Here is a 209,518-nt window from a genome sequence, read left to right as displayed (position 1 = left end):
TTTAAACAATAGATCTTTAAAATCTTATTTCAAGAAATCTTAACAAGATAATTTTCACTTGTTCCGTTGGCAGATTTTTTTTTTTTTTTTTGCTTGATTCAAGATTTTTTTTGCTTGATGAGATATTTTGGCTAGAAATGAGAAAAATACACTTGGTAAGATTTAGATTTTTACAGTGAAAAGACCTAAACCACCAAAAGCACCAACTCATCTAAAATGTTTAATACATTTTCATCCACTGCTCTTTAATATATTGAAATGATTCAGGTGAAACGCTGTTTCTCAGCTTTTCCGCAGCATCAGATATGACCCATTTGGACGTTCAGAGGCTCCGATGTGAACATGGAAACACAGTCGTCTTCTGAAAAACTGATTAATCAATAAAATGCATGTAGTTTGAGAAATGTCAGTGGTTGTAGAGTCTTATTGTTGCATTTAGTTGATGATATATTTTGCTGAAAAGGTCATTTTTGCTTCAGTTTTCTGTTTTGATATAACGACCTTTGATTTTACTCAGAGCTTTTATGGTCAGAAAATTATATGGAGAAAAAAACCCTGATGTTCACTGAAAAATACAAGGGAAAATCGTATAATAAATAAGATAAATCAACTGAAAGTTGCCACAAAGCTACTTCTAATGTTAATATGTTTTTATATGTAAGATGTGAAAATGAAAAATTGGCAACAATGACAAAACCCCCCCCAAAACATTCACTTCTTCTGTACTCCCCTGGAGATCAGAGATTGAAAAGTTTATTTTTCCTGCGATTCTGTTCTAGGTCAAGGCATGCTTTAACAAAACAGATGCGTAAGCACCGGTTTGAGTTTTGGAAAAACTACATGTTGGGTATTTTTAGAAAAATTACAAGCCTTTAGTGCGGTTTACTGTTGCTTGTCAGTGTTTATAATGTAAAGTCATCTCAGTTTTTGTCTCCGTTAACCTATAACTTCAGACTGATTTCAACTCTTACGATAAAAAAAAAAAAAAGCCTCAGAAGAAACAGAAGCAAAACATATTCAAATATTTATAATTTCATGTCAAAATAGAGCACATTGTACAGCATTAGTGATCCTTTTTGAAAGAAACTGTCCTTCTGCAGTAGTAACGTCTTTTCTGTAAGCGCTTAGATTATTAATATGATATAATAAATATATACATATCATAATCTTTTTGCCACTATAACAGTAACTAACTCCATCATGCAACATTTCAGCCATTAATACACTTGAATATAAAGTCATGGACACACGCTCGCATGGTCCCTCCACGTAACAGGTCAACATTAACTATACAAAAGAATTTACATCTCTGAATGACAAATGATTCAGTTCCATGACTCATTAAGACACCGCACGCGCACACTCACACTCACACTCACACACAGTACAAGCATACATATATTCATACAGGCCAGGTTGTGTGCTTAAAATCATTATAACTCCGTCTTAGCGCTCTTATTAAGTCCATCTGAAGCCGTTGCCCTCGAGTCATCCTTCAGCCATTTGTTGAAAACAGCAATGGGGTCGATGTTCCAGTGTTTATGGAAAGAGATGGGCACCTGGTGAGCTAAAAAGTCTCCAGCATAGTCCTCTGGGCGTGCCTGAAAGGTAAGATTAAGTACAGTAATTTATATTTGAGAGCAGTCACCAGAGAGCGCATACAAGTGCAGCAGAGACCGAGAGTGATAGCATGGATGTGCGGAGTGAATACTTAAAACCTGAGCAGCTGATAGATGCAGTATATGTTTACAGGAATAATTTTAAACGCTACACCGGTGGCTAAATTAAGTGTAAGAATTTGACTGATGCTCTGACACGGTGACAGACGCACACCCACTGTCTGGGTTAAGTGATGTTTTGATTAATCTGCGCCATTCTGCACACACATAGGTGACTTCACTTTTATCTGCTAATTAAACCTGCTCTCAGGACGACTCGGTTTGGCGTGAACTGTGGCGGACTGACAACCTGCTTGCTTTCCTGCGGTTTTTGTCACGGTGGGACAAATTACGCCTTTACCATAACAATAAAATCAAATCCAGATATAGCTCTTCCCGCCTCCAACCTGATGCTGCATTCATGTCATGTCACAACTAATTGCCATGTAAATACTCACTTAAAACTTCAACAATAACAATAAGAACAAAACGTACATCAAGCAGGGGTGCATTCAAGTCAGCTTTTCAAAGTAACTGAGCCCAAATTAAATGGATATAATAGTAGAAATGAAGAAAACAAGGAATTATATATATATATATATATATATATATATATATATATATATATATATTTTTTTTTTTTTTTTTTTTTTTTTTTTTTTTTTTACCATCACACAGCGCTGCAAACATTTTGATTTGTTGGAAGGTTTAGATGTCAAAATGCATCATGATGCCACATTAGTTCACATTATATGCTCATGAGGCCCAGCAATGCATTTCACAAAGAGTTTCACAAAGAAAAAAAAAAATCAGAAATGTATCTGATAGAACTGTTGCATTATGCCGTTTCCAATCACAAGAATTATTTAACCCTCAGGGGTTTGAGCCTATTTTGGCTGTTTTTGAGTACTTTTGATTTTGCCTTTATATACTATGTAAAGAAGTGTTTACTATACCAATGTTTAGTTTCTTGTTTTTTTCAGCACAACTTCATCTATCTCATCTGCCTATTATTTTTTCACTTTAACCTATTATATCAACACAAAAGGACATAAAACACACAAAAACTATAAAATCCGATTCGAAAAAATGTATATAATTTATTGCATAAATAACACAAAGATGCTTAATGAACCTTTTCAAAGACTTTAAAAGTGAATATTGGTTCCAAATATTAGATATACAAAATCAAAATTATAATAAATTAAAACTATACTCAAATATTCGACATCAAAGCATATCTTTACATAGGCGTTTTTTTTTTGTTTTTTTTTTACGATTTTCTAACCCCCCCGATCCTCCTGGTTTCTGCATCTGGTTCAGGTGGGGATCATTCTCACCCTTATCTGGAATGCTAATGCAGGATGGACTAGATTAGATTAGAATCCGCAGATTTGACTATTTTTTTCCGTTTTGAAAAAGGACAAAAAATGACGAAGATATGGTCAGAAATATAATGACCCCCCCACCTCATTTTCATACTTTTACTCACGTTTGTTTGCTCCGGATTCAAACCATCATATCTCCAGTTGTATTTGCTCTATCAACGTTAAATAAAAAGTGGGGGAGTGTTTCAAGTCCGCACTTTCGAATGCAATTGTCCCCAGTGGTCTACATGACCGACTTCCCCCTAAGGGTTAATGTACTAAAAATAAATTGTTTCTTTCCTGGGTCTCAGCATTTGCACCCTTATATACGAACATCTGTAGTTATAGTTATTAAGAGATATAAAATATATAACATTTTAATGAACTGCACTTGTGTAAAATCAATACAGATTCTTATAAGTACCTCACACTTATATTAAATGATGCTTTGGTAATTTTTAAAGCTACAACTCTGTCCTCAGCTGCACATAATTATAGTGTATGATATTAATAACTACAAGCTCCTGTGCCTTCTAAATACAGTATCAGATATCAGCTAGTTCTCCTGTCAAATATCATCAACACTTTAAAATCTGGCTTTTTTTGCAGAGTTCATTTGTTTATAATGGATACAATTACTCCAAAAACCTCCTAATGGTTGATGATGCACTAAAAAGTAGTGTGAGTACAACCTGGTGGAATAGAGGACTGTGTATAACAGGAAGTCCAAGGGCGTTGAGGCACATTCCCAGCACCATGTCATCTGGTGCGTCGTTGCTGTAGCACTTGCATCCGCTGTTCAGAAGCTGGAGTACCGCCTCCCTGCTGAACACCATGCTGCACAAACACAAACCCAGAAATTTTCACAAATATGTCACAAAATAAACACTTTACCCAGCTTATTTAACTGCTGTAACTGATTACTTTAGATACAAGTACAAGCAATGGCAATCAAATAATATATGTGTTTTTCTCAGCATGTTTTTTTTTTTTTATTTGTGCTTATTTTTTTGGGAGTGACACTGCAACCCAAGCTGGGAAGAAGATGCGCTTTTCAGTGAATCGACTCCACACAGTGATGTGACATGTCTTTGAACAGTGAGGCAATTACACATGAAAACACATATCTTAGCCTGCCAGAAAAATCGCTCATTGCCACTCAAAACAATTTTTAAGGGATATCACTTTTGAGAAAACTGGCAGTCGCTTTGTTGAAAGTGTCACAGCAACTGAAGTGTCCCTAAATAGAGTTTCTCACAGAGCTCAAGAATTATCTATAGCACAGCTTCTCCCCGGCTCTGACAGCTGACACATAAGTGCTTCTTGTCCAGTTAAAAAGTACTTGAATGTAATAAAAAGGGCTCTGACATTCACAGTCTGACGTACTTGATTATCCCTCTATCCATCCATCCATCTACACACATACATATATACATATACATACATACATACACACACGTATATGGGTGCTTCTATGAAACTGGGTTCATTTTGGTTCCTTTGTCAGCTTTTTAGACCCAATAATGAAAGAGAAATTTAGACATATTTCCCCTCAGAATGTACCTGATGATGATCTCACATAAATGCAAAAAATGTATACTCTTACTCTGAGCCATCCCAAAATTAATACATTTTTAATAAAATATTGGGACCAAAATTGGGGCAGGAAAAACTACCTAGGTGTCAGTGCATTTGATCTGGAAAACATGGCTGTAAATGGTCTTATATACCGCTATAACTAAAGACACTGTGTTAAATTTGACAGTCCTAGTAGTTTTTCTAATCCAGACGTGGGCTTTTCATGAATCTCAGTCTCATTCCAGGTTTCGCGTATAACTCGTGTCCACCTGCATTACACGCGGAGCCCATTTAAACACAAATAAATCATGAGTCATTTTGCAACAGGGGCCATTTTTGTGAAACACTCTGCCTTGCATAATTAGTTAAATTCCCAAAATGTACCTGTGAGAGAATAAAAAGATATTCAAAAAAAGTAGCTCGTAATTTTCGTGTCCTCTTTACCTTGTTACATGCAGATTTTATTTTTTTTTAACTTTATTTATAGACCATTTTGAACATTTCAGACAGACAGAGTGGTGCACAGCATGAGGCCCAAAAATACAGAACAGACATCAAACAAAACACAAAGAAATAGCTAAGGAAAACAATTCAACCCAAAAAAAAGGGGGAAGGTGTTTATAAAAACCCATATCTATCTATCTATCTATCTATCTATCTATCTATCTATCTATCTATCTATCTATCTATCTATCTATCTATCTATCTATACACACACATAAAAACATATAAATTAGAAATGAGGTCCAGTGAATGTATATAGTTCAAAAAAGGATCCCAAGAAACATGAAATGGTTTCACCGAGCCTTTTAGTGTAAACCTGAGTTTGTGTTACATGCAGATTTTTGTATAAAAAATACAAAAAAATTTTTTTTTAAAAATGTGTTTTATCTGAAAACTAGTTTCTCTTTTATCTCAGTAAATATTTATTTTTAAAATAGTCCCTAAGTGTTTCCAAAACTTTTTCATAACATTAGTCTACATCTTGTTTGAATTTTTTGCCCCCATGTCCTGTTTATAAGGACCAGTTTCATAAGCACCCAGATGCAAACTGTGTGATGCTGTAATTGGCTGGAGGTAGAAGCTCACTGCCTGTAGGCTGATGCCTAGAAATGTCTCAAAAACAGGTAAAACAAGAAATAAATAGACAAGACAGGCAAAAGGAAGTGCCTCTGTAGGTAAATACTCCATCACATATCGACAGAGGGGCTGTAATCTGGCACAGACAGACAGATCTCCATACATCACTGCCACTGTTATTACCTCCACCAGGAGGTAATGTGATCGCTTTGCTTTGTGTGCGTGTTTGTTTGTTTGTTTGTTAGCAAGATAACTCAAAAAGTTATGGATGGATTTTCCTGAAATTTTCAGGAAATGTTGATACTGGCACAAGGAAGAAATGATTAAATTTTGGTGGTGATCGGGGGTTGGGGGGCCCCACTGATCGGCCGTGGCGGAGGTCTGCGCTGTCTTTTCTAGAAAAGCACTCGCCAAGGCCGATCAGTGGGCCCCACCCCACCCCCCATCCCTGATCACCACCAAAATTTAATCATTTCTTCCTTGTGCCAGTATCAACATTTCCTGAAGATTTCATGAAAATCCGTCCATAACTTTTTGAGTTATCTTGCTAACAAACAAACAAGCAAACATGGGGGGGGGGGCAGGGCAGATCTGTCTTGGCGGTCTGCGCTCTCCGAGTGCTTTTCTTGTGGTAATATGGAGTTTCTATGTTCTCTCTCTGTTTGTATGGGTTCTCTCCAAGTACACTAGTCTCCTCCCTCCATCAAGACAAGTTTCTTAATAGGTTAATCCAGTGGTTTCCAGTCTTTTTTTGGCTCGTGACCCCATTGTAGACCCAAAGTCCTCCCAAAATTGTTTCATAAAATTAGTCTAAATCTGGTTTGAATTTTTAACCCCATGTCCTGTTTTTAGGTTTAGCTTTGACTCCCTGCGTCGTGCAATAACCACAAGTGTTTCAGTGATATATTTAATACTTTTAACTTCTGCGATGCAGCTTGTAAACTTAAAATACCTCATGGGCACCAACACAGTTTAAATCTGAGCTAAAATGTTTTATCTGTAAATTAGACATTACAAACGTTCACATTTTATAGTCCCTCTGCTGCATCTCCGTTTTTCATCATTATTCCTGGAGCATCTACTAAGCTGTGAAACTCACCCTCCACCTCCTGTGATGTAGCTGTAGCCGCCTTGGCTCAGGCCGTAGCCATACCTCTCCCCTAGACACACGGGTTCAGAGGGGTTGTAACAGCTCAGCAGTATTTGCAGTCGGGGGAGGCTGCAGAAAGCACAGATCAAACTCATCACACACTCATCACCCTCATCATGCACACATGTCTGCGCATACACAGCAGTGCACGCACATATACACACACCACAAAAGTGTCCTTTCACAGGCTAAAATAACAGCCCTCCCTTTGGCACTATTACACATCCAGAGTCTTCCACATGAAGGGGCAACCTGACAGATATAAAGTGAAGTCAGCTGGACTTGAATTTATGTACTGAGCGTTTTAGATGTTCGACAGCACGGTAATATCTCTGGAACTCATTTTCCCCAAAATGACTTCATTCCAGGCATTTCTATCTCACACTGTGCAAACTGTTTTCATGGCAGCGAGACAGAATCTGCCTGGAAAAAAACTGCTAGAAAAATTAGTAATAAATGTCAGTCAAACCGGGAAAAAAAAAAAAGCAAGAGTGTGACACGTAATGACACATGGTGCTCCAGCTGAAAAAGCAGAGAAACACCGGGTTGAGAAACCAATTCCACGTCATGAAAATATACCTGATAAGTGTGTCATCGTCGACAACAAGGAGCCACTTGGTCTTCGGAACAGCACTGCTTAGAAACCTTTTTAGGATTGCAAATGTTTTCCCGCAGTGGCCTGTAAATAGAGACATGTGATCAACCGTGTGGCCTGTACAACTTAATCACATATTGACCATGCGTTGTGTTCTGGTTTACAAAGATAAATCACCCTGTTACTGGAAGAAAAACGCACTTGGCATAAGCAGGTATTCACGTTTGGGCGGACACTTGCATACATACAAATCAGCATCAACAGTAAAACGGCTATTGACAAAAACAAACTTGTTTATTTAGGTTTAAATTAGAATTAAAAGCAGCAATATATCACTTTGAATAAGACGTTACTGTAAAGCTTCAAGTATAAGTCTATAAGGAAATTTAGCATGTTTTTTTTTAATTTATTTATTTTTTTTATAGAAGCATAAGAGACACAACATCTTCCATTCACATTAATCTGTTACATATTCCTCACAGTGAACATATGTAAAAACACATTCTTCATCAAACAAGGTAAAGTATGGCTAATACATTTCTGGTTGTCTCTGTCCCACTTTCTTAAGGATTAAAATATTTTTTTTTTTCTTGAAACGTCCAGAGATAGAACAGCATGAACATTTCTAGCTTAGTAAAACATTCAATAAAAAAGAAAGAATACGAGTAATAGTAATATATAATAAAAATAAAAAGTAAAAAAGGACATATTAAATCGGATAGTCTCCTTTTATATTACCAAGGTAACATTTGGCATGTATTGTTTCACATAATTTTCCCATTTGTGAGTGAGATTTTCAGTGTTAGTCTTATTATTGCACCCTGTAGCGCCGCATTATGTAATAATAGTGCAATGTGTAATAATGTAATAATTTTTCACCTCATTATGTAATAATGCATTGTGTCATAAAGTTCTCGAACACATTTTGTGATAAACTTTGCTGTATTTTGTCAGTAATGCTTAATTAATGCAGCTTTTGTTTCTAGCTTGCAAACACATTCTCCATTATAATGAAAACAGTTATATTTGATTTAGGTTTGACAAATGAAACATCCTACTAGTTTATTTTTTTTAATGAATTCTAATTAAGCTGGAATGCTTACTGTTGTTCTGCTGGTATGATGGTTTTTCCAATCAAGGCATCAATTAAAAAAAAAAAAAAAACTAACTTCGTTTTATTGGGGTTTTTCCAAATACAAGTACATTTTAAACAAGGTGCAATGAGATGCATATGTATATACTATATGCTCCTGAAAGGGGAAATGGAAGATGAGTGAATAAATAAATATGCACATAACATATGCACCAAACCAAACAAAACTAGATAAAACACAGTAACAACAGGAGAAAGAAAAACAAAAAAACAAAACAAAACACACACACAAACACGGAGAATGTCATATGCTCTTTGTTTTTTTTTGTTTTTTTTACCTATTTATGATGGGTTATTTTTAATATAATAGTCAATGAATGGTTGCCATGTTGAATAAAATATGCCTACTTTGTTCTTTAGGTAGTATTGTATTTTTTTCAAGGCATCAATTTTGATGGTGTATTACATAATGCACCAAATTATTACATTTCCTTAAAAAAAAAAAAAAGTGGTAAAACTGCATTTTGTAATAACTGTTGTGATATGTAATAAGTTACACGGAGTCACTGAGCTCAATAAGAAATAGTGACAGTGCACTTTACTAACTTATTTAGTTATTTATTCCATTTCTTTGCTCTATTTATTATTATTGTGACTTCAATTTTTTTTAAATTTTTTAATTTTATGTTCTTATCCTGGTTTTTATCCCAGATTGTTTTTATTTTATCTTTTCCGGTTTTTATTGTGTTTTTATTGCATCTCGTTTTTATTTATTTGATCTTATTAATTTTATTCTTTTACTTATCCATGCTGCTATACCGATGAATGGTGGAACACTGAGCACTTTTTGTCCTGTCTTTTGGTCCTGTCTGTAAGCTTGGTCTAGCGTGATGTAGCCTGTCTTGCATGTTCAATGTACAGGGGTTGGACAAAATAATGGAAACACCTTCACCTCAAGATGATAATGCCCCAATCCATACAGCTAGAATTGTTAAAGAATGGCATGAGGAACATTCTAATGAAGTTGAGCATCCCGTATGGCCGGCACAGTCCCCAGACCTCAACATTATTGAGCATTTATGGTCAGTTTTAGAGATTCAAGTAAGACGTCGATTTCCACCACCATCGTCTCTAAAAGAGTTGGAGGGTATTCTAACTGAAGAATGGCTTAAAATTCCATTGGAAACAATTCACAAGTTGTATGAATCAATACCTCGGAGAATTGAGGCTGTAATTGCAGCAAAAGGCGGACCTACACCATATTAAATTATATTTTGTTGATTTTTTAAGGTGTTTCCATTATTTTGTCCAACCCCTGTATGTGGTGTAATGCCAAGGCATCACCTAGACTGCAAAACAAATCTACCTACAGGTATAAATAAAGTAACCTTGACCTTGACCTTGATTACAAAATGCGTTAAAGTTTGTTACAAAATTCGTTCAAGTATTTTATTACAAAATGCGGCGTGTCACAATAAAATGTGGTGTTATTACATAATGCGGCGCTACACACCCTAACTCATGAAGTAGCGTTTCATGAATGTAGATCTTGATGTTTTATTTAAATATGGAAACTATAGCAAGAAAAAGTTGTTAATATTCCATTCTCTAGGCAGGAATGACAATAAGTTGGGAGAACTGTGGCCAACCCAAAATAGGGAAGACTCCGCTTTATTCAGACTGTCTCACATTTGCAACTTTCATTTATTTTTCAGCATTAACTTGACTGTCTTCTACATGAAAAGTGTGAAAGGCAGACGTTCTGCATTCTGCTCAAGGACGGCTCAAAAATCGCACGTGGCTGTAGGCGTACGCATCAGCCACCGCACTGATCAAACAGGTGACCTTATATTTAGAAAACTGTCACTTACAATGACTTTGCCACTTTGAGATTTGTATTGTACTACATTAAAGAAAACACTCCTTGGCTTTTCAATGTGAGGACATGTCCTCTAAAGGGGATTGCAAACAGAAGGAAAGACGGTGCCTACCTTCTGCCATCTCAAAGAAATAATAAGGTATGTTTGGCATGATGGGCCAGGAAGATCAAACTTTTACTCTGGAGTATTTGACATAGCTGCCAGATGGAACAAAATGTTCTGCCAACTCCCCAAAAAACCGCAACAGTGGTGGGGTAGTACACAACAAATACAAGGAACCCAAAGAAATATACCCATCAGAATCCAAATATCTGCACACCATCAGGACTGAGAGCTGAGACATGGAAATCCCTGGTGGCAAGCATCAGAAAGAATACTGAGGCCTTACTGTTTTATTTATAAGGCACCCACGGTGTTTTTCCAAGTATCTGAATATAGAATAAGAAAGGACACCTTGAACTGCTGACAGGAATAAAATCCAAAAAATGCACTCTAGGTCTCCAGACAAGCCTGGTAATTGTATTTCTAGTTGGAAAAGGTTACTGAGCAGCATTCAGGGGCCTTTGGAGGACACGGCCGTCTCCATGTCCATGTTCATGTCCAGTCACCAAACATGTGAGGAGCAGACATTTACACAAAAGCTGTAGCTGTACGTTCCACCCTCAGATCTGGGGTTCCAGACACAGTGGCAGTACCTACAACAAACTTGACCATGAACAGGTCTGAGTATTTGCTCGACAAATTTCCATTCCATTTCAAGGTGTTGCATCACTCTTTCACACACTTGCGCTAAAAACTTTAAACCTTAAGACTGTTGAGTTTCATTCTTTTCCATTTTCTAAACACATAACCTGTAAGACCATTTATATACGAGATAAAAGACAGCAGCGTTACTAAAGCCGTGCAGTTTCAGTCAGGTAAAAGCTTTTCTCTGGAGGCAGTCCCATGAATCAGACACACTGGGCCTCATTCAGTAATATGTGTGTGTACAGTTTGGTTAGTCTGCACGCAAAATAAATGCAGCTGCAAAATTAACATCAGATCCATGACGTGTGCACCTGCCAGGTTCAAAAAACTACATTTCATAAATCAGCCAAAAAACATGATGAAATTAAGCTACTTTTGTTGTTTTGACCTTTTTAGTCCTGTTCCAACGGTTTTTATATTATACTTGTTTTACAGCTCCTTTTTGTTCTGTTTTATTTCTTTCATTTGTTGACTTGTCATAGATGTTGTGTTACTTTACATCAGGGGGGTCAAACTCATTTTGGTTCAGGGGCCATATTCAGCCCAATTTGATCTCAAGTGGGCCAGACCAGTAAAATAATGACTTAATAACCTATAAATAATGACAATTCCAAGTTTTTCTTTTTGTCTTAGTACAAAAAACACCAATTAAATGAGGAAAATACTTACATTTTACAAAAAAGATGTGAATAACATGAAAAAAACAGAAATTTCATTTTTAAAAAATTGTGCAATTTTAACAATATTCTGCCTCGACTTATTATTTATATATGTACATTACACACAATGTTACATAAACATTTGGTAACAGGCATAATATTGTTAAAATTTTGGAGTCAGAACTAAAATTTGAACAATTTCTACAATATTACATCTGTTATTATTAACACAACTACAGATCACAGTGGATCCATAAATGCACAAAACATTCAGTAACAGGCAGAATATTGTTAAAATTGCACATTTGGGGTTGTTCATCTTTGGTTTTTTTATGTATTTATTTACATTTTATTGTGAAAGAATAGTTTTGTAAATGTTAATATTTTCAGTGTAATGTTATTTTTTTCACTTCAATTTTTTCCACACAATTTTTCACAAAGAAAATTTGTCATTGTCATTATTTATGGGTTATTGTGTTGTTACCTTTACTTGAGATCACATTGGTCTGTATGTGGAACCTGAACCAAAATGATTTTGACAACCTTGACTGTTCAGGTTAATTTTTGCTCTTTCATCCCACGGGCCGGAATGGAGCCTTTGGTGGGCCAGATTTGGCCCCCGGGCCGCATGTTTGACACCTGTGCTTTACATGCTCCTTTTTGAATCTGTTTCCTGTCTTTATTGAAATGTCCTCTATAGGGTCAAAACACAATATTCGAAATCTCTCTGACGGGACATTTTAGAGACAATTTGACAGATTAGTGTTGCTAAATGACCCACATTTTAACTTTTAAATTCATTTTTGCTTTAGTTGGACCATAAGGGATTATCCAAAACAAGGAGCTGCTTTATATTGAAATAAATGTTGGAATGGCAATCAATTAAAGTTCACTCTCTGACGGGACATTACTGTGTTTTGACCCTTTAAGAGTTTGTATATTGTATTGTATGTTCTAAAGTTCCAAAAAAAAGGGTGTACCTGCTCGGTCTGTTATTACTACTATGCATGTGTTAGTGCATCAGAATCAGAAAGTGGTGAAGTTGAGAGAAAAAGAAAAACTGACCCTAAAGTAAAAATAATATATATAAATAAAGAAAGTGCAAGATGGAAAAAAAAGCACAAGTCACATTTTTCTGCAGAAATAATGATGCAATAAAGAAAAATGCTGGTTTGACATTAAAATCAATGCAAAATTAAGTAAATAACAGTGATAAAGAAATAAAAAGAAGGAAACAGGCAAAGGCAAAATGAAAATACTCGATATGATTAGTAGGTAAACATCTGTAAGATCATTCCACTCCCTTTTGCCTTTTTCTCTGTACATATTTATCAAGCAAAGCAGAAAATGCCAGAAATATCATTAAAGCTAACTAAAAGTTCACTATTCACAGCTGCCACACAATCCACCCCTCAAAACACTAAAGAATCTCAAAAAGCGCCAAGTGTAAGCTTTTCATAAAAATAAAATAGAATAATTATAATAATTTGTGAGCATTACAAGACATTAATGATTCTGGCAAATCTGCCCATTTGAATATTGAATCCAGTCTTTTAAAGGACTGAATGTAGTAGTGAGTGCAGTTCTAAGGAAAAGTACTAATGCATTACAGTTTGTCCATGAAACATTTATGTGCGCTTGACACTTTATCTGGTGGTGTCATTAAGCTTTTGATAAAGAGAGAGAGAGAGACATGCCAGCTACAGCAACAGCTAAGACATCTAGCTGCTCATCTTCTGGAGGTGATTAGCTCTGAGAATGGGAACAAAGGATTTCAGCTCCAAAATGAAGCCAGCATGGATATATATTTAACCCTATAAAGCCTGAACCATTCAATCATTGACAGAAAATTCCAGTTCTTTGAAACTGGAGCCTCTATTGGTCCTTCTGAACAACCCTTTTTTTTTTTTTTTTTTTTTTAAATATCAATTTCCATGTATGAGTTTCAATTTTGTATCATATTTGATACATCGGGTCTCAATGCTCAAATATTATTTCTGAACAAATAAAAACGTAATATAACACAAACATGTCTAACAAATCGGTAATTCCTTTTCAAAATTACCAAAATTCTGCCTCCTTCCTCATTAATGACAATCCTGTAGTGTCACTGGAAAGGCCTCTGGTGAGCGAATTCCTCCCCCCTGGTGGATTATCCGTGTATTGCATGTAGAGCTGCACAATATATCGTTTGAGTATCGTCATTGCGATGTACTGTACGTGTGTGCAATGGGCTGTATGCACAAGCCCACTACATCCTGAACTTAAGGCAGCTCCTTTATTTCCTGTTTTTCATTATTGGACACACTGATTAATCCAGGTGTGTCTGCTGCTTTTTGTTGGGACTACTGTGGTCAGACACACCTGGATTAATCAGTGTGTCCAATGATGAAAAACAGGAAATAAAGGAAGTAGTGGGGCTGTGTATAGAGCCCATAGTCACATCACAGATGCTGTGATGTAGAAGGCAAATGAACTTAACATGTCCTCATCTAATTTCAAGGGTACCTGACACACACTGCATGCAGCGATCCACAAATCACAAACTTTCTTAATCAGTTTGGAGTGAGTCGCTGGTAACAACACTGAAAAATGAGCAACAAACAAGAGAAAATCACCGTAAAAGAAGACTTGGTGCCAAAAAAAAAAGCAAAGTCAATTATCTGGAATTATTTCGGCTACAAGATGGATGAAACTGAAACATATGATATGTGTTGACAGTGTCTTGCACCTGTTGCCACAATGAGAGGTAACATAACTAATTTGTTTGACTGTTATGCTGGCACCACACAGCTATTATATCCTCCTGAGTTTTTTTTCATATCACAAGGTTAAAAAAATTCGCAATGTCAGTTATTTCCAGTATTGTGCAGCCCTAATTGCATGTATCTAATTGTATACATCAGATTTTTCAAGAAAAAAAATATCACACTGACCATGTAGAGGGCTTCAAATCTCATGTATCAAATATGATACGTTTGGCGTTATAGGGTTAAGTTGCAGTAACGCTGACAGCCACTAGGGTTGGCTCCAATAAGCTCATAGAATTACACTGAACCATTGAGTCAATATTTTTTCCAAGAGTCACTCTAGTCTCATTCATGTTTTTTTAACCTCTACGATGGGGTGCCGATAACTCGTGGGGGGGGGGGACATGACAAATTCATGGGGCCCAGTATTTCTGGGGGCCCATAGAGCAGTGGAGGGGAACTAGTGGAATTAGAAGTTGAAAATTTCGTGTAAGATGTACTGTGTAAGAGAGATGTAGAAGCTGGAAGCCAAACGTTGAAAGCATGTTAAGTTTTCACAGTAACATAAGTGATGTTTATGGACAGCACTCAGACCCAAGTATAGCATTTACAGTTTATGTAGACCACAGGGAAATGTTTTAAAATGCATAATTCCATTTAAAAAAACATAAAATATCCCTCTTTTAATACAGTCTATGGAGAAGACCTATGAAAAACTCTAAATATGCACATAAAACTATCACCATATCACAAAAAAAACAAAAAGTAAATGTTTACACAGACACAGGGTTCCTATGAATAAGTCATTAACACAGGCTTCATATAATCAAGCAAATCAGTATTCATGCTGCACTCCGCTTTGTAACTAATGCGAGTTCACACACTCATGAAATAACAAATCTGTTGGAATCACAGTTGTCTCTGAATCGAGGAGGAAAATGCATATGCTGCTTTTAACTACCAAAGAATTGCTAAGTAAACTACGTACTCACACCTACAGTCTCTGATCTGATTGAACTAGTAACTACAGCATTAGATCTACTCCCCAGATCCTCCTGAATGTTAGGTGAACTTTCATGAACCATGAACATGGAACAACTTACAACACATCATCCCACCTTTTTTTTTTTTTTTACTTTTAATAACCTGAAATGTATTTCACAAGATGCTATGAAAGATTCTAGTTGCTGCTTTCCATAATCTCATAGATGGTATGAGTTATGAGTTATTTATTTTTACTTATTTCCCTCTCTTCTACCATCTTTTCTAAATTGCTTTTATATTTTGGTATGTTTTACACAATGCCAATTTAACAAAGACTCTGTGAAAGAAAAGATATCTCATTGGGATGAATGAGAGATAAAATAAAGTACAAATAAAATTGTTTTTGTTTGTGTCCTGCTGACATGAGTTGAGTCTGTTCGCTAAATAAACATCTTGCGCTGTCCATTTTTAAAAAAATATTCTAATAAATCTACAACTCCATCTACTTATTACATTAAACCATAAAGATTCAATGCTAATTTAATGGTAATTCCCAAATGAATTTTTCTCTATATTTAACTTTTCTTAAGTGATTTATCACCATTTATAGTGATATTATCCTCTGTGTTGTGAGGTTTTTTGGTGTAAATCATGTATTTTTCTATATTTAATTCATTTGTATCATGCAGATGTTTATAAAAGCTCAGAGCAAATTCAAAGGTTATTATATAAAAACAGAGAAAACTGAAGAAAAAGTAACTTTTTCAGTAAAATCTAAACCCAGTGTCACCATCCACTGTCATTGATCAAACTCCATGGGTTTTACTGGTGAATCAATGTTGTAGAAGATGACTGTGTTTCCATGGTAACTACGGAGCCCCTGAATGTCCAAATGGGTCGTATGTGATGACCATGAAAAGATGAAAAACTTTATTTTACCTCAATTATTTACATGTATCAATAGAATTAGTGGATCAACAGGTATTAAACATCACAGACCAGCAGATGCCAGTGGATGTTTGGGTGTTTATGGGTTAATCTACATTTTCTTTTCTTCACAGGTAGGATGGCCATCTGCTTCAAATATGAACAAACAAGAATGCTCATACATGTTTGTCTGACAGAGTAAACAATACATCAGTCTTTGTCTTCATCATTTAACTTCTCTATCACAATAATCATGTGCATTTTAGCTTTGATGGAACCCATATAAGATTTGTGTGCATGCACTGTGACGTGACATCAGTTGCTTTAAAGACATATTTCTTGACTCACCTTCCCACTGCAGCTCAAGATTTTTTTTACCTGAATTCATCTCACTATGCACTTCTCCATCTGCTGACATTTTATTTCCTTCACTCTAAAGCAGGGATGTCAAACTCATTTCTTCTAGGGGCCGCATTCAGCCCAGTTGGATCTCTAGTGGGCCAGACCAGTAAAGTAATAGCATCATAACCTATAAATAATGATAACTTTTTCTCTTTGTTTTATGAAAATATTTAAATTTACAAAATAATCTTAAACAAAAAAATGGGAATAACCTGAATAAAACTGATATTTGTAAGAAAAATAAGCACAGTTTTAACAATATGATGCTTCAACTTATCATTTATACATGTGCATTACCCACAATACTACACAAACATTTGGTAACAAGCATAATATTGTTAAAAATTTGGAGTTTGGAACCTAAATAACAACAATTTCTCATTCAATTTCTCATTTGTCCAGCTTATCTCATCTTGTTAGTTCTTTAAAGTTCAACTGGACTAGTTTTGCTTCAAAAGTGCAAAACTCGTCCAATTGAAGCTAGAACCTAGAAAAATGGAGTTGTCACTGTTTATAGGTTATTATGCTATTATTCTGCTTTAGATTGTATTGGTCTGTATGTGGAACCTGAACTAAAATGAGTGTGACACCCTTGATTGTTAATATCTTCAGTGTAACTTTTGCACTTCCCAAATTCATCCCGCAGGTCAGATTGGACCTTTTGGTGGGCCAGTTTTGGGCCCCGGGCCGCATGTGACGCATAGAGACCCTCATCATGAGACTAGGGATGCACCGATACCACTTTTTTCCAGACCGAGTACAAGTACAAGTACTTACATTTGAGTACTTGCTGATACCGAGTACCAATACGAGTGATATGAAAACACATTCCATCCTCCATAAGAAAGGGAGACAGACAAAAGACACTGAATCAAAGGGCAGTTTTCTGGATTTTTAAACTCCAAGCCACTATACCCCCTGGCCTACATGAAGAGTTGGACCTTTCTGTTTTCCTGTCATGCATTGCTTGTTTCTTGTTTTTAAAGACTTTACACTGTTTTAATCCTAAATTAACAGGGATATGTAAATTTTGCACTGTTATTTATCCATGTATATTTGTAAATATTTCTGTTAGTGAGGTTTTCTTGTTTGTGTATGGCCTTTTGACCTGCAGTGACACCATCTGCTGGCCGTTTTACATGTGGATACCCTCTGCAGGTCATTATCTTCATGCCCAGTTGGCGAGTCCCTATTGGTCAGATCCTACGATATAGGAACCTACAGCTTTCCAGGCTCCTGTTTGACTTCCTGATGAAGGCTTGAAGCCGAAACACGTAGAAGTGTTTCTTAGGTCTGGATATGACCGTGCCATGTGAATAAAGGCATTTTAATGTTTAAAGAGAGTGCCTTGGATTTTTCTTCCATTTTGGTATCTCCTGATATGAGTACTTAATAATACTCTTCCAGTTCTTAGTTACTTTTGAAAATGTGCTTTACTGTCGTTGGCATTCGTCTGATTGTAACAAAGTGCTGCTACTGACATTTAATGTGTTGGAATGAGCGTTTCTTAATCAATCCACAAGGGGGTGCTGCTCTTAATTAACCATACCAGACAAGTACCATGAAGAAAAGTTTTTTGAGAAGAAGAAAGTCAGTAATAATAAACATGGAGATGACAGAGGTAACACTACTGTGGATACTAATGTTGATATTGATATTGATGAGGGTAGCTGTCATAAATATGTCAGTAGTTTTTCTCTAACTCACAGTCGCTCTTTGAACAGATCCTCTACCTCCACAGTTCCCGGTGGTATTCTTCATCTGGATACACATAAGTGAGCACCTGGAAAACAGATGGAATGTACGCAGAGGATGGACAGAATGCTCCGTCCATATCTGTCTGTGTCTTTAATGTTACCTGCAGTCAGCGTTACTTTTGTCGCGGTCATTTATTTTGAAAAATCTCCACACTGCTGACAATACTCCTCTGCTGCGTACCTGCTGCACTTAACTGCGAATGTCACACTGCTGTAAGTGGTATCGGTACAGTTGTATCAGAGTACTTTTACAAGTACAAGTACAACTACACACACTCAGTATCGGACCGATACCTGATACTGCTATTGGCATCGGTGCATCCCTATTTGAGACCCTTGCTCTAGAGCCGAATTTAACCATGGCTTGCTACTAAACCTTATTTATCAAACTTCGTTGTAGGTATCTGCTGAAAAAAAACCCCTCAGATTTGGAAAATATACACGTGGATTTTTGATATCCACACTAGTCTGAATGGTAAATTTATTATAGCATTAAGACTTTGATCTCCACCTGTATGTCAGTCAATGGCAGTGACAGAAACAGTAGAAGGTGAGAAAATGAAGAAGAATGGCAGCGACTACAGATTCCTGACATATTGATGCTTGTTGACTGCTGATGAACTCCAAGGCTGCTTAGAGCAATCATTACCATAAACCTTGAGGGCTTGAAGAATGAAGCGAGAGAATGTAAGTATATTTCTACAGATACACTTCAGTCTATATTTGCTGTTTAACATTTAGGGCATATTTGAGTCAGGGCAAATGAATTATATAAAAAGACACATAAACTACCTACTACTTTATTTCATGTTAAAAATGGCAGTTACAACATAAAACTCTCCCTATTAGAACGATGCCGTCCGTAGTCACTAAAATGACTGCAGAAAATCCCCACTGTCCTAGTGATTAGCTGTGGAAGGCTGCCAAAGTTCTAACACTCGATTGTTGTCTCCCAAAAGTAAAAATCTGGCATGCAGTGGAATGCAAAATGAGAGGAAAGGAGCCATTTTCTCCAAGATGATCTACCAGAGAGACTGCAACGCTGGCTTCAAAAAAAAAAGAATGTCACCGTAATTTAAGTACGGTGGCTTTTTTCTGGAGGAAGATGTCAAACTAGGTCACACCACTATGCAGTACTGTGGGTTAGGTAGGATCTTGAGTTATGCAAATGAGAAGGTTTGAGATCTCAGACAATATCCAATTGAATTTTTTGTCATAACCAGCTGCCAGCCTGTCAGCTCAGACGTATGCAAAATGGGAACGGGAGCACAAATGATTGCTTGCCCTGACCTCAGTATCTGCTGTATGACAAGAATATCATGATGATCATTATTGAAAAATTTGGGATTTGAATGCATCTCTGCTCAGACTGAACAGACGACTATTTAGCAAATCATTAGGTGCCCTTAGGTCAAACACTACCCACTTAAAGGAGTGATATTTTGCTTTTTTTTTAAAGACGGAATTATGCCTTTTAAAACATTTCCCTGTGGTCTACATAAACTGTAAATGCTATACTTGGGTCTGAATTCTTCATTAATTCAACTCCACAGGTCCATCTTCAACAATATTTCTGAGTAATGACAGGAAAAAGACTGTTTTGAGTGCTGGCCCATAAAATAAAAATGAGCCACTTCACTCTACACCCCCCGTTCAGCCACTTGTGTTCGTTAATACAATCAACAATTGAACATTTTACGTAATCGGCTCAAAGTTTGGACATATTTTCAGTGTGGACTACAACTGCTACTGCTGATAAACAGTTACGGCGTACTCGGAAAAATGTTTGTCGGAAGTCTTGACCTTATATGTGCAAATGTCGTGACATAACTAGTTAGAGACGCAACAAATTAAGAGGGAATTGAATGAATATAAAAATAGCTTTGTAGCACCTGGAGGGTTCAAATTCAAACTTTAGGGTTAGGGTCCCCAAATACACAAATAAATGTACCAAAGACTAAAAAAAGTGGGTCTGATTGATTGATGATTGATTGAAAAATCTTTAATGTCCCCAAAGGGCAATTTGATTTGCAACAGAAGTGTACATATCTCACATATCACCAAAAAATATAAATCTCACATAGCACGATAAATGCAATAGAGTAAATAAGTAAATAAATAAGTCCTCATAGTTAATGGTGCATTGTTCCCAACAGGCTCATCTACAGGCTATTTAAAAACTTAACAGCAGATGGGACGAATGATTTGAGATATTTGTTTGATTTGGCTCTGCAGGGGAAAGAGGACCTTCTCTTAGATGGAAGAAGCTGAAACTCTGCATGAAGAAGATGGAGAGCATTTGCCAAAATGGCCTTTGCCCTCTGTGTGGCTCTGGCTTGATACAAATGATCAAGGTCATTCAAGCCAGTGCCAATTGGTTTTGGCAGATTTTGACAACATTTAGCAATTAGCAAAATATGACCCCTTTAAACAACTCTGCAGTTTAGTTTGTGGCTATTTTTGATGCTGTGGATAGTCATAGTGTACATTAGAAACTGCATCCACAACAACAAACACCATCCATCATTTCTAAGCCTTGTGATAAGCCAAAATGCTACAATCAATCAAAGACTATAAAGAAAAGTCAGACAATTTAGTCATTTTTCAAGAAAAAATGTCAAATATCGGCTGCAGCCTTTCAAATGTGAGGTATCAATGCCAGTTCTTTGTCATATTTAATGACGCATCACTTTTAGAGGTGATGAAAGCATCCAAACATAGAGGTCAAAAGGTCACATCTCTTCTTTTTGCAGATGATGTTGTCCTTCAGCATCGTCCTAGACTCACTAGAAGGAGCTGAGTGTGATTCAGCTTGAATGCAGATAAGCAGCACCTCCAAATCTGAGGTCATAATGTAGCTACTTCTTAAAAAGACGGTGTGTTCTCTTCAGGTGAAGAGGGTGAACTTCACCGGAGGACTTTAAGTATCTCAGGGACTTGTGATGAGTGGGATTGTGAGATGAAGAATAAGTTGGGTGCAGCATCTGTACTTGTCCTTAGTGGAAAATTAGGAGGTGAAGTTCTCAGTTTAACAGTCAGTCTATGTCCCTACATCCCTGTGTCCATGGCGACAGTAATGAAACTCTGGGTAATGACTGAAAGAGTGACATCACAAACAGAAGCGGATGAAATTAGAAATTAAAAATGTAGGAAGTTGCTAGAGATGGGGTGGCCTCAGCTTCACCTTCTGCCACCGTGACCTTGAAAACAAACTAAAGTATGAGGGACTCCGTGAACATTTCTGACTAGATCACATTTAATTGCTGGCTTGATGTAGAGATTGATAAAAAATGAATAAAAAAGAAAAAACCACGGCAGCCCTGATTCCTGTGACATTGTACAGTCATCCCCTTTTAACTTAACTCTCTAAAAGTTATAACATCTCAAGAGGTTCTTCAATTATCCACAGCTGTGAGATGCTAACAGTGAGGTCATGGACATACTGAGTGAAGTGCAGTTAAGAGCATATGTAATTGTACTTATTGGTCAGGTTATTATAAATATATACAGAAAATATGATGCCAATTTGAAAATAGGCTTTGGCATCTTCATGTTTAAAAAATCATTTATCAAAGCTCACAGCCTCTCCACCTCTCCTCTCCATTATATATTTTTCTTTTCATGAGTTTATTTTCTTCATAAAGAAGGACAAAAAAGGTATACAACTAAATATGTCTCAGCGGCTTAAAGACACAATCTAAAACTGGAGAAAATTAAACTCACATCAAAAGGATGAACTGACAAGCTGATTCACAAATGGCAACCCTTTATTTCTTATTTTACAAATTTAGAGGTACTGCCTGATTGAATGTGTGCCTGTTGTTGTACTTTATAATACACAAGTAACCAACACTTTGTACTGGTCAGGATGAGCTGAGCTGGGGTCGAATTCAGGGTGGGGGGGGGGGCAATTTGTTTATTACCAAGGAACCGTGGAAGTTATGTTGTATTCTGGGTTTGTCTGTTTGTCTTTTAGCAAAATAACTCAAAAAGTTATGGATGGATTTGGATGGAATTTTCAGGAAATGTTGATACTGGCACAAGGAACAAATGATTAAATTTTGGCGGTGATTTGGGGGGAGACTGATCTGGCTTGGTGGAGGTCTGCGCTCTCCAAGTGCTTTTCTAGTTATACATTTAATTACATTTTTTTGCTACACTCTAATTAGAGTGCTCTTTCATTTGTTGTTTTTGAATGCATGCATGTATGTATATATTATTTATTTACCTTTATTTAACCAGGAAAACCTCACTGAGATTAAAAATCTCTTTTCCAAGAGTGCCCTAGCCAAGATGGGCAGCAGTACATTAAATGGTTACAGATACAAACTTTCATACATAAAAATGAAAACAAGTTTTTAATACATCAAAAAAGCACAAAATCAAGTCAAACCTTCAAAAGTCAATATTAACATATAAAGTGTATGTGGGTGCAAATGTGTGCATATGTGCATATATGTTTATACGTTATACTGTGATTGGAAGTGTCCTAGTTTTCTTCAATAAAAAATATTTTGGAAGGAAGGAAGGAAGGAAGGAATAAGACAGACAGACAGACAGACAGACAGACAGACAGACAGACAGACAGACAGACAGACAGACAGACAGACAGACAGACAGACAGACAGACAGACAGACAGACAGACAGACAGACAGACAGACAGACAGACAGACAGACAGATAGATAGATAGATAGATAGATAGATAGATAGATAGATAGATAGATAGATAGATAGATAGATAGATAGATAGATAGATAGATAGATTAGCTTCTTTGCTGCAGATGCTTTAATCAGGAACCAAATCAGCCTAAACCTGATTTACTGGTTTTAGTTTGCTTCATTGCACCAGACTGGGAGCATATAAGAAGATTTTGATGTCAGTGTCGATGTGTCCAAATTTGGAGAGGGTTGTCAGCTGTTGCCAATAGATGTATTGTCAGTGTGGAAAAGGAGCTGGAAGTGGATTTGTTACAGAGTAAGAAGCTCCTGAGACTTATGAGGAGGTGGAGATGAGGCAGCTCTCAAAGTACAGGGTTGCATATCAAAAAAGTGGACAGATAGGAGCGCAACTTTACAAGAAAAGGTTGGTGTTACTCTTGATGCTTTGCTCTAAGCAGACTGGTCCACATGGAGTAGCAAGTACCCTGTGGCAGTTTGCAACCACTGACAAGGCAGCGTTAAAAATGAGCTGCAAAAGAGGTCCTTGTTAAAGGACTAAGTAGCCTGAAGACAGAACTGAGGGGAGGACGGAGACTAAAACAGACTCTTGTGACCCTCATCCTTACTATAGTGCGTTACAGCCAAAGCATCATCCCATTATGGTGCAACAGGTCTTTAGTGTTGATTTGTGCCAACAGCCATCAGACTGTAAAATAATTCACATAGCGATGGCCCCTGCCTCAGGCAGTGGGGAGTCTGCTGAAGCAGAGGACCGGAGCTGACCAGGATGGCTTTAACTACACCATTTCATTTCAATTTTTTTCTGTTATGCATTTCCACACATTTCATTCCATATTTATTTGCAAAATAAAAAGAATGTTTGTTGCATTTAAGCTCCATTCAGCTTTGTCCTGTGACATACTGTTTTCTGATGTCTGCTAGTTTCTGCATAAAGGAAATGGCTTCACTATCTTTTCCAAAAGTTGTGACATGACACAGACATTGACTTTGCTGACAATTTCTTTTTTAAATGACAGGCACTATTCTTAAAATGTTCCCAAGGCCTTATAAAGCAGAAATGAAACCTAAGTTCTAAGAGATAGTTTGGATAAATGAGCGACTCTGTGGATATGTACTAAAAATACCTAAAAATATAAAATATGTGGGCACGCTAATTTATATTTCAGCCAGGAGTGATGAGAGAGCCACAGTATCCATTTTTCCATCAGTTTATATATCTACTTTGAGCGTAGGTGGAAGCAGCAAACTCCCCAGGCCCTTAAGCCAGCAGTGGGATGCATTTTTCTTTCTAAGAAGTCTAGGTCTGCCCAAGGCCCCCCTCCCTCCAGTGAGCCATGCAAGGTTCACCCCCAGAGGGAGCCACCCTTAGGCATTAGTACCAGGTCAACTCAGGACATATGAATGCAAAAGAGCAGTGTCATTAACTTCTGAGCTTCATATTCTGCTCAATCTGATCTTCTGTTTGGACAGGCTGTACTTTTACCATACATGCATCTATATGTGCGTGTTCCTACAGCTATAACAGATTTTTAGGTCAGCACCCACATAAGAAAAACAAATATTAATGATATCTTGAATTAGAAGTTCAATTTAACGTGAAATCCTACAGTATAATGCACGTTCTGTGTCCGATCGATAGATGTTGCAGCACAGGAGGGCGTTTGTATGGATTTTTCTCAGCCTTCACTGGCCCGATCGCCACCAAACTCACCAAATGAATAGAAACATTACCTGACTATCTACTCGGCACAATTTTATGTCTGTATTCAAATGTAAGCTGGGCGATTTTAGCCTCTCTCTACTTTGAATTCGTCATCCTTGCCACCATACTCCATTTTCAGAAGTGGATATGCTGCCGTTCATGAAATTTCTACTGCTAGCAGACGATGCTACAATGTGAAGGCTGCAGTTCACTACTGCTGTATGAATTTCATCATGCTTGACAGGCCAGACAAATATATACTCTTCCCTTCATGCCTCACATGTTGGCTCAAATTATTACCTGCACAATGCATGATTAAATGGTAGTTTACAAATGGATAGTGGTGGCAGACAACTTCTACTTATCATGCTATCGTACACCACGGGTACAATGCCGCTAGCATAAAAAAGAATACCACCCCTTATATCCACTACCACGCTGCTCTGAAGGCAAACATCAAAATGACAAACTGTATGACATACTATAGATGCATAAACCCGGGAGAGCAAGGCCCAATCCCTTTTCACCCCTTAGCCCTCCCCCTTAGCCCTCCCCCTTAACCCTCCCCCTTGGTCCTTGCACTTGACACTACCCCTTGAAACGAAGCTGCAAGTGTTAGGGGCTGAAACATTCTCCTATGAAATGGGTCAACCCTTCACAACCTGTTCTGACGTCATGACATCATCAGCAGTCCTCGATGCCGCTACTAACAGATGCAAAATCTTTGTTTCTGAAAGTATTCATCATGCCGTCAGCAGCTGTAACCGTCTCTGTTCCATGGGCTTTGGTCATCTTTTTGCATCTATCAACTATAACCCACAGAAATGCGATCCATAACACATGAAAACGGCATTAAACGATCGATCAAATGATTAAGTTGTTTACGAAGAAAATACGTACATTTGTGTGTTTCTTTCATCGCACTGCTGCACTTTTTTTATGCTGTGTTTACCTCCATCTTGCCAATGATTCGAAAAGAATTATGGGAAATTTCTCCTACCACTCCATTTGTAGTGTGGTCCTGAAAAATCTCCGTTTCAAGGGTTATACAGCCCTCCACCTTTGCCCTTCACCTCTGTCTAATTGAGAACCAGGACAACACTACCCCTTCACCTGTATGCGCAAAACGGAGGGGGAGGGGTAAGGGGGAGGGGCCAAGGGGTGAATTGGGATTCAGCCCAAAACTGTGTTGAAACAATCACCCAGTGAAAATATCCACTCATTCTATTTGGAAAAAATGTTTAATAGGAATACAAACTAGACAACCAACCTAGACAATGTAGAAATATACATAATAGGAATGTACATTTATCCTCACACTGTAATCCGGAGAAATGTATAATGTGTGTATTTGCAAGAATGGAAGATATATACATGAAAGGCTGCCCCCCCCCCCCCTTTTCTTTCTTTCCTCTTATTGTATGACGAAATCTCATTCATACATTTATGTACGGTGAAAGCTACTCTCAAGGCAATGTTTTTATTTATTGCTCATTACCTGTTTTTTACTGATAATGGCAATAAAGTTAAAAAAAAAAAAAAAAAAAAGTCCAACCAAATCATGGGGGAAAATTAAAAAATTAATTATATTAATTAATAAATAATGTGAAATATAAGTAAGTTCATAAGGCTGATTTGTGCCACGGTTAAAAATAAACCACAGGTGAAATGCGATACAATCCAATCTATCAAATCACCAGCTCTTCAGCAAGCATTTGGAGTAAACATCTGAGTTATTAAAAACTAACATTCCCTCAGTGTGTTGTAATCAGCAGGGGTTGTTGGCCAAGCGTCTGTTGAGTGAACGCACAGTGTGAGACTCAGACAAAAGCTCCTCAAACACAAAACAGAACTCAATAATTACCGCAAAACTCATATTAAGGAGTTTTTTTTTTTTTTTTTTTTTTTTATAAAGAGCTTGCAATATTTCACACTGACATGCTGAGTAAGTTCCAGATTTACACAATTAATTTCCGATAATATAGTGTGTAAAGGCAGAGACAGGAGCTGTTGACAGAGCTAATCGTCCTTTTACTTCTACTCTGTTGTCATTTCAGATCTGAGTCCCAGTCTATCGCCTTCATGAGGTGTTAGGTAGTAGTAGAAATGGCCACTTCAGTTTGCCATTTCATTCATCATTTGCCCCCTGACCCAGCAGCACAACGCCTTTAACAGTACACTGTCTGTGTCGGGCAACACAAGCACAAGTGATTAATGCAGCAAAAGGGGCACTTACCTCTCTCAGTGTTTGGTACTCCTAAATTAATGGTTGGGATTGAAGGATCAGCGTGGTCACTGTAGTACTCTAAAAATAAGGCATCTTTCTCCCAAGTCTTCTTTATCACTGGAACTAAAGCAAAGGCAAAGGCAAAAAAAAAAAAAAATCAATACAGTGCTCCCTTGTTTTAGAACAAGCCGAGCTCTGATTGCATGGAATAGAGGCTTGTTCTCTCAGCAAATGCTTCTTTCATGTGCATTTAAATATTTGGGTTTTCTGACGTTTCTGTCTGTTTCTGAACATCACAGCAGTTAAAAAACAATGACTCATACAAGAAGAAAAGAAGGAAAACAGATGATGATAAAAGTGATTGATTTGGCTTTTAGATTTCACTGCGACTGTGTGAATACTGATATTTTAGTTTCCTCTGAAGTTGCCTTTTCTCATCTTTAAAGCTTGTGATTTATGCTGTATAGGGAAATATATTGCTGGCTCCCTCTAAAAAAGGGGCTTTATATGTCTTCCAGCGAAACTATAAGTGCACATGCATATATTATTTATCTGTGAATCTGTACTGAAGATCAAACTTTGTCTTCATGTCTGATTGACAAGTGAGTGATTAAATCTGTGCATTAGAAAATTGAGTGTTTTTAAATAGAGAATACCGAGACATCAGCAGCGGCTGGAGGCTGTATTCAACTGTCATAAATCAATAAAATGCATAGGAGAAGCATATTTAACGGTGATTTTTATTTTTTTTTTACCAAAACTGAAAGCAAGAGTTGAGTTGGCTGCTTTTCAGTGCCTGTAAATGCATCTGTCAAAGTATTTGTCAGCTGGTTATGATGAATCAAGCAGTGCAAGAACATAACTTACACCCACAGGAAACTTTAACTGTATTCTTTGTGTATTAAAGAAGAAAAATCATCACTTTAACCAAATATAATGTGTAGTTATAATTGTAGACAAGAAACGTAATAAACAGAGCGTATAAATACCTGTTTTGAAATCAATACACAAGAAACACAAGGGTTTATGCACACAAACACCCAACTGCAGCAAAATAAAATAATAAAAAAAATAACAATGACAAAGAGATGTGAGGCTTTTTAATGTCTGCTGCTTATTGATCTAATCAAAGCTCTAATAGGCAAAACCAATTCTCATTTTGAACCTGATAATGGAAGCTCAGCGGATGATTCTGTAATTCGAGTAATTAGAGCAATTGGTTATAAAGAACACGTTTTAATGTGACTAATCGGCTAAAGGTTAGGTTAGTCAGGTTAAAACAGAAAAACTGTAGCATGATTCTGTGTTTCTAACATCAAGGATGGCAAGCAATTACATGCTTGAAGGTGCTTTTTTATTCTTGACATTGCTTTCAATGAAATCCTCTCTTATAAATCAGCAAAGGACTTTTATCGCGATAATGAGGTATAGCTCTTCCAGTCACACATGTCAAAAGGTAAAACAAACCCATTATGAGGAAACAAAAGGAAAAGGAGGGAAGAAAAATGTCATTTGAAAGGATACTGAGCCTCTCTTGTAAATCCTGAGTGGGAGTGTGACTCACCTCTTTCACTGTGAAACTTCCTACACGTTTTCACAGCAACAAATATATCTTCTTTATTTACAGGCTCCCCCTTTGAAGAAAATAGGAGACATAAATCACAGAAATGCTTTCATGAACATACTGCATAAATCAACACTAATTAAAAAAAATCTCTGTTATATGAAGTCAAATGGCAAAAATTAAGGGTTTCAGGCTATATTAAGTGTCAAAGTGATCAGTGGCAGTAATTTTTAAAAGAAAATTAGGGCCCAGTTTTTCAGTAAATGGTTTGAGGTCATTTGGCCCCCCTGCTTGTCTTCAGTTTTCCCTCTTTAGTTCAGGGAGAATCAATCCGGCTGAGAACTCTGTGGTATTATATATATATATATATATATATATATATATATATATATATATATATATATATATATATATATATATATATATATATATATATATGGCTATAATTTCAAGATGTTGGGTTGAATTCAGTGTGCATTTATAGCGTGTAAAAAAACAAAGAGAAAAGTGAGGTAGGTGACAAGAGTAAACCTCCTTGTGTGCAGCTCGGTTATCACAAGTATTCAGAGCTGGCAGTCTGCTATCATGCAAGAAGATTTACTGAATCAACAACAAACAACGCAATAAAAATGTACGCTACATTAAGAACGTCATCAATCTCTGCAACAGCCATCTCCTTTTCCACACAGAGCATGAAAAAGCCTTTGCGTTCACAGTGAAACCTAAAAACTGTATGTTGAAACACATTATGGTTATTTATTTTATTATTTACTCCACAAAATAAGCAGAAATCAGTTGTTTTTATGCAAGTACAAACTTCAAACGAGAATAACGTGCAAACAATCAGGTACAGGACTGAAAATGTAAGGAATTTTAGTTTTTTCATCTGATTTTATGCCATTTTATCTCTGCTTTAACACTGATTCATGTCCTGTGTTGTATAGTAATGAAGTAAAAATACCTCACTACTGTACTCAAGTATGTTTTGGGAGAATTTGTACTTTACTGAGTATGTTTTTCTGTTGACTTTCACTTTTTCTTTTTTTCTTTTTTACATATTCATGGTGATAAAATACAACAAACAGTACAGCAAGGCCAGTGGAAGGTTACAGTATTCAACAAAAAATATCCATAAATAATACAATAAAAGGAAAATAAGGGCATCACATTACCATTTCAGCGCTGATGTCTTCATTTATTAATCCAGTCCATTTGTCCCAGTTTCTATCAAACTCATCTTTTTTTAATCTTAAGGTATAAGTCATTTTTTCCATCACCCATATTTCCTGTACTAGATCTAACCATTGTTTGTATCTCGGTGGGTCTGTAGTAAGCCAGTTTCCTGTTATGCCCTTCCTGCCAGCCGTGAGAAGAATTTTCACCAAGTTTATTTTCACTTTTAATTCACTACATTTCCTAACTCAACTGCACACTTCTACTGTGATAAATTTTTAATGCACAGCATCATTACTCATTACAAAAAATAAATTAAAAGGAAATTTGGTGTTTTCACTGCCTGACTGCAACAAAGTCAGGAAGCTGATTTGTCATTGGGCCTAATGGCGTAATGAACGAGTGCAAATGACGGTCCACACTCAACCTGTCGGCAATCTGTGGATGTGAGGGAGAGTTGAATGAAGCGAAGCCATAAAACAGGTTGGTTTAATGTCAGTAGTTTAGACTTTGGAGTCCTTGTTTATGAAGTGGGATGTAGGCTCCATGTCTTGAGGAACTAAGCTTCATAGTTTTCTGACATTTATAATAATAACAGCAGCAGTCTTGCACTTTGTTTATGAAGTGTCTGATGTAGGCATAATTTTCAATATTTTGACTGCGTGTCTTTTGTAGATTACTTCATTCATTTTCTTAACCCGCTTTATCCTCACTAGGGTCACGGGGGTCGCTTGGAGCCTATCCCAGCTACATAGGGGCGAAGGCGGGGTACACCCTGGACAAGTCGCTAGTTCATCGCAGGGCTGAACATATAGAGACAAACAATCACTCTCACATTCACACCTATGGGTAATTTAGATGAACCAATTAACCTATTAGTGCATGTCTTTGGATGGTGGGAGGAAGCTGGAGTACCCGGAGAGAACCCACGCAGACACGGGGAGAACATGCAAACTCCACACAGAAAGGTCCCACCCCCCGTCGACTGGTGTTGGAATCGAACCCAGGACCTTCTTGCTGTGAGGCACGAGTGCTAACCACTGCACCACTGTGTCGCCCTTTGTAGATTACTTGATATACTTAAGTATAGTAAATACAACATACTTTAACTCATTTCATTTGGTGACTTGAACTTCTACTAAAGGGTCTGATCAAGCGAAAGTGAACATCAACGTGAAAAAGTAAATTTGCGCACATCATTTATCAAGTGGGCTAATTTTTTTTAGCTAAAGATCTCTATTTTATGTAACTGTTATCCTCTTTAAAACATCACTTGTAGAAAAAAAAGTTACAACCGATTTTATTGATTGTACTTTTTACACCATATCCATGTCTCAGACATAAAAAATATAGTTCGAATTTGACGCAAAAAATTATATCTAAAAAATTTGAATCAGTCACATTTAATAAGACTATTTTGTGAACTGTTACCAAGAAATTACTCTTTAATTGTAACTTACCTATATCAGTATGGACCACCACAAGTTGTATAAAACACTGTGTTAGTATTAAATACATTAAATAAAGCATTGTGATTATATCTGGGTTGTTGTTTTTTTAAAAAAAGTCAACATTGTGGGTGATGCATACAAAGGTAAAGAGTCAACCACGTGTTACTATGGCAACCTGTCCATGTGTTACCACATTCTCATGTCAATAAAACAGAGACTTTTTAATATTTTGCTCCAAAATGTATTTTCAGTATAGTTGAACATAATATCTAAAAGGTTTTGTCCTACTTGATATCAATTTCTGTCGAGAACCACATGTTTGGAATGTTTGCGTAAAGCTTAAAAAATTGATGTCCGATTCAAGTCCACGTGTTACTGAGCAGTCATTTGACATTTTTCACCTTAAAATTTTATCTCCCCAAATGTTGTTATACATAACGTCAAAGTGCTTATAACGACCTACTCAAATACGTATAATACATGTATAACACTGGTCAACAACACATTAATGGTTTAAGTTTTTTGAGCTGATTTAGGATAATTTTGGTGTGCTGAATCCAAAAATCACATTAATTTTGCTCAATCAGGTCAACTTTCTGAACTATGCTACATATTGGCTTTTTAACATTTTTGCTTACATTTATGGGCATTTTCACATCATATGATACAAAATTCTTTCATATTTCTTGTAATAAACGAGTTCTGAAGATTTTACTTTTGCCAATTTATGATTAATGTTTTTTTTAATATTACAGGTGAATGAAATGGCTTCGACTAGAAGATCTTGCAAAAATAAGCATGACGTATTCTGCTACATCTGCGGTGAATACACCATTGTACCTAACAGGAATCCTGTTAGAAAATGATTTTTTTTCTCTTAAAACCTATTTGGGGTGAGAGCTATATAAAAAATCAATTGATAAAGTTACAAAAATGTAATCAATTTTGTGAGAAGATCAAATTTTTCAAAATCAAATTAGCAAAAAAACCTGACCTGATTGAAAAAAACAGATGTCATTTTTGGATTTAGCGGTGCAAAATGGTCCTAATTCCGTTGAAAAAACCTAGACAACTTGCAAAAAACATTTTTTTGTAACCCAGTGTAAGAGTTACTCTGCTTACACGACAGAGACTGTTGAACACCAAATGCGTCCACGTGTTACCGCTTGATCAGACCCTTAAATAATTTTTTGTTACCTGCATTTCTACTCAAGTGTGATTTTCCAGTACTTTATACAACACTGTTCATGTCTGATACTGAAGTGAACAGTCCTCTGTCCTGAAACGTCCAGTGTGTAAAGTACAATGTGACAGTAAGTTTGATGCCTCAAACAAAAAGGACATGTAATTCTGCAGCGGTCACTTTGCTGATTATCCTCCTTGAAAGGGACTCTCGGGGCTCTTGACTCTTTGTTGACGCTGCAGCCAAGTGCTGCTGTGGCCCCATTAGGCAATTTGTCTTGCAACTGTTCCGAACACTGGTGGAGTAGAATATGTCCCTTCTCGTTTCGTCTGAACCAAGGCTTGTCCCCGAATACTTATTAAACTGCTGACCTTCCTGTTTCTCCACTGGCTGCACAAGTCATTGTTGTGTTTTCTGGTCAAATTAATGAAGTTTTATGAGCTTAGTGATTTCTGTGGAGACAATGGTAAAAAAATGCATGAGCTACTCACTGTTCAGGCTGTACCAAACATGTATCAGATTCAAGACTACAAACACACACACGGTATGTGATTTGAATTACAAATGACAAGTTCAGATTGGGTTTTTTTTTTTTTTTCAATTCAAGGGAAGGAGAGAAAATATCAGAATTGGGACACTTTAAGCTGCAGTAGTGACATCCCAAATTCAGCTCACCTCACCTCACACACTCAACACCCACCAGTGAAAGTCTGTTACACATCAATGCATTCCTATCAATTTTTCCAATACTGTCTAAAACTCCAGGCTGCATGTGGGGTCAACAACTGCCGGCCAAGTGAAAACTGTTCATCTCACAAGCCTCTACCATGCACAAGGTACTATGCAGCTGGGTATTCCACCAATCCATGATACAACCCAAAAAAAAAAAAAAAAAATCTGTGTGAAAAATCTGTGTAAAATGAAAAGCAGAATGCAACGATATGAAAATCTCATAAACCTGTATTTTCTTCAGAGTATAAAACAGAAAACAAATCAGAAGATGCACAATTTGAAGAAAAAAATTAGGTTATTTTGAATTTGATGGAAGCAACATGACATGGGACTTTGTGAGCAGTAGAAAAAGATGGGGTAAGGGGGTGGGAGTATATGAGTTGTACTTCACTCCTTTTCAAATGTTTTTTCCCCTTGTGTTTTTGACATTCGAAATAAAAAAAATTTAATAGAATATATTAGCAATTTTCTTGCAAAGAAAATTACATAATTTTACCCTATTGAAAATGCAGTTTTTCATAGATAGGTGAACCTCTGCCCATCTTTACTTCTGAGACACTCTGCCTCAATAAGTTACTCTTTTTATAACCCAGCATATCACTAACCTTTGTCAATGAACCAAATTAGTTATAAAATTTTCCTCCAGCTGTTTAATTTTAGTCTGACTTTTACAGCTTTTTGTTAACCCCATTCCAACTTTCTGGAGACGTGTTCCTGCCATCAAATTAAAAATTACCATATTTTTTTACTCATGAAAATGTACCTTTCTATGTTCTATGTAAATGAAATGAATTTTTGACATTTGCAAATCCATCCATCCATCCATCCAACTCATGTATTCCATTTTTATTTACATTTTGCACGTCTTCTTTTTGGGAATGGGGGTTGTATTAAGAATGTTTTCATTTCTGCACCTGCAACCATGAGCAAAAAATTAAACTCTTGCTCGTGAAGACACTGCTGCTTTTATGACTTTCTACCCCATCAATGGTATTTCCCCCCTTCAGCCACACCCACTCACTGGTTTCCACACAGATAAGACATGTCTAATTCTGGCCTAAGGACAGCACAAATTATTTCCTGCAGGAAAGAGTTCAGATATCCTTTAATAATAACCAACTCGAATATCTTTCCCTGCAAAATGTCACAAGAAAGAAATTACATGAGAGACATTTTTTATAAGTTAATGCGCTAAACTTAGTAATAAAGTTTTCATTACTTAAGAAAAATTAGAGACTCCATGAATGTTAATTGTAATGCAGCCCTGATTTTCTCCACTGTGCTAGAATTTTACTTATCAAATCTCCAAAGATTACGGTGGGTTTTAACTTAAGACACACAAACACGTGTGACACTATTTACAAACTATAGATGTCCCTGAAAAGTACACTTTGTTCTAAATCTATCACACAATGTTCGATTTTATTTGTGTTTTCAAAGATAAACAATTATTTATATGCTGCGAGACTCTCATCTGTCTGCAAAGTGACACAGAGGGGATAAAGGAAAGCCAGTTAGTCCTCAGCTGCGGACAAGATGGATTAGCATGTAAATATATGTCATATATAAATACAGATGGGTGATAAATGCGAGAAAAATATCTAAATAAATGTCGTTCCAGCAATGCTCCTCAGCTGAGACAGTCAACAGTGAATTCTACAGATGGATGGGACCGTTCTTGCAGCAGATATTCCCTGATTTAGTGTTTTGATGATATTGGAGGAGAGCGGGGTCACGTGATTTTTGAAGCAATTTCCAAGCTATCATCATGGAAGAGAGAACACCCATCAAGTTTTATCCATAAGTCAAGGCTTGAGACTGGCACGGTGCTTTGTACTCCAAGACTCTTGATCTCACTTCCAGCCGGCTAACTCCTCTGTTGTTTCCACTTCTGTGTCCTCCATTAGCGTTTTGACCGTGGTTTTTGGCAGTCGTCCTTGGATTGATTTACCATGCGTGGGAGCCTAGATAATAACCTGGCTGGTTACTCGGAAAGACTAAAAGAGTGTCCACTGAGACTTAGTCTTCTCATTTCAAATCTTAGTCTCACATCTGGATAGCAGCTGTAAATGTCTTCATTTGTCATATGTGCAGTTAATTAATGTCAAGGACAGTTTGAAGCATCCTTCAGCAGCCATCAAGACATTTGGCTTCAGCTTGGTAATAATCCATCACCAGTGGAGATGGATGGTCTTGTAGATAGAAGATGTACAAGTTGTTTAAAGAAGAGTTATGGTGCACAGTAATTTTGAGTGGGTTATATAAATATAATGTAATTGATAAATTTTTAGTTACATAGGTCTCGATTCCTTTTCTTTTTAACATTTGACAAAGAAAACAATATTGTACCACAAAAAAATGTTATGAGTCACTTGATGTTGTACTTTGTCATCCAAATAGAACACTATAAGATGAAAGCTCTGATGTAAAGACAGATGCAATAAAATGGTTAGGAGGTACCACTGAACTACAAAAAGACAGACTTTTAGCTACTGGTACATAAAATAGTTACAAACAGCATTATAATGAAAATATCTCTCACAGTATATATCATAGTATGGTGTAAATTATTATTTCCTAAGCCCCTCCCTCAAATGGCTACTGTCCAATCCTACATTAGTAACTGTAGCTAGGCATGGGAGACCTGTCAAGCTTTCAGAAGAAGTAGTCTGACCAGACTGTACTGTAAAAACTCCACTCAACATTAGCTAATGTTAAACAGTTGATGTTGTTTGCATGTTTGATGTTATAATTGTCATCCCTAGACCTTACTTTCATGTTCTTGTTTTGGGTCAAAACACAGTAATGTCCCATCTGAGAGCAAATTTTAATTGATTGCCATTCCAACATTTATTTCAATATAAAGTAGCTCCTTGTTTTGGATAATCCTTTATGGTCCAACTAAAGCAAAAATGAATTTAAAAGTAAAAATGTGGGTCATTTAGCGAAACAACCCAGATAGCAAAATCATTATGGCTTAAATCTGGCCCAAAACTGGCATGCCATTTGGCAAAGTTCTGGGCAGATGTATGGGCCCTAAATGGCCCAAAATAGGCAAGCCAAAATCAAACCAGAAGGAAGCCAAAATTCATCCAAAACTAATTGCGGACTTCCAAAATATAGCCATAATCGTCTCAGAAAAGCCCCAAATCCCCATAATCCAGCCAAAAAGTAGCCAAAACATGCCATACCATCCCTATACTTGATCTCACTCTTTGCCCTGTCTTTTGGTTAACCAGACATATGCCATAACTCAGCCATATACTGCTGGTGCCTCCATATTTATTATGGATAACCTTAATCATACCACAGTTAAGCCTAAAGGTTTTCATAATGCCAAAAGAAAGCCAAAAATGCCAAATGTATGCCATAATACTGCCAAAATATTTGCTATCTGGGAAATATGTCAAATTGTCTCTAAAATGTCCCATCAGAGAGATTTTGAATACCGTGTTTTGACCCTTTTGTAAAACTAGAATCTTTATAAATAAAAAGTGTCAAAAAAATAACATTAGCTAATGTTAGCTAGCTTATCACACAGCTACTGGCAAACGTGTCTGAAAGGGCTCTGATTAGTGTAATTTAAAGTTAGAAAACTTGAATGACTAATAAAAAAATGGTCATCTATCTTAGTTTGCTAACAACTGCATGCTAAACAAGCTATTGTTAGTTAGCATGCTACCTTAGAGTTTTTATTGATCAAATTAACAGTATACTGTAAAGATGGTATCTCTAGTCCCTTCTATCTGCCACTTCATAGCTGTTATCACAGGAGTTTCCGACTGTTTCCTTCATGTTTATCTGATAAAACTGAAAATGCCATAAATGACCTGCTAATAGGTGTTTTAGTTTAGTTTAGTTTATTTCAGACACAAACATGATACAAAACATAGGGAAAAAAAATAAAACAAGACAAAAAAACCAGAATAATAGAAAAAGGAACAACCATGTAGCAATGGTACACTACAATGTTATAAAATTAATATTTGTGTAACTGTGTCAGTGATGGAGACTGATAAAACTGAATATGTTCAGATGAATGTTAGAACAAACTGTCAAATGTAAGAGGAGATGATGAGAGACACAGCTGAAACACAAAATTATCCCATTTAACAGGAGGGGAGCTTTTCTTTACGGCCCTGTGACTATCCTGTTGAATGGTGTATGAAAGCAATAACGTCCAAGGTTGTACTGCAGCATGAAATATTGGTGCTGCTTTGAAGTCGCTGTGGGCACAAAGGCTGAAGGCTGAATATTGTAGGTCATCATAAAACTGCCCATATCTCATCCTGAAACACCCTCCTTCAGTTTTGTTGTTTAATTTAGTTGTCTTTTTTATTTCCTGGCAACAGAGGACATTCAAACAGATCCTGATTCCAGATCAGATACTCACACACAGTGGTGACTCAGTGCTCAGGGTGGTGGCACAGCTCTGGGCCCGGGGAGAGTCCTCGGGCTCAGTGCACAGTTCAGGAACAGCGGTGAGATGTGGACCCTTTCCACTGTCCCAGATATAAAGGGCAACCTGAAAAAAACAGAGACGGATTTGGTCTAACAGACAAACTCATTCGACACCACTACCTGCTCTTTACTCTTGGCAAAGAAGATGCAAGGGATGTTTTTGTATTTTGTTTTTTAGAGCAAGTGTGACAATTTGGCTACAAAAAACTCCACTGGGTATATTTAATATTTAAGATGACTACACAAAGAGAGATAAAAATGGATAACAGTGAGAAATCTGGTGAGTATTATTGTACTTCTTCCTGAAGAAGAGAAAAACAAAATTGAGGATTTAGTTGAAGTATTCTACAGGGGAAAGTAGACAGAGAAGTGGCATTAAAGGAATACGGAATAAAGACGGAACAATCAATGCCGTCTGAATTTTGGTGACTCTCACAAAGAATATCAAACCTTGATGTTTTGCTGACATAAAGCTTAGAGCAACAGACAACGAAACGCATTGATCGAACTGAAGATTCATGCTTTTTCATGCACATAGTATTAATTTTGAATGCACGCATGAAGCTGTAGGTGTATTCAAATATGCAATGTAAATTAGACTACAGTAATACACTTTAGAGGGAGACGGTGGAGAATATACAGTATTCTGTAAATCTCAAGGACTGAACTCGTGCCATCTTTAACTGAACCCCCTTTTCAAGACTGAAGCTGATAAGTCTGAGGCTGTGTTTACTCAACAAAATCCCCAGGTGCCTTCCCGACTGAATTTCAGTGATAAAAATAAGAACCTCAAAGCGGCACCATGACAATTCTCCAAAGTAATGAGATTTTACTCCAAGGTTAGATGGATTTCCTGCTTCGCTCTTTATGTGCAAATAAATTATAGTAGGTTGGCCCTGGCTTGAATGAGAGAAAGAACAATAGAGAACAAAACAGAAAATACTGTAGCAGAGTCATCTGATAATACCCAAGACAAAGTGAGTCTAGAGATAACTAAACTTTGTGACTTTGCATTAACTTACCTCGTGTTTAAGGTCTATAGTAAAGTCAGATTTAAGTGGTTCATCTCTGACTTTATTTGCAAGCCTAAAAAACAAACAAACAAACAAACAAACACAGATTATCAGGCAAAATTTAAAACAAATATTAAATCAAACATCTAATGCAGAATACTGCAAGGTGAAATTATCTAAATATACAGTATGTATTTTTTTATTCTGCTACTCACCGAACAACAAGGGGGATGCTTAACACCCAAGACGCAGCAAAGTCAGGATATTTAAAGATGGAGGGATTTTCTGCAAAGGCGTAGTGATGGATGATGGTTGACTCCTCGTCATGGAGGGGTTTACCGAGAAACCACTCCTAATAAGAGACAGGATATCAGCACCACTGACACTTTCCTTTTTTTTTGGTAGCTTTAATAATATACTTAGATTTTTTTTTTTTTTTTTCATTAACATATTACTGTGAACTCTCATAAAAAGAAAGTTTTGAGTGTCTGGCCCAGTGTGGGAGTATTCACACTGCAGTCTGCCAGAATGTATTTGATTTTTTTTTTTTTTCTGGTGAATATGTTTGTTACTGTTTGGGAAATAATGAGCTTTCTTGATAGAACTTATTTCAAAGATGATACTGCAGTCACAAAAATTGTCATCAAAATTTTCGACATATCTGGGGAACAAATTACCTTATTTTTAGAGAAAATTGTTTATTAAAGCTCCCATTAGAATGCGTAATTAATATATTGTCTTTGAAATATTAATTAATTTAATCCTATTAGTTCCATGCTGTTCAGATGCTTTGTTATATTTTATTTAACCATTTATTTTATTCTAACATTGAGATCAAAAAGAGCATTCTGACCAACACAGGCAGCAACACAGTTCACAAAGTTCCAGAAAAAAACTGCTCTATATGAGGTACGAGCCAAGTAGAAAATGTCAAGCATAAGGAAGGTGTTGAAATATGTATGTTTCTGTCTCTATGGCACTTAAAATCCCTCTAGAAGGGTCCAATGTGACCAGCTCAAGTGTTTCCAATAGGAGGGATCAGCACATTTCAATGCATTTTTGGTCCCTTTTTCAGTACAGACATTTTATTTGTTACATTATCTGAGAACAAATCAACATATTTAACAAATATCCGAATACTCTACATCGCAGTGACTGTGTCCTTGTGCCTCTAGTGTCTATTTCATTTAATATATTACATTTTATCTTGCCAAAATCTAATTTTATTTGACAGGATTTTCACAATGAGATCCTGACCATACTGAGCCGTAACACCAGACAGAGATGTCTTTCTTAAGGGCGTGTTGTAATGAATCAAATTATAAAATATTGAATCCACAGTCTCCTCTTGCCTAGGAAAATGTTGGTGATATTCACACAATAATGAATTCAATCCTCCACTTGGAATCGAAATACCACATAGGGGCTAAATTGCAGAAGACTGTAATAAAATGGGTTTTCATTAATCATTTTATAGTATTTTTTTTTTGGCCCATTTTGACTTCTACAGGTCAAACATGGACAAGTCTACTCACAGCACAAAAAGAAGACGTTTAGAAATGAATGATATTAATAGGAAAAATATAAGTAATTACAGACAAAGCTTTATTAACCCTTTCATGCACAGTGGTCACTCCAGTGGACAGCTCTTCTACAGCTGTTCTCTTGTATGTTCATGGGTTTTGTTGTTCTTTTCATTGCTTTTTTTTTTTTTGACACATATCTTATTAAAGTTTTAAGACACTACATATCTTTTCTGACATGAATTGGTAACATTATGTAGCAAAAATGAGCAAAAATCCCCCAGAATCACAGCCCTCTCCATAGTTTTCTCACAATTTATCAGTAAATACATGTTTCTGTGCGTCAAAAATTAAATGTGTGGTGTATAGCTGAGTGGACATTTTTGCAACTTCATGAAAAAGAGGTTCATAAGATTTTTTTTTTTTCATTATTATTTTTTGTATGTATTTGTATATATTTTTTTACATTTTTAAAATAATTGTTATTTATTTATTTATTTATTTATTTATTTATTTTTCAGAAGAAAATTTTCAATCGCATTGTTTTTTTCATGCCTAAAGAGGAATAAAAACACTCAGGAAAAAAATTTGATAAAGGTTCTCATAACTCGTGCATGAAAGGGTTAAGAAAAATCCACTCACAGCAGTAATATATAATTCCCAGACTGAGGTATTTATCCAGTATTAATATTCTACCTACCCTTCCGACCTATATACAAAAAAATAATTTCATGAGTGGAGAGACAGGCTTAAATTAGGTCCACGGTAGATCACAGAGTGGCGTGTCTGACAGGTTACACTGTGAGCTGGCAAACACATTGTAGCTCAGCAGCTGCAGCGGAGCTGAAGCCAACCTGATATGGTATCTCCTAATTGAACCGATGATCAACCAGGCTGGGATGTAAAACTGAACGCTTTGGTGTTTGTGATGAATTTGGCAAAGTGACAGGGGCATTAGTGGGGGGGGGGGGGCGTAGATGGAAGAAAATGTAGGAATACTTGTATACTTACTTTATTTTTGTCAAATTTTGCAAGGACCTCAACAAACTTATTCAACTTCACACTCGTTTCCTCCTCAAGAAAAACAATCCAGGATGAGTTTTTCCCAAAAGAGTAAGATAAGCTGAAAACACACATGAAAGAAAAAAAATCAAAATAAAACATCCAAAGCTGAAATGAATATTAAAACTAATAAATGAATTTTGCCTTGCACAGAGAAATGACAAAAAAATCTTTCTGCTCATTTCAGTTCAGGAGGAACTAACTAACTGAAGCTCCTGACCCAATCGGATCAAGGCAGCCACAGACTTTCTCCCTAGAGGGTAGAAAGACAAAAAAAAAAAACATCACAAGCACACAGAGTTCTTTCAGGGAGGGCGGCTCTGTAATGATTTTCCCTGCATTTGATGATCTGGGTCCTAAATCTTTATGATGGAACCAGAAAACAGATTCAGATGTCCTTTCACATCCCCCCAAAACAATTACTGAACGCAGATTAGATATTTGAGAGAGCCCAAGCATGTAGACCACTGTAGCTAATGTCATTATCATGCTGTTAGGAAGTCTCGATAACTGGAGTAATAGGCTTACTGTCACAGTTATGGACATAATAGGAAGGCATTTATTATAATGTGAGGCAATCAATTGAAGTTATTGTGTTACTAATAGTTTCTGAAGCAATCTGGAGTTATGCAGTGTGGCAACCTGAACGTCCTCGAAACCAAAATATAACCTCTGTCTCAATCTCAACTGTGTGCAGCCTGTGTGTTTCATTCAAAAGCCTTACAAAAAAAAAAGTAGAAAAAGAATAAATACAAATATAAAGTAGGGATGTAATGGTATGAAAATTTCATATCACGGTTATTATGACTAAAATTATCATGGTTATCATTATTATCACAGTATTGTTGAAACTGTGCTCAAAATGTTCAAGAAGTACTTATACACACTGAAATAATTTAACCAAGCTGTTTTAAAAAAATAATAATAATAATAGAATAAAATAATTGGCACAATGTACTTTCTGTTGGCAGAAACATTCAAATATTAACCCTTAGTGGTCTGAGCCTATTTTGTCAGTTTTTCAGTACTTTTGATTTTGCCTTTATATACTACATAAGCAAATGTTTACTATACCCACGTTTGGTATCTTTTTTTCAGCACAACTTCATCTATAACATCTGTCTATTGTTTTTTCACTTTAACCTACTATATCAACATAAAAGGACAAAAAACACACAAAGAAATATAAAATCCGATTTGAAAAATGTTTATAATTTATTGCATAAATAACACAAAAATGCTTAACAAACCTTTTCAAAGACTTTAAAAGTGAATATTGGTTCCAAATATTAGGTATGTAAAATTAAAATTGTAATAAATTAAAACTATACTCAAATATTTGACATAAAAGCAGATCTTTACATAGGCGTTTTTTTCCCCTAAAAGTGTGGCAATCAAACACGGTTATCATGATAATTAGAATTTAAACGGTAATACTAACCGTCTGCAATTTTACCGCGGTGTATCATTATACTGTTAATCGTTACATCCCTAATATAAAGCAACAGGCTGGAAAGACATGTATGGAAGGTTATGCCGTATGTAACAGAAAATAAAATAGTTTCTGTTCCTTCATACATACAAAACGTCATTATGAACAGCCAAATATACAAAGACACAGACCAGCGTAGATAAGCACATAAACAAACAGTGCTGTCTTAGATAAGAACAACAGGGGATGGGGTCATATCATACATAAACAAAAAAAAAACAAACAAACATACATACACACATACACATACACAGAAATGAGAGTAGGAGGAATCCCCCCCAAAGACAGCATCCAGTTTTGTTATGTTTTTTTTTTCATTCCACCACAGTAGCAGCATTATCATCAAGCGCACAGTAATTCAGGTAACCTGCTATGTAGGGGTGTAAGAAAATGTTAGTTCTGCAATATATTGCAATATTTCATGTCACAATACTGTATCGATATTAAAAAGTACTGTACTGATATTTTTAGGAATTAGTCAAATGCAGATATGGCAGAAGTTAATTTTTGTTTTTTGTTTTTCTTTTTTGTTTATATTTTATTTATTATTATTTAACACCGTTTTATCAAATAATAGTGATTTGAAGCATCCCAAAAGCACTTTTTACTGTCTGAGAGTGGCAGATTTCAGTTCCTTTGAAAACTAGGAGACTTAGGAAAATGTTTGTGATATAGCATTAGATCCTGTTCTGATCAAATAAAAATGTGATTAGTATTTGTACATATTTCTGGTGTAATTCAATTCTTCCAGGAAATAATCTTTTAAAAAATTGCTTTTTTAACAGTATCATGATATATCGTGATATATTGTATCGTGATCCCAGTATTGTGATTTGTACTGTATCACCAGATTCTTGCAATACACACCCCTACTGCTATGTGTTGATCCATACTGACTTTCTCACTTATGGTCCACCCGGCCCTTCAACACAATGGTAGTTAGTCTAGTACCGATGTAAGTTAGGAATGGGGACCAGATTCTATAGAAAACTTCAGTCATACATCTAGACCTGTATGTTAAGTATTCCATGGGTAAGATGTCAAAAATAACCTTATGCCATCCAGCTATTGTGGGGGGTTTACAATCTGTCCACTTCACTAATATGTTCTTCCTTGCACAAAAAAGTGAGAAAAGAGAAAAGTCTTTTGGAATGTGTGCTTTTAAGTTGTGTGTCCAAACAGTAGACACATTGGGTCTTTTTTAGATTTAATGTGAAAACTTAAATGTAGCCTTACAATTTTTTTTTGCTTAAATGTCTCACATACTTGTCCAAAATGTGCGGATACTTACTAAGGCAGCAGAGGAAGAATACTCCAATCACCCTCATTATCCGACAAACCGTGCAGAAGCAAAATCACTGGTGGTTTCTGAAATCAACAACACAGAGATCAGTTCTCTTAACTGTACAAAAGCAGCAGAGAGCTAAATACAATTAATTTGGCTTTTGTGCAGTAGAACACCCTCAGGTGGCCTGGTGTTTGGAGACACTGCCCTGCAGCTGAAAGGTCAAGACTTTGATTCGTCCTAATGAGCCAGTTCTGCACCATCCCTGTCCTAATAGCATATTTAAAAGGGTATATCAATGGTTTTGTGTGTTTTGGACATTCCATTACAAAGTGCATATAATGAGCAATACACTTAAGCATTTTGCACTTAAGCTGCTGTGCTTGATTAAATTTGTTTACTTTTACAGCAGCGGTTACTTTTTATTCATACTTGTATTCAGGGAAAAGCTATAAGCTCAAGAGCAATGCAACACACCAGAGGTATACCGTGATGGATGGATTCACAACTCAGGCAACTTTCAAGAGTCTGTTTATTCTAATACCACTTAGGCTGTCTGGGGTTATAGACAAATACATCAAAAAATAACTAAAACTGTCCCGCAAGCAAATATAAGCAAGTATAAATTATATGTTTAGGTACTACTGGTTCAGTTTGAGTCAGTCAGCCACAAATGCCATGCTGTCGGTGTAAATACTCGCTTTCGGATCAAATGTGTAACAATCCTCAACTGAAAGCAGTCCCAGGTGAATGCTCTATAACCTACTGTTTGTGTAACATTTTCCTGAGCCTCGCTCTGGGTCTGTGTGTGCCACAGACAGGGTGGGAAGGTTGAATGACTGGCAATTTTACTTTCTTTTGGATGGAATAACACTAGGCTTATCTCAAAGGAGCTAAAACTTATTGCATGGGTATTTCATTTGACCCTTTATTGTTGTCTGAGCTACTTCGGTTGCTGTACCTCCCTCTGCACAAAAAGAAATAAGTTGTTCAGAGAGACAGAAATATCACAGGAAACAAGTGTATAGGATATTTCAGGGTGTGGATATGGGAGCGCTTGCAGTCACTTCTTAAATAAGAAAAATGTGTTTGGGCAAAATAATCTGTGGCGAAGCGAAAGAGGAAGGTGTGTGATGATTGTCTGGAGAAAGCTGATGTTTCACACTGTGAGGAAAACAAAGCATCAGAGCGGAAGAGCCTGTGGTTCATTACTGCATGGTCCACTCATCATGCAGCGAGTCAGGGGAACAATGTCCTCTGATCCATTCAGTCTTAGGGCAGCCTGTTTGACTTAATCGACGTTTTTGACACTGTTTACACTTATTAAACCCTTTTAGGTCGTAACGTTTGTTAGCGCACATCTAGCACGAGGTTTATCTCGAAGCCAATTGCATAATAATGACACTTACTATCTTTTATTAAACTGTTTTCTACTTGATATTCACATCACTGCTGCACATAATGGAAAACCTTAAGAAGGCTTAAACAGAAGAGAAAAAGTCTATAACGCAGTCAAAAAATAGCTGCTGCTTCAAAGAGCTATTGACATGATATACAGTAGGAGATTCTTTCAGTGAGATTATGTGCGAGCTACAGGCTTCTAATCAAAAGATAAGAGCTGGTTCTCATGTGGACATGCTTACGATGAGTGAGACGCTGATTGCTTGGTGACTTAGGAGGAGATGGGGGTCATCGAGACCTGGTTGTAAAGGAAAGGAGGGATGGGATGCTATGCTTTTAATCATAGCAAGGGCTGGGGGTTGGGGGGGGGGGGCTAGATGGTTGGGGTTACTGAGCAGGAAGTAGCCAGCTGTCAAAACCACTAAGTGATGAGCTATAACCAAGAATGACATTTTTGATGGTCAATTAAGCCAATCTGATGGAAGCCAAATCTCTAATAGAGGAACGGACTCTCTATTACAATATGTCCATCACAGTGGCTCCATAAACGTGAAGATAAGTGAGGAGTAAGGAATGGGAAAGCATTTTAAAAAACGCGGAGCACAGTGCTGCTACTGGTTTAATCTCATTCTGATGTGCTTGTAAGGCTCTGTGGATTGGAAGTATTGGCGAAACGACAAAAATACTGTGTAATGTGAATTCCTCCTCGAAGGCAGAATGTCAAATCGCAGGAACACGGGCCATGAGCCGACACCCGGAATACACAAGTTTCTCTCTATGTAAATCTGTGGGTATCATAAAACCAGCCAGACAAGGGTGAAACAGAAAATATCTGCTGTGGAAAAAGCGTAGAGATCAAAATGCTGATACGTGCAGTGGTGGGGCGGTCAGGTCAGACATTTTCAGCATATCATTAATGAATGGATGTTTTACACTTCAACTGGTACTACATTGGATTTAATCATTTAAAGGGGTCATATTTTGCTAACCCCACTTTTATTAGTCTTTGGTTCATTTATTTGTGTATTTGGACCCTAATAGTTCAAAAAGGTTGAATTTGAATCCTCCAGGTGCTGCAAAGCTATCTTGATATTTATTCCGGCAAAAATCGAGTGGATTTCTACAACCTGTTTTAATTCCTTAATCTGTTGCATCTATAACTAGTTATGTCACGACATTTGCACATATAAGGTCAAGACTTCCGAAGACCATTTCTCTGAGTACGCCATAATTGGTTGTAGTCCATACTGGAAATATGTCCAAACTTCGAGCCGATTACCTAAAATGTTCAGTTGTTGGTTGAATGGGACAGAGCAGCACAGCCATCAACCTGGAGGGGGTGGGGTGTGAAGTGGCTCATTTGCATTTAAAGGGCCAGCGCTCAAAACCACCTTTCTGGTGTCATTACTCAGAAATAGGGTTGAAGATGGACCTGTGGAGTTGAATTAATGAAGAATTCAGACCCAAGCATAGCATTTACAGTTTATGTAGACCACAGAGGAATGTTTTAAAATGCATAATTCTATTTATAAAAAGCAAAATACCACTCCTTTAAAGGGGTCATATTTTGCTAAACCCACTTTTATTAGTCTTTGGTTCATTTATTTGTGTATTTGGACCCTAATAGTTCATAAAGTTTGAATTTGAACCCTCCAGGTGCTGCAAAGCTATCTTTATATTCATTTTGGCAAAAATCGAGTGGATTTCTACAACCTGTTTTAATTCCTTCTTCATTTGTTGTGTCTATAACTAGCTACATCCCAACATTTGCACATAAAAGGTCAAGACTTCCAACAAACATTTCTCCGAGTACAACATAATTGTTTATCAGCAGCAGTGGTTGTAGTCCATACTGAAAATATGTCCAAATTTTGAGCTGATTACCAGCAATGTTCAGTTGTTGTTTGCATTAACGAACACAAGTGGTTGAACGGGACAGAGCATCACAGTCAACAAGCTGGGAGGGGGTGGTGCGTGAAGTGGGTCATTTGCATTTAAAGGGCCGGCACTCAAAATGACCTTTCTGGTGTCATTACTCAGAAATAGGGTTAATTGAAGATGGACCTGCGGAGTTTAATTAACCCATAAAGACCCAAACAGCCCCCAGCGGCCAAAATCATCTACTGATCTAAAATGTTTAAAACCTGTTGATCCACTAAATCTATCAGTCCATGAAAATAATTGTTGTAAAATACAGTTTGTCATCTTTTCATAGTCATCAGATATGACTCATTTGGACATTCAGAGGCTCTGTAGTGAACGTGGAAACGCTGTCATCTTCTGTAACACTGATTCATCAATAAAACCCATGAACTTGGATAAATGATAGAAGCTGTATAAGCTTGTTTTTATGTTCAGTCATTGATATCCTTGCTGAAAAAGTCACTTTTTCTTCATTTTTTTCTGTTGTAAAATAATAACCTTTGAATTTACTCAGAGTTTTCATGAACATCTACATGATCAGTAAATTCAAATAGGGAAAAATACCTAATTTACAATGAAAAATACAAAATACAGAGGGATAATATAATATAATTCATTTGGGAACTGCCACAAAAGTAGCACTGGGCCTTTATGGGTTAATGAAGAATTCAGACACGAACATAGCATTTACAGTTTATGTAGACCACAGAGAAATGTTTTAAAATGTATAATTCCATTTTTTAAAAAAAAGCACTCCTTTAAAACAGTTTCTATCGATCACCATTTAAATGTCTTGTGTATCCTAATGTGAACCGGTTCTTATCTTTTGATCGTTTGCCATATTTTCATTTTTAATCTAAGTTTTCAGACACAAACACGAGTTCGTGATACAGATTTTGAATAGATTTCTGCTTGTTTTGTTAACAAATATCAAACATCTCTATCTTAGTGAAATGTGATTCATCATTTTTTATTTTTTAATAGTTTAATCTGATGTACACCTACTCCGCTGACAGTGTTAAGTTCATCCTTGTGAGACGATTTCATAAGGACTTAAATGAAAAATCCTTGACACATGAAATGAATTGTTCAACTGCTTACATCAGTATATATTGTGGAGTTCTAAATAAATAATAAAAAGGTAGGTGTAGGTCGTAATATATGCTTAGGCACTGACTCTAAATGCATTTTCCCTATGGGTATATGAAAAGAAATAATCATGACTGCAAGTCTTTGGGTCTTACAGTACATCTCTTTGAAAAGCTGTCAAATCTTTACCGCTGCCTCTACGAGAAAACCCTGATTAAAATTCTCAAAGGACTCCAAGTTTGTGTAATTGCATTCAACTGACACTAAAATCCAGGAGATGAATGCAAACGCAACATGATGTGCTACTCATAAGTCTGTCTTATCTTGTAAATGGTCATGTCTGTTAACGCAACTAAATCTATTTAAACTGTATCTCCTGGTACAAAGTGATGCCACTATTTAATAGACGACACAAACTGAACAATAGATGACCTGCAGTCCAAGTATAAGTCTCAAAATTCCACATTAATTACAGTTTAGGATGTTAAAGACTTGACATATTCAATTACCTCCACCTTTTATGGACAATATTCTAATATGTTACATTAAATATGTATCTGATTGTAATAATATAAGAGTTGTTGCATTTTTCCTTCTATTTATTTTAGATTTTATGGTGTGATATTGAGTCTGGGATTTCAAAGATGTCAATGTCAACAAAAGCAGAAGCCTAAGGTGTATAATTATCTACCTTGCACATTGTCTAATTATATTGTATGCAACACTTAACATTTGGTGATTACCTTAAAATCACAGCGGCAACATCAAACTGAGTAATAATGAGTCACTCAGAAGAAAAAAAGAAAAAAAGGCTTTATCTCCCACAAATTCTGCTCATATATAACTAAACTGCAAATCCAATTATGTGTTGAAACAAAATTTAATCATTATCTTACAAATGTAATCAATGTCTTAATTGTGATGTAAGGAGATGCAATTTGGCACTGAAAAATCTGCTATTTCTTCTGACCTTCTACAATCAGGAGGAGAAGGAGGCTGCAGTGGATGGTGATGCAAAATCCAAACAGTGGAGTTTACATCCATATTCTCATAGGTGTTTTAACCCATAAAGACCCAGTACTATTTTTGTAGCAGTTCCCAAATGAGTTTTCCTCTCTATTTAACCTTTCTTAACCATCATCCTACCAAGCGGGGTCATTTATGACCCCAGACGTTGTTTCATGTGTGTCATTGTGTGTTAAACTGAAACATTTATTCATGGTTTCAGGAGTTTGTTCCGTGGTGTCATCCGGTGTTTGTATTGTAAAAAGTTTTGATCATCACATCAACTGAACTTGTTATGATGGACTGAGTGTCCAGGGTCATGGATGACCCCAACATTTTTTTCCCAAATTGGCAGTATGTGTCTGATGACATGTTTTCTAACATACTTACCTGTAATAATCTATCTGTAACATGATATTCTTTTCCTTTACAGTGAAATATGGCTTTGAGAGGTAGACCTGCTCGATATACTGCTGCACAAGCATTTGTCAGATTAGTTGTTTGTTGATTGTTCCATTGACCATTTCACAATAAACATCACTACAAAATGTATTTTTATACTTTGGTTACATTGCTGCATACTAACTATTTGACTAAGTGACATATCATGACAATTTTTTTCAATTCATACTTAATTGCATCCAAAATAAGACTGGGGTCATAAAAGACCCCACTTGGTAAGTATTGTATGTGAACTGTCATGGTAGGATGAAGGTTAAATGATTTATCACTATTTAGTACAAAATTATCCTCTATATTTTGCTTTTTTTTTTTTTTTTTACTGTAAATGATGTATTTTCCTATATTCAACTTAGATGCTCATGAAAACTCAGAGTAAATTTAAAAGTTCTTATATCGAAACAGAAAACAGAAGAAAAAGCGACTTTTTCATCAAAAATTTCATTAACTGATCATAAAAACAAGCTTCTCCATCAAGATTATTCATGTTAACGAAAACTAACGAAATGACGAAAACTAGAATTGAAAAAACGTTTTCGTTAACTGAAATAAATAAAAACTATAATTAAAAGAAAAAACAATAACTAACTGAAACTGTATTGTGTGCTTATAAAACTAACTAAAACATAAAAATTATGAATAAAATTTAGTTTCATCTTTGTCAATGTTGATATAGGATAGAACATGTGAAAATTTTGTCTAAAGTCAGCAGTACAAGAGAGGTATAGAAGTCAGGAGACCAATGGTGAAAGTATGGAAAGTTTCAGTTTTGTTTTCACATAAGTGACGTTGTGTATGGATCATACCCCTATCTACATAACCTCCCCCCCCCAACCTGCTATAGGGCCTCACTAATTTCTTTGAATGGGATGGCAAGGAAAATAAAATATATGAAAAAACTGAAACTAATACCAGAACTAAATTAAACTAAAACTAAGCATTCAGAAAAAAAACGACAACTAATAAAAACTAGCAAACCTGCTCTAAAAACGAATTAAAACTAACTGAATTAGAGACAAAAAAGTCAAAACTAAATAAAACTAAAATATAACGAAAAATCCAAAACTATTGTAACCTTGTTCTCCATCCACTGTCATTGATCCAACTCCATGGGTTTTACTGTTAAAATCCATGTTGTAGAAGATGACAGTGACTCCATGTTCACTACGGAGCATCTAAATGTCCAAATGAAAAGATGACAAACTGCATTTTACACCAATTATTTAAATGTACTGATAGAATTAATGAATCAACAGGTATTATGCAGTTTAGATCAGTATATGGTTTTGGTTGCCACAGACGCTTGGGCCTTCATGGGTTAAGGATGTGCTTTTAGTCATTTTACTGTCAAGTCTGACCTTTCATGATGTGAGAGGATTAAAAGAATAACCAGAAAATGAAGAAAGTGTGGTCTAGCATTGCAGCATCCACTCTTTTGTGGAACAAGTTGTGGGGTTCAAAATAAGAACTAATTAAATTTATATGTTATTATATCATTTAAATGGGAACATCAACATGACATAAAAACATCTTTTAACTAAAAAAAGACCCAAACATCCACCTTTAACCCAAACTATATATTGATCTAAACTGTTTATTACCTGTTGATCCACTAATCTTACCAATACATAAATAAATTGGTGTAAAATGCAACTTATCATCTTTTCATGGTCATTAGATACGACCTATTTGGAGGTTAAGAGGCTCCATAGTTACCTTGGAAACAGCATCATCTTTCATTCACCAGTAAAAGCCGTGGAGTTGGATCAATGACAGTGAAAGGAGACACTTGGTTTATGTTCAGTAAATGATAGATTTGACTGAAAAAGTCCCATTTTCTTCATTTTTCTCTGTTTCTAATATAATAACCCTGAACTTTAACCTGAGTTTTTATGAACATGTACATGATCAGTGAATTAAATATAGGAAAATACCAGATTTTCACTTAAAAAACACAAAATACAGAGGATAATATTATAATAAATGATGACAAATCACTTCAGACAGGTTAAATATGGAGAAAGACTTATTTTGGAACTGCCATAAAAGTAGCATCAGGTCTAAAATGGGTCGCTGGTGACCTGGTGTATGTTTTAACCCATAAAAACCCAGTGCTACTTTTGTACCACCATCAAACATTCACACATATTCATACACCAGTGTGAGTGACACTGGAGGCAAGGTGGGTGAAGTATTATCCTCTGTATTTTATGTTTTTCAGTGTAAATCATGTATTTTCCTATATTTATTCCAATGATCATGTAGATCACAGGTGTCAAACATGAGGCCCGGGGGCCAAATCTGGCCCGCCAAAGGATCCAATGCGGCCCCTAGGATGAATTTGTGAAATACAAAAATTACACTGAAGATATTAACAATCGAGGATGTCAAAATGATTTTAATTCAAATTCCACATACAGACCAATTAGATCTCAAGTGGGTCAGACCAGTAAAATACTATCATATTAAACCTATAAATAATGAAAACAGCAAATTGTATCTTTGTTTTAGTGTAAAAAAGTAAAATTACATGATAATGTTTAGATTAAAAACTGTTATTTTACAAAAAATGTGAAAAACCTGGCATGTCATAAGATAAGTATATGCAATTGAAAAATGTTTTGTGCATTTGTAATTGTAATGTAAACTGTAGTACACATGTGTAAAGGATAAACTAATAATCTGAGGCATAATGTTAAAATTGAACTTGTTTTTTTTTTTTAAGACATTTCCAGTTGTTCATGTTATTCAGATTTTTGTAGATGTAAACATTATCAGAATTTAATTTTACTTTTTTCACTGGTATTATTTTACTGGTCCGGCCCACTTGAGATCATATTGGGCTGAATGTGGCCCCTGAAAGAAAATGAGTTTGACACCCCTGATGTAGATGCTCATAAAAGCTCAGATTAAAGTTGAGGGTTATTATATCAGAAATAGAGAAAACTGAAGAAAAAGTGACTTTTTCAGTAAAATTTATCATTAATTGAACATAAACCCAGTGTGTTCATCCACTGTCATTGATCCAAATCTATGGGTTTTACTAGTGAATCAGCGCTGTTAAAGATGACTGTGTTTCCATGTTTACTCTGGAGCCTCTGAACGTTTAAATGGGTCATATCTGATGACCACGAAAAGATGACAAACTGCATTTTACACCAATTATTTAAATGTATTGATAGGATTAGTGGATCAACAGGTAATAAACAATTTAGATCAGTAGATGCTTTTGGTTGCTGATGGATGTTTGGGTCTTTATGGGTTAAATATGCATAAATCATTGTTTAATCACACCTCTGCAAATTGTTTCTGTATTAAACTAAACCCTGGCATCCTTCTCTAATCCTGCCAGCACCTAGAACGAACCATAAAATGTGTTATAATGCAGTTGTCACAACAACTGGTTCTGTTGGTGTAAAAAAAAAAAAAAAAAAAAAAAAAAGCAATACATCTGTGAGCAGAAGGAGTATATTAAATTAAAGTATAATGTGCCATTGTGTGAATAAATGAACATATTTGCACTTGCAATTTAATTATATACAAATGTAGTTTCTGAGAGCAGCACCGGAGTCAACAACAAATCAAAGCATTGAATATCTTATTACGTTACTGAATATAGTGAACAGGAGACAATTCCTCCGCTGTAAAATATAACAGCAGAGGCGACTTCTAATTGAGTTTCATAATGGGAAATTTTTGTCACTATTTGTACGGATGTTGGAGTCAGTCGACCCAATAAACCTGTCATTGCATGCTACATTAACAGAGAAGGCTGTGTTGCTCACACTGCTCATATATTTATTTCTTGAGAACATGTCCAGCCCGCTCTGTCCAAGTAAGGAGTGAAACTTGCATATATGATGAGCAAACACAGACTCCTGTTAAAAGGCTAATGCAGCTGCTACCTCCACCGCATTTCTTCAGCTGTTTATTCTGACTCTAACTATTGTGACTATAAATATCCTGGTATGATTACCATACTGTAGAATCTGTCCTTGTCCGTGACATCTTCTTCAAGTGTCAGTTTGCGTTCGGAGATATTTATTTATACCCAGTTTCTAAAGCAGCCACGACTAGAAATCCAACCTGAAACAAGTGGTGCCAGGCACAACAAACCCCACCCCTTGCATACTGTATCTTATTTTGGCATCGATCCAGCTGATGTCATCATGTCTATGCATGTGTGGATGTCAGCATATCAACTGACTCTATATAGGTGCCAAGTGTGAAGTACATCAAAACAAAATTGATGTTTTTATAGACATTTGAAATTTCGCCCATTATAAGTAAATGGGAAAAAAAGATTTAAAAAATTAATAAAAAATGTTTAATTTTGACCTACTTTTCCCAAAATGTAATCACATCTATTCTGCGTCACAGGCAATCTATAAACTCAATTTGGTATGAATTCAACAAATAGTTTTTCTGTTACATACATGTGAAATTTCACCTATAATAAGTGAATGGGAAAAAAAAAAAAAAAGACTTAAAAATTCATAAAATTTGAAACTTTGACCTACTGTTCCCAAAATGTAATGACATCTATTCTGAATCACTGGAAATCTACAAACCAAATTTGGTAAGAATTCAACCAGTAGTTCTGCTGCTAGAGTGTTAAACAAACAAACCAACAAACCAAACTAAAAACAGTACCCCTTGCCTCCCCTTCGGGGGGCGGGGTAATAAATATAGTTTTCAATGGAACCACTAATGAACCACTGATGTAACATGGTGCCATTGGTTCCCAGGAGAAGAACAGATGTTGGACCCGAGAACCAGAGACACAGAGGACGTTGGGAAAAAAAAAACTGTTGTGCATACAATATCCATAATTCACATGGAGATAAGGTCATAAATCAGGGACGTTAACCTTTATAGAGAGCAGTGGTCTTGTCCCTTCCACTGAGCCCCATGGGACGTAATTTCAGAAAAAATATGCTCAGCGGTCAACAGCAAGAGACAAATATTTTTTTAACCCCATTTTAATTGTGCCACCATTTACACATATGATATTTGTCTATTTAAATTAACATTTTACAAGTAAAGGAAGTCACAGTTTGTGGTGAAGATAGGAAAGTATTTTCAGGTGTGGTGTGACACAGCTGCACCTTCCATCGAGTGTGAATCGACTGTTACCTCAGCATATTTCACCAGGAAATTTTTTTTTTCACCTGGTGGAAAAAGTATTGCAAGAGATAAAAAAAAAAATCCTACACATCGGGTCAAGTTGAAGCTACAGAAACATCTTCAACAGCCCTGACCCACTCATGAAGTCACATTACATCTTTCTATTGATGTATTTTTATAGTCTGATATTTAATTAGTTTTACAACAAACTATGACTTTCTTATCTTATATAAAAATCATATGTGTAAGTGATGGTATAATTCACACAGGATCAAAAAATTACAAATCAAACCTGGAGCTGATGACGCAAAAAAGCAAGATCCTTCCATTGCACAGTTACTGCAGTGATTATTATTATTTTTTTTTTTTTACCTTTATTTAACCAGGTAAGTTATTTAAGAACTGATTTTCATTTTCAATAATGACCTGATACCAATATGTTAATTTATCTAAAGTATCTTGTTTATCTAAACCAGGGGTTCTTAAAGTGGGGTACGTGTATCCCCAGGGGTACTTGGAAGAATTCCAGGGAGTACATTAAATAAGCCATCATCTACCGAATGCATAATAAATAATGAGAATTAATGTTGAAATATAAAATGCAATAAATACATTCATCATCTTGTTTAAGCTTTGGTAACATTTTAAGAACATTTCTATTAATATTATTCAAAATGAGTTTATTTGAGTAGCTAAGTAATTCTTTTTTGTTGATGAAAGGTTCATTTATTAATTAATGACGATTTTTTTTTTATTTTTCTTATCAGTGAAAGAGGGCACTTTTCAGTCTATATTTGGCACACAAAATTTACTTTAAAAAATGTGTCATTTTTTTATATATTACAGTTAATTATATGTTGTTTGTCTGCAAAGTTTTGAAAATACGGACACCTTTGGCACAGGAACAAACTTTGCCTAATTTTTAATCAAAAATGCTTAAGTGAACTCTGGGGGTACTTGGCTAAAAAAAGTATATTTCAGGGGGTACTCCACTGTAAAAAGTTTGAGAACCACTGATCTAAACTAATAAGACCTAATATGTTTCTTCTGTAAAAAGTCCTTTAACCCTTTTCATTTCTAAAACAGTTTGCTTGAGAGCATAAAAATTGGACGATGTTAGGATTCATCTGTCTCATCAAGGCTTTGGCAAGAGTGGATCAGGGAGCATGAGGGATCATTTTCACACATGGCTTGGCCTCCACGGAGTCCAGACCTAAACCCCACTGAGAATCTTTGGGGTGTGATGGAGAAGCTTTCACACAGCGGTCCAACTCTCCCATCATCAATACAAGATCTTGGCCGACAATGAATGCGACTCTGGTCAGAAATAAACATTGTGACATTTATTGTGATACTGCATTAGCATTGTGTGGTATTAACAACTCCACGGTGAATGTGTCCTGTAATCAGAGCTAAAGGTAGTCCAATAATGTGTGCAGAATTTTATTTATTCATTTTATTTGCAAGGAAGCGCATACATTTTTTTCCTGAAATGAGTTTCCATGGGGCAGGAATCAAACAGTTCCCTCATCTAATTCACTGTAATACTGCCATTAGTAATGCTCCATCCACTATTCTACTACATATAATACACACTGCATTTGATGTGGCTCAGATTATTTCATGCAGAGCAGAACGGGACATTTTGACCTGCACATGTACTCTCTGTCTGCCCATGAATTTCTGCTCATGTGATCACTGTAGTTTTACAAAATGCAAGCAATTTTACATTTCACTCACCCGTTCTTTGGACGTACAAGAAGAAAATATAACAGTATTCATTAGAGTGAACATACGCCTATTCCTAGCCACTGGATGATCATCAGTTCTCATAAAAATTTCACCAGAAAGTGGCCGTTGACGACAGAAACAGAGGGTTAATTCATCAAGTAGAGTGATACATAGCTCAACATCAAAGCTGCATGAATGTCTTAATTTCCTAAACACATGAAATTATAAGTAAGCAAATGATTTGATGTCGCAAAAGAAGTGAAGATGATGAATATTTCAAATATACTGCGCATATTCTGGACTTTAATGTACTTTGGGGGTTTAATCTGGGGTCTGCCATGAATAATGTTTCACAGCATCAATATTTAAAGTAATAACTTATGATTGATAATGGAACAAATGGTAATTCTGGCAAAGTGTTGTTTTTTTTTTTTTCCTTCCGTTGTGAAATCAGGTCATGTTTATTTTCTGTCACATGGTTTTCATATTAAATCGAGCTTGAATTTTCAAAATGAGCACCGACACCATGCGGTAACGTAATGTAGAGGTTGCAGCAACACATTCGCAAATGGCTCTCACGTCTATTTTATTGAGCCGTTTTAAGTCTCTATTATCTATGAGGGGTTTATTGTGTCAAAATTAGATCCTCCATTTGTGTCAGTATGACAGAACAGTGCCTTCAATCTTACCTCTGAAAGACTGTGCGCCTGTTTGAGTAATTCTGCTCTCCGTCTTTCTGCCTGTCTCACGTGGAAAGAGTTGCTTTGACTCTGGATGACGAATACTATCTCCCGCAGGTCTGGGTGAACACAAAGGACGAAGATGTGAGACTGCTCGCATACAGTGAAAAAAGGGATCATGGCAACTGATGACCTTCTGAGAGAAAGACAAGATAAGAGAGACAGTGTGAAAAACTGAAGTGACTTTTGCTAATCTCCATTACTGGCCTGGCGATAGTAACTGGCACATCAAGAGCTTAATTGGCTTGGGGAGCAAGTATGTAAATGTCACAGTCCAGAATGGGTTGCTTAATAAAAGATTAGGAGTCAGAAGAGTCTTTCTCTGAGGTGCCATAACACCCAAAAGGTTGCCGCAGCCCAGCTGTCCACTTCTGGCTGAACGATGCAAATGTATTATTAATATAACTTTGCGCTGTTACTGCATGTTAAGGCCAAGGTGAATATAGAGCTAGCTCCGTATGATGTTTAAAACTGCCACAGGCTACTTCACCACAGGCCACATGTTTAGATGTTATCTATGTCATTGACCTGCCCGACTGCAGTTCCTCCTCATGAGAAATCCATTTACAGGGCAGTAATAGTGACACAGCTCAGTGAAGAATGACATTAGCTGCACAAACAAATCCACAAAAACCCTGTGGCGCTCATGACCAGTTTAAAGAACACTAAACCACAAGCCCTGGGTGGAGGTAATAAAAAAATTATTTGTCTTTGACTCTGTACAATTACATTTGACAACCTCTAAATCCTGTAAGCTGTCCCGAACATCAAAATAAGGTCTGTGGCACCTGGCTGGAATGACTGTGACAACAAAGAGACTTTTGAAGGATTTAGAGCAAATTTAAACCCTGAAGACACGTCAAAGTTTTCCAGCACAGAAACATTTCCAGCAATGACACATGCAGACCTCTTTGAGTAAACTTTACATGTAATTTCAGCTCGAACAAACATAATAGGCTTTGCGCCAACTCATTTTCACTTGATGTACATTTTAATTAGCTATTTAAGTATTAGCACAAGACTCGGTCATAAAGGGTAAAGTATATCATAAATTACGACTACCAGAAGGTATTTTGCAATGAAGCTTTGAAAAAGCTGCTGAGTAAGCGTATTTTAGTCTTTCAAAACATAAATAAGTTACAGTCTCTGCTGACAAGTCTATAATCTTCCCTTTGGAATAGTTGTGTGAATGCAGTTCAAGGAAAGAGGAGGAGAAAAGGGGAGTGGTGACAATGGCAGCATTAGATGGATTGTCTCCTCTACAATTACACTACTTGAACCATTTCCCACCCTGGGTTCAGATATTAGCACAGGGGTCAGGGGTAGACACTATGCCAGAGTACAGTATCTGTGTCAGATCTTTTTAATTAAGTGTTGGTTGGTGTGTATCTCCCTTGCCCCGCTTCTAACAAAGATCCCATTGATCCTCCAGTCCTGGCAAGGGAGGGATTTACTTGCTAAATCTCAGCATGTCCATCTCCCAACAGATCTAACCTCTGCCGAGAGCTAAGCTTACAGAGTGAATACCACTACACCACCTCTAAATGTCCTTCTGCTGAGTTTGCTAAATGAATCACTGTGTGTATGTACGTGCGGATGCATTTCGTTTCGCATAAAGCTGTGCATTTTAAAGCCCCAGGTGAGGTACCAGCCTCTTGATACTGCACAGTACAGCAATAATACCAGCTGCATGAGTCTAACTGCAAGATCAGATAAGCAGTTTGCCAATCCCTCATTGTGTAGATAATGCGCACCCTATGTCAAAGCAAAGGAGAATCAGGGGTAAAAAAAGAAACTAATTAAGACTGAATTCACTGGCCTTGGCTCACACTAATGGGTTTCGATTAATCATCAAACATCGGGGAGAAAAGGGGAAAAGGAAAAATCCTGCTTTACTGCCCTTGTTCCTTCACCTTCGTCCCTGTCTTTCCTGTCAAAAAAAAAACCAAAACACCTCTGTGTATTCCCTTGCCAATCATCGGATCCCTGATTGCAAATGTCCAATCAATACATCTATGTGTATTTACCTGTGTTTAACGCCTTTGGTGTCCAATAAGTCACCTAACACTTTTCAGTGATCAGGTAAGAAAAGCTACCTTAATTGATAAAATGTTCAAAACACATCAGTACAAACTTTTTTTTTTTTTTTTTTTTTTTTTTTAAATCAGTATCAGATGTTGCAGTGCTGCTGAGGAATTTGTTGTTCTGGGTGGTTTGCAAGATGTCTGAGTGTTGCAAAGTTGTTAAGGGATTTGCAGGGGTGTCACAGTAAAAAAAAAAAAAAAAAAAAATCACGTACTTTGGTGTGTAACTTTAAAGGCAGAGTATGCAACACTTTCATTGGAAACCACTACAGAGTCCTACATTTATAATCACATATGGTACTCCTACCCTATGGTGTTCTACCCTCTGCCTGTTTTTTCTCTCCTTCTTTTTTCCATGTTTTGTTATGTTCAGGAGGTTTCAGGGAATTCACCTTCAGGCAATGGGCTTGTGCCTTTAACAAATAACAGCATGACACAGCGTCCATGGGTGGAACACGATAAAAATGATCTAACTCCAGGAGCTTTCTCCTATTTCTTCTCTTCTCGTTTATTGTGGAGTTGTGTCTGAGAGACAAACCTCCCAGCAGAAATCAGGAACCTTGTGCTTCAGCTGTGTATCACCTCTAGATCTTTGCTGTCGAGTTTTGTGTGTGCGCATGTTTATTTATGCTTTTAGAACATATCCCATTTACTGTCAATATTTTACTACAGTTAGAATATTGGAGTTTCACAAATCCAAGATAAAGTTGTATCTGGGACACTCAAATCAAGATACAAGGCTTACAGTCACTGAAAAAAATCTTGGACCACCCTTTTTTTCTTCAATTTCTTGTTTATTTTAATGCCTTGTACAACTAAAGGTACATTTATTTGGACAAATATAATGATAACATCAAAAATAGCTCATGAGAGTTTAATTGAAGAGCTGATATTGATTTTTTTTCCATGGTTTTCTTGATAATAACCAAAATCACTTAAGTTTTTACATCAATAGCTATTGCATTGTACTGCCAAAAACAGTGCTTTTAGGCATTCCATGTTTTCTTTTCTTCTGTTTTAGTCACATGATACACACAGGAGTTGGTATTTGATTGCATAACCATTGGTTTTGATGACTTTTGATGGTCTAATAATTTTTTTCCGCGACTGTACACGCACAAACACAAAGATGGGACACAAAAAAAAAATAGGACCAATGGCCCTGCATCTCACCGGCGTGTTCTATCAAGAATCAATAACAACTTGAATTTGCGAGGTTGTCAGGTTCTGCCGCTATGTTAGAGTCCTGTGGTTTTGATGCAGGAGGTCAATTTCCTAATAGAAGTGGGCGCTACCAGCACAGGTCTACATATTTGCTATAATTGTGTGTATATTTACAAGTGTATGTGTGTATATGAGAAAAATGTCAATAAACATATTGTTTAAAAAAAGAAGTGGGTGGTACTTTCACTGGAGGATAACACAAAAAATTAAATGAAAGTCCATGTATGGCCTCCTATCAGTGCTCAGTAGTAACTATATTGATATCTGTAACTATTTCCATGTTATAAGCCAGTGGTGTCAAACTCATTTTAGTTCAGGGGCCACATTAAGCCAAATTGGATCTGAAGTGGACCGAACCAGTGAAATAATAACATAATAACATATAAATAACGTCAACTCCAAACTTTCCTCTATGTTTTAGAGTGGGAAAAAAGTAAAATTATGCAATGAGAATGTTTACACCTACCAACTATCCTTTAAAACAATGTGAATAACATGAACAAACTGACATTTCTTAAGAAAACTAAGTGCAATTTTAACATTATGTCTCAGTTTATCATTTACACATTAAATTACAACGTACAGTGGATCAACGAATACACAAAACATTTAATAAACAGAATATTGGTAAAATTACACTTCAGACATTTCAAAATGTTCATATTTGTTCAGGTTTTTTGTGTTTTTGTGAAATGTTAGTTTGTTTTAGTGTAAATACAGTAAAATGACATGAAAATGTTTACATTTATATAGAAAAAAAATTGGAGTTGTGAGTATTTATAGGTTATTATGATAGTATTTGACTGATCCGACCCGGTCTGTTTGTGGACCCTGAACTAAAATGATTAATATCTTTAGTGTAATTTTTGCATTTCACAAATTCATCCCAGGGGCTAGACTGGAACCTTTGGCAGGCCGGATTTGGCCCCTGGGACGCATGTTTGATACCTGTGTTATAAGCCATCAAAATATGGCCCATTATAAGTAAGGGCAAATTTTGAATATTTAAAAATTTCATAAAGAATACTATAACCAAAATTTCTCAAAACTGTGAATATACTTTGTAAATATTATCCCAAGGAAGCTGCATATAAAATTTTAAATGAATTTGAATGATGTCTGAAGAAATTGCTAACAAATTCAACAGTATTCTCACTTCTTCGTTCACTGAGTGGAGAGGAGAAGCCAAGTATGAGCAGTTCTATTTACAAACACAAGCATGAAATGTTACTTCCTTTGCCTTTAAAAATTAGTCATTTTTATCTCAGAGTCACAGCCAGCAGAAAACTGGGGGAAATAGCCCGAATTAAAAATTCCTCTCCTCTCCTCACTCTCCTAAGTATAGAGTGAATATGAAGATGGACGACACAACACCGGAATGTGCTGCAGTGAAAAAGTGAAGTCAGTATATTAGATTTAAAGGAGCTGTCTGTCACGTTGCCTCTGTGACAAGTCACAAAAATTGCGAAGTAGCGACATATCGGATAGTTTCTTGAATGACTGGTCGATGCAGCTGTCAGTCATCTGTTTCTATAGCCCCTCCTTTCTGAAATGACCTGTTGGCCTAACTCATCTGTTGTGGGATGCAAGTCTCAAAACAAAGCGAAGAGGAAGTGCAGAGGGCTTTTTTCCTGAAAACTTTGTATGGATTTTTAATGAATTAACGCTGCATTTCTCTAAGACACAGGTGTCAAATATGCGGCCCGGGGGCCAAAACCGGCCCACCAAAGGTTCCAATCCGGCCCGCGTGATGAATTTGCAAAGTGCAAGTTAGGGCATCAAACTCAAAAATAATATCATAATAACCTATGAATAATGACAACGACAATTTTTTCTCTTTGATTTAGTGCACAAAACATTAAATTATGAAAATGTTTACATTAACAAACTATCCTTTAACAATAAAATGTGAATAACCTGAACAAATATGACCAATCTGAAATGTCTAAAGAAAATTAAGTGCAATTTTAACAATATTCTGCCTGTTCCTAAATGTTTTGTGCCTTTGTAGATCTGATCTGTAATGCATATGTATAAATGATAAATCAAGACAGAATATTGATAAAATTGTACTTATATTTCTTTACAAATTTCTTTTTTTTTTCCAGGTTATTCACATCCGTTTTGTTTGGATAGTTTGTAAACATAAATAGTGGCATAATTTAATGTCATTTTTTGCACTAAAACCATTTGGAGTTGTCATTATTTATTGGCTATCATGCTATTATTTTACTGGTCCCGCCCACTTCAGATTAAATTGGGCTGAATGTGGCCCCGGAAGAAAATGAGTTTGACACCTTTGCTCTAAGAAGTTGATTCTGTCTGATAGTTGGTCTATTGCAGGGGTGTCCAATCCTGGTCCTCAAGAGCTACAATCCTTCATGTTTTAGATATTTCCCTCTTCCGGCACACCTGATAGTGGTTATCAGGCTTCTGCAGAGCTTGATGATAGGCTTATCAATTGAATCAGGTGTGTTGGAAGAGGGATACATCTAAAACATGCAGGATAGTAGCTCTCCAGGACCAGGATTGGACACCCCTGGTCTATTGGTTTCCATTACATTTAAAATACAACAGTTCAGGAGCAGATTAAGAGAATGATGCAAAATTTAATGGACGGATACAAGGGTAAACTGCAATGATATTGGTGGCCAAAGGTCAAAGGTCTTCATGACTGTTTATTATTACAAGCATGATATGTCAAGAACGCCATAGGGTAATTTCTTCAAATTACACACAAGCGTTCACTTAGATGCAAGGATTAACTATAGGGTCAAAACATGGTATTCAAAATCTCTCTGACGGGACATTTTAGAGACAATCTGACAGATTAATCTTGTTAAATGACCCACATTTTTTCTTTTAAATTCATTTTTGCTTTAGTTGGACCATAAGGGATTATCCAAAACAAGGAGCTACTTTATATTGAAATAAATGTTGGAATGGCAATCAATTAAAGTTCGCTCTCTGATGGGACATTAACTGTGTTTTAACCATGTAATGATTTTAGTGGCCAAAAGTTGAAGATCGACATCACTGATTTTGGTCGTGTCATGAGTTCCATTATTAATCCAGGATTGAGAAATGCAATGTTTCAGAAACACTTTGTAGAAATTTCAGTGGAATTTCCATAGATTTCAGTGGTCAAAGGTCCGAATTCACAGCCTTTGAAACCTCATAAAATTTGGGCATAACTGCATGAACAGATTATGATGCACAGACAATTTATGAATTTGACTGTAGATATGGTTCTTTCTCCCCCCCCCCCAGTGTCTATTGAAGCTTTACAAATTGTACTTTGCTACAATTTATAGGTTACATTATTCTGCTTCAATAACCAAGGATCACAGAGCAAGGTTACTGTGTGAATTCTGAGGTGCACAATAAGACAGAGAGATAGAATGGACTGTCTGCATTAGGAATGAGGAGAAGAGAATCTGAACATGCAGCAGAGATTGTGTAGGACATAATCAAACGGAAGACTCACAATGTCACTCATACTGGTAGGGATGATAACAAACCTCCCATTGATGTAACTGACTATCCAGAGAAGAGCGTCGGCATCCTCTGTGTTGTTGCCTAGCAATGCTTTTATTTGAGTACAATTTTCCAGTACTCTTCTGACCTACAATGGTTTGAGTGACAGTTTGTGTAACTATTCAGGGCAGTGGGTTCTGTTTTCAAAGCCAAACTTATCAAACCCGCGTGTCTCTTTAGAAATAAAATCCACTTTAACCTCTTTGCATTATCTGAAACCATTTTTACTATCTCTGTCTGAGCAACGCACTATAAATTTGGTTTGCTGGCTTGTTTTTACTCTGTATGACTATCAGGTGTTTTCCTGTTTATGATCTTTATGGTGGTCATTACAGTGATTTGGGGTGTGATTGCATTAATAGGAGTATACACAGAGGTGAAAGTATGCAATCAATTCATCTCTTTAACCATAGGGCAAAGATGTGGTGTAAAAGCCTGGTCCCACAGAGTGCCTTTTTGCAGCGGATAAGTGAAATTACCCAAGGATGCCTCTTGGATGAAAATATATGTGTCAAATGAAAGAGATTAAAGGTCCCTGAGGAGATGTAGCCAGAAGCTGGTCACTTCGGGACAGATGATTTTCTTTTTTCAGCCAATGGAACTACAAAAGATGAGTCTGGTGCTCGTTTATCGTTCAGTATTCCACAGAGGCCACTTCAGAGAAAAAAAAAGACGCTATCAGCCTTGAAATATATTGGATGAAATGAGACACAGGAGAATTCTGCCTCTTCCCCCTTCTGATCAGATACTTTTCTCTGCACATAGATCCTGTCTATAAAGGCCGTCACCATCTGGTGTAGAATAAACTTTGTGCAAAGGTTTTTAGAGTTCTTTGTACTAACTACACTTTCACCTCCGATTACAAAAAAAGAGGATCAGACTCATTAGCAAGTGAAGCATTAAAAAGTAAACAGTATTGCTCGGTGTTCAGGCAGGAGTGTAAAGAGCTGCCCTTAAAAGTAGACTGTGTGTTTTCGTATTGGCCGGACCCTGCAGTGTTTTCACCTCATTGACACAAATCCATATGACACTTCCTTAGAGCAGGATGGTGGATGTTGCCAAGTGGCCGCAGAGCTAAGAGCATCCTCACCTCCAGACACTCCTGCGGCTCTGCCATCTCAATCAGCATCACAGAGCAGGTGTGTGTCACTATTAGATCCATCACAAGTTTGATCTCAGATGTCAACACACTCGAGTCCAGAACGTAACACAACACACAACACAAAGGATAACTTTAGGTCAGGAGTATTTGACTAAAATTACATGAGGATCGACCTAGTAAATGCTAAAACAGCTACTGTAAAATCCCACATTAGCAACCTCAACTATGTGCAATATGTGAATGTAGCCATAGATATAAACATTTATGTATCTAGTCAATTAATGTGTGTCGATGATTAATGTTTACCCTTTATCATCTAGAAACACTATCATTTTTATCACTAATTAAAGTCATAATTTAACAGGATGCTAGCTGAAAATGCCCAAAGGACACACAGATAGTAGACAGTCATTAATTAATTTATATGTTTATACAAGTGTTTATAGCACTGCAATAGAACCTGGAAGCGTGACAGCTGATATATTTAAAGTTTAGAGAGGGCGTCATGATTTTGTCTTGCCAAAAGCCATTTATATTTGTAATCACTTTACGTAGACTATATACAGCTTTATATACAGATTTTGGCATAGTACCTAAAAGGACAGTCAGATATCATATTCTAAAAATAATGTCAAATCTTTGAGATATAGAGTAGACAGAGTGGACTGCAATATGCATTAGAGAGTTACATTTATAACCTAGCAATAATTTATGTAATATAAATACTAGCTAGTTTAGCACACAATATAGCAAATAATTATGTTGTTTATTATGTGGTGTACAGTATTTATTCATGCTCATATGATACACAACCACCTAACTCAAAGTTAATATAAATAACATTTAAGTTGAACCATTTTTGCAAACAACTGTGCTAAAAGCGCTAACATTAATTTGCATCTTTTGCTGAAGCAAACGAAGTGGTTTTTGTCAGTCAAATCAATCCTACATTAACCCTTTCATGCACAAATTATGAGAACCTTAATCAAAATTTTTTCCTGAGTGTTTTTATTCCTCTTTAGGCATGAAAAAAACAATGTGATTGAAAATTTTCTTCTGGAAAAAAAAATAAAATAAAATAAAATAATTTAAAATTTTTTAAAAATACATTAAAAAAATAATAATAATGAAAAAAAAAAAATTTCTTATGAACCTATTTTTCATGAAGTTGCAAAAATGTCCACTCAGCTGGACACCACATATTTAATTTTTGACACACAGAAACATGTATTTACTGATAAACTGTGTGAAAAGTATGGGGAGGGCTTGTGATTCTGGGGGTTTATGCTCAGAAGAGATCTACATAATGTTACCAATTCATGTCAGAAAAGATATGTAGTGTCTTAAAACTTCAATAAAGATATGTGTAAAAAAAAATACAAAAACAAAAAACGAAAAGCACAACAAAACCCATGAATATACAAGAGAACAGCTCTAGAACAGCTGTCCACTGTAGTGACCAGTATGCATGAAAGGGTTAAGACTGTAGCTCTAACATTTTCTGTGTGTTTCTTTATTCTATTTCAAGGCTATAAATACAGAAATGATTTCCTTTGTGATATATACTGTGTGCCAAAGCTTGACAGGTGACTATAAAAAGTAACAGTGAAGGTCTAGATTTATTGTTGGACTACAGAAATTAGTTTAGTGAAACTTTTATTGAACATAGTATTAAATATTCCCACTTTTACAATTAATGTATAGTATGTTTGACATAATAACTAATCCTTAACAACATGTATCCTCATATCATCTTCTGCATTTTTTGGTGAAGATAAAAATATGAACAACACAATCCAGTGCATTTCTTCACGTATGCTTCGTGTTGTACCTTTAAAAAGTTACGTCTGAATGCATTTTCACACTTCTCTACCTCATTTTCTCTACCAATCCCTGCAGCACGTATAGTCAGGGGACACAGATGGCTGTATTGAGCTGCTTGTTAAACTCCATTTAATGACAAAATAAAGAATAGCCCTATGTCCCCCCCCCCCCATTATGTCAACAGGGTTTGCGGTCTGAATGGAAGCTTCTCATGGATCAGAATTGGACTTAAGTGAGCCACTTGGTGAATGCTTTAAGAGGAAAACATAGTAAAAAACAATCTCTCAAGAAGAAATGAGAAGCAACAATATAGAAAACCGAGAGAAGATTAATAGTGTAATTTCATGACGCATGCCTGCAGAAGTCTCTGTTCAGAAAGTGCCATTAGGATGTTGTGGGAACAATGCAGCTGCCATGATAGATCCATAGCTCTTTGTTGCTAGTACGTTCAGAGATGACAGAAGATGTCAATACCTCATTTACATAACTGGCGGCCCTGACTCACCATCCAGTGGCTGCTGTTAAACCTGCTACACTCCAACGACTCACATCATTGGACTATCCGAGACAAGATGGCCCAGAATCATCTTTCTCCTGAAATTCCCCAGCATCCCTCCCTTCCTCACACCCAATACATCCAGGAGACAGAGTGCGCCAAAGAGAATTGGGTTGCAGATTCCTGGCCAAACTAACCATGACCGTTACACCAGACAGCACCAGGATTTAATATCCAATCCACAGACATCCGGTGATATTCAATCTGGAGCCCCAAATTCAATATAGCCAACTTTTAGGCTGTTAAGAGTTTGATTTAGCCATATAATAATAATTTACCTACCCTATATGCAATCATCTAGTGTGGCACAGGCCTATGCATCATGCAGCAAGTGAAATGATTTTCTATCAGCCCTCTTCTCATATTAATACAGACTTTTAATTGCCTTGCGAAAGATCAATAGGGAGCATGGTGTATTTAACTTTCAGCTTACTGCTGAAAAGGTCAGTGTCATAAATATCTCTGTGTAAAACAGAGAGGAAAATAGTGTAGAGGTAGCAAGGGAGGGAGTGAAATGAGGAAGCAAACCAAGAAAGATAGAGAGCTGCATTAAGAACACAAAAAGAATGTGTGTGTGGTAATATATGTATGTGTGTAAGAGTGAGAGGTGTGTACCAGGGGACAACCATCAGAGGGAAAAAGTCACTCTTCTGTAAAGATTGGCTCATTAAAATTCTTGCCAATACGCAAACACACATACAAAACAATCACACAGCAGATGCAACACATAAAGAGTCAGGGCAGGGGAAAGGGTCTCTAACGTGTGATAATCACAGTCGTTAGAAGTTCTCCAGAGTTCATGAACCATGGGTAAGTGCGCTGAAAACTAATGAGTGTGTTGAACCCAACCCTTAAACCTACTTAGCATCTATAATTCAGGAACCTAAGGCAATTAACACTTAACAGGGTCCAGGTTTTGCTTATGAAACCCATTACTTTTTTTTTTTTTTTTCAGAATGCGTGAGGCATGCATGAAAGTGAGATTCGACTTTTTTTAATTCCCAAAAAGCTGAATATTTTAAGGAGATTTGTGATTTTCAATCCATAAACAGCCGTATTCAATAATACAGTTTGGGACATGGGGAGGATCAATCTGTGTTGGAAGGCAAGTTCAGAGTAATAAAAGAAAGAAAGGAAGTGTTAGGTTTTTCACAGCAGTCCAGTCAAAATGGAGCGAACATTGTGTCATCTTAAAGATACAATGAGAAAAAATAATTTTATGCATTACATTTGACAATGTCTGAGAACTAACAGCAGCTGCATTGTTCCCACAACATCCTAATGGCACTTTCTGAATAGAGACTTCTGGCATGTGTCATGAAAAATGTGATTAATCTTCTCTGTCTTCTATATTGTTGCTTCTCCCTTGAAAGATTTTTTCTTATTACATTTTTCTCCTAAAGCATTCACAAAGTGGCTCACATAAGTCCAATTCAGTAACTAAAGGATCAGTTGGACATTAATCCCATATTGTAACAGCAATCAAGTTAATAAATCTTTGTAATGATAGTTCTGAAATAGCAAAAAGAACAGAAAGAAAGAAAGGACTGCCATTTAAAGTGAATGTTATAACCTGACTTGAATATCAATGAAAACGTAGGTTTCTCTCATGAAACACATATAGCTAACATTAGCTAGCTTAACACACTGTTGTCTAGAAAACAACAAAAATTTTATGAAACCAGTTTTATTGGTGTTTCGTTAAAGTTGTGACAGTTATTTATCCTCAAATAATCCACACTACGTGACTTCAAGTTAACATGAGAAACTTCTAATTATGCTCACCTGTCTTTGCTAATAACTGTGGGCTAAGAAAGCTGATGCTAATTGACGTTAGCTAATTAGCACTACATATCTTTTGTTGAAGCAAAGAAAAGTAGTTTTTGCTGATCAATTTAACTCTACGCTGTCAATGTAGTTCTTCCAGTGCTTTCTGTCGACCTCTCTGTACTATTTAATAACTTTAAATAGCCTATAGCAGGGGTGTCAAACTCATTTTGGTTCAGGGGCCATCTTTAGCCCAATTTGATCTCAAGTGGGCCAGACCAGTAAAATAATGACTTAATAACCTAGAAATAATGACAAATCCAAGTTTTTCTTTTTGTTTTGGTACAAAAAACCCCCAATTAAATTATGAAAATATTTACATTTTACAAAAAAGATGTGAATAACCTGAAAAAACAGAAATTTCATTTGAAAAATTAGTGCAATTTTAACAATATTATGCCTCGACTTATCATTTATACATGTACATTACACACAATGTTACATAAACATTTGGTAACAGGCATAATATTGTTAAAATTTTGGAGTTTGGAACTAACATTTGAACAATTTCAACAATATTACATCTCTTATTATTAACACAACTACAGATCACAGTGGATTCATAAATGCACAATAATTTATTAACAGGCAGAATATTGTTAAAATTGCACATTTGGGGTTGTTCATATTTGTTTTTATTTATGTATTTATTTGCATTTTATTGTGAAAGAATAGTTTTGTAAATGTAAATTTTACTTTTTTTCCACATAATTTTGCACAAAGAAAATTTGTAGTTGTCATTATTTATGGGTTATTGTGTTGTTATTTTTACTTAAGATCACATTGGTCTATATGTGGAACCTGAACCAAAATGATTTGGACAACCTTGACTTTTCAGGTTAATTTTTACACTTTCATCCTGCGGGCCGGAATGGAACCTTTGGCAGGCCAGATTTGGCCCCCGGGCCACATGTTTGACACCTGTGGCCTATAGATATCTCCTATTATCTCCTTTATATCTCTCAGAGTGACATAGAAAACCTTGACCTTATTGTGATATAGCTAATTAACAGTAAAGGCTATATTGCTAGATTAAATCAGTCATTTTAGTGACATTTTCTCCTGAGCACAAAGTAAAATGTTCTCAGTTCTGCAGTTAATATACAGTATTTTTAGCATGATAGCAAATACTTAACAAAATCCATCTTTATTCCATCCTCTATGTGTGTGAAGCCCATTACTTAGATATAATACAGCATTTCAGAATGGATGAGGCACACTTGAAAGTGAAGTTCAGCTTTTTTTTAATTCCCAGGAAGCTGAATATTTTAGGGAGATTCATAGATTTTACACCATAAACAGTAGTATTTGTTAATACACTTTGGGACACAGGGAGGATGAATCTGTGTTGCAAGGCGAGTCCAGAAAAATAAAAGAAAGACAAGGACACAATAAAGTTCTGCAATAGCCTGTCTAGCATTTTAAGTAAACGTGAGAGAAAAAGAATAAGGATAGAAGAAATAGCTTTACACAGCAGTCCAGTCAACATCTTCAGAACATTGCACCATCTTACAGATACAATGGTTATTCCACTGGCCTGAGGAATCCGATTCAGAGTCACTGAATGAATAATACAGCCCCAGAGGACACACAAATCTGACTTTCAGGAGCATAATTACTGTTATGGAGGTGATCTGATTGAAATTCAGGCACATCATTGCCCTGTCCACTGTTTGTGTTACAAAGAGACCCTATCACCTCCAGTACCAAACACCAAATGTATAGAAAAACCTACCGATAACAGCAGCTACGGGTGATGTGTTTTGTTACATTCTTCTTTCCCACACAGATAAAGAACAAAAACCATAGGTCATTTAGTTTTCTACAACACCCACAGTAAAAATGTGGTTTTGTGTGATAATTTGAAGGACAAAGACTGAGAGGATCTTTCTACGTTTACATTTGCACACAAGTTCAAGCTTTTTTTTTTAAACACATGAACTTTGCTTTCATATCTTAGTGCTGGTCAAGGCCATGAAAACTGAAAGAAAAAAAAAAAAAAAGACAGAGCAGAAGAGGCCCAGACTCAAATTTCTTCTCTGCTGAACCCTAGATCATGATGCAATGGAGCCAGAATGGTTACTATAAGAAACTAATTTAATTTAGAGAAAAGAAAAAAAAAAGGCTGTACGATCTCACATGCTTCATCCTTTATTTTCACCAACATATTATATTCCCATTAAACTTCCATTAAAATCCAAACTATATCAACACCAATACAAGAACATATCACCTACATCTTGCTGATCTCCACGTCTCTATAGGTTTGTTTATTCTCACGATAAAAAATGCTCTCATCAGCTGATGTCAATAACTGTTATGAAAAATGTCAAATCAATATTTCCTTGAAAAGAAGCTGTAGTATTTCTACTTCCAAATACTTTAAAAATGACCTAAATTTTTTCTAGAGTTTTTAGATGCTGAAGTGGCAGCATTTCTTCCACACGGGTGAGTTTTCTAATGAGGTTTATTCAGGTATAAAGATATTATGTGATGTGATTATTTTTGGTAAGTTGGCATTTGTTTATACACAGTTCAGACTAAATTATGACAGCTCTGACCTTGTTTGGATGATTCCAAACAGATCCTTAATGCAGCTGTTGACTACACAACCTGAACAGAAAACAGAGGTGATAGTTGTTGAGGCTGTTAAAACAAGTGGTTACAGGCATAACAAACCCCGCCCCTCGCACATACTGTAGCTTATTTTGGCATCGATCCAGCTGATGTCATCATGTCTATGCGTGTGCTGATGTCAGCATATCAATTGCTTCTCTATATGTGCCAAGTTTTAAGTAAATTGAAACAAAATTTATGTTTTTATAGGCATTTGAAATTTCACCCATTGTAAGTAAAGGAGAGATTTTTTTTTTTTTTAAATTCATAAAAAATGAGAATTTTGACTTACTTTTCCCAAAATATAATCACATCTATTCTGGGTCACTGGTAATCTATAAACCCAGTTTGGTATGAATTCAACCAATAGTTTTGCTGCTACAGACATGTGAAATTTCACCCATTATAAGCAAATGGGGAAAAAAAAAGATATAACAAAATTAATAAAAAATTTCAACTTTGACCTACTTTTCCCAAAATGAAATTAGATCTATTCTGGGTCACTGGCAATCTCTAAACCCAATTTGGTATGAATTCAACCAATAGTTTTGCTGCTAAAGTGTTAACAAACAAAGAAACAAACCGAACCAAAAACACCAGCCCTTGCCTCTCCTTCAGTTGGCAGGGTAATAACTATCATGAAAAATGTCAAATCAATATCACTTTGAAAAGAAGCTGTATGTAGTAGCTCTACTTTCAAATACTTTAAAAATTACCTACATTTTTTACTAAAGTTTTAGACGCTGAAATGGCAGCATTTCTTCCACACGGGTGAGTTTTCTTATGAAGCTTATTCAGGTATGAAGTTCTTATGTCATGTTATTATTTTTGGAATGTTGGCATTTGTTGATCCGCAGTTCAGACTAAACTGTGACAGTTGTTTGGATGATTCCAAACAGATCTTTAATGCAGCTACTGACTACACAAACCAAACAGAAAACAGAGGTGATTTGTGGTAATGGGCTCTATGCACAGTCCCACTACTACCTGAACTTCAAGTGGCTCCTTTATTGCCTGTCTTCCATTATTGGACACGCTGATTAATCCAGGTATGTCTAATTAATCAGTAGTCACAACAAGAAGTAGCAGACATACCTGGATAAATCAGTGTGTCCAATAATGAAAGGCAGGAAATAAAGGAGCTGCCTGAAGTTCAGGAAATAGTGGGGCTGTGCATACAGGGTGGGGAAGCAAAATTTACAATATTTTGAGGCAGGGATTGAAAGACAGTGTATGACCAATTAGTTTATTGAAAGTCATGAGAATTTATTTGCCACTAGAAAATTGACATAATAGAAAATGTTTTTATTCTATATGTCCTCCTTCTTTCTCAATAACTGCCTTCACACGCTTCCTGAAACTTGCGCAAGTGTTCCTCAAATATTCGGGTGACAACTTCTCCCATTCTTCTTTAATAGTATCTTCCAGACTTTCTCGTAATAGTTTTGCTCATAGTCATTCTCTTCTTTCCATTATAAACAGTCTTTATGGACACTCCAACTATTTTGAAATCTCCTTTGGTGTGACGAGTGCATTCAGCAAATCACACACTCTTTGACGTTTGCTTTCCTGATTACTCATATGGGCAAAAGTTCCTGAAAAGGTATGGATAATAGTGTTAGGTATGATTATGACATCAATATATGTTTGGTTTCAAAACAATTGACGTAGTGCCTGCTGAGAAAAAACAACTAAATGTTCATTGTAAATTTTGCTTCCCCACCCTGTAGAGCCCATTGTGGCTTTTTTCACCTAAAAACAGAGCTAAGCTAACGAAGCTATAACGCAGCACGTGAAGATTATTATACATAGTGTTAATCTGACCGACTGTTAAAATAAGCAGCTATGAGTTTTAGTTGCAAGAAGTAAACTTGATCAAATCAAACAATGAGCAGTGTCTTATTCAGTGAACGATACAGTCTGTGGAAACCTAGAGTTAAATTATTTGGTTTTGGTAGTCTTAAGTGTGTTTTGGTATGTGACTTCCCCCTGCTGTTGAGAGTTTGAAATATTAATACTACATAGAACCACTTAATAATGTATGTTCAGGTCATGTCAAATATTTCAGGAATCTACAGGTGGAATGTTTCTACTCTTATAATGACAAAACATGTAAGCATATAGAGATGTTAGATGTAAGAATAGATAAAAATATCAAACAAAGTGAACCTAAAGATGAATGAACGTGTTTATTGCAATTATATTTATTACTGTATGAAATTACATCATATTATTTATGATGATCCAACCAATAAAACATCTGAACGCAATGTGCCTCTGTAGTTTAGTGTATTTTAATAAATTCAATTACTTGGACAAAGTGACAATGCAGTTAACATATATTTAATAATTACAGTAAAGAGTCTAAATTCTGTCTAATGTTATACAAACTGACCCCAAACTCAAAACGGTGTCACGTTTTTGTTTTTTTTTTTATTGTTCATATTAACTCATGAAGGGATTTCCATTTAAAAATAATTGCTGTGACTCCTTTGTGACACTTTGCATATAAAACATAATTTTATCTGTTTCATCTTTTTTCCAAGGACTGTGAGCCAGGCAATTAAGCCAACAATCAGGCCGGTCAGCCAGAGTACTAACAAGCACTGGACTGCAGAATGTTATGTGTTGATAAGGATGAAAATAAACCGATGCTGGAAAAAAAAAAAAAAAACACAAGAGATTATGTGTTAATGTTATATTTGCAGTGAAGATAAAAGGGCTGTAATGTTTCTGACTGCATTTGTTGATCGTGTCAATGAGGATGATGTTTAAACTCAAGAACTTTGAGCTTTTGGCAGCGTTGAAAAATGTTTGCATTCATAGATGTTTTCAGTACTGACTCCCTTCTTATGTTTCAGTGCTGATATCTCGAAATTCTTGCTGGTTTAAAACTTTTTTTTATTATTCCTGCAGCATTTCAGCAGCTCCTCCAGCTCCTCTGGGCTTTAGCTATCTGTGTTTTTGAGATGTAGCATGTTGCATTTTTTAGAAATACTACATGGAGCACAATATAGCCACAGGATTTTAACAGCTTCTTTCTTTGCTTCAAACACTATAATAAAATCTTGCTTGCTTTGCTTATCGTATACAATGCTGCCTGAAAATGTGTTAATTCTTCAGATTTTCTGCATAAATATGACCTAAAACAATATCAAACATTTAAGATTGAAATAAATGTGTGTGTGATGATTTTGTCTCATTTGTCTTTTCATGGATTTTTTATATTTCTATAAAAGTCTGATCATATTTTAGGTTAAGATGAAAAAGAGAAAAATCTAAGGGGTTTGCAAACTTCAAACAACCACTGTATATGTACTACTGTACACTGTGCCTAATGATGATTGAGATTTAACCCTTAAAGACCTACAATTACTATTGTAGTGACTTTTAAATGATTTTTTCTCCTCTTTTAACCATTTATTTCCATTAATTATAATATAATCCTTTGCATTTTTCTGTGAAGATCAGGTATTTTCCTATATTTAACCCATAAAGACGCAGTGCTATTTTTGTGGCAGTTCCCAAATATTTTTTTCTCTAGATTTAACCTTTCAGAAGTGATTTATCTCCATTTATGATAACATTATCCTCTGTATTTTGTGTTTTTTCAGACAACATCATGTATTTTCCTATATTTAATTCACTAAATATCGACATGTTCTTAAAAGCTCAGATTAAAGTTGAAGATAATTATACCAGAAACAGAGAAATCTAAAGAAAAAGTGACTTTTTAAGCACAGATATCAATAACTGAACATAAACCAAGTGTCTCCATCCACTGACGTTTATCAAACTCAATGGATTTTACTGGTGAATCAATGTTGTAGAAGATGGTGGTGTTTCCATGGTAACCACAGAGCCTCTGAACGTGTAAATGGGTCATATCTGATGACCATGAAATGATGAAAAACTGTATTTTACACCAATTATTTACATGTTTGGATAGGATTAGTGGATCAACAGGTATTAAACATATTAAATCAGTAGATGATTTTGGTCTTTATGGGTTAATTTACTGATCGATCGATGTTCAAATAAGCTTATAATATCAAAACAGATAAAAATGTGACAGAAGTGTGACTTTTTCACCAAAATATATTATTAACTGAATATAAAAAAATGTTGACAACTGCAATTTGTCACACAACATCCGTTTGACTCGTGAATCACAGTTGCCTAAAATTATGGTGTTTCCACATTCGCTACAAAGCCTCTGAACATCTTAAGAAGATGCACTTAACGCTGCTGAAAAGCTGAGAAACTGCATTTTATCTGAATTCTATTCTCTTTATTGATAGGATGAGCTGTTAAAAAGTGTAGATGTAGATGTCAGTGGCTGCTTGGTTCTTAAGTTAGAGTTAATGGAATATCACTCTGTTTGTTTATCCTTTTCCATTGTTCTTGTGTCAGTGTGACTATTTCAAAAACCTATTAAAAAATTCATCAGCTCTTTTGTGATAAACAAGTGAGGTATACCTGAAACATGTTGTACTGTCAACATAAAACAAAGTCCAACTTTAATTTATTCATCTTTTGAATTCCTAACCATAAACAATAACCTCTGCAGGCGTGCTGAGCTTTTCTGCTGTGACAAAGGGAATAGCTGTGGCGGTACCAGATAGTCTAGCTCCATTTTTCAGATAGCTGTCTGTTTGTATTTCCGCTCTTTTGCTGAGGTGCCAAATGAGAGCATTATGAAGTTGCTTTTGTGTGCTTTTGCGTCTGCCATGACCCAGTTCAATGAACAACAGGCAGAGGTCCAGAAACTGGCTACCAACTCCTCTGCAGCCTCGCAAAAAAAAAAAAAAAAAAAAAAAAAATTCACTCAGATGGTGATTGTATGAGCCCCCTGAAGCTTGAAAGCCATGCATGAGATCTTTTTATTTGCTCTACTTATGAAATTCCAGGATTCTGTCAAATCGATAAAGAGATAGGACCATGCGAAAAGTCTGTGAGAGCCTAAAGATTCCTTTTTTAAGGCTGGCTCCAGACAAAACTTGTATTTTTTCCTCCATTTTTTAACACATACTACACCGTGCAATGGTTTTCATGTCAGAATTTACTCCTTGTGATCATATTAAGGAATAATTCATTTCAATTATTTTAAAATACAGTTGTTCATAAGCTATTACTTCATCCTTTTCAATGCCAACCAAGATGAAAAATTTATTTTCCAAAAATCAAACCCAGTACCAGACCAATAAAAGTGACCCAAGCAGAATACTAATTCTAACGTATTTTCTACATCTATTCCACATGACTTCTTTTTATTGTCTTTTGTGCTTATGTTTCTACACCAATTAGTCAAAAATTAGACTTACCCAGCTGACTACTGTGGATGACATCCATATGATCTTGGCTCTGAGAAGACAGAAAGACTTTTTTTAGTAATTACAGCAACAAAAAAAGATGTTCAACTGCCTCCATCTTCAAATAATGACCTACATACATTCACTTTTTGCTTGAACAAAAGACATAGAAACTGTGTGAATATGTTCTGTTTCAGCCTCATACTGTACTTTCATTTTCCAATCACTAATTAAGACTTAGTGATGCTAAATATGGAAGCCCCTTTGGGTTATTTGGAGAAATAATGGGCGATACCCCACGTCATTAGTCCTTCCTAATTGTGTGGATTTTGTGCCTGGAGCATTTAAAGCTATGAACGTTCAGCTCAATTAAAGCATTCAACACTGTTCCACCTCCAGAGCTGTCAGTGCATGCAGCAGACCATGGAGGGATGAGTAAATCAATCAGAAGCCGAGCAAACTTTGAAGAGCTGTCTTTTACCTCCGACTTTCAGAGGAAATCTTTGGGTCTTGGGAGAAGGCGAGAACGTGCAAGTTCTGGCTGTTTCCAGAGCTCCAGAGCGAGAGCGGCAGAGTATTAATAGATAATGACAAACGGAGTCTGTTTTGATTTATGACTTCCTCTAGACTAACAATCATTTCACTGGCAAGCTGTTGCAGCCTTCAGAGTGCTTAACTAAGTCATAATTCACTTTCAGCTAGTGTGGTGTGTTGGTTATAGAGAATCATAGTAGTTTGGTGACAGTTGTGTAAACCAGCCTATATATATAATCCACTGTCTCAGCATATCTACAGCACAGCCCTACCAATTTTCATAATGGAGACAGCAACCTTTTAATGTCGTCAATTTTCCTTCCATTAACTTCCCTCAGCTAACATGACAACATCTTTTAGTTTTCATATGACCACTTTCTGCACTTCTACATTCCTGCTCTATTTTATTAGAAACTAAATGATATTTTGACAAACCTAACCACACAATGTGAAAATAATTGCTACCAACTATTAAGATAAGTACAGTGAAGATCCGTGCAGATGTGAAGCTCTGTGTCGTCTCTTGTTTTTCCAGGTGATCAGAGTTAGCGGCAAATATATGCACACACAGACAAGATCATATCAGGGTGATTTAATTCAGTGGGTACAAGACATCGGCTTAATTGGACTCAGTAGCATTAGTCATACCCACAAGGTTCCTGTCTTATCTCATCACACACTTCTCCTGTGAAATCATTTCCGTAGCTGAAGAGAGAGAGCCCCTCAAGGTAAAAATGCATCTGACTGGTTATCAGATAATTACTCATATAAAATCTTTCTAACTTGATAAAATATAAGAATGGGTTAATATGTATGGAAAACGAGGGAAATTATTACATTAAACGTTGGGGAGCTGTCGTGTAAATATCACAGGAAAACAGATTTTACGAAACAAAGACATAGTATTAACAAATATAGAGCTTATGCGTCCTTTTAATACTGGCTGACGCTATGATAGAGTGGTGAAAGAATGACAGGTGCAAGGTTTAATTCTATATTTTTCTGCAAAACTCCCTCCCAACAATTTAACACTTTCTAAAACATTGCAAATTAAATTGTGCATAAAACTATATATTTTTACTGTCCATATGTACATGTCTGACAATTTCTTTTTTACACAACCTCAAGCTGACTCTAATGTCTTACAGCAGGTTTTAATGAGACTTTAATGAACATGTCTAAATATAGCTTGACGGCCTACACTGTGTTTAACTATACATAATTGGAAGTTCTGTGAAATAATTCAAGAGCACTTCTGTCGAACAATAACGCTGCCTACTAAACACATCCTGTTCACATCAGTAAGAAAAACTATGTGAACACAGAGGGAAGATGCAGCAAAAAAAAAAAAGTGCGAGAAAAAAAAAAAAAAAGAAAGAAACAAGAGCTGTAAAATCCTTTAACAGAATACATTTTTAAATTCTGCCCTGTGGTTGCACTCCATAAAATCCACACATTTGAGTGACAGCGGGGCTACAAATCTTGCTCTTGTAAATGATCTAGTATTCTGCGGTGCAATGAACTCCAATCAGATCTAGCATCATTTTCACCATTACCGGGACATGAATTATTCTCAGCCCATAGGGATCATCTCTCTTTGGTCTTCTGTGATTCTGCGTGCAGGTAACATTCTCCTTAATCCCATCTGACAGCAGGCTGTCAGCCATTTGCAGCGGGAATTAGACACCCATAGGTGTAAAAAGGGAATTGCTATGACTGTGTGCTGTCCACCTGAAGGGTTTCATTTCAGCAGCCCTTCTCTGCTTTTGATCTGAGGCACCACAGCACTGATGCAGACAGACAGAAAGATTGTGACTGATGTACTTTTAACCTCAGAACAGCAGCGGCAGCAGCGGCATGGTGACGGTCCCCCCACTGAGGTGCAACATGTAAACTCCTTAAGGAACAACACTCAACCTACTAAATGTGATTATTATGTAACCAAGGACACCGGCATAGACATTCTCTGATCCTTGGCTTTGATATGAAACTCTTCACATATATAGAGGCTAAAGCTTGTGTTCCCTCTACAGCTCTCCATCCCCTAGGGCGCAGTCACTCTACTGATGTGTATGACCCATCAGGTCACATTAGCCCTCTGTTCACTGATGGCAAGAATGGATCAAGGTTGCAGGGTTTTATGGATTTTGACATGTGAAAGAAAAATGTGTGATGTTTACTAGAGCTGGCCAACTACAGGGACTCCTACACCACTAGCGTGCACTATTATTATTGTTTTCCCCCTGTGTTTATATTAACTGAATAATAAAACGGCTGTCTGTACAGTACAAATTGTCAGCTTCATTCAGTGGATGCTTTCAAATTATTTGAATGGTTTAAGTCTTTTGTATTCCGCTGTCATTCCACGCTGCCAAAACGGCAGACTGACAGATTAAATTGTATTCAATAGTCATTTTTCACACACAAGTAAAAGCTCTTAATGTGTAATGACTTAATGGCTCCAAATGTCTGCTGCCTGTGAACAGCAGCCGTGCATTCTTCTCAGGTACTTTAAACAGCCCCTTTCTCTGCATTTATTTGACTTCATTTGAAATTTAGGAGGAAAAAAAACTGCTGATTACAGCCTTCAGTAAAAGTGCAAGGATTCAGAAGTGTGACAGCTCAAACCTTTAACTTGCTTTTATTGGTGTCAACCGTCGGCTTCGTGATTTGCATGATAATGGATCCCAACAAGAACCAAAAGAAGGGGCTGATAAACTAGAAGATGAGCATTTTACTTTGGTTGTAGAACACATTCACAGAGGTAATGGACATTTCCTCATGCATCTTCAATTAAAATGCAGTGTATAGAATTTAGTCGATTTTTGAGTGAGTTTACAGACTGGAAGAAACTAAATGCCTCACCATCCCACTCCAATTGTGAAGGACAATCTATGCATTGCACAAAATATATGAAAATGCTGAAAGGCCGTCTTGAATGCCAGTGCATGTTATTTTTCCGTTCTGGGCATGTGTACATGCTGTATACACCTGGATGTTGTATAGGCCTATTGTATGTAGCAGAGGTTGACTAATAGTTGATTTTAATAGTTGATTCTATAACATTTGAAGCATGAAAAACCAGCTGATTAATTGTCTGTATGGGAAAAAAGACCATCAGAAACAATATTTGACTCTACTAAAAATGGGATAGGTGTTGAATACAACATCTAAGTTAAAACAACTTAAATACATATATTCAACAAATGAATCTGAATATCTCAAATTAAAAAAAAAAAAAAAAAAAAAAAAACTAACTGGACATCAAAATAGTTGCAAAAAAATCTAAGCAATTCTGGGTGCATTTTATAGTTTGTCAGCAATTGTCTATATTTTTGAGAAGCCTAATGGTAGTTATTGGCAAAGTTTTGCTGATGCTGATGTTGGTAAAATACACTAAACCTGCTCATATGTAAAAATGTACCAGAACACATTTCAACTATAAAAACCACTGATAAATCAACATTATGTATCCACAGACTGTATCGCTAACTGAATAAAGTATAAAGCTCATTGTTGACACATATCTGTATTATAGAATCATTAAGTTTCCTTCTTCAAACTAAACTGAACTAAAACTCATAGCTGCTTAATTCATCAATCAAAGTTAGCTTAGCTCTGTTTTTAGACTGAAAACAGCCGCATTAAAACCATAAATCACCTCAGGTTTCTGTTCAGTTTGTGTTCTCAACAGCTGTATTAACAATCATTTCAGAATCGTCCAAACAAGGTCAGAACTGCCACAGTTGAGTCTGAACCATGGACTTCTCATAATAACTTTATATCTTCATAAGCCTCATAATCAAACTTTTCAGTGTTGACAAAATGCTGCCATTCCAGCATCAAACTCCATTATTTTCATTTAGAGTCCAGTGGTGAAAACCACCACAGTGTTTCAAGCTTTTATCACTTCGTCACTTTCTTTGACTCATAGGGCCTGATTTACTAAGATCACAAATAACAGGCACAAATTAGCTTGCTCGCACTAAGAAGCACGCATGCTACTGATATGCATGTCACGGCTGATCAACTAAGATTAACTGCACAAATGACAACAGGTGCAAAGTCTTGGAGACCGCCCTATTTAAATGAGGATTTTGCGCTACTGGTTGTCGTCATGGAGACAGTACGCTGGAAAAACTGCTCCCGATACGTCAGCACTAATGGCAACAGTGCACTGGAATGATTCAGACCAAGGAAATGTAATGGTGTGAGGAGTTTTGTCATAGAAGCTATTGCATGACTCCTCCTTGTGACTAGCCACAAATCATGCCCTAGTTCAGGGATCACCAACCCAGGTCCTCGAGATCTACTATCCTACATGTTTTAGATGTACCCTTCTTCCAGCACACCTGATTCAAATGATAAGCCTATCATCAAGCTCTGCAGAAGCCTGATCTAAAACATCTAAAACATGCAGGATAGTAGCTCTGGAGGACTTGGGTTGGTGACCCCTGCCCTAGCTCATTGAGTAGTTCTAAAATGACACGGCTGGATAGGCCATACGTCTCAATTATTATTTTTTCTTTCCGTCATTCCAAAAATGTTAACGTGAGCAGAAATGATTTGTTCACTGCATTGCCTTTGGTCGTGCATATGACGCCTCTTCACCACAACTACTGCAGCCAGTTTTGCGTGAGTTGTGCCGATTAAAACCTGCCTTTCAAACGTGCTAAATATAGACACAAAATCAGTGACCGCAATCAGTTTCAGGTTTGGTAAATCTTGTGTGCTAAAAAAATACTTGCATCTACTCCTCCCAATGATATTGCACGTTCTGGCAGACACACATATTGCATATTCATCAAGGTAAACACACTAAATGGGTTGCACGAGCTATTTTGTCCATTTGAGAGACACAACTCCTGTTCGCAAATAAGCTTCAACATGTTTTTGTGTGCGCAGTCAAGTTTGTGCATGTTTTTACACGTGCAAACCTTTGGTAAATCCAGCCCTTAGTGGTTCTCATCCAAACTCATTACTTTCTGATGCTTTGATCAAATACCCTTTGGTTTTACTTTTTTCCTATTTCAAAGTACAAACACTACATAAAGCCCCTTTAATGAGTCTCTACATTTGTGATGCATTGTTAATGTTGTGGATGGTTCTATTTTAACTCAAACCACAATCTCTTTTGGTGCCAAAATCTAATGAGACACTGACTGACACCTGGGTCAAGAATAAGTTAAAAAAAAAAAAAAAATTATTAAAAAACAAAACCAAAAAAAAAACAGTATAGATTGCATTTTATATTCCATAGCTGTGTTCGCATGTGAATAACTGCTGAATGGCTATTTTCCCATTGGTGTAATTTAACAAGTTATGAATATTATATTCAATTGCTGCAACTAAATCACAGTATAGCTTACACACCAGTCCTTTAAATAATAAATAAGTAACAAGCAACACAGCCTGATAGTTACAGCACATGACATATCAACACAACATTATCTGTGAAGTAACTATCAACATGAGGACCTTTGCTGCTTTGGTTTTCCATCACTGTAATATCACAGGTATGTCCAGAAAATAATTTCAGAGCATATTATACACTAATGTAAACTACTGACATAAGTCTAAGCAATATTATACACAGTTAATATAACGGAGCTTATGTAACTTGCATTAGTAGCTAACTGGAATGGGATGCAGGTGTTGCTGTGTTTGTCTTTATCCATAGCAACAAGCATCATCCAATCCAATGTACAGAGGGTGACGTGGAAACAGACCACTACAACCAATCTACCAGAAGGTCATTTTGTCCAAGACAGAATTTTTTTTTTTTCATCTGTCTCTTACAAACAAGTGTCCTAAAAGTGCCCTTTTAATCATCAAAAATGAACGTTAAAATAGAAACTTGTGACATCATATGTATGTATGTAAATGTATTTCAAAAGACAAAAGGTTAGGCAGCTGGACGCTTGAACATCAGGTAGTTTTATAAATGCTGATTTGTTGTGAATACTGTGGCATAGACTATAAGGAATTGGAAATAATTGTATTTTTTAGGCCTGCCAAACTTTAATCAGGTTTTCTCTTTATTAAAAATGTCCTGCTGTTTCATTATCAATCCAAGTATTTTATTCGGTGGAGTTCAAAGGTTATTATTTTACATTTTCACTATTTAATTTCAGAACTTCTCATACTGACTAATTCTCTCACAGACAGAACAGTTCAATGGGGGCACTTGTTGTCAGGACTAACTTAGAGGATTGTGCACACAGGGATTCAGCTTTATTTTTCTAAGAAAAACAGTTGCCAACAGAAGTGACCAGACTGTACAAAATTGTTGACAGTGGTCCAAATCTGGTTGCCTGGAGCAACGAGGCAACGGTAACTATCAAGCCCTGCTGTGTAAGTTATTTGGGGTCACAGTATGCTCGCTGGCCTCAACATAAGATGTGTGATGGATGCTTTTGACCAGATTTTAACCATGATACCAGCACTAACAAGAGACTGGTCACAAAGGAAAAGCCTCCTCGAGTCCTTTCATGAGAACATCACAGAGCTGTTCTTTATCCAAGGCAGACATGAGTCTTTTCTCAGATGATTACAAAGGCATTCAGATTGTGAATGCTATGTTTAATAATTTACAACCGCAAACACTGCTTTGATTAAAACACCTACATTTATGATATACCAGGTTAAGGCTGGGTAATATCTAACCTCAACTCTGTAAATAAAACATCCAATGTTTAAACTGAGAAAATGTAGTGTTTTAACTGTGTGTCTCCTCTTTAGTCTTGGGGGGACATATCTGAAATTCTTTTTGGTTTGCATTTTTTTTTTTTTTTTTTTTTTTTTTCAAATTTCGATCAATCTTTTCTCACAACAGTTTTCCACTTTGCCTCAGTCCAACTGAAATTAACTTTGGTTCAGAAAAGACAGCAGTGTTTCTCAACTGTGTTCTCACACAGTACAGCAATGATTTCTAGAAGTGTTCCTTAGCCCATGCAGAGATTTCCATTACAGAATCCTGCTTGGTTTTAATGCAGTTCTGCCTGAGGGCCATAAAATAGCGGCATCCAATATCATAATACCCTGTTCTGTATGTGCAGAGATTTTCTCAGACTGAGAATATTTTGATTATATTCTGTGACAGATAAGATATTCAATGTTTCCACAATTTTACATTGAGAAACATTATTCTGAAAATGTTTCACAATTTAGAAAAAGAGTTTTTCCACAGACTGGTGAACCTCTGCCCATCTCTGCTTCTGAAAGACACTTATGCTCTTTTTTCATGCCCCATTCTGTTGTCAGTGCAGTTAGTTGCAAAAAAATGTTAATGCCATTTTGTCTTCCAGCCTTTCGTTGTCCCTGCTCCAACTTTTTGGAGACATGTTTCTGCCATTAAATTAAGACTGACCTTAACTTTTAATGAAATTTGCATTTGCATTTATGAGACTTGCAAATCATTGCATTTGGTTTTAATTTACATTTTACACAAATGTCCAACATGTTCATGTGACTGCTTTTCTCCAGTTATTGCATATCAGTGATGCTTTCATTTTCATTTTGACATGTTTTTAACAAGAAATGCACATTGACACCTACGGAGGAGGATTAGGGCCAATGGAGAGGAAAAAAAAAAAGGTCCAATACATTTTGTTTAAAAAAAAATATTATTAATTCTGACTTTAATCTCAGAATTCTGACTTTTTCTCCCTCAGAATTCGAACTTTAATCTCAGAATTCTGAGGTTTTTTTTCTCAGAATTCTGACTTTTTTCTCAGAATAATAATAAAAATACATATATTGGACCGTTTTTGGACCTGTTTATTACTAAGGTTCAATCAAAGTTTATAGTTTTAGTCAAGAGAGTCATCCGGAAAAAAAAATCCATGTCTTGGAGATAGCGTCCAGCCCTAAACTGGGTGAATCTATTACATGTTTTGTCATTTTACTGTGTTACAGGTGGCCATATTCACAGATCGGTCTTTGATAAAAGGTCACTGCTTGAACTTGAAGCAAATATTGTGAGGTAAGACTTACATGTCTCATCTTGAGTTTATTTTATAAGAACTGCTCAAGGTGAGGCGATGATACATGGTTGTGATTAACACTGCACACAGAAGAGTGTGAACACAATTCACTACAAATTGATGTTATGTAGGGAGCAAAACACCCTCCAAACAGGGAGGCTGTTTTTCTCCGGTGAGACATGAGTAGAATTGAGTGTGTCATTGAAATTGCTGCAGCCCCTTTCCTTATGTCAACAAGTGGATTAAACTGAAGACTGGCCGTGGACATGACGGTCTATACCCTTCAAAAAAGACAGGAACCCTACAAAGCCTTATCACAGTGTGATTGGAACAGAGGTAAACCAGAAGACAGACAGGGGCCTATGCAAAAGTATGTGGTGTTTACACAGGTTCGTACTCTTTGCAGTGTCTACAAATATCACCTAGAAGGTGTAAGCATTCTATCAGACCCTCATAGATCCCAACAAGCCCTGCATGACAGCAAAGGCAGGAAGTTAAAGTAATGCACAGGCTTCACAGGAACCATAGTGTGTAAATAATTTCTCACACCATAGTCCTTCTGAATTATCCCACTGTTCTGAGTCTTCTAGAGCGCACAAGATCAAGGGATGTCTGCTTACATTAGCAAACATGTAGTACACTTGTTGTTGAGAATGTTTATGGAGCCCTGGAGCAGCAGATAATCACAGTACCTGGGCTCATCTTAGCAAACATCTCCAAGTCATACTAAGTTCAAAATGATGCCAGTCATCAGAGGCTCGAGGCTGCCGTCAGAGGGGGGAAAACTTGTTTCATATGCAAGACACATGACTGACTACGCTCAAAGACAACGGCTGAAAAATACCCTATGATGTTTACTGCTGTTTCCTAATCTACATATTATAAGCCTCTTGTAACGAGGTTATGGGAACAGTATCGATCAAAGCACAGACTGTAATCATTTTCAAATCCCGCATCAAAATTGAGACGGATGCTCTTTGTACAGTTTTCTTTTCCTCTTTGCGAAAGAGCAAACACCAAAACACGGGTCACTGAAATGTTATTTATGTGAAATTGCAGACACTGTATGAATTATGAGCGGAATGATACTGTCACACAACACACACACTCCCTGAAGAAGCTGTTGGAGTCAGATGGAGAAGCCTTTCTTCTCCAGTGCCGGATCATCAGGACTGACAATTTGACCTTAAAGAAGCTAAAATAAGCAGTGATTTGTCTGAACACTTGTTTACAGGCATGCATTTGTAGCCAGAGCCTAAAAAAAACACAGGAGTTGAAAACAGAGGGTAAAAAAAAATCAAAGTGGCTATGGCCACAGTACTGTGGGACTACTTTCTCATTTATCTATTACCACAGAGCCAGTTATATCATTATATCATGTGTAGACTGGTAACCTGTAACCTGTCCCCCTGCTGCCACAGTACTGTGGCCATAAGTATCACACATGCCATGTGCCTATCCAGTTACAGGAAAAGGCTGGGGGACCAGTTACCAGAGGCTGGTTTATGCACCTATTCACACTTTCAGTTTCAGCATGCAGGGAGACAACATGAAACATGGCGACTGTTTTGCCTCATATGAGGAATTTGCCTGGGTTTTTGATGACTATAAATCAGCCACTGGGACAACGTTCAGAGTGCAGAATTTGGATCATTTGATTGGCTCTGTGGCAATAAACAAACCAATATTTGATGCCACAGTACTGTGACAGTAGCCATTAACAAAAAAAAATACCACAATTTGAGAATATACACCTTCCCTATGCAACTCTGTTCTTCAAAAATCTACAAGTCAAAAGGCTACATGGAAATATAGATGATCTAATACCATTTCATGTCATTGTGATGAACCATGGAACAGAGTAGTGGAGAATCCTCTGACAGAATGTAAACAGTGATTGGTGATTACAGCTGTTAGTCATGTTGTCAACCCATGTACATGTATGAAAACATATATGAGCCAGAGTCCAGAGAAGTAGGAAGAGTTCCTGCTTCCTCTCAGACCACTTGAATCACAATATGCTGCAAGGTAATTCTGGAATATTTGTTGTTTGTGCAACAGAGAAAACCATGAGAAAACCATGACGTTATACTTCAATTTGTAAATGTCTGTTTTGTGTAATAAACATACAGTTGAAATATCCAATACAGATCCTATAGGTGTATAAGTCGGTATATTATCATCAGGAAATGGAGGTCAGCACAGGCACATTAAAGAGACGGACATGCGCTTGTGTTGTGGTGAAATTTACATTTTCATTGAAGAATACATGTTAACACTCCAAACCAACACTTATAAGTTAACTTTTCAGTCTGTTTGTAACTGTGTTGCTGTTCAGATTCATGCCAGATTACAGCCTCTGCATCTGTTGTCAAAATTATTCACAGTGTCCACAGTTTAAAGTCTGACAGAGACTATATTTGGCTGAGCGTTGGTACTGGTTTGTTATCATTTTAGTGTGTACATGGATATTATCTAAAGCAAAGGTCATGTGGACAGAGTGCTTAGTTTTCCCAAAACAGGAAGGGAAAATACCTGCTCAGAAAAAAAATCTGTATTAGTGTGGACAGAACGTCAGTCTATGTAGTTTTAAATGACACAACAATAAGAGATGTCAAAATAACATGGTAATTTCTAGCAACTAATGTAAAAAAACAAAAACACTGAATTGACCCTAGGCATTTCACCATATTGAAATTGGTTCAGAAAACTGTAGTAATTTTTTACAAAATTGTGATAATTATGTGCATCAGGGCTATACAACTAATTGAACTGAAGTCGTAGCTTTAGTTTTGACTTGTCCCACTATATACAAGATATCTGTAGGTAGGAAGCAGAACTTAAGACTTTTTGAGACATTTTTAAAGGCATCTGTGGTCAAATTTAAGACCTTAGTTTGACATAAATAACAGTACGATGGGCCTCATAGTTATCCATTTTTCCTTGAACTAGTCTTAACTATGTTAGATAGTCCAGTTCCTGCTGCTGCTGCTGAATCTCATACCTGAAACCCTCCACCCATGAAGGATTGTTGGAGGCTCCACTCATTCTCATCTCCATTATGATAAAATAATACTAATTATACATTTGACAAATTCTCTACAAAGATTTCCACAGTAAATATAGTGATATCAGTGTGTTATGTCTATGTTTAAGATCCTTGCAGAATTAATCATTATCATTCATTTTAAGGATAATTAAGTCCTTAATTTAGGACAATCAAGACTTTTTAGGCATATAATTTTAAAAAGTTTCAATTTCCAGTGATCACATACCTTATGTTTGCATGTGTGTATATTATGATTAGACAACTCTGTGTAGATATTTTTATGGTGTATGTATACACTATATACATGGATACTCAAAGTTGATGTGTGTGGGATAAAAAGCCATTATATCATTATGAAGACCCCTTCTGGTTACGGGTGGGTAATTTACCAATGCTCTTATGTTAGTATTTGATGTGTGATGATGTGATATGTTTGGAAAAAAAGTAATAAAAAATGCAAGTCATAAAAAAAAGTTTCAATTTCAAGGTCTACATTTACAAGGATCAAAGTGATCTAATTAATTAGACATTAAAAATAGTATTTTGAATTCCTTCCTTCCCTCCATCCATTCCTTCTTTCATCTTGTGGACTTTCCTTGATAACTAAGCAAGTACAGTTAAACTGAGTTTGCAATATTGCCCACAGTAATCACAATATAACCTTTTTTTTTTGCTTAAATCATGCAGCTCTAGTCTTCATTCATTCATTCTACCAGGAATAGTAACATTCACAAACCGTTTAAAAGTCTCTGGTCCACGTCGATGTCAATACAAAACAAAATGAGGGCCATCATATTTTGTCCTAATCTTTGTGTTACACCAGTAAGTTTAGCTCAGCTCTGCATTTTATCAATTCTACTGCTTCTAAATGGTCTGAGAGTGGTCCAACTGTGGAGTGGACTAGGTCTATATTCAACAACAAAAAAACCCAAAAAAAAACCCCAAAAAACCCAAACAAAAACAAAAGAAAAGGGGGGAGTGGAGATATGCTTTAACTGGCCATGGCTGGTCTCGTCCTTTGGCTGTGACTGTGTCGCTGGGGGTGCTGGAGGTTGTGTGGGGGGGTTGATGGTGTCCTCCCCTCCTCGGGCTCTGCGTGCTGGGCTCCACCTACCACCACCCATAGCCATATTAATTTAAATTGATTCATATAAACTCAAAACAGATAGTAACTGATACAAATACATTATTACAAATATTAAATTATTTAACTCGTTGTAGTGTGACTGCCTCCACCGCCACAATAATACTAGCAAATTAGGCTACTGATATTATTATTATATATTTTTGTATTATTACAACAATTATTATCCCCCCCCTTCTCACTTTCATTCACACACCCCTCTTCCCCTTTTCCCTATTGCCCCTAACCAAGCTATATTGTTTAGTTGCTCTTTACATTTATGATCTTTTCATTGTAATATGATGTTGTCGTTGTTGTTTGTCAATACTCTGTCGTTGTTGTTTTTGGTTTGTTTATTTGTTTGATTTTCCCTTTGTTTATGTGTTGTTGTTGTTTTTCTTGTTAACTATCACTAATAAAAACTAGAAGCACTCGGAGAGCGCAGACCTCCGCCAAGGCTGATCAGTGGCCCCCCCCGTGGGCCCCCCCACCCCCAATCACCACCAAAATTTAATCATTTCTTTCTTATCCCATTTCCAACAAACCCTGAAAATTTCATCCAAATCTGTCCATAACTTTTTGAGTTATGTTGCACACTAACGGACAGACAAACAAACAAACAAACAAACAGACAAACAAACCCTGGCAAAAACATAACCTCCTTGGCAGAGGTAAAAATTAAAAAAAATAAAAAAAAAACTCTACTGCTTCTAGAACACGTGGACTCCTATGGGTCAATGCGCTAGTTCCATACGTCATTGAACATGTTCTGTCCACAGTAGGATTGTGGACATGATGGAAGCAATACCAAATCATGGCCCAGTGAATGTAAAATACCCAAATGGAACATTGTTCTGTGTAGTTTCTGCAGTGAGGAGTACTCACAGCAGCCAAGCCTGAAATATCACCTCTACACAAAGCACTCAGCAGCGGATGAGTGAGAGGAGGTGAGACCTAGAACAGCCCTCTGTGATAATATTACAGAGAGGACTCAGCCACCTCCAGCCACACTCGAACAGGTGTTCAGACGCAAAGAGAGCAAACCTACCTAGGACTGATGAACCGCCTCCATCACTAAACAGATTTTAATGGACTGTTGGCCAGTCTCTGTGGTGAAGGACATGGAGTTAATGGAGGGCTTACAAGCGTTATATGAAGGAGATGTTGACCTTCACTCATCTACCAAAACCCATTTCCATCTAAATACAGGACACAAACTGGAACTAGAGCACGCCATTTACGCCAACATATGCTTCTTACTGTTCAATCCTTGTAAAGAAAAGGCAAAAAAATCGCTTTATGAATCCACATTTACCTCGTAAAAATATAATCATGTATTCCAACATGTAAACTGAAAAAGCCAACAAAGGGATATATAGAATTCTAATACTCTGCTCTTCAATGCCGCAGAAGTGACCCTGGATTGACATGCATGCAAAGTCCTACACATGTAACAAATAACAGAAAAAACACCAATTATGAGCAGTAGACCTTGACCAAATGCAATACACCATATGCACTAAGTTCAGGGTTGAGTAGAAATCTTACTAAATATAATAATTTAGTGAGAAAAACAATCAGTATACTCTGTTGCAAAAATTGTATTTGGCTCCTGTATGAATTACTTGTACATTCTTGTCACAGCAAATATTGATATGACAACTGATTTACATTAATTAATCCCAAAGCGTGTAATTAATCAGATACATATTTTAATTGCTTGACTGCACTAATAATGATAATAACACACAGCGAAGGCACTATCTCTAATTATAGTAGCAAAACAATGCATTTCTAAGTGGTTCCTTCATCGTGGTCTATGGAGCCAGGTGGTCTATTGCCAACTAAAATCATCATTATCTTAAATGAAACTGCTGCTTCTCATACCAAAGCACGATAAACAAGTCTGCAGTAACATTTCTGTAATATGATGTTTAGGGTAAACTAAGTGGATTCTTTCTTTCTTACTGCTATAATGTGATTTTGTTTTCAATTTGGGGAAATAAATGAAGACTTAACTCATAAAAAGACATAATTTCGACAAATACTATATGTTATAATATTAAGTGAGTGTCTGGCAGGCTTCTAAGCATTCTGGACTTTTATACACTGCACAAAACATCAGAGATCTGCCTCTTCGGGGAAAACTGAATCTAATTAGGCATACAGTATATTAGCTGGAGTTCTGTTAATGGTCACTGCTTCTCTACAATGACAGCAGGAACACACACACAACTGAGTGAATCATTTTTCAGTGCACGGAAATGCAAAGAAATAAGCAAGACCCCAATAATATCGAGGGCAAATTGATCAAATCTTCATAAGAAAGGAATGAAGTACTTTCATAATTGCATCACTGAGCAAAGACGACACAGAGAACACGGGCATCGAGAGGGAAACTCAGTCAGACAATGGAACAGAGTTAATGTGATAAAATAAAGCACCTTGTCTTATTTAGCCGTGTGAAAAGTAAACAGAATAGGAAAAAAACTCAGATTTTTGTCAGGGTTATAAACGGTTGAGAGTCAATTGCAGGATTAGAGAGAGGAACAACGTCTGAAACATAACGTGCTGCACACTTTTAATACCCCTCAAACAAATATAGTGTAAGATTCTGTTGAAAGTTATTGCCCTATAATTTAGATTAGATTGTCTTTGTGTAAAAGTTATTACCTACATATTTATATTTGAAAGTGCTCAGATATTATACATGCACAAGTCCATGTGACCTTGAAAAAGTAGGTCACGGTCATATATTTTCAACAGGCTTCTGCTCCATGCCAAGATGCATCCACAGTATAAATTTGGTGCAGAGATCACGACTCATTCTTCAGATAATGCGATTATGTCATTGAATGGACAGACAGACAGACAGACGACAAAATAATTACAATACCCCTTCAGCCATTTTTGGCGGAGGGGTAAAAATTGTCTCATTTAACCCATAAAGACCCAGTGCGACTTTTAGATTAGATAAAATTAGATTCCTTTTATTGTCATTGCAAACAAATACACGAAATTTTAAAGCACAAGGTCAAAAACAGGAGGGAAGAACAATAAATAATAAAGAATAAATTATTCCGTTCATACTCCACACCCACGTTACACACATGCATGCGAAACAAAAAGGTAATGCCTGAAAATATGCGGTGATCATAAAATAAGCCATTTTATGTTAGTTCTCAAATAAAATTTTCTCTATATCTAACCTTTCTTAAGTGATTTATCACCACTTATTTATAATACCATCCTCTGTATTTATCATTTTAATCCATAAAAATCAGGTACTTTCCTGTATTTAATTCACTGATCATGAAGATGTTCATAAAAGCTATGATTAAAGTTGAGGGTTATTATATCAAAAGCAGAGAAAACTGCAGAAAAAATTACTTTTTCATTCAAATACATCGTTAACTGAACATAAACCAAGCATTTCCATCCACTGTCATTGATCCAACTCCATGGGTTTTACTGGTGAGTCAATGCTGCAGAAGATGACAGTGTTTCCACGGTAACTACAGAGCCTCTGAACGTCCAAATGGGTCATACCTGATGACCATGAAAAGATGACAAACTGTATTTTACACCAATTATTTACATGTATTGATAGTATTAATGGATCTACAAGTATTAAACAGTTTAGATCAGTAGATGCTTTTGGTAGGTTATGGGATGTTTGGGTCTTTATGGGTTAAATTTTTTTAATTTTTCAATTTTTTAATTTTATGTTCTTATCCTGGTTTTTATCCCAGATTGTTTTTATCTTTTCTGGTTTTTATTGCATCTTGTTTTTATTTATTTGATCTTATTTATTTTATTCTTTTACTTATCCATGCTGCTATACCGATGAATGGTGCAATACTGAGCACTTTTTGTCCAGTCTTTTTGTCCTGTCTGTAAGCGTGATCAAGTGCCTGTCTTGCATGTTCAATGTATGTGCTGTTGTAATGTCAACGCAATCACCTAGACTGCAAAACAAATCTACCTACGGGTATAAATAAAGTAACCTTGACCTTGACCTTAAATTACTTCTGAATTATCCATCATATACAGTAGCAACACGGGATTATTCTATAAAAGGGATGAACCGATTGCAAAATTCCTGGCCGATACCTGTACCAATGCTAATATTTTAAATGATATTGTGGATGATAGCCAATGTAAATGCTACTTTCTCTTTGTCTATTTTGTTTTCTTGTTAGATATCCCCCTTTAAAAAGAAATCTTCATCACAAATATAAAAAGTTTTGCTGCTTTAAAGTATTTCACCCATAATCACTTTATGCAGATGAACACAGATTCAGTTATGCTCATTTAAAACAAACAATCAAACACATAAAAACTCTTGATAAAGCTTGATAAATCCGCCTTTAATTTCTACCATTGGTGAAAAGACGTCTCATACACCGATATCAGTAAATATCATCTGATACTGATATCTGAACTATGCATCAGTCCATCCCTATTCTGAATACACACTGTAGATTTCACACAATTGTATTTTCCCTTCCCTTTTCCCTTTAGAACAGGGGTCACTAACCCTAGTCCTCGAGAGCCATTATCCTGCATGTTTTAGGTGCTTCCCTGTTCCAACACACCTGACAGTTGTTATCAGGCTTCTGCAGAGCTTGATGATAGGCTTATCATTTGAGGTGTTTCATTTCAGGTGTGTTGGAAGAGGGACACATCTAAAACATGCAGGATAGTGGCTCTCAAGGACCAGACCTGCTTTAGAAACTGCTGGAGGTAAATACATTTAAAAAAAATAGATAGATAATAGATAAATTTAAAAAATAGATAAATTAAAAAAAATAAAATAAAAAGAAAGAAAGAAAGAAAGAAAGAAAGAAAGAAAGAAAGAAAGAAAGAAAGAAAGAAAGAAAGAAAGAAAGAAACTGCTGGAGATTTTTTTTCTGTTTATTGTCCTCCTAACAGTGACTCGAAATAACCAGCCATGCATATCATAACATCACAGATTCATTAATGTAACCTTACTCGGCGGCCAACTGAAATAAAGGAGTCATCTGAACATCGCATTACGTTTACAATATCATTTACTCAATGATAACGGGAGGTTGCACATTTCATTGTATTCCACCCAGAGAAAATAATCACGTGTCGGTCACAATAAAATCTGGGCAGCGGAATAAGGTGGTTATGAGGCCAGCTAATAAACAGCAGTGCCATGCACGGTTTGCAGATCAGCGTTGCAGGATTTTGCATCTAAATTTAACATTATCTTATTACATGATCAAGTAGGCTACTTCAGACAGACAGTTGAAGTGGACCAAAGTTAATCTCTTCTTTCTCATATGTGCCTTGATCCTGTTTTCACTTCCAATTCGTCACATACTGCTGCGTGGTCATGGCCCCTTGGCACACATTTTTAACATCCAGGGATTCTCAGGGATTAGGTAGAGGTCCCTGTAAATCCTCATGTGTCAGAAATTGGTATGAGACAGAGGACAAGTGTTGTGAATCACAACCTGGAAGATTACTTCATATGACCAGATACGGGTAGAGATTTATCTGTCAGGTGGAGCTGGTGAAAGGGATAAGGACATACTGAGAAAACATCTGTATGTTTAAGATGTCAGCAGTTACTTTATTGAATTTTTTTCTGATTATTAAATTCCATATGGATTCAAATGATTTAGAAAGATATAAAGATTATTAACGCTGATAGCCCAGGGGATTTCTGTGGCCACTAGAGGGAGTAGTGAGTCACTCTGCCAGTCTCCCATACTGAGAAAAACACCACAGGGCCTTTCAAGCATCACAAAGTGACCAGATAGGATGAGAACCATTAAGAAACAACTTTTAGAGTCAAAGAAAGAGGCAATAGTTGTTTTTCCATTGACCCTCAAATTGCGCAAATATAACTTGCGCATAAAAATTACCTAATGGAAAAACAATCATTTTGGCAAAATGCTCATTTTTGCGCTGGCATGAGGTTTTCGTAGCACAAATAGTATGTCACGCAAAACTGCAATGGAAAGACCTTTTTCTGCAACTAGAGTCATGCGAATTAAAAAAACGGATGTTGACGGACGTTACAACAAGCAAAAAAGAAGAATTTTAAAAGAAACATGGCGCAGTATGTGTGGACACACCAGGAAACCGAATCTTTTTTAATTTGGTACGGGATAAAGGGGTAATATATGATAATATTGAATATATCTGTAAAGCAACACAGTATTTATGTTTGTTGCCATGTTTATGGAATGACTTCTTGTGTCATCTTGAGATAATAAATAAACAAATCGTCGCATTTGTGATTTAATGGAAAAACCGACATTACGCACTTCTGGTTTTTTTGACATTTAGTAAATACCAGTAAAGTTTTCCACGGATGTCCAATGGAAAAGCAACTGTGTCTGTTTTCTGTCTAAAACCAGAGCTAAGCTAACAGAGCTATAATGTAAACTATCAGCTGATCCAGCACATGAAGATTATAAGACACTTTTATTTTAACCAGCTGTCAAAATAAGCAGCTATCCATTGTAGTTTGATGATATCATAATACAGATGTTAGTTTTATTTCAAGCACATAAAATCAGCAGATAACAAAGAATAGTACAACACAGACAAGCAAAATTTTCTTGAGAAGAAGTATAATTTATAGACTCCACTCCCTTATTAGAAACTAATAATTAAACTGATCCTGCCTCCTTTGCTTTGTTAACACACTTTTTTTTTTTCCACATTTACAACACAAAACATCCATGCAAACCATTCACCAAACACTTTTTTAGTCGCCTCACACACAATCAAATTTGCATAATCAATCTTTTTTAATATAAACTTTATTTATATGCACTTTAAATATTTACTACAAATACAATTATTAATAATAAATGTGATAATATTTCCTAATCATGATAGTCGGTGTTAATTAATTAACTACAAATGAGCAACAAACAATATCTTATTTTATATATTCTTCTATAAGTGCGTAATTAACGAGTTTTACACTTTATTGAGTGACTGATACAGTCTGTGGGTACGTAGCGTTGATTTATTGGTGGTCTTATTTGTTCTGGAATGTGACTACCCCCTGCAGTTCGCAGTTTAATATTCTAATATCTAACCGATCTAATCCTGTTGTTTTTAAGCCTAATTTAACCATAACCACGGCATCATCTAGATGTCAAGACTATACTACACCTCAAAAAATGACACCTACATTGTGTTTCATCAGTATATGACGACTTTGGAGTGAGAATGGGGTTGAGTTTTTCTTTTTCTTTTTTTTTTTTTTCCATCACTGTGAACAGCACAAATCAGACACTTTCATATGCATCTACGTGTAACCTCAGTGTCAACGGTCAGTTTACAATTCATGAGGCCTTTACATCACTCTAGATTGAGATTGATCATAACTGCACTGAGTCACTCACTCAGATACTATGAAGTACTTCAAATGAACTAAAACCTTGAACATGTGCAGCAGTACAATGTAATAAAAGCATGAATACAAACATGAAATGATTCAAACATTAAGTATAAAATAAAAGACTGACAGAATAATACATGCTTTTACTTGAATGAAAAGTTTCTTCCCTACTGTTACTTGGAGAGAAGTATTTTCCACACTGCATATGTGTATTTTTGCTGAAGGAAACAATCTGAACGTGTCTTTTGTGCAGTTAAGGCTCAACGAACACAGCCATAGAAACATTATTTATTACCTGAAAATCGTCATTGCTTTTATGGGGTATTACAAATATATGGTATATGTAAATAAAGTATTAAAAATATGGGAGTAAAAATAAAATGTTCCTCTAAACTGCCTCCCCTAGTCGTACTCTGAGGGATTATTTGTTACAGCTGTCTGTGTGTTCCTCCAAACAAAAGTCACAAGAGGAAAATATGATTGTTGAGATCGATTGTTCCGACTACAAAAGCTTAGAGAGCTCATTTAAATTATCCCTATTCACGGGGACAAAGCAATCCCCAGCATAACGCTAGTAGTCCAATCTATCGGTGTAATGTGCAGTAGCGGATTGCTTAATTCCTAGACAGGTTTACTTCTGAAAAAATAAATAACTCAAGAGTATACTAATTTAATCAGCAATTTAACAGACTCCTGCGATGGCTCCGCTCAAATTCCATGACTTTTCATAACTAAACCAGAGCGCATCCATGACCTAAAAATTTGTATTCCTCTCTAATTTGTTAATGCTGCTCTTGAGCTCAGGAGATACAAAAGGGGGGCAACAACCTGGTTTCTACGTTTTACATTAGGGCTGGATGTGGAGAAAATTATATGACAAATATTACTCTGATGAGTTTGGATTCAGCTTTAACTGGAACTGAAGCGCACACATGAATGCACCACATAGCACACAGTAAAAAACAGATTTAACTCTTAGTTGAATTTAAGTCTGTTTCAGATAACATTTGGTCCCATTCAAAATTAGAGTAAAATTTACTCAATGGTCAGTATCAAATTTTCACAGTTAATCTACTCAATTCAGTGTCAAAATTAACAAATAAATGTGAAAAATATTTAACATTGTGGTATTTTCACACTGTTAAGAGTAATCTGATTACACTTTATAGAGCTACTTTTACTCCAAATGTAGTTAAAAGATAATTATAATGTTTTAAAAGCTATTTTTCTGCAGTGTTATTTTCTTGATGAATTTGCACTCTGCACAACTAATGAAACAACAAAGAATGGCAGGGGTCCCCAAGGTGGTGGTCATAAAGAGCAAGGCTGAATCCCAATTCACACCTTGGCCCCTCCCCCTTACCCCTACCCCTCCATTTTGCGTGTACATGTGAAGGGGTGGTATTGTCCCCATTCTCATTTAGACGGAGGTAAAGGGCTAAGGTGGAGGGCTGAAAACCCTCTAAACGGAGATTTTTCAGGACCACACTACAAACAGAGGAGTAGGAGAAATTTCCCATAATTCTGTTCGAATCATTGGCAAAATGGAGGTAACCACAGCTAAAAAGTGCAGCAGTGTGATGAAAGAAACACACAAATGTACGTATTTTCTTCGTAAACAACTTAATCATTTGATCAACCGTTTAATGCCGTTTCAATGTGTTATAGATCGTATTTCTGTGGTTTATAGTTGATAGACACAAAAAAAATAGAGCAACAGAGACAATGAGGAATTCTTTCAGAAACAAAGCTGTCGTATCTGTTACTAGCGGCATCAATGATGTAACAGGTCGCGAAGGGTTGACCCATTTCATAGGGGAATGTTTCAACTAGTGATGTGACGTTCACAAACAAATCGAATCTTTTGAACGGCTCTTTGACATGAATGATGGGAACCGAGTTTTTTGTTTTTTTAAGGAGGGAGTGTCCGATTGCCTGTCAATTTACCAACATACTGTTCTTGTTCTGAGAACTGCACTATAGTTCAGGTATTTAAGTAATTGCAGGGATTAATCACTGTTGTGTTTTGTGCAATTTTTTCCGTATGTTTACACACATTTGTTGTTCTTGTTTTGAGAAGAATAACATGTTATTTCATAAGAAAATGTTGTATTTTCTTCTTCATTTTTAGGCTTCAGACTAGTCCACATCATGTACCGTGATGTTTTTGGTCAAATTCCAGCATTTGCTTAATGTCACCTCTCATGTCATGTATTTAGCCCACACATTTTAACTAACTATTCTTTTTTATGGTATGATAATATTTACTGCCGCACCAATTAAACACCTTTAAAATGTAATGTTAATCATCACATGTAGCCTATTTAGTCATTAAAACGTCAGTGTTTCCAAAGAATGCAAAAAACATAAAAGAGCCAGTCTTTTGAACGGCTCTTTTCAGTGAACGGCTCCTGATTGAACAGCTCCCTTCAAAGAGCCAAAAGTCCCATCACTAGTTTCAACCCCTAACCCTGGCAGCTCCATTTCAAGGGGTAGTGCCAAGTGCAAGGGCCAAGGGGTAGGGGTAAAGGGGAGGGTTAAGGGGTGAATTGGGATTGGGCCCATAAGGTTGCTCTAAGGGTTTCAATCACCCTAGGACATGCTTTTCCTTTGAAAGAGATTAAGTCCTCTCTACTTGAAATACACTTACAGCTTCACAGCCACAATCAGCTAAGGCATTTTTCTGCCTACAGGTTTGACTAATGGTGTCACATTAAAAAAAAAAAAAAAAAAAAAAAACATAAAAAGGCCAATAAATGTTTCAAAACAGACATATTAACCTAAATAAACCTTGAACCTCCGCACATAAACAATAGAACACAATGAGTACAATGTCCAGTACCCACAATGCAATGCAGCAGACTGGCACTAATCATCATCTACACATCAAATCTACACTTTACACTGACTTTTGACTCTACTGTTAGAACTGGTTTGCTCTCCATTGAGCTGTAAATACTAAAGTTGAAACAATTAATCAATAAGGTGCTTGAAGCGAATGCAAAAATTCACGATTCGATTAATCGACTCGAATTGATTGAAGGGAAATATTCCATTGCAGTTTTCCTGAAGTGAGGCTTCTTTGTGCATCACAATACGCGTCCGTGTGAAACACAACAGCAAAGAAATGAAGGAAACAAGGCTTTTGATTCAGGAGAATTGTGTTTGAATGATTTTTTTTGGATCACTTTGAGTCGATTAATCGTTTCAGCTCTAATAAATACTCTAGGTTAAAATAGCTTGACTCTGAAATATTGACACTGCATTTTTTACTGTGTAGTAGTAATAGCGGTGATAATGGAGAAACCCAATTTGAAAAGGAAATCTTCAACTGTAAAAGCTTCTGAAACACATGCATGATGGGAGTCTGAAGCACTAGGACTGTGATCTCTGGGTAACTAAGCAACCACCTAGAGGAGAGCACTGAAAAGCACTAGAAGGCACATATCATGGTTAGGGTTAAAGTTATCCTTTCATTTGCGGTTCACTGATAATTCTGTCATTTACAGAGCAAGAAAAAGACATAAGCAAACTTCTCACATATAAAGGGCAATGTGTGTCTCATGGATGAAATGTAACAGACCAGTACTAGCCGGTGACATTTCCAGTCTAGCATAATTTGCAACAATGCGAGATAAATTATAATCCAAACAGAAAACTTCCTTAGCAGGGAAGAAAAAAGTAGTTGACATCAGTAAAAAGCAAGACAGTAATTTCCCATTTCTGTGATACTAAGCACCTCTGCCAGGAGGCTTACTGTCAACATCTCACACCAATAAGAAGTAGAGCGACTGAACATGTTAATTATTTATTGAGCCACGACTGCAGACTTGGAAAATGCAACTGCGAGAAAATCATCTTGCTCTTGAGAAAAAGGAAGACGGATTGGGATTGGAAAACAAATGAGATTTTGGATCAGGAGACCTATGATCAATTCATTAAAAGCAACAAAACAGCAAAACAAGAAACGAAAAAAAAAAAACAACACACGCGGTCATTTATTTCCTTTGGGCAGGCAATTACAGTTTTAATAGAGGTGAGGAAACCAGGAAAGGAATGATTAACAGTAATTATCAGGAAACTAGCACCAGATTTTTGTGCCGTTCTTACCTGTGAGCCTTTCTCCGAACTCCCGGCAGCGAAGTCAATCTGAACTGCAAAAATTAAAAGAAAACACAACATTAGATAATGAAACAAACAAATTTTCATTGGGGAAAGTAATATCTCTGAACATTCACATTGGCAAACAGGACTAAAAAAAAAAAAAAATCTAACTGAAGCGATTATTCTTGATAAATAAAAATATTTGCAATTAAAATAAAATCCCTCTGATACCTTGGTGCTGCATTTCTGGGAGCGTATTAATCTATCCGAGTTTGTAATTAGAGCCCAGAGAGCTTCTCACCAATTACATTCCCATCGATTGAGAGACAAGAAAATCTTCACAGAAAGATTCCCAGGATTTCAGATCAATACATCAAAACACCAGTGCCACGAAGAATTAATTTATACAGCACTTTATATTAAATCAGGCCGGCTACACACACACACAACATCAGTCAGCTTTAAATCTGACTTTAATTAGGTGATACAACTGTGAAAGAGTTAAAGTTTGCTACTGAATCACTGCTGCAGTCATTAGAGGAAAATTGAGAGAGTGCTGGAGAAAACCTTGGGGTGTGTTTTCTAGGAACAAGCCAGCCGTTGTATTCAGAAAAATGGAGTCCACACACATTTCTATAAAAAATAATAATAATAAAAAAAAAACAAAACCCACACACACCAGTACAGTCATATAAATTTCATAATATAGACAAAAACTTCTTGACTTTGCTTTTAGGACCGAATCCGACGTAATTTAGACATATATTAATTTCATCTAGTGCAAGAAAATTCTCTCCTTAAATTATTCACACAGCTGAGTTCAAAAACACTTCTCTATGTAAAGCCTGGAGTGAAGCCAGCAGCTCAGAACAAACCAACAATGTAATGAAACTAATTATTTTAGCCATGAAAGCATCAAAAACAGCAACAATGGATGCGAGCCAGTTTTCACACAGGCCAAATCTGCCATCAAAGTCACAGGAACATGATTTTGTTTCTTTCAGGGGAGGAAAAAAAAAAAAAAAAAATAGGACACAAAACAACATCATTGCACCTTCTACAGATTTGGGTTTTCAATTTGGAACATTGATACTCTTTCGCATTCTTTTTTTTTTCTTGTTGTTGTTGTTGTTGTTGAGTAAAGACAAACTGTGCTCTGCAGTCCGAAATAAAAGCTGTTGTCTTCATATAAGATGACTCAGAATATGCTTTTAGTCAGAGTAAGTATGAGGCCAGATGGAGAGATTATACAAAAGCGTGTCGGGGTTCCATATAGATTAAACAGAATCGCTTCAGAAAAAAAACACATTTCGGACTTTTTTGCACGTCATCAAATCAGGAGTTTCAACATTTTTTCTGTGTTTTATTGTAAAGTTATGACAAATACGCCTTATCAACCGAACCTCAGAGCGTTACAGTCGAGCGTATTTCTCGAGGGATAAAAAGAAAAGCCTGTGCTTGGTGATAAAAGAGCAACTAAAGATAATTTATTGTGCATTGTGGGAAATATAATTACACACTGAAAGTTGTTTAGTTATTACTCTGTCTTTTTTTTTTTTTTTTTTCTCTATTTAACAGCGATAAGAAGCTAGCTAAAACCAAACTGGAGCTACGAACGTCGTTATCTAATGTCCATGAATCCAAATTGGCACGTGAAGTTCATGGTCTGCGTCGAGGAAATCACTAGCACTGCAGAGCGAGGAGAATGACTACATTGTCATCTGGCATCCCAGTTACAGTCAGTATTAAAAATGCAACATTTGGTGTGAAACGAGGCTTCCTACAGGAGTGCATTCAACTTCAAAATGCATCCTGCTACAGTACATCTGCTCATACCCTCCTTTTCGAGGCTCACCCTAGAGATGGAGAGGCAGAGTCACATAGAGGGAGACGGGGACTAACTAAACTCCCTCCGTAATGTCAGGAGTGCTGATGGGAGCACCTCCATCTCACCGCCTCCTGAACCCGCATAATCAACTCTGTTGTTTCCGACCATGTTTTCAATTGAACTGCACCGGGGGGGATTTTGCAAGCTTTGATTTTAAAAACTCTGAAAATCACTCGACACGATGAATGGTTTTAGTTGAATGCTTTTCAACAATCTACTCAGTTTACATTGTCATTGTAATAAAAGCAGACATTCGACGCAATTAGCCAAGAAACATTGTCCACACAACAATAGGAGGGGAATCTGCTGGGTACGACTGTGGGCATCTCAGCAGAATTTAAAGACAACAAAGAAAATATGTATATAGGTAGCCAGGTGTATAATTAAAAATCTTTTCATTGAGACATTCTGCTGAGAAACACTTTCCTAATGAGGAAAAATAAAGTTAAAATGCTGATGAATTCATACATTTACATCAGATACGCCAACCAGCAGTAATGAACAGGATGCTGCAGAAATGTGACAGCTGTTTGTGTCTAGATTAGCTTCCAAATTCAGTATATTGGACACAGAGGGAGTGAAGAAAAGCAGACACACCACGTACAGGTACTTTTGAAGTGACTAAATCACATTAACAAAGGCAGCTATGCAGGTGTGTTACATTAACATGAATACTAATTAGTCTTTAGCTTTAAACAGAGCTCTACAATCACCGTGTCTGAGCGTTGAAAGCAAAATAAAGCAAGTCAGAAGAGAGATGAGATTAAACTGAAAATGTACTGCTCCGAGGCTGTCATTTAACAAAGGAAAATATGTTAACATCACTGAATTATACATACCATTACACTTTTTTTTTTCCGAAGCCTGAAGTCAGTTTCCTATTGCCTGTAGGGGTGTTAGAAAATATCAGTTCTGCAATATATTGCGATATTTCATTTCACAAATACTGTATCGATATTAAAAAGTACTGTATCGATATTTTTAGGTATTTATTCAAATGCAGATATGGTGGAGGTTCATTTTTGTTTTTCTTTATTGTTTATATCTTATTAATTATTATTTAACACTGCTTTATTAAATAATGGTTATTTGAAGCATCCTAAAAGCACTTTTTACTGTCTGAGAGGCAGATGTTACTTCCTTTGGAAACTAGGAGAATTAGAAAAATTTTGTAATACAGCATTAGATCCTGTTCTGATCAAATAAAAATGTTTGGTATTTGTGCATATTTCTGTTGTAATTCAATTCTTCCAGGAAATAATCTTAAAAACAAACAAACAAACAAAAAAATTGCCTTTTTAACAGTGTCATGATATATCGTATCGTGATCCTAGTATTGTGATTTGTATCGTATTGCCAGATTCTTGCCAATACACACTCCTACTTGTCTGTAAGAGTAAAGTTGTGATAGATTCAGACATTTACTGCTAAATCCACCATCCCACAGTGCTGAATAGTGACACAGTGGATATTAATGCCTGGGCCGTCATCTAGAAACCACTTCAGGGACCAGTGTGCACGCCCGAGCTGAGGGTCATTCAAACTGAAACCGGGCCCCTCAAAACCTGGAGACTGCAGCTCACAACACTTGAGCTTGAATGAGTACCTGCATGGAACAAATTTTAAGCAAGTCAAATAGACCGAAATATTACTTGCAGGCAGGGAAATGTTGGACTTGGACTGTACAGGCGGTGAAAAGGTGAATCCTACTGCGACTCTGGGTTCTGCTATTAAGCGATTAAATATTTTTCCCTATAGTGGGACAATAAGGACACGGTTACTGCTCCCATTATACCTTAAGACAGTGCACAGGACACCAAGTACTGCAAGCTGCACCGAAATAGCCTGATGAGCATTAAAATCATGACAATATTACTTAAATTTAAGCTGGCACACAACTGTAGAAGGCACCACTGCTATTATGTTTACTTTATTTTTCCCTAGTTTAAATTTTGAGGCTTAAGACGTTGCAGCTTTATTTAAATTACCATTTTGTTTTGCTCTCATTCTCTTGATTATCATTTATTTGCATTTCTGTTTTTAAATTGTCATTTACATGATCGAAATAAAGATATCAATCAATCAATCAGTCAATATTTTGACAAGACTGATGTCGGCCAAAATAACGTTATGTGCAAGCTGGGGGTAAAGGGGGGGTTAATGTGACAAATTCATGTGTAGGGGGTCCAGTGGATACGGGTTAGGAGTTGTGAAAATTTCATATAAGATCCGCTGTATATTAGAGGAGGAGAAGCCAGGAGTCGGACGTTGAAAGCATGTTAGGTTTCACTTTTGTTTAACCCCACCATTGGTTAGGTTAGTAATGGACCGCACCCACGTATATAACTACTGTGCCCCCCCCCCCCATTGTTTTGCAGAAGATGTATGAAGCACTTAAAAAACAAACAAGAGCTGCTGTTCTGAAACACTGTGTCTATCTATAGATGACCTGGTAAACAAGTAGTTTTACAGCATTTTTTGTTAAAAAAAACAAAAACATTCACATTTTAAAGGATGTCATCAGATTATCGTTAGCAGGAAATTTTAAAAAATAATTGAGATTTTTTTTTTTTTTTGCCCATATCACCCACCCCTACACATGCGTGACGATAACTCTACTTGGACAAACTGTCGATCAGAGTCATTCTGCACTGCACATGGGTTAATTGCGTTAACATTTCTAATCAGATCAGTCAACTTAGTCAACGTAATCAACTATGAAAATTAGTCAATGGCAATTTTTTTAGGCGACAAGTCATTTTACTATTGACCGCCTATTTATTTTTGGCTGCAGCACCTGGGAAACATTACGACATTGGTGCCTGCAGTACCTCAATGAGAGAGAGAGAGAGAGAGAGAGAGAGAGAGAGACCCCCCGTCTTATAAGCGTCTTTAGTTTCATTCCACTGCTCTTATACCCCCCCCCCCCCCCCCCAATTAGTCGTTTAAATTAGCTGACTAATCTTAAAATTTGTCGAAAAATTAATCGTTAGAAAATTAGTCATTAGTGGTAGCACTAAATCAGATTAATCATGACAATGGATTAATCTGAGTTAATGCGTTAATTTTGACAGCTCTAATTTATAACTACATGCAATATGAAATGCACAAACTAAGTCTTACGGTATAATTCTGTGTTATTTGTAACATTAATAATGAAAATACATTTCTTCTCTTTGGCATCATAGCACTTACAAATGTTTGAAGTGTGAAATGTACTCATACTAACATAATGGCCGGAGCAAACTGCCGCCCATAGTCATCAAAGGGAAAGGCTGTGTTCAGAATCACATACGATACACTAAATTATTTACATGTATGTTACAGTATATGTGTTTTTTCCATGTACAGCCATGCATAATGCAGTGTGTCCTATGTGAAAGTGAATGCAGTGAAGGAAAAGACTGTATAAAAAAAAGGATGTCCAGACAAAACTTAAAACTGAGGTCAAAACATTTCAATCTCCCCCTGGTGGTTGGCTGCAGTATACGTACTGTAGTTAATCCTGTTTCCTCCATATTAAAAACTAATATTTGGGTCCAATAAAAAAAAAACATTTCTCAAGGTGATTGTGGGTCTTTCGTCAGATGCATTAATGTTGAAGTTATCCTCTTTCGGATTAAAAACCACATGACAGGCAGCTGTAATGACCAACTGTGCTCCGAAAATCTATCAGAACCGATAGGGTGGCCAGCTCCAAACTGCACTGTTTAGTGTCCTAAATACTGTATTTCCTCAAATAAAAACCAGGAATAAATTACAAGATGGATCTCTAATAATAGCCGGAGACAAGGTCAATATGAACAAATAAAAGCTGGTCCTCACACATAAGCCACATCAAAAATAACATGGAGAATCCTCTAGTTTCTGTCATGAAAAGCACACGATTAAACACAATGGCCACTTGATTGACAGTTTGATTTAATATATTCAACATTAGAATCTGACCATTTTAAACACTTTGTTGTTCTGTTCTGTTACTGTCCAATCTCTGCCACTGCAGGTGTGTGTCTTACTTTTTCAACAAAAGCATAATTTGTAGAAATTTGCAAGCACAACAGGAGGGTGATGTTTACGCAACAAAAGTTCCATCAAGCAATTACTAGATTTTATTCAATAAAATACTAAAGAGCTTTCATTTTCTACCAATTCAGAAAGTGTTCTGTTTATAGAAAAGCAAAATACAGTACTTTTAGCAGATCAATATGAGGTTTTTGTACTCAATACAATCATGTCTACTTATTAAACCATAAACATAAGACACTAATGTGTGCCACTAATACAAACCTTCTATAAATTAAAGCACCTTCTGTAGATGTACATTTCACTATTTATGGAAATATGGTGAGTAGGAGACAACCAGGCTTATTATCATGGACATAATTACCTGACAGCTGTTGTTAGATGTTTACAGAAGTTTATAATACAGATTTTCAAGCAAATCTCTGGAAAATCATAAGACATAAATCAGCTTGTTCATATTAGTTGCAGATGTCAGTTGTTTACTGCTTATTAGTTGCTGTCAATGTTGCAAGAGTACACTATATTTGACCCCAAATGATAATAATAATAATAAAAAAAAAATCACAACATTATACTCTTATGTGTTTGTACTTGTAGTAACTCAGCTCCAACATACAGCACACAGCTGTTTTGCGTAAAGTTCCTGTTCTAAGTATCCATACTTAAAATGTGAAGTCTGGAGTTTTGATAGCTGTAGTTACTTCGCCCCCTGAAGGGGAGGTAAGGGGTATTGTTTTCTTCTGTTTGGTTTGTTTCTTTGTTAACACTCTAGCAGCAAAATTGTTGGTTGAATTCATACCAAATTGGGTTTATAGATTGCCAGTGACCCACAATAGATTTGGTTACGTTTTGGGAAAAGTAGGTAAAAGTTCGAATTTTTATGACTTTTTTTAAAGGGGTCATACTTTGCTAAACCCACTTTTATTAGTCCTTGGTTCATTTATTTGTGTATTTGGACCTTAATAGTTCATAAAATTTGAATTTGAACCCTCCAGGTGCTGCAAAGCTATCTTTATATTAATTTTGGCAAAAACTAAATGGATTTCTACAACCCGTTTTAATTCCTGCTTAATTTGTTACATCTATAACTAGTTACGTCACGACATTTGCACATATAAGGTCAAGACTTCTGATGAACATTTCTCCGAGTACGACATAACTGTTTGACAGCAGCAGCGGTTTTGGTAAAAACTGATAATATGTCCAAACTGTGAGTCGATTACCTAAAATGTTCAGTTGTTGGTTAAACGGGACAAAGCAGCACAGCCAACAACCTGGAGGGGGCGGGGCCTGAAGTGGCTCATTTACATTTAAAGGGCCAGCGCTCAAAATGACTTTTCTGGTGTCATTACTCAGAAATAGGGTTTAAGATGGACCTGTGGAGTTGAATTAATGAAGAATTCAGACCCAAACATAGCATTTACAGTTTATGTAGACCACAGGGAAATGTTTTTAAATGCATAATTCCATTTAAAACAAAGCTAAATATCAATCCTTTAATTTTTTCTGCCCCATTTACTTATGATGGGCGAAATTTCAAATGTCTATAAAAACATCAATTTTGTTTCAATTTACTTCAAACTTGGCACATATATAGAGGCAATTGATATACTGATATTAGCATACGCATAGACATGATGACATCAGCTGGATGCCAAAATAATCTACAATACGTGCGAGGGGCGGGGTTTGGTGTGCCTGGCACCACTTGTTTTGGTAGTTTTGAAGAAACTGTAACCCACTATTAGACAAATGATACAGAAAATGGATGTAATGTAAAGGTGGGATGCAGTATATGATACAGATAGCTCAAGTGGAATACTGAGGGCCAGTACAGTACATTTTGCCTATTTTTAAGTTTCTCATAAAGTGCTTAGTATCAGCATATGAGTAGTGTACAGTATTATATTCTGAATACAGCCAAAGTGTTGGGTAGATCTAACTGTTAGCTTAGTGTTAATGCTGTGTATGTCCCAACTAATTGTGTGCAGCTGATGCAAATGTTTAAGTAACAATTCAGACTTTTCTTTACAGTGTTGTCTCACTACTTCAAAAAGACACCATTAATTTATTTCTAATGATTTTTTAGTCTCTGTTTTTTCTCAAAATTCAGCTTCAAGGCTCAATTTAAATTTTCAGCATTTCTTAGTTCACCACTATGTTTACTTCTGTGTGTCTGAAAGAGGTTTTAGCAGCATAAAGTATCATTGTTTATTAAGTTTTAAATTACACCTTCAAGCCCCGAACATTATTAAAAATAGCTTTAATCCTTGTGTTTTACTGTTGTTGAACAATCTGTGATGTTAATGAACAATTCCCATCTTTCTCTCTCAAATTTATTCATAGGAAAATTACAATACTTTGTGGGAACACAAGCAGAAAACCCTATTCTAATAAAAGTAGCTCCACAAAGAAATGGAACAGATGGCAGGCTATTTGCGATGCACGCGCAGTTGTAATTATGCATCCAGTTGTATGTTTGAAAAGTGCTTTGCAGACTGTTAGCATGAACAAGTCACATGTTTCATCTGCTGCTGTGTCACATTAAATTTAACGGAATATTCCAACTCGAGCACCACCATCAAAGCTCCAAAACGGCCAATCCAAACTCAATTAAAGCTTCTGATTTGAGAGAAAATCCTTATTTGATAGTATAGTCTCTTAATACAGCGAAGATTGAAAGTTATTTTTAATGTGTCTGCTGCTCAGTGTGGAGCATTCCCAGATGCTTGGGAGTCTTATTCTGATGTTAGCTTATTTTATATGTTATTTCCTTGAGAGTTTTACTAGCAACACATCAAACAGAGACAGAAATTCCTTTTGATGTGAATATTTTGAGTAACTGAAATTAAATTAACCCACAAAGACCCAGTGCCACTTTTGTGGCAGTTCCCAAAAGAATTGTTTTTCTATTTTTAACCTTTCTTAAGTGATTTATCAACTTTTTTTTCTAATATTATGCTCTGTATTTTGTATTCTTAGGTGAAAATCATGTATTTTCCTATATTTAATTTACTGATCATGGAGAAGTTTATAAAAGCTCAGATTAAAGTTGAGGGTTTTTCTATCAAAAACGTTTGAACTCATAAAGACCCAGCGCTACTTTTATGCCACTTTCCAAGTGAATTTTTCTCTATATTTAACCTTTCTTCCGTAATTTATCATCATTTATTATAATATTATCCTCTGTATTTTATGTTTTTCAGTGTAAATCAATGTATTTTCCTATATTTATTCCACCCATCATGTAGATATACATAAAAACTCAGATTAAAGTTAAAGGTTATCATATCAGAAATAGAGAAAACTGAAGAAAAAGTGACGTTTTTAGTCAAATCTATCAAGAACTGAACATAAACCCAGTGTCTCCATCCACTGTCATTGATCCAACCCTATGTCTTTTACTGGTGAATCAATGTTGTAGAAGATGACGGTGTTTCCACGTTCACTACGGAGCCTCTGAACATCTAAATGCGTCATATCTGATGATCATAAAAAGACAACAAACTGCATTTTACACCAATTATTTACATGTATTGGTAGAATTAGTGGATCAACAGGTATTAAACAGTTTAGATCAGTAGATTGCTTGGCTCTTTATGGGTTAATGTGTATTCATTAAACTAAAACGTCATCTTTCCCTCATGCTTAACCTGCTAGATCCTTCTTCAGAACACTGTCATAAGGGCTCATTTATGCTCTACATTAAAGACGCAGATGGATACGGGTGGAGGGTTCTGTCCGTCCTCTACGTACATACGTACAGTAATTCTGTCCTTTTCTCAGAGCTTGCAGATCCATACCTAGACAGAGAATATGGAGCAGTACCGTCGGGAACAGTGGAGGCAGTGTTGAGATTTGAACAGAAAAATGCTCATAAATAGCGGAACTTTCCAAAGAGTGACTGCGAGTTAGTGAAAAACTACCGACACACTCATGACAACTACTTTTCTCAATGTCAGCATTAGTAAAACCTCCTCTGTTGTCACCATGTTTGTTATTTTTTACTTTCTTCTTCATCTAATTCTCCAAAAACGTTGCTCTTCTTCATGGTATTCAGCCAGTATGGTAATTAAGAGTGGTGCCCTCTGGTGGATTGATTAAGGAAATGCTCATTCCATCATACAGTGGAAGTATGAAGGCAGTGACGCATGACAACATTAGAAACAGACATACCTATAGCGAGTATAAACGAGCCTTAAAAGTCTCAAATAGAAAAGCTGCCCCCAATAGGGAACCTGAAGCATCCTCCAACCACTAAAGAGATTTAGGGTAATCTCTCCAGCATATCCTGGATTTGAAATCACAGGCCCTGGAGGGCGTCTTTACCAGGTGCCTGAATCACTTTAACTGGCACCTCTCACAGTGGAGGAGCCACAAAAGCATGTGCACCCGGAGGTCTTCTGGAATCCCAGACCTCCTAACCTTGTCAGAAAAGCTGAGGCCGTCCACCCCGCAGAGTGAAACTCAAAGCGGCTGATCGTATCTGCAGTCTGCCTCCGCTCAGAACTTGTGACCACATCTGACAGTCAGAGAAAAGACAAAGATATGAGACACCCCCCCCCCCCCCCCTCGGTCGGCATTCTCTTTCACCATCAAACACATCAATCTCACAAACCTGTTTACTGTCATTTCAGAATAAAACCCCAGACAGAGGCTATTGGATGAGGAAAGCAAACAGATTTTCTTTAGAGGCAATCTCCAACTTTTCAGCTCCACCACAAAAAAAAAAAAAAAAAAAAATCAGGATGGCAAGGCATTAATAACCTCTGAGAAGTCATTTGCTGATATGTTAGGAAAACTGATGCATGAACCAGGCAGTATTTTTATGTAGTTTTATTTTTTTAATCCAAGTGACAGTTATACAGCATTGCTACTCTACTGTCCATAAAATACCTAAAAAATGCCTCTCTTAAAAATCCAAAGCACTATTTGTAGCAATAGTTTGACTGATTAATTAGCATAAACTATCAGAATCAGCAGAAGTCCACGCCAATACTGGCCAAAAGCTAATATGCAGCTTTTGAACTAGAATTACTGACTTTGGGGGAAACTTCCAGCAGCAAAACTTTAACATTCTTTCCAGTTAGTTTTGGTTTTCCACAGGTTTAGAAATTACTTTTAGTTTGATGCTGTTACAGGGTTGTACAAAATCTGAATTTAATTCATTTCAATGAATGAATTTGAATTGACTCCACCCTACAGGATATTGAATTGAATTTGAATTGGAATTACAGGAAGTGGAATTGAATTCATTGTAATTCAATGACAAATCAGTGAGAATGTGATATTTTTAACTTACATTGTTCTTCAAAATGGAAATACAGACACTAAAATTAAGCATGCATTCCCTTAATGTTGAATGATTAGCAATATATTCATTTCAAAGTAATCAAATGAAACAATACTCTGGCAAATGGACTTATCATTTATTAAAGAACTGAACAGGGTAACGTAGTTGCATCTAATGGTCGAACATTCCTTAAATGTTTTGTCATTAGTGGCTTTTCCATTGGACATCTATGCAAAACTTTACCAATATTTATATACAGGGTGTCCCATAAGTCTCCATACATAGGAGACATAATACATTCCATACATACATGGTTCTAACATGTATTTCTTTATATTTCTTCTTTATAGTTCTTCAGCAGTGGAGGACACACATTGAAATGTGTTCCCGACAAAATGGCAGTCATATAGAGCATATTATATAAATAAAAATGGTTTATGTCAAGAAACGTTTATTTTTCCTATGTATGGAGACTTATGGGACACCCTGTAGATAGATAGATAGATAGATAGATAGATAGATAGATAGATAGATAGATGGATAGATAGATAGATAGATAGATAGATAGATAGATAGATAGATAGATAGATAGATAGATAGATAGATAGATAGATAGATAGATAGATAGATAGATAGATAGATAGATAGATAGATAGATAGATGTCCAAAAAAAAGAAGTGCGTAATGTCGGTTTTTCCATTAAATCACAAATGCGATTACTTGTTTATTTATTATCGCAAGATGACACAAGAAGTCATTTCATAAACATGGCGACGAAAGTAAATATCATGTTCAATTACAGATATATTCATTATTATTAAATATTACTTCTCTATCCCGTACTAAATTCAAAAATGATTCAGTTTCCGGGTGTGTCCACATATACCACACCACATTCTTTTAAACTCTTCTTCTTCGCTTGTTGTAACATCCGTCAACATCCATTTCATTTTTTGTTCATGTGACTCTAGTTGTGGAAAAAGGTCTTTCCATTGCAAATTCTCTTCGCCTGAAAACTATCTCTAGCCAGTGCAAAAACTTTCCATCAAAAAATTAGAGTTTTAGCAAAATTGTCGTTTTTCCATTAGGCAAATTTTTATGCGCAAGTTATATTCACACAATTTGAGGGTCAATGGAAAAGCAACTACTGATGCAGCATCGCTCTGGTCTGAATATCTTGCCTCCTACATTAAATATCCTCTCAACAGGCGCAGAGGAAGCAGGTATGGGCAGATATTTATATGTAAGTACAGTGCTTTTACGTGTGTTATCATTTTGCATATTGCTGTAATTACAAAAATCAAAAGTACAAACCACCTCTGGCCCTAAAATAGATTATGTCACTCAAGTGTACTCCAAACAAAATGTCCTAAATGTTTGGACAACCATTTTGAAGACTTGGATACAGCAAAGTATTCTGGGAAAAGAAGTGTTGTCCTGTCATTTTCCACAATTTGAAAGTTATTACAACTTTAATGATCTGTTTTATAGCGTATGCTTTTAATGTTAATCTGTGGTAAAAATAAAAAAAGAGACCTATTTACAGTTATAAAGTATTGTGTCCAAGTCCATACAATAATATCTGTATGGAATTCAGCTGTAATCACACTATAAAGCTTCTTCGTTAAATATATGTATCACGACTTTCTTTGAATTTCATGGAATTCCAATTCTACTTCCTACGATTTGAATTGCAATTCCATGTCCTGTTTGCAATCTCAACTCAAATTCAAGAGTTCAATTGGAATTTAGAGGTCATTCGCAATTCAATTCTGAATTTTGTACAACGCTGCTCTGCTAGCTGACAGTTGTCTGGTTCTAATTAAGTCAAATATAGCTCATTTTGATTATATTCACTGCAAAAATCTAAATCTTACCAAGTGTATTTTCTCATTTCTAGTCAAAATGTCTCATCACACTTAAAATAAGACATAATCACTTAAAGAGTAACTTTTCAGTGAGATATAAGAACTTATTTTTAGACAATAGATCTTGAAAATCTTATTTCAAGAAATCTTACCCAGACAATTTCCACTTTTGCTGGAATTAAGCAAATAAAATCTTGAATTAAGCTAAAAAAAAAAAAAAAGATATTCAAGATCTATGGTCTAAAAATTAGTTCTTATATCTCACTGAAAAGTTACTCTTAAGTGATAATGTCTTATTTTAAGTGTGATGAGACATTTTGACTAGAAATGACAAAAATACACTTGGTAAGATTTAGATTTTTTTCCAGTGTTGCATTGTCTGATTAATCCACTCTCAGCTTTTCTCTGCTACAGCCTTTAAAAATCCACTGTCAGTCAACCTCCTGCATTAACATTTGCATCATAGTTCTATCCCCATATCTGCATTCAACCGCAGACTCCGTGGAGTTAAGAAAAATGACGATATCAGATGTGGACTCACAGTGTTTTAGCCTCAAACTTGGTGCCGTTGTTGCACTCAACTGCAAACTGCTCCGACGCACATCAGAACTGACAGTTTGTTGACGTCTCACGGACAACAACATTGAAAAACAGCAGAGGTGGCACCCTAATGTCACCAAACTGGATGCTCTCCAGACCTCGGCTCTGCCTTGATGTTAGGCCCATTAATATTACATACCGGGAGGGCAGACAGGCAGCCTTGTCGGAGCCCGATGCCCACCTAAAAATCGCTTGACTCATTGCCAAACACACGAATAGAGGTTTCACTCGTGCAGAAGGAAAATGTGAACTGCAGCAGTGACCCTGACACCCCATATTGCTCGGAATGCACTGTATTTCTGGCATTTGAGCGAGCTCGGATAGCTGCTGTAGATGTGTTTTTGCTCCTGTGCACAATTTCAGATCAATTTTCCACTTAAATAATTCCATAATACAAGTGAGATAAGACTATAAAATTTACCACAACACTAAGCAGAACCTTGATTTACGTTAAAAGCCACATTGCATTATTTGTGACGTGCATAGGTACTTTATTTACCCCAGCAGCAGCATGACACACATTAAATAACAATATAATATCACAGCAAACATGAGTACACAGAAATATAACATAAAAACAAACACTAAACACTATAAATTCTAAGTATAAAAAGATCTGGGTAGAACAACTGCAATAATAATGACAGTAATGATAAGCAATGCTGATTATTCCATCATTTACAAATTAAAATGAATCAACAAAACAGGTTAAAAACACACTATTTATCACTTTTTGCAGTCTTTACAGATCCTACTCTTCAGAATTTTTCCACATCCCCTTTCTCCTAAATCTGTAGTGTCACTAAGGCAGGCAGACTGTCCTCTTCACATCATTTATATCATTCTGTTCAAGGGGGACATCCACACGGTACACTGATCCCATGTAATACTGGTCACCCACTGCAATTCTCCCAAACAACTGAAGTCACACTGTGTGCTGCACCCACCCACAGGACACATTAGTGGGTTTCGAGGGTCCAGCTGGAGCAGAACCTAAAGCGTGAAGATACTCTTTTATTTCCCATTCAACTAATTGGATCCACAATTAAGCCTAATTGATTTACAAATGAACACGAGCCTGCAACAAATTGGAAAAAAAAATACATCATGACTCCTGTTCTTCTTCTTATAAATAGAAGAAGGAAATAAATCCGTGCATGTTTTTTTTCTACAGATATCATTTCCATCCACACAGATCCACACTGACTTCTTACTGGGGGTCTTACTGTACAGTCTAACCCCCCCACCCAATAGGCGCATTCATCCCCGGGCTGGACTCTCACTTGTGCAACCGTCGCCTGCTTATCGCGACTGGGATCAGATTTGTGCAGAAACGCAGCGATTCCCAAGAAAACAAATGAGCTTTAACCTCTTCCTGTCAACTCCTACTGGAAACTTAAGAGTGCGTTTGAAGCCACATGGCAGCCGGGATGTGCAGATTGTCTTTGAACTCCTCAGGAAGTTGAGGCGGATCATGGTTCCGCACTTGGGAAACAGTTGTGCAAATAAAAAAAAAAAAAAAAAAAAAAAAAAGGAAAAAAAGAAAGGAGGAAAAAAAAAAGAAAACAACCCAAAGCCTTGTCGGTGGAAACACTGAACGCACCCTTTCCAAACACCAAATATGTAAAGTGGTGTCGTTCCTCGTCCCTGTCAGCTGTGTGTCTGCTCCTGACATGAGCATTTGGAAAGTAGAAGTGAGTACTTACAGAAGGAGAAGAAAATCAAACATCCTGCTACTTTGCGCCCGACGCGAGGACTGTTCGACAGCATCCTGGAAGAGTCCTGTGGGCTGGTGGTGGAGCCGGAGAGAGCTACAGAGCATGGGCTTCAGTCACTATATACACAAACACACACACACATACACACACAACAGGGCTTTTCCTTTTCACAGTTTGACGGAAAACGGGGAGTGAGTGTGCCGTGGTAGGTGGCATCCCCACTTTCCGTAAAAGGCGCAGGGACGCGCTCTGCTGGCCACAGGAGTTCATGAGCTCAGCTGACACATGAACAGCACAGGCAGAGTGCTGCTGCGTTCACGGACACGACTGAAACTACTGAAACCCCTGTCTGTTTGTGCACACACAGACGCACCGCTCAACTTCTACGCACGAAACAACTGGAAGTCATTATCAGAGGAGATTAGATTTGATATTTTCCAGGTTGAAAACATTTATCTTTGTTTCTATGAATAAATTCTATAATTGATACTGTTTTCTTGTGACAGTATAAGACTTGAATTATTTTTATTGGTATGTTAGTCTTTAGGGCAATGTATATTTAATTGTTTTAATATACATTTTATACAATTATTTTATTCTTTTCTATTATTGTTTTATCTCACCTTCGAACGTCTATCTTCTATTTATATAATAAACTGAACATCAAAAGAAACTTATCACATATTCTATGTGATGCCGTTTCACACCATTTTATTAAATATGAAAACAAATCATTTCTTGTTCTTAAAAAACATTTCATTAACAAACAAAATACAACAAACAACAAAACAGTGGATGAGTATCCAGAGGATAATGTAAAACATGACAAAGCATAGTTCAACCAAGTTCACATTTAGCAACAAGCAACATTATTAATCCACAGCAAGTCAAAGATTGACCAAATGGTCAGAAGGTGCACAGCCTGTGTTAGGGCTCAGGGAGGACACACCCAGTACTGAGGACACTGATCTGGACCATTTGGTCAATCTTTGACTTGCTGTGGATTAATGATGTTGCTTGTTGCTAAATGTGAACTTTGTTGAACTACCGTTTGTCATATTTTACATGATCCTCTGGATACTCATCTACTATTTTGTTGTTTGTTGTATTTTGTTTGTTCATTAAATGTTTTTTTTTTTAAGAACAAGAAATAATTTGTTTTCATATTTAATAAAATGGTGTGAAATGGCATCACACAGAATATGTGATAAGTTTCTTTTGATGTTCAGGTTTTATTAATAATATATATAATACACTAAGACACACATTCAAATACAGTAAAAGTTTTAGCTTTGACTGGGTAATGTATATTGTTTTCTTGTGGCACTGTAAGACTTACAGCATTTTTATTGGTATGTAAGTCGAGTCTTTAAGACTATGTATATTTAATCATTTTAATATACATTTTATATAATTATTTTACTCTTTTCTATTATTGTTTTATGTCACCTTCTATCTTATATTTATTATTATTAATAATAATACTAATAATAATACTACTAATGATAATAATAATAACAACAATAATACTACATCACACTTATATAGCATTTTTTTTGGACACTCAAAGACGCTTCACAAACAAACAAAAAAGGAACAGAAAGAAAAAAAGGGGCTCAAGAAAATGCAAGTTTTATTTATTTGTTTATTTATTTATTTATATAATATATTTATAATATATATAATACGCTAAGACGCATATTCAAATACAGTAAAAGTTTTAATTTTGACTTGGCGATGTATATTGTTTTCTTGTACATTGTATATTGTATATTGGATTCTTTTCTTTCTATTGATATTCTTACTATTATTTATATTTCAGATAGAAATCTTTTTTTTTTATTATTTTATTTACACCTGTTTTTTGCACAATCAAGGCCTGTCATTATTCCCATTTCACTGTCATTGTCTTTGTCAATGTCATGTGACAAATATTCAATTCGATTCTTACTTTTTCTTGTTTTATTCAGGTTGAAAACATTTATCTTTCCATGTGCCCAAGAATTCATTCTTTTCTTATGTCACTGTAACAAGTTTTTATAGGTCTTTAGGACTATATTTAATCATTTCAATATAGATTTTAAACAGTTATTTTATTCTTTTATGTTATTGTTTTGTGTGACCCGTAGTCTCTTCTTTTTATATTTATATACACTCTGTGTGCCAGTTTATGACCTCTAATATTGACACAGTTTTTTCTAAGGTCACCATAAATCCTTGTAAATTCTTATTGTTATGCACTGTTAGTCTGGAGGACTGTATATTATTTTAATCATCTTAATATGGGTTTTATACAGTTATTTCATTTTTTTCCCCTGTAGTTTCTTCCATTTGTATTTTTGATCATTCTAATTTCAAAATCTTGAACAGTTGCCAGGGACCAAAAGCATATGATCTAATACATTAAATGACTGTTGAGCTACTAATCCTATCAATACATTGAAATAATTCAGGTAAAATTCAGATTCTCAGCTTTTCGTCATCATCAGATGTGATCCATTTGGACATTAACCCTTTAAACCCTAAGTCTAAATTGGGCCACCTGGACTTTTTTTCTTGTTTTGACTGACTCAAACACAGGTGTCAAACATGCGGCCCAGGGGCCAAATCTGGCCCACCAAAGGGTCCAGTCCGACCCTCGGGATGAATTTGTGAAATGCAAAAATTACACTAAGATATTAACAATCCTTTTAGTTCAGGTTCCACTTTCAGACCAGTTCAATCTGAAGTGGGCAGGACCAGTCAAATACTATCATAATAACATATAAAAAATGACAACTCCAAATGTTTGTCTTTGTAAATGCGAATATGTTCGTGTATTTACACTAAAACAAAGTATAATTTTGCAAAAAATGCGAATAACCTGAAAGTCTTAAGAGAAGCAAGCACAATTTTAACAATATTCTGCCTGTTATTAAATGTTTTAAGTGTTTGTAGACCCACTGTGATCTGTAAGTTATAATGTACATGTGTAAATGATAAACTGAGACATAATATTGTTAAAGCTACACTTATTTTTTTCAGTTTGTTCATGTTATTCACATCTTTTGAAAGGATAGCTTGTAGATGTAAACCTGCTCATAATGTAAATTAACTTTTTTCGCTCTAAAACATAGAGAAAATTTAGGAGTTGACATTATTTATATATTATTATGTTATTATTTCACTGGTTCGGCCCACTTCAGATCAAATTTAGCTGAATGTGGCACCTGAACTAAAATGAGTTTGACACCCCTGGACTAAAACGTTAGAAAATATGCTGTGAGTGAGTCCGTTTTGCCCATTTTTCCAGATCTTTCAAAATCTCGCAATCATTTACAAAGTACTGCATGTTATAATACAGCTAAAATGGCTTCTTCTCCAGCTTCTGGTACAGGCATGTGTGAAATTCAGGTGATGACCCAATAAAACCTATAAAGCGCAACATCACAGGTTTCAGAAATCGTTGGAATTTTTCCAATTGCACAAACAGTGAAAGAGTCCCAGCCATCCAAACTCCATATGCATAGAATGTGTCAGCGATGGCACATCAGGTTTTAAAGAGTTAAGTGAACATGGAAACACTGTCGTCTCCTGCATCATTGATGTAACATTAAAACAGATGTACCTTGGCATATGACAATGACTGTAGATACTCATTTGTACTTCAGTTAATTCTATATTTTACTGAAAAAGTTGCCTTTGCTTGATTTTTCTCTATTTTCATATAATAAGCTCTGAGTTTACGCTGCGTTTTTATGAACATCTACAGAATCAGTGAATTAAAGGTTAAATGAAAAAGCTAAATGTAGAGGAAAAAAGAATTTGGAGGTCGACGCAAAAGTAATTCAAGGAGTTTTAGAGTTAAATACATCCTGTTATTTATGTAAAGTAAGTGTGTGAAAGGTTGTCTCTGTATAAATGTGCCTTTCCTTGAATTTTCCACTAGAATACCACAAAGACGACCACAAAAGAGGAAAACATCATTTTCTAACTAGATGTAGTAGAGTGGAGAACAGTTTTAACCAACTTTAATCCAACTTTTTTGCTGTTCCTCACCTTTTTGAAACCAATCTCAGTGTTTATGAAGGGAAAGGTTAGTCATCATGAGTCTATTGCATTATTTAGGTATCTGTATTCATTATTAAAGCCCTGGTGCACACACCCTCACAGGTGTGTTCTCAGTTATTCTGGCTGCTTAGACTACTTCTGGGGACTGTGTGACATTCTGTAATATTTCATAGTTTTCTCTGCCTATAATTATCCACTGTAATTAAAACACCTGCGTGGGTTTGCAGGGCATGTCAATACACATGGGCTTACACTGTATATAAAAAAAAAAGTATTGGAACACAATGAATTCAGGTGTTTGTTACTGACAGGGGATGGGCTACAGAACAATAATGATGAAAATGTGATTATACTTTATTGTAATAAACAGTTTTATTTCATCCTCATCTTTTGTGTTGACTTTCACAGCAGTGTCATGTACTCTATAAAAAAAATCAGGTTATCATGGTTAAATCTGTGATTTTTTTTTTTAGTTGAAAAAAAATAAAAATACCGTGAATTTGTTTTTCATTTTGGAACCAAAAACTAAAAAAGCGGTTTGGAATCAAAATCAAATAACGATATGCTAATCTAAAACTATTCATTTTTTTGTTGTTATAGATGTTCCTTCAGTGCAAGAAATTGTAGGAATATCCACCGACAAGTGATGGTATAGTACTGTTTATTTTCCCCCCTCTTTTACGTTATAGATTATCTGATGATATGTTGACCCAAAATCCTTCAGTCTTAATTTAAATAAGATAAGATAAGATAATTTGCTTATCTATACCTTTAAAGTACAATAACATAAAGATTGCACAAAATACATCCACAATCACAGCACATCATACAAACTAAATTACAATAAAATGCAATTAAACAGGAAAGAATGAGTGATTCGAGTCAACTTGACTGTTTCAAATTCAGTTAAAACATTTCCACTCAGGATCCAGTTTGTGTTCTGGTAAAAATGTCCACATATTGATTCAACAAACTCAGAAAGAAGTTTGTCCAAATGAGGATTTACATAAAAGCACTCACTGAACACTATTGATCCACGAGGTCACTGAGCATCTGAGAAGCCTGGTTATGTAGGTGTTTATTGATAACTTTATACATTTATGAGAATATCTTTAAATTTTTCACCATAATTGATCGTTCTGGCTCCTTCAGTTCTCACAAAGGGAGAAAAATACGACTTTAACCCATAAAGACCCAGGGCTACTTTTGTGTCAGTTCTCAAATACATTTTTTTCTGTGTTTAACCTTTCTTAAGTGATTTATAATATTATCCTCTGTATTTAGCATTTTTTCAAAGAAAATCAGGTATTTTTCTATATTTCATTTACTGACCATGAAGACGTTTATTAAAGCTCAGATTAAAGTCAATTGTCATAATATCAGAAACAGAGAAAAATGAAGAAAATGTGACTTTTTCTGCTAAATCTATCATTAATATAACATATACCACATATACTATTTTGCATTTTTCACTGTAAATCATGTGATTTCCTATATCTAATTTCCTATATTTAATTTAGATGTTCATAAAAATGCTGATTACATTCAAAGGTTGTTATATCAAAACAAAGAAAACTGTTGAAATGGTAAATTTTTCAGCAACGATATCATTACCTGAACATAAACCCAATGTGTCCATCCACTGTCATTGATCCAACTCCATGGGTTTTACTGGTGAATCAATGTTGTAGAAGATGACAGTGTTTCCATGGTAACTATGGCGCCTCTGAACATCCAAATGGGTCACATCTGATGACCATGAAAAGATGACAAACTGTATTTTACACCAATTATTTACATGTATTGATAGAATGAATGGATCAACAGGCATTAAACAGTTTAGATCACAGGTGTCAAACATGCGGCTCGGGGGTCAAATCTGGCCCGCCAAAGGGTCCAGTTTGGCCCTTGGGATGAATTTGAGAAATGCAAAAATTACACCGAAGATATTAACAATCCTTTAAGTTCAGGTTCCACATTCAGAACAATTCAGTCTCAAGTGGGTCAAATCGGTAAAATACTATCATAATAACATATAAATAACGACAACTCCAAATTTTTCTCTTTGTAAATGTAAATATTTTCATGTATTTACACAAAAACAAAGAATAATTTCACAAAAAATGTGAGTAACCTGAACAAATATGAACAACCTGAAATATCGTAAGAGAAGTAAGTACAATTTTAACAATATTCTGCCTGTTATTAAATGTTTTGTGTGTTTGTAGATCCACTGTGATCTGTAAGTTACAATGTACATGTGTAAATGGTAAACTGAAGCATAATATTGTTAATTTCACACTTATTTTTTCAGTTTGTTCATGTTATTCACATTGTTTGAAAGGATAGTTTGTAGACGTAAACCTTTTCCTAATGTAAATTTACTTTTTTCGCTCTTAAACATAGAGAAAAGTTTGGTGTTGACGTTATTTATATATTATTGTTTTACTGGTCAGGCACACTTCAGATCAAATTTAGCTGAATGTGGCCCCTGAACTAAAATGAGTTTGACGCCCCTGGTTTAGATCATGATGTTTTGGTCTTTATGGGTTAAACTGAAAAGAAATACCAGTTTGATATTTCATGTGATACTGATGGGAGCATTTTAATCATGATACTATCTCAAATCCACACGTCCTACAGGCTGGAGCTGTGATACGTCCTGGTGTTTTTGTCCAAATGCAGAACAGTGAGTCTTTTAGCTCCTGGTTGCATAAATGCATCGTATTGTCCTCTGAATAATGTGAGAGCGTCAGTGTTCTCATCTGATATAATGAACCCTCAAATATATTCAAATATATCTGAAAAAACATTCTTTCAAAAAACACAGCAGGAAGAAAATTTAGATTAAAAGTCATTACTTTTTTTCTGCTACAGTTGTAATAGGAAGAATCAGAGAGTGTAAATTTCTTCTCATCCCAGATTTGATCAGTGAAGAGATACATTATTCAAAGAAAATGGGTGTTGTAAATGAAGGGTAATGAAAATGAAAATGTAATGATCCTGAATAAAAGGGGGACTCGAAGTTATGAGTTTCAAACTGTGGCGTGATTTTTCTTTCGCACGACTGAAAATGAATCGGAAACACAGCGCTCTTATTTGTATTCATGCTGTTTCATGTTTTTATTTCCCCTTTGTTTTAAGAAGCGTTTTATGTTGGTGGTTTATGGGAACATCATTTCCAACAGCACACAAAGGCAGCTTTCATTCAGATGCACTCTGACACATCAGTCCAGATTTGTGACTATCAATGAGTCTCTGGCTGAGTTCGAAACAAGAAAACCCCAGACGTTGTCACCCTGGATTTTCCTCCAGTGACAGTAAATGAAAGAGCATTTTTGTGGACAGTGACGGTTACTTGGTTTTGCAGAGACACAGTCAAATTTTCTGGTTCGTGACTTGCTGTGCATCTGCAGCCCGCTGCCACTGAAGCACAGACATATTTGGTTTTACGAAAGCCTCGGCTCTGCAGTTTTAGAGACTTGCTCATGTCTAAAAATATTGAACTGTCACTGTAATTAGCAGATTTCAAGCTCCACCGGCGACCGAAATCATTCACTGATAGAAAATGTTTAATAACTACTGATAGACTAATCCTATGAGTACATGTAAATAATTGGTGTAAAATGCAGTTTTTCATCTTTTCATGGTCAGCAGATATGACCCATTTGGATGGTTTTGGGTTTTTTTGGAAGTTGGATTTTTCAGATAAAACACAATTTTATATTATTTTTATAGAAAAATCCGTGTGTAACACAGTAAAAAAGACATGAAAATAACATGTCTACAGATATAACAATATCTTATTATTCTCTCATAGGTACATTTTGGGAATAGGACTAATTATGCAAGGCAAAGTGTTTCACAAAAATGACCGCTGTTGCAAAATCACTCAAGATTTATATGCGTTTAAATGGGCAGGTTCTGTGTGTAACATGAGTGGACACGATGGGTTACACATGAAACCTGGAATGAGACTGCTGATTCATGAAAAACCCACATGTCTGGCTTAGAAAAACCACTAGGATCGACAAATTTAACACAGTGTCTTTATTTATAGTGGTATAGAAGACCATTTCAAGTCATGTTTTCAAGATACACCTGGGTAGTTTTTCATGTCCCTATTTTGGTCCTATTTTTGGCCCCAATATTTTATTAAAAATTCATTAATTTTGGGATGGCTCAGAGCAAAAGTATACATTTTTTTTTGCATTTATCTGAGGTCATCATTAGGTACATCCTTGGGGGAAATATGCCTAATTTTCTCTTTTATTATTAGATCTAAAAAAGCTGGAAAAGTGCCAGATACCAAAATGAACCTAGTTTCATACAAGCACCCATCTACTGATCTAAACTGTTTCATACCTGTTGATCCACTAATCATATCAATACATGTAAATAATTAGTGTAAAATACAGTTGGTCATCTTTTCATGGTCATTAGATATGACCCATTTGGACATTCAGAGGCTCCGTAGTTACAACGGAAACACCGTCATCTTCTACAACATTGATTCACCAGTAAAACCCATGGAGTTGGATCAATGACAGTGGATGGAGACAATGGGTTTATGTTCAGTTATTAATATCTTTGTGAAAAAAGTTACTATTTCTTCAGTTTTCTTTGTTTTGCTATAACAACCTTTGAATTTAATCAGCATTGTCATGAGCATCTAAATCAAATATAGGAAATTAGATATTGGAAAGTACATGATTTACAGTAAAAAATGCAAAATAGTATATGTGGTGTATGTTGAATTAATGATAGATTTAGCAGAAGAAGTCACGTTTTCTTCATTTTTCTCTGTTTCTGATATTATGATAATTGACTTTAATCTGAGCTTTAATGAACATCTTCACGATCAGTAAATTAAATACAGGAAAATACCTGAATTTCATTGAAAAAAAAAAGCTAAATACAGAGGATAATAATATAATAGATGACTTAAGATCACTTAAGAAAGGTTAATCTTCTATAACATTGATTCACCAGTAAAACCCACAGAGTTTGATAAATAAAAGTGGTAGAGGACACTTACTTTATGTTCAGTTAACAATATTTTGCAGAAAAAACAATCTTTTTTCTCTGTTTTGGATGTCATAAAGCTCAACTTTAATCTGAGCGTTGATGAACATCTACATACACAATAAAAAAAAAAAAAAAAATGCAGTGTCAATATTTCAGAGTCAAGCTATTTTAACCTCGATAGAGTATTTATACCTCTATGGAAAGTAAATGAGCTCTAACAGTAGAGTTAAAAGTCAGTGTAAAGTTCTGCACAGATGCAGTGTAAAATTTAACTCTACAGGGTGATGATTAGCGCCAGTCTGCCACATTGCATTGTGGGTACTGGACATTTTATTCATTGTGTTGTATTTCATGTGCAGGGTTTCAAGGAGGGTTTTGTGTTAATGTTCATTTAGGTTAATGTGTCTGTTTTACGTTTATTGGCCTTTTTGTTGTTTTTTTTTTTTTTTTATTAATGTGACACCATTAGTCAAACCTGTAGGCAGAAAAATACCTTACGTGATTGTAACTGTGATACCATTTCTGCATCCCAAGTAGGAAGGTCATTGCTCTTGCAAAGTTAAAGCATGTCCTTGAATGATTGAAACCCTGTAGAGCAAAGATTTCAACTTGTGAGTGTAATAATTATATATTCATTACAACTCAAAGAACCACTTCAAGAAAATTTGAAAGTCATCTCATAACCCCCAACTGCTTTTCTACATTGTTTCAAAATTAAATTAATCAATATTAACAACCAAATTTAGAGGAAAAAATAACTCTATAAAGTTTAATCTTATTATTCTAACAGTGTGAAAACATCCCAGTGTTAAATATTTTTATACATTTTATTATTAATTTTGACAATTGAGTAGAATTAACTCTGAAAATTTGACACTGGCCATAGAGTACATTTTACTCTAATTTTAAGTGGGACCAAATGTTATCTGAAGCAGAGTTAAATTCAGCTCTCTAAGAGTTAAACTGACACTATTTTTTATGGTGCAATCAATACATATAAATATCATAGTTTATATTAAAAAAGGTTGGTTATGCAAAACTGTGTGTCAGTTGACTTTAAAAATGTATGTGAATGGTTTGTATGGATGTTTTGTGTTATTGTAAAAATATATAGAAAAAAGTGTGTTAAAGCAAAGGAAGCAGAATTAATTTAATTATCAGTTTGTAAAAAGGGGTGGGAGTCTATAAGTTATACTTATTCCCACTCCTTTTCGAGCACTGAAAAATTTTGTTTGACCATGTTGTATGGTTCTTTGTTTACTTTTTTTTTTTTTTAACTATTTACACTCTGCATTTATTTATTTATTATTATTGATGTGGTATGACTGTTTCTGTGGAGCGGTGACCGTATTTTGAATTTCCCTTTGGGGATTAATAAAGTAAATCTATCTATCTATCTATCTATCTATCTATCTATCTATCTATCTATCTATCTATCTATCTATCTGAACCTATGTGCTCAAAATAAAAACCACACAAACTAAGTACATTAAATATAGGAAAATACCTGATTTTCACATAAAAATGCAAAACACAGAGCATAGTATTAGAGTAAATGATGATAAATAACCAAAGAAAAGTTAAAAACAGAGAAAACTTCATTTGGGAACTAACACAAAAGCGGTACTAGGTCTTTATGGGTTAACTTCTGGGTGTAGCTGAAGCTCATGGACTTGTGGGATAACTGTGACCTTGGACACTTCCCACCACACTATTTCTGTCTCAGAAGCTACACATTATATACACAATACCCTATGCTTCTCGTTAAGTGTCTTTGCGACCACTGAGCCTTTCTGAGCTCGCATAGCTTTAAATGTGTTATAATTAAAGCTGTAGGGTATAAGTATTAAGACTTTCTGGTATCAAAAAATAAATGTCGAGTAAATAACCTCCCCTGGGTTGGTTTTCTAATTATTATTTGTTAACATAAAATTGCAAGGCCTCCTACTTTCCCTGTAACAGAGGGAGAGTGTTAAGGTGAGTGCAAGTGTACAAACAATGATTAATAGCTTGTTCTTAGGTTCTCTGTGGGTGTGATTTCTATGAACAGTGGCACAACACAATAAAGATACAGATGCTGACAGTTTACAGGATGGGCAACGCAAAATCCAATTGTTTTCTGTGCCCGGCCTTGTGTGTTTTATTGAATGTTATTTGTAAAATGTCCAGCTGCATCTTACATATAACTGATGTTTCAGTTTCATTAAGGTGATAAAGAACACAGACGCAGTTAAAATGCAAAGTTTAACATGATTCATTGGACAAATTAATCATATTTTACGCTGTTATTAACCCATAAAGACCCAGCGCTACTTTTGTGGCAGTTCCCACATAATTTTTTCTCTGTATTTAACCTTTCTTAAGGGATTTATAACCATTTATTGTAATATTATCCTCTTTGCTTTGCGTTTTTTCAGTGACAATCATGTATTTTCCTATATTTAATTTATTGATTATGTATATGTTCATTAAAGGTCAGATTAAAGTTGAGAATTATTACATCAGAAACACAAAAAAATTAAGAAAATGTGACATGTTCAGTAAAATATATCATTAACTGAACATAAACAAGTGTCTCCATCCACTGTCATTGATCCAACTCCGTGGATTTTACTGGTAAAATCAATGTTGTAGAAGATGACGGTGTTTCCACGTTGACTACGGAGCCTCTGAACGTCCAAATGGGTCGTATCTGATGACCATGAAAAGATGACAAACTGCATTTTACACCAATTATTTACATGTATTGATAGGATTATTGGATTTACAGGTATTAAACAGTTTAGATCAGTAGATGGGTGCTTGTATGAAACTGAGTTCATTTTGGTATCCAGCACTTTGCCAGCTTTTTTATACCCAATAATAAAAGAAAAATGTCGACATATTTCCCCCCAGGATGTACCTAATGATGACCTCAGATAAATGGGAAAAAAATTATACTCTTGCTCTGAGCCATCCCAAAATTAATGAATTTTTAATAAAATATTGGGGCCAAAAATAGGACATGAAAAGCTACCTAGGTGTATCTTGAAAACATGGCTTGAAATGGTCTTATATGCCGCTATAAATAAACACTGTGTTAAATTTGATGATCGTAGTGGTTTTTTTAATCCAGACTTGCAGGTTTTTCATGAATCTCAGTCTCATTCCAGGTTTCGTGTGTAACCCATCGTGTCCACTCATGTTACACGCACAACCTCCCCAATTCAACACAAGTAAATTGTGAATGATTTTGCAACAGTGGTCATTTTTATGAAACACTCTGCCTTGCATAATTAGTCCAATTCCAAAAATTGACCTGTGAGAGAATGAAAAGATACTTGAAAAAATAGTAGCGCATAATTTTCGTGTCCTTTTTATTGTGTTACATGCAGATTTTTGTATAAAAATAATATAATAATGGGTTTTATCTGAAAAATAGTTTCTCTTTTATCTCAGTAAGTATTTATTTTTAAAATAGACCCAAAGTGCTTCCAAACTTGATTAATAACATTTGTCTACATCTGGTTTGAATTTTTAGCCCCCGTGTCCTAAAAGGGATCAGTTTCGTAGAAGCACCCAGATGGTTTCGGTCAATGGTAGATGTTTGGGTCTTTATGGGTTAAAACACAATATTTGTCAGATAATATACAACACAATATATGTTAAGCATGTATAATAAATCCTGTATTGAGAATAATAATAGTGTATTATGTACGGTTGATCTAATTTTTCTATATTGATAATAATATGCCTTGTTTTTCATGTAATCTGTACCAAAGGAGACTTCTTTTGGCAGTAACAGTTATTTTTTTCCTCAAACACTAAAATATTATTGCCAAATTCAAGGACAGTTTGGCTGAAGTTTAGGCATTGTGGGTAATTCTTAGAGGTAACACTGTCTTTATTCATAAAAAATATTTCTAAAAAGAAAATTGCATCCACATGTAAAAAAAAAAAAAAAAAAAAAGAAAAAGAAAAAGAAAAATACCCAAGATGACTGTTTTCACTGTTTTTGTGACAAAACTGTGGAAACACATGGAGCTCAGCTTACTGTTCTTTTTTCAAACCTAATATTTCCAGACTGAAAGCATGTGTTTAATCAATATTCATCCATCGTGGCCTGGATTATTGGAAACAAAAAACAGTGCAGTATAATCACATATAAACCAAATCTTCACTTATATTTCACTTTTATTTCTATTGCTCTTCTTCCATAGTGTTGAATACAGGAATTACCCAGCTTCCCAACTGTGATCAATACAGTTTCATCTTATTTAGGTGACTCCAGGTCCTCAGTGCTGCATGTGAGGGGATCAATACCGGAATGGGAGAAGCAGGTCTTTCACTGGTATTTTGTGGCTCCACAGTATCAAAGCCTTTCGGAGCACGGCGGTTCGATAGCTCGTTAGTATTCTTGACAATTTCACAACAACAGAGCCTGAAATGCAAACGAAGACACACTCAGTTGAAATGCATTCTACACTTTTTAGCTGAGTCTTGTGTTAGTGCTGTGTTGCATGTGTACAGTAGCTTTTGTAAGGGTTGTACACAGCCTCGTGTTCCTCTGGGTAAGACATGCTTTTAATCTTCCTCGCGGTCTGAATCACTGATGGATTGTCAGAGGAAGTGTCAGCTTACACAACAACTCTGACTGCAATTATGCAGCAAGACGAGAAGACAAATTTCAGCTCAGTTCACCGTTTGGAGGAGGAAGAGGCAGAGAGATCATCACATATTTCACAGTTCAGATAATCCTTTGTGAAGTAATGCATCTCACCTTTATTTTGTCTCTGTCGGCCTCAATGTTGTCAGCGCTGACAGCATCAGAAAGATGTGTTTTTATGTTCAGGATTTCATGATCTGGCATACTCAGAGGATCAACTAGAATCTCATAGGGGACTCCAGGATGCTGCCAGGAAGAGGAGATGTGGACGTTCCAGGTCTCTAGTTGCCCAAAGGTCCCTGTGAATAGAGGCCAAATGTTTCTATATTTGTGCTTTGGCAATTTGCACTGCGTGGTACTGAGGGGATGTGATACAGTCAAAACTGTGGCTTCTTAAAATGTCACAAAGTCTGAATCCATCTGAAATCATCTCTTTTCAGCAGCGTCCTACTGTGCAGAATGCCTCGCTCGGGACTCACACAGAGAAATCGCATTTTTACTTCCAAAACATTGCAAAACCGCATACTTTGAAAACTTCGCCTCAATTACTGCTAATATCCTTTCAGCACTTTCCATAAAAATGCCATTACATTTAATCTCATGCAAGGTGTGCAAACATATTAAAATGTGCGCAAATGTTAAGATCTGTGGGAGGGATTTTTTTTGTGTTGACTTTTCTGTCAGTGGGCAAAAAAAGAATATCAGTCTCATCAGGAAAACTATAAAACACAATATCTTATGTTTATAGATGAGATTTATATTGTATACAGCCACATTTGCATCTGTACAACACCCACTCACAGCTGCATAATTATCATTCTAAAGCTTAGATTATTCATTTCACCTACAACACTTTCCTAAAATGTATGGCACTAGAATGTAGTCTTTTGTTCACTGAAAAAATGTTACAGTGCATATAATACTAACACATTACAGATTCATATATTCATGTTGTAATTTTAAATATAGGTTATGAGAGATGGTGGATACTTAGGTCTATCTATGTTCATGGTAAGATATCTGAAGCTGGTCTATCGCAAGGTCTGCCTATTAACCTTTTCATGCATAGTGGTCATTACGGTTATTACATCTATTCAAAGCTGTTCTCTTGTATATTTATGGTTTTTGTTGTTTTACTTGTATATCAACCAACACAGTGGACGCTAACGCATTATCCCACAACCCAGTTTCATATCAAAATGTGAAATAGCTCCGTTTGTCCACAGTAAAAAAAATGTATCAGTCTCACAATTAGGGCCTGAAAATTGTAAAATATTCATATTTTGTTATCCTTTTCTTTTCCAGATGCAACGCATGCAGTAGATGAAGGGGGGGGGGGGTTTGATCCGTCAGACGAAGCGAAATCGCAAGGGAGTCCTAAGTTGAAATGTGCGGCCACAGCTATGCTAAGTGATAGCAGCATCCTCAGCAACTGACTAACATTACAGCTTCATGTTATTCTGGCGACATCTGGAAAATCTTCGCAACAACGGGCCAGCGAGTGATTATAATTATGAGTGAATATTATGAAAATAAAATATTTATTTCTCACTAGAAATGAAACCAAAACACATTTTTATGCAGAAACTAACTCAAAATATACTGGCGACATGTCCAGGGTGTAGCCTGCCTTTGCCCATAAGTAGCTGGGATAGGCTCCAGTGACCCCCGTGACCCTAGTGAGGATAAAGTGGGTTCAGAAAATGAATGAATGAATGAATGAATGAATGAATAACTCAAAATACTGATTTTTTCACTGAATATGAGGGAAATGTCCGCCATGTTTTTGTTCTTATGGCCTGAATCTTGAAAGTCATATGACTCAGACGCAGGTCAATGGAAAAGAATAGGATAAAAAAACTTAGACTAACTTAGACTTAGACTAATTGTTATTAGACTGTAATTAACAGGTTTTTTAAACAAAAAGTTGTTGGGTTTTTTTATTGCATATTATCTGAGTGAGTAATAACTAGTATTACAGTATGTTAAAATGTGAGAAAACATCAGATTAGCAGCATTCAAAATGTTTTCATTTCATAGTTTTCACACAGTATGTCAGTAAATGCATGTTTCTTTGCTTCAAAAATTAAATGTTTAATCTGTTCTGTTGTTTGTACATGCAACCTGTGCTGCTACTCATTCTGTTTAGTGTGCTGCCTCTTGGCCAGGTCGTTAAATGAGGATCAGTTCTCAACTAACTTACCTTGTTCAATAAAGGTTACATTTAAAGAAATTAAAAACCCATGGTGTCCAGCTGAGTGGACATTTTTGTAACTCCATGAAAAATAGGTTCATAAAAAATTTTCAATCACATTGCTTTTTTCATGCCTGAAGAGGAATAAAAATACTCAGAAAAAAATCTTGATTGAGGCTCTCATAATTCATGCATGAAAGAGTTAATCCCAAGGGTGTCACAAGACCCTCCACTGAAAAAAATCACTGCTAGGACATAGTGTTTCAGCAGATGCATGATATAAACTGGTAAAGCTGGCAACTGTTCAAGCCTTTGCATCACACAATGTCAAATACATTCGATTAAATTAAATTACTTATTTGGAGGAAAAAAAACACAATTAAAACATCTTCATTTTTCAGGTGATTTATGATCCATGTTAGATTTTTGATGCTTATATGCATATAGGAACAGACGCACAACAAGCCCGAGGCGGTGTGTGAGTGTAGAAGAGCTGACTGTTTACTAGCTCTCTGGGCAGAAACATAATTAAGAAGCATTGTAGTTTGCCGGCTCTACTGTATTTGATGTGAGGATCTTTGATGGCCCATAGAAGCCTGTCACTTCATTTTTGCTGCAGGGAGCCCCTGAAGGGTTAATCCAACCATATGCACTGTCATATTAAAATGAGCATGCCCATATAAAAAACAGTTCCACAGTGTGCCATTCTCAAGATTAATGTTGTTTGCATGAACATTAATAATGTCGAGAATGAGAGGGTTGATTGATGCAAAATGACACCCACCTATGAATTCTCCATGGGCACTCCAAAGACGCACAGTGCAGTCGGTGGATGAAGTCAGCACCACTTGATCATTGTCAACAATGTGCAGGCTGGGACAGAATAAAGAAACACCAAATTAAATGGGAAAGGGGCATTTCTGGCAGAACCCTCTAAATCATGTACTCTTGGTGCATCTGATGGCCCCCAAGCAGGATCTCACCAACTGATCATCTATTTAAGATCTTCCCACACACACAGTCTCTTCTCTAGCCTTTGTTTGATTGCTACAGCAGTAGAAAGTTACACTGCTCTGCTGCTACCAACACTGAAAATGATTGGTTCCACTGAGGATCTATGTGCTGGAACTTTTAAGCATATAACAAAAGACATAAACCTCAGTGTCAACGCCTTTTAACTAAAGTTATCTGACAATTATTATCACACTTAAAAGTAAGGTTTGACAGTAACCGCTGTGATCTGTCTTCTACATGAAATGTCCTTATTTCACTTACCCTGTTACTTTGCTGGTGTGGGCTCGCCAGAAAGTCTCAGCTGGAAGAACAAAGAGAGAAAAATGAGATGTGTATTTGGAAGTTCACAGTATTATCAAAGGTATAGGCGAGAAAAAAAAAAAAAAAAACTAACGTCTTGGATTCTTTTGTTCAGGACTGGGAGTTAGTTTGTTTATGTTGTAAATATAGATGTAACCAGTTCTATCAGCAGAGTACAGCAAGGAGTCCTTCTCTGTCTTGGCCAGTTTCGTTATCTTTTGTTGGGATCGAGACTGCAAAATGAAAATGAAATAATGGATTGGATTTATATAGCGCTTTTCTAGGCACCCAAAGCGCTTTACATTATTGACCCATTATTCATTCGCTCTCACATTCCCCCTCTGGTGGTGGTAAACTACATTTTGTAGCCACAGTTGCCCTGGGGCAGACTGACAAAGGCGTGGCTGCCAGTTCGCGCCTACAGCCCCTCCAACCACCACCAAACATTCATACGCATTCATACACCAGTGTGAGTGGCACTGAAGGCAAGGAGGGTGAAGTGTCTTGCCCAAGGACACAACAGACTGACTAGGACAGAGCGGGATTTGAACCGTCATTATTGGACAACCCGCTCTACCACCTAAACCATGGCTGCCCCCCACAAAAAAGGAATAACAGCTTGTGCACCACATTTTCTCATTTGATACGGGGAAATTGCTCTCTTCCACTTAAACTAACTGAATAAAAAAGAATGGAACAAGAAATAGAGACAGAATCAAACACTAATACCAAACATTTATCTCCCCTGCAGAGAGTAATTTGTACCACAGTGCAGTTAGAGCTAATACACTCACCTTGGATAATAAGCCTCTCTCAGTAAAGTGATATATATAATACAAAATATAATAGGCAACAAATTCCAGAAACTAATCATGGAGACGTGAAAGTACATGAAAATGAGAGCACCTTGAATTGTTCAGAGGCGTTGTTTCAGCAAGGTAATAAAAAGTTTAAAAAGAAAGCAGTTTTATAGGTTTTTCGGTACCTGTAAGGGGAATAATATTGCATTAGCTGTAGCCTAAAAAGCTCATTTCTGCTTACTTTAGATGGATTTCATATGCACATGTTCCATTGCACCTTAGGGGAGGACACACTGCTGCTTAGGTCCCCCCCATTCACACACTTGGGAATGTTATGGAACCTGTTTTGCATTATGAAGGAATAAGGAACATGCTTTAGAAAAAAAAAAACTAGAGAAATGCACAAAAGCAGTGCACCACAAATGATGTTAATGTTTAATCACCAAGTTTAGAGGTATGAGAAAGACGGAAAAACTAGTTCTGTCCCTAGACATTCAGAAACGACTGCTAGAAATATAGTTGAGTGAAATATCTTACAGCTTTGAAGCTTCTCACAAGTTTTCCTCCACCAAGCACACTCCACAGATTTATAAAGCCTTTAAAGAGAAGGCACATCATTAACACTGTACCGTACTACATCATCATGGATTGCAAAGTGCAATCATGTGCTGTAAATAGCGCACACACCCTTGGCTCCAGATGATAGGAGTAGTGTGTTAGCTGCAGAAATCTGCTGCAGTTTGGAGTTCTTCATGAAAATTATGCTTGGAACACTCGTATCCAAACCTGTCAGAGAACATGAACAGAAACATTTTCATGAATATACACTGACCATAGAAGTGTTAATGATATCAATTATTTCATTACAATAGCACCTTTCATTGGATTGGATACATTAGGTAGAAAGTGAACATTTAGTCGTCAAAGCTGATGTGTTGGAAGCAGAAAAATGAGCAACGTAAGGAACTGAGTGACTTTGACCAGGTCCATATTGTAACAGTGATGACCGGGTCAGAGCATCTCCACAACTAAAGGATTTGTTGGGTGTTCCTGGTCTGCAGTGGTTAGAACTGACCAATAATGGACTAAGGAAGGACATCCCAATCTCAGCTCAACTGAGCATCTGTGGGAGGTGACGGACAAATAAGTCTGATCCATGTAGGTCCCACTTCTGTATTTACAGACACAAGAAGTGGTTCCAGGCACAACAAACCCCGCCCCTCGCATGTATTGTAGCTTATTTTGGCATGGATCCAGCTGATGTCATCATGTCTATGCGTGTGCTGATGTCAGAATATGAATTTCCTCTGTATATGTGCCAAGTTTGAAGTAAATTAAACAAAATCGATGTTTTTATAGACATATAAAATTTCACCCATTATAAGTAAATGGGAGAAAAAAAAGATTTTAAAAAATTCATAAAAAATTTGAACTTTGACACACTTTTCCCAAACTGTAATCACATCTATTCTGTGTCACTGGCAATCTATAACCCCAATTTGGTATGAATTCAACCAATAGTTTTGCTGCTACAGACATGTGAAATTTTGCACATTATACGTAAATGTAAAAATTCATAAAAGATTTAAACTTTGACCTATTTTTCCCAAAATATAATGACATCTATTCTGGGTCACTGGCAATCTATAAATCAAATTTGGTTTGAATTCAACCAATAGTTTTGCTGCTAGTGTTAACAAACAAACAAATCGGACCAAAAATAATACCCCTTGCCTCCCCTTCGGGGGTGGGGTAAACACTTTTTCAATTATTACACACAATATTAGACAGGTAGTGATAATGTTGAATGCTGGATTGTTTGAGATCTGGTTGTTTTTCTTTACATACTTTTGGTAGGTAATAACCACTTTACATAAGATCTAGTCATGTTCTGACCCAGTGTTTGGACCATCGCACATCAAAGTTATTCAGATCCATACTCTTACCACTTCTGCTGTTTCTGACACATCAACTTCGAGGACTAAATGTTCACTTGCTGCTTAACCCATAAAGACCCAAACACCCACTGGTGACCAAAACCATCTACTGACCTTAAATGTTTAATACCTGTTGATCCACTAATCTTATAAATACATGGAAATAACTGGTGTAAAATACAGTTTGTCATCTTTTCATGGTCATCAGATATGACCCATTTAGATGTTCAGAGGCTCCGTAGTTACCATGGAAACACTGTCATCTTCTATGACATTGATTCACTAGTAAAACCAGTGGAGTTGGCTTAATGACAGTAGATGGAGACACTGGGTTTATGTTCAGTAAATGGTATATTTTTCTTCAGTTTTGACCGTTTTTGATATGATAACCCCCAACTTTAATCTGATCTTTTATGGACATCTACATGATTAGTAAATTAAAAATAATGGAAAATACTTGATTTTGACTGAAAAAAAGCAAAATAAAGAAGATAATATATAGTAATAAATAGTGATAAATCACTTCAGAAAGGTTAAATAGATAGAAAAATTCATTTAGGAACTGACACAAAAGTAGCACTGGGCCGTTATGGGTTAATATATCCAACCCACTGACAGATCCCATTGTAATGATGTAATCCAAATTAATTCCACTTTGCCCGTCAGTGGTCACAATGTTATGGCTGATACTGGTGTAATCATCATTCACTGTCAAGATCTAAATTCACCCTCAGCATTTTGGTGTCCGTCTTGAGGAGGACTGACAAACCGACACTGTATACGCCCAGAGACCACATTCCACACTATAATCTCTCCATCATAGCTGCCAGTGGCCAGAAGGGATGGTGGACACTGCGCTGTGCAAAGGATGTCGTCCTTATGGCCATTTTTCTGAGCAAAGAGAGCAGAAAGTAAGCAAAGTGCACTGTCTAGATGGGGAATATAAAAAGGAAAAAAAATGGGAAAAAAATGAATCTAATTGCAATGTTCACCGGTGCACAATGATTTCAACTCCATTTCATTCACAAATGAATCAAAATCAAATGCTTATCTTTGTTTGCACAAGAAAATAGGTATTATTCTCTGTGTCTGCTGTTACGATAATTTTAATCACTGAGTATGAAAGCTTGTGACACAAAAACAGAATGCCTCTTTTATTCAATAAAATAAAAGAGGCATCCTAGTATTATCTAACAAAAAAAGGCAGATAAATTATTACAAACTCTCCTGAAATGCTAGTGACAATATACAGTACAATCTTAACTCTATCAATAGTCGCTTTTCCATTGACCCTCAAATTGCACGAATATAACTTGCGCATAAAAATTTACCTAATAAAACAACGACAATTTCGCCAAAAGTCTCATTTTTCAATTAAAAGTTTTTGCACTGGCAAGAGGTGTTTTTTTCGAGCATAGCGCAAATGGTATATCACGCAAAACTGGAATGGAAAGACCTTTTTTTGCAACGAGAGTCAGGTGAATTAAAAAACCGGATGTTGACGGACGTTACAACAAGCAAAGAAGAAACGTGTCATGGTATGTGTGGACACATCAGGAAACCCAATCATTTTTTAATTTAGTATGAGATCGAGGGGTAATATTTAATAAAAATGAATATATCTGTGAATCAACACCATATTTACATTCGTTGCCATGCTTATGGAATGACTTTTCGTGTCATCTTATGATAATAAATAAATAAATCATTGCATTTGTGATTTAATGGAAAAACCGACATTACGCACTTCTGTTTTTTCGGCACTTAGTAAATATCAGTAAAGTTTTGCACAGATGTCCAATGGAAAAGCGACTAGTGTATAAATGAAAGAGCAGACAGCAGAACAAATACAGGAAGTGATGATCTGAAAGGTCTCAGGTTGATCCAAGTGTCAAGAATATGTCTTTGTTTAAAACAATACGCCATCTGGGTTATCGCTTCAGGCAAAAACAAAATATCTCAGTAATTTGTTTCAAGCCATGTTGGAATTTCAAAGTGTTTTCCATGAAGACTTGCATTTGCTTACAGTACTGTGGCCAAGTGTGTCACACAGTTTGGATCGGTGACAGAGTTGATGTCAAACCCCTGAGTGAGCAGACAAGCAAAACATTACTCCTGCTGCTGTACTTCACAGTGATGCAAAGTCATTCATCTCATGCTCCATGTGCTTATTTTTCCCTGAACTCAACAGGAATATTTGCTCGGAGCAACAAGTAGAAACTGTGCACACCACGAACCAAATCAAGAGAAGCAGATGGCCTTTTTGACTCGAACACTGATTAGTGAATTTATATTGTATGTCATGCCAAAGTGAAATATTCAGCTGAACTGGGGCAAGTTTTAAATGTTTAATAAGATGCTACATGAGACTGTCCATCTGGAGCAACAGAACAGCTAACAGTTGAACTGGAGGCGGACTGGCTGATGGAAATAGGCTATATATAGGCTATATATATACTGTACATATAAAGACAACCACTGATCTCCCCCCTGCAGCTCATTAATGAAAGCACTTTCAAGAAGGGTCTCAGTGCTGTAGAGAATCAAAGGGGTCACTCTTCTTACCAGGTATCTTTCTGCTCTGATAATGGCCACCAACCATAATGAAAGAGATGGCAAAGGAGGAGAATCATCTCCTCCAATGGATCATACAGTGAGAATCAATTTTCTCTCTCTCTACAGCTCATGAAGACAGAACTATAAACTGCTGTCACAGGTAACCAGACCAAATTATAATGCTTGAATTAGAAGAAAAGAACTGCTTCGTTTCAGATGACTGAGGACTGATCATGCAGCTTTGAGAGGAAATACTCCATGAAAAAAGAAATCCGATTCAAAGGTTCGGTGCACAATATCTTGCGACATCTAGTGAAGTTACACCCTCCCCTATGGTGACCTTTAAAAACACGAAAACCCTCAGTAAGACTATTGTTTTTCTGTCCATTGTGAGTTTTAAACGGAAATAAGTCTGTTCTGAGTTACTATAGACAGATGAGTCATTCTAAGGCTGTTTTTCAACCTTGGGGTCACCTAAAATTTCTGGTAATTGATGAAAATAATTTTAAAAAATGCAAATAAAAAATATATGGTGAGTTGAAAGAATCACAATCCATAAAAGACATGAAGTCTGAAGCTGAAACTGAAGCACTGTGGTTCTGTTTATCTTTCAAATGTTCATTGTGGTCGGTTTCAGATGCTGCAGCTCTTTCATAATTCACAGTTTGAGTTCTTGTTTGTTCAATATTAATTTGCAACCTTGTAAATACAAGCTGGATTCACTGTACATATCCTGACCAAGGAAAATAAAATTCTCACTTTGTGCAGTAATCTACAGCTGGCTTTTCTGCCTCCGTCCATAATAATATACATTATATAGACTAAATGGCATCTAAAATTAATGTTTATTTGCAACATAATATAGCAAACTATTACATGATCAAAAACAAATTAATTTTAGCAAAAAAAATGTGTGGGGTTATCAGAAATGTGTGATCTTAAAATGGGGTTACGAGCCAAAAAAGGTTCTCAGGTTACAAAAACATGATTCTTGTGATTATAACATAATTGTGAATATTACATTACATTTATGCAATTATATGTCTTTAAATCATGCATGCTGGACCTGTACATGCTGTGATAGGTGATATTTTGAAGGATAGCTGAGTGTGTTATTTACTATATACAGCTATTATTTTACAGTCACAGGGGAATAGCATATTAACAGGAAGAAATGAAAAATTTCCAAATACATAATAGCTGAATTTTGAAGATGAGAGAAAAGGAGAGGAAAAGGAAGGGGGAGGGGTAACTCACATCTGAAGCCAGCTCAAACATTTCTCTGCAGGCAAAGCTGCACAGTTAGGCGGCGATCAGGGAGCCATTTCTACCCATCTTCTGAGCTTTTTAGCAACTCAGCAAAAGTCATTAATAGGACCAGCGCCTACGGTGGTCTCTATGTGTCTGTGTAACATGACCACAGAACCAGTAGGAAGCTTAATCTTCACTGCATTGTGACTGAGGCGGTGAGTGGACAGAGCCGGCCTGTTGTCTTTTATGTATAATGGACAGTAATGTAGTCACCTAAGAACGAATAAACGACAGTGAAAAGTAGATCTTATCGATTTCAAGGTCATTAAACAATTTCTTTATAGCAGAGCACTTCCCAGCTATGTAAACACGACTTCCCTTCTTGTTATTAAGGAGTTGTTGTTTTCGCACCATACAGATCTTCATTAACTTCAGGAGCTGCAGATCTGTGAACACTGTGCACTTGCCAATCTGTATTTGATCATGCATTCAGCGCAAAACAAAAAGACCCAATTTGTTCTTTTGTCACTTTCACACAGAAAGCCGCGCGTTCAGAAACAGAAGAATAACAATTGAATCCATCAAATGTTTCATCTCGCCTGCCTGAAATAAATGTCACGGAGGGAAAACAAACCCTCAGTCGGAGCCCATCAAACCACTTATTTTGTTGGCCTGCTGGAACGCCTGTTTTGAACTTTATTGTCAAAACAGTTTTCTTCTCATTAATCACCAGATCGTCCTGCCACGATGGTTGAGGCCTCTGCACATGATGAAGATCCTCAGGAATGTCCTGCAAAACACAACCACACAGTAGAATATAAAAACATACAACATCTCAGAAGTAATTACATTCAGTTTTGATTGTATTACAGAATTACAGGTCTTTTAGTGTATTGAAATTAAAATAAACCCCCATGATGCATAAAATGTGCTCAGTTATGTCTCAGCTGTCAGGATTTTTAATGTTATTTGAAGAAGGCTATATGTGGCATGGATTATTACTAATTTTCTGCAGTGCAAAATGGAGTTCATCTGGTAATGACAGTGTAAACAAATGCAAATGGGACGCAATATGTGAGAGATGGTGGAACTGAAGAAATAATTGGAGAGGGATTTTGGAAATACGAGTGACAAATAATATGAAGAGCGCTCTTTTTTTTTCTTCTTTTGCACTCACTGAATAAATGTCAATCCTCCGGTCCCGGCCAACAGACATCACATAGCTTTGAACATAAATTGCAAAAGCTTAACACAGACATTGAAAGAGACAGACAAAAATGTACTCTGGGTCAAAAACACTCCAAAGTCACATCATGTTACTTACGAATTCCTGTGTACTTTCAGGAAAATGCAGTCACACACTTCATGATATTCACCGTCTACAGAGAGACACATGAATAGGGAGTATTTTGCAGTTTTTAGGAGAGAGTTAAAATTGCACTATGCTTACCTTTTTTTAGTGTTTTTAAGCACTGGCCACTGTTGAAGTTCCAGATCTTTAAACAGCCGTCTCTTGATCCTGTGATGAGCCTGAAAACACAGTGACATAGTTTGAGGACTGCATAACCCCAAGTCCAAAAATGTTGGAACTGTAAATAAAAATATATATATATACAGTCGCGGAAAAAGGATTAGACCATCCCCTTGTTTTCTTCAATTTCTTGTTCATTTTAATGCCCGGTACAACTAAAGGTGCATTTGTTTGGACAAATATAATGATAACAACAAAAACAGCTCATGAGAGTTTAATTTCAGAGCTGGTATTTAGACATTTTCCATGGTTTTCTTGATAATAACCAAAATCACTTAAGTTCTTAAATCAATTCCTATGACATTGTACTGCCAAAAACAGTGCTTTTAGGCATTCCGTGTTTTCTTTTCTGTCTGTTTTAGTCACATGATACACACAGGAGTTAGTACTTGATTGCATAATCATTGTTTTTGATTACTTTTGATGGTCTAATAATTTTTCCGCAACTGTATGTAAAAAAAGAGCAGAATGCAGTGATTTGCAATTGTCACAAACCCATATTTTTTCACTGTAGAACATAGAAAACATGTCAAATGTTTAAACTGAGATACATTTAGTCAGTGATTATGTAAATTGGCAACAGGTGAGAAATGTTATGGGGTGTAAAAAGAGCATCTTATAGAGGTAGAGTCTTTTCGACAGACGTTTACCAATCGGAGAATGGTCAAGGTCAAGGTCAAGGTTACTTTATTTGTACCCATAGGTAGATTTGTTTTGCAGTCTAGGTGATTGCTTTGGTATTACAACAGTACATACATTGAACATGTAAGACAGGTACTTGATCACACTTACAGACAGGACAAAAAGACAAAAAGTGCTCAGTGTTCCACCATTCATCAGTATAGCAGCATGGATAAATTAAAGAATAAAATAAATAAATAAGATCAAATAAATAAAAACAAGATGCAATAAAACACAATAAAAACCAGAAAAGATAAGAACAATCCGGGATAAAAACCAGCATATGCAATGGATCTACAATTCCAGAATAATGCTCCTCAAGAAATCTCTGTTTGCAAATATAAATCAACCATAGATGTCTATGATTTTCAGGCCCTCAGGAAGCACTGCATTAAAAACAGGCATATTTCTGTAATGGGAATCACTGCATGGGGTCCGGAACACTTCCAGAAACCAGTGTCTGACGGCGTTTTGCTATGATATCTACAAATGTTTAAAGCTCTATCATGAAAAGGAGAATATTTGAACATGACCCACAAATGCAGCCATCTTCTCTGGGCCAAAAGTCATTTAAAACTGACAGAGGCAAAGTAGAAAACTGTTGTATGGTCAGATTAATCAAAGTCATGGCTGTAACATCCTCCATCCTAAAGATTAGGGGTTCAAAGGCCTGCAACTGTGACGGTATAGGATTACATTCATGCTTATGGAATGGACCGTTTGCACATTTGGAAAGACATCAATGCTGAGAGGTATCTTTGTCTTTCAGGGAGGGTTTGACCCATTTGGACGTTCAGAGGCTCTGTAGTTACCATGGAAACACTGTCATCTTCTACAACATTGATTCACCAGTAAAACACATGGAGTTGGATCACTGACAGTGGATGGAGACACTTGGTTTATGTTCAGTTAATGATATGTTTTACTGAAAAAGTCATTTTTTTCCACAGTTTTCTCTGTTGTTGGTATAATAACCCTCAAATGTAATATAAGTATGATGATTAAAGCAATGATCAGTACATAGAATATCGGAAAATACCTGAATTTCACTGAAAAAAATGAAAAATAGAGAGGATAATATTATGATTAATGGTGATAAATCATTTAAGAAGAGAGAGACAAATTAAACTGGGAACTGCCACAAAAGTAGCACTGGGTCTTTATAGGTTAAAAAAGAGCCTGGTCTGCCTGCAGTCCACAACTTTGACCAAGTAAAAACATTTGGTGCATCACGAAACAACAGATATGAGCAGCTAGAATCAACATTTGTCTCCTAAAACTCCAGCAAATGGTCTCTTCAGTTCCCAGATGTTTATGGAAAAAGGGACGCTACACAGTGGTAAACATGGACCTGTCTCACATTTTCGGAGATGTGTTGCTGCCATCAAATTCCAAGTTAGCTTTTTTTTTTTTTTTAATTGTTTTTTTCTAAATTTAAATACTTGATATGTTTTCTATGTTCGATTTGATTTGATTTAGTGATTTATTCCGAACATGCAATGATATTTAACATAAATGCGAACAAGTAAACATAAATAATAATACAAATATCAACAATCATAAAAATCTTAGACAGACAGCACAATAGTTCCACTTACATGCCCGAAAAGGGGTGGGGAAGAAGTGCAACTTATTTCATCCCACCCCCTCTCCGTGAAATAATAATAATAATAATAATAATAATAATAATAATAATAATAATAATAATAATAATAATAATAATAATAATAATAATTTTATATATATTTATATATCCCTCTTCCTTTTCTGTTACTCTTTTATATTTATATATCTGTTCTCACACACACACACACACACTCATTCATCCATATACAAATACATATGTACATACATTACATAAGTACACATTCATGCATACAAATACACAAATAATCTTTTACCTACGCATTTCTTAATTGAGCTGGCGAACAAATAAATAATGAATTACTCAAAGAAAGAGTAAACAACATAACAACAACATAAACAACAGTGAACATATGGTGACAATTCTATTCTAATTTCTGTTGTATCCTATGGAAATCATTGCATTCTGGGGGTTTTTTTGTTTTTTTTTTACATTTTATGCAGCATCCCAACTTTTTTGGAACTGCGGTTATAGAGGGTACAATAATATGCAAGTTCAAAGGAACTTCTCTGCGCACGGTACCTTCTTCCTTTTGGGTCAAAGGTCATGCACGTGATAGCAGACAGGTCAGGTGTGCCACCAAACTCGAACACTTGACGTCCGCTGTCAAATTCCCAAACTCTTACCACCTTAAATAAGTAACATTCCACATAAAGCGTACAGTCAAATGCAGCAGATTAAAGGCTCCTGTTTGTGTTTGCACAGAGTAGATTCATTTTTTAGTGGAAATGTGAAGCCAGTCGTGTGTGAGTGCTATGTTGTGAAGTAATAATGCTCACAGATCCTTGAGTGCAGCTGACAACTTGACGAAACTCCTCACTGTAGCCACAGCACATCACAGGCTCATTATGTGAAACAGTCAGACGAGTGTGAAGCCGTGGCCTTAACAAAGGGAAATAAATATTGAGCTGAATATCAATGGTCCGCATTTATCTCTGAGCAAAAAAAGTCCTAACATTTGCGTCTTTTGTGAGAGTTACATCAACCACCAGATTCTTAAATTAGTTCACTCGAGCAGCATTTTCAAAATATCTTCAGAGCACATTCAACGATGAATAAAGCACAAAGGCATGACAACCAACCTTATCTTAAGAGAGAGCACAGCCAAAGAGTCTGCAGCAATGTAAAGGGATTTCATAGCAAGGGAATACGAGCACACAGAAATGTCACCATGAATCCCACTTGCTTTTGGATCTGCCGTAAATAGGCAACACTGATCTTGAATATCCCAGATCTGAAAATGGAAGGCCGAGAAAACGTCCTCAGTGTATAAGGCACATGTGTCTTTTTTTAAAAATATTACTTAGAATGTAAGGAAAACAAGTGAAACTTAAGGAAAAACCAGCCGTGACCCACTTTAACGGTGCCATCTATGGAGACGGAGAAGATCCGACTGTCCTCCGAGGAGATGCAGATGTAGACAATTGGAGCAGGGTGGCCTTTTAATATACCGATTGGTTTCCTGGAAAAAAGAAAACAAAGGCCACACATCGGTGAGCATCGAAAAGGTTCCTCTTATCTCAAATGACTGCTCCTCGAAGCAAATTCTGGAAGGTTACAAGAGTCAGATATAAATAAATACAGTAAGAACCTTCAGCCAAGTACAATATGTGCTTGGTTTAATGCTTTGGTACAATGTATGGCTCTGGAGAAAATAACATATATTCTTAAAGATAAAGTAGAAGAATATGAAGGTATACGGAAACCTTTTGTACAGTTTATTAATAAAACAGATATTGGAGAAATCTTATAGGAAATGTAGGAGAAAATACTGTTGGCAACACTGTATTGTAATGTGATTTTATCATTTTTGTTCTGTTGTGGTGGTTGAAGATGAACAATATCTGGAAGTTTTGTTTTGTGAGGTACCATACACAGTCGCAGAAAATATTATTAGACCATCAAAAGTCATCAGAAACAATGGTTATGCAATCAAGTACTAATTCATGTGTGTGTCATGTGACTAAAACAGACAGAAAAGAAAACACTGATTGCCTACAAGCACTGTTTTTGTCAGTACAGTGCCATAGATACCAATGTAAGAACTGAAGTGATTTTGGTTATTATCAAGAAAAAAATGGAAAATGGATAGATATCAGCTCTGAAATTAAACTCTTATGAGCTATTTTTGTTGTTATCATTATATTTGTCCAAACAAATGCACCTTTAGTTGTACCAGGCATTAGAGGCACAAGAGTGGTCTAATAATTTTTTCCACGACTGCTGTATGTTTGTATTTTGAAAATCCAGAATATTTTAATTTCATGTATCATTTATTTGTACATTTATTTCCCATTACACTGAGGGTAAGAGAGTGAAATGATGTTCTGTTCATATGAAGGGGTGGGACTGTACAAATGAATACTGAATGTACATATGTACACCAAAGCACAATAAAGATACTGTTAAAAAAAAAAAAAAAAAAAACAGCAAATTGATCAATACTGTTTCAAGTCACAATCTTTCAGCTTTGGCCAAGGAATAACAACACAAAGCAGGAGTTTTTCAATAAACGTAGAAACAGGATTTATTGTTATTGGACCATAAAAGAGAGTATAGGGGCATCAAACTTACTATAGGTCAGGAACCACATATATCCCAATATGGTCTCAAGTGGGCCAGACCAGTAAAAATAATAGAATAAAAACCTATAAATAATAATGACTCCAAATGTTTGTCTTTGTTTTAGTACAAAAAAAGTTAAATTACATTGTGAACATATTAACATTTATAATCTTTTCATGAAAGAATGTGGATAACATAAAAGACCAATATTATGCCTCATCTTAGCACTTCCACATGTGCATTACAACTCACAGATCTACAACGGCTCAGAGACATAATAGTGTTAAGATTGCAGTTATTTTTCTTATAAAATTTCACATTTTTTGTGAAATGATATTTTGTCAGTGTAAATATTTTCATAATGGGGTTTTCACATTAAAACAAAGGAAAAAATGGGGTTGTCTTTATTTATAGGTTTTATGCCATCACTTTACTGGTCAGACCCACTGGAGATCGACTGTTAATATCTTCCGTGTAATTTTTGTACTTTGCACATTCAGACTGGACCCTTTGGCATAGCCAGATTTGGCCCATGGGCCGTATGTTTGACTCCCCTGATGTATAGGGTGCATCAGAAAAATGTAGACTCAAACCAAAATGCAGGGTTAACATGTAATTATTTTTTTTCCTGTTTTATGTATGCAAGTAAAAGACCAATGGAACTTGTCATCCATGGCGACAGATCTCATATTAACCCTTCCACCTCCATGCGCAAAAGACTTTTATTTTGTACAATTCAAATTAGTGTTGTTCACTGAAGCACGAAAACTGACCCAGGACACTGGTGTCAATCAAGGGAGAATTATATTGTCAATAAACACATATGGCAAGATTTTCAAAATGTCTTCGCATTTTGGTTTTATGTTGTTTTTTCTGAGAGTCTATTTTTTTCTGATACATGCTGTAGAGATTAGAAAAGTGAACCTACTCTTCACACACTGTAAAATAAAACCTGGTTCCTCACCCAGAAAAACATGGATTCCACAGTCGTACCAGTCCGTCCATGCCTCCAGTGACCAACAAGCTGTGCTTTCGACAGAGGTCAAAGGTCTTCACACCTTTGTAGACGCTAAAAACTGTCTGGTCACTTGACGCCCTAAGTTGCGGGGTCCAATTCAGCTGTATCTTCTTGATCTTACCCTCATAACAAGCGTCTCTGATCTCATTTAACTGCTGTTCTGCGTCTGTTAAGGGCAGCACACAGCCTTTAGAAGAGAAAAAAAAAGCATCTTATTACAAGGCTCTGTGTACCAGCATCAATCAAAACATGCTTTGGGACCAAGGGCAAGTCAAAATAAATGACCAGGCTGGATAATGGACATGAGCACACACAAACACACACTGATCACTGAATTTGAGTCATCATGAGTCATCTGTGACAGCTCCCCTACGAGGCTGTCTAATGGTAAAAAGAGATTTTAATTACTGCACATTGTAGAGTGGAAGAACTCAGTGTGTTTCAACATTATTTAACCCTTAAAGACCCAAACAGCCACAAGTGACCAAAAACATACACCGATCTAAACTGTTTAATACCTGTTGATCTACTAATCTTATCAATACATGTAAAGAACTGGTGTAAAATACAGTTTGTCATTGTTTCATGGTCATCAGATATGACCCATTTGGACATTCAGAGGCTCTGTAGTTACCATGGAAACACCATCACCTTCTACAACATTGATTCACCAGTAAAACCCATGGAGTTGGATCAATGACAGTGGATCATGGAGGCACTTGGTTTATGTTTAATTAATGCTAGATTTAGCAGAAAAAGTCATATTTTGTTCATTTTTCTCTGTTTCTGATATTATGACAATCAACTTTCATCTGAGTGAAAAAGGAACATCTACATGATCAGCAAATTAAATATAGGAAAATACCTGATTTTCATTGAAAAAATGCAAAGTACAGAGGATAATATTATAATAAATGGTGATAAATCACTTAAGACAGGTTAGATATAGAGAAAAATGTATTTGGGAACTGACACAAAAGTAGCACTGGGTCTTTATGGGTTAAAACATTTTTTATACACATGCAAAAAACAAACTGTGACAGAGCTAAACAGAAATTACCTATGACAACAGAGGAGACGTCTTCATTTGATGAGGAGACAACAGCTCGGAAGCTCTGGAAATATCGTGCCTATAAATTCAGAGAGCAGAGTTGGTTGCTCATCCTCGTGAGTCACTAAGTCATCTATAAAATACCCTCCTGCTGAACTGAATTTTTAAGAAGACATTGATTTTCTAACTTTGCTGCACTTGAATATTTCTTTACAGCTTCCTTACAGCTTACACACATAGAGCAGAAAGTTAAAATATTACCTGTGTGACCCAGTCCTGATGAACCTTCCATCGGACAAACGTCACATTTGTACAAAATACTATGTTGTCAATTGCTATAGTGGGGATATTTTCAGTCCTGGGTAATTTATTCCACAATCTGCAGAAAAGATGAAAGGTGCAGTCAGGCCTGAAACTGCTCACATTTCCTCACACAAAGCTTCAGCGCAGTACACTACATATAATTTATTTGATTGGCCACGTATAGGAAGCCAACTTGCAATTTTCAACCACAACTTTAAGATGACGGCTAATTTGAGTAGAAAGCCTGCTATTTTTATCATTTTTTAACCCATAAAGACCCAGTGCGATTTTTATGGCCGTTTCAAAAATATTTTTTTCTGTATATTTAACTTTTCTTAAGTGATTTATCACCATTCATTATGACAGAAATAAAAACACGTATGAATTTTTCCAGGTTGGTTTTTGACATGAAGTCCATGAGTTCAGCTGTATTTTAATGTATAATATAAAGTGGATCTTGTTGTTTTAATGTGGCTTTTAATAGTGAAAGTCAGCCATAACACTGAGCTAATTTCATACTTGGGAATTTCATTTAACTTAATTGTGTCTACAGAAAACTATTAAGTTAATGCATCTTATTAAGATAACATAACCCTTTAGTTTCACAACAGGGAAAAAGCAGCAATACAGTAGCATAAGAAATTGTAAGAAAATATTTAAGTACAAAATATTCTCTACAAAACTGTAATAATAAAATAGGTAAAAGTGTGAAGCATAAAAAAATACAACTGCTGGATTTTGTAATTACCATATGCATCTCAAAAAACTACAGCCAAACTCAAGGATTTCATAAAAAACAGGTCATTCACACTTATTTGCTGCAGGACTTTCCAGTGCAGTGGTCTTTTGGCAGAGCTTCCCAAAAAGACCAGCAAAAGCCTGTTGCTTAGTCAACATGTAGCTATTTAATCTGCCGCATATTCACATAGTTTGTATTTACTGCCACTGTATGTAAAAAATATATATACATATATTTATAGTGCAAACTGCAGGTAAGCTGTGGATAATAAAATACTACAAATGAGTACAAAATTCAGGTATTATTACACAATGAGGTGAAAATCCCTCATATTTTGTTGAATTATTTTATAATACAATGTTTTACATGATGAAACATTTATATTGACAAGGTCCTATAAGTCCAGTGAGAAGTTTTTCACCTTCAAGTTAAAAGTTTCTGTCAAGGCAATCAAGTACAGCTAGCACATTTAGTGCAATAAGGGAAGTGCAAACAGAGAGTCTGTGGAAACTTGTAAACATAACACTTTGTGTCTCAAAGGCCATGACTGTACAGTTGTCGAAAATAATAATAATAATATAAATGTTAAACTCAAAAGCTCAATGCTACATAATGTGGAAATAGCTTATTTCTTCCATATGTATTTTGTGTGAGCACTAGCGGCAGCAAGTAATTGCTTGTCTATCAGAGTTGCAGAGTAAAACTCTGAGCAAGACATTTCAGAATTGAGAGTAGTAATGAGGTCAGTTGAAATGAGGACAAAGGACAGAGCAGCCTGGATGTTGGGGAGGTCAGCTGCCTGAAGAACTTGTATCCACCTCTCTGTTGTTCCCACGCAACTGCTTGGAGCCTGTACTGTCGGCAGTGTTTCCAGTCCAAGACCCAAAATTTGGTGTTGTCCGTGTCACCCATGCTGGTTTGTTATACTGGATGATTCCGTTTTCCAAGGGACGGCTGGCAACCCTACATAGCGGCTAACTTAGCATATTAGCATTAGCACCGACGCTAAAGTCACTGAAAACTCAACAGAATTCTTATAGGATGAGTCGGATATTACAAATGATAAATTACAGAAGGTTGGCCTCATTTAACAAACGAATAATAAGTTTAACGAAGTTTTATTGGAAGAGGTCAGCTCTAAGGCAAGTCACTTCCAGCTGGACACACATTAGCACAGATGTCAGCTGACATTTTTACCCACAATGCATTGTGGACATTGAAATTACGCAGTTTTTTGTTAATTTTAATGAGATTGGATTATTGTATTTACATGAAATTTGGCATCATAGGGGCCTTGTGGGAGTGGTCACACGGGGACGTGCAGGGCTGGGATCCTTTCCAACTCCCGAGTTAAACACCAGAGGAAAGGCGAGGAGGCACCTCATACAGGAGGAGGTCAGAGCCACAGTGGAGGAGTCAAGAACATGCAGGGCAGTGGGAATGAAACAGCAGGGTGCGTGGACAAGATGGGAGACTGTGGTTGAGAGGAAAGTGACCTGAGCTGAAATCTGGAAAGCCGAGCCTCACTGCATTAAATTCCTAATCCAGGCAGTTTATGATGTGCTTCCAAGTCCATCTAACTTGCACTCATGGGGCCTGGCAGAGTCACCAGATTGTCCTATGTGTTCTAAGAAAGGAACCCTAGAACACATCCTCAGCTGCTGCTCTGTGGCACTTGGAGAAGGGCGGTACCGGTGGAGGCATGACCAAGTCCTGAAAACCATCGCTGAAGCCATCAGCACTGGAGTTGAGTGGGCAAAACGGTCCCGTCCCTCCAAGAAAACTATCGCCTTTGTCAGAGCTGGGGAGTAGGCAATCCCGGCTAGAAGACTACCAACTGGCATCCTGACCACCGCAAGAGACTGGCAGCTGCTGGTGGACCTCGAGCTGAAGTTCCCCAGACATATAGCTGCCACCACCCTACGCCCAGACATCGTCCTACTATCAGAGGCCACTAAGCAAGCCGTGCTGCTGGAGCTGACAGTCCCGTGGGAAGATCGGATAGAAGAAGCCTTTGAGAGGAAGCTCTCGAAGTACACAGGACTGATCAGCGACTGTCAACAGGCTGGTTGGAAGGCAAGGTGCTTCCCAGTGGAGGTGGGATGCAGGGGTTTTGCGGCTCAATCCTTGGCCAGAGCCTTCAGTAACCTGGGCATCGAGGGAGAGAGTAGGAGGAGAGCCATCTGCAATGCCACCAAAGCGGCAGAGAGAGCCTCAAGATGGCTGTGGCTCAAGAGAGGAAAACCATGGAGCCATGGTAGCTAGTTGCCATCTGGACACAAGCCGGGGTCTGATCAGCCCTGGCTGGGTCACCTGGATGAGGGTGTATGATGTTGAAAGACCCGAAACACCCAGTGATTCCAGGAACATCACTGAAGATGTGTCCAGAGGCATCAGTAGATGTATTCTCACAGCGGTCAGTTTGTAAGTTTAATCATCCTGATGTTTTTTATATAGTTTGTGTTCAAGAACACCCTGAGTGAAAAGGTCGACCCAAATTGTGTGGCATAAGTACCCTTCGGCTCATTTCATATTGTGTACCCCTGTGAGTGTGGTGGCAAGGGATGTCCTGACAGCCAGACAGGGTCTGTCTGAGCTATGCAGTAACAGGACTGTCTGGCTTTGAAGGTGAAGTTTACTTTCACGGGCATACCTGGCTGGTTCAGCGCTGCTCACTCACAGGGGGGTGGTGGGAATTTTTTGCACTTCACGCACGCAAACAATGGAGTGCGTCATTTCTACACTCGGCTTTTTCCGCTTCACTGCATCGGCTCCATGTTCTCACACAGTGAGTGAGCACTCATGCCTCACAATACGAAGGTCTTGGGTTCGATTCCAACACCAGTCGAGGGGGTGGGATGGGGATTTCTGTGTGGAGTTTGCATGTACTCCCCGTGTCTGCGTGGGTTCTGATAGAGCATTGATTGGTAAATTGGTTAATCTAAATGCCCCATAGCTGTGAATGTGAGGGTAATTGTTGCCTCCGCCAAGGAGGTTATGTTTTTGCTGGCGTTGGTTTGTCTGTCTGTCTGTCTGTGTGTAAGATAACTCAAAAAGTTATGGACGGATTTGGATGAACATTTCAGGAAATGTTGATACTGGCACAAGGAACAAATGATTAAATTTTAGTGGTGATCGGGGGTGGGGGTGGGGGGGGTCTGTGCTTTTCTAGTTTATCTCTGTGTCAGCCCTGCACAAACTGGTGACTCGTCCAGGGTGTTCGCCCCTATGTAGCTGGGATAGGCTTCAAGCGAACCCTGTGACCCTAATAAGGATAAAGCGGGTTCAGAAAATTAATGTTTGTGTTAAATTATGCTTTTGTTTGTTCAAAAATAATAATATTTGAGCATTGAGACCCGATGGATCAAATATGATGCAAAATTGAAACTCATACATGGAAATTGATATTTGAAAAAAATAGATATATATATTTGGGTTGTTCAGAAGGCTCCAGTTTCAACGAACTGGAATTTTCTGACAGTGATTTAATGGTTCATGCTTTACATGGTTAATTTATTGATCATGTGGATGTGCATAAAAGCTCAGATTATTGTTGAGGGTTATTATATCAAAAACATTAATACAGAAAAAAAAATTACTTTTTCTGTAAAATATATCATTAACTGAACATAAAACAAGGGTTTCCATCCACTGTCATTAATCAAACTCCATGAGTTTTACTGGTGAATCAATTTTTAAACTCTGACAGCACTCATTTTAGTCATTTTATATGAGATTTTTTAATGTTAGGAGAACCAACAGGGTCTTTTAGTCTTTTATCCTGCATTGGTATTTATTGATTATTCATTGTTGATTATTTAATGCATTTATTTGTAGTTGCCTTCCAATGATCTTGTATTTGTATACTGATTCATGTTTGTCACATGGCTCTTTGAATGTTGACTGATGTCTGTGGTAAGCTGCAAATGAATTGCCCGTATGGGATAAATAAAGTTTTCTGAATGTTGTAGAAGATGATGGTGTTTCCACGGTAACTACAGAGCCTCTGAACATCCAAATGGGTCATATCTGACGACCATGAAAAGATGAATAAAAGCATTTTACACCAATTATTTACATATATTGATAGGATTAGTGGATCAACAGGTATTAAATATTTCAGATCAGTAAATGGTTTTGGTCGTCGGAGGCTGGTCTTGATGGGTTAAATAACACAGTCTGTGCATTATGGTATATGGAGCTGCATGTTGAATCTCAAAACTAAAAAGAACTGAATATAAGTTTTATTCTGAGTGTTTTTCGCATATGATACACATTTTGCATCTAATCTTATGCAACTGTTTCACAAAATTTCAGATTTTTCTACAAAGACATGGGTATGAAAATTCATTGAGGAACACTAATAAAACATGTCCAGTCAAACAAATCACCAATAAAAAAAGAAAATTATTAGAGGCTTGTATGATTGCTGTTATGATTCATCTCCCTCTGTAAAAGCTGTGCGGTACATGCAGTCATAATTTTGTGTTTATGCATTTTTCAGCAAATCATGCTTGTCATGCCAATTAAGTCGACCCCAGGAGGTCCCATCCTTTCTGCTCATCAACACGACTGCATGTTTTTCTGCTCGGGAATCACCATGCTGCAAGTGTTGCTCCCACTCATAGGAAAGCATCTTGTTTCTTTTTTGCCCACTAACTAATTCCTTTTGATCAGGCAAAACATGATGTGGAAAGGAAACAACAAAGCACACAATTCTGATTGGTTGTTAATAGTTGGCATCTCCTTCAGGCTAAGCCGACTTTACTTTGGATAACCGGCTGCGTAGGATATCAAAGAGTCTAATCACTGATTCTGAGTTGCTAACAGAGAGTTTGGAGAAAAGATGCCTGGAATTTTTTGACATTATTTTACTTTATTTACAGTGTCTACTAGCGCTTTTATATTTTTTATTTTGTCATTTTTGTGCAGATTGTACTAATTTTGTGAATAAGTGAGCAGCTGTAGTAAATTTACCTGAGGGTATCTCCAACGGAGGATATTAAAATGATATTCACACATCCCTGGATCACAAAAGCAAAAATTAGCCCATGTCAGTGTCAGTTCCGAATAACTGTCACCTTATAATTGGATTGGTTTCTATTTATCGACTCACCTCAGTGTCTCCATACAGAATACAACAAGTATCTGGATCAGTGTAGCTGTAAGGAGGAAGAATATAAACCATCATAAGCATCAGGACATACTGGCAGATTTGGAATGTGATGTAAACATGCAGTTTAGTTGCTCACCCACAGTCTAATGTCAGAGGCACCGTTTCTAGCGCATTGATTTGGCAATAAGGCTCCAGCGTGGAAAGCTCATAAAGTTGGATCTCTCTGTCACTGCAGTACGGCAAAGACACACACAATAAACAAAGCCGGCATGGACTGGAATCTGCAGTTAACAAGGAGATTTAATGAACTCAGTAAATGCCTTATTAATCTTTCGCCTCATATTACCCTGTGCCAATCAGCAGCTTGTTGTTCTCAGTCATCACAGTAAAATCACTTGCCCATTTTGACTTCCTATTTGCAGGTCCTTCAATCTGCGACACACGAATAAATACATACGCAAGAATCTAAATGAATATAAGTGAATGAATTTGTAGTTTTGTTGTTATACTATTGTATTACAGCAGGGGTGTCAAAGTCCTTTTAGTTCAAAGGCCACATTCAGCCCAATATGATCTAAAGTAAAACAATAACAGTGAAAAAAGTAAAAGTGCATCATGAAAATGTTTAGATCTACCAAGTTTCCTTAAAAATCTGAATAACATGAACAACCTGGAATCTCTTGAGAAAAATGAGTGCAATTTTAACCATATCATGGCTCAGTTTATCATTTACACACAGGCATTACACTTACAAATACACAAAATATTTACAGGCAGAATATTGGTAAAATTGCTCTTACCTCTCAAGACATTTCATATTGTTCACATTTGTTCAAGTTATTCACATTTTTAATCAAATAAATGAATGAATGAATGAATGGTTTATTTTAGTTCGTACATTAATAATAATAATAATAATAATAATAATAATAATAATAATAATAATAATAATAATAATAATAATAATAATAATAATAATAATGGATTGTATTTCTATAGCACTTTTCAAGGCACTCAAAGCAATTTACATAAGTGATCCATTATTCATTCACTCTCACATTCACATTCTGGTGGTGGTAAACAACATATCTATCCACAGCTGCCCTGGGGCAGGCTTTCGGCAGCATGGCAGCCAATTTGTGCCACATGACCCCTCTGACCACCACCAAACATTCACACACCAGTGTGAGTAAGCAGGCACCAGACACTGGAGGAAAGGTGGGTGAAGTGTCTTGCCCAAGGACACAATGGCACATGACTAGGACAGAGCAGGATTCGAACCACTCGGTTATTAGACGACCCGCTCTACCTCCTGAGCCACGGCCGACCCAGTAAACATCACACTTAGTACAATAATTATAATAAACATAAAAACCAAAGAAAGGAATGGGGTAGAGGCAAAAGCTTAGATTTTTTGCCTATCCTTAGGATAGTTTGTAAATGTAAATATTTTCACGTAATTTTACTTTTTTATATTAAAACAAAGAGAAAATTTGCAGTTTTCATTATGGTATTATGTTAGTATTTTACTGGTCTGACCCATATGAGATCGAATTGGTCTGTATGTGGAATCTGAATTAAAATGATTTTGACATCATTGCTTGTTAATATCTGCAGCGTAATTTTCTTATCTCACACATTCATCCCACGGGCCAGATTGGACCCTTTGGTGGGCCGGTTTTGGCCCACGAGCTGCATGTTTGACACCTGTGCATTGCAGGATGAGGAGTAACTGTTTTGTTTTTCCCATATACAGTTGAAATGACAGTGAATGACAGCATTAACACCCTGAAATATCCCCTGTACATGCCAGCAAGTGTATCTAAATTAAAACCTACAAACATGTGTTTTGTCTTCTGGGGTTTAAGCTCAGGACTCCAGTAGCAAACAGCTCCATCTTCACACACTGTTATAATGGTGCCATCATGCGTGGAATGGATGTTTACAACTGGAACGCCATGACACAATGCTTTCATAGTAGCCGGCAGAGTGAAAGCCACCTGCTTACTGCGTCTGACAGTTTCCTCCATCTCTTTGTGCTCCTGCAGCATGTGTGTGCAGAAGTCACTCTGTATTCATGTAGAGAAGCAAAACAAACACCACAGACGTCAATATCGAGAAATCTTAATCTCCACGTCTCCATTAGTGCTAAACACAGACATAATCTTTCAGCTTTATAATCACTTCAACCTTTAGCCCGTGAAAGAAGTAAAAGGCTGCTCCGCTTTCCTCTTTTAAAAGCCAAAGAGTAAAAGTTGCAGAGAAATTCTGTTAAATTCTGAGGCTGACTTAATGTTTCACTGTAGATTCCTGCTAGTGTGTGTATAGAGAAGAGCTATAACAGGACTAATTTCCCCTTCACTGACTAAAAGGGCTGAATGCTCCATAAGAAATTTCATCTCACCCATGAAATCCTTCCTTGGTCTGAATAATCAATCTTCTTAAATAACCCTTTAATTTGCATATCACTCTGTACAGAACAAAAGATTAAAGAACAATGACATGAAGATGGTGGTTATAGAAAAATGGGTTACTGATCAGATAAGTGCAAAAGCATTAAGGCTTTAATTACAATATAGGAGATAAAGACTTACTGCATTTGGCAATCCAAGGCACCTTTTTATTACACAGCTAAACATCTTCACATCGATGGATCTGAAGCCACTTGTTTCAAATTCCTTTTTGAGGGAAAAAAATATATTTACTGTCAGATTTTACAGATGTGAGAAACAGAATGTGTGTGACTAACCCATAAAGACCCAAACAACCGCCATCGACCAAAAGCATCTACTGATCTAAACTGTTTAATACCTGTTGATCCACAAATCCTATCAATATATGTAAATAATTGGTGTAAAATGCAGTTTGTCATCTTTTCATGGTCATCAGATATGACCCATTTGGACGTTCAGAGGCTCCGTAGTTACCATGGAAACACTGTCATCTTCTACATGATTGATTCACCAATAAAACACATGGAGTTTCATAAATAACAGTGGATGGAGACACTTAGTTTACGCTGAGTTAATTATATTTTGCTGAAAAAGTGACTTGTTTTGATGTAATAACCACTGAATTTACGCTGAGCTTTATGAACATCTACACACTAAAAAAATGCAGTGTCAATATTTCAGAGTCAAAATATTTTAACCTAGATAGAGTATTTTTAGCTCTATGGAGAGTAAATCAGCTCTAACAGTAGAGTTAAAAGTCAGTGTAAAGTTCTGCACAGATGCAACGTAAAATTCAACTCTACAGAGTAATGATTAGTGCCACTCTGCTGCATTGCATTGTGGGTACTTGACATTTTACTCATTGTGTTTTGTTTTATGTGCAGGGGTTCAAGGGGAGTCTATGTTAATGTTTATTTAGGTTAATGTGTCTGTTTTACAATGTTTATTGTCCTTTTTATGTATATTTTTTTATTAATGTGACACCATTAGTCAAACCTGTAAGCAGAAAAATGCCTTACCTGATTGCCGCCAAGAAGTTATGAATGCAAAAGTAATGAATGGATATTGATCTTCCAAAATACAAGCAGTTTTTGATGTGACTGAATTGTATGGAGCAATAATTGTCCCATCAGATTAAAAGTGTTATAATCATACATTTAAACTCTTACTACAAATCAAGAGCTATATTAAGAAATTTCTGAAGAACATCTCGTGACTCCCACCTTGGAAACCCCTGCAATTCTACATTGTTTCAATATTAACACATTATAGAGTCATTTTTAAACTAAATTTGGAGTAAAAAATAACTCTAGAAAGTGTAATCATATTACTCTAACAGTGTGAAAACACCACAGTGTTAAATATTTTTGCACATTTCATTGTTAATTTCGACACTGAATTGATTAGAATTAACTCTGAAAATTTAACACTGGCCATAGAGTAAATATTTACCCTAATTTAGAGTGGGACCAAAAGTTATCTGAAATAGCATTAAATTCAACTCTCTAAGAGTTAAATTGACACTCTGTTTTTTGCTGTGTACATGATCAGTGAATTAAATATTGGAAAATACTGGATTTTAACTGAAAAACATAAAATACAAAAGATAATATTATAATAAAAGGTGATAAATCACTTAAGAATGACTAAAATAGAGAGAAAAATTCTTTTGGGAACTGACACAAAAGTAGCACTGGGTCTTTATGGGTTAAAAAAGATGAAGTGTCTATTTACAGTACCTCAAAAGCCAGTTTGAGTCTCTGGAGGTTTTCAAGTGATATCTTTTCATCCACCTCATTGGAAAGAGAAGAATAGTACTCAGTACAACATACTTGAATGACAAAAGTTGTGAAGAGCCAACTAATATAACAGAAAATGTTTTAAAATAAAGTCATGCTTGAGCTTGAGCCACTGAAACTAGTAAAAACACCTTTTTTTTCAGTCCACTCACCAGACAGTTCATACATTCTGAGAGCTAAAAATGCAACACAGGGTTAGTACAGGAGAGGTTACAACTCCATTTCCACACTCATCACCATATAATTATCAACGTACACGTTTAAAGCAGCACCTCTGATTATTAATGACTGTGAACACCACAGTAAAAACAGCCAACTATGACATTTTTCCAGAAGGTTTGCACAAGGCTGGATAAAAGCCTGTGCTCTCCAGGCTAATGGCTTCTCTTCATTTGGCCATGGTTTCCAAGCAACATAATATCCTTGATCCAAGACACTCTTTAATCTATCAATAACATAGAAAAAGAATAAACACTCTGATTACATGGGTATTTTATAAGACTTGTGGCTTCCTTATGTCTTCTTTACTTTGGAGAAAATTCTGTAACCACTGATGGAAGTTCTGAATGAGTTGGAAATGCATAACTGTGAACTTTGAGCCTGGTTTTGTTATTTTCTATGATGCATTTCTGATTAAATTAAGCTGATGTTTCTCAAACTGCAGGGGCAGGATCACTCCTAGGTGTTGTTTTTTTTTTTTTTTCTCAGGTTAGAACATGTAGCAGGTGAAACTAATGTTTTAGCGTTGGAGCACCCTGGACTCATTTTAGGGACAACAAACAACAAACAAATCTACTGCCATGGAGATCTGTCACTTGACTAGACAAAGAGTTTAGGTTTGGAGAATGGACAAGGATTGGACTGGAAAAGAAAAATGTGCAATGCTTCTGTTTTTGCACAGTTTGTACAGTTTGCAATTTAATGTTCTGAGATGTGCAATGGAAACAGGCTCATTGCAGGCACTGATACTGTTAAAATGTTCATCTTTGTTACCAAAATGTGTTTGCTGTTCCAAGAAAAAGTATCTTTATTGTCATAGTTGTAAGATAATTGCACATTTCCTATTTTTATTTGGAAAAATATTGTCTAAGGGGGCAGTCTTGTTGAGTTTATTTGTTATATTCAAGCAAAAACCAGTTATTTTTTATTTGCACAACAAATTATTCAAGGAAAAGCAAAAAGTATTGTTACGATACTGATGTTTCTTTCAATATGCTTGTCGTTGTTTATCTTGTCGGTATGTGTCACTTCTATTACCATTGTTCGTATGTGATTATTGTTGATTTTTTAAAAATTATTTTATTATTATTATTGTCTTATAAGTTATGCAGACTATCATTTAGATCTGTTTTCTATGGGTTGTTTACATTATTAGGACTCTGAACAGATGTTACTATATCATTAAGGAAGCAAAAGTGATGTGTTATGTTGTATAAATGTGAGAAGGGGGTGGGATTCAATAAGTTTTCTTCTTCCCACTCCTTTTTGAGCAGTACACATTAAATTTATTTTGTTATTATTAGTGTACATGACAATTGCTACTTTGTCTTGATCACCTTTATTAACGTATTTGCTCTGCCATTAGTTTTTTTTTTGTTTTACTTCTGCTAAAAACAAATGAATGAATGAATGAATGAATGAATGAATAAAAGTTGTAATTGCTCCACTGTTATAATGTTGTTGGGGTTGAGGGGGGACTGGAGATTTTTCATCCTGACAGAAAAATATTGAGAACCACTGCATTAAGCAAAGAAGTATGACTGACACCTGCAACTGAAACTGACAAACTTCATCCAGCACATTTGCATCATACTTCCTACATAACTCCATCATCCCTGCCACCTTAGAAGCTTGAATCTGAATCTGCTGTGGACCTTTAAGTAGTTGGCCCCAGCTACTGTGTTTGTTTTACTTTCCCTTGAAACATCCTGCACTGTATAGATTGTGCTGCCCAATGTGCTGTCAAGCAGCAAGTAAATTGAACATCAGCTTGATTTAGAATGGCATTTTTTGGCATTACCTCACTTTCACTCTGCTGGTGAGATTTGATTCAGTCGCAGTTGTGTTTAAGAAAGGTCTGATTACTGAGAAGAGCAACATAGTAGGACTCTAGTGACACCTTGAGGCAAATATTAGGAACTTTGCAAAACTAAAAGCTGTATTTTTTGGGGGGGGACAGAATCAGGCTTTAGGGGCATTAAATATCTTGGGTGTAAATTAAATTGGTCACATTCACTTATTACATTTCACACTCTGGAAAATGTTTTACAAACCGTACCTTGAAGCTGCAGAGACTGTGAAGTGAATCAATACTGTGCTGTTGTTGTCTAATGATTTCAGCCTTATCTCCAAGTGTGACCGAGTGTCTTCTCCTGTTCTGTTTGAGCAGCTCTCGTACCAACCACTCAGGCTGCTCTTTCCTCCCCTCGCTGCCACCCAGTCTTCTTGCCGCTGAGAAGGCATCTACGGCTTCCTGACCCTGATAACCCGGCTTCAGGGGGTGTCTGGTCGTCTCTCCATGACTTCCCAGTTCAAAAAGGATGCTGGAGGAGTCGGAGAGGGTTTGTTTTTTTTATTGAACGCACACACTGTGACTTCTTGTAAATTGTTATTATGAATTATTATCGCCCTTCATAAAAAAAAAAGTGTGAAATCTAAATGAAACACATACAGTAGTGGAAATAAGTTTTAAACAATTCCACATATTATCATGAAATATTTGCCAGAAAATTGTTTTTTTGTGTTTGAAAGATGTGGCTGCAACAGACAGGCACAAACAAATAACAGGAAAAAATGAAAAAGCTAAATTCTTGGCAGTTTCAACATATCATATCTTGGAGGCGTTTCATTATCTTGCTGAAACATCCAGTTTTGACCTTGTGGAACAGTACAAATGCAAAAGGGAGCATGTAGGTTTGGAAAATGGAACAATACTTAGCAGAATTCAATGACTTAAGAGTGATTCAAAGTGTGATATATCACAAATGCATGGGGTTTTTCCATCACTGTACTGTACATTTAGACTTTGTGCAGTAAATACAATTCGCTGAAGACAAGTTCCACACAGGTGCAGAAATCTTAGGAATGTGGTGTTGAGGTACTATGTGTCTGGACCTGTGTGCTGTGGTATCTACTCAGTGCTGCCACAGTTGGCAACTTCTGCTCCATGACAACAGCAAACATTTTCTTAACAAGACAGAGGGATATGTGACAGATAAACAAGACAATGACTCAACACAACTTCCCTGCACGGATTAAAAGATTAAAAAACATGAACTAAAGATAGAATTGCTGCTTAGATGAAATGACACTTTGGATAAACTATGACAGTTGACAAAAAATAGCAGATTACCTGGGAACATTCTGGGTCTCTAATCTTCCTGAAGCTGAGGTAGAGCGGAGTCTTTTCCTTAATAGCATCCTTGTCAGTTTGTGTTTCTGTACCGTAAAGGTTTCAGAGTTTTTTACAGCTGCACATTTCCTCAGACAGACTTCCAAACAAAATGATAATCAGACAGATCTCACATGAGCCTACCTGACACTCGGTCTAAGATTACACCTGAGCAGAACAGGTGGCCCTGGTAACTAAGAGACAAAGACTGACAACTGAGCCAAGATGCAAAACAAGACCCTGCACTTGGAAGATAAATACAGCTTTGTCACCATCTTACAGCGGCAGTCGTACTATATTTTAATCAGAATATGCAGATAATCATTCCATTTGTCTCCTTAATGTTGATGAATATTTATGTTCACTATTAATGAAAACAAAGATGCTCAAGCAAATATTAACCCATAAAGACCCAGTGTGGCTTTTGTGGCAGTTCCCAAATGATTTTTGCTCTATTTGTATCCATTCTAAAGTGATTTATCACCATTTACTCTAATATTATGCTCTGTATTTTGCATTTCCATGTGAAAATCAGGTATTTTCTTATACTTAATGTACTGATTATGTAGATGGTCATTTACAGAAGAGGATTAGGGCCACTGGAAAAAAAAAAAGTTAAGGTCCAATATATATTTTTATTATTATTATGAGAAAAAAGTTTGAATTCTGACTTTCATCTCAAAATTCTGACTTTACTCTTGGAATTCTGACTTTTTTCCAGAATTCTGACTTATTAAAGATTTTTTTTTATTATTATTGTTCTGAGACTAAAGTCAGAATTCTGAGAAAAAAAAGTCTGAATTCTGACTTTTTTTCTCAGAATTCTGACTTTTTTCTCAGAATTCTGACTTCTTTCTCAGAATAATAATAAACTATATATATATATATATATATATATATATATATGTGTGTGTGTGTGTGTGTGTGTGTGTGTGTATGTATGTATGTATGTATGTATGTATGTATATATATATATATATATATATATATATATATATATATATATATATATATATATATATATATATATATATATATATATATATATATATTGGATCTCAATCTAATTTTTTTCCCAGTGGCCCTAATCCTCTTCTGTTTTCATTAAAGATCAGATTAGAGTTGAAGGTTATTATATCCAAAACAGAGAAAACTAAAGAAAAAGATTTTTTTTTTTTCCTGCAAAATATATCAACTGAGCATAAAATAAGTGTTTCCATCCACTGTCATTGATCAATCTCCATTAATTTTACTGGTGAATCAATACTACATATGTTTCCACATTCACTATGGAGTCTCTGAACATCTAAATGGGTCATATCTGATGACCATGAAAAGATGAGAAACTGCATATCACACCAATTATTTCCATGTATTTGTAGAATAAGTGGCTCAACAGGTATTAAACATTTTATATATGTGAACAATTCTGGTCGTTGGTGGATGTTTGGGTTTTTATGGTTTAAACAGAGGAATGATTCATTAAACTCTATTACTGTCGGCACTTTCTTCTGTGCAGGTTGACTTTATTAAATAAATGCACCAAAGGCCTTCTAATCAAGCTGCAAACAGTCATAACGTGTAATGTCACATGTGGGAGCAATGAAATATGAGCGCAGATAAATGTGTTTTCTTCAGGCAAAACGTGTTTAATTAACACAACGCAAACCCTTACACACAAGAATGAGCAAAAGAATATTTGATTTACAGTGCATGTATTATAATATGTCTGCTTGTATTATTCAATACATATATGTAAGCCAGTGAATAATACAGAAAAACATATAAATGGTTCAGAGAGGTCCAGGCCAGTTTGATATCCACTCTGGGGTGCAGGGATTTATTACAACAGCAGGAAGTTTGTTTACCTTGTTCCTGCTGTTGGGATTACTTCCTCTTATCAACGCTGGTTTTACGGCTTCTTTCTCTGCAACACAAACAAATATTTCACATAAGTTACTGTCCCCCTCTGTCAAAACCGTTAAATGTTGCCCAAAGGATTAGATCAGCACTAACCCTGCTCAGGTAAAATTCTCTGCATATGCTGCAGTTCTTGGGGTAACGGAGATTTTATCAGATTTGAAACATTAGCAGCCCTGTTTCCACAAAACCTGTCGTAGGTTGTCAGATCTGAGTCTTTCTGCTGAGTCAGGACGTGTCTTTGCACAACAGAGGGAACTGCAAATTACAGAGGAAAATCAAACAAAAGCAATCATTTTAACTGGTGAATGCTGCTGGTTTTAGAGCATGCAGTACCTATGCCACGGCATGCTGTTCTACGATTCATGTTGCAGCTATAATGACAGTGATTCACTTCAGGTCTTTGCTTTGGTTGACGGTAACTGTCCCTCATCTCTGTGTCCGTAGAGGTCGGCACTCGACGTCTGCTGCACGGAGGCACCAGTCGTTTTTCTGTGTTATTAATGAGATCACAATCTGTCAAACAAGTCCCCAAGATAACAGAAAAAAAAACAAGATGCAAGATGTGATGAGAGCCATGATTTGTTCAGAGAGACATATAAATATAGCGATGGTTTGATTTGGGAACATATGTCTGCTTTAATACCAGGAGTTCAGCTGATTTCACATATTTTCACATAACTCAGACTAAACCAAACAACCTCTCCTACCTTGAGGCATACCCATGAAGTCACATCTGTAGGTGGAGCGGTACTGTGCTGTCAAAGCCTTACAAATCTCCCCCTCAGACGGGGAACATTTCCAAGGGAAACTGACATACTCCGAGCTTCTGGTTGCATCCCTTGGCAGCCTCCACATCATAAAAGACTTAGAGAACACAGTTTGATTTAAAGGTTATGATAGACTGTGAGAGGTCGAGCATGGCATTTAGCAATAAATGTGAAATTTTCAGTTGAGGCTTACACATTGTAAATACCAACCTTACTTGGATGTGGGTTGTTTCTCCTTTGTCCTGAGGCTGTCCCTGTGCGGATGCATTCAGGTTTACAGGCTGGCTTCCAGTTGAAATCCTCATGGTACACAGATGAGCCAAAAGGTCTAGATTGTGAAAAGGAGTCTATAAATGATGTTGACGTGGGACACCTACACGACAAGGGCAAATGAACAATTACTTATATACAAGCAGACATGAATGTACATGTGTAGAAGTGTGAAGAAAAAACAACTTACAGCAGGAGCTCGGCAGATGAATTAGGTCGGTAGGTAAAATCTCTCCTCTGAGATGTTTCATACGGATCCCACCACTGTTTTTCTAATGTAAAACATTTTTACCATCAGAAATGTAACACTGAAATCTAAGTGGCTATATAGAGTACTCCACTTACATATATTTAACATCATGTACAAGTCTAGAAAGCAATTACATCTGTTTATTAACCCATAAAGACTCAAACATTCACCAATGACCAAAACCATCTACTGGTCTAAACTGTTTCATACCTGTTGATGCATTAAACCCATCAATCCATTTAAATATTTGGTGTAAAATGCAGATTTTCATCTTTTCATGGTCATCAGATATGACCCATTTGGACGTTCAGAGGCTCCGTAGTGAACGTGGAAACACCGTCATCTTCTACAAAATTGATTCACCAGTAAAACCCATGGAGTTGGATCAATGACAGTGGATGGAGACACTGGGTTTATGTTCAGTAAATGATATATTTTGTTGAAAAAGTCCTTTTTTCTTCAGTTTTTGCTGTTTTTGATATAATAACCCTCAACTTTACTCGGAGCTTCTATGAACATCTACATGACTAGTGAATTAAATATAGGAAAATACATGATGTTCACTGAAAAAAAACACAAAATACAGAGGATAATATTATTAAAAAAAAGGTGATAAATCACTTCAGAAAAGTTAAATATTGAGAAAAATTTATTTGGGAACTGCCATAAAAGTAGCACTGGGTCTTTATGAGTTCATCTGAATAAACTCTAAAATATACCTGGGATTCACTGAAAAATGCAGGCAAATTCAAAAAATTTTGTTTTTTCTAATCTCATGAAAAGCTGAACAATTGTAGACTATATAATGAAGTTCAAATAAGCTCAATTTTAGTCTGTATCAGCGGCTTTCACTATTTATTTACACATTTACAGAATAAGAGTCATGAATTAACTGAAAAAAGATAGATAGATAGATAGATAGATAGATAGATAGATAGATAGATAGATAGATAGATAGATAGATAGATAGATAGATAGATAGATAGATAGATAGATAGATAGATAGATAGATAGATAGATAGATAGATAGATAGATAGATAGATAGATAGATAGATAGATAGATAGATAGATAGATAGATAGATAGATAGATAGATAGATAGATAGATAGATATTACCTTTGGTTGCCATTGGGAACTGTTGTGTTGGTAGTATAATTGTTGTAGAGTTATTCTCTCTCCATGTTCAGTTTCCAGGGTTTCAGGGTAATTGAAAGCTCTTAATCTGTTCTTAAGGTGTTCTGAGAAGCCAGTGCTTCAAGGCAGTGTTCCTGACCGTAGAAATGATCTCTGCAGGATGTTTCTATGCACTGTGTTTATGGAGACCTACAACATTTAAAACCTGCTGTGAGCTGCTCTGCAGGGGGGAGCTACATTAAAGTTTCAGCACTGGAATAGATGTTTTATTTGTGTTAGCTACTGGCCCCAACCCTGGCTGTGCAGGGGTCCCAGTGAGACAAACTGGGCTGAAATTATTACTTAGATCAGGGGGAGTCAAGCTCATTTTAGTTCAGGTGCCACATATAGCCACAGACCAGTAAAATAAGAACATAATAACCTATAAATCAGGGGTCACCAACGCTGGTCCTTGAGATCTACTATCCTGCGTGTTTTAGATGTATCCCTCTTCCAACACACCTGATTCAAATGATAAGCCTGATAAGCTCTGCAGAAGCCTGATAACAACCGTCAGGTGTGCTGGAAGAGGGAAACATTTTAGATCTGGAGGACCCCTGCAATAAATAATGACAATGAACTGGGTTGGATGTGGTCCCTGAGCTAAAATGATTTTGACACCCTGGCTGTTAATATATTCAGCGTAATTTTTGCATTTCACACATTTTCAATTCATCCCATATGTCTGACATCCCAGATTTGTATTTCTATTTTATGTCAATATCATGTTACTTATTAAGATATAGTTTTAATATGAAGTAGGCTACATTATTATTATTATTATTATTATTATTATTATTATTATTATTATTATTATATCGTATTGTATCGTCAGTGCCGGATGTTGTACGCACAAGCAAAAACATACTGTCGCAGAAATTCTCGTCTTGTTCTGTACAGGTGAAAATGACTGTTCAGAGCATACTGCACCCCTCTGTACACAGCACATTAGTGGCTGAACTATAAAAAGGCCAGCTTCCACAGATTCACAGTGGCATACACTGATGCTCTAAGACTCTTATTAAAAAAAAGCCCAGATAGTGCCAATGAATTGTTTATGTCTAATCATGTAAATTCATTGTGTGCTGTGTTGAGAAATCTGATGTTCAAATTTTTGTGTCACCTGAATCATTCAGAAAATACCATAATTTTATCGCTGACTAATCTTGCATATAGTACTGTATGTTACATGTCTCTGTTCTGGAAACACTGGTATGACTGCCTCTTGAAAGTATAGAGGTTTGTTTTTATTTTTTTATTGTGTTTGTATTTATCTGTTTGCTTTTTAATGTGGGCCATGAGTCTAATAAAGCTTATCTACACTACAAACAAAAAGTTAAGGATATTTTTAATTTTGGGGCTGTTTTTTTCAATTGGGATTCTTGCACAGCGCTTTTTACTTTTTTGTGTGTGAATTGAATTGAAACACATTATTTTAAATGACCAGACAGTTTCATTAACAAATAGCAAAAATGACAAAAAAAGACAAAAAAAAGAAATATCCTTAACTCTTTGTTTGTCTATCTGTCTGATTCTATGTGCTCGAAATAAAAACTACACAAACTAAGTACATTAAATATAGGGAAATACCTGATTTTCACTTAAAAATGCAAAACAGAGAGTATAATATTAGAGTAAACAATGAAAAATAACCAAACTATCTATCTATCTATCTAGCGTATATTTTTTCAGTTAATTCATGACTCTTTCATTCTGTAAATGTGTAAATAAATAGTGAAAGCCGCTGATACAGACTAAAGTTGAGCTTATTTAAACTTCATTATATAGTCTACAGTTGTTCAGCTTTTCATGAGCTTAGAAAAAACACCACATTTTGAATTTGCCTGCATTTTTCAGTGAACCCCAGGTATATTTTAGAGTTTGTTCAGATTAACCCATGAAGATCTATCTACCTATCTATCTATCTATCTATCTATCTATCTATCTATCTATCTATCTATCTATCTATCTATCTATCTATCTATCTATCTATCTATCTATCTATCTATCTATCTATCTATCTATCTATTATACTATAATAAAACTACTATGAGAACACTAAAATATTAGGTTCAGCATGTTTTCCCATATCCTACTGTATATGTGTACATTTCATGTCCACACTACTGTTGGTGTACTTGTTTACATCCTCACAGAGGTCTTGGTTCTCTAACATAAGCCTGCTGCCTTTCACTCACCATGGGGCTCTGTGTGTTTTTAAGTTTAGCGCCATTAGCCCGTCACGGTCCGGACAACCAACCGTAAAACGAGCTCGACTCAGACTCCGAGTGTCCAATAAGAGACTGTAAGGAGGCGGCGGCAGCCAATGTCCGCCGACCGGATCCAACACGCAGGATAAACACAGACGGATCCACGGAGCCAAAAGACCGCGCATTGACGGTGCCTTTCGTCCCATTGTTTGAGACGTAGCGACGTACAGTTGGCTTCATATCACGGTTGGAGGGTAAGCATGATAAATGGACTTTTATTAACCCAGCGGCTTGTTCTTACATGTTGTGCGCCAGGACGTGTGTAGTAGTTTACTCACTGACGTTGTTCGTGTTTTGGTTAGTTCTATGACTGAGTGAATAAGATGCTAAGGCAGCGTCATGTCCCTGCTTCTGTTGTGCACTGCTTTGCTAACTTAGCCACGTAGTTGGTCAACACTGCTCTAACCCTGCTATCACCGCATATAAACCTAAATATACATTATGCCGTACTTCTTCTCGAGATGAACGTTATAAGTCTCCGGTTTGTGCTTACTGAAATACCCAGCCGCGTTAGCCTTACAATGGGAGCTAGCTTAATTGGTCTGCTACTACAAAAGCTAATGCTAGCTAGAAGGTGAACGTAGGTTAACATAGCTGGATGCTGTTGAAGTATCCCAACTACATAGAGATGGGCGGAATATGTTTCCTGCAAGGTTGCCGCCACTTTCCTTCAAAGTATTTTTTTAATAAACCGAGTCACACTAACGCTTATTTTGGCTAAATACTAGGGAGGCTAATAGGGCAGAATGTACTAGATCTGTGAAAGCGTGCTGCTAACCATTGTTAGCCATATATTCAGCCATTTTAATAATCGTTTCATAAAATGAACACTGGTTAGCCCGTTCGCTAACATACCTAGCCTTCCTGAATGCTAATGCTAACGCTAAGAGCAAGAAGACACAAAGCAAGAGCACAGCATAATGGCTAACAGCTAGCGAACAATCAAGGCGGTTAAAGCTAATGCTAATGTATTCACTTACAGCCGGCTAACAAGCAACTCATATTATTTGGATGCTACGAGATTAAATTACACGCTTGTTTTTCACCGGCCCGCTGTTTCATGTTTTTAAATGGAAGCAGGGAGTAAAACAACACTAAACTACTTTGCACTATTAGTAGTTAAAGAAGCATCATTTTGGCCTGTTCATACAATGGATCATCTGTCATCCCAGACACCCTCCTCCCACCTCCCCATTTTAAACAATAGATGGAACTGACAAAGCAGGAGAGACAATTGAGCAGGAATAGATATCAGATATTGCTACAACTAATACACAGAAAGGCTCTAATCCCACGTATTCTTTCCCTCCTATTTAGTAAGCCAATATGGTGAAGGATCCAAAGAAGCCGAGGGGCAAAATGTCCTCATATGCCTACTTTGTGCAAACGTGCAGGGAGGAGCATAAAAAGAAACACCCTGATGCCAGTGTCAACTTTGCAGAGTTCTCCAAGAAATGCTCTGAGCGATGGAAGGTAAAATGCATAACTCTCAATGTGTGGCTGATGCATTTTTATTTGTTTTTAGTCTAATTTATGTTCTTTTTTTTTTTTTTTTACAAATTTCTTTTTTTCCAAAAGACAATGTCACCGAAAGAGAAAGGAAAGTTTGAGGACATGGCCAAGCAAGACAAGGTTCGTTATGAGAGGGAAATGAAGAACTATATTCCCCCAAAGGGCCAGAAGAAGAAGCGATTCAAGGACCCAAATGCCCCCAAGAGACCACCGTATGTACCTTCATTCTGTGATGCTTTTTTTTTTTTTTCTGTTAACAAGCTATAAATCTCTTATGACAGCTTGAACACTGACTTTTTTTCCTCCAATTTTGTCTCTTTTCAGGTCTGCATTTTTCCTGTTCTGCGCAGACTTCCGTCCCAAGGTAAAAGGTGAGAATCCTGGCCTTTCCATTGGCGACACTGCAAAGAAACTGGGGGAAATGTGGAACAGCTCTTCTGCAGAAGACAAGCAGCCATATGAGAAGAAAGCTGCCAAACTGAAGGAGAAGTATGACAAGGTAAGAAGACGCTTACCGTTAGAAGTCTGATAGCTGTATATTATTTGTGGTACAAACCTAAACATCGCAGGTTTTTTTATGTAAAAATATTACCTTTAATAACATTTGCCCATTTATCCACAGGATATTGTTGCTTACCGTACAAAGGGAAAAGTGGATTCAGGATCAGCTGCTGCAGCAGATGATGACGATGACGAAGAGGAAGACGAGGAGGGAGACGAGGAAGAAGAAGAGGATGAGGATGAGGACGATGAGTAGATTGCGTAATGGATGGGACCTGAAGTTTTCTTTATGCCATATAACCCTAATATACTCAATTCACCATCTTGAAACAGAGTCAAACGGAACAAGAACATGTGTATATTTAATGTTTTTAAGATGTACAGTGTTATTCTCCTTTTTTTGTAAAGTTTACACTACATATCTTTTTTTTGTTTAAGATTTTCTAGTGGTAGTTCTTTATCCCTGCCATAATATGTAACAATTTAGGAGGACTACAAATCAGTATGAAAGTAATTAGTCTCTAGATGTTACAACTCAAAAATGAGATTTTTGAGTTGGTAGTGTATTTTCCCTTATTTTGAAAAATATTTTTTTATGTGCTGTCCCAATGTCTTTTTATTGTTCTTTGAATACCACTCTAATATCAAATGCAGCTGTCGACATTCAAGAATGTCTTCAATAAAGGTCGTTTTCTTTTTTTTAAGGCACTTGTTCTTTTGTCTTCAATGAATGCATGTTTTTCAAGGTTAGACAAAAAAAATGACAAACATTAAATGGTGTAAGGTGCTTTTCGATCATAATTAAATGCACATCTGAAGATTCCACAAATGAATAATGAAACCACTTCATGAGAAAAACTTTACATTTATGAAATTGAGATAAATTAGCTTTTGTTTTGCTTGTGTAAAGCTTTAAACATCTATCCTGTGACATCTCTGGAACTTTGACACTTAATAGAAACTGCAACATACTGAATTTTTGTCTTTAAATGCAGTAAAGTTTTATACAGATTTAGTTTCATTTGAGGAAATATCTGTGTGGCTTCTTTGCTGCTTCCAGTCTACAGTGGAAAATTGACTGATTTGATAGTTTTAAAGCAGAAGGTGGTGCTGTAATGAGCTACAGTAAAGCTTTTTCCATGGTTCGTAGCAGTCTAGGTCTTGGAAATTGCATTTGGAGTTGGAAAACTACATTCACACAATATTTGATTTATTACAGGTGGAAGGTCAAATTTTCATATTACAACTATACCACTTTTTTCTTATGTCTGATGAGGAACGTGATTTGAGGAAATATTTAAAGTTTTGTGTCACAAGAAATAAAAGTCACAAAGTGGGGGTAAATAATAGGATGAAATCTACCGTTTAATGCCAAATACAATAAAACAAGGTCGGTAACTCAATTTTTTTTTAATTTTTTGGCTTGAATGCAGAGGAAAATCTGTTGCATTTAAGTGTTGTAGGGAAAACTGATAACATACATGAAGAGACTACATGTTCTGTTTAATCCAAGTTATTTTGATGCATATATGCAGCCATATATGTACATTTGGTGGTAACTATTACTATTACGATACACTATTAAGCATTGAACATCTGTTTTTGTCTCCTCAAACAAGTGCTCTTTGTGGCTTCTGTGCCCACTTCCCCAGTGAATCGAAGTTCCAACCCTTTTGATTCCAAACTGGGATAAAGTTGCCGTTGGCTGTAATTGGAGACAGTCCCACAGTCACGGTGGCCTCACAGTCACTTAAAGGGGGTTCACATGTCCATTTATCAGACTGTTCTCACTGCTGTTGCCCTTTGCCACACAAAGACCTGTCCCACTCCGGTGTGTTTGTAAATATGAAGCCACTATGGATGCCTGATTGCATCCTTTAGATTACTTTTTTATTATTATTCTTAGAAGAAATTACCTACTGGTCTCAGTCAGTGAACCATGTGATGCAATCACATAAAACCTGCCCAGAATCGGTTGTTCAGTAAATGTATCAATCCGTCTGCATTCACATCTACAGTACATTTTGTGCCAGTATGTCAGGTCTGCTCTCTTTCAAATCTATGAGTCACAGTTTTTTTGTTGTTTTTTTTTTTTCTTTCGTCTTTTCTCCCTTTGAATACCGTACTGAATCTGAATGAATGAACTCCCCATCTGACATAAAATACAAAAAAAAAGGTCCCTCCAGGCTACCCTACTGAAGGCAACTGTTCAAAGAGTCCATTTCATCTCAACACTGAAAACCTTCAATAGCAAAAACCATGGAGAGAATATAAAACAGACTGATTCAGCAAAACAGAGCAGGATGTAATATTCCTCTTTTTGACTCATCCGTAATTTGAAGGATACAAGACCTTATGAATCATCTCAGTTCAGGTTCTTGTGTTTCGTTACCTCATAACTTTAATATTTTTAATTAAATGATACATAAGAGAATGGAAGTAAACAGTGGAACTTTTAATCTGCTGCATGCAGGACCTCCCAGAGAACTTTTCCTGCTGCTGGATTTGCATAAAGTGATGTCAAAGGGGTGTGTCAGTCAGGATTACAAGCCGAGAAGAATGAGTAATCACTATGGATACAGCTTTTATAGTTTTCCTCTTGTTGGCTTTCTGCAGAGGTAATGTAGTGCAGTCTCTTAGACTTTACTTTTAACAGTTTCTACTTTGTAATGCACAGGGTCTCAGTCTGTTACCTCAGTGTGCAAACATGACAAAGTAGAAGAGGCACCTGAAAGTGATTTTTACAATGGAATCTACTGGACGATGGAAAAAACACAGGATTTTAGTGTTTACATTTGTGGTAAGTCTACTTCTTTAACAGCACTGAGAGCTGGTTATTGGATTTATTGATTAGAAACAGTGCATAGTTGCATGGTTCACTGCTGAAATTTAGTGTTATTTAAGAATGCATGTAAAATATTGAACTTCTACACTCGTTTTTTCGACTCCTCAGGTGTTCAATACTGCATCTTCGAATACTTTCTCTGGAAATACAGCCAATGTGAGCAGTGAGAGGCAGTTTGCAGAGACTGTCTCAGGACAACATACGCTTCCCTCCTGGTATTATGCATCTGTTGGTGCTGTGCCCAAGCATGGCACCGCCGGCTTACACTCTCAGAACAGATGGCGTACACAGATGGCTTTCTCCAAAACTGTTTATTCATTTGAAGTGAAAGAAGACACACTACCAGGTCTGTACAGCATGGCCTTCACTATTCAAATCAGGCACTAATACATAATATTTTACATAGACAGCAATTATCCTTACTATTACATGATGATTGTACAGTTGTGGAAAAAATTATTAGACCACCCCTTGTTTTCTTCAATTTCTTGTTCATTTTAATGCCTGGTACAACTAAAGGTACATATAATGATAAGAACAAAAAACAGCTCATAAGAGTTTAATTTCAGAGCTGATATCTAGACATTTTCTGTGTTTTCTTGATAATAACCAAAATCACATCAGTTCTTACATCAATAGCTATGGCATTGTACTGACAAAAACAGTGCTTTCAGGCATTCCATGTTTTCTTTTCTGTCTGTTTTAGTCACATGATACACACAGGAGTTAGTACTTGATAGCATAACTATTGTTTTTGATGACTTTTGATGGTCTGTGTATTCAATTCCTACCTTCCTGTTGCCTTTTTTGCAGCCTTCCTACACATAATCCTTAGAATGAAAGGTACTTCTGTTACTAGTCATTTAGTATTGTCCTCTGTGTTGACAGGTACAGTTGTGGGAAAAGTGGGAATAACATTTACGAGTCTCACGCCTATCACATACTCAGTGCAGGAGGATGACGGAGAGAACCTGTTCCTCCTCAGCCCCCTCTCCGGGGACTTTCTATTATCCCGCAGCCTGGATTTCGAAACACAAAGATTCTTCATTCTCACAGTGGTGGCCCAGCAGGGGGATTCACAGGTGTCCAGTGTCAGGGTGTATTTTAATGTGCTGGATGTCAATGACAACCCCCCTGTTTTCAGTAAGGATGACTTTTCTGCGTCACTGCTGGAAAACACACGGGTTGGAACCTGTTTCCTGTCTTTCAATGTGTCCGATAAAGATGATGGTAAGTGCTGAGTGTACAGTTAAAACTCAGACATATTGTTTTGCTCTTTTTGTTTTAACCCGCAAAGGTCCACAGCAGTGCTTCAGACCTCTGCTTCATTATTTATAATTTTCTGTTTCAATAATTTTGCATTAGTCTACATCAAGCGTGAACTTGAGGTTTCATTTGGTGCACATTTTACATTTTCTTTGTCTGGGAATGGATATTTTCAGTGAAATTTGGAGAACAAAAGTATGTTTTTCATTTATATAGTCAGTGTTTTCAGCTTCCAAATTATTTTTTGTCCACTTTAACTCAAGTTGAAACCTTTTATTTCAATATTATTATGGTTGTTTCAGGATATTTATGTTCATATGTCCAAAAACCTATATTATCAGCTGAATAAAGGCAAACAGTGACACAATTTTTTTTAAAATCTATGTGATATGGACCTTCTGAAGATCAAAATGAGACAAAAAGCAGATAGACAGAGATTCATAAGTTATTTTACAGCAATACATATTTGGAAATAATACATAAACGCCACCTATTATCCACACATTCTTCTATTAAATGTGCTTAGAAAAATGAAGAGAAACCATGTTCCAAGCAGCTGAAATCTATAGCTAAGCAACAAAAATAAACATAAAGCACACCAAAAAATTAATACTGTGAATAAACTTTTAGATCATCTCTACTCTCGCCTTAATCCTCACTGTCTTCAAATACATAATACATACTATAAATTCAAATACTCCCTCTAGTGGTCACATAAATCCACAGGTCTGTTGGTGTAAATCTATTCTATTCATATCTCTGCAATCTAATACCCTGGCATCTTTAGCAGATTATTCTAAACACCTTAAGGTTATTATTATTATTATTATTTTTTTTTTTTTTTTCATTATTATAATTTAACGTATTTGAGAGTACAGGTGTCATATAGCCCTGTTAAATGCTCATTTAATTACAGGCTGAAAATGTGCTTGTTTGTACTGTCTTATACTTGTGATGAAAGGTTATATCTATCTTTATATGAACTTAACAGACAGGCAGTTGTATAAATGTATAGCACATAAGTATAATGACATTTTAGAATCTGAAATATTTATCTTTTTCTTTCTATCAGGAATCAATGGAGACCTGAACTTACAAGTGGTGAACGGAAATGAAGACCAAGTGTTTGTCATTAACCCATCTGGTAGTTTATGTCTGAATGCAGAGTTAGACAGAGAGAGACAATCCTCCTATAATCTGACTGTCACAGCGAATGACTGTGCTCTGCCTCTGGCCTTGCAGTTCACCAGCACAGTACATGTTGTGATTGTAGTTGATGATGTCAATGACAATGCCCCTTTGTTTGTAACAGCCAGCAGTGTTAGTGTATCAGAGGATGCTGCACTTCATTCAGTTGTAATGACTGTACATGCTGTGGACGCAGATGTCGGATCCAACGGGGAGGTTTTATATTTTTTAAACAACACTTCTGGTGGTAATTTCAGCATCGATACTGGAAACGGAACAATATACCTGCAGGAGACCTTGGACAGAGAGCACATAGATGTGTTTACTGTTAGGTTAACAGCTACTGATAAAGGCTCGCCCAAGTTGGAAACCACTGTGAACCTAACCATTAAAGTAGAGGATGTTAATGACCACGACCCTGAGTTCTCACAGAGCACATACAGCCTGACTGTAAGGGAGGACATCCCAACAGGACAGAGCCTGCTTCAGGTTCACGCTCATGATCAAGACATTGGACCAAATGGACAAGTCCGCTATGTGTTGACCCAGGAGAGTCCGTTTGTGGTGGACTCAGTTCGAGGTGTCATCACAGTCATGGACAAACTGGACAGAGAGAGAGATTCCAACTATACCTTAAATATCATGGCTGTAGATCAGGGGAACTTACCCAGATCTGCCACTGCTGAAGTCAGTGTCACAGTCTTGGATGTTAATGACTTTGCTCCTATGTTTTCTCCAAAAACACTGTCTATCCATGTAATGGAAAATGAAGTGGACCCCTTTCATCTAACACATCAGGTAATACTGGCTCCTGCCTAAAGGTTTACTGAAGGGACTAAAAATTTGATAATGTCTATTTTTGTATGTTTTTTAATTAATTTACTTTCTACCAGGTCTCAGCTTTGGATGAAGATTTGAGTATCAATAGTCAGCTGATGTATTTCATACAAAAAGGAAACGATGATGGTCTGTTTTCCATCACTCCTAATGGAACATTTCAGATTCTACGCAGCCTTGACAGAGAGAAAGAATCAATTTACAACCTAGTCATCACTGCTGTTGATTCAGGTATTTTATGTACTGTAACACGGCAAAAAAGTATGATATATTTAATATTCTACACAAATGATTGCCCCAGATTTACGATTTATTTCACCTATTTTTTTTTTTTCCTTGTTTTTGTCATTTAAAGGAATACCACCTCTTACTGGTACCCTAACCATACATGTTATAGTGGATGATATGAATGATAACCGTCCAGAGTTTACTGAGGACGTCTACAACACCATAGTGTCAGAGGACAGTCCATCAGGCACTGTGTTTGCCATGATAATGGCTTCGGACATTGATGAAGGTGACAATGGGGAAATAAGGTAAAAAAAATAAATAAATAAAAATTAAGTTAAATATCATTTGTGTTTCTGTTAGGAAATGAAAATATAATGATAACAGTATCAAAAAATTTTATGTTTTATATTTATCATGTATTCCTCACCTAATTTATTCAATATATAATATGCTTGCCTAAATTTTATTCACACACTCACAAAGCTATGGTATTTTTTTCACTAGGTATTTCATGGAGAACACAGACGTACCTTTTTCTATTGAAGAAACATCTGGAGAGCTCTATACAACTGATTTACTGGACAGAGAGACGGTAGCAATTTACAGGCTGACGGTGATCGGCTCTGATAAACATCCCACTGAGCCTTTGTCCAGTTCTGTTGTTGTTACCGTGCTGATAGGAGATATTAACGACCACTGGCCCCATTTTCTGAACAGCCCATATGTGGCTTATGTGCCCACTGAGATGGATGCAGGTGAGAGCTGTCGCTTGTAATTGATACTTTTGTGTTTTATCCCTGTTAAAAGAAAAACAGCATCTATTTTTGGGTGAATCTATGGTACATGGTGATGGTGTTTCCATCAGCCCATTGGTCTGAAGATTTCAGTTTATTGTCATATACACAGCAGTACTGAGCAATGAAATTCTTACTTTGCGAGTTCCTTTCGCATGACTAATATGAACACTTGAGCTAAACTAAAATAAAATAAATCAAGTAAACTGTACAGCTGAAACAATTTTTACTAAACTAAAACATAATAACAGAAATTAACTGTACACTAAGGAATTGTGCATTATGTTTCAAAAGGGATGTTTAAGGAACAGTTTGACAAAGAGCTGCAAAATTATAGAGTTCAAAAGTCAAGGTTGCTGTCAACTCATGTCTGTCTGTTGTTATCATAAAATATCTCAGGCTTTGAGGGATTTTTTTCCTAATGCGAAACAAATGTTTATTTAGTCCATAAAGACCCAGTGCTACTTTTACGGCAGTTATTAATGCATTTTTTCTCTTTATTTGACCTTTCTTAAGGGATTTATCTCAATTTATTATAATATTATCCTCTGTATTTTGCATTTCTTCAGTGAAAATCATGCATTTTCCTATATTTAATTTACTGATCATGTAGATGTTCATAAAAACTCAGATTAAAGGTGAGGTTTATTATATCAGAAACAGAAAAAACTGAAGAAAAAGTGACTTTTTCTGTAAAATATATCAGTAACTGACACAAACCAAGTTTCTCCATCTACTGTCATTGATCCAACTCCATGGGTTTTACTGGTGAATTAATGTTGTAGAAGATGACGGTGTTTCCACATTCACTATGGAGCCTCTGAACGTCCAAATGGGTCATATCTGATGACCATGAAAGGATGACAAACTGCATTTTACACCAATTATTTACATGTATTGATAGGATTAACGGATCAACAGGTATTAAAATGTTACATTAGTAGACGATTTTGTTCGATGGTGGATGTTTGGGTCTTTATGGGTTAGACTAGGAGTGTCCAAATCTGGTCCTTGAGGGCTGGTATCTTGCATGTTTTAGATGTTTCCCTCTTCAAGACCACCTGGAAGCCATTACATTGTTACCAGGCTTCTGCAGAGCTAGATGATGAGCTGATTATTAATTGAACCGGGTGTGCTGGAAGACAGAAATGTCTAAAACCATGCAGGATACCAGCCCTCAAGGACCAGGTTTGGACACCCCTGGGTTAGACTAAATATGTCCTATGCCAAGGTCTTTTTTTGTCAAAGAGCCATAAATGCTAGTAAATGAGACAACTGAGAATTAAAAGCTATGCATGAACAGACTGTGTTGTAAGAACAGTGGTTGCATCTGACTGAACTTCTGTTCTTCTGGTTCTTGTCCCTTACAGGCTCAGTTGTTTGTGCTGTGAAAGCTACAGATGAAGACATTGAGATGAATGCAGAACTTCATTATTCATTATACGGACCAAGTGCAGATCTGTTTTCCATTGACCCATACAGCGGTACTGTGTTCACTTCAGCTGCTCTCAGGAGGACAGAGGATGTTATACTTAATGTACATGTGGAAGATGCTGGAGAAAATCCTAAATATGACTTTACTACCGTAAGTATCCGATTTCAAAATGTATCCGAATTTCCAGAGATTCGAGTGGATCCGTTGAATTACTCTCTCTCTGAGGATGATCCAGTGGGGACGTTACTGACTGTGGTCGCAGCTACAACCGTCAGAGCTCAACCAGTTTCCTTTTATCTTGCCTCAGGAAATTATGAGGAGATGTTTCATGTGAACCAACTGAATGGAAATCTGACAGTGGAGAACCCTCTGGATTACGAAAACAAAAAGGAGTTTACTTTGTTGATAGAAGCCAGAGACTCTGGTTCCCCTCCTTTCTCATCATTCATAGAAATTCACATAAACATCACTGACGTTAATGATAATGTCCCGCTGTTTACTCAAGTTGAATACAGGTGTGAAGTTTTTGAGAATTCGCCACCATCTTGGGTTTGTGACGTTCTTGCAATTGATGCAGATTCTGGCATTTATGGAACTGTGCAGTACAACATCACAGAAGGAAACATGGATTACATTTTCATAATTGACCCTGAAAATGGTTTATTAAGCACCACTGCAAGTTTAGACAGAGAGAATATACCTGAATTTAATTTAACGGTTGAAGCTGCAGAACTAGACAACCCACTTCATAAAGACAGAGCGACAGTTATTGTCAGTGTTTTAGACAGAAACGACAATGCACCTCGATTCGCTCAGATTTTCATCTCGGAGGTACCTGAGGATGCTCCGATCGGACAAACGGTCATACAAGTCACCTCAACTGATGATGACACCGACGCATATGCAGGGATAAATTATTCCATTGTTGACTATAGTGAATATATGCCATTTTATATTGACTTTGACACCGGCTACATCATCGTTCAACAACCTCTGGACAGGGAGCTGGAGGATCACTACATTGTGAAAATAAATGCAAATGATTCGGCATGGAGCATAAGCACTGACGTCACTATTATCATCACAGACGTTAATGATAATATACCAGTATTTTCTGAACATTTATACAGCGTATTCCTTTCAGAATCAACAGATGAAGAGGTATTTGTCTTACAAGTCCTTGCTACAGATGCAGACACAGGGGAGAATGGCCATATTTTATACATTATAGAACCTCCAAATGAGAGATTTTGGGTGAACGCTTCGACTGGTGAAATCTATACGAAGCAGCCACTAATGTTGCAGAATTCAGATTATGATATTTTCCAGTTTACAGTGGTCGCATTTGACTGTGGCAGCGATCCACTGCACAGTAACACCACTGTAATAGTGACATTAGAACCACATAACCACTATGCACCGGTGTTTTTGCCTTTACAGCGTGTGATTGCGATTCCATACGACATGTTCATTGGAACTGAAGTTGTCCAGTTTACAGCAATAGATCAGGATATTAACAACAGCAGCACTGATATTGAATACTATTTAATTGGAGGTAATGCAAGTGAGTTCTTTTGGATCCACGGTGACACTGGAAAAGTGGTATTGAATCAAAGTTTGTCAGAGAGCATAAATGTGTTTCTCACTTTCTCAGTTGAAGCAAAAGACAAGGGTCTTCCTCCTTTATCGTCACAAACCCAAATTACCTTTGAAATTACTGGCACAAATCAATTTTCTCCGAGCTTCAAGGAGCCAGATGTCACTTTTACTGTCCCCGAGGACTTGCCAGAGGGATCAGTAATTGGGAAAATTGAGGCAGAAGATGAAGATTCTGGTTCAAATGGTGTCATTATGTACTGCATTACCGAAGAAACTCTACATTTACCATTTTCTGTAGGAGAATCCTCCGGGCTGATAATACTGACCAGAGAGCTTGACTTTGAAAAAGAAAGCATCTATCAGTTCCAAATTACAGCCACAGATGGAGGCTGGGCATCTAAAAGTGGTCTGTCAAATGTGACTGTAGTTGTTGTGGATGTGAATGACAATCCTCCAGTCTTTTTAGTTCCGGAGTATATCATATCTTTACCCGAAAATTCAGAAATTGGGACAAATGTCCTTGATGTAAAAGCTGCCGATGCTGATTCAGGCCCATATGCACAAATAAGCTACTCTCTCACTGCCGGTCATGTGGATAAATTTGTGATTGATTCAAGAAATGGCACAATCACCACTTTGGAGATTTTCGACTATGAACAAGAGCCGACATTTGATATAACAATCAAAGCATCCAACCTTGATGGCCATTCTTTATTTAGTTTGGCACACGTTGTCATCCAAATCTCAGATGTCAATGAGTTCAAACCTTCATTCAAGGCAAAAGAATTCCATTTTTCTGTGTCTAGAAATGTTCCTATTGCAACAAGGGTTGGAAAAGTAATAGCTACAGATCATGACCGAGGCCCTGAAGGCCAGGTGTTTTACCTGATGTTTGGCCAAAACAAAAATATGGGCTTTGAAATCAATCAGATTTCTGGGGAAATATACACAACAAGCAGTTTGAGGAAGCAAGGTAACACTCAAGTTGTTCTAAAAGTCTTGGCTAAAAATTCTGGGGTTATAACTGGGATGGATGTGGACGAGGCTTTAGTCCAGATCAGTGTGATCGACATTAATGACGCACCCATGTTCTCCTCTTCACTTTATTTTGCAAATGTTACAGAAGACAGTGAAGTTGGGACTTATGTGACAACAGTGAGTGCTCTGGATCAGGACTCTGTACTGAAGTGGAATCATTTCTTCTTCAGCATTGAAAAGGGAAACACAAACTTTCCATTTGCTGTGAATCCATCCACTGGTGTCATTTCTGTAAACTCTCCACTCGACAGAGAACAGTGGCCGATGTACAACCTTACAGTTACAGCCACTGATAATGGTTCTCCACCAGCCACCGGGACCACTAATGTCATAGTAACCGTTGTTGACGTCAATGACAATGCCCCCAAACTCACTGTTACTGAAGCTCAGCTGAAGGAGAATCTGCCTCAAGGTACCGTAGTGGTTAAATTAAATGCAACTGACTCAGACTTACCACCAAACCAGGGACCATTTACATACTGGTTGGTGAATCCTGTAATAGACACTACTTTTTCATTGACTCCTGATGGGGTTCTATTCACCACAAGACCTGTTGATCGAGAACAGACCGCTGTATATAAACTCCAGGTGGCTGTCAGGGATGCAGGAGTCCCTCCACTTTCGTCAACAACAATGTTTCACATCAGGATCATGGATGAGAACGATAATCCTTCCATTCCTAGAAACATTTATATTGAGGTGAAATATTTTGGAAATTCTTTCCAGGGAGGCATAATTGGCGATGTCCGTCCTGAGGATCATGATCAGTATGACACGTTTACTTGTGTTGTTAAAAGTGGGCCGCTGGCTATGTTTGCGATAGCTAATGGTACATGTGAGTTAAGTTCGGCTCCTTTTCAAGGTGAGGCTACATACAACATCACTATTGAGGCAACAGACCAGTTTCACGACCCAGTCAACAACAGTGTCTACATAAACTACAAGGGATTTACAAATGCATCTGTAGACAACTGTATATTATTCTATGTGTCTTCAACTTCAATGGGAGAGTTCTTGTCGAATCAGTATTTGAGATTTGTCAAAGCTCTGGATAGTCTGTTTAACCTACAGGCCTCCAAGACTCATCTATTTGGAATGAAACGCATTGGCTCTGAAATCCTTCTGTTAGCCGCTGTTAAAAATTACAACGGTCAATATCTCAGCAAAGAGCTAGCAAGTGGAATCTCTTCAAGCCACAAGAAATTACTGGAGTCTCAGAGCAACGTCACTATTTCTCACATCACCAGCGATCCATGTTCCACCAGCCCCTGTCACAACGGGGCGTCATGCAACAAAAACATTTACATCAGCCAGGAAGTTGCTGTCCTGGAAAGCGTCGCCGTCATCTTTGTGTCACCGCAGAAGGAGATTTTTAATTGCACATGTCTGGCTGGCTTCACCGGAACAGCGTGTGAATATGACATTGATGAATGTGAGGCAAGACCTTGTAAGAATGAAGGTACATGTGTGAACACTCTGGGAAGTTTCTACTGTCACTGTCAGAGCGGCTTCTCCGGCCCTGTCTGCGCCACCGACATAAATGAATGCCTGAAGCTGAACTGCCAAAACAACGGGACGTGTATTCATAATCAGGATGGATACTGGTGTCGCTGTGTTCCTGGGTTTGAAGGTAGATTTTATTGAGTTATTACGCAATTCCAGTGTTGTGCAAGTTACTTCCAAACTGTGATGCATTACAGATTACTTGTTACTGTTATTTGAAAGTAATTCCTTACCTTACAATATTACTGTCTCAGAACTGTAATGTATTACATGACTCTGGTATTACTTTTGAGTTACATACAGACTCTCATCATAAATAGAGCATGTGCAATAGAAACCCAACCCCCCCCCCAGTACAATAGGAGGGCCTTGGGACGCATAAATTTGTACCCCAAAGTACATGTGGACCAATAGCTCAGAAAGTTAGGCTACAGTCTATCTATGATGTTCAAATCCCAGCAGGAACGCTTGCATTTTTTCAACATTTTACATGTTCAAACAGGGGGCACGGCATTGAGGACACCAGTAGATAAATCTGCAGTTGATAAAGAATTGTAACTTGTCATAGGAACGTTAGCTTACCTTGTCATTGCTAGTCACAGGGATCATGCTAACTAGCTTCTTAAAGCAGGGTTAGGGTTAGTAATGAGCATACGTCCATGTAGCCAATGGACTGTCTTCTGTCGTCTTCATCCACTGGCTGAACATGATCAGGAAATAGAACTTCACTGATGCATTTTTGATTCCTAAAGGCATGGGTCAGCAACCTTTACTGTCCAAAGAGCCATTTTAGAACTGAAATGGAAAAAAAACTGTCAGTAGCCAAAAGATATGCCTGTATGTTTTACCTCAAAGGGGTGACTGTTTAGGGTTAGTTTGTATGGAATATGTCAAGGATCAATCAAAGTTTCTGTGCATTTACAGAACTACAAAGAAATTACAGAACTACGCTAAAGAAAACTGACATTTGTCATTATTGTGTTTGTGCAACAGAAATTGACTGGTATATGAAGCAAATGAAGTAATTGTCATAAAATAAAGCATAGTCTACTATTACTAGTACTAGCACAATTTTTTTAGTTCAGAATGACTTTATGGTTGCGACAATAACAAAATGTGTTCAAAAAAAAAAAAAAAAAGTATAATGCATTTCCAGATATTTTTGACAAAGCCACAGTAGTGAGTCACTTGAAAAGGGCCCAAGAGCCAAATGTGGCTCTAGAGCCACAGGTTGCCTATCCCTGCCTTAAGGTCTCACGGTCTTGCTGTTTGTTTGTTTGTTTGTTTGTTTTTTTTTGTTTTTTTTTTTGAGGGGGGGGCAATTAAATTATGGGCAAAAAGTGTGTTGTAACACAAGGGCTATTGAACATGTACCGAGTAAAATATTACTAAAAATTGATTAGTACTGCCTTACACTACTGCGTTACAACAAAAAGTGATCTGTAATGTAATTGCAATTGTAATGTAATGCATTACTTTTGTAATGCATAACTCCCAACACTGCACAATTCTACACCAAGAGAGATCAGAATCTTGATACATGAAAGTATTATTTTCTTTTTTTAGGAGAAGCCTGTGAGAAGTTCATAGATCATTGCAGATCTACACCATGTGTCCACGGCAGCTGCATCAACTCGCAAACAGGATTCACTTGTCTCTGTCCGTTTGGTAAGAAAAAAAGGCGTTCAATTATAACACACTGTCTGGGTCAAATGTCTGGGACATCTGAACACTTGTATTGTATTGGTATTATTGATTTTTTTCCCCTTTCTTTCATTTTTCTTTAATTTTCTTTCTATACTATTATTTAAAACCCCTCATTGATTTCTTGTTTTTGTATACTCATCTCTTTTGACCCTTTTACTTATTAGACTGTCAATTACGTTTTCATTCCGTCCTCTGTCTCCGCCTGAATATGCCCAACCCGCACAAAATAATCATAAATAATCACACACACACACACACACACACACACACACACACACACACACACACACACACACACACACACACACTCTCACCTGTAAATAGCCCTCTGTACAACCAGGAGGGGGTGGGCTGTGAAGTGGCTCATGTGCATTTAAAGGGCCAGCGCTCAAAACCACCTTTCTGGTGTCATTACTCAAAAATAAGGTTGAGGATGAACCTGTGGAGTTGAATTAATGAAGAATTCAGACCCAAGCATAGCATTTACAGTTTATGTAGACCACAGGGAAATGTTTTAAAATGCATAATTCCATTTAAAAAAGCAAAATATCTCTCTTTCAAAAGAATTAAGTATGAAGCCAAAAAATATGTATGCCAATCCTTTATTTAGAAACATATTATGCATGAGAAATACTAAACTAAGTACTATATACTGGTTCAGAATTTAATATGTACACCGGTTTTGAGGGGATTCATGTGTAGGTATAGATAAAGAGCACTGGGTAAGGGTTAAATTATATGAACTGATCATAATTTGTCCAAGATAACTAGTCCCATGTTTCTTTTCCTACTGCAGGAGTGAGTGGAATCCACTGTGAGGAGCAGAGTTATGGCTTTGAAGAACTGTCCTTCATGGAGTTTCCTCCGTTAGACCGCAGGACTAATTTAATCTCTCTAGAGTTTGCCACAGTGCAGAGGAACTCCCTCCTCTTGTACAACCCAGGAGGACCAGCTACCGAAGAGTACCTGGCCCTGGAGATCCGGGACGGGGCCGTACATCTGTCTTATGACCTCGGTTCAGGACCTGTAATGCTGCAGACAAACAAGCAGGTGGCCGACGGACATTTCCACAAGATCAGCGCCAGAAGGGTCGGCAGTGTGAGTTTTAATAACATAACATAATCACAACAGAATGGACGTGCCTCATTTTAACAAGCTTTTATAAATGTATTTGTGTAGATTGGTATTTGCATAATTGTTTTGTTAATTTAGTTTTAATTAGTGCATTTTCTTTTGTTTTGTGTATGATTTGCTATTTTTAATATTGTGTACTACTTTATTTTATGAAGTATCTTGTAACACTGGTTTTAAAAGGTGCTATTGCAATATTGTTATATCATAGGAGAAAAGAACATAATTTTTTTTTAACAATTTTATTCATCATTTTATAAGTATATTTTACAATGGACCTAAATGCATTAAATACACAAGTTGTTATCCCTCCAATCCCACCCCCTCCCTCTTCTAGGTGGTACCCACATAAATACAAAGCATATCTGATATATAAAAGTAGTAATAATAATAATAATAATAATAATAATAATAATAATAATAGTAGCAATAAATAAAAAAACAAGAAAAAAAGGGGGATACACGCATATGAAATAATCTAAATGACAAGTTGCATCCGTGGCTCAGACTGAAATTAGGCGTGACATTTATAGTACCGAACATTACATACATTTATTTATTTATTTATTTATTTTTGCATTATGCTTTTTGTAGATGGGCTTTCTGCATGTGGACAACTGCACAGAAACTGAAAACAATGGGTTCTGTTTTTCTCAGAATGCTGGTCATATTTTTGAAAGGTAAATCTGACTATTACAGCTATCCCGTTCTTTCTTTGTTGTTGCGGAAGTTGGTGCAGCTTTAAAACTGTATTAATGATCTCTCTTTGTCTGTATCCAAACAGGATGTTAGATGTTGGAAACATCAACATGACACTGGGAGGACTGAGGACTGTTGAATCTGTTTTACTTCATCCTGAGCAGATACAAACACATGATTTTGTTGGGTGTATTCGTAATATTAACGTGAATGGAGTGGTACTGAGATCTTCAATGGCCCTCGCCACATATAACATTCTTGAAAGGTACGTATTCAAAATGAAACATGCAGAGTAAGAAAGGAAACACAACATTTGATCTTTTGGATAAATTTAATAAAAAAGAAAAATCAGTTTATTACCGAAAAAAAAAAGGTTTTATGTTTGTATTGTCATGGAAGTTTCTAACACTCTGGACACAATTTGAAGCAATAATAATAATAATAATAATAATAATAATAATAATAATAATAATAATAAGGGATTGGATTTATATAGCGCTTTTCTAGACACCCAAAGCGCAAACACAAAAGTCACTGGATTGGGATTAAAGCAAATATATTGTTACATATGTAAGAATATTGAGACAACAGAGCGCACTCGTCCAAAGCTTTGCCCCCTGCTGTCTGACCAAGTGTAAAATTTTCAAAGCTTATATATGTGTAGTCTTTTCCCATGGTTGGTTACTTCTCAACTCCACCTATATACACATTTTACCTTAAACAGTAAAAGGAGGATATGGAGAGAAATTTGTTTCTTTATTCATCAATCAAAATGAAGGGATATGCAATTAAAAAGAATTAGGGGTGGGCAAGTTAACGCGTTATTACCGCGTTAACGCATTCATTAAATAACGCCGACAATTTTTTTATCTCACGTTAACGCCGTTTTATTATTGTTCTGCCTTTCAAGCAAGTCTTAGTTGATTTATACATACGGACTCTTATTTTGAAACTCATGCTTTTATTTTGCCGGTGCACAGACAGGTGCTGTGTGTATGTGCAGCTGAGAGGAGAAAACCGGCGAACTTTACAAGTAATGCTGATGTTTAAGCTAATTTGTTTATGCAAGCAGTCGGAGATGGGTTGCTAATTCTTTATGCAGGCTCATGCTAAGTTTATGTAAATTCATTGGTTGTGTTTAGGTCTAATATGCCAGCCTTTGAACTAACCTTTACTCATTTACGATGTGAATGTTGTATTAGCAGTCATTTTATCTCGATGCTAACTTGAATGGGAAAATCCATAGACACGCTAACGATTAGCATTTACAGGTTAATTAAAGATTTACGTCTTTTTATTCAGCAACAAAGGCTCACATCAGAGAGATTTGATGCTATTCATTCTTACAACAACTGAACATAAAATACTCACAGGCAAACGTTTTTGGGGCCATACAAACAGAGTGAAAGAAACATGTCTGTTAGTTCTATGTCCGGACTGACTACGGTAACACGGAAAGGACAAAACATACGTTAGTGCAACTTATTCTGACCACTTCAGGGCCCCTTTTGCTTGCTTTGAACAACTGAACATCACATATTAAGGGGCTTATTAGTATTAGTACTGATTAGTGGGCTTAAGACTCCTGTCAGTCACTCACAACTGTGAATACACTGGTGGGGACATAAACGTGTAAAAGTGGTGGTTTTTTACATGGACATTTTCATTTTAAATGTCTTCAGATGGTGGGGTTGAGAAGGACACAGTTGTTTGGAAGCACTGACGTGCAATTATTTTTTATCACCGGAGTACTTCCAGTGTGGAATATCACTGAAAGGCAATACATGCTGTTGATGCGTCCCCCCCCCCCAACAACTATACGATTAATCGCGATTAATCGCAGAAAGCCATGCAATTAATCGCGATTAAAAATTTTAATCGCTGCCCACCACTAAAAAGAATACATTTGCAACCAAAAAGAGATTTAAGAGCAAAAGATAGTAAGTGGCAATCAAAAAGAAAGATCATTTTGCTTATAAATCAGTCCTCATTGCTTGTGAGTTAAAAACTTTTGCTTGAGACTTCAAAAGTTTTGCTTGGGAATTTAACTGCACTTAATGGGCGGGGCCTACGCTGATAGATTAGAGAAGAGTTTCTATTGGTGGGTTTGACCTGGCTCCTGCACCGGCTCCAGCTTCCGTGTTAAACTCACTTCTCTGTTGTGTTATGTTACTGGGAGGTAAGTTGATAGTCTATTGCTCTTTGAAATTGAAATGTATCTCATAAGTAATGAATTACACCAAATAAGCAAAATTATCTTTTTTTTTAATTGCCACCTACTGTCTTTTACACTTGGACAGTGTAGTCAGTGAAGTATTCCTTAAAGAGAGGGTAGACAGTAAGTTCCTGACCCATCAATTTGTGGACAATGAAGGAAACAACAAGCTTGACATGTAACAGCAGCAAGGTTATTATCGTTAACAAAAACTAACAAAATGATGAAAACTAGAATTGTAAAAACATTTTCGTTAACTGAAATAAATAAAAACTATAATTAAAAGAAAAAAAACAATAACTAACTGAAACTGTATTGTGTGCTTACAAAACTAACTAAAACATATGAAAAATTATGGATAAAATTCCCTTTGTTTTCGTCTTTTTTAATGTCAGATTGATATAAAATTGATTTATTTCCCTCAAGCAATTTTAGCTGCTGGCACCATATGATATTTAACGGTCCGTCACTTCTTGTCACTTGTCGTTTAGGCGTCTTCTCCTCCCCACTCTACCTGGAAACATGGAGACTAAAATTGGGAGAAAGCAGCAGAGCCCTGTCTGGGATTTATTTCAATTCGACAGTGAAGACAATTAAAGATATAAAGAAACTAAAACTAAACTAAAACTAAGCATTTAGAAAATAACGAAAACTAAGAAAAACTAGGAAACGATCAAAAAACTAATTAAAACTAACTGAATTAGAGAAAAAAAGTCAAAACTAAATGAAACTAAACTATAATGAAAAATCCAAAACTATTATAACCTTGAACAGCAGGTGGTCATATGTTACATTATGTTTAAAATGAGAATACTGGATACTGTAACATTCTACTTTCTTCGTCATTATATAGAGACATGTGTTTTTATACAGTATGTCTTCATTTTAAAGGTGTCCTAGACCAATGGTGTCACCATGTCAAAGCAACCCATGCAAGAATGGAGGAGTGTGTCATGATCTTTGGTCTGACTATCTTTGTGAGTGCAAACATCCTTATACTGGAAGCAACTGTGCCAAAGGTAAAAAACAAAAAAAACAAAAAAACTGAATGAAAAATTGTTATATGCACAGCCTGATTAAAACAAAGTCCACCTGGGTTTAACTAACCAAAAAGCAAGAGAATTCCTCTAATAGGCTTCTTTAACTCTAACTGATGCAGTGAGTATTTTAACCCATAAAGACACAAACATCCACTGGCAACCAAAGCATCTACCTATTGACCCATTAATCCTATCAATACATATAAATAATTGGTGTAAAATGCAGTTTGTCATCTTTTCATGGTCATCGGATATGACCGATTTGGACGTTCAGAGGCTCCGTAGTGAACATGGAAACACCATCATCTTCTACAACACTGATTCAGCAGTAAAACCCATGAAGTTTATTCAATGACAGTGGATGGAGACGCTTGTTTTTATGTTCATTTAATGATGTCTTTACTGATAAAGTCACTTTTTCTTAAGTTTTCTCTGTTTCTGATATAATAACCCTCAACTTTAATCTGAGTTTTAATGCACATCTACATGATCAGTGAATTAAATATGGGAAAATACTAGATTTTTTCACTTCAAAATGCAAAATACAGGGGATAATATTACAATAACTTGTGATAAACCACTTAAGAAAAGTTGAATAGAGAGAAAAAATCATTTGGGAGCTGCCACAAAAGTAGCACTGGGTCTTTATGGGTTAAAGTAAATTTGACCTATGATAAATTATGAATTTAATCTGAGCTTTAATGAAGATTTACATGATCAGTGAATTGAAGATAAGAGAATAAATGATTTACACCGAAAAAATGCAAAATACTGACAATAATATTATAATAAATGGTGATTAATCACTTAAGAAAGGTTACATATAGAGGAAAAATTCATTTGGGAACTGCCACAAAAGTTGCACTGCGTCTTTATGGGTTAAACAATCATTAGTTTACTAGAGAGCATTAATATTAGACTGTGTTTCAGTGGAAAAAGGTCACATGGTATGAGTGTGAAGACAGGTAGATGAAAGGATTACCCATCATGCCTAGTACCTATAGCAATGTTCTTATCCATAAGCTTATTGAAACAATGTAATGATGAATGCATGCTGTAATCAAAGCTAAATGTAGTCATATTGAATATTAGACTGGCTGAGTAATTTATTCAGATTAAAACTGGACTCTAATCCACTTAATTTCATATGTTTTTATTTGAGCAGAGATACCAGAAGAGGTGATGTTGCAGTTTCAGGGGAATGAATATATCGAGTACATTATCAAGGAGCGATTCAAAAGGGACTACCTGATAAAATACAATCTGGATGAAAGAAAAGAAGTGAGCACTGAAGCCTTACCAGTGATTAACATCAAATTTAAGACCAAAGAAAATGGAGTGTTGGTATTTGTTCTTGGACAGACAGGATTTATTGTGCTTAAGGTAAGGATGTTTAAGACATGTGTTATGCTAGATCTTTAACTATACTGTATTTATGTTATAAATGTAAAAATTACTTTTTTTTTTGTTTGATATTCAGATAAAAGACAGAAAACTGGGATGTACTTCTAAAGACAACCCCTCTGGAAACCTGTCAGATTTAACCGTCAACGCTGTGGTCGGTGACGGACGATGGCATGTTCTGTCATTGTTCAGCAACAAACACAACACTTTTGTCCTTGTCGATGGTAAACTTGTTGTGAACATCACTGAAAGAAATATTGATCTTACTCCTCCTAACGTGGAAAAAATTGTCCTTGGCGCTGGAGATTCATCGGCCCAACAGTCAGGTGAGATGTACTGTAAATATGTCAAAGATGTATAAGTTGATCTGTTTCAGTTTCATTTAGCATGATGTAGCTTATTAACTAATCAGTCATATTTAGCATAAAGCAATGATAATACATTTGTAGCATTAACCTATAAAACCCCAAACATTCATGATCTACCAAAACCTTCTGCTGATATAAACTGTTTAATACCAGTTGATCCATTAATCCTATCAATACGTGTAAATAATTGGTGTAAAATTCAGTTTGTCGTCTTTTCATGGTCATCAGATATGACCCATTTGGACGTTCAGAGGCTCCATAGTTACTATGGAAACACGGTCCTCTTCTACAACATTGATTCACCAGTAAAATCCATGGAGTTGGATCAATGACATTAGAATAATACATTGTGTTTATGTTCAGTTAATGATAGATTTTATTGAAAAAGGCACATTCACTTTTGATATAACCTTTGAATTAACTCTGAGTTTTAATGAACATCTATATGATCAGTGAATTAAATATAGAAAAATACCTGATTTACACAGAAAAAAAAAAACTCAAACTAAAGAGGAAAATGTTATAAATCATTTAACAAAGGTTAAATATAGAGAAAAATTAATTTATGAACTGCCACAAAAGTACCACTGGGTCTTTATGGGTTAAATCATACAAGGATTATGTTAATTGGAGCATTTCTAAGAAAATTTGAAGGATATTTTCGTGTTTTATGCTTGAAAATATACTGTTTCATTTTCATGTAGGATGCAGTTTATTAGCTAATCAGTCATATTTAGCATAAAGCAATGATAATAATGCAATTGTAGCATTAAATCATTCAAGAACCATGTTAATCGGAGCATTTCAAAGAAAATTTGAAGCCTTTTTCGTTTGTTTTATGCTTAACAAAGACATGACGAAGCATATAAATGATTTATCGACAGATGTCAGGCATGTAAGGTCGTAAAAACAAGAAAAGTCTGCATGTGTAGAAACTGTAGGTGAGCTGCTTTTTGCTAAATGCTAACACAACTACTTCTATTCTGACAGGATTCGCGGGCTGTGTGCAGTATTTCAACATGTCAGGTCATACTCTGCCTGTTAGTGGACACAGTGAGGTGGTGGAGGTCTGGCCCAGCTCCACTTTGGTCCAGTCAAGTTGTGTTTCTCCAGACGTCTGCTTTCCTTCGCCCTGTTCTGAAGAGGACCTAGGGACGAGGACTTGGCGGAGATGTGGACCCGGTGGGCAGAGCGGGTCCTGCGTCTGCTTGCATAATGTTTCTGACCAAATGTGCGACTTCTGCTCGACACAAAACCTCGGACGGTGCTTTGAGACCCAGGCCGGCGACGCAGTTCCTCTGTGGATCATAGCTGTGGTTCTTCCAGTTTTCTCAGTGCTGGCTTTTATAGCGTTGTTCGTCGCCCTTTACAGAGCGAGGAGGCAAAATGCAAAATGCCAACGTAACAGCTTGTCACAGAGAGCAGAGCAAGGGACAGACAACGCGGTGTTCTGTTTCGACGACGGCAGAACGCTAGCAGATGCGGTGCGTGCAGAAAAAGTCCATCCGCCTAAACTCAGCTCTGATCAGCAGAGGTCAAGTGTCAAGCGTGATGCCAGTCTGGTGAGCGTTCAGCCGGTGTCGAACAGCGGCGTGGAATACTGCGAAATTAACAGCGTCTGTAGCGAGTTTTTTAATTCAGATGCGACGTCAGTAAAGCTCACCTGGCACAAACATTTTTACAGTAAGAAATATACAAAATCTGATCATAGACAATGGGGAGATTTGAAGATGTTATTGGCAAGTTTTAAGAAAGGCCCGTCCGGTGAAGAGGCCTCATCCGGTCCTATAAAACCTCCAAAAGTGACGACTCTAACCAAGCATCTGTTGACTAAGACTGATATCGAACAAATTAAACATTCACCTTCTTGTTACGCTACAAAGTTTCTACAACCGGAGCTCCTGGAACCTGTTCAGCCTCTCACATTTGACGAAATCAGGAAACTAAACTCACCTCTGGAGTCAAAGGAGAAACACTGGACACCCAAGAGGTCCAGCCCTGTAAAATCCACCGCAATAATCGACTTCTCATCCGACAGTGAAACAGATAGCACCTTCACCTGCACAGAGTCGGATTACGGGCAGTTTTCTGTCAGGACGTATGTGCACAAACAGTCAGCGCACAGCTTTAGGCAACAAAGCATTTTACCTGTAAACTCATTATTCAAGCAAACTTGCTGCTGTGCTCAAGGCCAGCGTAAAACGGAAGGTACTCCGACTAATGCATTTGAGCAGATGGAGTTTATTCTAAATATGCAGCTGCCTTTTAGGGTTTACGCTCCAGTATTTGACGATATCGCGCGTCTACCCTTTGGGGCCACTCATAGCAATGATATGCAAAGTGACATTGAGGAAATAATTTAACTTTTTTTTCTGACTGTGTATTTCCCGGGTGCATTTTGCCTCATGGCAGCTGTTCTACCCAAAAAAAATAAGTAATGTTGTATACAGAATGATGTTACTGCCCCAAAACAATGCCTGGGGGTTGAATGTATCTAATGGAGGACTTTGACATTGATAGCAGGGCTCTTTTTCAATGTTTCATTTTCTTTTTTACCCCACCCCCCGAAGTGGAGGCAAGGGGTATTGGTTTTGGTTTGTTTTGTTTTGTTTCTTTGTTTGTTAACACTCTAGCAGCAAAACTATTGGTTGAAGTCATACAAAATTGAGCTTATAGATTGCTAGTGACCCAGAACAGAGTTGGGAAAAGTCGGTTAACGTTTTAATTTTTTATGAATTTTTAAAATCTTTTTTTTTCTCCCATATACTTTTAATGGGTGAAATTTCCCATGTCTGTAGCAGCAAAACTATTGGTTCAATTCATACCAAATTGAGTTTATAGATTGCCAGTGACCTAGAATAGATGTGATTATATTTTGGGAAAAGTAGGTCAAAGTTCCAATTTTTTCTCCCATTTACTTATAATGGTTGAAATTTCAAATGTCTATAAAAACATCAATTTTGTTTCAGTTTATTTCAAACTTGGCACATATATATAGAGGCAACTGATATGCTGACATCACTACATGCATAGACATGATGACATCAGCCGGACTGATGCCAAAGTAAGATAGAATACCTGCGAGGGGCGGGGTTAGATGTGCCAGGTACCACTTGTTTATTTTCTGTTTTTCCCTCATATCAGTTTAAGTTATTACATCATGTGGAAATGGAAGCACAAGTCAACTTGTAAATTTTTTTATAGCATAATGCAAGGGTTTGGCTCTTTTTGGTGGAAACAAAGAGGTTACATTCAATAATATGGTTTTCATAAACAAAGGTGTACCTTGTATAATATACTGAGGTAACAGGTCTCATATTGATTGTCACTGTTTTCATTGTGAACTGTGAACTCTGACTCTCAAGTCAATGATTTATTTATTTATAAACCTTTATTTAACCAGGAAAAGAAATCCCATTCAGATTAAAATTCTTTTTTTATTACAATGGAGTCCTGGCCAAGATAGGCAGCAGCAAATATAAAACACAGTTACAAGAATACACTGTTAAAACGCAATTAGAGGTAGACCGATATATTGATTTTTGTATCGGCCATCAGCCTTAATTTTTTTTTTTTGAAAGCCCATATTTGATCAGTAGTAAAAATGTTATAAGATATTTGATCAGGCACTTGTGTGGGCAGCACTTGAAGTTCAATAAATGTTAAAAGAGTTATATGTGTACATGTATTAATAATTTCATCTATGTTACTGCATAAAAATCTTAATTTTCTGAGTGTTTCAATTGCATTTTACGATCAATGTGCTTTAAAAAAAAAAAAAAAATCTGCCTCAAAAATTGACTGTAGATATCGGTCATCGACTGACCAAATTTTTAAACATCAGTATCGGCCTTAGAAAAACCCATATCAGTGTACTGTATAACGTACAATATTATGTATGTTCAATATCTCAAATTAAGAAGCACAATATTAGAAAAAATATCTCTCATACAAAGTCATACATGCAAGCCAAAGTCATCTTTACTTAAACACGTACATGTTCATGAAGAATTTTTATTCTTTAATTACATAAGTGGTCAGTATTCAAGACAGATTCCCCCCTTTACACACCCCCATTAACACACACCCTGAATGTTTGTTTTAATGCACACAGCTAAATCAAATACACAAAATGTTTATTTATACATGAGATGTTTGGATTTATTTTCCTATTTGTGCAAAAAGAAAAAAAAAAAGAAATTTTTATGTGTACAAAAATAGTTATTTATGTATTTATTAACATTATTATTAAATGTATTTTTTTGTGTTTTGTTACCTTTTGATTGATTTTAGTCCAGAATTCTATAGAGGTTTAATAACTCTTTGTCACTAATATCAACTAATGTTTGTACTTTGCTGAGAGTCATTTTATTATTGCAAAGTTAACTTTTTTTTTTTTAATATTTGTAATAAAGCTTCTTTAATATCTTTTGTCTTGAAACAGTATATAAGTGGATTAACTGCGGCGGGTATGAGGCTGTACATCATGGTGATAACAACTCGGGCTTCAGGCTCGATCTTGAAATTCAGATTGGTGGCGATGTAAATAAAACATCTTGGTACATAATAAAGGCAGGTGATAAAAATCTGAGGTGCACATGTGGCCAACAGTTTGTAGCGGCTTTCAGCTTGAGACGTTTTCAGAACGGCGATAATAATAGAAAAGTAAGAGAAGATTATGAAGCTTAAAGGAACTAGGAGACCGATTAAAGCCATATAAAGAGCCACCCATTTAACGAAAACAACTTCATCAGTATTACACCCAAGATTAGTTATTGTGTAATGGTCACAGTAGCATTGTTTGATTATGTTTTTGTCACAGTAAGACAAAGTTAAGGCATGAGACACGACACCAACCATCCGTATCAACGTCACAGTCCAACAGACGCAGCAAGCAATAGAAATCGATTTGTTTGTGATAACAACAGGATACTGAAAAGGAAACCATATAGCAACAAACCGATCTAAAGCCATCATCAGCAAAATTAAAGAATGAGTAGCTCCCATAGCATGGACAAAATACATCTGTGCAAAGCAGGAAGCAAATGAAGACACCTCATCATTCCACCAGTACCTGGAAATAACTTTAGGAAGTGTCACGGTGCCAAATATGATGTCTGTCATTGCAAGGTGGAAAAAGATCCAGTATGGTGGTTTGTGAAGAGTCCCTACATATGCAATAAAGATTATAATAAAAACATTTCCTGCAACGATAACAAGGTAAAGGAGGAAAAGTAGAATAGACACTGGTTCATAGTACTCCGGTAGAAGTCCAGGGAATCCAGTGATGGTAAAGTATTTTATAGTTGTATTGATGTGTAACAGCATCACTGGAGCAAACATGAATAACAAACCAGCAAAATCCAGTCTGTATCCATGAGAAGGGTCTTATTGTAAATCAGCACAATCCTGTGTGAAGCAAGGATAAATCGACTGGAAGTTCAGCTGGAGGCAGAAAGAAAAACCAGTCTTTAAAGCACGCACTTGACACGGAAGGTGGAACCAAGCTGCACACTGGGACCAAACACCATCACGACCATTCACCTGTAAAACACCACACACACAAGAGGAGGATGCACAGGTACACAAAGGTACAGCACGAAGTACACAGAGAAATATGACCCCAAGGTTGTAACACTAACAATCAATCAATCAATCAAAGTTTATTTATATAGCACTTTAGTAAGTAAGTAAGTAAGTAAGTAAGTAAGTACGTAAATTTTATTTGTATAGCACTTTTCACAGATAAAATCACAAAATGCTTTAAAGTTTAGAATAAAATGTCAATAAAAGCTTAAAATAAAATAAATCATATATCAACCTGGGCTAAACGCCTGCCTAAAAAGGTAAGTTTTGAGCTCCTTCTTAAAGGAGTCAGTGGACTCAATGCTATATAGAGTTAAAGGTGGTGCATCCCACAGGCGTGGAGCACTGGCTTGGAAAGAGCGCTACAACAACACAAAGAAAACCAAAGTGCTTTACATCTAAAAACATGATCAAATTATAAGACAACAACAGTTTAATCAAATACTATAAAAGTGCATAAAATAATAAGACACAACATACAGTGATAGAAAACCTGAAGAGTGTCTCACTGCTAAAGGTTAAAAAAAAAAAACACTCACCACATGCATCGCCTCCTCATGCTCTATAGGAGTGAGAGGCAAAAGTGGTCTTTATATTCACCTCCAGTATGTGGTTAATGATGTCTGTGGAGATAAACAGTCAAGGGACAAAACCCCAATGAGTACTCAAGTTTTACAAGAATGACAGACAATGAAAGAGCACTGCAAAACATTTTAATCCATATTATTTATATTTTAAAACATTATAGAAAAGAAGGCATAATAACTGACAAAGTTTACTAATTTTACTTCAGTTCAGTTTGTTCAGTATCACAGAGAAGAAATCCACTTCTGTGTAAAACTGTACAGTTGCGGAAAAAAATATTAGACCACCCCTTGTTTTCTTCAGTTTCTTGTTCATTTTAATGCCTGGGACAACTAAAGGTACATTTGTTTGTAAAAATATAAGGATAACAACAAAAGTAGCTCATATGAGTTTAATTTCAGAGCTGATATCCATCCATTTTCCGTGTTTTCTTGATAATAACCAACTTCAGTTCTATCATTAATATCTATGGCACTGTACTGACAAAAATAGTGCTTTTAGGCATTCCATGTTTTCTTTTCTGTCTGTTTTTAGTCACATGATACACGCTGGAGTTAGTACTTGATTGCATAACCATTGTTTCTGATGACTTTTGATGGTCTAATAATGTTTTCCACGACTGTATATAACACCTTCTATAAAAAAAAAACCTCCCAATTTAGATTAAATTACATTACATTACCTTTGATTAGACTTTATTGATCCTACAATGGGGAAATTCCATGATCAAGGCAACAACACAATAAAGTGCAAGAAAAAGTGTGCATGCATTAAGATAGTGCTTGAAAACAATATAAAATAATAATCATTATAGTAATAAGAACTATAACTATTACTATATACAGTACATATTTACAAGAGTGGAATTGCCACTCATAATTCATTCAGAGTGAAATTGTAATTCATAATTCATTCATTCAAATTTCCCTACACAACCCTAGATTTATTCAAAGAAATTTCCCCAGAAAAGCAGCACAAGAGAGAAAAATGATATAAATGTCAGGAACAGCCATAGAAGAGGACCCCCTCATCCAGGACAGAAAGATAGCATCTGTCCAGACATTTGGATAAACAAGGAAAGTAGAGAATTTAGAGTACAGTATTATGTAGAGCAGAGGGAATGTATTAAATATAGGTGCCTTTAAAATAAGGATGAAAATAAGAAGTAATAAAATGTAATAAGTTAATTTAAATAGAAGCAAAACTTCATAGAGTACTTTTAAGTCCATATTTCATTGTAAATCAATGTAAAACAATAATGCGTAAAAAGAAAGTTGTGTTTTATTGATGTTAATTTCCTCCTTAACAGTCCAAGGGTGAGTCAGAGCTGTATAGTTTTTCTACCACGACACGATTTTCAATTAGTAAAATATTCAACATCTCCTGTCATTTGTGTCAGGATGAGTGTCATTTTGGACAAATAGGTGGAAGGCCACGACAGTGACGACGACGATGATGATGATGATGATGATGATGATGATGATGATGATGGATGATGATAATGATGATAGTGATGATGATGATGATCATGATGGATGATGATGGATGATGATAATGATAATGATGATGACGACGACGACGACGATGATGATGACGATGATTGATGATGACGATGATGATGATGATGGATGATGATGATGATTGATGATTATGATGGATGATGGTAATGATGATGATGATGATGATGATGATGATGATGATGGATGATGATGGATGATAATGATGATGATGATGATGGATGATGATGATGACGATGACGATGACGATGATGATGATGATGATGATGATGATGATGGATGATGATGATGATGATGGATGATGATGATGATGATGATGATGGATGATAATGATGATGATGATGGATGATGATGATGACGATGATGATGATGATGATGATGATGATGATGAATGATGATGATGATGATGATGATGAATGGTGAAGATGAAGATGATGATGATGATGATGATGATAATGACTGATGATTATGATGGATGATGGATGATGGATGATGACGATGACGATGACGATGATGATGATGTTCCAGGCAGATCCTGGGTTAGGGTTAGCAACATTTGAGCAGCCAACTGTGCATGTCTCATTTTTCTTCTTTTTCCAGGTCATTCGATGGCGGTCACACAAGAAAGAAAACATCTGTGACAGTGATTTATACTGAGAAAAACTTGCTCTAGTTTTTGATGGACTGAGATCGAGGATGTGCGTTTTTTTTACTGCGTACATAATAATTGACTTATTCTTTTCAAATTTTGTTCACTAGTTATTTAAATCTGTGTAACTGAGTACATCTATCAGCTGTCAGAATGCTTCTTAAACAGTATCATCATTGCACAGGTGTGTCTTAGGATGGTTAAAGGTGACAAAGTGACTACATATGAATGTGTGTGATTATGAATTTGTCATGTTTTATTGGTAAATTTTCCAAGTTACAGATCATAATACTATTAAAAAGTTGTCAGATGATTATTTGCCTGTTACTGTAAAGCTTTTTGTTTCATTATAACTCATCAAATTGCTTTAATATGAATTTTCTTATTAAATCTCTTTTTCAGATTTGTCTCTATTAGATTTTTCTTGATATCCAATGTTGAACTGGGTTGACAGCAGCAGGTAAAAGACTGAATAACATCACTTTAACAATACAAACAGGAAAGTGAATCCTATGTTATTTGCCAAATAAAGGAAACATCTCAGTGTGTAATATAGTATGTGATAAGAAGTTGTGGCGTGCAGGTGGAGAGAGTCTTAATGTGACCCCCATGGCTGGAAATTCTCATAACAACAACAACAACAATGATGGAAAAAATAAGAAAACATAATGAAACCCACGGGCAACGGCAAAGTAAACACAACACGGCCAAATGCAATTACTTGAATTCATCCCTTTTCCACAACCGAGTGCTGTTGTTACTATATATGGTCACAATAACACAGCACAATTATATTAAAATTATAGAAAAGTAGAGGAAGAGCATCAATACCCACCATCTATGATATCCCACAATGCACAGGGACACAAGTGTTTGTCAAAGCATTTATCAAACATCATCACCATGAGGATAAAAGAATGAACAGACCCTAAAAATGAATGAAATAAACTAATATTTTGATATATTCTTTGGTAGAAAAACAGGTGGTAAAATGGAAAATATGAGGGTTCGTGAAAAGACGTCTCACATTTAACCCTTAAAGACCTAGAACTATGTTTGTGGTGACTTCCAAATGCATTTTTCTCTACATCTAACCTCTATCTAGTGATAAAAAGTGACTTATTACTATTAATTATTATGTCTTCTGCAGTGTACAGCTTTACTAAAACCTTTAACTGTGCACTAAGTAATCTTTGACTTTGATTTCTTCTACTTTTTGTCCCAAAAGCGACACAGGCATTTATTTTTAGGGACTTAATGGACTGGAAGTGCCATTGACTTGCATTACTGATTTAACTATTGACCCTGCCCCAATAAAAATCGTCTTTGCTCCACTGCAGCTGCATTATCTGAGCTTGATTGTCCTGTTTTTTATGTCCTCTGTGCATTTTACTGTTGGTCTAGTATCTTTTCTTAACTCTTACACTCTGTTCAGGGTCAAATTTAGCTCAATGGGATGTTCCACAGCAGTGAAAAACATCCTGAATTGTATTTTCTTGCCTGAAATTTGATATTTTTGCTAAATTGTAATGTAAAATGTATATAAAATTCTTCAAGCAATCTACTCTAATGAACAAAAACAGCAAATTACATTCAAAATGCTCTTCCTACTGCTGTTATTAAAGATACAAAGTAATAACTGTTGAATAACTTGATAATGCCATAATGCAATAGACTGAGAAATTAGAATAGAGAATTACACTGTAAAAAAAATCTCAGAAAAAATTACCTGAACAATACTATAAAAAACACATCAAACCGTGATCATATTTATGGAGTAAGATGTAGATTTAACATTTTAAACATGTATATTTAACATTGGATTTTAGTGATATTTACATCATTGTTACACTAAAGTGAACTAGTTTGCTGAGTAAACTTAACATTTTAAACATGTTAATTCAAAGTTGGATTTCAGTGATATTTACATGTTTAAAATGTTAACCCTTTCATGCATGAATTATCTGAACCTTAATCAAGATTTTTTTTTTTTCCCTGAGTATTTTTATTCCTCTTTAGGCATGAAATAAACAATGAGATTGATTTTTTTTTTTTTTTTTTTTATGAACCTATTTTTCATGAAGTTACAAAAATGTCCACTCAGCTGAACACCATGCATTTAATTTTTGAAGCAAAGAAACATGCATTTACTGACATACTGTGTGAAAACTATGAAATAAAAACATTTTTAACCTCCTGAGACCAAGGTTATAATAGTTTTGGGTTTTTCATTATACTTTAGTTTTATTTAATTTTGACTTTTTTTTTCTCTAATTCAGTTAGTTTTAATTAATTTTTAGAGCAGGTTTGCTAGTTTTTATTAGTTTTCATTTTTTTCTAAATGCTTAGTTTTAGTTTAGTTTTAGTTTAGTCGTATCTTTTATCTTCTTTGCTGTGATATTCAAATAAATCTCAGACAGGACTCTGCTGCTTTCTCCCAACTTTAGTCTCCATGTTTCCAGGTAGAGTGGGGACCAGAAGACGACTCTAAACCACAAGTGAACACAAGCGACGGACTGAGAAGTGTCGTATGGTGCCGCTAGCTAAAATTGCTTGAGCGAAATAAATTGATTTTGTATCAATCCAACACTGACAAAGATGAAAACGAAGGGAATTTTATCCATCATTTTTATACGTTGTTGTTAGTTTTGTAAGCACACAATACAGTTTCAGTTGGTTATCGTTTTTTTCTTTTAATTATAGTTTTTATTTATTTCAGTTAACAAAAATGTTTTTACAATTCTAGTTTTCGTCATTTCGTTAGTTTTCGTTAATGCTATAACCTTGCCTGAGACCCAGCAATGCATTTTTGTCCTCTGTAGGGGACAAAAGTGTGACAGTTTCACATAAAAAAATGCTGTCCATTGTAAAGGACATTCCATTAAAATAAATAAATAAATAAAAATAATTTTAAAAAATGAATCTGAAAAAAACAAACAAATAAACAAAAAAAATTGTTGCATTATGCAGTTTCCAATCAAGACAGTTGTTTAATGGAAAAAAGCAAAAAGTTTTCACTTTCCTGGGTCTCAGGAGGTTAATGCTGCTAATCTGATGTTTTCTCACATTTGAACTTACTATAATACTAGTTATTACTCACTCAGATAATATGCAAAAAAAAAAAAAAAAAAACTCTGTTAATTACAGTCTAATAACAATTAGCGATCAGTTTAGATAAATGAACAGAAAAGTTACAGTAATGGCATGAATATCAGTGTTGGTTGATATGGAACTAAAACAACAGAATCTATGAATATACAAGAGAAAAGCTGTAGAATAACTGTCCACTGTAGTGACCACCATGCATGAAAGGTTTAAATTAAGTTTTTTTTTAAATTACTTTTGTATTTAAAAAAAAAAAAGCATGAGATGATTGTGTTATTGCAATTTCAACAGCACCATGTTGTTTTTCAGTTTACAGTTTTATTTTCTCAAAACCATAGAAATACATCATTTCTACATACAAATCAGGTTTCGTTAACATACTCCTCCTGTAAAAACTACAACTATATTTGATTTCATCGTTAACACAAAAATCTTTTCAAATAAACAACTTTGCATTGTATTTTCACTTACAGTTTTTTTATGATGCAATTTTACGAGTTTTTGGTGTTAAATCTACAGTCATATTTTACAGTGTAGATGATACAAGAAAGTGTCAAAATCAGCTAAAACAGACTATTAGAGGTTATAGATATGATTACCAGAGTTATGTCAATTACACACATGGTCTGTCTAAGGTCAATGCTCACTTTAAAAGTACTGTATAAACACTGGAAACTCAGAAAAAAAATATTAAAAAATGATTAAACTTCACGAGACAGCACATGAAAAGCTTGTGTATTAAATACAGACAGAAGGAACAGGAGAATGAATGAATGTAAATCCTGCTGTCTGCATCAAGGTTATTATCGTTAATGAAAACTAACGAAATGATGAAAACTAGAATTGAAAAAACATAATAAATAAAACTATAATTAAAAGAAAAAATGATAATTAATTGAAACTGTATTGTTTGTTTACAAAACTAACTATGGGATTTCTTTGAATGTGAGGAAACTTAAGACTTAAAGTTCATTTATCAATTAAAAGTCATTTAAATATGACTCTTAATAGATATATGAACTTTAAGTCTTGAGTTTGTATGCAATACTTAAAATTTATGTCAGCATTCATATTGTTTTCATTGTCGGTGTGAATATGTCGTGTTTGTTAAAGTTGAAGACGTGCTGTAAGATCATGTATAAAGGATCGGCAAAGTAAGAAGAAAGCTTCAGCCTATTCCTTTTCAGGCTAACTGTATGAATTAATTATTAAATTAATGATGTTTGTAATATAATTTTCATTTCATATGGATTGGATGGATCTGTGGACTGTGTTAGTTCTTCAGACTGAAAAAATAAATAAACAAAACAGGAAGATAAAAGATATGAAAAAACTTCAACTAATACTAAAACTAAACTTAAACTAAACATTTAGAAAAAAAATAAAAAATAGCAAACCTGCTCTAAAAACTAATTAAAACTAAGTGAATTAGAGAAAGAAAAAAAAGTCGACACTAAATAAAACTAAACTATAATGAAAAATCCAAAACTCAATTTTACATTCAAAATTTGACATCTGTTCCAATTCTCGTTTTCTTTAATGTCTTTACCAACATCTGCTTTATGTCCTGAGTTTTAAAACAATATATGGCAGGATTCACAGCAGCAGGTAAAAGACTGTACAACAACACCAGTAAAATACGCACATCTAAACTGAACGAATACCCGACAGTATTGGCCACATAAACAAAACACCTGGGAAGGTAAAAAAGACATGTGATAAATATTTGCGGGGTGCACGTCGATAAGGTTTTTCTGCGGCCTGTTGCATTGGATATTTTCATAATAACCACTAATATGGAAAAGTAGGAAAATAAGATGAATGCCAGAGGAAGCAGGAGACAGAACATGGCTAAACAGAGGGTAGTGACTGTAACTATTTTCACATCCTCTCCACATGCCTGACTCATTATAGAAATGTGGTCGCAGTAGCACTGAGGGATGATATTGGACTTACAGTACGGTAAAGACAGAGCATGGAAAACCACTGCAATCATTAAAGTTACTGGAATAAACCAGGCAAATCCACAGAGCACAGATATGTTGTGATTCGTAATGAAGACAGGATAACGTAGTGGAATGCATATAGAAATGAATCTATCCAGAGCCATCACCATCAAGATAAAAGACTGTGCAGCTCCTAAATAGTGCACGAAGAACATCTGGATAAAGCAGCCGTAAAATGAAATAACACCATCATCAAACCAGTACTTCGCTATTATCTTTGGGAGAGTCACGGTGCCAAATGTTAAGTCGTTCAACGCCATGTGGCAAAAAACCAGATAAGTCGGTTTTTGCAGAGACTTCTCGCACATAACAAACAGTAAAATGAATGTATTTCCAAATGCAATGGCAAGATAGACTGCAAACATCAGAGCTGACACAGGTCCGTAATACTGTGGTAACAGTCCAGGGAATCCAAGGATGGAGAAGTCATTCATCCGAGTAGCATTAGTGATCATAGCTGCACAATCATAATCTTTCAGAGGTACAAATGATTCTAATTCTATTATCTATTATATTCTATGTGATTCTAATAAATCACAGATAAAAGCCTAAACGTTGGAGATAATTGTGATTAATTTTAAAAGTATATCAGTGGAATAGAGGCATCATGAAACAAACATGTACGAGTAAAGCTCTGTCTCTGAAAACACTCATTCTCAAAGTGCTCCGGCTGAGTCAGAGGCTGTGTACCAGGTGATATCAGCCTTATATCAAATCCAGTCGGATTCTCAGAGGATCAGTGGACGACGAACTTGAATTTGTAACCCATTAAAACCCAAACATCCATCACCGACCAAAACCATCTACTGATCTAAACTGTTTAATACCTGTTGATTCACTCATCCTATCAATAATTGGTGTAAAATACAGTGTCATCTTTTCATGGTCATCACATATGACCCATTTGGACGTTCAGAGGCTCTGTCGTTACCGTGGAAACACCGTCATCTTCTACAACAATGATTCACCAGTAAAACCCATGGAGTTGGATCAATGACAGTGGATTGAGACACTGGATTTATGTTCAGTTAATGATATATTTTACTGAAAAAGTCTGTTTTTCTGCAGTTTTCTCTGTTTTTGGTATAATAACCCTCAAATGTAATCTTCAACATCATGATTTAAATTCATGATCGGTAAATTAAACATCAGAAAATACCTGATTTTGACTGAAGAAATGCAAAACAGAGAGCATGATATTATAATAAATGGTGAAAAAGTCACATTTCCACAGTTTTTTTTTAACCCATAAAGACCCAAAAAGTCACTGGCAACCAAAACCATCTACTGAGGTAAAATATTTAATAACTTCTTAATCACTAAACCTGTACTTGTAAATACTTGTAAATAATTGGTGTAAAATGCAGTTATTTATCTTTTCATGGTCATCAAATATGACCCATTTGGATGTTCAGAGGCTCCGTAGTTACCATGGAAACACCGTCATCTTCTACAACATTGATTCACCAGTAAAATCTATGGAGTTGGATCAATGACAGTGGATGGACACACTGGGTTTATGTTCAGTTAATGATATATTTTAATGAAAATGTCACTTTTTCTTCAGTTTCCTCTGTTTTTCATATAATGACCCTCAACTTTAATCTGAGCTTTTATGAACAGCTATATGATCAATAAATTATTTATATGAAAATGCCTGATTTTCACTGAAAAAATGCAAAATACAGAAGGTAATATTATACTAAATCATGATAAATTTCTTAAGAAAGGTTAAATATTAAAAAAAATTTATTTGGGAACTTGACAAAAAAGTAGTGCTGGGTTTTTATGGGTTAGTCTTACTTTAATCTGAGCTTTTATGAACATCTTCGTGATCAGCAAATTAAATATAGGAAAATACATGATTTATACTGATAAAATACAAAATACAAAGGATAACATTAGAAATGAATGGTGATTAATCACTTAAGAAGAGAAAATTTCATTTGTAACGGACATAAAAGTAGTGCTGGGTCTTTATGGGTTAAATTAATTATTGTTTTGCAGTTACACCATTTGACATATTCAGGTGAAATCTTATTTTTGTAAAAAAAAAAAAAATGGTGCAAATTTCAGTTCAGATGACATGAAACCAACAATAATCAACATGTACCAGTAACAACACCAATCCATGCTTTTACAACAAGCTCTTTAAAGAGTTTTTAATTGCCCAACTTGGTTTTTCTTATTTGTCACTGACCCATACACTTTTTATGGCCCAGGGGACCCATCTGATAATAGCTAATTAGAACAACCATTAATTCAATAATGTTAATGACGCAAAAATCCCACAGGAGTAAACGGGTGCAGAAGGAGAAGACCCAGATGTGTAGGTAAATTGATACTGCAGACACTGTTAACATCCCCAGGGTTTAATAGAATCTCTCAACACAAACAGTATATAATTCCCTCAATGAATAAAGCAGACTATTGGTTTCCAGTGACTGCTTTAATACAAAAATGTGAAAACGAAGACATAAATTGATGTAAATTAAAATACAAATGTGGGAAAACTATCAATATTAATTACAGATACTCAAATAAACAGTATTGTTGGCTGCATTAAATTAAAAAAAGAGGGAATTAGAGGTGTCAAGGGCTTTCATCTTTTAACTTTTGTCTATGAGTAGTCCACCATAATGAGCATTAAAGGGGTCATATTTTGCTAAACCCACTTTTATTAGTCTTTGGTTCATTTATTTGTGTATTTGGACCCTAATA

At 36.2% G+C, this 209,518-nt stretch overlaps 6 protein-coding genes across 7 annotated transcripts; 2 read left to right on the top strand and 4 right to left on the bottom strand.

The window, feature by feature from the left end:
• Positions 1–737: 737 nt before the first annotated feature.
• On the bottom strand, positions 738–117,547 carry b3glcta (beta 3-glucosyltransferase a). The gene is made up of 15 exons (XM_030151905.1): positions 117,304–117,547; positions 101,932–101,975; positions 77,747–77,786; positions 57,602–57,711; positions 44,184–44,260; positions 41,350–41,461; positions 39,031–39,167; positions 38,825–38,888; positions 37,735–37,866; positions 28,803–28,872; positions 27,248–27,361; positions 7,413–7,512; positions 6,783–6,902; positions 3,718–3,862; positions 738–1,601 (listed from the first exon to the last, which is right to left on the bottom strand). The coding sequence occupies exons 1-15, from the start codon at positions 117,365–117,367 to the stop codon at positions 1,434–1,436; spliced, it is 1,497 nt and encodes a 498-aa protein (XP_030007765.1). The 5' UTR covers positions 117,368–117,547; the 3' UTR covers positions 738–1,433.
• A 13,036-nt stretch (positions 117,548–130,583) lies between these two features.
• LOC115431598 (WD repeat-containing protein on Y chromosome-like) lies at positions 130,584–168,118 on the bottom strand. The gene is made up of 33 exons (XM_030152074.1): positions 167,710–168,118; positions 166,533–166,614; positions 166,283–166,445; positions 166,013–166,169; positions 165,639–165,794; positions 165,399–165,560; positions 165,251–165,309; positions 158,334–158,417; positions 158,144–158,209; positions 157,578–157,808; positions 156,086–156,171; positions 155,876–155,968; positions 155,740–155,785; positions 155,601–155,647; positions 149,843–149,960; positions 149,591–149,660; positions 148,477–148,717; positions 146,304–146,409; positions 146,030–146,181; positions 145,727–145,829; positions 145,470–145,576; positions 142,541–142,620; positions 142,415–142,469; positions 142,268–142,313; positions 141,821–141,880; positions 138,012–138,174; positions 136,034–136,132; positions 135,884–135,942; positions 134,641–134,779; positions 134,508–134,547; positions 134,017–134,105; positions 131,153–131,337; positions 130,584–130,813 (listed from the first exon to the last, which is right to left on the bottom strand). The coding sequence occupies exons 1-33, from the start codon at positions 167,720–167,722 to the stop codon at positions 130,799–130,801; spliced, it is 3,372 nt and encodes a 1,123-aa protein (XP_030007934.1). The 5' UTR covers positions 167,723–168,118; the 3' UTR covers positions 130,584–130,798.
• Positions 168,119–170,082: 1,964 nt separating this feature from the next.
• Positions 170,083–172,753, top strand: hmgb1b (high mobility group box 1b). Of its 2 annotated transcripts, XM_030152075.1 has the most exons (5): positions 170,083–170,230; positions 171,354–171,509; positions 171,615–171,760; positions 171,873–172,047; positions 172,171–172,753. In XM_030152075.1, exons 2-5 carry the CDS (start codon positions 171,363–171,365, stop codon positions 172,303–172,305), a joined length of 603 nt encoding a protein of 200 aa, XP_030007935.1. In that variant the 5' UTR covers positions 170,083–170,230; positions 171,354–171,362; the 3' UTR covers positions 172,306–172,753. The 2 variants fall into 2 exon arrangements, with proteins under 2 accessions (XP_030007935.1, XP_030007936.1); XM_030152076.1 differs by lacking the exon at positions 170,083–170,230 and having other exon boundaries at positions 171,337–171,509.
• A 1,892-nt stretch (positions 172,754–174,645) lies between these two features.
• Positions 174,646–195,773, top strand: LOC115431597 (protocadherin Fat 4). Its single transcript, XM_030152073.1, has 16 exons — positions 174,646–174,849; positions 175,003–175,240; positions 175,783–176,124; positions 177,233–178,146; positions 178,242–178,416; positions 178,541–178,721; positions 178,921–179,171; positions 180,581–184,912; positions 186,352–186,453; positions 187,289–187,590; positions 188,218–188,303; positions 188,408–188,587; positions 191,429–191,556; positions 192,743–192,960; positions 193,058–193,307; positions 194,340–195,773. The coding sequence occupies exons 1-16, from the start codon at positions 174,796–174,798 to the stop codon at positions 195,710–195,712; spliced, it is 9,126 nt and encodes a 3,041-aa protein (XP_030007933.1). The 5' UTR covers positions 174,646–174,795; the 3' UTR covers positions 195,713–195,773.
• Positions 195,774–197,720: 1,947 nt separating this feature from the next.
• Positions 197,721–198,677, bottom strand: LOC115431682 (olfactory receptor 52Z1-like). Its single transcript, XM_030152303.1, has one exon. The coding sequence runs from the start codon at positions 198,675–198,677 to the stop codon at positions 197,721–197,723; it is 957 nt and encodes a 318-aa protein (XP_030008163.1).
• Positions 198,678–206,292: 7,615 nt separating this feature from the next.
• LOC115431681 (olfactory receptor 52E8-like) lies at positions 206,293–207,252 on the bottom strand. Its single transcript, XM_030152301.1, has one exon. The coding sequence runs from the start codon at positions 207,250–207,252 to the stop codon at positions 206,293–206,295; it is 960 nt and encodes a 319-aa protein (XP_030008161.1).
• Between the last annotated feature and the right edge of the window lie 2,266 nt (positions 207,253–209,518).

This window comes from Sphaeramia orbicularis, chromosome 13 (genome assembly GCF_902148855.1).
Source record: "Sphaeramia orbicularis chromosome 13, fSphaOr1.1, whole genome shotgun sequence".
Lineage (NCBI taxonomy): Eukaryota > Metazoa > Chordata > Actinopteri > Kurtiformes > Apogonidae > Sphaeramia > Sphaeramia orbicularis.
This window is presented reverse-complemented; position numbering and strand designations above follow the sequence as displayed.

Bases quoted from the DNA above. Each gene is read 5' to 3' on its own strand.
- b3glcta (XM_030151905.1), bottom strand. From the start codon at position 117,367: ATGCTGTCGAACAGTCCTCGCGTCGGGCGCAAAGTAGCAGGATGTTTG. The intron at 39,168-41,349 runs GTAAGTATACAA...GTCTCTTATTAG, and splicing joins CAAAATTTGACAAAAATAAA to GAGTGGTTTCTCGGTAAACC. The intron at 27,362-28,802 runs GTGAGTCACACT...CCTTTGCTTTAG, and splicing joins GAAGTTTCACAGTGAAAGAG to TTCCAGTGATAAAGAAGACT.
- LOC115431598 (XM_030152074.1), bottom strand. The intron at 156,172-157,577 runs GTAGGTTTTAAT...CGTGTGTCGCAG, and splicing joins AGAAGACAAAACACATGTTT to ATTGAAGGACCTGCAAATAG. The intron at 134,548-134,640 runs GTTAGTTTTTTT...TTGTTCTTCCAG, and splicing joins TGAACAAAAGAATCCAAGAC to CTGAGACTTTCTGGCGAGCC.
- hmgb1b (XM_030152075.1), top strand. From the start codon at position 171,363: ATGGTGAAGGATCCAAAGAAGCCGAGGGGCAAAATGTCCTCATATGCC. The intron at 171,510-171,614 runs GTAAAATGCATA...TTTTTCCAAAAG, and splicing joins AATGCTCTGAGCGATGGAAG to ACAATGTCACCGAAAGAGAA. The intron at 171,761-171,872 runs GTATGTACCTTC...GTCTCTTTTCAG, and splicing joins AATGCCCCCAAGAGACCACC to GTCTGCATTTTTCCTGTTCT.
- LOC115431597 (XM_030152073.1), top strand. From the start codon at position 174,796: ATGGAATCTACTGGACGATGGAAAAAACACAGGATTTTAGTGTTTACA. The intron at 188,304-188,407 runs GTAAATCTGACT...GTATCCAAACAG, and splicing joins GCTGGTCATATTTTTGAAAG to GATGTTAGATGTTGGAAACA. The intron at 188,588-191,428 runs GTACGTATTCAA...TTCATTTTAAAG, and splicing joins ACATATAACATTCTTGAAAG to GTGTCCTAGACCAATGGTGT.
- LOC115431682 (XM_030152303.1), bottom strand. From the start codon at position 198,677: ATGCTGTTACACATCAATACAACTATAAAATACTTTACCATCACTGGA.
- LOC115431681 (XM_030152301.1), bottom strand. From the start codon at position 207,252: ATGATCACTAATGCTACTCGGATGAATGACTTCTCCATCCTTGGATTC.